Raw genomic sequence first — 288,358 nt, forward strand, 5'->3', positions numbered from 1 at the left:
TACGTGCTAACGAGCTATACGTGCTAACGAGCTATACGTGCTAAAGTCCAACCTCAAAACATAACATGGAAAAACCAAAGACTAACACCTTAAAAGTTTGCTCACCATCAACAGAAAACAACTTCCATTTCACATTATAATCAACTACAATGCTTCACCAATATAAACATGGTGTCTACTGGCTGTCAACAATTAAAAACAAGAAAAAACATTTTCCCCCACTAGCTTCTAAAACTCTCGTCTTCCTAAAACTCACTAGCTTCTAGAACTCTAGTCCCCTTGGAACGAGCCCAAACAAAACTCATCTCCAATAAGGAAAAACGTGCAGTCAAAATAAATTGTGATCCATGGCAACTCAATGGCTAAACGCAAAACAAAACTTTTTGACTGCCCACCCATGTGAGAATTAACCCTGATATTCTAAAAGCAGGGCAACAATGTCAATGTAATTGTACAAAAAAATTGTCAGTTGGTCGCATAAATAATTATCATAACTAAATGTTACATGAAATGTCAATATGAAATATTTGGTTGCATAGTCTTATTTTCAAAGTATTTTCAATTACATTTTGCTAGGTGGGATAGCCCCAATGTCAAAACACAGTTTTAACGTGTCCAAATCATTAACCAATATGCAGAAACAGTTTGGGATAAATTAAAAACCTAAACATAAAATGTACTATATACATAAACATCTGCCACAATAATCATATTACCTGTATTTTTTAAAACAAGCACCTTATAAACTGCACAAGCACCAGAAACGCTGTTGTTTTGACTAGTAGCAATAAATCACTGATATCGATTATGGGGGGGAAATCAGGCTGTACGTGCTGTTGAAACTAACACAACTAAAAAAACACATGGAAATGGGAGATATATTTTACCTCACTGGTTAGAGGACAACCTGCAGAAGACAGTCAACTACATTTTGGAGAGATACATTTAAATGTAGGGGTTGCTAAACAAAGGAACGCAACACTTATTTGTCATAACGCATCGATATCATGTTGAAATCAATTGTGCCGAGAGGAGGGAGATGAGGTTGCACGTCCTGTTAAAACTAACAGCTCAAAAACCACATGGAATCTGGGAATAATGTGTACATCACTGGTTACAGGACAATTTGTAGAAAACAGATCGCTACATTTTGAAGTTTTGCATTTTGATTCAAGTATAACACAACTCTTTTTTTGTTAGTCACTTTTTGTTAAATCCCATAAATAGTAACTCTTTCAATTCAGAGCCTGGATTTTCCCCCTGAGGCTAATATCCGTATCATGCTGAAATCAATAGAACAGGGGACAAACGTTCTACATTGTGACAACATTAAAATACTCCTACTACAATGTTAAAACATTCTACATTGTGACATTAATTCATTGATATAATGAAACAACTCCTTCATGTATTTTCTGATATTTAACCAGAGATCTTTTATCAGATTATCTCTGGTCACAGCTATGAGGTTTCTCTCCTGTGTGTGTTCTCTGGTGTCTTGTCAGCTGGCCAGACTGAACAAAACTCTTCACACATTGATCACAGCTATAAGGTTTCTCTCCTGTGTGTGTTCTCTGGTGTTGAGTCAGATGGCCAGATCTACCAAAACTCTTCCCACATTGGTCACAGCTATAAGGTTTCTTTCCTGTGTGTGTTCTCTGGTGTAGAGTCAGATTGCTAGATGCAGCAAAACTCTTTCCACATTGATCACAGCTATAAGGTTTATCACCTGTGTGTGTTCTCTGGTGTAATGTCAGATGGCCAGATTGAACAAAACTCTTCCCACATTGATCACAGCTATAAGATTTCTTTCCTGTGTGTGTTCTCTGGTGTAGAGTCAGATTGCTAGATGCAGCAAAACTCTTTCCACATTGATCACAGCTAAAAGGTTTATCTCCTGTGTGTGTTCTCTGGTGCACTGTCAGATGGCCAGATTGACCAAAACTCTTCCCACATTGGTCACAGCTATAAGGTTTCTTTCCTGTGTGTGTTCTCTGGTGTGATGTCAGATCCCGAGATTGACCAAAACTCTTCCCACATTCACCACAGCTATAGGGTTTCTCTCCTGTGTGTGTTCTCTGATGAATTTTAATGCCTGATGAGGTGAATCTCTTCCCACAGTCAGAGCAGCAGTGAGTTCTCTTCCCTGTGGATCTCTGCTGGTGTTTCTTGAGGTGTTCTGATCTGGAGAGACTCTTCTCTGCCTTGTCAGCATCATGAGGTTGTTGAGGCTCCCCAGAGGATCCACGACTGTCCCGCCTCTCTCCTGTGTGAAGGACAAAGTCAGACAGACGGTTAAAGGCCCACAACAGCAGAAATCCATTGTTTATTTGAGGTAAAAGGTGATGTCCAGATCATACCCATGAAGTTGTACAACAATTGACGTCTGTTAAGTTATTTGACCATTAAGACAGTCAACTTAGCAACAATCATATTTTGTCTTGTTTTCACAATAGTGGTAACTAGACATAAGTTATTCATGTTGTTGAAACTCTAAGTAGTGTGCCAGACGACTTCTGGTCTCCAATATAGGCACCTTTCTGTGTTTGCTAAAATTGCAGCACGAGGGCAATGCGCACACAATTTGATTGCAGAAACTCCTCCCTGCTAATGAGGAAACCACTAGTTATGGATGTAGTATATCTGGTAATGAGGAAACCACTAGTTATGGATGTAGTATATCTGGTAATGAGGAAACCACTAGTTATGGATGTAGTATATCTGCTGATGAGGAAACCACTAGTTATGGATGTAGTATATCTGGTAATGAGGAAACCACTAGTTATGGATATAGTATATCTGCTAATGAGGAAACACTAGTTATGGATGTAGTATATCTGGTAATGAGGAAACCACTAGTTATGGATGTAGTATATCTGGTAATGAGGAAACCACTAGTTATGGATGTAGTATATCTGCCTGGAGCAAAAATGGTGAGCAAAGATTTTAGTTTTTCACGATGTATTCTGAATGTGAATGTTGGAAAACTCAGGGGAGTAACTTCCATTTCCAGGTTGCTTATGAGTTCATTTCACACTACTTTGGATTATAATTGTAAGGCTCGCTTGAAGGTCCTGCTTAATATAATGTTTGTGTCATCATCGCAAATCAACCGCGTTGTACTTAAAAAACACTTCAACCAGTAAAATGCTCTTTGGCTTTTCCATCAGCCTGACAATGAGGGTTTGTACACTGTTTGCCAAATTGGCCCATAACTTCACCTAACAATAACATAGACCTACTGTAGGACCCATAACATGCCCTAACAATAACATAGACCTACTGTTGGACACATAACTTCACCTAACAACAACATAGACCTAGGATTATAAATAATTGAATATTTCAGGTGAAACATGGAAACTTCATAACCAGATAATTTTGTGAATAATCCCACTAGCCTACTCTGTAATGTGTTGTCATTCTAAATGTGCTGAATAAAGGAAAATAGCTCTGTGTGTTGTACAATAGCCTATCCATCAAGGAACAGTTCTCTACACATTATGAGCAAAGTATTTCTGTGTCCAAACAGACTAACAAGACCCTACAGTTAATCAAGCAGACAATAACATTGTAAAGACCAATTTGTTAGGGATGTTGGATCCAACATGGAGCACGGCATAACTGTCTTTACCAGAGTAATGAATGAAGAAGCACTTTGGTTGTTGTTGCATGTCGTGATGTTTGTCATGTGACTGTCATTCAGAAAATGATTTCCTGGATCAGCTGATGATAGTTGAACATGTGACTGTAACTAAACAGCTACAGTATTAAGAATTATGTGTAATTATTGAAGAACCGCATTAATGACAGTATCCATTTGGGTGTTGTCAATAAAGTTAAGGTGACTCTTGGTTAGAACCATTGGATTTAGCAAACTCTAAAATAATTTAGGATTTCTGTGCCCATGAAAACTGTTTTCCCAGTGTAACATAAGGAGACACTAAATGTTACGTAGGTAGAGAGCATTTCAGAGATCTGAATACAAAAAACTGTCCTAACAGGACAATAACCTAAACCACAAGGCCAAATCTACACTGGAGGAGCTTACCAAGATGACATTGAATGTTCCTGAGTGGCCTAGTTACAGTTCGGACTTAAATCATCTTGAAAGTCTATGGCAAGACTTGAAAATGGACTTCTAGCAATGATCAAAAACCAACTTGACAGAGCAGGAAGGATTTAAAAAACAATAATGAATATTCACATGAAGATCAGTCTCCTATTGGATGACATCACGACTTCCCATCAAGCCAACTCCTTGAAGGCCTTACTATGACATCACTCACTCCTTATAGTTTGCAGTTGTCTAAAAAAACACTATTTTGCTCAAAACATTTATTTGTTTCCTTTTAGTGTGTTTATACTTCACTGTATTTATCACTTTTCAACAGGAAAAGTTTTTAAAAAAATCACTGTAGGACGTCATGAACAATTCCGACTGTACAAAAACATATTCAAGTGTAGAATGTCCTTTTAAAAATCACACATTAGTTCAACAACTGCAGAGTTTGTGCCCGTGTTTTATAAGATAGTACTCACTGTATTTACTGGTGTTAATCAGATCAATGTCCCTGTTTTATTAGATAGTACTCACTGTATTTACTGGTGTTAATCAGATCAATGTTCCTGTTTTATAAGATGGTACTCACTGTATTTACTGGTGTTAATCAGATCAATGTCCCTGTTTTATAAGATGGTACTCACTGTATTTACTGGTGTTAATCAGATCAATGTCCCTGTTTTATAAGATGGTACTCACTGTATTTACTGGTGTTAATCAGATCAATGTCCCTGTTTTATAAGATGGTACTCACTGTATTTACTGGTGTTAATCAGATCAATGTCCCTGTTTTATTAGATAGTACTCACTGTATTTACTGGTGTTAATCAGATCAATGTCCCTGTTTTATTAGATAGTACTCACTGTATTTACTGGTGTTAATCAGATCAATGTCCCTGTTTTATTAGATAGTACTCACTGTATTTACTGGTGTTAATCAGATCAATGTCCCTGTTTTATTAGACAGTACTCACTGTATTTACTGGTGTTAAACAGATCAATGTCCCTGTTTTATTAGATAGTACTCACTGTATTTACTGGTGTTAATCAGTTCTCCAGTCTTCTCTTCTTCGTCCTCCTCTAATGTGACAGTAATCTCCCCCTCTTCATCCTTCATTCCAAAAACGTCATCTTCCACTCCAAAAACGGCATATTCCTCCTCCTCTTTCACTTTGAACGTGTCTTCCTCTTCTTTCACTGTAACAGCTTCACCCTCTACTTGTATTTGTATTGTAACAGCCTCCTCTTCCTCCTCCTCTTTCACCAGAGCTTCTTTCTCCGTCCAGCAGACCTCATCTTCTTTAGCAGGAGGAGAGTAGCTTAGTGAACTCATGGTCGGGGATGTTAGCTAGCTAGCATTAGCGACTAGACTAGTGCTAACTTAACCAGCCAGCTAGCTGACCTACAATGTAAATATGAAATTAAATGGGGTAGCTAGTTGTTTCCACATAAGTATGTTTAAATCATAGTAGAAAATAAACCACGAAATTGTCCAAACAGCTTGAATGTTCCGACTTTGTCAGCCAGCGAGCTACCGAGGTGGCTGCAGTTGTTGAAGAAGCGTTCCGTCCACTAGATTATACGTCACACTAGAAACATCGCCTGAAAGACACATATCGCCATCTGCTGTCTGGAGGGAGGAAACGCAGTTGAGGAGGGAAAACAATTTTTCTACTTCATTGAATTATAATATTATAAAGCAGTTTAGGGAAACGTTTTTTTCCTCTCCATTAAATATGAATATTATATCAACACGTATAAAGAGCAACAAATGTTGTTTGATTAGTTCAGTTTTTTTGTGAGAATTTAAAACAAACTCTACATCTACTCCACATCTGTATTTCTGATTCAGTAAAATAACTAGATATCAAAATAAGCACCTAGTTAGATACCCTTGATAAAGATTAGCAAAAATTACTGTATGAAATACATCATGTAGATGTATATAATGAACAGACTAGGTCTATACTGCTCCTACATGGTGTAACAATACATCATGCAGATGTATATAATGAACAGTCTAGGTCTATACTGCTCCTACATGGTGTAACAATACATCATGTAGATGTATATAATGAACAGACTAGGTCTATACTGATCCTACATGGTGTAACAATACACCACTACCGTTCAAAAGTTTGGGGTCACTTAGAAAGGTCCTTTTTTTTTTAAAGAAAAGCACATTATTTGTAAACAGTGTTTTTGCATGCAGCAATTCAACCATGAAGGCCTGATTCACGCAGTCTCTGACTAAATCACAGACCGTGTCACCAGCAAAGCACCCCCACACCATCACATCTCCTCCATGTTTCACGGTGGGAACCGCACACGCGGAGATCATCCGTTCACATACTCTGCATCTCACAAAGACACAGCGGTTAGAATCAAAGATCTCAAATTTGGACTCATCAGACCAAAGGACAAATTTCCCTGGTCTAATGTCTATTTCTTATGTTTCTTGGCCCAAGAAAGTCTCTTCTTATTATTGGTGTCCTTTAGTAGTGGTTTCTTTGCAGCAATTCGACCATGAAGGCCTGATTCACACAGTCTCCTCTGAACAGTTGATGTTGTGTGTCTGTTACTTGAACTCTGTGAAGCATATTTTTGGGCTGCAATCTGAGGTGCAGTTAACTCTGAGGAACATATCTTCTGCAGCAGAGGTAACTCTGGGTCTTCATTTCCTGTGGCAATCCTCATGAGAGCCACCCATACCTTGTCACAACACAACTGATTGGCTCAAACGCATTAAGAAGGAAAGAAATTCCTCAAATTAACATTTCACTAGGCACACCTGTTAACTGAAATTAATTCCAGGTGACTACCTCATGAAACTGGTTGAGAGAATGCCAAGAGTGTGCAAAGCTGTCATCAAGGCAAGGAGTGACTGCTTTAAAATATCTCAAATATAAAATGTATTTTGATTTGTTTAACCCTTTTGTCACAAATAATGTCGTGGTGTTGCAGGGAAGACCAAAATGCAGCAGAGTTGTGGATACTCATTCTTTTAATTCACAAAAACAAGAGTAAAGCATCCACAGAATAAACGATACTCACGACACCAACAGTTTTGCAGGCTATACTAACGCAGTGCAAAAACAATTCCCCACAAACACACAGACAAACACACCCAACTAATATAGGACTTCCAATCAAAGGCAACACCACACAGCTGCCTTCAATTGGAAGTCCACCCCAATTAACTCTACATAGAAACACCCAGCCTAGACAGAACATAGAAAACACAACTTCTTCTGCCACGCCCTGACCAAAACTATACACCTACTCCACCTGCTGGTCAGGACGTGACACCTTTTTTGGTTACTATATGATTCCATGTGTTATTTCATAGTTTTGATGTCTTCAATGTTATTCTACAATGTAGAAAATAGTCAAAATAAAGAAAAACCATTGAATGAGTAGATGTGTATAAACTTTTGACTGGTACTGTATGTAAATGTGATATTTCAGTTGTTGTTTTTGTTACATTTGAAACATTTATAACAACCTGTTTTTGCTTTGTCACTATGGGGTATTGTGATGTCATTCTGGGGTATTGTGATGTCATTATGGGGTATTGTGTGTAGAGTGAGGGTAAAATATTGATTTAATTCATTTTAGAATAACGTAACAAATTGTAGAAAACGGGAAGGGGTCTGAATACTTTCCAATTGCACTGTATATATAGGGGCAGTACCTAGTGACATCACTTCCTGAAACAGGAGGTACAAATATATAACATAGGTTCACAATATCAACATTCAATGTATCAAAATATATGACCAAGCTGGAAGTGTAAACGCCAGCCCAGCCACAATCCTAGAGGTTCACTGATGATCAACCTCCTCCTTCACATCTGACTCCTGATGATCAACCTCCTCCTTCACATCTGACTCCTGATGATCAACCTCCTCCTTCACATCTGACTCCTGATGATCAACCTCCTCCTTCACATCTGACTCCTGATGATCAACCTCCTCCTCCACATCTGACTCCTGGTTATCAACCTCCTCCTTCACATCTGACTCCTGATGATCAACCTCCTCCTTCACATCTGACTCCTGATGATCAACCTCCTCCTTCACATCAGACTCCTGATGATCAACTTCCTCCTTCACATCTGACTCCTGATGATCAACCACCTCCTTCACATCTGACTCCTGATGATCAACCTCCTCCATCACATCTGACTCCTGATGATCAACCTCCTCCTTCACATCTGACCAGCTATCTATTTATCACTGTAAAAAACAAACTCCAAATGTAGAACAGCCATGGAGGAGGGTGAAAGGATAGCAGCCCCAACTGTCAGTGAGAGAGGAGGCTATTCTGGATAGGGCAGGTACTTTTGTGTACTTCCTGTCCCTAGAAGTGAGGACGGAGATAATAGTAACATAATATTCAGTGTGGTGTAATTTGACTATAATGAAGTCTGTTTCTTGTGAGGTTTTCTGTCCTCAGATAAAGAGCTCTATGAAAGCCAGTCTACATATGAAGAGGTCCCAATGAAGAGCAGTGGTTCTCAGTCCTGGTTCTCAGTCCTGGGGACTCAAAGAGGGGCACATTGTTGTTTTTGCCTTCACACTGCACAGCTGATTCAAATGATCAACTCATTATCAAGCTTCAAGTGGTATTTATGTATTCATTTGTGATGCCATGCTTGATATGATCCTGTTATTGTCACATGCTACACATGTACATATGTGTGCCCATGCATCTATCAATCCAATGTTATCATGATTTGTTATCAGGGATATTATACTTTAGTAATCCACAATGACCTGGTGATGTAACAGTCTAATAATTACATTGTCTTCCATATTCCTACAGATACCTTGTAACTGGAGATTCCTTCATAACGATTGCCTACAGTTACCGTGTAGGGCACTGCAAGATTGGGTGACCAAGGACCAGGAGGGGATCTGCAGCTCGCCGCCGAGTGCCAGAGGAGGAGTCTGCTGCTCTGCAGGATGTTTCAAGGATGGGGTCCAACAACGCAGCAAGAGAGGCAATCCGTGTGCAGGAGATCTTCACCTCCTACTTCTTCAAAGAGGGTGTTGTTCCCTGGCAACACCATAGACTACACTATGCACAACCAAAGGCTCTTTTAAGAGCCATTCACATTGCAATAAGAGTAGTAAGACACTTCATTATTTCTATAACTACACTATATTGTTTGTCCTTGTGTGTCCGTTCATGTTTTTCAGCATAAAGTACTCTGCAGCCACTTAGTGTGGTGTGGACACCAGGTGAGGCCACACACAGATTCCTGTTGAACACTGTCGCTTTAACTACCTTATTTTCTCAATAACAGTCTCTCTCCTTCACTTTATCCCTCTCTCCTCTTCTCCCTAAATCCTCTAGGTTATATCAGCTGTGTCGGTGAACCCCTCCTGCATCTGAACTGGCTACATAGAGGGCACAGCATGATCAGAGGTGAGAGGTCACTTGGTCAGGTCAACAGGAAGTATTATTAAAGAGATGCTTTACATTGAAATACAGATAGAGATGCAGTAGTCCCAGAGTTAATGATCCAAGGTCAGTTTATATTATACAGGAAGTATTATTAAAGAGATGCTTTACATTGAAATACAGATAGAGATGCAGTAGTCCCAGAGTTAATGATCCCAGGTCAGTTTATATTATACAGGAAGTATTATTAAAGAGATGCTTTACATTGAAATACAGATATAGATGCAATAGTGCCAGAGTTAATGATCCCAGGTCAGTTTATATTATACAGGAAGTATTATTAAAGAGATGCTTTACATTGAAATACAGATAGAGATGCAGTCGTCCCACAGTTAATGATCCCAGGTCAGTTTTGCATTTCACCTCCTGATTGATGACTAACAATGTTAGAATAAAAAATAAAAACACAAGGTTTAAACATGCTCTCTCTCTCCACCTGTCTCTCGTCTGCAGATATGTTTTGATGTGAGAGGATGCCAACCCCCAGTCCCATCATCGCCACCTCACCTGCTTTTAAGAACCTTTGGGCCGACGAGAGACACTATTATGTAATTGTGATGAACTGAGAGAATATTTATGTAGCACTGTGATTCATTAATCATGTGCTGCCTTCCCTGCTCCTATGTGCTTACCTCTTTCCCTTTCTGTCTTTTACACCTCTCTCACCACCTCCTCTTTCTTCCTCTGTTTTTATAATGCACAACAGATGTGCATTGAAGGACAGATTGAACTTGTATTTATAACACTTGGATAATGAGCTTTTCAATAAAGCGTTTCACATTCTCTACTGGTTGAAATGAAGTGTAATGTGATGAAATACTCCACCTATCCTGTGTTTATCAGATCAATGCAGATGAAGGACATTAGATGTTGAGATGAACCAGTGTTAGAGTATTTACATGATGCATAGGAAGTGTAGTGTTCTGTTTTTATCATTATATTTCTGTATATATGAATTAACTAGTTAAATCCTGTTTCTAGTATATTAGTTACAATATGTAACCATTGATGTCCCAGGACCAAGATTGGTAAAACTGTTGAAGTGTATAATTGTAATACATACATGCAGACACAGCGTCATTCAAAGACTGGAATTTGATACTCCTGGTATTGGATATGACTGAAAAATAATCTCAAAGACATTCATACCTAAACTGCACCTTTATTTTCCAAGGTATAGTACATGATCAGTGAATATATTAAATGTACAGGCTACAATGTGGGGATCTCATGCATGGTAATAACTACATGTATATACGACTTGCATCCTTGGCACAAAGTTACATTATATTCTACTCAATCCATAGGCTTCATTAATGTCATTCAGGCTGTTTTGAAGTTGATACAACTGGCTATGATAGCTGAGGTTCATAGGTTCTGAACTAATATGTATACCAAACGTTTGGGTCCATACACAGATCGGCTAGATAGCTAGCTACACATCCATAGGCATACAGGTATTATAATCATCCACTGCACAATAAGCAAGAACATAGCTAGCTACGTTATTTCATCTATCTGCATGGCAAATATCAGCAAGGCAAGCTTACACAATTGTACATTCAATTTGCAGTAAATTCTTCAGCTAGCTAGATTCTATACATCCACTGTTTCACAAAACGACAGCCTGGTTTGCTGGTTGTTTCAGGAGTCCCTAAAACAACCAGAATTACAATTTCATACTCATGTCACAACACCCATAAAGCTAGTCAGCTAGCTGGCTAATGTTAGCTAGTCAGCTAGCTGGTTAATGTTAGCTAGTCAGCTAGCTGGTTAATGTTAGCTAGCTGGCTATTGTTAGCTAGTCAGTTAGTTGGTTAATGTTAGCTAGTCAGCTAGCTGGTTAATGTTAGCTAGTCAGCTAGCTGGCTAATGTTAGCTAGTCAGCTAGTTGGTTAATGTTAGCTAGTCAGCTAGCTTGCTAAATCGCGATTTTCGTAAATGAACTTTACGATTAAAAAAAGCATAATCGTTTGTCTCTATATTAACTAACATTCCTGTAAACTGTACATGTTTCTGCATGATTCGTTATGACGTTATAATCCCTTACATTTGCTTCCATCCTAGTATATCTGTCCGCCATCTTTGATCCGGTTCAGTTCTGTGTAGGGGTACCCCTCTCTCCTAGTATTTCTGTCCGCTGTAATAAATATATCGCATAAGCTGGTCTATTGCGCAACACTTATCTGCTGATACAAAAGACACATTCTGTGTTGAACGGATACCAGCTATACACGCACACCCAGAAACAGATGGCCGACTTAGACCTTACACAGCACTGATAAAACAGGAAATGCCCTGATCACAGGGGCCAGCGGCCAGTCTCGCAATAACATCTTGTGACTACAGAGACACACAGACAATGACTCAGCACAAAACACACACGTACACACACACACAAACCCATCCCTGAGGGCTGGGTTAGAGGAACAGAGAACACACTCATGGACCAATGGGGAGTCGACACCGACCCGAGACCGGATCAACCCTCCACTCAACGACCAGTCAGGAGGACGAATCTACAAGACTCAACCTACGTCATAGCATTACAATCATGTTGTATAAAACAGATGCACACTATGTTTTGGGGCTCTCTTCTGCTAGTTCCCTAAGAGCTAAATGAACGAGTCCGTTTACGCTTTGCCAAATATCTTTGTCTCTTAATAAAACTGCCTTACTATAATTGAATCCACCCTGTCCAGTGTCTTGACTTGGTCTCCTTCTCAAGTAACTGATCATCAACAAAACTTGGTAGCAGAGGATGGTTTCATACTTCTGAATTCGGTCCATAAATGGTTGATGTGAGAGGAGACATGTCCAGGACAATCTCGTGAGGACGGGTGACCTGTCCGCAGGAGCCATCGGCGATTCTACTTGCCCCGGGAAACTGATCAACGAGCTCGACTAAAAAAAGGTAAGCAGAGCCTGTTAAAACAAAATCTGCATATTATATTATAGTCTTTATCCAAATTTTGATCAGTAGTACTGGGCGTGAGTATGAATTGTTGTTAAATTGTATGTAAATTGTGTTAACAAATGTTAAGGCTGAATACAAAGATATTTGACTGAACAGAGAGCCTGTGTGGCGATCCTGTGTGGATCTGTGAGCCTGTGTGGCGATCCTGTGTGGGTCAAAGTCTGTGTGACTCCCCGTGTAGACTGTGAGCCTGTGTGGCACGTCATTGATTGAATATATCCGTTAACTTGGGAGGGCTACTGGAATGGCAACCAGATGAGACCACCCATGTACATGTGGAGGAATTAAAGTAAATATAACTCATTGTAACTATATAACCCTGATGACTGCATGATTTGGGGGTTCGTTCCATGAGACCTCCAATACCAAGGTGATATTTAAACAATTTGAGGGCCGCCGTGCTGTTGGGGTTGTGGGGAACAAATAAAATATAACCACATAACACTTTGTTTACGAGGGTGGGACACCAGAGATAAGTCGGTGTCCGCGCCGTGAATACATCGCTGGTCTTTACCAGCGACGGGCTCAGTATACAAAGATAGAGAGACACTTATACAGATAATAAGATGGCAACTACTCCACCAACCAAGCTCAAATTTAGTGAATATTTGGAACAAAAAATACAGGATAGAGCTGGGGGAAAGGAACAGTATAAAGCAATTGGTGGGAGAGATTCGGGATTGTACACAAATTTGGGTCGGTGTGCAGGCCCCAATCTCAGGGCCTCGTGGAACGCGCCAATCAATCCCTTAAGGCTAAAATAGCTAAGGTATGTGCAGGATCGAAGTTGACTTGGGTGGAAGCCCTGCCCCTGGCGTTGATGGCTATGAGAGCCTCTCCAGGTGCAGGCACCCATCTCTCTCCTCATGAGATAATGACTGGTAGAGTCATGCCTGGTCCACCAAGGGAGGGAGGTCATATGCCCGCCCTTGATGTACAACAAATTGCAATGTCTGACTATGTGAGAAAACTGACAGAACTTTCTGCAGCTCTCTCCACACAGATCCGCAAGGTCCAAGAGGGGGAGCTGTCGGGAGATTCGCCACCACTGAAGGTAAAAGTTGGGGACTGGGTGAGGGTCAAAGTCCACAAGAGAAAGTGGCTGGAACCCAGGTGGACTGGGCCGTACGAAGTGAAGGAAGTTACTTCACACTCTGTCCAGGTCAAAGGTAAATCAGGTGCGCCTTGGCACCACCTTACACACTGCACTCCGGCCCCAACCCCTTCCAGAACTTTGACTGAAACCAGGGCCGATTTGCGCGCCCTAAAATTCGATTCCAACCACTGAAACCTTAGTTGGGGAAAATGGGACCACAGCTCCCGTTTCCACGACCTAAGGCGCCACGCCCAGGGTCGGGTTATCTCCCTCCCTGGGAGAGGCTGGGGATATCAGCTCCCCTGTTTGTTATTTTCATAATCATTGCCGGAGTATCCTTAGGAACTCTCACTGGTGGGGATTTGAACATTGCATGGAAAAAATATTAAGTTAGTAAAGTGAATTGCAGGTGGAGTTAATTTTATTTTTACAGGGACGGTGCACATTAAACACAGTTGTGTATAATGGCAGGGTATTCTTAGCAAACAGAATGGGCCGGTTTGCAGACAAACTGAAGGGGTTTAAGGTTTTAAGCAATCTTGGGTTAAATTAGTCAAGTAGTATGTTAAAGTAGGGGAGTTTAATAGGTTTGAAGTACAGTATTGTATCCAAGGGTAGCGCATGTTCAATTAAGTTTAAAACTAATGATTGGGGGGAGTATAATGGAATTATAAAGTATTTTTAGGTTTTGTTTGTAGTTAACGTTTGGGTTTTTGAATCGGTGTAGTATGAGGAAATGCTGACCAAGTGGTTATTTTATGGAAAAAGGAGCGCTTAACTATCTTTGGGAAAAATACCTAGGGACAGGATATCTTAAAGGGGTATACACACATGGCATTTTGAAGTTTTGGTTTCTGAGTTTTAATTAAGCACGTGAAATTCCTCTCATAGGGATTGTTCTGGGAAATTGAGATACAAAATGTAGATAAAGTTCTTAGCCTTCATTTGTCTAATATAGTAAGAAACACGGTTCTGAAAGGGTGGTAGGACGTTCGACCCCTCTGGTGACTTTTCCTTTTGTGGTCTGATCAGCCGCAATGAAAAGCCATTTGGATGGTGAATTTAAGGTCATTTGTGATACTGACTTTAAGGAAATTTGTAGAACTGGTAATTATGATGGAATTAAAGTTCTTACACACAATTGGATAATTTGAACCAATGAGAATGACGATAAGGGTACAATAATTTTTCTTTGTGGAGTAGTTCAGATTAGTCATTTTGATCTGATTATGTTATGTGAATATAGTTTGATAATTAGGGGTACTTTTTACATTATCTAGATAAGTTTATTTTCCCTTAGAAAGTCAGCGGTGGTTGTATTCAGTGTAAGAGATTTAACACAACAAGGCTATGGAATCGACATAATAGTATTATTATATTTTGTTGTGAATAAGTTTAATAAGGGTAGACTTATGTCAACGGGACAGGAATATATGACATCTGTAGGTGATCCAGGATCATTGAGGGTATCGAGATAAATTTAAGTAGCTATGGAATAAGACAATGAGACATTTAGTACTCCCCTGCACTGCTGAGACCTTGATGGGTTGGAAGTAGGAGGAGAGCATAAGAAAGGAAGAGAAGATAAAAGTGACACAGAAGAGTTAGATAACGGTTAGTGAGTGGAGACCAGCATAGTTAAATTATAAACAGGTGAGGACAGAAATAACACTGGGAGAGACAGAAAGACATAAGAATAGAAGATTACAGGATAATTTAGTTAGGTTCATTTAGTTAGGATATTAATACATGGAGAGACTGTCGGCTCCATAGGCATGTATTATAGTTTGGATTTTAAGTTATGTTTGGTAAAATTCGCTAGGAAAAGATATGATAATTTAGTTGAAAGTAGTTGTTAAATCTTAAAGAAGATAAGACACTTGATAGAGAAATGCACAGGGTAGCTAAGGATGAATGCCCCAGGGAGAATTGGACATGTGGTAAATGGAAGGGGGCAATCCTAAAAGAGAAGGGCTGACATAAGGATAATTTACTGATCTTACCAAAGACATTGTTAAGAAATGCAGCAGAATTGATACATGGCTTGAGCCATGTATAAAAAGGGGGAGTATAGTAGAGCAGGTGATAGAACAGGATAGGATGCTACTAGAACAAAAACATTTTTTGTAGAATGTCCATTCCAACATTTGGAAATGGACTTATTGAACTATTCCGAATTGAGGGGAAGAAGGGGTGTTTAACAATAACAGATAAGTATAGCAAATGGGTAGAAGCGTTCCCAACTTACTTGGTGGACATGATTATGGTAGCTAAAATATTAAGTCAAGATATTATCCCTAGAGTTGGTTTACTAAGAGCCATCTCTTTAAATGATGGATGACAGTTTAGCTAATCAGGTAGAGCCTATAGAATGCCAGAGTTAGGGAGAATAGAAATACCAGAACAGGTAGACATATAAGCTAAAGATATACTAGCAGAGCACATGAGAAGACTGTTAACCAAACCCGTATGTCCAAGATTTTGTGTCCAACAGGTGAATTACAGGAGAAGGTGATTCACTCAATCCAACTAGGAGACTGGGTGTGGATCCAGTCCCTGAGGAGAAAAAACTGGAAGCAGTCCCGTTGGGAAGGCCCATACCAGGTGCTATTAAACCATTGCCTTTGCCAGTAGGAAAGCTGAGAGAGTCACATGGGTCCACGTTACCCACTGCAAGAAGGTATGTACACATATGAACACTGCTGATCACACACAGAGTTAGGAGAAGAACCGAGTACCAATAAGGTCCGGGGGTTACCTCCTTAACGAAGATTTCCTATCCCGACCGTTCATCACTGTGTGTGCTCCTAGAGGTGTGAGTATGGGGTGGTACCTAGCAGATCGACTAAGGGCAGGAGAGGGTTGACGGTTTTTGGGAAGAGTAGAGGCTCTGAGCTGCATCATAATCTAATCTTTCTGATACATTCAGATCCAACACCTTCGGGTACTAATCATACGATACCGTTGTCATTGAGAAGAAGTAGAAGATAAACTATATAATACACTGATGAGTGACGTACAGAATAAGGAATCAAAGAAGATCAAGATGTAGAATTTAAGGTAAACATTAAACAATTTCCTGGGAAAGCAGACAACTGTACAGGAATAGGGGTTGGCCAGATTGAAGTACTCAGCCAACCCACCTCGGTTCACCTAAATTCCTGATGAGCACCAGTGTTATAGATACAAGAATGGCACCGAGAATTGAGATGATTTTAACGGCTGGAAAGGTAATCGTTAATGTGACTGACTTAGGTTTGAAAGCACAGGAGAAAATGTGTAACCTCATAGCACCTATGGCTGATGAAGGGTGGGCTAGTACCAGCAAAGGACGCATACGACAAGAATTACCACAAAGGGTGGTTAGGAACTTGCGCCCTGGGGTTATTGGTCCAACCAGTTTGAATTAGTGATAAGAGACCAGTTATAGGAGGCTAAAGTAGGTACAGGAGGAGTTTTGACCAGGATGGGAGTAGCTTTGTCTAGATGGATGCTATTGGCATCCTCAGGGAGGTTCCAGATGAATACAAAGTTATGAATCAAATATGTGAAGGCTTTAACACTACATTATGTTGGTAGTTGACAATAAATAATAATGTGGATTGAATTAATGACATCATTTAATCAACAGAGATTCATGAATGAAACAGGGGATGCAGTAAAGAGGTTCTCTGACCAATTATCCGCCACCTCCCTCATGACCTGGTAAAATAGACTGACTCTCGATATGTTACGGGCAAAGAGGATGGTGTAGGTAGAATGATTAGGTTCATTGCTGTACGTACATTTTTGATAACACAGCTCATGTTTGGGAAATGGAAAAGTGTTGCAAGAACTGTATTATGGGCTGCTTTAACCTGTATGAGTGTGTTTGGGTTGTGTGGTTGTTGTTTGGTCCCGTGTGCAAGAGGTTTAATAACCAGAACTTTAGAGAGATGATAACGGAGCAGATGGTGAGCTACGGACCGAGTGAAAGTTCAGATCAATGAGACGACAAGTACCTACCGCCGAGCAAGCCTGTTCCCCTTTTTCTTTGTCACGTCTTGCAGACGTGAAGAGGGGGATTTGTAATAAAGATAATCTAACGTTTTACCTAATGATCTATAAGGAGGGCATTTGCACAACATGCTTCACAACAGCACACAACAAAATTCCAGAGACATATTGAGCAACCAACTGATACCAATCACGACCACACCCAGAGACAGATGGCTGACTTAAGCACTCACACAAAAATGTCAAGACATGAAAGCGCCCTAGCCACACGAACTGACCACTGGTGTAAAAAACAACATTCCATGAATATCGTAACCAACCAGACACGAATTAGCAGAAAAACACACTCAGGGGTGTTGGACTCCGAGGACAAAGGACACTGCCCAGGGCCAATGGGAAGTCGACACCACCTGGAGAATGGACCGTCCCTCCACTCATCGACCAGTCAGGAGAGCGGACCTACTAGACTCAACCTACGTCAACACACTGTTATTTCATTGTATAAATTGGATGCACACCATGTTTCGGCGCTCTCTTCCGCTAGTTCCCTATGAGCTAAACGAAGGAGTCCGTGCACGCTTTGCCAAATGTCTTTGTCTCATAATAAAATGCCTTACTATAATTGAATCCACCCGGTCCAGCGTCCTGACTTGGTCTCCTTCTCAAGTAACTGATCATCAACACGTGTCAAAGAGCACTGTTTGCGCCCGGTTTCGAACCGAGGACCTTTCGCGTGTAAAGCGAACGTGATAACCACAACACTACAGAAACCGCTGCTCGATCTTTCTGCAAGTGGTAAACTGAATTTTACCGATATTCATGGCACGTATTCGAATTTCCAAAATAAGGCATTAATGAATTTCTCTGTTACCACTATGATACTTCTTGAATGTGTCAATGAGCATTGTCCCCACCCGGTTTCGAACCAGGGACTTTTCGCGTGTGAAGCAAACGATTTTTTTTTTTTTTTTTTTATCAAAAATGTTTGTTTACAATATTTACAGTACAATCTACTGTTTACAGTACAATCCACAGAGAACAATACAGAAGACACTAGACTAACAGAAGCTGGTGAACAATTCACCCCCTATCAAATTCAAGGGACCCAATGAAAAACAAAGTAAATATCAAAACAGTGCTTTCAAAAATTATAAGTGATACCTCCACTCTCCTCTCGTGAAATTAACCCACTCCCTTCAACAAAAGATTCATCAAAATGTTCCATCCCATAATTAAACAACATATCTATGTGTTTACTGAACAGTGCTATAAAGATACTCCACACCTGAACCCTCTTTCTGTCAAAAGAAACATAATTCCTCCTACAAAAAATAGCATACCTCACAAAACTCAAAACCATATTCAACAAACACACATTAACACCCTCACATTTACCAGACACTCCAAATAACAAAAGTTCCTCCCACGCATACTTTTTCACGAAATCTCCCCCCCAGTTTCTACATAACATTTCCTTAACTTTACAAAAAAAATATTTTAAATCCTCACATTCTATAAACAAATGCATTAGAGTTTCTGGGAAACGTCCACATACATCGCATTCCCTTTCTATCTCACCATTAATTTGCTTTAACACCACCTTTGTAAATATTCTATTATGTCTTAATTTGAAATCATTATTTCACACTCCTTACTATTATATTTTACATTTAAATTTTCCCATATCTTTTTTTCATCTAATTCCGGAAAAACTACTTTCCAAAATTTCTCAGCAGCCGGCCTTCTACACACTTTTCCTACCATTATTCTAGACAATCTTTTCACTGGTATACTAGATAAATGTACTTTCTTCTTACTGCTACCAATGAACAAATTAGGAAATACAAATAAATCTTCTCTTTCAACTTCACTATTTATTAAATCAACCCATGCTCTTGGTATACTATTCTTTATCTTGTTATACATATTATTCACTGTTCCCCTTCCCACCTCTTCATCCCATTCATTGATTATGTCAAAAATAGCTTCCCCAGGTAAAAACCCTGGAATTACCTCATATGTATAATCTTTTATTTGCCGTAGACCTGCACTCATAAATACTTTATTATACAAAACTTTTTCTTTGTTCTTGATTTTCTCATTCAGAAATATAGGTTGATTCATAATCAGGTCAATATGTCCACATTCATAATATACATTAGGCAACAACTCTGCCCATGCATTTAGCACCTCTTTATAAAATCTGGTACCTTTTCAAACATTGCCCTTTTAAGCCCCATCAATAAACCATTATCCTCACAACCACCACTCTCCTCTAAGTAGACTTTAAAGAAGTGTTTCCAGCCATAATCTTCACTGTCATACAAATATTTCTTTACTGTTTTATCCTAATAGCTTTTCTTTTGACATCTAAATCTACAAGTTTTAAACCTCCATCCACATAGTCAGCAATCAATGTTTTCTGAGCTATTCTCACTCCTTTACCATCCCATATAAAATTTGACACCACATTATTCAATTCATTTAGGACCCACTCCGGCATGTCCAGGACTCCCAAAACATACACAAATTGGATAATACCAAAGCATTTGCAACAATTACTTTCCCTTGTAACTTAAGTTTTCTATTTTTCCAGAAATTCAACGTTAGCTTGACTTTATTAAGGATCCCAGTCCAAGTTATATCTTTTGCCTCTTTCTCCTTTACACCAATGTTTACTCCCAGCACTTTAATAAAATCCTTTGCGCTCTTGAATGGAATCTCACACCCTTTACATTGATATCCCCAACAAACATTATTTCAGTCTTCTCTATATTAACTTTAGCACCCGATGCCTTGCCATATATATCTATGATTTCCATAATGCTTCCAATACTTTCTATATCCTTCACAGTACAAGTAGTGTCATCAGCGTACTGATGTACAACCACTGACACCACCACCTGGGATTCCAACACCCCTTACTTCTTTGTTACTATTTATCAATGTAGCTAACGGTTCTGTAGAAACACTGTACAGCAGAGCTGACAAAGGACAGCCCTGCCTTACTGACCTCTCCACAGGGAAAGTATCTGTTAACACTCCGTTACATTTCACACAACTTTAGCCCCACTATACAACAGGTTGATCCAAGATACAAACTTTGGCCCAAACCCAAACCTCTCCATAGTTTGTAATAAAAAGCTGTGCTCCACTCTATCAAAAGCTTTGTTAAAATCCAAACTTAAAACTATACCACCTTCATTTTTCATTTGATTAACAACATCCCTAATTGTACAAATTACATCTGCAATATCTCTTCCAGGTATGCCGTAGGCTTGTGTTGATTCAATAATACTCCCAATCACCTTTTTCATCCTATTCGCTAACACTTTAGTCAGTATCTTATAGTCCGAATTTAGAAGGCTAATAGGCCTATAATTTTCTAACTTTAATCTACTGCCCCTATTTTTGAATAAGATCGTTAACATTCCAGTTGACATAGACTCAGGGATTTCCTTATTCTCTTCCATATAATGAAACACCCTCACTAAAATGGGTGCCAAAATATCTACAAAGACTTTATAGAACTCATTTGTTAAACCGTCCAAACCCGGACTTTTATTACCTTGCGTGCTAACAATTGCTTCCTTGATTTCCATAATCGAAATCTCTTCATCACACATCATTCTCTCTGCCTGCGATACTTTGGCACTAATTGTATCCAACACTTTTACAACACACACTTTATCTACATCATTCTTTTTGTAAAGATTTCTGTAAAAGTTTTCAACTGTCTCTAAGATCCCAACAAAATCATTTACCTTTACACCTCTTTCATCTTCCAACTCTACAATGTAACTCTTAGTTTGTTTTCTTTTTTCCAGACCCCAAAAAAAGGATGTACATTTCTCTCCCTCCAAAGCGTACTGTGCCCTGCTCCTAACAATAGCACCCAAACATTTCTTTTTTTCATAACTACCCAGCTCTGCATGGATTTTCAAATAATTCACAACATCATAGTCTGGATCCGTATCAGCCTTTTCAAGTTCATGCAACATCCTATTCCTAAGCATTATTTCTTTCTGCTTATCTAACCGGTTATGATTTTTTGCGTACCTAATACTCCTATTTTTTACTTTTACTTTCACTTCCTCCCACCATAAACACACATTCTCTTTTAACAGTACATTAGACATTTCATCATTAATACATTCAACAATTTCATTTCTATATCCTTCCTCCTTTAACAGACTGGCATTTAAACACCATACACCTCCCCCTCTCCTCTCCACACCAAAACCCATTTCAAATGACATTACTGCATGATCACTATATGCTGTAAAGGTATATGACACCTTCTTAACATTCTGCACCAATTCTTGTTTTGCTAGACATAAATCAATTCTGCTTTGTTTTAATTCCTTAGAACCACCTGCCTTCTAGAGAATACTCTTCTGTTTGGATTTTCAGCCCTCCATATATCTACTAGATTCTCCTCATTCATAAGTTTCCATAATGCATTTCTAGAAGAGTCATATCTGAATTTAGCACAACTAGAGGCATCCATTCTACTACACCTCACATTAAAATCTCCTATCAGTATACAGTTTTCTGAGCACAGTGTTTTTAATTTGTGAAACATTTCTCTCCTTTCAGATTCAATATTTGAAGCATAAACATTAATTAAACGAAAAACTACATTTTGAACTTCAAATTCAATTACAATAAGTCTACCATCATTGTCAGCATATATTTGTTTTACATTCTGCACCACATCATTTTTATCAAAATAGCCACACCACATGTTTTATCTCCTCCATGACTACAAAAAATTAAAATCAGACCATTTACTCTTAATCTCCTGCATTTGGATTCTGTCCAATTGGTCTCTTGAAAACACAACATGTCTGCCTTAACAGACACTAATACCTGCTCAAATTTTCTCATCTTTCTCAAACTGTTACCATTTAGGGATGCGACTGTAATCATTATTAATGTTTGCAGAAGTATAATCAGAGTCAAACAAGTCCTTTCAAATCCTACTTTTTCTTTTTTCCAAATCCCATCATCTCCCTGGTTTTCGACAATGACCTCTTATTTTTTACAAACAACTGAAGATCCTCACCATCTATTTCATCATCCGTCTCTTTATTGGATTTTTGGGGGGAGCGGCTGTGAAGCCTTTTGAAAAGTGCGCTTTAACAGTACCCGTGACTTCAGTGGACCCAACCCACTCTTTGGTGTAATTCTCACACAGGCTTAAAGCTGGCTCAGGCACCTGAGAAGCACCTTGCACCATCTCCACCTGTGTATGTATTTCACCCATCATGTGCTTCTGTTCCACCTTGTCAGCAGCAGAGACTAAAACCCCGTCTCGTGCTTTGCCATAAGACATTACAGGCTCTTCAAGCTTATCTGCCATTGTCTCTGGAGTCACACTCTCCATGTCACTCTCATCCTCTCTCTCCATCGGCACACTCCCCTCCCCTTCCTCAGACGTGAGGTCCATTGTTTGCAAAAGTAAGTGATCTTCTCCCTTCTTACAGCTACATCTAACTTTGGGTCTGTCACACATTTTGCACACATTTCCTATGTTCCGACATTCTCTGGCATAATGCCCTTGTTCACTACATTTGTGGCATGTGAATTCCGGACATTCCTTTAGTATGTGCCCCGGCTGAATACATAATCTACATACCTTCACTTGATTGTCGTGGATTACACGAAAATATTCAAATCCCTCGACAGTGTTAAATTTAGTAGAATATGGCAAGGATTGCACATTGTCTGTAAACTTTACCTTGCAAAATCTCGTCCCATCTACAATGTCCATTCCTGGCCACATCCTCCTGTTGATTGGCGTGGTCGCCTTCACATTCCAGCCTTTTAGTTTCTCTTCTATCTCCTCATCCGTAATGTATGCGGGCAAGTTCAAAAAGGACACCACCAGCTCATCGTTCCCTAATTCTTTAGCCATGATTTGACAGTTCTTTATCTTTAGCCCGTCTATTAGTCTTTCTTTTCCATTTACATGAGACATTGTTATTTCATACTTATTTCCGTCTTTCATTCGACATCCCAGTATTGCTCCGCAAACTTCCTTTATTCCTCTCAGCAATTCCATCGTTGTTATTTTCCCTTCTCCACTTATTTCCACGTTCACCGTCAGTTCCTTCTCATATGTTCTTTTTTTCAGTTCTTCGTTTAACATTCTGATTTCACTGTTGTCCTTTCTCGTCGTCGTTTGTATTCTTGATGTCGAAGCCATGTTGTCTGTCCGGTTATTTTAAGCAATATCCCCCAAACAGCTCACGCTGATGGGGGACAATAGCAAAAAAGTTTTACAGAAACTTCACTACAGTCACTCACAAACTTTCAAACTTATAAAGCAAATAGACCTCCAAAAACAATGATATTCTCTCTCAAGCACTCAGACACCTGCTTCTCTTCCACTTCTGAAACTCCAAAAAGGGGCGTGTGAAGCGAACGTGATAAACACTACACTACAGAAACTGCTGCTACAATTATCTGCAAGGAGTAAACCGAATTTTACAGATATTCATGACACGCGTTCAAATTTCCAAAATTAGGCATTTATGAAAATAACTATTCTCTGTTAAAAGTACAGTACCTACTGCACGTGTCAAATAGCACTGTTTCCACCCGATTTTGAACCGAGGACCTTTCGCATGTAAAGCGAACGTGATAACCACTACACTACAGAAACTGCTGCTTGATTTTTCTGCAAGGAGTAAACCGAATTTTACAGATATTCATGGCACAAATTCGAATTTCCAAAATACAGCAGTAATGAAATTCTCTGTTACCGCAATAGTACTTCTTCAATGTGTCAATGAGCGTTGTTTCCACCTGGTTTCGAACCAGGGACCTTTCGCGTGTGAAGCTAACGTGATAACCACTACACCACAGAAACTACTGCTACAACTAGCTGCAAGGAGTAAACCGAATTTTAAAGATATTCATGGAACGTATTCGAATTTCCAAAATAAGGGATTCATGAAATTCTCTGTGGTACTAACTGAATGTGTTAATGAGCGTTGTTTCCGCCTGGTTTCAAACCAGGGACCTTTCGCGTGTGAAGCGAATGTGATAACCACTACAATACAGAAACTGCTGCTTGATTTTTCTGCAAGGGGTAAACCGAATTTTACAGCTATTCATGGAACGTATTCGAATTTCCAAAATAAGGGATTCATGAAATTCTCTGTGGTACTAACTGAATGTGTTAATGAGCGTTGTTTCCGCCAGGTTTCAAACCAGGGACTTTTCACATGTGAAGCAAACGTGATAACCACTACACTACAGAAACTGCTGCTACAATTATCTGCAAGGAGTGAAACGAATTTTACAGATATTCATGGCACGCGTTCAAATTTCCAAAATTAGGCATTTATGAAAATAACTATTCTCCGTTAAAAGTACAGTACCTACTGCACGTGTCAAATAGCACTGTTTCCACCCGGTTTCGAACCGAGGACATTTCGCATGTAAAGCGAACGTGATAACCACTACACTACAGAAACTGCTGCTTGATTTTCTGCAAGGAGTAAACCGAATTTTACAGACATTCATGGCACGTATTCGAATTTCAAAAATAGGGCAGTAATGAAATTCTCTGTTACCGCTACGGTACTTCTTGAATTTGTCAATGAGCGTTGTTTCTACCCGGTTTCGAACCAAGGACCTTTCGCGTGTTAAGCGAAAGTGATAACCACTACACTACAGACACTGCTGCAACACTTATCTGCAAGGAGTAAACCGAATTTTACTGATATTCATGGCACGTATTCGAATTTCCAAAATAAGGCACTATTGAAATTCTCTGTTACCACTACGGTACTTCTTGAATTTGTCAATGAGCGTTGTTTCCGCCTGGTTTCAAACCAGGGACCTTTCGCGTGTGAAGCAAACGTGATAATTTCTACACTACAGAAACTGCTGTTACATTTTGCTACAAGGAGCAAACCGAATTTTACAGATATTCATGGCACGCGTTCAAATTTCCAAAATTAGGTATTTATGAAAATAACTATTCTCTGTTAAAAGTATAGTACCTACTGCACATGTCAAAGAGCACTGTTTCCACCCGGTTTCGAACCGAGGACATTTCGCATGTAAAGCGAACGTGATAACCACTAGACTACAGAAACTGCTGCTACAATTAGCTACAAGGAGTAAACCGAATTTTAAAGATATTCATGGCAGGTATTCGAATTTCCAAAATAAGGCACTAATGAAATTCTCTGTTACCACTACGGTACTTCTTGAATTTGTCAATGAGCGTTGTTTCCGCCTGGTTTCAAACCAGGGACCTTTCGCGTGTGAAGCAAACGTGATAATTACTACACTACAGAAACTGCTTTTACATTTTGCTACAAGGAGTAAACCGAATTTTACAGATATTCATGGCACGTATTCGAATTTCCAAAATAATTGAGTAATGAAATTCTCTGTTACCGTTATATTACTTCTTGAATGTGTCAATGACCATTGTTTCCGCACGGTTTCGAACCAGGGTACTTTCGCGTGTGAAGCGAACGTGATAACCACTACACTACAGAAACTGCTGCTACTTTTAGCCACAAGGAGTAAACCGAATTTTACAGATATTCATGGCACGTATTCGAATTTCCAAAATACAGAATTTATGAAAATAACTATTCTCTGTTAAACGTATAGTGCCTACTGCACATGTCAAAGAGCACTGTTTCCGCCCGGTTTCGAACCGAGGACCTTTCGCGTGTTAATTGAACGTGATTACCACTACACTACAGAAACTGCTGCTACATTTAGCTACAAGGAGTAAACCGAATTTTAGTGATATTCATGGCACGTATTCGAATTTCCAAAATAAGGTATTTATGAAAATAATTATTCTCTGTTAAAAATATAGTACCTACTGCACGTGTTAAAGAGCACTGTTCCCACCCGTTTTTCGAACCGAGGACATTTCACGTGTAAAGCGAACGTGATAACCACTAGACTACAGAAACTGCTGCTTGATTTTTCTGCAAGAAGTAAAACGAATTTTACAGATATTCATGGCACGTATTCGAATTTCCAAAATAAGGCATTTATGAAAATAATTATTCTCTGTTTAAAGTACAGTACCTACTGCATGTGTCAAAGAGCACTGTTTCTGCCCGGTATCAAACCAAGGACCTTTCGCGTGTAAAGCGAATGTGATAACCACTACAGTACAGAAACTGCTGGTACAATTAGCTGCAAGGAGTAAACCGAATTTTAAAGATATTCATATTTCCAAAATAAGGCACTAATGAAATTCTCTGTTACCACTACGGTACTTCTTGAATTTGTCAATGAGCGTTGTTTCCGCCTGGTTTCAAACCAGGGACCTTTCGCGTGTGAAGCAAACATGATAATTACTACAGTACAGAAACTGCTGTTACATTTTGCTACAAGGAGTAAACCGAATTTTACAGATATTCATGGCACGCGTTCAAATTTCCAAAATTAGGCATTTATGAAAATAACTATTCTCTGTCAAAAGTATAGTACCTACCGCACGTGTCAAATAGCACTGTTTCCACCCAGTTTCGAACCGACGACCTTACAATTGTAAAGCAAACGTGATAACCAATACACTACAGAAACTGCTGCAACACTTATCTGGAAGAAGTAAACCGAATTTTACTGATATTCATGGCACGTGTTCAAATTTCCAAAATTAGGCATTTTTGAAAATAACTATTCTCTATTAAAAGAACAGTACCTACTGCACGTGTCAAAGAGCACTGTTTCCGCAGGTTTCGAACCGAGGACCTTTTGCGTGTTAAGCGAACGTGATAACCACTACACTACAGAAACTGCTGCTTGATTTTTCTGCAAGGAGTAAACCGAATTTTACAGATATTCATGGCACGTATTCGAATTTCCAAAATAAGGCATTAATGAATTTCTCTGTTACCACTATGATACTTTTTGAATGTGTCAATGAGCATTGTTTCCGCTGGTTTCGAACCAGGGACCTTTCGTGTGTGAAGCGAACGTGATAAACACTACACCACAGAAACTACTGCTACAATTAGCTGCAAGGAGTAAACCGAATTTTAAAGATATTCATGGAACGTATTCGAATTTCCAAAACAAGGGATTCATGAAATTCTCTGTGGTACTAACTGAATGTGTTAATGAGCGTTGTTTCCGCCTGGTTTCGAACCAGGGACCTTTCACGTGTGAAGCGAATGTGATAACCACTACAATACAGAAACTGCTGCTTGATTTTTCTGCAAGGAGTAAACCGAATTTTAAAGATATTCATGGAACGTATTCGAATTTCCAAAATAAGGGATTCATGAAATTCTCTGTGGTACTAACTGAATGTGTTAATGAGCGTTGTTTCCGCCTGGTTTCGAACCAGGGACTTTTCACGTGTGAAGCAAACGTGATAACCACTACACTACAGAAACTGCTGCTACAATTATCCGCAAGGAGTGAAACGAATTTTACAGATATTCATGGCACGCGTTCAAATTTCCAAAATTAGGCATTTATGAAAATAACTATTCTCTGTTAAAAGTACAGTACCTACTGCACGAGTCAAATAGCACTGTTTCCACCCGGTTCCGAACCGAGGACATTTCGCGTGTTAAGCGAAAGTGATAACCACTACACTACAGACACTGCTGCAACACTTATCTGCAAGGAGTAAACCGAATTTTACTGATATTCATGGCACGTATTCGAATTTCCAAAATACAGAATTTATGAAAATAACTATTCTCTGTTAAAAGTATAGTACCGACTGCACGTGTCAAAGAGCACTGTTTACACCCGGTTTCGAACTGAGGACCTTTCGCATCCTCGGTTCGACGTGATAACCACTACACTACAGAAACTGCTGCTACAATTAGCTACAAGGAGTAAACCGAATTTTACCGATATTCATGGCACGTGTTCAAATTTCCAAAATGAGGTATTTATGAAAATAACTATTCTCGGTTAAAAGTATAGTACCTACTGCACGTGTTAAAGAGCACTGTTTCCACCCACTTTCGAACCGAGGACATTTCGCATGTAAAACGAACGGGATAACCACTAGACTACAGAAACTGCTGTTACAATTAGCTACAAGGAGTAAACCGAATTTTAAAGATATTCATGGCAGGTTTTCGAATTTCCAAAATAAGGCACTTATGAAATTATCTGTTACCACTACGGTACTTCTTGAATTTGTCAATGAGCTTTGTTTCCGCCTGGTTTCAAACCAGGGACCTTTCGCGTGTGAAGCAAACGTGATAATTACTACAATACAGAAACTGCTTTTACATTTTGCTACAAGGAGTAAACCGAATTTTACAGATATTCATGGCACGTATTCGAATTTCCAAAAAAAGGTATTAATGAAATTCTCTGTTACCGTTATAGTACTTCTTGAATGTGTCAATGACCATTGTTTCCGCACGGTTTCGAACCAGGGACCTTTCGCGTGTGAAGCAAACATGATAACCACTACACTACAGAAACTGCTGCTACAATTATCTGCAATGAGTAAACCGAATTTTACAGATATTCATGGCACGTATTCGAATTTCCAAAATACAGAATATATGAAAATAACTTTTCTCTGTTAAAAGTACAGTACCTACTGCACATGTCAAAGAGCACTGTTTCCACCCGGTTTCGAACCGAGGACCTTTGCGTGTTAAGCAAACGTGATAACCACTAGACTACAGAAACTGCTGCTACAATTAGCTGCAAGGAGTAAACCGAATTTTACCGATATTCATAGCACGTATTCGAATTTCCAAAATAAGTCATTAATGAATTTCTCTGTTATCACTATGATACTTCTTGAATGTGTCAATTAGCGTTGTTTCCGCCGGGTTTCGAACCAGGGACTTTTCACGTGTGAAGCAAACGTGTTTTTTTTTTGTTTTTTTTATTATCAAAAATGTTTGTTTACAATATTTACAGTACAATCTACTGTTTACAGTACAATCCACAGAGAACAATACAGAAGACACTAGACTAACAGAAGCTGGTGAACAATTCACCCCCTATCAAATTCAAGGGACCCAATGAAAAACAAAGTAAATATCAAAACAGTGCTTTCAAAAATTATAAGTGATACCTCCACTCTCCTCTTGTGAAATTAACCCACTCCCTTCAACAAAAGATTCATCAAAATGTTCCATCCCATAATTAAACAACATATCTATGTGTTTACTGAACAGTGCTATAAAGATACTCCACACCTGAACCCTCTTTCTGTCAAAAGAAACATAATTCCTCCTACAAAAAATAGCATACCTCACAAAACTCAAAACCATATTCAACAAACACACATTAACACCCTCACATTTACCAGACACTCCAAATAACAAAAGTTCCTCCCATGCATACTTTTTCACGAAATCTCCCCCCCAGTTTCTACATAACATTTCCTTAACTTTACAAAAAAAATATTTTAAATCCTCACATTCTATAAACAAATGCATTAGAGTTTCTGGGAAACGTCCACATACATCGCATTCCCTTTCTATCTCACCATTAATTTGCTTTAACACCACCTTTGTAAATATTCTATTATGTCTTAATTTGAAATCATTATTTTCACACTCCTTACTATTATATTTTACATTTAAATTTTCCCATATCTTTTTTTCATCTAATTCCGGAAAAACTACTTTCCAAAATTTCTCAGCAGCCGGCCTTCTACACACTTTTCCTACCATTATTCTATACAATCTTTTCACTGGTATACTAGATAAATGTACTTTCTTCTTACTGCTACCAATGAACAAATTAGGAAATACAAATAAATCTTCTCTTTCAACTTCACTATTTATTAAATCAACCCATGCTCTTGGTATACTATTCTTTATCTTGTTATACATATTATTCACTGTTCCCCTTCCCACCTCTTCATCCCATTCATTGATTATGTCAAAAATAGCTTCCCCAGGTAAAAACCCTCGAATTACCTCATATGTATAATCTTTTATTTGCCGTAGACCTGCACTCATAAATACTTTATTATACAAAACTTTTTCTTTGTTCTTGATTTTCTCATTCAGAAATATAGGTTGATTCATAATCAGGTCAATATGTCCACATTCATAATATACATTAGGCAACAACTCTGCCCATGCATTTAGCACCTCTTTATAAAAATCTGGTACCTTTTCAAACATTGCCCTTTTAAGCCCCATCAATAAACCATTATCCTCACAACCACCACTCTCCTCTAAGTAGACTTTAAAGAAGTGTTTCCAGCCATAATCTTCACTGTCATACAAATATTTCTTTACTGTTTTTATCCTAATAGCTTTTCTTTTGACATCTAAATCTACAAGTTTTAAACCTCCATCCACATAGTCAGCAATCAATGTTTTCTGAGCTATTCTCACTCCTTTACCATCCCATATAAAATTTGACACCACATTATTCAATTCATTTAGGACCCACTCCGGCATGTCCAGGACTCCCAAAACATACACAAATTTGGATAATACCAAAGCATTTGCAACAATTACTTTCCCTTGTAACTTAAGTTTTCTATTTTTCCAGAAATTCAACGTTAGCTTGACTTTATTAAGGATCCCAGTCCAAGTTATATCTTTTGCCTCTTTCTCCTTTACACCAATGTTTACTCCCAGCACTTTAATAAAATCCTTTGCGCTCTTGAATGGAATCTCACACCCTTTTACATTGATATCCCCAACAAACATTATTTCAGTCTTCTCTATATTAACTTTAGCACCCGATGCCTTGCCATATATATCTATGATTTACATAATGCTTCCAATACTTTCTATATCCTTCACAGTACAAGTAGTGTCATCAGCGTACTGATGTACAACACTGACACCACCACCTGGGATTCCAACACCCCTTACTTCTTTGTTACTATTTATCAATGTAGCTAACGGTTCTGTAGAAACACTGTACAGCAGAGCTGACAAAGGACAGCCCTGCCTTACTGACCTCTCCACAGGGAAAGTATCTGTTAACACTCCGTTACATTTCACACAACTTTTAGCCCCACTATACAACAGGTTGATCCAAGATACAAACTTTGGCCCAAACCCAAACCTCTCCATAGTTTGTAATAAAAAGCTGTGCTCCACTCTATCAAAAGCTTTGTTAAAATCCAAACTTAAAACTATACCACCTTCATTTTTCATTTGATTAACAACATCCCTAATTGTACAAATTACATCTGCAATATCTCTTCCAGGTATGCCGTAGGCTTGTGTTGATTCAATAATACTCCCAATCACCTTTTTCATCCTATTCGCTAACACTTTAGTCAGTATCTTATAGTCCGAATTTAGAAGGCTAATAGGCCTATAATTTTCTAACTTTAATCTACTGCCCCTATTTTTGAATAAGATCGTTAACATTCCAGTTGACATAGACTCAGGGATTTCCTTATTCTCTTCCATATAATGAAACACCCTCACTAAAATGGGTGCCAAAATATCTACAAAGACTTTATAGAACTCATTTGTTAAACCGTCCAAACCCGGACTTTTATTACCTTGCGTGCTAACAATTGCTTCCTTGATTTCCATAATCGAAATCTCTTCATCACACATCATTCTCTCTGCCTGCGATACTTTGGCACTAATTGTATCCAACACTTTTACAACACACACTTTCTCTACATCATTCTTTTTGTAAAGATTTCTGTAAAAGTTTTCAACTGTCTCTAAGATCCCAACAAAATCGTTTACCTTTACACCTCTTTCATCTTCCAACTCTACAATGTAACTCTTAGTTTGTTTTCTTTTTTCCAGACCCAAAAAAAAGGATGTACATTTCTCTCCCTCCAAAGCGTACTGTGCCCTGCTCCTAACAATAGCACCCAAACATTTCTTTTTTTCATAACTACCCAGCTCTGCATGGATTTTCCTAAGCATTATTTCTTTCTGCTTATCTAACCGGTTATGATTTTTTGCGTACCTAATACTCCTATTTTTTACTTTTATTTTCACTTCCTCCCACCATAAACACACATTCTCTTTTAACAGTACATTAGACATTTCATCATTAATACATTCAACAATTTCATTTCTATATCCTTCCTCCTTTAACAGACTGGCATTTAAACACCATACACCTCCCCCTCTCCTCTCCACACCAAAACCCATTTCAAATGACATTACTGCATGATCACTATATGCTGTAAAGGTATATGACACCTTCTTAACATTCTGCACCAATTCTTGTTTTGCTAGACATAAATCAATTCTGCTTTGTTTTAATTCCTTTAGAACCACCTGCCTTCTAGAGAATACTCTTCTGTTTGGATTTTCAGCCCTCCATATATCTACTAGATTCTCCTCATTCATAAGTTTCCATAATGCATTTCTAGAAGAGTCATATCTGAATTTAGCACAACTAGAGGCATCCATTCTACTACACCTCACATTAAAATCTCCTATCAGTATACAGTTTTCTGAGCACAGTGTTTTTAATTTGTGAAACATTTCTCTCCTTTCAGATTCAATATTTGAAGCATAAACATTAATTAAACGAAAAACTACATTTTGAACTTCAAATTCAATTACAATAAGTCTACCATCATTGTCAGCATATATTTGTTTTACATTCTGCACCACATCATTTTTTATCAAAATAGCCACACCACATGTTTTATCTCCTCCATGACTACAAAAAATTAAATCAGACCATTTACTCTTAATCTCCTGCATTTTGGATTCTGTCCAATTGGTCTCTTGAAAACACAACATGTCTGCCTTAACAGACACTAATACCTGCTCAAATTTTCTCATGTTTCTCAAACTGTTACCGTTTAGGGATGCGACTGTAATCATTATTAATGTTTGCAGAAGTATAATCAGAGTCAAACAAGTCCTTTCAAATCCTACTTTTTCTTTTTTCCAAATCCCATCATCTCCCTGGTTTTCGACAATGACCTCTTATTTTTTACAAACAACTGAAGATCTTCACCATCTATTTCATCATCCGTCTCTTTATTTGGATTTTTGGGGGGAGCGGCTGTGAAGCCTTTTGAAAAGTGCGCTTTAACAGTGCCCGTGACTTCAGTGGACCCAACCCACTCTTTGGTGTAATTCTCACACAGGCTTAAAGCTGGCTCAGGCACCTGAGAAGCACCTTGCACCATCTCCACCTGTGTATGTATTTCACCCATCATGTGCTGCTGTTCCACCTTGTCAGCAGCAGAGACTAAAACCCCGTCTCGTGCTTTGCCATAAGACATTACAGGCTCTTCAAGCTTATCTGCCATTGTCTCTGGAGTCACACTCTCCATGTCACTCTCATCCTCTCTCTCCATCGGCACACTCCCCTCCCCTTCCTCAGACGTGAGGTCCATTGTTTGCAAAAGTAAGTGATCTTCTCCCTTATTACAGCTACATCTAACTTTGGGTCTGTCACACATTTTGCACACATTTCCTATGTTCCGACATTCTCTGGCATAATGCCCTTGTTCACTACATTTGTGGCATGTGAATTCCGGACATTCCTTTAGTATGTGCCCCGGCTGAATACATAATCTACATACCTTCACTTGATTGTCGTGGATTACACGAAAATATTCAAATCCCTCGACAGTGTTAAATTTAGTAGAATATGGCAAGGATTGCACATTGTCTGTAAACTTTACCTTGCAAAATCTCGTCCCATCTACAATGTCCGTTCCTGGCCACATCCTCCTGTTGATTGGCGTGGTCGCCTTCACATTCCAGCCTTTTAGTTTCTCTTCTATCTCCTCATCCCTAATGTATGCGGGCAAGTTCAAAAAGGACACCACCAGCTCATCGTTCCCTAATTCTTTAGCCATGATTTGACAGTTCTTTATCTTTAGCCCGTCTATTAGTCTTTCTTTTCCATTTACATGAGACATTGTTATTTCATACTTATTTCCGTCTTTCATTCGACATCCCAGTATTGCTCCGCAAACTTCCTTTATTCCTCTCAGCAATTCCATCGTTGTTATTTTCCCTTCTCCACTTATTTCCACGTTCACCGTCAGTTCCTTCTCATATGTTCTTTTTTTCAGTTCTTCGTTTAACATTCTGATTTCACTGTTGTCCTTTCTCGTCGTCGTTTGTATTCTTGATGTCGAAGCCATGTTGTCTGTCCGGTTATTTTAAGCAATATCCCCCAAACAGCTCACGCTGATGGGGGACAATAGCAAAAAAGTTTCACAGAAACTTCACTACAGTCACTCACAAACTTTCAAACTTATAAAGCAAATAGACCTCCAAAAACAATGATATTCTCTCTCAAGCACTCAGACACCTGCTTCTCTTCCACTTCTGAAACTCCAAAAAGGGACGTGTGAAGCAAACGTGATAACCACTACACTACAGAAACTGCTGCTACAATTATCTGCAAGGAGTAAACCGAATTTTACAGATATTCATGACACGCGTTCAAATTTCCAAAATTAGGCATTTATGAAAATAACTATTCTCTGTTTAAAGTACAGTACCTACTGCACGTGTCAAATAGCACTGTTTCCACCCGGTTTCGAACCAGGGACCTTTCGCGTGTGAAGCTAACGTGATAACCACTACACCACAGAAACTACTGCTACAACTAGCTGCAAGGAGTAAACCGAATTTTAAAGATATTCATGGAACGTATTCGAATTTCCAAAATAAGGGATTCATGAAATTCTCTGTGGTACTAACTGAATGTGTTAATGAGCGTTGTTTCCGCCTGGTTTCAAACCAGGGACCTTTCGCGTGTGAAGCGAATGTGATAACCACTACAATACAGAAACTGCTGCTTGATTTTTCTGCAAGGAGTAAACCGAATTTTACAGCTATTCATGGAACGTATTCGAATTTCCAAAATAAGGGATTCATGAAATTCTCTGTGGTACTAACTGAATGTGTTAATGAGCGTTGTTTCCGCCAGGTTTCAAACCAGGGACTTTTCACATGTGAAGCAAACGTGATAACCACTACACTACAGAAACTGCTGCTACAATTATCTGCAAGGAGTGAAACGAATTTTACAGATATTCATGGCACGCGTTCAAATTTCCAAAATTAGGCATTTATGAAAATAACTATTCTCTGTTAAAAGTACAGTACCTACTGCACGTGTCAAATACCACTGTTTCCACCCGGTTTCGAACCGAGGACATTTCGCATGTAAAGCGAACATGATAACCACTACACTACAGAAACTGCTGCTTGATTTTTCTGCAAGGAGTAAACCGAATTTTACAGACATTCATGGCACGTATTCGAATTTCAAAAATAGGGCAGTAATGAAATTCTCTGTTACCGCTACGGTACTTCTTGAATTTGTCAATGAGCGTTGTTTCTACCCGGTTTCGAACCAGGGACCTTTCGCATGTTAAGCGAAAGTGATAACCACTACACTACAGACACTGCTGCAACACTTATCTGCAAGGAGTAAACCGAATTTTACTGATATTCATGGCACGTATTCGAATTTCCAAAATAAGGCACTATTGAAATTCTCTGTTACCACTACGGTACTTATTGAATTTGTCAATGAGCGTTGTTTCCGCCTGGTTTCGAACCAGGAACCTTTCGCGTGTGAAGCAAACATGATAATTTCTACACTACAGAAACTGCTGTTACATTTTGCTACAAGGAGCAAACCGAATTTTACAGATATTCATGGCACGCGTTCAAATTTCCAAAATTAGGTATTTATGAAAATAACTATTCTCTGTTAAAAGTATAGTACCTACTGCACATGTCAAAGAGCACTGTTTCCACCCGGTTTCGAACCGAGGACATTTCGCATGTAAAGCGAACGTGATAACCACTAGACTAAAGAAACTGCTGCTACAATTAGCTACAAGGAGTAAACCGAATTTTAAAGATATTCATGGCAGGTATTCGAATTTCCAAAATAAGGCACTAATGAAATTCTCTGTTACCACTACGGTACTTCTTGAATTTGTCAATGAGCGTTGTTTCCGCGTGGTTTCAAACCAGGGACCTTTCGCGTGTGAAGCAAACGTGATAATTACTACACTACAGAAACTGCTTTTACATTTTGCTACAAGGAGTAAACCGAATTTTACAGATATTCATGGCACGTATTCGAATTTCCAAAATAAGTGAGTAATGAAATTCTCTGTTACCGTTATATTACTTCTTGAATGTGTCAATGACCATTGTTTCCGCACGGTTTCGAACCAGGGTACTTTCGCGTGTGAAGCGAACGTGATAACCACTACACTACAGAAACTGCTGCTACTTTTAGCCACAAGGAGTAAACCGAATTTTACAGATATTCATGGCACGTATTCGAATTTCCAAAATACAGAATTTATGAAAATAACTATTCTCTGTTAAACGTATAGTGCCTACTGCACATGTCAAAGAGCACTGTTTCCGCCCGGTTTCGAACCGAGGACCTTTCGCGTGTTAATTGAACGTGATTACCACTACACTACAGAAACTGCTGCTACATTTAGCTACAAGGAGTAAACCGAATTTTAGTGATATTCATGGCACGTATTCGAATTTCCAAAATAAGGTATTTATGAAAATAATTATTCTCTGTTAAAAGTACAGTACCTACTGCACGTGACAAAGAGCACTGTTTCCGCATGGTTTCGAACCAGGGACCTTTCGCGTGCGAAGCAAACTTGATAACCACTACACTACAGAAACTGCTGCTACAATTATCTGCAAGGAGTAAACCGAATTTTACAGATATTCATGGTACGTATTCGAATTTCAAAAATACAGAATTTATGAAAATAACTTTTCTCTGTTAAAAGCACAGTACCTACCGCACGTGTCAAATTGCGCTGTTTCCACCCGGTTTCGAACCGAGGATCTTTCGCGTGTAAAGCGAACGTGATAACCACTACACTACAGAAACTGCTGCTTGATTTTCCTGCAAGGAGTAAACCGAATTTTACAGATATTCATGGCAAGTATTCGAATTTCCAAAATAAGGCATTAATGAAATTCTCTGTAACCGCTATAGTACTTCTTGAATGTGTCCATGAGCGTTGTTTCCGCCCGGTTTCGAACCAGGGACCTTTCGCATGTGAAGCAAACGTGATAACCACTACACTACAGAAACTGCTGCTACAATTATCTTGCAAGGAGTAAACCGAATTTTACTGATATACATGACACGTGTTCAAATTTCCAAAATTAGGTATTTATGAAAATAACTATTCTCTGTTAAAAGTAAAGTACCTACTGCAAGGGATAAAGAACACTGTTTCCGCCCGGTTTCGATCCGAGGACCTTTCGCGTGTTAAGCGAAAGTGATAACCACTACACTACAGAAACTGCTTCTACAATTAGCTGCAAGGAGTAAACCGAATTTTACCGATATTCATGGCACGTATTCGAATTTCCAAAATAAAGCATGAACGAATTTTTCTGTTACCACTATGATACTTCTTGAATGTGTCATTGAGCGTTGTTTCCGACCGGTTTCGAACCAAAGACTTTTCGAATGTGAAGCAAACGTGATAACCACTACACTACAGAAACTGCTGCTACAATTACCTGCAAGGAGTAAACTGAATTTTACAGATATTCATGGCACGTATTAGAATTTCCAAAATACAGAATTTATGAAAATAACTTTTCTCTGTTAAAAGTACAGTACCTACTGCACATGTCAAATAGCACTGTTTCCACCCGGTTTCGAACCGAGGACCTTTCGCGTGTAAAGCGAACGTGATAACCACTACACTACAGAAACTGCTGCTTGATTTTTCTTCAAGGAGTAAACCGAATTTTACAGATATTCATGGCACGTATTCGAATTTCCAAAAAAAGGCATTAATGAAATTCTCTGTAACCGCTATAGTACTTCTTGAATGTGTCCATGAGCGTTGTTTCCGCCCGGTTTCGAACCAGGGACCTTTCGCATGTGAAGCAAACGTGATAACCACTACACTACAGAAACTGCTGCTACAATTATCTTGCAAGGAGTAAACCGAATTTTACTGATATACATGACACGTGTTCAAATTTCCAAAATTAGGTATTTATGAAAATAACTATTCTCTGTTAAAAGTAAAGTACCTACTGCAAGGGATAAAGAACACTGTTTCCGCCCGGTTTCGATCCGAGGACCTTTCGCGTGTTAAGCGAAAGTGATAACCACTACACTACAGAAACTGCTTCTACAATTAGCTGCAAGGAGTAAACCGAATTTTACCGATATTCATGGCACGTATTCGAATTTCCAAAATAAAGCATGAACGAATTTTTCTGTTACCACTATGATACTTCTTGAATGTGTCATTGAGCGTTGTTTCCGACCGGTTTCGAACCAAAGACTTTTCGAATGTGAAGCAAACGTGATAACCACTACACTACAGAAACTGCTGCTACAATTACCTGCAAGGAGTAAACTGAATTTTACAGATATTCATGGCACGTATTAGAATTTCCAAAATACAGAATTTATGAAAATAACTTTTCTCTGTTAAAAGTACAGTACCTACTGCACATGTCAAATAGCACTGTTTCCACCCGGTTTCGAACCGAGGACCTTTCGCGTGTAAAGCGAACGTGATAACCACTACACTACAGAAACTGCTGCTTGATTTTTCTTCAAGGAGTAAACCGAATTTTACAGATATTCATGGCACGTATTCGAATTTCCAAAAAAAGGCATTAATGAAATTCTCTGTTACCGCTATAGTACTTCTTGAATGTGTCAATGAGCATTGTTTCCGCTGGTTTCGAACCAGGGACCTTTCGTGTGTGAAGCGAACGTGATAAACACTACACCACAGAAACTAATGCTACAATTAGCTGCACGGAGTAAACCGAATTTTAAAGATATTCATGGCACGTGTTCAAATTTCCAAAATTAGGTATTTATGAAAATAACTATTCTCTGTTAAAAGTAAAGTACCTACTGCAGGTGTTAAAGAGCACAATTTCCGGCCGGTTTCGATCCGAGGACCTTTTGCGTGTTAAGCAAACGTGATTACCACTACACTACAGAAACTGCTTCTACAATTAGCTGCACGGAGTAAACCGAATTTTACAGATATTCATGGCACGTATTCGAATTTCCAAAATAAGGGATTCATGACATTCTCTGTGGTACTAATTGAATGTGTTAATGAGCATTGTTTCCGCCTGGTTTCGAACCGGGGACCTTTCGCGTGTGAAGCGAACATGATAAACACTACACCACAGAAACTACTGCTACAATTAGCTGCAAGGAGTAAACCGAATTTTAAAGATATTCATGGAACGTATTCGAATTTCCAAAATATGGGATTCATGAAATGCTCTGTGGTACTAATTGAATGTGTTAATGAGCGTTGTTTCCGCCTGGTTTCGAACCAGGGACTTTTCGCGTGTGAAGCAAACTTGATAACCACTACACTACAGAAACTGTTGTTTGATTTTCATGCATGGAGTAAACCGAATTTTACAGATATTCATGGCACGTATTCGAATTTCCAAAATAAGGGATTAATGAAATTCTCTGTTATCACTGTGGTACTTCTTCAATGTGTCAATGAGCGTTGTTTCCGCCTGGTTTCGAAACAGGGACCTTTCGCGTGTGAAGCAAACATGATAACCACTACACTACAGAAACTGCTGCTATAGTTTTGCAAGGAGTAAAATGAATTTTACTGATATTCATGGCACGCGTTCAAATTTCCAAAATTAGGTATTTATGAAAATAACTTTTCTCTGTTAAAAGTGCAGTACCTACTGCACGTGTCAAAGAGCACTGTTTCCACCCGGTTTCGAACCGAGGACCTTTCACGTGTTAAGCGAATGTGATAACCAATACACTACAGAAACTGCTGCTACAATTAGCTGCAAGGAGTAAACCGAATTTTACCGACATTCATGGCACGTATTCGAATTTCCAAAATACAGAATTTATGAAAATAACTATTCTCTGTTAAAAGTACAGTACCTACTGCATGTGACAAAGAGCACTGTTTCCGCCCGGTTTCGAAACGAGGACCTTTCGCTTGTTAAGCGAATGTGATAACCACTATACCACAGAAACTGCTGCCACAATTAGCTGCAAGGAGTAAACCGAATTTTACCGATATTCATGGCACGTATTCGAATTTCCAAAAGAGACACTAACTAATTTCTCTGTTACCACTATGATACTTCTTGAATGTGTCATTGAGCGTTGTTTCCGACCGGTTTCGAACCAAGGACTTTTCGCATGTGAAGCAAACGTATTAACCACTTCGCTACAGAAACTGCTGCTACATTTATATACAAGGAGAAAAACCGAATTTTACAGATATTCATGGCACGTATTCGAATTTCCAAAATACAGAATTTATGAAAATAACTATTCTCTGTTAAAAGTACAGTACCTCCTGCACGTGTCAAAGAGCACTATTTCCACCCGGTTTTGATTCGAGGACCTTTTGCGTGTTAAGCGAATGTGATAACCACTACACTACAGAATCTGCTGCTACAATTAGCTGCAAGGAGTAAACCGAATTTTACCGATATTCATGGCACGTATTCGAATTTCCAAAATACAGAATTTATGAAAATAACTATTCTCTGTTAAAAGTACAGTACCTACTGCACGTGACAAAGAGCACTGTTTCCGCCCGGTTTTGAACCGAGGACCTGTTGCGTGTTAAGCGAACGTGATAACCACTACACTACAGAAACTGTTGCTACATTTTACCACAAGGAGTAAACCGAATTTTACAGATATTCATGGCACGTATTCGAATTTCCAAAATAAGGCATTAACGAATTTCTCTTTTACCACTATGATACTTCTTGAATGTGTCATTGAGCGTTGTTTCCGACCGGTTTCGAACGAAGGACTTTTCGCATGTGTAGCAAACGTGATAACCACTACACTACAGAAACTGCTGCTACATTTATCTACAAGGAGTAAACCGAATTTTACAGATATTCATGGCACGTATTTGAATTTCCAAAATACAGAATTTATGAAAATAACTATTCTCTGTTAAAAGTATAGTGCCTACTGCACGTGTCAAAGAGCACTGTTTCCGCCCGGTTTCGAACCGAGGACTTTTTGCATGTTAAGTGAATGTGATAACCACTACACTACAGAAACTGCTGCTACATTTAGCTACGAGGAGGATACCGAATTTTACTGATATTCATGGCACGTATTCGAATTTCCAAAAATACAGAATTTATGAAAATAACTATTCTCTGTTAAAAGTACAGTACCTACTGCACTTGTCAAATAGCACTGTTTCCACCCGGTTTCGAACCGAGGACCTTTCGCTTGTAAAGCAAACGTGATAACCACTACACTACAGAAACTGCTGCTACAATTATCTTGCAAGGAGTAAACCGAATTTTACTGATATTCATGGCACGTATTCGAATTTCCAAAATAAGGCATTAACGAATTTCTCTGTTACCACTATGATACTTCTTGAATGTGTCATTGAGCGTTGCTTCCGACCGGTTTCGAACCGAAAGACTTTTCGCATGTGAAGCAAACATGATAACCACTACACTACAGAAGCTGCTGCTACATTTATCTACAAGGAGTAAACCGAATTTTACAGATATTCATGGCACGTATTCGAATTTCCAAAATACAGAATTTATGAAAATAACTATTCTCTGTTAAAAGTACAGTACCTACTGCATGTGACAAAGAGCACTGTTTCCGCCCGGTTTCGAAACGAGGACCTTTCGCTTGTTAAGCGAATGTGATAACCACTATACCACAGAAACTGCTGCCACAATTAGCTGCAAGGAGTAAACCGAATTTTACCGATATTCATGGCACGTATTCGAATTTCCAAAAGAGACACTAACTAATTTCTCTGTTACCACTATGATACTTCTTGAATGTGTCATTGAGCGTTGTTTCCGACCGGTTTCGAACCAAGGACTTTTCGCATGTGAAGCAAACGTATTAACCACTTCGCTACAGAAACTGCTGCTACATTTATATACAAGGAGAAAAACCGAATTTTACAGATATTCATGGCACGTATTCGAATTTCCAAAATACAGAATTTATGAAAATAACTATTCTCTGTTAAAAGTACAGTACCTCCTGCACGTGTCAAAGAGCACTATTTCCACCCGGTTTTGATTCGAGGACCTTTTGCGTGTTAAGCGAATGTGATAACCACTACACTACAGAATCTGCTGCTACAATTAGCTGCAAGGAGTAAACCGAATTTTACCGATATTCATGGCACGTATTCGAATTTCCAAAATACAGAATTTATGAAAATAACTATTCTCTGTTAAAAGTACAGTACCTACTGCACGTGACAAAGAGCACTGTTTCCGCCCGGTTTTGAACCGAGGACCTGTTGCGTGTTAAGCGAACGTGATAACCACTACACTACAGAAACTGTTGCTACATTTTACCACAAGGAGTAAACCGAATTTTACAGATATTCATGGCACGTATTCGAATTTCCAAAATAAGGCATTAACGAATTTCTCTTTTACCACTATGATACTTCTTGAATGTGTCATTGAGCGTTGTTTCCGACCGGTTTCGAACGAAGGACTTTTCGCATGTGTAGCAAACGTGATAACCACTACACTACAGAAACTGCTGCTACATTTATCTACAAGGAGTAAACCGAATTTTACAGATATTCATGGCACGTATTTGAATTTCCAAAATACAGAATTTATGAAAATAACTATTCTCTGTTAAAAGTATAGTGCCTACTGCACGTGTCAAAGAGCACTGTTTCCGCCCGGTTTCGAACCGAGGACTTTTTGCATGTTAAGTGAATGTGATAACCACTACACTACAGAAACTGCTGCTACATTTAGCTACGAGGAGGATACCGAATTTTACTGATATTCATGGCACGTATTCGAATTTCCAAAAATACAGAATTTATGAAAATAACTATTCTCTGTTAAAAGTACAGTACCTACTGCACTTGTCAAATAGCACTGTTTCCACCCGGTTTCGAACCGAGGACCTTTCGCTTGTAAAGCAAACGTGATAACCACTACACTACAGAAACTGCTGCTACAATTATCTTGCAAGGAGTAAACCGAATTTTACTGATATTCATGGCACGTATTCGAATTTCCAAAATAAGGCATTAACGAATTTCTCTGTTACCACTATGATACTTCTTGAATGTGTCATTGAGCGTTGCTTCCGACCGGTTTCGAACCGAAAGACTTTTCGCATGTGAAGCAAACATGATAACCACTACACTACAGAAGCTGCTGCTACATTTATCTACAAGGAGTAAACCGAATTTTACAGATATTCATGGCACGTATTCGAATTTCCAAAATACAGAATTTATGAAAATAACTATTCTCTGTTAAAAGTATAGTGCCTACTGCACGTGTCAAAGAGCACTGCTTCGGCCCAGGTTTCGAACCAGGGACCTTTCGCGTGTGAAGCAAACGTGATAACCACTACACTACAGAAACTGCTGCTTGATATTTCTGCAAGGAGTAAACCGAATTTTACAGATATTCATGGCACGTATTCGAATTTCCAAAATAAGTCATTAATAAAATTCTCTGTTACCGCTATAGTACTTCTTGAATATGTCAATGAGCGTTGTTTCCGCCCGGTTTCGAACCAGGGACCTTTCACGTGTGAAGCAAACGTGATAACCACTACACTACAGAAACTGCTGCTACAATTATTTTGCAAGGAGTAAAACGAATTTTACTGATATACATGGCACTTGTTCAAATTTCCAAAATTAGGTATTTATGAAAATAACTATTCTCTGTTAAAAGTAAAGTACCTACTGCAAGTGATAAAGAGCACTGTTTCCGCCCGGTTTCGAACCGAGGACTTTTCGCGTGATAAGCGAACGTGATAACAACTACACTACAGAAACTGCTGCTACATTTAGCTACGAGGAGGAAACAGAATTTTACTGATATTCATGGCACTTATTTGAATTTCCAAAATACAGAATTTATGAAAATAACTTCTCTCTGTTAAAAGTACAGTACCTTACTGGACGTGTCAATGAGCACTGTTTCCACCCGGTTTCGAACGGAGGAACTTTCGCGTGTTAAGCAAATGTGATAACCACTACACTACAGAAACTGCTGCTACATTTTGCTACAAGGAGTAAACCGAATTTTACAGATATTCATGGCACGTATTCGAATTTCCAAAATAAGGCATTAATGAAATTCTCTGTTACCGCTATAGTACTTCTTGAATGTGTCAATTAGCATTGTTTCCGATGGTTTCGAACCAGGGACCTTTCGTGTGTGAAGCGAACGTGATAAACACTACACCACAGAAACTGCTGCTACAATTCTCTGCAAGGAGTAAACCGAATTTTACTGATATACATGGCACGTGTTCAAATTTCCAAAATTAGGTATTTATGAAAATAACTATTCTCTGTTAAAAGTAAAGTACCTACTGCACGTGTTAAAGAGCACAGTTTCCGCCCGGTTTCGATCCGAGGACCTTTTGCGTGTTAAGCAAACGTGATTACCACTACACTACAGAAACTGCTTCTACAATTAGCTGCAAGGAGTAAACCGAATTTTACCGATATTCATGGCACGTATTCGAATTTCCAAAATAAGGCATTAATGAAATTCTCTGTTACCACTATGATACTTCTTGAATGTGTCAATGAGCGTTGTTTCCACCCAGTTTCGAACCAAGGACCTTTCGTGTGTGAAGCGAACGTGATAAACACTACACCACAGAAACTACTGCTACAATTAGCTGCAAGGAGTAAACCGAATTTTAAAGATATTCATGGAACGTATTCGAATTTCCAAAGTAAGGGATTCATGAACTTCTCTGTGGTACTAATTGAATGTGTCAATGAGCATTTTTTCCGCCTGGTTTCGAACCGGGGACCTTTCACGTGTGAAGCGAACATGATAACCACTACACTACAGAAACTGCTGCTTGATTATTCTGCAAGGAGTAAACCGAATTTTATATTAAATGTAGCAGCAGTTTCTGTAGTGTAGTGGTTATCACGTTTGCTTCACACGTCCCTTTTTGGAGTTTCAGAAGTGGAAGAGAAGCAGGTGTCTGAGTGCTTGAGAGAGAATATCGTTGTTTTTGGAGGTCTATTTGCTTTATAAGTTTGAAAGTTTGTGAGTGACTGTAGTGAAGTTTCTGTGAAACTTTTTTGCTATTGTCCCCCATCAGCGTGAGCTGTTTGGGGGATATTGCTTAAAATAACCGGACAGACAACATGGCTTCGACATCAAGAATACAAACGACGACGAGAAAGGACAACAGTGAAATCAGAATGTTAAACGAAGAACTGAAAAAAGAACATATGAGAAGGAACTGACGGTGAACGTGGAAATAAGTGGAGAAGGGAAAATAACAACGATGGAATTGCTGAGAGGAATAAAGGAAGTTTGCGGAGCAATACTGGGATGTCGAATGAAAGACGGAAATAAGTATGAAATAACAATGTCTCATGTAAATGGAAAAGAAAGACTAATAGACGGGCTAAAGATAAAGAACTGTCAAATCATGGCTAAAGAATTAGGGAACGATGAGCTGGTGGTGTCCTTTTTGAACTTGCCCGCATACATTACGGACGAGGAGATAGAAGAGAAACTAAAAGGCTGGAATGTGAAGGCGACCACGCCAATCAAGAGGAGGATGTGGCCAGGAACGGACATTGTAGATGGGACGAGATTTTGCAAGGTAAAGTTTACAGACAATGTGCAATCCTTGCCATATTCTACTAAATTTAACACTGTCGAGGGATTTGAATATTTTCGTGTAATCCACGACAATCAAGTGAAGGTATGTAGATTATGTATTCAGCCGGGGCACATACTAAAGGAATGTCCGGAATTCACATGCCACAAATGTAGTGAACAAGGGCATTATGCCAGAGAATGTCGGAACATAGGAAATGTGTGCAAAATGTGTGACAGACCCAAAGTTAGATGTAGCTGTAATAAGGGAGAAGATCACTTACTTTTGCAAACAATGGACCTCACGTCTGAGGAAGGGGAGGGGAGTGTGCCGATGGAGAGAGAGGATGAGAGTGACATGGAGAGTGTGACTCCAGAGACAATGGCAGATAAGCTTGAAGAGCCTGTAATGTCTTATGGCAAAGCACGAGACGGGGTTTTAGTCTCTGCTGCTGACAAGGTGGAACAGCAGCACATGATGGGTGAAATACATACACAGGTGGAGATGGTGCAAGGTGCTTCTCAGGTGCCTGAGCCAGCTTTAAGCCTGTGGTTACTTCCTTTGTTAAATATATTCCACTGTCTGAGTCAATCTTTATTCTTCTTCATTCTAAGAACCATATGAGTTTATTTGTGCTTCTAACCATGTTCTTTTTCCAGAGGAAAGGAATGTGAACAGGTTGGAAGAGCCAGTATACAGTGAGGGTGTAATGTGAACAGGTTGGAAGAGCCAGTACACAGTGAGGGTGTAATGTGAACAGGTTGGAAGAGCCAGTACACAGTGAGGGTGGAATGTGAACAGGTTGGAAGAGCCAGTACACAGTGAGGGTGGAATGTGAACAGGTTGGAAGAGCCAGTACACAATGAGGGTGGAATGTGAACAGGTTGGAAGAGCCAGTACACAGTGAGGGTGTATTGTGAACAGGTTGGAAGAGCCAGTACACAGTGAGGGTGGAATGTGAACAGGTTGGAAGAGCCAGTACACAGTGAGGGTGTAATGTGAACAGGTTGGAAGAGCCAGTACACAGTGAGGGTGGAATGTGAACAGGTTGGAAGAGCCAGTACACAGTGAGGGTGGAATGTGAACAGGATGGAAGAGCCAGTACACAGTGAGTGTGTAATGTGAACAGGTTGGAAGAGCCAGTACACAGTGAGGGTGTAATGTGAACAGGTTGGAAGAGCCAGTACACAGTGAGGGTGGAATGTGAACAGGTTGGAAGAGCCAGTACACAGTGAGGGTGTAATGTGAACAGGTTGGAAGAGCCAGTACACAGTGAGGGTGGAATGTGAACAGGTTGGAAGAGCCAGTACAAAGTGAGGGTGGAATGTGAACAGGTTGGAAGAGCCAGTACACAGTGAGGGTGTAATGTGAACAGGTTGGAAGAGCCAGTACACAGTGAGGGTGGAATGTGAACAGGTTGGAAGAGCCAGTACACAGTGAGGGTGGAATGTGAACAGGTTGGAAGAGCCAGTACACAGTGAGGGTGGAATGTGAACAGGTTGGAAGAGCCAGTACACAGTGAGGGTGGAATGTGAACAGGTTGGAAGAGCCAGTACACAGTGAGGGTGGAATGTGAACAGGTTGGAAGAGCCAGTACACAGTGAGGGTGGAATGTGAACAGGTTGGAAGAGCCAGTACACAGTGAGGGTGGAATGTGAACAGGTTGGAAGAGCCAGTACACAGTGAGGGTGTAATGTGAACAGGTTGGAAGAGCCAGTACACAGTGAGGGTAGAATGTGAACAGGTTGGAAGAGCCAGTATACAGTGAGGGTGTAATGTGAACAGGTCGGAAGAGCCAGTACACAGTGAGGGTGGAATGTGAACAGGTTGGAAGAGCCAGTACACAGTGAGGGTGGAATGTGAACAGGTTGGAAGAGCCAGTACACAGTGAGGGTGGAATGTGAACAGGTTGGAAGAGCCAGTACACAGTGAGGGTGGAATGTGAACAGGTTGGAAGAGCCAGTACACAGTGAGGGTGTAATGTGAACAGGTTGGAAGAGCCAGTACACAGTGAGGGTGGAATGTGAACAGGTTGGAAGAGCCAGTACACAGTGAGTGTGGAATGTGAACAGGTTGGAAGAGCCAGTACACAGTGAGGGTAGAATGTGAACAGGTTGGAAGAGCCAGTACACAGTGAGGGTGTAATGTGAACAGGTTGGAAGAGCCAGTACACAGTGAGGGTGTAATGTGAACAGGTTGGAAGAGCCAGTACACAGTGAGGGTGGAATGTGAACAGGTTGGAAGAGCCAGTACACAGTGAGGGTGGAATGTGAACAGGTTGGAAGAGCCAGTACACATTGAGGGTGTAATGTGAACAGGTTGGAAGAGCCAGTACACAGTGAGGGTGTAATGTGAACAGGTTGGAAGAGCCAGTACACAGTGAGGGTGTAATGTGAACAGGTTGGAAGAGCCAGTACACAGTGAGGGTGGAATGTGAACAGGTTGGAAGAGCCAGTACACAGTGAGGGTGGAATGTGAACAGGTTGGAAGAGCCAGTACACAGTGAGGGTGGAATGTGAACAGGTTGGAAGAGCCAGTACACAGTGAGGGTGGAATGTGAACAGGTTGGAAGAGCCAGTACACAGTGAGGGTGGAATGTGAACAGGTTGGAAGAGCCAGTACACAGTGAGTGTGTAATGTGAACAGGTTGGAAGAGCCAGTACACAGTGAGGGTGGAATGTGAACAGGTTGGAAGAGCCAGTACACAGTGAGGGTGTAATGTGAACAGGTTGGAAGAGCCAGTACACAGTGAGGGTGTAATGTGAACAGGTTGGAAGAGCCAGTACACAGTGAGGGTGGAATGTGAACAGGTTGGAAGAGCCAGTACACAGTGAGGGTGGAATGTGAACAGGTTGGAAGAGCCAGTACACAGTGAGGGTGTAATGTGAACAGGTTGGAAGAGCCAGTACACAGTGAGGGTGTAATGTGAACAGGTTGGAAGAGCCAGTACACAGTGAGGGTGTAATGTGAACAGGTTGGAAGAGCCAGTACACAGTGAGGGTGGAATGTGAACAGGTTGGAAGAGCCAGTACACAGTGAGGGTGGAATGTGAACAGGTTGGAAGAGCCAGTACACAGTGAGGGTGGAATGTGAACAGGTTGGAAGAGCCAGTACACAGTGAGGGTGGAATGTGAACAGGTTGGAAGAGCCAGTACACAGTGAGGGTGTAATGTGAACAGGTTGGAAGAGCCAGTACATAGTGAGGGTGTATTGTGAACAGGTTGGAAGAGCCAGTACACAGTGAGGGTGGAATGTGAACAGGTTGGAAGAGCCAGTACACAGTGAGGGTGGAATGTGAACAGATTGGAAGAGCCAGTACACAGTGAGGGTGGAATGTGAGCAGGTTGGAAGAGCCAGTACACAGTGAGGGTGGAATGTGAACAGGTTGGAAGAGCCAGTACACAGTGAGGGTGGAATGTGAACAGATTGGAAGAGCCAGTACACAGTGAGGGTGGAATGTGAACAGGTTGGAAGAGCCAGTACACAGTGAGGGTGTAATGTGAACAGGTTGGAAGAGCCAGTACACAGTGAGGGTGGAATGTGAACAGGTTGGAAGAGCCAGTACACAGTGAGGGTGTAATGTGAACAGGTTGGAAGAGCCAGTACACAGTGAGGGTGTAATGTGAACAGGTTGGAAGAGCCAGTACACAGTGATTGTGTTCCCTCCACATCTGCTATAACATCCCTGAGAGAAGATGCTGCCACCACCTTTCAGCAGAGAACAAAGAAGTTAACCTCATGAGCACATCTGTTTCTCATCCTATTATCCTCTGACCATGTTACTATGTAGTAACTATTAGTAGACCATGTTACTATGTATTAACTATTAGTAGACCATATTACTATGTAGTAACTATTAGTAGACCATGTTACTATGTAGTAACTATTAGTAGACCATATTACTATGTAGTAACTATTAGTAGACCATATTACTATGTAGTAACTATTAGTAGACCATGTTACTATGTAGTAACTATTAGTAGACCGTGTTACTATGTAGTAACTATTAGTAGACCGTGTTACTATGTAGTAACTATTAGTAGACCGTGTTACTATGTAGTAACTATTAGTAGACCGTGTTACTATGTAGTAACTATTAGTAGACCGTGTTACTATGTAGTAACTATTAGTAGACCGTGTTACTATGTAGTAACTATTAGTAGACCATATTACTATGTAGTAACTATTAGTAGACCATGTTACTATGTAGTAACTATTAGTAGACCACATTACTATGTAGTAACTATTAGTAGACCATGTTTCTCACCCTAATATCCACTGTCACCAGGTAGTTGTCCACTATGTTGTCCTCTCTGAAACTGAGACCAATGAAGAGTTGAGGGAAATCCTTCCATCCTGAGTTGCACCTTTCCAACAGGCAACAATGTTTGAGAACTCTAAATTAGGATTAGCATCCACCCTGAACATTGATGGAGAACCAGTTGTTATGGTTACGGTACTCCTCAGCATCAGGAGTTGATGGTAAACCAGTTGTTATGGTTACGGTACTCCTCAGCATCAGGAGTTGATGGTAAACCAGTTGTTATGGTTACGGTACTCCTCAGCATCAGGAGTTGATGGACACTTGATGGGAACATGACATCCATCTAACCAGCCAATTACTCCTGGGAACTGCCCATATTCAGATATTCATATTGCCCTTTATAGTTGGCTTGGCCAGCAGCATCAGGAAACTAGATGTAAAGACTCCTCCTGCAGACTTTATAGTTGGCTTGACCAGCAGCATCAGGAAACTAGATGTAAAGACTCCTCCTGCAGACTTTATAGTTGGCTTGGCCAGCAGCATCAGGAAACTAGATGTAAAGACTCCTCCTGCAGACATTGTGAACTATTAAACACACAGTTGCTTCACTGGCAGCGACACAAATCACCAGTTTCACAATGAAAGATTCCAGATGCCAAAAACCTCAGTGATCAGAACTTGGAGAGAATTGGGTGAAGGCCTTCCTCTTTGAGACAGAGAGGAAAGTCTAGGCTCAAGCAAAGATATAATCTCCAATGCATTTTCTTTGTACATACGAAAGCGGTCTGAAAGTAATTTAATGGATTACTCCTATCCACAAGTACTGGTCTGGCTGGCCTCTGTAGTGCATGTTGGTCTTCATTTAGACATTCCACATAGTCCAGGCTCCCTCACAAACAGCACTAAGCAGAAGTTAAACCTGCCTCTTTGAAAGATTCATTTAATCTTCCATTTAGTCCTGGAGTAGCTCTAATCCTCCCTCTTGCAATCGGCTTTGATTAGTCCAGAACAGGCTAAATCTACCACTATTTTAACATAACTCAAAGCAACTTAAGACAGCTCAAACAAGCATTTTAGTCTGGGACTAAGCTGAAGCCTTGTCTGTGAAACCAGCTCTGACTGTTTTATATAATATGACTAAATGTGTTGCAGGGGCAGTCAAGAAATGGAACGGCAAGACCGCAGAGCTGTGGGAGACCACCTCAAGCCCCTGGTAGAGCCGGGGGTGGTGTTTACCACTCCACCACACCTTCAGCAGGCTGGCAAAACTAGGGACCAAGAAATGTGTTGCTTTAACATTATTTGTTTTGGAAATAGTCTTGATTGGTCGGTCATTGGATTCATTTGTTTTACAATATGTTTAAATCAAATCAAGCTTTATTTATACAGCACATTTCAGACATGGATGCAACACAATGGTTTCACAGGGGGAAAAAATATGAAAATAAACAGAAATATTTAGTACACAACAAACAGAGGATAAAAAACAAGATTAACAACTGAAAGACTAATGAGCACCCTAAAGAAATGCCATTGATTAAAATATTAACAATTGGATGCAACATCCAACCCAAAATATAACTTGTTTTACTACATTGTTTGTTGTTATGTTCCCCAGCAAGAAAAAATCTAAAATGTTGCTCAAACAGAAGAGGAACTAACAGAGTCACTGACAACAACCACAACTAAACGGGTGGGGTTTTAGAAGGGGTTCTGATAGACACTATGGGGGTGTCCACTGAAAGTTGACTAGTAACAACAACTGGGACCTAAAAGACACCCACCATGAGACCCACTAAATCTGCCCAAGAAGAGACAAACAAAATAAAAACCCACACCAAACTTAAAGACAGGAAGCAAACCAAAAAGGTGGCGCAACTAAAGGTGTCGACTCTCCACATGTATCAAGACAACTGGAGCACTGGGCCAGACACTCTTAAATAGAACCTGGACCAGCTCAGGTGAAACACCTTCCCACTAACGAGATGGACAAGCCAGCACAGGTGTAACACATACTGACTAACGAGGTGACACCAATCAGTGCGTCCTACGTGCTAACGAGCTAGACGTGCTAACGAGCTAGACGTGCTAACGAGCTAGACGTGCTAACGAGCTAGACGTGCTAACGAGCTAGACGTGCTAACGAGCTAGACGTGCTAACGAGCTAGACGTGCTAAAGTCCAACCTCAAAACATAAATGGAAAAACCAAAGCATGTAGCACCTTCCCCCTTATGACAACAAATATATCCTATATTTTTGTTGGACAAGTTTGCTCACCACCAACAGAAAACAACTTGCTGTCAACAATTAAAAACAAGAAAAAACACGTACTTCTAAATAATAATATACAATCATATAATTTTTCTCCTTTTTCTTTCTATAGAATCCTAAAACTCACTAGCTTCTAGAACTCTCATCTTCGGAAAACTCACTAGATTCTAGAACTCTCCTCTTCCTAAAACTCACTAGCTTCTAGAACTCTCGTCCCCTTGGAACGAGCCCAAACAAAAATCAAATTGTATTAGTCATGTCTGATTTCAAGAGCAAACTCCTGCAATATCTCGATAGGCATGTTGTTGGATCGGGGCCCAGTCCCCAATGTCATGCTCCAGTACATTTGGGTTGGCACATCAGAATGAACCCTGATATTCTAAAAGCAGGATAATGATGTCAATATAATTGTACCCAAAAATGGTCAGTTGGTTGCATAAATAATTATGATTTCTAAATGTTACATGAATTGTAAATATGAAATATGAAAGCAAATGTACACACCTTGGTTAATATGTATTGGCAATAATTAACTTAAGGGTGAGGCATGGAATAATAAAACGTATCTTTTGTCAGGCTGAATGTTTGAAATATGAGGTGATTTGAATCATGCTTCTTCAGAAGTGGAATAAAGACATATAGCACTTGGATGTTGTAAATAAATACTGAAGTGATGTAAGATTGTAATTTAAAAAAAAATTATAGACCAATTTATTATACTGCGTCCTTATGTATAGGCTGCAAGTACCTTGAAATTAAGTTGTTTTCAAGTCATTGAAAGAACGACCCGAAAATACATCTTTTCAACTTTCACTTTGAACTACAAGCGAACATATATTGGACGTCGGGCATAGTCTTATTTTCAACGTCTTTTGAATTACATTTTGATAAATGGGAATAGCGCAATGACAAAACACAGTTTTAACGTCTCCAAATCAATAACCAATATGTAGAAACAGTTTGGGATATATTGAAAACATTTTGAAGTGTTGCATTGTGATTCCAGTGGGTCACCAACGTGGTAAACAGCTAGCTACATTTTGAAGTGTTGCATTGTGATTCCAGTGGGTCACCAACGTGGTAAACAGCTAGCTACATTTTGAAGTGTTGCATTGTGATTCCAGTGGGTCACCAACGTGGTAAACAGCTAGATACATTTTGGAGTGTTGCATTGTGATTCCAGTGGGTCACCAACGTGGTAAACAGCTAGATACATTTTGGAGTGTTGCATTGTGATTCCAGTGGGTCACCAACGTGGTAAACAGCTAGATACATTTTGAAGTGTTGCATTGTGATTCCAGTGGGTCACCAACGTGGTAAGTGTAACACAACTCTATTTTTGTTAGTCACTTTTTGTTAAATCACATAAATAGTACTCTTTCAATTCAGAGCCTGGATTTTTCTTTCCACTCAGGCTAATATCAACTGAACAGTAGCCAAACGTTTAGGGTTCTACATTCTGACATTCCTTAAAATACTGCTACTACAATGTTAAAACATTCTATATTGTGACGTTACTAAAATACTTCCACAATATTAAAAACATTTTACATTATTTCATTGATATCATGAAACAACTCCATGTATTTTCTGATGTTTAGTCAGAGATTTTTTATTAGAGTATCTCTTCCCACATTGATTACAGCTATGAGATTTCTCTCCTGTGTGTGTCCGCTGGTGTGATGTCAGGCTGGTTGAATGAGTAAAACTCATCCCACATTGACCACAGCTATAAGGTTTCTCTCCTGTGTGTGTTCTCTGGTGTGATATCAGGCTGGTTGAATGAGTAAAACTCTTCCCACATTGAGTACAGCTATAAGCTTTCTCTCCTGTGTGTGTTCTCTGGTGTGATATTAGGTTGTTTAGCCAAGTAAAACGCTTCCCACACTGACTACAGCTATAAAGTTTCTCTCCTGGGTGTGTTCTCTGGTGTATAGTTAGATTGCTAGATGTAGAAAAACTCTTCCCACATTGGTCACAGATATAAGGTTTCTCTCCTGTGTGTGTTCTCTGGTGTATAGTTAGATAGCTAGATGTAGTAAAACTCTTCCCACATTGATCACAGCTATAAGGTTTCTCTCCTGTGTGTGTCCGCTGGTGTACTATCAGGCTGTATTGCCGAGAAAAACTCTTCCCACATTGATCACAGCTATAAGATTTCTCTCCTGTGTGTGTTCTCTGGTGTTCAGTCAGAGAGCCAGATATACAGAAACTCTTTCCACATTGACTACAGCTATAAGGTTTCTCTCCTGTGTGTGTTCTCTGGTGTTTTGTCAGACAGCCAGATGCACCGAAACTCTTTCCACATTGATCACAGCTATATGGTTTCTCTCCTGTGTGTATTCTCTGATGTATAGTGAGATAGCTAGATCTGGTAAATCTCTTCCCACATTGATCACAGCTGTAAGGTTTCTCTCCAGTGTGAATTCTTTGATGTATTTTAAGGTCTGATGAAGTGTTGAATCGTTTCCCACAGCCAGAGCAGCAGTTAGATTTCTTCCCTGTGGGTCTCTGCTGGTGTTTCTTTAGGAGTTCTGATCTGGAGAGACTTTTCTCTGCCTCTTCAGCATCATGATGTTGTTGAGGCTCCCCAGAGGATCCCCGATAGTCACGTCTCTCTCCTGTGTGAATGACAAAGTCAGACAGACGGTTAAAGACCCACAACAGCAGAAATCAAATCAAATGTATTTATAAAGCCCTTCTTACATCAGCTGATGTCACAAAGTGCTGTACAGAAACCCAGCCTAAAACCCCAAACAGCGAGCAATGCAGGTGTAGAAGCACGGTGGCTAGGAAAAACTCCCTAGAAAGGCCAAAACCTAGGAAGAAACCTAGAGAGGAACCAGGCTATGAGGGGTGGCCAGTCCTCTTCTGGCTGTGCCGGGTGGAGATTATAACAGAATATGGCCAAGATGTTAAATTGTTCATAAATGACCAGCATGGTCAAATAATAATAATCACAGTAGTTGTCGAGGGTGCAACAGGTCAGGACCCCAGGAGTAAACGTCAGTTGGCTTTTCATAGCTGATCATTGAGAGTATATCTACCGCTCCTGCTGTCTCTAGAGAGTTGAAAACAGCAGGTCTGCAGGTCTGGGACTGTTTATTTGAGGTGATGCCTAGAGCATACCCATGAAGTTGTACAACAATTCATATCTGTTAAATTATTTGACAATTAAGACAGTCAAGTTAGCAACAAGTCATATTTAGTCTTATTTTCACATTAGTAGTAACTAGAAATAAGTTATTAAAGTTGTTGAAATCCTAAGCAGTGTGCCAGACAACTATTGGTCTCCAATATAGGTCCTTTCAGCACGAGGGCAAAGCACACACAATTTGATTGCAGAAACTCCTCCCTGCTAATGAGGAAACCACTAGTTATGGATGTAGTATATCTGGTAATGAGGAAACCACTAGTTATGGATGTAGTAAATCTGCTAATGAGGAAACCACTAGTTATGGATGTAGTATATCTGGTAATGAGGAAACCACTAGTTATGGATGTAGTAAATCTGCTAATGAGGAAACCACTAGTTATGGATGTAGTATATCTGGTAATGAGGAAACCATTAGTTTTGGATGTAGTATATCTGCTAATGAGGAAACCACTAGTTATTGATGTAGTATATCTGGTAATGAGGAAACCACTAGTTATGGATGTAGTATATCTGGTAATGAGGAAACCACTAGTTATGGATGTAGTATATCTGGTAATGAGGAAACCACTAGTTATGGATGTAGTATATCTGGTAATGAGGAAACCACTAGTTATGGATGTAGTATATCTGGTAATGAGGAAACCACTAGTTATGGATGTAGTATATCTGCTAATGAGGAAACCACTAGTTATGGATGTAGTATATCTGGTAATGAGGAAACCACTAGTTATGGATGTAGTATATCTGGTAATGAGGAAACCACTAGTTATGGATGTAGTATATCTGGTAATGAGGAAACCACTAGTTATGGATGTAGTATATCTGGTAATGAGGAAACCACTAGTTATGGATGTAGAATATCTGCATGGAGCAAAAATAGTGAACAAAGATTTTAGTTTTTCACAAAGCATTCTGAATATTAGAGCGCAAGATCCGGAGAGCTACTCAAGGAAACTCACATTAAGCTCTGTGTCTATTCACTAATTCACCACCGTGGGGGAAAACTCAGGGGAGTTCTCATAGGCTGACAGTAAATAAAGCCTCCATTTACAGGTTGATTATGAGTGCATTTCACACTACTTTTGGATTATAACTGTAAGACTCGCTTGAATCACCTGCTTAATATGTTTGTGTTATTGTCGCAAATCAACTGCTTTATACTTAAAAAAACACTTCAACTAGTAAAATGCTCTTTGGCTAGCTTTGCCATCAAGCTGACAATAAGGGTTTGTACACCAAGTGTTTAACAAATTGGCCCATAACTTCACCTAACAATAACATAGACCTACTGTAGGACCCATAACTTCACCTAACAATAACATAGACCTACTGTAGGACCCACAACTTCACCTAACAACAACATAGACCTACTGTAGGACCCATAACTTCACCTAACAACAACATAGACTTACTGTAGGACCCATAACTTCACCTAACAACAACACAGACCTACTGTAGGACCCATAACTTCACCTAACAACAACATAGACCTACTGTAGGACCCATAACTTCACCTAACAATAACATAGACCTACTGTAGGACCCATAACTTCAACTAACAACAACATAGACCTACTGTAGGACCCATAACTTCACCTAACAACATAGACCTAGGACTATATATTAAATATTTCAAGTGAATCATGGAAACTAAAATGTCTGTCGTGACATTTCATAACCTGATCACCAGATAATTTTGTGAATAATCCCACTAGGCTATTCTGTAATGTGTTGCCATTCTAAATGTCCTGAATATAGGAAAATAGCTCTGTGTGTTGTACAGTAGCCTATCCATCAAGGAACAGTTCTCTACACATTATGAGCTAAGTATCTCTGTGTCCAAACAGACTAACGAGACCCTACTATAAATCAACCAGACAATAAAACATTATAAACATCAATTTGTTAGGGATGTTGGATCCAACGTGGAGCACGGCATAACTGTCTTTACCAGAGTAATGAATGAAGAAGCACTTTGGTTGTGGTTGCATGCCGTGTGTCCCGTGTGGCTCAGATGGTAGAGCATGGTGTTTGCAACGTCAGGGTTGTGGGTTCGATTCCCACGGGGGACCAGTACAAAAAATCTTTTACAAAAAAATAAAATGTATGAAATGTATGCATTCACTACTGTAAGTCGCTCTGGATAAGAGCGTCTGCTAAATGACTAAAATGTAAATGCAATGTTTGTCATGTGACTGTCATTCAGAAAATTATTTCCTGTATCAGCTGATGATAGTTGAACATGTGACTGTAACTAAACAGCTACAGTATTAAGTATTATGTGTAATTATTGAAGAACCGCGTTAATGACAGTATCCATTTGGGTGTTGTCAATAAAGTTAAGTTGTTTTCATTTATTATTATATCAATTTTCAACAGGAAAAGTTTTTTACAAAATCACTGTAGGGCGTCATGGACAATTCATACAGTACAAAAACATATTCAAGTGTAGAATGCCCTTTTAAAAATCACACATTAGTTCAACAACTGCAGAGTTTGTGTCCCTGTTTTATTAGATAGTACTCACTGTATTTACTGGTGTTAATCAGATCAATGTCCCTGTTTTATAAGATGGTACTCACTGTATTTACTGGTGTTAATCAGATCAATGTCCCTGTTTTATTAGATAGTACTCACTGTATTTACTGGTGTTAATCAGATCAATGTCCCTGTTTTATTAGATAGTACTCACTGTATTTACTGGTGTTAATCAGATCAATGTCCCTGTTTTATAAGATAGTACTCACTGTATTTACTGGTGTTAATCAGATCTCCAGTCTTCTCTTCTTCGTCCTCCTCTAATGTGACAGTAATCTCCCCCTCTTCATCCTTCATTCCAAAAACGTCTTCATCTTCTTTCACTTCATCCTCCACTCCAAAAACTGCATCTTCCTCTTCTTTCACTGTAACGTCTTTCTCTTCTTCTTTCACGGTAACAGCTTCACCCTCTACTTGTTTTTGTATTGTAACAGCCTCCTCTTCCTCCTCCTCTTTCACCAGACCTTCTTTCTCCGTCCAGCAGACCTCCTCCTCTTTAACAGGAGGAGAGTAGTTTAGTGAATTCATGGTCGGGGATAATAGCTAGTTAGCATTAGCGACTAGACTAGTGCTAACTTAACCAGCCAGATAGTTGACTTACATCGTAAATATTAAATTAAATGGGGTAGCTAGTTGTTTACACATAAGTATGTTTAAATCATAGTAGCAAATAAACCACGAAATTGTCTAAAGAACTTGAATGTTCAGACTTTGTCGGCTAGCGAGCTACCGAGGTGGCTGCAGTTGTTGAAGAAGCGTTCCGTCCACTAGATTATACGTCACACTAGAAACATCGCCTGAAAGACACATATCGCCATCTGCTGTCTGGAGGGAGGAAACGCAGTTGAGGAGGGACAACTTTTTTTATTCTTCAAGTAATTATAATATTATAAAGCAGTTTAGCGAAACGTTTTTTCTCTCTCCATTAAATAATAATATTATTATTAACACGTACAAAGAGCAACAAGTGTTGTTTGATTAGTTCAGATTTGTTTATGAGAATTTAAATCAAACTACATCGACTCCACATCTGTATTTCTGATTCAGTCAAATAACTAGATGTCAAAATAAGCACCTAGTTATTGATACCCTTGATAAAGAAGAGCAAAAAATACTGTATAAAATAAATAAATAATCTTTACCCACTACCAGGATATTTTAGCCCAAAACCTGGTTACCTCTCTGCTAGGAGGCTGAATCTTGGCCATAAGTGGATCTTCCAGCAAGACACATCAACAAAGAAATTGTAAATTGGGCACAAATCAACATGGGTAGCAATAATTCAGACCTTTTGAGAATTACGTGTTAAACTAAATCTCTTTCTCTGCGTTTTGTGTTACTATAAAATAATATAATTTTCCTTAATTTTGTTGGTGTAACAATACATCATGCAGATGTATATAATGAACAGACTAGGTCTATACTGCTCCTACATGGTGTAACAATACATCATGTAGATGTATATAATGAACAGACTAGGTCTATACTGCTCCTACATGGTGTAACAATACATCATGTAGATGTATATAATGAACAGCCTAGGTCTATACTGCTCCTACATGGTGTAACAATACATCATGTAGATGTATGTAATGAACAGACTAGGTCTATACTGCTCCTACATGGTGTAACAATGAGTAGTAGCTGCTGCCTTGGCAGGATCTAATGGGGATACATAATAAACCCCAGGAAGAGTAGCTGCTGCCTTGACAGGAACTAATGGGGATCCATAATTAACCCCAGGAAGAGTAGCTGCTGCCTTGGCAGGATCTAATGGGGATCCATAATAAACCCCAGGAAGAGTAGCTGCTGCCTTGACAGGAACTAATGGGGATCCTTAATAAACCCCAGGAAGAGTAGCTGCTGCCTTGACAGGAACTAATAGGGATCCATAATAAACCCCAGGAAGAGTAGCTGCTGCCTTGGCAGGAACTAATGGGTATCCATAATAAACCCCAGGAAGAGTAGCTGCTGCCTTGACAGGAACTAACGGGGATCCATAATAAACCCCAGGAAGAGTAGCTGCTGCCTTGGCAGGAACTAATGGGGATCCATAATAAACCCCAGGAAGAGCAGCTGCTGCCTTGACAGGAACTAATGGGGATCCATAATTAACCCCAGGAAGAGTAGCTGCTGCCTTGGCAGGAACTAATGGGGATCCATAATAAATACAAATACTTGTATCAATATATTTGTCTCTCTTTACTCTCGGATTCGAAAATGCTAATTAGCATCAAAGTAGACGACATGCAAGACTACAAATCCCTGCAAGCTCCTGCATGTCATCTCTAGCCAACACCTTTCACAGAACAGTTCACTGAATTGTCCATTGAAATACATTTGGACAATTTAATCATTGATACATTAAGGCCTGATTGCTGGAGTGCTGCAGAGATGGTTGTCCTTCTGGAAGGTTCTCCCATCTCCACAGAGAAACTCTGGAGCTCTGTCAGAGTGAACATCGGGTTCTTGTTCACCTCCCTGACCAATGCCCTTCTCCCCCGATTTCTCAGTTTGGCCTGGCGCCCAGCTCTACAAAGAGTCTTGGTGGTTCCAAACTTCTTCCATATAAGAATGATGGAGGCCACTGTGTTCTTGGGGACCTTCAATGCTGAAGACATTTTTTGGTACCCTTCCCCAGATCTGTGCCTCGACACAATCCTGTCTCAGAGCAATATGGACAATTCCTTTGACCTCATGGCTTGGTTTTTGTTCTGACATGCACTGTCAACTGTGGGACCTTATATAGACAGTTGTGTGCCTTTCCTAATCATGTCTAATCAATTGAATTTACCACAAGTGGACTCCAATCAAGTTGTAGAAACATTTCAAGGAAGATCAATTGAATCAGGATGCATCTGAGCTCAATTTCGAGTCTCATAGCAAAGGGTCTGAATACTTAAGTAAATACATTTGGAAAAACGTTTTTAAAAAAATGATTTTGTTTTCTCATTATGGGTTATTGTGATGTCATTATGGGGTATTGATTATTCAATTATAAAATTATTCAACTTTAGAATAAGGCTGTAATGTAACTAAATGTTTAAAAAGTGAAGGGGTCTGAATACTTAATGAATGCACTGTATACCCCTTGCAGTTTTGTACACAGTCATGTGATACGTGGTATAGAAGAGTCCAATCTTAGGAGAGTACATGGGAGGCACTATAATGTGTGTCTGCAGGTGTCTATCTGGTTAAAACCACTGTTACAGGAGCCCCTCCACCCTCTGGTGGGATGGATCATGTCTACAGAGAAACCTAGATTCAAATACTTAGATTTGTGTGTATTGGGTATATGTCGTGAAATTGTTAGATATTACTTATTTGATATTACTGCACTGTCGAAGCTAGAAACACAAGCATTTCACTACACCCACAATAACATCTGCTAAACACGTGTATGTGACCAATAAAATGTGATTTTGATTTGAAATAAACATCCTATTTATCAAAGATGCTTTTGGCTGGGGTCAAAATGACTCCAAAGGATTTGAATTTGTTAAAAGTCCATATTGATACAGAAACACTAAACCATGATATAGATTTATTAAGAACAAGTTGATTGACAAAGTCATGAAAATTTGGAAGAATTGAATAAACCACATTTTGGCTATGATAAAAGATATGCCTCTGGGGTCAAAATGATCCATGTCATAAGTATGGTTCAATGAGAATATGTAGTGGGTGTAAAGTTTGTTTTAAATTCTCACTCATTAAACACAAATCAATCAACACATGCTTCTCTTTGAACGACTTAATATAATATTAAACTTTTCTGAAATAAATGAAAAATAAACGTTTGGTTCCTCAACTGCGTTGCCCTCCAGTCAGCAGATGGCGATGTGCGTCTTTTAGGTTCAGGCGATGCTGCCAGTGTGACGTATAATCTAGTGGACGGGACGCTCCTTCAACAACAACAGCTAGTCAGACACCTCGGTAGCTTTCTAGCAAACATAGCTACAACATTCACGCTCTTTACACTGTTTTGGTGTATATTAGTCGCTGTGTATTAAACATACTTCTGTCGTATGTACTTGTTGGCCCATTTAATTATATATTTACGTTGTTTGTCAGCTAGCTGGTTTGCTAAGTTAGCTTAGAACTAGGCTAGTCGCTAATGCTAGCTAGCTAACATCCCCGACCATGAGTTCACTAAGTTACTCTCCTCCTGATAAAGAAGAGGAGGTCTGCTGGACGGAGAAAGAAGCTGTCATGAAAGAGGAGGAGGAAGAGAAAGATGTTACAATACAAAAACAAGTGGAGGGTGAAGCTGTTACCGTGAAAGGAGGAGGAAACTGGATTTCTGGGCCTGGTTTCCCAAACTCATATTAAGGCGTGCAATGATTCTAACGGTGAACTTAGCCATAAGATGGTTTTGGGAAACTGGCCCTTGAATAACACTAGTAAGTACTGTCTTAATAGCTAACTAGCTACAGTGCAGGCTAACTCAAATGAGCTGCTAAACAAAAAGTAGAGGGTGAGGCTGTTACTGTGAAAGAAGAAGAGAAAGACGTTTCAGTTAAAGAAGAGGAAGATGCGTTCAGAGTGAAAGAGGAGGAGGATGCAGTTTTTGGAGTGAAAGAGGAGGAGGTGGAGATGACTGTCACATCCAAAAAGGAGGTGGAAGAAGAGGAGGAAACGGGACATCTGGGCCCGGTTTCCCAAACGCATCTTAAGGCGTCCATTGGTTCTAACGATGAACTTAGCCATAAGATGGTTTTGAGAAACCGTTCCCTGATTAACACTAGTAAGTACTGTCTTAAATACAGAGGCACAAACTCTGCAGTTGTTGAACTGATGTTTGGTGTTAACGCGAAATCTGCAATAGCTACATCCATATTTAGACTTTAAATTATTTATTTATAACCATTGATTCTTGAAGAATATAACACATGCCTCATGAGCTTAGTTCAACTGTTGTACCCCATCAGAACCCCAAATAAGCTTTTTTTTACTCCAATGTTTAGAAACAATGTAAACCAACACTGTATAGCCTCAACATGGTTAAAACTATGTTGATATCATGGATGGTCAGTCCTTGCATCCATAGGTCTGTCTATGAATTTGAGAGTAGTTACATTTCTCCAGACCCATCTTATTACCAAGACAGTGATGGAATTACAACTTTGTTATTGTTTCAACTGCAGATTGATTGATTGTTGTGTGGCTTGTTTAAAGGGGCAACCTAGTTTTAAACAGAAACAAAATGGCTGTCCAGAGACTTGGTTTGGTAAACAGCTGAGGGATGGGGGCTGGAGAAATGTAACCACTCTCAAATTCATAGAGAAAGCTATTGTATCAACCTTAATCCAAAACCTAGCGACCTTGTCAAGAAGTTCAGACATCTTGGTGTAACAGTTATAAGATGTTGGCTTGACAGTTGCTGGACCCAGGTTTGAGTCCAGCTCAGGGCTACCGCCTGAATTGACTACACTATAAATACAAGGACTGGCCACCCATGAGGTCAAAATTATAGTTTTAACCTGATTTCAAGGCTATATAGTATATTCTATAATTGGCAGTTAAGATTTGCTGTGGGGGTCAAATTGTTGTCCGAAATTGTTGTCAAATTGGAAGTTTACATACACTTATGTTGGCGTCATTAAAACTCGTTTTTCAACCACTCCACACATTTCTTGTTAACTAACTGTAATTTTGGCAAGTCGGTTAGGACATCTACTTTGTGCATGACACAAGTAATTTTTTCAACAGTTGTTTACAGACAGATTATTTCACTTATAATTCACTGAATCACAATTCCAGTGGGTTTGAAGTTTACATACACTAAGTTGACTGTGCCTTTAAACAGCTTGGAGAATTCCAGAGAATTATGCCATGGCTTTAGAAGCTTCTGATAGGCTAATTGACATCATTTGAGTCAATTGGAGGTGTACCTGTGGATGTGTTTCAAGGCATACCTTCAAACTCGGTGCCTCTTTGCTTGACATCATGGGAATATCAAAAGAAATCAGCCAAGACCTCAGTCTGGGTCATCCTTGGGAGCAATTTCCAAACGCCTGAAGGTACCACGTTCATCTGTACAAACAATAGTACGCAAGTATAAACACCATGGGACCACGCAGCTGTCATACCGCTCAGGATAGAGACGCGTTCTGTCTTCTAGAGATTAACGTACTTTGGTGCGAAAAGAGCAAATCAATCCCAGAACAACAGCAAAGGACCTTGTGAAGATGCTGGAGGAAACAGGTACAAAAGTATCTATATCCAAAGTAAAACGAGTCCTATATCTGAAAGGCCGCTCACCAAGGAAAAAGCCACTGCTCCAAAACTGCAGACTACGGTTTGCTTTTTTTATGGGGACAAAGATCGTACATTTTGAAAAAATGTCATCTGGTCTGATTATACAAAAATAGAACTGTTTGGCCATAATGACCATCGTTATGTTTGGAGGGAAAAGGGGGAGGCTTGCAAGCCGAAGAACACCATCCCAACTGTGAAGCACAGGGGTGGCAGCATCATATTGTGGGGGTGCTTTGCTGCAATAGGGACTAGTGCAGTTCACAAAATAGATGGCATCATGAGGATGGAAAAGTATGTTGATATATTGAAGCAATATCTCAAGACATCCGTCAGGAAGTTAAAGCTTGGTTGCAAGTGAGTCTTCCATATGGACAATGACCCCAAGCATACTTCCAAAGTTGTGGCAAAATGGCTGAAGGACAACAATGTATTGGAATGGCCATCACAAAGCCCTGACCTCAATCCTATAGAACATTTGTGGGCAGATCTGAAAAAGCGTGTACGAGCAAGGAGACCTACAAACCTGACTCAGTTACACCATCTCTGTCAGGAGGAATGGGCCAAAATTCACCCAACTTATTGTGGGATGCTTGTGGGAGGCTACCCAAAACGTTTGACCCAAGTTAAACAATTTAAAGGCAATACTACCAAATGCTAATTGAGTGTATGTAAACTTCTGACCCACTGTGAATGTGATGAACGAAATAAAAGCTAAAATAAATCATTCTCTCTACTATTATTTTGACATTTCACATTCTTAAAATAAAGTGGTGATCCTACTTGACCTAAGACAGGGAAGAATTTCCACTCTGATTAAATGTTAGGAATTGTGAGAAACTTGAGTTTAAATGTATTTGGCTAATGTGTATGTAAACTTCCGACTTCAACTGTATACCTAGATTCAATTACATTAAGGGTGAAACATACCTAGATTCAATAACATTTATATGATTCAATAACATTCAATGAATTGGTTTGAAACCTTTGTTTTAGAACCTTCTCAAAGTTGGTGCCTTGACGGTTTCTCACTCGTACCCTGACTTTTTAAAAGGGATTTTGGGACAATTAGCTTAGTTTATAACGTGTATTTTAGGAACTGCGTGTCACAGCATGACAATGTGAACATGATTGGTCGACAGTCTCTTAAACATTTGAATAAAGCTGTAATTTAACAAAATGTGGAAAAGGGGAAGGGGTCTGAACTTTCTGAATGCTCTATGTTTTATTACATTTTTCAAATGTAAACTTTATTTAACTAGACAAGTCAGTTAAGAACAAATTCTTTTTTACAATGACAGACGACGCTTGGCCAATTGTGTGTCTCCCAATGGGACTCCCAATCACGGCCGGTTGGGATATAGCCAGGATTCGAACCAGGGTCTGTAGTGACGCCTCAAGCACTGAAATGCAGTGCCTTAGACCGCTGCACCACTCGGGAGCCCCAAAATCATCTTCTAGTGCTGTCCCCAACTAAAATAAATCTTGGCCAACCAAGAGTCTAATTTTGTTTCTACCAATCGATTGGTTGAAAATTTCTAATGTGTATTTTTCCATATATAAACACCACCCACGTGTATTAATAAAATAAAAATTATTCTCGACCAGGTTGAAATACTATCAGACATCCCCAAATGGGCACATTTATAGGCCTACATTTGTGTACAGGCCAGGTAGATTAATCCTACTTCTATATGTGTAATCAGGTGCCCGTCCTTACTAAACATTGACAGGAGTTTCAAACAAAAGACAATGAATAAATTGACAAAACTGCGGGGTAAAGTCTGGGTGGTCTGCCAGGGGTCGTTTCATTTAGTATCCGATTGGGTTGGCATGGGGAATGATTGTATTTCCCCATAGTATGTTGTACCGATGTTGACTGACTGAAAGGGAGTGTAACTTTGATTATAATTACACTTCCCTGAAGGAGGGAAACGAGGTACAACACCTGTTTGGCCCCACCCCTTCCTGGGTCGGTGAAGAGCGGTATTAAATTTAAGGAATAAATCCGAGCCTCACGGTCATCACCTGTGGAAGGCGGGGCTTCCAGAGAGGCACGGATTTAATAGTATGTTGTACCTAGTTTCCCTCCTTCAGTGAACAGTAGTTGTAATCATAACATGAGGATTTAATAGTATGTTGTACCTAGTTTCCCTCCTTCAGGGAACAGTAGTTATAGTCATAACGTTAAGCTTGTCATATGATGAACTTTAACTTAAATACTGGATCTTGCTGTCGGACAGTTTTTTTGTATTCAGATCTCTGAAATGCTCTCTAACTACGTAACATTTAGTGTCTTCTTATGTTACGCTGGGAAAACAGTTTTCATGGGCACAGAAATCCTAAATCATTTCAGAGTTTGCTAAATCCAGTGGTTCTATCCGAGAGTCACCTTAACTTTATTGACGACACCCAAATGGATACTGTCATTAACGTGGTTCTTCAATAATTACACATAATTCTTAATACTGTAGCTGTTTAGTTACAGTCACATGTTCAACTATCATCAGCTGATCCAGGAAATCATTTTCTGAATGACAGTCACATGACAAACATCAGGACATGCAACAACAACCAAAGTGCTTCTTCATTCATTACTCTGGTAAAGACAGTTATGCCGTGCTCCACGTTGGATCCAACATCCCTAACAAATTGATGTTTATAGTGTTATTGTCTGCTTGATTTACAGTGGGGTCTTGTTAGTCTGTTTGGACACAGAGATACTTAGTCTTATCTTTCAAATGGTGTAAAATAGTCATATGTTTGAGAAATTGAAGTTATAGCATTTTTAAGGTTTTTGTATTTATTAGCGGAACGTCTCGATGCAAACATACAAACCCTCAGTTTCAGGCTGATGGCAAAGCTAGCTAAAGAGCGTTTTACTGGTTGAAGTGTTTTTTAAGTATAAATTAGTTGATTTGCGACAATAACACAAACATATTAAGCAGGAGATTCAAACGAGCCTTACATTTATAATCCAAAAGTAGTGTGAAATGCACTCATAAGCAACCTGTAAATGGAGGCTATTTTTGCTGTCAGCCTATGAGAACTCCCCTGAGTTTTCCCCCACGGTGGTGAATTAGTGAATAGACACAGAGCTTAATGTGAGTTTCCTTGAGTAGCACTCCTGATCTTGCACTGTAATATTCAGAATACATTGTGAAAAACTAAAATCTTAGCTCACCATTTTTGCTCCAGGCAGATATACTACATCCATAACTAGTGGTTTCCTCATTAGCAGATATACTACATCCATAACTAGTGGTTTCCTCATTAGCAGGGAGGAGTTTCTACAACCAGATTGTGTGTGCATCGCCCTCGTGCTGCAATTTTAGCAAACACAGAAAGGGGCCTATATTGGAGACCAATAGTTGTCTGGCACACTGCTTAGAGTTTCAACAACTTTAATAACTTATTTCTAGTTACTACTAATGTGAAAACAAGACAAAATATGATTGTTGCTAAGTTGACTGTCTTAATTGTCAAATAATTGAACAGACGTCAATTGTTGTACAACTTCATGGGTACGACCTTTTACCTCAAATAAACAATGGATTTCTGCTGTTGTGGGCCTTTAACCATCTGTCTGACTTTGCCGTTCACACAGGAGAGAGGTGGGACCGTCGTGGATCCTCTGGGGAGCCTCAACAACATCATGATGCTGACAAGGCAGAGAAGAGTCTCTCCAGATCAGAACTCCTCAAGAAACACCAGCAGAGACCCACAGGGAAGAGAACTCACTGCTGCTCTGACTGTGGGAAGAGATTCACCTCATCAGGCATTAAAATTCATCAGAGAACACACACAGGAGAGAAATCTTATAGCTGTGATCAATGTGGGAAGAGTTTTGTTCAATCTGGCAATCTGACATCACACCAGAGAACACATACAGGAGAGAAACCGTATAGCTGTGATCAGTGTGAGAAGAGTTTTACTGAGTCTGGGGGTCTGACTAAACACCAGAGAACACACACAGGAGAGAAACCTTATAGCTGTGATCAATGTGGGAAGAGTTTTATTACATCTAACATTCTGACTCAACACAAGATAACACACACAGGAGAGAAATCTTATAGCTGTGATCAATGTGGGAAGAGTTTTGGTCGATCTGGAGAACTGACTGTGCACCAGAGAATACACACAGGAGAGAAACCCTATAGTTGTGATCAATGTGGGAAGAGTTTTGCTGCATCAACCAATCTGACTCTACACCAGAGAACACACACAGGAGAGAAACCTTATAGCTGTGGTCAATGTGGGAAGAGTTTTGTTCAATCTGGCCATCTGACATTACACCAGAGAACACACACAGGAGATAAACCTTATAGCTGTGATCAATGTGGAAAGAGTTTTGCTGCATCTAGCACTCTGACACTACACCAGAGAACACACACAGGAGAGAAACCTTATAGCTGTGGTCAATGTGGGAAGAGTTTTGTTCAATCTGGCCATCTGACAGTGCACCAGAGAACACACACAGGAGAGAAATCATATAGCTGTGATCAGTGTGGGAAGAGTTTTACTGAGTCTGGGGGTCTGACTAAACACCAGAGAACACACACAGGAGAGAATCCGAATAGCTGTGATCAGTATGGGAAGAGTTTTTTACTGAGTCTAGTCGTCTGACTAAACACCAGAGAACACACACAGGAGAGAACCCTCATAGCTGTGACCAGAGATAATCGGATAAAAGATCTCAGATCAAATATCAGAAAATACATATATGAAGGAGTTGTTTCATGATATCAATGAAATAATGTCACAATGTAGAATGTTTTAACATTGTAGTAGGAGTATGTTAATTAATGATGTCCCAATGTAGAACCCTAAACGTTTGTCCCCTGTTCTATTGATTTCAACATGATATGGATATTATCCTCAGGGATAAAAAATCCAGGCTCTGAAATGAAAGAGTACTATTTATGTGATTTAACAAAAAGTGACTAACACAAAAGTTGTTACACTTACCATGTTGGTGACCCACTTGAATCAACATGCAACACTTCAAAATGTATCTAGCTGTTTTCTACAAATTGTCCTCTAACCAGGGATGTACACATTATTCCCAGATTCCATGTGGTTTTTGAGCTGTTAGTTTTAACAGGACGTGCAACCTCATCTCCCTTCTGTCACACAAATGATTTCAACATGATATCGATGAGTGATGACAAAAAAGTGTTGTGTTCCTTTGTTTAGCGACCCCTAAATTTAAATGCATCACTCCAAAATGTAGCTGACTGTCTTCTGCAGGTTGTCCTCTAACCAGTGAGGTAAAATATATCTCCCATTTCCAAGTGTTTTTTTTATTTGTGTTAGTTTCAACAGCACGTACAACCTGATTTCCCCCCTAATCGATATCAGTGATTTATTGCTACTTGTCAAAACAACAGCATTTTTGGTGCTTGTGCAGTTTATAAGGTGCTTGTTTAAAAAATTACAAGTAATATGATTATTGTGGCAGATGTTTGTGTACATAGCACATTTTATGTTTAGGTTTTCAATATATCACAAACTGTTTCTGCATATTGGTTATTGATTTAGACACGTTAAAACTGTGTTTTGACATTGGGGCTATCCCACCTAGCAAAATGTCTTTGAAAAGCTGGTGAAAATAAGACGATGCAACCAAATATTTCATATTTACATTTCATGCAAAATTTAGTAATGATAATTATTTATTTAACCAACTGACAATTTTTTGGTGCAATTATATTGACATTCTTGCCCTGCTTTTAGAATATCAGGGTTTATTCTCACATGGGTAGGCAGTCAAAAAGTGTTGTGTTTTGCGTTTAGCCAGTGCGTTGCCATGGATCACAATTTATTTTGACTGCACGTTTTTCTGTACTGGAGATGAGTTTTGTTTGGGCTCGTTCCAAGGAGACGAGAGTTCTAGAAGCTAGTGAGTTTTAGGAAGACGAGAGTTCTAGAAGCTAGTGGGGAAAAATGTTTTTTTTCTTGTTTTTAATTGTTGACAGCCAGTAGACACCATGTTTATATTGGTGATGGTGAAGCATTGTAGTTGATTATAATGTGAAATGGAAGTTGTTTTCTGTTGATGGTGAGCAAACTTCTAGTGTTATTCTTTGGTTTTTCCTTTTTATGTTTTGAGGTTGGACTTTAGCACGTCTAGCTCGTTAGCACGTCTAGCTCGTTAGCACGTAGGACGCACTGATTGGTGTCACCTCATTAGTCAGTATGTGTTACACCTGTGCTGGCTTGTCCATCTCGTTAGTGGGAAGGTGTTTCACCTGAGCTGGTCCAGGTTCTATTTAAGAGTGTCTGGCCCAGTGCTCCAGTTGTCTTGATACATGTGGAGAGTCAACACCTTTAGTTGCTCCACCTTTTTGGTTTGCTTCCTGTCTTTAAGTTTGGTGTGGGTTTTTCTTTTGTTTGCCTCTTGGGCAGATTTAGTGGGTCTCATGGTGGGTGTCTTTTAGGTCCCAGTTGTTGTTACTAGTCAACTTTCAGTGTCCCAAACTTATATTTTGGGTTGGATATTGCATCCAATTAACATTTTAATCAATGGCATTTCCATAGGGTGCTCATTAGTTTTTAAGTTTAGTCTTGTTTTTTATCCTCTTATGTTTGTTGTGTACTAAATATTTCTGTTTATTTTCAATGTTTCTTAAAATCTTTTTCCTGTGAAGCCATTTTGTTGCATCCATGTCTGAAATGTGCTGTATGAATCAAGCTTGATTTTATTTGAACATATAATGAACCCAATGACTGAACAATCAACAGACTCCTGGACCATCTTAGTATGAAAAACAGTATCAATCCCACTTTTCCAGCCTGCTGAAGGCGTGGTGGAGTGGTAAACACCACCCCCGGCTCTACCAGGGGCTTGAGGTGGTCTCCCACAGCTCTGCTTATGTCATGTTCTGTGGCCTTGCTGTTCCATTTCTTGACTGTCCCTGCAACACAGAAATAAACACATTTAGTCATATTATATATAACACTCAAAGTAATGGATATGGAGCATCTATGGCCTCAGTTACACCTGGCACCTAAATGTGACTTCTGTCATCCGATCACTCAAAGCTGCATTAGGTTCAGATCTACCAGGATGGGCCTTTGACGTAGTCTGGATGCAGTCAAGCCACCAAATATGCATCAGCAATGTAAAGAGATGGGGTGAATGAGTGGGGAAAAGTACATTTTACACAAATGACCTTCATAATATCAAAGAACAAATGTGTCTGAGGGGAAATTAACTTTCATACAGCCAAAAGGGGTGAGAAATTACACCAATATCAGTGGACAATTTGCACTAATGTAAATAAACATGGATTATGGAACATATTCCCTTTTGCTGACGTGATGAACCGCTAAGGGAACATAAATATTTACCATCTAAACCATGTGTGACCTCTCACCTCTCTGGATGTAGAAGTGTTCTTCCTAACCAGTCCCTCAACAGCTCTCTGACTGAGCTCCACCCTCACTGGGTCTTCAGAGGAGAGGAAGGCTGAGGAGGGATGGAAGGATGAATGGATCAGTCACTCAATAAAGTGTCTCCTTCAACATGGTCAACATGGTCAGTCTCATTATGAGTCTAATCTGGTCTCCTTCGACATGGTCAGCCTCATTATGAGTCTAATCTGGTCTCCTTCGACATGGTCAGACTCAATATGAGTCTAATCTGGTCTCCTTCGACATGGTGAGCCTCATTATGAGTCTAATCTGGTCTCCTTCGACATGGTCAGCCTCATTATGAGTCTAATCTGGTCTCCTTCGACATGGTGAGCCTCATTATGAGTCTAATCTGGTCTCCTTCAACATGGTGAGCCTCATTATGAGTCTAATCTGGTCTCCTTTAACATGGTGAGCCTCATTATGAGTCTAATCTGGTCTCCTTCAACATGGTGAGCCTCATTATGAATCTGGTCTCCTTCAACATGGTGAGCCTCATTAATTGTCTGATGAAAAAGAAAACCCACACACTGATCAGTATCAATCAGCCTTTTGTTTTCTTTCAAGTTATTAACTAATGATTAACACACACAAGTTCTCAGATGTGTGAGTGCTTTACCTATTTCTAACAGTATCATTTCAAATGGAGAAAACATCTCAGCAAAATGGAAACAATGTGGGAGGACTAGCAAATCCTGTTTCACTATCGAAATTACAAACCACATGCACAAGTGCATTGGACACGCCTATGAGGCCAATACTAATCCCATCATGTCTGCATTGGATACGCCTATGAAGCCAATACTAATCCCATCATGCCTATGAAGCCAATACTAATCCCATCATGCCTATGAAGCCAATACTAATCCCATCATGTCTACATTGGACACGCCTATGAAGCCAATACTAATCCCATCATGTCTGCATTGGACACGCCTATGAAGCCAATACTAATCCCATCATGTCTGCATTGGACACGCCTATAAAGCCAATACTAATCCCATCATGTCTGCATTGGATACGCCTATGAAGCCAATACTAATCCCATCATGCCTATGAAGCCAATACTAATCCCATCATGTCTGCATTGGACACGCCTATGAAGCCAATACTAATCCCATCATGTCTGCATTGGACACGCCTATAAAGCCAATACTAATCCCATCATGTCTGCATTGGATACGCCTATGAAGCCAATACTAATCCCATCATGCCTATGAAGCCAATACTAATCCCATCATGTCTGCATTGGACACGTCTATGAAGCCAATACTAATCCCATCATGTCTGCATTGGACACGCCTATGAAGCCAATACTAATCCCATCATGTCTGCATTGGACACGCCTATAAAGCCAATACTAATCCCATCATGTCTGCATTGGATACGCCTATGAAGCCAATACTAATCCCATCATGCCTATGAAGCCAATACTAATCCCATCATGCCTATGAAGCCAATACTAATCCCATCATGTCTGCATTGGACACGTCTATGAAGCCAATACTAATCCCATCATGTCTGCATTGGACACACCTATGAAGCCAATACTAATCCCATCATGTCTGCATTGGACACGCCTATGAAGCCAATACTAATCCCATCATGCCTATGAAGCCAATACTAATCCCATCACACCTATGAAGCCAATACTAATCCCATCATGTCTGCATTGGACAAGCCTATGAAGCCAATACTAATCCCATCATGTCTGCATTGGACACGCCTATGAAGCCAATACTAATCCCATCATGTCTGCATTGGACACACCTATGAAGCCAATACTAATCCCATCATGTCTGCATTGGACACGTCTATGGGCCGGCAAGTAGCCTAGTGGTTAGAGCATTGGGCCAGAAACCAAAAGGTTGGTGTATCGAATCCCGAGCTGACAAGGTAAAAATCTGTCGTTCTGCCCCTGAACAGTTAACCCACTGTTCCCTGGTTTATTTATGTATTTCACCTTTATTTAACCAGGTAGGCAAGTTGAGAACAAGTTCTCATTTACAATTGCGACCTGGCCAAGATAAAGCAAAGCAGTTCGACAACATACAACAACACAGAGTTACACATGGAGTAAAACAACATACAATCAATGATACAGTACAAAAATAAGACTATATACAATGTGAGCAAATGATGTGAGATAAGGGAGGTAAAGGCAAAAAAGGCCATGGTGGCAGAGTAAATACAATATAGCATATAAAACACTGGAATGGTAGATATGTTATTTGAAAAAAGATCAAAGTTAAAATATAAATAATATGGTGCAAAGGAGCAAAATAAATAAAATAAATAAATACAGTAGGGAAGAGGTAGTAGTTTGGGCTAAATTATAGATGGGCTATGTACAGGTGCAGTGATCTGTGAGCTGCTCTGACAGCTGGTGCTTAAAGCTAGTGAGGGAGATAAGTGTTTCCAGTTTCAGAGATTTTTGTAGTTCGTTCCAGTCATTGGCAGCAGAGAACTGGAAGGAGAGACGGCCAAAGGAGGAGTTGGCTTTAGGGGTGACCAGAGAGATATACCTGCTGGAGCGCGTGCTACAGGTGGGTGCTGCTATGGTGACCAGTGAGCGGAGATAAGGGGGGACTTTACCTAGCAGGGTCTTGTAGATGACCTGGAGCCAATGTGTTTGGCGACGATTATGAAGCGAAGGCCAGCCAACGAGAGCGTACAGGTCGCAGTGGTGGGTAGTATATGGGGCTTCGTTGACAAAACGGATGTCACTGTGATAGACTGCATCCAGCTTGTTGAGTAGGGTATTGGAGGCTATTTTGTAAATGACATCGCCGAAGTCGAGGATTGGAAGGATGGTCAGTTTTACGAGGGTATGTTTGGCAGCATGAGTGAAGGTTGCTTTGTTGCGGAATAGGAAGCCAATTCTAGATTTAAATTTGGATTAGAGATGTTTGATGTGAGTCTGGAAGGAGAGGTAGGCCATCATTGTAAATAAGAATTTGTTCTTAACTGTCTTGCCTAGTTAAATAAAGCTTAAAATAATGTTTAAAATGTAGCAGAATTAAATACCCACAGCATTCATTCTGGGGGAACTAGATTGACTCTGTTCACAGACCGTCAGCCAGACAGTGATTGTGCATCAATATCATCAGACTAAATTAGAGTAACAACCAAATAAAACAGACAAACAGGGAATGTTCAATGACCCAAAAAGACACTATAGTTGATTGTGTGAATCCACTTTATTTCCTATCATAAAGAACAGCTGTGGAAATGGGCCGTGGATTTAGACGTCCATCTGACTCCACAACAAGACATGACTGAATAGTTCAATAGTGTCTAATCCAAATAATCAGCACAATGTCAGGTGTTAGTGCAGGGCTGGAACAGAAACCTGCACACCCAGTAGCTAGATCTCTAGCAGCAAGGTTGGCCATGCATTTTCTAGGTCTCTGCATCGTTGCTTTAACAGTATTGGTGTAGTCATACAACTTATTCTAACAGTAAACCAATAGCATATTCAGAGCATTTAGAAAGTATTCAGACCCCTTGACCTTTCCCACATTTTGTTACGTTACAGCCTTATTCTAAAATGTATTCAATAATATTGTTTTCCTCATTAATCTACACACAATACCCCATAATGACAAAGTGAAAAACAGAAATACCTTATTTACATAAGTATTCAGACCCTTTGCTATGAGACTCGAAATTGAGCTTAGATGCATCCTGTTTCCATTGATTATCCTTGAGATGTTTCTACAACTTGATTGGAGTCCACCTGCGGTAAATTCAATTGATTAGACATGATTTGGGCACACACCTGTTTATATAAGGTCCCACAGTTGACAGTGCATGTCAGAACAAAAACCAAGCCATGAGGTCGAAGGAATTGTCCGTAGAGCTCCGAGACAGGATCTGGGGAAGGGTACCAAAAAATGGCTGAAGTATTGAAGGTCCACAAGAACACAGTGGCCTCCATCATTCTTAAATGGAAGACATTTGGAACCACCAAGACTCTTCAAATCTACTAATTATATGCATTTTCTAGTTTCTGGGCAGGAGTAGTAACCAGATTAAATCGGGTACGTTTTTATCCGGCCGTGAAAATACTGCCCCCTATCCCAAACAGGTTAAAACATTCTACATTGTGACATCATTAAAATACTCCCACTACAATGTTAAAAACATTCTACATTGTGACATTAATTCATTGATATCATGAAACAACTCCTTCATGTATTTTCTGATGTTTAATCAGAGATCTTTTATCAGAGTATCTCTTGTCACATTGATCACAGCTATGAGGTTTCTCTCCTGTGTGTGTTCTCTGGTGTTCAATAAGATGGCTAGATGTAACAAAAGTCTTCCCACATTGACCACAGCTATGAGATTTCTCTCCTGTGTGTGTTCTCTGGTGTTCAATAAGATGGCTAGATGTAACAAAACTTTTCCCACATTGATCACAGCTATAAGGTTTCTCTCCTGTGTGTGTTCTCTGGTGTGATACCAGGTTGCTTGACTGAGTAAAACTCTTCCCACATTGATCACAGCTATAAGATTTCTCTCCTGTGTGTTTTCTCTGGTGTGATAACAGGCTGCCTAAGTGAGTAAAACTCTTCCCACATTGAGTACAGCTAAGAGATTTCTTTCCTGTATGTGTTCTCTGGTGTACAATCCATTGGCTAGATGTAGTGAAACTCTTCCCACATTGAGTACAGCTATATGGTTTCTCTCCTGTATGTGTTCTCTGATGAATAGTCAGACAGCTAGATATAGTAAAACTCTTCCCACATTGATCACAGCTATAAGGTTTCTCTCCAGTGTGAATTCTCATGTGTACTTTTAGTGATTTTAATCTTAAGTAACTCTTCCCACAATCAAAACAGTGGTGAGATTTCTCTCCAGTGTGAATTCGCAGGTGTACTTTTAGTGAATTTGATCTTGAGAAACGTTTCCCACAGTCAGAGCAGCAGTATGATTTCTCTCCTGTGTGTACTTGCTGGTGTATTTTAAGTTCTGATGAAGATTTGCAACCTTTCCCACAGTCAGAGCAGCAATGAGATTGATCATCTGTGGGTCTCTGCTGGTGTTTCTGGAGGTGTTCTGATGTGGAGAGACTCTGCTCTGCCTTGTCAGCATCATGATCTTGTTGAGGCTCACCAGAGGATCCACGATAGTCACATCTCTCTCCTGTGTGAACAACAAAGTCAGATGGTTAAAGGCCACAACAGCAGAAATCCACTGTAAAAGGTGATGCTGTCTAACCTCTTACATCTAGACGTTCCGCTAGCGGAACACCTGCTCCAATATCCAATGATGGGCGTGGCGCGAAATACAAAGTCCTCGAAAATCCAAAAACTTCCATTTTTCAAACAAATGACTATTTTAAACCATTTTAAAGACTAGACTCTCCTTTATCTAACCACACTGTCCGATTTCAAAAAGGCTTTACAGCGAAAGCAAAACATTAGATTATGTCAGCAGAGTACCCAGCCAGAAATAATCAGACACCCATTTTTCAAGCTAGCATATAATGTCACAAAAAACAAAACCACAGCTAAATGCAGCACTAACCTTTGATGATCTTCATCAGATGACACTCCTAGGACATTATGTTATACAATACATGCATGTTTTGTTCAATCAAGTTCATATTTATATCAAAAACCAGCTTTTTACATTAGCATGTGACGTTCAGAACTAGCATTCCCACCGAACACTTCCGGTGAATTTACTAAATTACTCACGATAAACGTTCACAAAAAACTATTATTTTAAGAATTATAGATACAGAACTCCTTTATGCAATCGCGGTGTCAGATTTCAAAATAGCTTTTCGGTGAAAGCACATTTTGCAATATTCTGAGTAGATAGCTCGCCATCACGGGCTAGCTATTTTGACACCCACCAAGTTTGGCACTCACCAAACTCAGATTTACTATAAGAAAAATTGGATTACCTTTGCTGTTCTTCGTCAGAATGCACTCCCAGGACTTCTACTTCAATAACAAATGTTGGTTTGGTTCCAAATAATCCATAGTTATATCCAAATAGCGGCGTTTTGTTCGTGCGTTCAAGACACTATCCGAAGGGTAATGAAGTGTGACACGCCCGGCGCGTTTCGTGACAAAAAAAATCTAAATATTCCATTACCGTACTTCGAAGCATGTCAAACGCTGTTTAAAATCAATTTTTATGTGATTTTTCTCGTAAAAAAGCGATAATATTCCGACCGGGAGTCGTTGTTTTCGTTCAAAGACTGAAAATGTAAACATGGTGTCGTCTTGTGCACGCGCGCCCCAGTCTCATTGTTCTCAGATCGACAACTTACCAAATGCGCTACTGTTTTTCAGCCATGGCCTGCAAAGTCATCATTCAACGTTCTGGCGCCTTCTGAGAGCCTATGGGAGCGTTAGAAAATGTCACGTTACAGCAGAGATCCCCAACTTTGGATAGAGATGATCAAGAAGGCCAAGAAATGGTCAGAGAGGGCGCTTCCTGTTTGGAATCTTCTCAGGTTTTGGCCTGCCAAATGAGTTATGTTATACTCACAGACACCATTCAAACAGTTTTAGAAACTTTGGAGTGTTTTCTATCCAAAGCTAATAATTATATGCATATTCTAGTTTCTGGGCAGGAGTAATAATCCGATTAAATCGGGTACGTTTTTTATCCGGCCGTGAAAATACTGCCCCCTATCCATAAAAAGTTAAGACAGTCAAGTCAGAAACTGTAGTGATATTTTGTCTTGTTTTCACATTAGTAGAAACATCGATGATTGTAGACTAGAAATAAGTTATTAAAGTTGTTGAAATCCTAAGCAGTGTGCCAGACAACTTTTGGTCTCCAATATAGGCCTCTTTCTGTGTTTGCAAAAATTGGCGCACGAGGGCGATGCCCACGCAATTTGGTTGCAGAAACTCCATGCTAATGTGGAAACTGCTAGTTATACCAATACCATAGACCTACTGTAGGACCCATAACTTCACCTAACAACAACAACATAGACCTACAGTAGGACCCATAACTTCACCTAACAACAACATAGACCTACTGTAGGACCCATAACTTCACCTAACAATAACATAGACCTACTGTAGGACCCATAACTTCACCTAACAACAACATAGACCTACTGTAGGACCCATAACTTCACCTAACAACAACATAGACCTACTGTAGGACCCATAACTTCACCTAACAACAACATAGACCTAGGACTATAAATCATTTAATATTTCAGGTGAAACATGGAAAGTAAAATGTCTTTGTCATGACATTTCATAACCTGATCACCAGATAATTTTGTGAATAATCCCACTAGACTACTCTGTGTGATGTGTTGTCATTCTAAATGTCCTGAATAAAGGAAAATAGCTCTGTGTGTTGTACAATAGCCTATCCATCAAGGAACAGTTCTCTACACATTATGAGCGAAGTATCTCCGTGTCCAAACAGACTAACGAGACCCTACAGTAAATCAAGCAGACAATAACACTTTATAAACATCAATTTGTTAGGGATGTTGGATTCAAAGTGGAGCACGGCATAACTTTCTTTACCAGAGTAATGAATGAAGAAGCACTTTTGTTGTTGTTGCATGTCGTGATGTTTGTCATGTGACTGTCATTCAGAAAATGATTTCCTGGATCAGCTGATGATAGTTGAACATGTGACTGTAACTAAACAGCTACAGTATTAAGTATTATGTGTAATTATTTAAGAACCGCATTAATGACAGTATCCATTTGGGTGTCAATAAAGTTAAGGTGACTCTCGGTTAGAACCATTGGATTTAGCAAACTCTGAAATGATTTATGAGTATAACTACTGTTCCCTGAAGGAGGGAAACTAGGTACAACATACTATTAAATCCGTGCCTCTCTGGAAGCCCCGCCTTCCACAGGTGATGACCGTGAGGCTCGGATTTATTCCTTAAATTTAATACCGCTCTTCACCGACCCAGGAAGGGGTGGGGCCAAACAGGTGTTGTACCTCGTTTCCCTCCTTCAGGGAACAGTAATTATAATCAAAGTTACACTCCCTTTCAGTCAGTCAACTTCGGTACAACATACTATGGGGAAATACAATCATTCCCCATGCCGACCCAAACAGATACTAAATGAAACGGCCCCTGGCAGACCACCCAGACCTGACCCCGCAAGATGCGTCAGTTGTCAATTTATTAATTGTCTTTTGTTTGAAACTCCTGTCAATGTTGAGTAAGGACGGGCACCTGATTACACATATAGAAGTAGGATTAATCTACCTGGCCTGTACACAAATGTAGGCCTATAAATGTGCCCATTTGGGGATGTCTGATAGTATTTCAACCTGGTCGAGAATAATTTTTATTTTATTAATACACGTGGGTGGTGTTTATATATGGAAAAATACACATTAGAAATCTTCAACCAATCGATTGGTAGAAACAAAATTCGACTCTTGGTTGGCCAAGATTTATTTTAGTTGGGGACAGCACTAGACGATGATTTTGGGGCTCCCGAGTGGTGCAGCGGTCTAAGGCACTGCATTTCAGTGCTTGAGGCGTCACTACAGACCCTGGTTCGAATCCTGGCTGTATCCCAACCGGCCGTGATTGGGAGTCCCATAGGGAGACGCACAATTGGCCAAGCGTCGGCCGTCATTGTAAAAAAGAATTTGTTCTTAACTGACTTGTCTAGTTAAATAAAGGTTACATTTGAAAAATGTAATAAAACATAGAGCATTCAGAAAGTTCAGACCCCTCCCCTTTTCCACATTTTGTTAAATTACAGCCTTATTCAAATGTTTAATGCCCATCCAAGAGACTGTCGACCAATCATGTTCACATTGTCATGCTGTGACACGCAGTTCCTAAAATACACGTTATAAACTAAGCTAATTGACCCAAAATCCCTTTTAAAAAGTCAGGGTACGAGTGAGAAACCTGCAAGGCACCAACTTTGAGAAGGTTCTAAAACAAAGGTTTCAAACCAATTCATTAATGTTATTGAATCATATAAATGTTATTGAATCTAGGTATGTTTCACCCTTAATGTAATTGAATCTAGGTATACAGTTGAAGTCGGAAGTTTACATACACATTAGCCAAATACATTTAAACTCAGTTTCTCACAATTCCTAACATTTAATCAGAGTGGAAATTCTTCCCTGTCTTAGGTCAAGTAGGATCACCACTTTATTTTAAGAATGTGAAATGTCAAAATAATAGTAGAGAGAATGATTTATTTTAGCTTTTATTTCGTTCATCACATTCCCAGTGGGTCAGAAGTTTACATACACTCAATTAGCATTTGGTAGTATTGCCTTTAAATTGTTTAACTTGGGTCAAACGTTTTGGGTAGCCTCCCACAAGCATCCCACAATAAGTTGGGTGAATTTTGGCCCATTCCTCCTGACAGAGATGGTGTAACTGAGTCAGGTTTGTAGGTCTCCTTGCTCGTACACGCTTTTTCAGATCTGCCCACAAATGTTCTATAGGATTGAGGTCAGGGCTTTGTGATGGCCATTCCAATACATTGTTGTCCTTCAGCCATTTTGCCACAACTTTGGAAGTATGCTTGGGGTCATTGTCCATATGGAAGACTCACTTGCAACCAAGCTTTAACTTCCTGACGGATGTCTTGAGATATTGCTTCAATATATCGACATACTTTTCCATCCTCATGATGCCATCTATTTTGTGAACTGCACTAGTCCCTATTGCAGCAAAGCACCCCCACAATATGATGCTGCCACCCCTGTGCTTCACAGTTGGGATGGTGTTATTCGGCTTGCAAGCCTCCCCCTTTTCCCTCCAAACATAACGATGGTCATTAAGGCCAAACAGTTCTATTTTTGTATAATCAGACCAGATTACATTTTTTCAAAATGTATGATCTTTGTCCCCATGTGCAGTTGCAAACCGTAGTCTGGCTTTTTTTATGGCAGTTTTGGAGCAGTGGCTTTTTCCTTGGTGAGCGGCCTTTCAGATATAGGACTCGTTTTACTTTGGATATAGATACTTTTGTACCTGTTTCCTCCAGCATCTTCACAAGGTCCTTTGCTGTTGTTCTGGGATTGATTTGCTCTTTTCGCACCAAAGTACGTTAATCTCTAGGAGACAAAACGCGTCTCTATCCTGAGCGGTATGACAGCTGCGTGGTCCCATGGTGTTTATACTTGCGTACTATTGTTTGTACAGATGAACGTGGTACCTTCAGGCGTTTGGAAATTGCTCCCAAGGATGACCCAGACTGAGGTCTTGGCTGATTTCTTTTGATATTCCCATGATGTCAAGCAAAGAGGCACCGAGTTTGAAGGTATGCCTTGAAACACATCCACAGGTACACCTCCAATTGACTCAAATTATGTCAATTAGCCTATCAGAAGCTTCTAAAGCCATGGCATAATTCTCTGGAATTCTCCAAGCTGTTTAAAGGCACAGTCAACTTAGTGTATGTAAACTTCAAACCCACTGGAATTGTGATTCAGTGAATTATAAGTGAAATAATCTGTCTGTAAACAACTGTTGGAAAAATTACTTGTGTCATGCACAAAGTAGATGTCCTAACCGACTTGCCAAAATTACAGTTAGTTAACAAGAAATGTGTGGAGTGGTTGAAAAACGAGTTTTAATGACGCCAACATAAGTGTTTGTAAACTTCCAATTTGACAACAATTTGACCCCCACAGCAAATCTTAACTGCCAATTATAGAATATACTATATAGCCTTGAAATCAGGTTAAAACTATAATTTTGACCTCATGGGTGGCCAGTCCTTGTATTTATAGTGTAGTCAATTCAGGCGGTAGCCCTGAGCTGGACTCAAACCTGGGTCCAGCAACTGTCAAGCCAACATCTTATAACTGTTACACCAAGATGTCTGAACTTCTTGACAAGGTCGCTAGGTTTTGGATTAAGGTTGCTACAATAGCTTCCTCTATGAATTTGAGAGTGGTTACATTTCTCCAGCCCCCATCCCTCAGATGTTTACCAAACCAAGTCACTGGACAGCCATTTTGTTTCGGTTTAAATCCTAGGTTGCCCCTTTAAACAAGCCACACAATCAATCAACCAATCTGCAGTTGAAACAATAACAAAGCTGTAATTCCACCACTGTTTTGGTAATAAGATGATGATGGGGCTGGAGAAATGTAACTAATTTCAAATTCATAGACAGACCTACGGATGCAAGGACTGACCATCCATGATATCAACATTATAATTTTAACCATGTTGAGGCTATACAGTGTTGATTTACATTGTTTCTAAACATTGGAGTAAAAAAAGCTTATATGGGGTTCTGATGGGGTACAACAGTTGAACTAAGCTCATGAGGCATGTGCTATATTCTTCAAGAATTAATGGCTTTAAATAAATAATTTAAAAGTCACAATATGGATGTAGCAATTGCAGATTTCCCCTTTAACACCAAACATCAGTTCAACAACTGCAGAGTTTGTGGCTCTGTTTTGAAGGCAGTACTTACTAGTATTAACCAGGGCCTGTTCATCATTAAAACCATTGGATGCCTTAAGATGCGTTTGGGAAACCGGGCCCAGATATCCAGTTTCCTCCTCTTTCATTCTGAACGCATCTTTCTCTTCTTTCACTGCAACATCTTTCTCTTCTTCTTTCACTGTAACAGCCTCACGCTCTACTTGTTTTTGTATTGAAACAGCCTCCTCTTCCTCCTCCTCTTTGACGAGACCCTCTTTCTCCGTCCAGCAGACCTCCTCTTCTTTAGCAGGAGGAGAGTAGCTCAGTAACCGCATGGTCGGGGATGCTAGCTAGCTAGGCTAATGCTAACTTAACCAGCCCGCTAGCTGAATAATAACAACAACACCGTAAATATGAAATTAAATCTGATAACTAACTAGACGACAGAAGTGGGTTTAAAACACAGTGGCTAATATACACTAAAGCGTCTAAAGAGCTTTATTGGTTCGGCTATTTTGTCTAGCGAGCTACCGAGGAGGCTGACGAACTGTTGCTACTGTTGAAAGAAGAGTTCCGTCCACTACATTATACGTCACACCAACAGCATTACCTTAAATTCCCACACCGCCATCTGCTGACTGGAGTGGGTAACGCAGTTGATTAAAATGTATACTTTATTTTCAGTCAATTTTGAGTGTAGGAAGATTTTTTAATCACCAGCGTAACAACACAGTGTGGTTAAAGACTTAGTAACTGAGTTGTAGTCACGATATGGTTCCCTATAAGTACAAAGAGTTATGTTTTTGCGTTATTACAAATGTATTAACTTATTTCGGGAAATCTTCTAAACTACCCACAATGCACTATTTTCCAACGTCATATGTATTATCAACTCTATGCTACCGAGTTTGTATGCCAGTGTAACGGTGTAATGAAGTTACATTTAAAACATTTATTTAACCTTTATTTAACCAGGCAAACCAGCTAAGGACAAATTCTTATTTACAATAACGGACCCGTGTCTGTAGTTTTGAACCCGGGTCTGTAGTGACACCTCTAGCACTGAGATGCAGGGCCTTAGACTGCTGCTCGTGTGTTTACATTACAGTCAGTGATAAAGGTATGGGATTCTGGGAAATCCACAGCAGATGTATGGAGAATTTGGAAATTGAGTGGTCCTGGGATAGAAATGTATGAAGTTGACATTAGATCATAAAATCCACCTTTTAATTCATACATTAGCAATTTATGTTTTAGTAACTTCTGTTGTTGGTTTGGCCTCTCTTTATATGTTATTTGCCGAATCTCAGTTTTCCATGTGGGTTTTATGCAGAAGTTCCCTCTTTCAAGTTGGTAGCAAACTGGAAAATGCATCTTCTATAGGAGTGCTATTTATATCCTGATCATTCATCCACACTGCATCTTCTATAGGAGTGCTATTTATATCCTGATCATTCATCCTCACTGCATCTTCTATAGGAGTGCTATTTATATCCTGATCATTCATCCAGACTGTATCTTCTATAGGAGTGCTACTTATATCCTGATCATTCATCCCCACTGCATCTTCTATAGGAGTGCTATTTATATCCTGATCATTCATCCACACTGCATCTTCTATAGGAGTGCTATTTATATCCTGATCATTCATCCAGACTGTATCTTCTATAGGAGTGCTACTTATATCCTGATCATTCATCCCCACTGCATCTTCTATAGGAGTGCTATTTATATCCTGATCATTCATCCACACTGCATCTTCTATAGGAGTGCTATTTATATCCTGATCATTCATCCCCACTGCATCTTCTATAGGAGTGCTATTTATATCCTGATCATTCATCCTCACTGCATCTTCTATAGGAGTGCTATTTATATCCTGATCATTCATCCACACTGCATCTTCTTTAGGAGTGCTATTTATATCCTGATCATTCATCCACACTGCATCTTCTATAGGAGTGCTATTTATATCCTGATCATTCATCCACACTGCATCTTCTATAGGAGTGCTATTTATATCCTGATCATTCATCCTCACTGCATCTTCTATAGGAGTGCTATTTATATCCTGATCATTCATCCTCACTGCATCTTCTATAGGAGTTCTATTTATATCCTGATCATTCATCCACACTGCATCTTCTATAGGAGTGCTATTTATATCCTGATCATTCATCCACACTGCATCTTCTATAGGAGTGCTATTTATATCCTGATCATTCATCCACACTGCATCTTCTATAGGAGTGCTATTTATATCCTGATCATTCATCCACACTGCATCTTCTATAGGAGTGCTATTTATATCCTGATCATTCATCCACACTGCATCTTCTATAGGAGTGCTATTTATATCCTGATCATTCATCCCCACGGCATCTTCTATAGGAGTGCTATTTATATCCTGATCATTCATCCTCACTGCATCTTCTATAGGAGTGCTATTTATATCCTGATCATTCATCCACACTGCATCTTCTATAGGAGTGCTATTTATATCCTGATCATTCATCCACACTGCATCGTCTATAGGAGTGCTATTTATATCCTGATCATTCATCCTCACTGCATCTTCTATAGGAGTGCTATTTATATCCTGGTCATTCATCCTCCCTGCATCTTCTGTTGGAGTGCTATTTATATCCTGATCATTCATCCACACTGCATCTTCTATAGGAGTGCTATTTATATCCTGATCATTCATCCACACTGCATCTTCTATAGGAGTGCTATTTATATCCTGATCATTCATCCACACTGCATCTTCTATAGGAGTGCTATTTATATCCTGATCATTCATCCACACTGCATCTTCTATAGGAGTGCTATTTATATCCTGATCATTCATCCACACTGCATCTTCTATAGGAGTGCTATTTATATCCTGATCATTCATCCACACTGCATCTTCTATAGGAGTGCTATTTATATCCTGATCATTCATCCACACTGCATCTTCTATAGGAGTGCTATTTATATCCTGATCATTCATCCTCACTGCATCTTCTATAGGAGTGCTATTTATATCATGATCATTCATCCACACTGCATCTTCTATAGGAGTGCTATTTATATCCTGATCATTCATCCTCACTGCATCTTCTATAGGAGTGCTATTTATATCATGATCATTCATCCACACTGCATCTTCTATAGGAGTGCTATTTATATCCTGATCATTCATCCACACTGCATCTTCTATAGGAGTGCTATTTATATCCTGATCATTCATCCTCACTGCATCTTCTATAGGAGTGCTATTTATATCCTGATCATTCATCCACACTGCATCTTCTATAGGAGTGCTATTTATATCCTGATCATTCATCCACACTGCATCTTCTATAGGAGTGCTATTTATATCCTGATCATTCATCCCCACTGCATCTTCTATAGGAGTGCTATTTATATCCTGATCGTTCATCCACACTGCATCTTCTATAGGAGTGCTATTTATATCCTGATCATTCATCCTCACTGCATCTTCTATAGGAGTGCTATTTATATCCTGATCATTCATCCACACTGCATCTTCTTTAGGAGTGCTATTTATATCCTGATCATTCATCCCCACTGCATCTTCTATAGGAGTGCTATTTATATCCTGATCATTCATCCACACTGTGTGTCTCATCAATGCAGGTAATTTATGACATGTATAAAGTATGTGTTTTATGAACTCATGAACACCAGCCAGTTTATCAGCCCGGTTCTGTTAGTTTAGGTGGATTATACTTCTTCACCACCAGAGGGGGACATTGAGTAATATTTCAGGTTAATTTGATATATTTTGATACTAAAATGGATGACAGTTTATTCTGATGTTGTGAATATGAGATTACACATGGAAACAATGTATTTATTTTATTATAGTAAATTAGGAATTATTAGGAATTGTTAAATCCACTATACGATCACAATAACTTTGACAGACATTTGATTGTTTTTTGTTAGTATATTATAGGGCAGATTTATGGAGAATTGCTGTGGGAGTGCTATTTATATCCCATCACTACTGATCATTCATCCATACTGTGTGTGTCCCATCATTTCAGCTTTGGAAATAAATTAACTATCCATCCATTGCTCCTTCCTGTGTTGACTCACTGACTTGAGGGACCAGGAAGGTCACACTAGGTCGATATCTAGCTCAAGCTTGCAAACCTTAAACACATTTCCATCTCCATTAACTACATCACACCTGCCCAGACCCACTAGAATACACCTCCATCTCCATTAACTACATCACACCTGTCCAGACCCACTAGAACACACCTCCATCTCCATTAACTACATCACACCTGTCCAGACCCACTAGAACACACCTCCATCTCCATTAACTACATCACACCTGCCCAGACCCACTAGAACACACCTCCATCTCCATTAACTACATCACACCTGCCCAGACTCACTAGAACACACCTCCATCTCCATTAACTACATCACACCTGCCCAGATCCACTAGAACACACCTCCATCTCCATTAACTACATCACACCTGCCCAGACTCACTAGAACACACCTCCATCTCCAGCGCCCGCATAAGCACCATTTAATTTCTCTCACTTCCAACTTTTAGATAATAAAGCATTTTACCTTTCTTTTGAATTAACAACAGAGGATTGGTTGAGTTCCAGGTTTTAATTAAGTATAATTTTTAAGATGATTGACGAGAAAAGTATCGTCCAACCATCGGGTATCTCACTGCACCCTCATATGCCATGTCTTGAAATATGCAGACAGACGGATTAAAAGTACATTTACATTGTATAACTGTACTTCTGACAGACATGACTCTGCCGTTGTGCTGTAGAATTAGGGGATTTTGTCTCTTGTATAATAAGGGACTATCATCTGTCCCAACATCACAGGCCACAGACTTTGATAAAGACTTCCAAAAGTGTTTTAATGGGGTTTCTCCCTGTGCACCTGCCAATGTAAATCCATTGAACGAGACAAGTTACCAGACAGGACATATTGCTAATGCTCTTCCTATTGATAACCTGAATGACAATTAACTTGTGGGCGGTGGTGGTGATGACGGCCTATTGGATGACGTCCTCCATCGATCGGGATTCCCCCAAAAATTGAAGATGCTCTGGATTGATCACTGGAGTCAGATGTGAAGGAGGAGGTTGATCATCAGGAGTCAGATGTGAAGGAGGAGGTTGATCATCAGGAGTCAGATGTGAAGGAGGAGGTTGATTATCAGGAGTCAGATGTGAAGGAGGAGGTTGATCATCAGGAGTCAGATGTGAAGGAGGAGGTTGATCATCAGGAGTCAGATGTGAAGGAGGAGGTTGATGATCAGGAGTCAGATGTGAAGGAGGAGGTTGATCATCAGGAGTCAGATGTGAAGGAGGAGGTTGATCATCAGGAGTCAGATGTGAAGGAGGAGGTTGATCATCAGGAGTGAGATGTGAAGGAGGAGGTTGATCATCAGGAGTCAGATGTGAAGGAGGAGGTTGATCATCAGGAGTCAGATGTGAAGGAGGAGGTTGATCATCAGGAGTCAGATGTGAAGGAGGAGGTTGATCATCAGGAGTCAGATGTGAAGGAGGAGGTTGATCATCAGGAGTCAGATGTGAAGGAGGAGGTTGATCATCAGGAGTCAGATGTGAAGGAGGAGGTTGATGATCAGGAGTCAGATGTGAAGGAGGAGGTTGATCATCAGGAGTCAGATGTGAAGGAGGAGGTTGATCATCAGGAGTCAGATGTGAAGGAGGAGGATGATCATCAGGAGTCAGATGTGATGGAGGAGGTTGATCATCAGGAGTCAGATGTAAAGGAGGAGGTTGATCATCAGGTGTCAGATGTGAAGGAGGAGGTTGACCATCAGGAGTCAGATGTGAAGGAGGAGGTTGATCATCAGGAGTCAGATGTGAAGGAGGAGGTTGATCATCAGGAGTCAGATGTGAAGGAGGAGGTTTATCATCAGGAGTCAGATGTGAAGGAGGAGGTTGATCATCAGGAGTCAGATGTGAAGGAGGAGGTTGATCATCAGGAGTCAGATGTGAAGGAGGAGGTTAATCATCAGTGAACCTCTAGGATTGTGGCTGGGCTGGCGTTTACACTTCCAGCTTGGTCATATATTTTGATACCTTGAATGTTGATATTGTGAACCTATGTTATATATTTGTACCTCCTGTTTCAGGAAGTGATGTCACTAAGTACTGCCCCTATATATACAGTGCTGTCGGCAAGTATTCAGACCCCTTCACTTTTTCCACATTTTGCTCTGTTATTCGAAAATGAATTAAATCAATATTTTACCCTCAATCTACACACAATATCCCATAATGACATCACAATATCCCATAATGACATCCCAATAGCCCATAATGACATCACAATACCCCAGAATGACATCACAATACCCCATAATGACAAAGCAAAAACAGGTTTTTATAAATGTTTCAAATGTAACAAAAACAACAAGTGAAATATCACATTTACATACAGTACCAGTCAAAAGTTTGGACACACCTACTCATTCAAGGGTTTTTATTTTTACTATTTTCTACATTGTAGAATAATAATGAAGACATCAAAACTATGAAATAAACCATATGGAATCATGTAGTAGCCAAAAAATGGTTAAACAAATCAAAAGATATTTCACCCTTTGCCTTGATGACAGCTTTGCACACTCTGGCATTCTCTTAACCAGCTTCATGAAGTAGTCACCTGGAATTAATTTCAATTAACAGGTGTGCCTAGTGAAATGTTAATTTGTGGAATTTTTTTCCTTCTTAATGCGTTTGAGCCAATCAGTTGTGTTGTGAGAAGGTATGGGTGGCTCTCATGAAGATTGCCACAGGGAAGGAAGACCCAGAGTTACCTCTGCTGCAGAAGATACGTTAACTGCACCTCAGATTGTAGCCCAAATAAATGCTTCACAGAGTTCAAGTAACAGAAACATCTCAACATCAACTGTTCAGAGACTGAGGGAATCCGGCCTTCATGGTTGAATTGCTGCATAGAAAAACACTGTTTACAAAAGCTTTGTTATTAAAGAACGAGAAAGCCAGCACACTGTTTACAAATAATTTGCTTTCCTTTCAAAAAACAGGACATTTCTAAGTGACCCCAAACTTTTGAACGGTAATATACATCTACATGATGTATTCTTACACCATGTGGGAGCAGTATAGACCTAGTCTGTTCATTATATACATCTACATGATGTATTGTTACACCATGTAGGAGCAGTATAGACCTAGTCTGTTCATTATATACATCTACATGATGTATTGTTACACCATGTAGGAGCAGTATAGACCTAGTCTGTTCATTATATACATCTACATGATGTATTGTTACACCATGTAGGAGCAGTATAGACCTAGTCTGTTCATTATATACATCTACATGATGTATTGCTACACCATGTAGCAGCAGTATAGACCAACAGTAGCTGGCTACTTATTTAGATGATGTTTGACTGAATGAAACTGCCTTAAATGTGCTGTAGTAAACATGTTTTATTCTCACTAATAAATCACCACATTCCTGTCTTTGTATGTCTCAATATAATAGTATTATTTAATTAAAACCATGTAAAATAATCTTTGTCTGAAAATAAAATGTGATCCTCAACTGCGTTTCCCTCCAGTCAGCAGACGGCGATGTGCGTCTTTCAGGCGATGCTGCAGCGTGACGTATAATCTAGTGGACGGTTCTTCATAAACAGCTCGTCAACCACCTCGGTAGCTTGCTAGCCAACATAGCCGGAAGATTCAAGCTATTTATACGCTTTCGGTCTATATTACCTACTGTGTTTTAGACACACTTCTGTCGTATCTTCTTGTTAACCTATTTAATTTAATATTACGTTATTTTGTATTAGTCAGCTATAGTAGCTGGCTGGTTAAGTTAGCATTAGCCTAGTCGCTAATGATAGCTAGCTAGCTAACATCCCCGAACATGAGCTCCCTAAACTACTCCCCTCCTGTTAAAGAAGAGGAGGTCTGCTGGACGGAGAAAGAAGCTCTGGGGCTGAACATTGTCGTGAAAGAGGAGAAGGAAGAGGAGGATGTTACAGTAAAACAAGAAGTAGAGGGTGAGGCTGTTACAGTGAAAGATGAAGAGAAAGACGTTTCAGTTAAACAAGAGGAAGAAGAGGATGATGCTGTTTTTGGAGTGAAGAAGGAAGGAGAGATTACTGTCACATTGAAAGATGAAGAGGAGGAGACAGGAGATCTGAGTAACACCAGTAAGTACCACCTTCAATTAGTTTTTAACTTTGGATATTCGGAGTTGGCTCGTCAATACCTCTTCAACGGAGGGTCCTGGGATGATGACTGATATGTCTAGAATCAGACGACGTAGAGAACAAGCTATCCCTTGTTTTCTCCGTTCCGTTTCCAAAAAGTGACTTAACATATATATTTGAGAAGGGTCTATCTGCTGACCGCAGACTGGGGGGGCCACGGCATGTAGTGATTTTAATGTAGTGATGTTTTACTACACACCGTGACCCCCAATAGAGCCATGTGAGAGTTGGTTGGCTACACCAAAGATTATGGATATACTGACAAGATGTCTCTCTGTCCTAACAAGGGGAGTCGTTGTCCACAAAGCTGCACTGTGGGTTGTCTATCTCCCACCTATCCTGTCTTTGGATTGGTGGATACATCTTACATTTACATTACATTTTAGTCATTTAGCAGACGCTCTTATCCAGAGCGACTTACAGTAGTGAATGCATACATTTCATTTTTTGTACTGGTCCCCCGTGGGAATCGAACCCACAACCCTGGCGTTGCAAACACCATGCTCTACCAACTGAGCCACACGGGTCCAATTATCCCAGCGGAACAGACAGACAGGTATCTTACTTCATTGAAAGGGGACTCTGGTCGGGGAAAGCAGGCCGTAGTTTGGGCATGCAGACTGTAGAGCCAGGCATGTCCCCATCCCCCTGGGGGCCAGGCCAATCCAACACCCGCTGAGGCCACAGGCAATGGGACTCCTGCAGGGCCCGTACAGACACGGGGCTCTCACGGTTACTCCCTGGGAGGGTGAACTTGGCAAACTAAATCTTCAAAACCTAAGAGAGCATTTATCTTATTATTGTAATCTATTGTTTATATTCTATGAGGGTTGTTGACGTCAACCGCCTGTATTCAATGGAGAGAGATGCTAAGCTACTAGCATGAATATGCATAGCGATATGGAGACAAATCCTATAGTGTTTTATCAAAGTTGTCGGTATGTCACGTGTCCACATAACTTAATCATTACGAAACTTCTGTTAGATCAAGTAAACCTCATGTAGCAAATAAGCCATTCATTTTGTTGTTGACCAAATTCAACACTTTCCACATTGGGTTCATAATTGTTTTCATTTGGATACAACCAACTGTAGCCTACTGGCATGACCTAGAGAGATACAACCTACTGTAGCCTACTGGCATGACCTAGAGAGATACAACCTACTGTAACCTACTGGCATGACCTAGAGAGTTACAACCTACTGTAACCTACTGGCATGACCTAGAGAGATACAACCTACTGTAACCTACTGGCATGACCTAGAGAGTTACAACCAACTGTAACCTACTGGAATGACCTAGAGAGATACAACCTACTGTAACCTACTGGCATGACCTAGAGAGTTACAACCTACTGTAACCTACTGGCATGACCTAGAGAGATACAACCTACTGTAGCCTACTGGCATGACCTAGAGAGATACAACCTACTGTAGCCTACTGGCATGACCTAGAGAGTTACAACCTACTGTAACCTACTGGCATGACCTAGAGAGTAACAACCTACTGTAACCTACTGTCATGACCTAGAGAGATACAACCTACTGTAACCTACTGGCATGACCTAGAGAGATACAACCTACTGTAACCTACTGGCATGACCTAGAGAGATACAACCTACTGTAACCTACTGGCATGACCTAGAGAGTTACAACCTACTGTAACCTACTGGCATGACCTAGAGAGATACAACCTACTGTAACCTACTGGCATGACCTAGAGAGTTACAACCTACTGTAACCTACTGGCATGACCTAGAGAGTTACAACCTACTGTAACCTACTGGCATGACCTAGAGAGATACAACCTACTGTAACCTACTGGCATGACCTAGAGAGTTACAACCTACTGTAGCCTACTGGCATGACCTAGAGAGATACAACCTACTTTAACCTACTGGCATGACCTAGAGAGTTACAACCTACTGTAGCCTACTGGCATGACCTAGAGAGTTACAACCTACTGTAGCCTACTGGCATGACCTAGAGAGTTACAACCTACTGTAGCCTACTGGCATGACCTAGAGAGATACAACCTACTGTAACCTACTGGCATGACCTAGAGAGATACAACCTACTGTAGCCTACTGGCATGACCTAGAGAGATACAACCTGCTGTAGCCTACTGGCATGACCTAGAGAGATACAACCTACTGTAACCTACTGGCATGACCTAGAGAGATACAACCTACTGTAACCTACTGGCATGACCTAGAGAGATACAACCTACTGTAGCCTACTGGCATGACCTAGAGAGATACAACATACTGTAACCTACTGGCATGACCTAGAGAGTTACAACCTACTGTAGCCTACTGGCATGACCTAGAGAGATACAACCTACTGTAGCCTACTGGCATGACCTAGAGAGTTCCAACCTACTGTAACCTACTGGCATGACCTAGAGAGTTACAACCTACTGTAACCTATTGGCATGACCTAGAGAGTTACAACCTACTGTAACCTACTGGCATGACCTAGAGAGTTACAACCTACTGTAACCTACTGGCATGACCTAGAGAGTTACAACCTACTGTAACCTACTGGCATGACCTAGAGAGATACAACCTACTGTAACCTACTGGCATGACCTAGAGAGTAGTAGCTTAATGGCCTCGAATGTTCATTTTAGCCCCCAGGCAAAGTGCAAGTCTCTGGGCTTTCAGTCTCAGGAGAGGGCAGTGATGAAACTGGGTCTTGTAGGCCGGGTTCATCAAACTAATATTTGAAAATAAATGTTTTACTGCTAATTTCACATACATTTTAAGAATACTGCTGCAGCAAACAGAAAACACATTGGGTTTTTACAGAAATGTTTGATGATTGACTAGGAATATGTAACCAGATTAAATCGGGTACGTTTTTTATCCGGACGTGAAAATACTGCCACCTATGCCAAATAAGTTTTAAAACAGTTCCATATAGCTTAGAGGCACCTCCCCCCTCAGACAGGGCTTAGACTGTAAAACTATAATTTAGATCTGATGACCACTGTTTTTTACACTGGCTATTATTTTAATGAACTCCCCCAAACAAGATCCAATCTGAACCAATCATAGACTTATATGTTTCACCAGTTTGGCCACACAGTACAGCACAGGAGACAACTAAGTAACTAGATACTCTGTTGGTCTTTGACAGGAGAGAGACCAGACTCTCCCTCTGACAGCGGGAAGAGTCCTTCAGGGGAATCAGACCCAGGGAAGAGTCTTTCAGGGGAATCAGCAGAATCAGGCCCAGAGATGCCCAAAGCAACAGGAGGACATCATCACTGCTCCCACTGTGGAAAGAGTTTTACCAAGTTAGGGAACCTGAATAGGCATGAGAGGACACACACAGGAGAAAAACCTTTCCAATGCTCCCAGTGTGGAAAGAGTTTTAACGAATTAGGGTACCTATTAATACATAAGAGAATACACTCTGGAGAGAAGCCTTACCATTGCTCCAAATGCGGAATGACTTTTACCTGGTTAGGGAGCCTGAAAACACACGAGAGAATTCACACTGGAGAAAATCCTTTCCAATGTTCACACTGTGGAAAGAATTTTACCCAGTTAGGGAACCTAAATCGGCACAAGAGGACACACACAGGAGAGAAGCCTTATCACTGTTCCCAGTGTGGAAAGGGTTTTAGGGGTTTAATGAGCCTGAAACAGCATGAGAGGACACACACAGGAGATAAGCCTTATCACTGTTCCCACTGTGGAAAGAGTTTTAGGGGTTTAATGAGCCTGAAACAGCATGAGAGGACACACACAAGAGAGAAGCCTTACCAATGCACCATATATGGAAAGAGATTTACCCTGTTAAAGTCCATGAAATTACATGGAAGAATACATACGGGAGAGAAGCCTTATCAATGTTCCCAATGTGGAAAGAATTTTAGGGGTTTAGTGAACCTGAAACAGCATGAGAGGACACACCCACAAGAAAAGCCCTACCAATGCTCCCTGTGTGGAAAGAGTTTTACCAAGTTAGAGGGCCTGACTAGGCATGAGAGGACACACACAGGAGGGGATAAGACCTACCACTGCTCCCTGTGTGGAAAGAGATTTAACCGGTTGAGGCATCTGAATAAGCATGAAAGAATACATACACAGGAGGAGAAGGCATACCACTGCTCTCATTGTGGAAAGACATTTTCCCAGTCAGAGGACCTGGAATCACATGAGAGAATAGAAAGACTGTGTTCTGACTTGTGTTTTTGACTGAGAATGTGTGTTTTTGTTTATACCACATGAAATATTGTTTATATGAAGTCTTCAACAAAATAGGTTTACTTAAAAAAAGTATGTTTTATGTGTCTAAAATGAGATTTAAAAGTACATTGATGTATTGGATACAAGTGTAAAGCCTTATATTTTCATTTGATGACTGGGATTTTTGAAAATGTTAATTATTATATAAATAATGTGATGGAAATTCTAACCAGAAAGGGAAAGAGAGACTGTAGATTCTTCAAATACCTTATTTTATGATAAGAATTCCAATTGTGGAGCAGTTAACAATCACACAACAGGTGCAACAGCCAAGAGCCCAACGAACAAGAGGTCTCCGCTTCTAGAACCTTTGTCTACGTGGCAGTTTAGCAGGTGTGTGACATCATGATGGGAACATAGTGTACAAACAAGTGATGACGCCAGTTTTGTTGCTCCTTTCTGCTGATAGAATTGTCACTGCTGCTCAAACTAGCCTCTGTTCTCTTCATATCTCCACACGGCTTTGCCCTTGAAAGATACGAAAAGAACAGGATGGACCAAAAACTGGTCTCTCTCTGACGGCCCTTTGTCTTTGGCCGCGCGACCAAGTTACTCAGAAACAGGAGAGGAGAAACACTGGTTTCTTCCAACATGAGAGAAACAGACAGAGGAAATGTACAGGTTTAAGGCTCATACAGAGCAGGTGCATAACAAAGTTAAATTTTCCACGATAGTAAGTAAGTAGCCTTGCAGGAGCCTTGGCTTGTCTGATCCAGAACAGCTCATAGTAACAGGAACCTTGGCTTGTCTGATCCAAAACAGCTCATAGTAACAGAAGCCTTGTCTTGTCTGATCCAGAACAGCTCATAGTAACAGGAGCCTTGGCTTGTCTGATCCAGAACAGCTCATAGTAACAGGAGCCTTGGCTTGTCTGATCCAGAACAGCTCATAGTAACAGGAACCTTGGCTTGTCTGATCCAGAACAGCTCATAGTAACAGGAACCTTGGCTTGTCTGATCCAGAACAGCTCATAGTAACAGGAACCTTGGCTTGTCTAATCCAGAACAGCTCATAGTAACAGGAGCCTTGGCTTGTCTGATCCAGAACAGCTCATAGTAACAGGAGCCTTGGCTTGTCTGATCCAGAACAGCTCATAGTAACAGGAACCTTGGCTTGTCTGATCCAGAACAGCTCATAGTAACAGGAACCTTGGCTTGTCTGATCCAGAACAGCTCATAGTAACAGGAGCCTTGTCTTGTCTGATCCAGAACAGCTCATAGTAACAGGAGCCTTGGCTTGTCTGATCCAGAACAGCTCATAGTAACAGGAGCCTTGGCTTGTCTGATCCAGAACAGCTCATAGTAACAGGAACCTTGGCTTGTCTGATCCAGAACAGCTCATAGTAACAGGAACCTTGGCTTGTCTGATCCAGAACAGCTCATAGTAACAGGAACCTTGGCTTGTCTAATCCAGAACAGCTCATAGTAACAGGAGCCTTGGCTTGTCTGATCCAGAACAGCTCATAGTAACAGGAGCCTTGGCTTGTCTGATCCAGAACAGCTCATAGTAACAGGAACCTTGGCTTGTCTGATCCAGAACAGCTCATAGTAACAGGAACCTTGGCTTGTCTGATCCAGAACTGCTCATAGTAACAGGAGCCTTGGCTTGTCTGATCCAGAACAGCTCATAGTAACAGGAGCCTTGGCTTGTCTGATCCAGAACAGCTCATAGTAACAGGAACCTTGGCTTGTCTGATCCAGAACAGCTCATAGTAACAGGAACCTACTTCCCCTGGACAGGACTCTAGTCTATAGATCCTCTTAATTTTTCACTGCTGCTCTTTAATTATTTTGTTATCGTTATTTCTCATTTGTATTTTTTAAAGTTATTATTATTTATTTATTTAACTGCATTGTTGGTTAGGGCTTGTAAGTATTTCACTGTAAGGTGACGGTCTACACCTGTTGTATTCAGTGCATGTGACATAAGATTTGATTTGATAGTCTATTAAGTTGTTATATAGATTAATGGAATTTTGCATTTCTTGATTCCAACCTTAACCTCTTGAATTGGATTTGATATATGATTTGAATATTGCTAAATTAATTTGATTGGATACATTTGCAGATAAACATATTGGCACCGTTGCACTTTTCTTAAATAATGACCCATTTCTTCTAAAATAAGTTGAAACTGATGTTCTCCACATCTTATAGGATTTTCAACATTGCAGAACCAATACATTTTTTGTTAACTTAAGTTTACATTCGGCTAATTCAGCCGCACCCGTTGCTGACAGGTGTATAAAATCAAGCACACAGCCATGCAATCTCCACAGACAAACATTGGCAGTAGAATGGCCTTACTGAAGAGCTCAGTGACTTTCAATGTGGCACAGTCATAGGATGCCACCTTTCCAACAAGTCAGTTTATCTAGTTTCTGCCCTGCTTGAGCTGCCCTGGTCATCTGTAAGTTCTGTTATTGTGAAGTGGAAACGTCTAAGAGCAACAATGGCTCAGCCGCGAAGTGGTAGGCCACACAAGCTCACAGAACGGGACCGCTGAGTGCTGAAGCGCGTAGCATGTAAAAATCGTCTGTCCTCAGTTGCAACACTCACTACCGAGTTCCAAACTGCCTCTGGAAGCAACGTCAGCACAAGAACTGTTCGTCGGGAGCTTCTTGACTATCTTCACATTACACACACACACACACAGCAGCCTAGCCTGAAAATAGCCTGAAAATATTTTTGATATCTCGGATTGTTCTGACAAATATTTCCAGGCTCCGCTGGCATGGAATCTCCCAGGATAAACATCCATGCTCTCCTCCCGGAGGTTATGACAACACAACATCAAACACCGTAAATAAACAACTTGATGCAACCACATGAAAAGGTTGGGAACATGTTTTCATTGGCCAGTGAGTGGTTAAGCCCTCGTCACAGCTACAACTTATTTATCAGAATTCCTGCTGTAAAAATAGCTACATTATTTCTGACACCCACAACTCAACTGCACCACGCGAGTTTGATAAGATTTATGTTTGATTTGTTAAAATAGAATCTTAAGTCTTGGTTCCCTGCATTTTAAAACATTTCTTTACTTTTGATATTGAATACTGCATTGTTGTTGAGGAAGAGCTTGCAGGTAACGGGGCATTTATACTATTGGTAAAACATGTGGATAACCACGCTAGCTTCGCTCTCGTGTGGTGCTAACAAGTATAATAGGTAGTGCTAGGTATCAACAGCCTCCCGAGTGGTGCTAACAAATGTAATAGGTAGTGCTAGGTATCAACAGCCTCCCGAGTGGCGCAGCTCTGCATCGCACTACAGATCCGGGTTTGATCCCGGACTGTGTCGCAGCCGGCCGCAACCGGGAGACCCATGAGGCGGCACACAATTTGCCCAGCGTCGTCCGGGATAGGGGAGGGTTTGGCCGGCTTGGATGTCCTTGTCCCACCGATCATAAGATCAAAATGATAGGGCTTAGACTGAAACTATAATTTAGATCTGATGATCGGTGGAACAAGGACATCCTCAGACAGGGCTTAGACTGTAAAACTGTCTGAGGATGTCCTTGTTCCACCGATCATCAGATCTAAATTATAGTTTTACAGTCTAAGCCCTGTCTGAGGGGGGAGGTGCCTCTAAGCTATATGGAACTGTTTTAAAACTTATTTGGCATAGGTGGCAGTATTTTCACGTCCGGATAAAAAACGTACCCGATTTAATCTGGTTACTACTCCTGCCCAGAAACTAGAATATGCATATAATTAGTAGATTTGGATAGAAAACACTCTAAAGTTTCTAAAACTGTTTGAATGGTGTCTGTGAGTATAACAGAATTCATATGGCAGGCCAAAACCTGAGAAGATTCCATACAGGAAGTGCCCTGTCTGACAATTGTGGGTCTAGGGTATCAGGTATAACAGCACTGTGGACCTATTGAAGTGGGTCTAGGGTATCAGGTAGAACAGCACTGTGGACCTATTGAAGTGGGTCTAGGGTATCAGGTAGAACAGCACTGTGGACCTATTGAAGTGGGTCTAGGGTATCAGGTAGAACAGCACTGTGGACCTATTGAAGTGGGTCTAGGGTATCAGGTAGAACATCACTGTGGACCTATTGAAGTGGGTCTAGGGTATCAGGTAGAACAGCACTGTGGACCTATTGAAGTGGGTCTAGGGTATCAGGTAGAACAGCACTGTGGACCTATTGGAGTGGGTCTAGGGTATCAGGTAGAACAGCACTGTGGACCTATTGAAGTGGGTCTAGGGTATCAGGTAGAACAGCACTGTGGACCTATTGAAGTGGGTCTAGGGTATCAGGTAGAACAGCACTGTGGACCTATTGAAGTGGGTCTAGGGTATCAGGTAGAACAGCACTGTGGACCTATTGAAGTGGGTCTAGGGTATCAGGTAGAACAGCACTGTGGACCTATTGAAGTGGGTCTAGGGTATCAGGGAAGGTAGAGGTGATATGATCCTAGCACTGTGGACCTTTTGAAGTGGGTCTAGGGTATCAGGGAAGGTAGAGGTGATATGATCCTAGCACTGTGGACCTATTGAAGTGGGTCTAGGGTATCAGGGAAGGTAGAGGTGATATGATCCTAGCACTGTGGACCTATTGAAGTGGGTCTAGGGTATCAGGGAAGGTAGAGGTGATATGATCCTAGCACTGTGGACCTATTGAAGTGGGTCTAGGGTATCAGGGAAGGTAGAGGTGATATGATCCTAGCACTGTGGACCTATTGAAGTGGGTCTAGGGTATCAGGGAAGGTAGAGGTGATATGATCCTAGCACTGTGGACCTATTGAAGTGGGTCTAGGGTATCAGGGAAGGTAGAGGTGATATGATCCTAGCACTGTGGACCTATTGAAGTGGGTCTAGGGTATCAGGTAGAACATCACTGTGGACCTATTGAAGTGGGTCTAGGGTATCAGGTAGAACAGCACTGTGGACCTATTGAAGTGGGTCTAGGGTATCAGGTAGAACAGCACTGTGGACCTATTGAAGTGGGTCTAGGGTATCAGGGAAGGTAGAGGTGATATGGTCCATGACTAGTCTCTCAAAGCACTTCATGATGACGGAAGTGAGTGCAACGGGGCGATAGTCACTTAGTTCAGTTACCTTTCTGGGCTCCCGAGTGGCGCAACGGTTTACAGCACTGCATCTCAGTGCAAGATTCATCACTACAGTCCCTGGTTCGAATCCAAGCTGAATCACATCCGGCCATGATTGGGAGTCCCATAGGGCAGTGCACAATTGGCTCTGTGTTGTCCGGGTTTGGCCAGGGTAGGCTGTCATTGTAAATAAAGAATTTGTTCTTAACTGACTTGCCTAGTTAAATAAAGGTTAAATAATAAATATATATATATTGGGTACTGGAACAATGGTGGACATCTTGAAGCATGTGGGGACAGTAGACTGGGATAGGCAGAGATTGAATATGTCCTTAATATGTCTCATAGCAAAGGGTCTGAATACTTATGTAAATAAGGCATTTTAGTTTTTTATTTGTAGTAAATTTCCGATAATTTCAAAAAATCTGCTTTCGCTTTGTCATTATGGGGTATCGTGTGTAGATTGATGAGCAACATTTTCAATTTAATACATTTTAGAATAATGCTGTAACGTGACAAAATGTGGAAAAAGTCATGGGGTCTGAATACTTTCCGAATACGCTATAAACTACATTTAAAAAAAGTTAATTAAATCCATGTAAAATAATCTTAGTCTGAAAATAAAATGTGATCCTCAACTGCGTTTCCCTCCAGTCAGCAGACGGCGATGTGCGTCTTTCAGGCGATGCTGCAGCGTGACGTATAATCTAGTGGACGGTTCTTCATAAACAGCTCGTCAACCACCTCGGTAGCTTGCTAGCCAACATAGCCGAAACATTCAACCTATTTATACGCTTTCGGTCTATATTACCTACTGTGTTTTAGACACACTTCTGTCGTATCTACTTGTTAACCTATTTAATTTAATATTACGTTATTTTGTATTAGTCAGCTATAGTAGCTGGCTGGTTAAGTTAGCATTAGCCTAGTCGCTAATGATAGCTAGCTAGCTAACATCCCCGAACATGAGCTCCCTAAACTACTCCCCTCCTGTTAAAGAAGAGGAGGTCTGCTGGACGGAGAAAGAAGCTCTGGGGCTGAACATTGTCGTGAAAGAGGAGAAGGAAGAGGAGGATGTTACAGTAAAACAAGAAGTAGAGGGTGAGGCTGTTACAGTGAAAGAAGAGGAAGACGTTTCAGTTAAACAAGAGGAAGAAGAGGATGATGCTGTTTTTGGAGTGAAGAAGGAAGGAGAGATTACTGTCACATTGAAAGATGAAGAGGAGGAGACAGGAGATCTGATTAACACCAGTAAGTACCGCCTTCAATTAGTTTTTAACTTTGGATATTCGGAGTTGGCTCGTCAATACCTCTTCAACGGAGGGCCCTGGGATGATGACTGATATGTCTAGAATCAGACGACGTAGAGAACAAGCTACCCCTTGTTTTCTCCGTTCCGTTTCCAAAAAGTGACTTAACATATATATTTGAGGAGGGTCTATCTGCTGACCGCAGACTGGGGGCCACGGCATGTGGTGATTTTAATGTAGTGATGTTTTACTACACACCGTGACCCCCAGTAGAGCCATGTGAGAGTTGGGTTGGCTTCACCAAAGATTATGGATATACTGACAAGATGTCTCTCTGCCCTAACAAGGGGAGTCGTTGTCCACAAAGCTGCACTGTGGGTTGTCTATCTCCCACCTATCCTGTCTTTGGATTGGTGGATACATCTTATTATTGTAATCTATTGTTTATATTCTATGATGGTTGTTGTCGTCAACCGCCTGTATTCAATGGAGAGAGATGCTAAGCTACTAGCATGAATATGCATAGCGATCTGGAGACAACTCCTATAGTGTTTTATCAAAGTTGTCGGTATGTCACGTGTCCACATAACAACTTAATCATTACGAAACTTCTGTTAGATCAAGTAAACCTCACGTAGCAAATAAGCCATTCATTTTGTTGTTGACCAAATTCAACACTTTCCACATTGGGTTGATAATTGTTTCCACTTGGATACAACCTACTGTAACCTACTGGCATTACCTAGAGAGTTACAACCTGCTGTAACCTACTGGCATGACCTAGAGAGATACAACCTACTGTAACCTACTGGCATGACCTAGAGAGTTACAACCTACTGTAACCTACTGGCATGACCTAGAGAGATACAATCTACTGTAATCTACTGGCATGACCTAGAGAGTTACAACCTACTGTAACCTACTGGCATGACCTAGAGTTACAACCTACTGTAACCTACTGGCATGACCTAGAGAGATACAACCTACTGTAACCTACTGGCATGTCCTAGAGAGATACAACCTACTGTAACCTACTGGCATGACCTAGAGAGATACAACCTACTGTAACCTACTGGCATGACCTAGAGAGTTACAACCTACTGTAACCTACTGGCATGACCTAGAGAGTTACAACCTACTGTAGCCTACTGGCATGACCTACAGAGGTACAACCTACTGTAACCTACTGGAATGACCTAGAGAGTTACAACCTACTGTAACCTACTGGCATGACCTAGAGAGTTACAACCTACTGTAACCTATTGGCATGACCTAGAGAGTTACAACCTACTGTAACCTACTGGCATGTCCTACAGAGATGCAACCACTGGTATGCATGCATTTCTATCATAACAACAACCAAAGTGCTTCTTCATTCATTACTCAGGTAAAGACCGTGATGCCGTGCTCCACGTTGGATCCAAAATCTCTAACAAATTGATGTTTATAATGTGTTATTGTCTGCTTGATTTACTGTAGGGTCTCGTTAGTCTGTCTGGACACAAAGATACTTAGCTCATAATGTGTAGAGAATTGTTCCTTGATGGATAGGCTATTTTACAACACACAGAGCTATTTTCCTTTATTCTGGACATTTAGAATGACAACACATTACAGAGTAGCCTTGTGGGATTATTCACAAAATTATCTGGTTATGAAATGTCATGACAAATATATTTTTAGTTTCCTTGTTTCACCTGAAATATTAAATATATAGTCCTAGGTCTATGTTGTTGTAAGGTGAAGTTATGGGTCCTACAGTAGGTCTATGTTATTGTTAGGTGAAGCTATGGGCCTATTTGTTAAACACTTAGTGTACAAACCCTCATTGTCAGGCTGATGTTAAAGCTAGCCAAAGAGCATTTTACTGGTTGAAGTGTTTTTTTAAGGATAAAGCAATTGATTTGAGACAATAACACAAACATATTAAGCAGGTGATTCAAGCGAGCCTTACAATTATAATCCAAAAGTAATGTGAAAGCAACCTGTAAATGGAGGCTATTTTTGCTGTCAGCTGAGTTGCTGTAATTTTCAAAAACTAAAATCTTCGCTCACCATTTTTGCTCCAGGCAGATATACTACATCCATAACTAGTGGTTTCCTCATTACCAGATATACGACATCCATAACTAGTTGTTTCCTCATTACCAGATATACTACATCCATAACTAGCGGTTTCCTAATTACCAGATATACTACATCCATAACTAGTGGTTTCCTCATTAGCAGGGACCAGTTTCTGCAACCAAATTGTGTGCGCATTGCCCTCGTGACGCAATTTTATCAAACACAGAAAGGGGCCTATATTGGAGACCAAAAGTCGTCTGGCACACTGCTTAGGATTTTAACAAATTTAATATCTTATTTCTAGTTACTACTAATGTGAAAACAAGACAAAATATGATTGTTACTAACTTGACTGTCTTAATTGTCAAATAATTTAACTGACTTCAATTGTTGTACAACTTCATGGGTACGCTCTGGGCATCACCTTTTACCTCAAATAAACAGTGGATTTCTGCTGTTCTGGGCCTTTAACCATCTGTCTGACTTTGTCATTCACACAGGAGAGAGACGGGACAGTCGTGGATCCTCTGGGGATCCTCAACAACATCATGATGCTGACGAGGCAGAGAAGAGTCTCTCCAGATCAGAACTCCTCAAGAAACACCAGCAGATACCCACAGGAAAGAAACCTCACTGCTGCTCTGACTGTGGGAAACATTGCAAATCTTCATCAGTTCTTAAAATACACCAGCGAGTACACACAGGAGAGAAACCTTACAGCTGTGATCAATGTGGGAAGAGTTTTACTAAATCAATTAATCTGAAAACACACCTGAGAACACACACAGGAGAGCAGTCATATAGCTGTGATCAGTGTGGCAAGAGTTTTACTCAGTCAACCAACCTGGTATCACACCAGAGAACACACACAGGAGAGAAACCTTATAGCTGTGATCAGTGTGGCAAGAGTTTTACTCAGTCAAGTAGCCTGGTATCACACCAGAGAACACACACAGGAGAGCAGCCATATAGCTGTGATCAGTGTGGCAAGGGTTTTACTAATTCAAGAAACCTGGTATCACACCAGAGAACACACACAGGAGACAAATCTTATAGCTGTGAGCAATGTGGGAAAAACTTTTCCCGGATAGGATACCTTAAAGGACACCAGAGAACACACACAGGAGAGAAACCTTATAGCTGTGATCAATGTGGGAAGAGTTTTACTCAGTCAAGCAACCTGGTATCACACCAGAGAACACACACAGGAGGGCAGTCATATAGCTGTGAGCAATGTGGGAAAAGTTTTTCTCGGATAGGACACCTTAAAGGACACCAGAGAACGCACACAGGAGAGAAACCTTATAGCTGTAATCAATGTGGCAAGAGTTTTACTCATTCAAGCAACCTGGTATCACACCACAGAACACACACAGGAGAGAAGCCTTATAGCTGTGATCAGTGTGGCAAGAGTTTTACTCAGTCAAGCAACCTGGTATCACACCAGAGAACACACACAGGAGAGCAGTCATATAGCTGTGAGCAATGTGGGAAAAACTTTTCTCAGGGAGAAAGCCTTAAAGAGCACCAGAGAACACACACAGGAGAGAAGTCTTATAGCTGTGATCAGTGTGGCAAGAGATACTCTCATTCAAGTGGTCTGATTAAACATCAGAAAATACATGCAGGAGATTCACAGAGTGTAGAATGATCTCCAACACCAGATCTGGGTAGTAGAACACAGAGTGTGGAATGATCTCCAACACCAGACCTATTTACATCAATTCACATTTTATTTGTCACATACACTTGTTTAGCAGATGTTATTGTGGGTGTAGCAAAATGCTTGTGTTTCTAGCTCCAACAGTCCAGTAATATCTAACAAGTAATATCTAACAATACACACAATCTAAAGGAATGGAATTAAGAATATATAAATATTTGGATGAGTGATTTCAGAGCGGCATAGACTAAGATACAGTAGAATAGGATAGAATACAGTATATACATATGAGATGAGTAATACATAGACAGATACAGTAGAATAGTGTAGAATACAGTATATACATATGAGATGAGTAATACATAGACAGATACAGTAGAATAGGATAGAATACAGTATATACATATGAGATGAGTAATACATAGACTAAGATACAGTAGAATAGGATAGAATACAGCATATACATATGAGATGAGTAATACATAGACTAAGATACAGTAGAATAGGATAGAATACAGTATATACATATGAGATGAGTAATACATAGACTAAGATACAGTAGAATAGGATAGAATACAGTATATACATATGAGATGAGTAATACATAGACAGATACAGTAGAATAGGATAGAATACAGTATATACATATGAGATGAGTAATACATAGACTAAGATACAGTAGAATAGAATAGAATACAGTATATACATATGAGATGAGTAATACATAGACAGATACAGTAGAATAGAATACAGTATATACATATGAGATGAGTAATACATAGACTAAGATACAGTAGATAGTATAGAATACAGTATATACATATGAGATGAGTAATGCATAGACTAAGATACAGTAGAATAGGATAGAATACAGAATATACATATGAGATGAGTAATACATAGACTAAGATACAGTGGAATAGGATAGAATACAGTATATACCAGAGGTGGGACCAAGTCATTGTTTTACAAGTCACAAGTAAGTCTCAAGTCTCAGCACTCAAGTCAAGACGAGCTATGGGGCGCAATCGGGCGATGTAGGCTTGTACACAATCGCCCAACCTTAACACACACACCCTCTCTGTGTGTGGTTACAGTTGGCTAACGTATGTCAATGGTTTTAGGAACAGCAGTAACATCAGTCAGGATTTAGACTACCAACAGCCTGGCCAGTTGTAGCTCAATCTTGGGTGCAATGATCACGTTCCCGCACTGACTGACTGTGTGGAGGCTCATTGATTTAATGTTACGTTAGCCTACATGCTATACTAGCAAAAAATATATTGTATAGCTGTCGGCTATATTAGCCACGACTTACCGTTCTTTGTGCAGCTTCAAATGTCGAACAACGTTGGAATTTGTTGCGCCTCCGTCTGTAATTTTCTTCCCGGATGTTTTGCAAGTTGCAATCCGTTTTTTGTTGATACAGCGTAGTCTTTATATCCGAAAAAAATAATTACATCACGCGTTGCAATGGTAAAACGTTTGATTTAATTACATCAAGTGTTCCAATGGTAAAACGTCTGATTTAATTACATCACGCGTTCCAATGGTAAAACGTTTGATTTAATTACATCAAGTGTTTCAATGGTAAAACGTCTGATTTAATTACATCACGCGTTCCAATGGTAAAACGTTTGATTTAATTACATCAAGTGTTCCAATGGTAAAACGTCTGATTTAATTACATCACGCGTTCCAATGGTAAAACGTTTGATTTAATTACATCAAGTGTTCCAATGGTAAAATCAAGTGTTCCAAGGCCCTACAAGAGGTTCAGTCAGGACTCATATACCAAAGACTGATCCTAAAGTAACCTAACCAAGGCCCTACAAGAGGTTCAGTCAGGACTCATATACCAAAGGCTGATCCTAAAGTAACCTACCCAAGGCCCTACAAGAAGTTCAGCCAGGACTCATATACCAAAGGCTGATCCTAAAGTAATCTACCCAAGGCCCTACAAGAGGTTCAGTCAGGACACATATACCAAAGGCTGATCCTAAAGTAACCTACCCAAGACCCTACAAGAAGTTCAGCCAGGACTCATATACCAAAGACTGATCCTAAAGTAACCTACCCAAGGCCCTACAAGAGGTTCAGTCAGGACTCATATACCAAAGACTGATCCTAAAGTAACCTACCCAAGGCCCTACAAGAGGTTCAGTCAGGACTCATATACCAAAGACTGATCCTAAAGTAACCTAACCAAGGCCCTACAAGAGGTTCAGTCAGGACTCATATACCAAAGGCTGATCCTAAAGTAACCTACCCAAGGCCCTACAAGAAGTTCAGCCAGGACTCATATACCAAAGGCTGATCCTAAAGTAATCTACCCAAGGCCCTACAAGAGGTTCAGTCAGGACTCATATACCAAAGGCTGATCCTAAAGTAACCTACCCAAGGCCCTACAAGAAGTTCAGCCAGGACTCATATACCAAAGGCTGATCCTAAAGTACCCTACCCAAGGCCCTACAAGAGGTTCAGTCAGGACTCATATACCAAAGGCTGATCCTAAAGTAACCTACCCAAGGCCCTACAAGAGGTTCAGTCAGGACTCATATACCAAAGGCTGATCCTAAAGTAACCTACCCAAGGCCCTACAAGAGGTTCAGTCAGGACTCATATACCAAAGGCTGATCCTAAAGTAACCTACCCAAGGCCCTACAAGAGGTTCAGTCAGGACTCATATACCAAAGGCTGATCCTAAAGTAACCTACCCAAGGCCCTACAAGAGGTTCAGTCAGGACTCATATACCAAAGGCTGATCCTAAAGTAACCTACCCAAGGCCCTACAAGAGGTTCAGTCAGGACTCATATACCAAAGGCTGATCCTAAAGTAACCTACCCAAGGCCCTACAAGAGGTTCAGCCAGGACTCATATACCAAAGGCTGATCCTAAAGTAACCTACCCAAGACCCTACAAGAGGTTCAGTCAGGACTCATATACCAAAGGCTGATCCTAAAGTAACCTACCCAAGGCCCTACAAGAGGTTCAGCCAGGACTCATTTGTGGATGAGGTTTAGAATGTGTGATGGCTGGAAGAGTGTAGTGAGGATGATCCTGAAAGGGCACAGAGTGTGTTTATTAAATTATTTATGATGATCCTGAAAGGGCACAGAGTGTGTTTATTAAATTATTTATGAGTTTTGTTGATAAGCAAGGCCCCATTAAGAAAACAGACTGAGGTCAAACGATGCCCCAGGGATTGATGAGCTGAGAAATGTAACGGTTCAACGTAATGAAACCAAAAAGGTAGCGAACAGATCTGTCTGATGAGCAAAGTTATTGTAAATGAATACATCTAGTGACCAAGCTAGACCAGTTATTGTAAATGAATACATCTAGTGACCAAGCTAGACCAGTTATTGTAGATTAATACATCTAGTGACCAAGCTAGACCAGTTATTGTAAATGAATACATCTAGTGACCAAGCTAGACCAGTTATTGTAGATTAATACATCTAGTGACCAAGCTAGACCAGTTATTGTAAATGAATACATCTAGTGACCAAGCTAGACCAGTTATTGTAGATTAATACATCTAGTGACCAAGCTAGACCAGTTATTGTAGATTAATACATCTAGTGACCAAGCTAGACCAGTTATTGTAAATGAATACATCTAGTGACCAAGCTAGACCAGTTATTGTAAATGAATACATCTAGTGACCAAGCTAGACCAGTTATTGTAAATTAATACATCTAGTGACCAAGCTAGACCAGTTATTGTAAATGAATACATGTAGTGACCAAGCTAGACCAGTTATTGTAAATGAATACATCTGGTGACCAAGGTAAAAAGAAAGGATATTATCATCACTAAATCAAGGCTGATGGACAACATCTATGGACAACTTTGATTCAACACAAGTGGCAGACATGTTTTAATTCCTACCCATTATGACATTCATTACCAAAACCACCTGACATTGCAAATTACTTTAATTACTATTTGACGGGTCAGGTGGACACATTGAGAAATGAGTCCAACTGACGGCTCCCTGAATCATACTGCAGAGTGAAGGAAAAGCAGCCAACAAGTGCTCAGCATATGTGGGAACTCCTTCAAGACTGTTGGAAAAGAATTCCAGGTGAAGCTGGTTAAGAGAATGCCAAGAGTGTACAAAGCTGTCAATAAGGCAAATCGTGGCTATTTGAAGAATCTCAAATATAAAATATATTTTGAAATGTTGAACACTTTTTTGGTTACTACATGATTCCATATGTGTTATTTCATAGTTTTGATGTCTTCACTATTATTCTACTATGTAGAAACTAGTAAAAATAAGGAAAAACCCTTGATTGAGTAGGTGTTCTAAAACTATTGACCAGTAGTGTATGTAATAACGCAAAACATAACTGTTTGTCCTTATAGGGAACCAGATTGTGACTACAACTCAGTTACTAAGTCTTTAACCACACTGTGTTGTTACACTGGTGAGTAAAAACGCATGCTTCCTGCACTGTAACTTTTTGTCTGAAAATTAAAATATACATTTTACTCAACTGCGTTACCCATTCCAGTCAGCAGATGGCGGTGTGCGACTTTAAGGTAATGCTGTTAGTGTGACGTATAATGTAGTGGACGGAACGCTTCTTTCAACAGTAGCAGCAGTTATTCAGCCACCTCGGTAGCTTGCTAGACAAAATAGCCGAACCAATAAAGCTCTTTAGACCCTTTCGTGTATATTAGCAACTGTGTTTTAAACCCACTTATGTCGTCTAGTTAGTCCTCCGATTTAATTTCATATTTACGGTGTTGTTGTTATTGGTCAGCTAGCGGGTTGGTTAAGTTAGCATTAGCCTAGCTAACATCCCCGACCATGAGTTCACTAAGCTACTCTCCTGCTAAAGAAGAGAACATCACAGTAAAAGAAGAAGTAGAGGGTGAGGCCGTTACTGTGAAAGAAGAAAAAGACGCGTTCAGAGTGAAAGAGAAGGAGGATGTTACAGTAAAAGGAGAGGAGGATACAGTTTATGGAGTGAAAGAGGAAGAGGGGGAGATGACTGTTACATTGATAAAGGAGGAGGAAGAAGAGGAGGAAACTGGATATCTGGGCCCGGTTTCCCAAACGCATCTTAAGGCGTCCAATGGTTCTAACGGTGAACTTAGCAATAAGATGGTTTTGAGAAACCGTTCCCTGATTAACACTAGTAAGTACTGTCTTAAAAACAGAGGCACAAACTCTGCAGTTGTTGAACTGATGTTTGTTGTTAAAGGGGAAATCTGCAATTGCTACATCCATATTTAGACTTTTTAAATTATTTATTTATAGCCATTGATTCTTGAAGAATATAACACATGCCTCATGAGCTTAGTTCAACTGTTGTACACCCATCAGAACCCCAAATAAGCTTTTTTTACTCCAATGTTTAGAAACAATGTAAACCAACACTGTATAGCCTCAACATGGTTAAAACTATAATGTTGATATCATGGATGGTCAGTCCTTGTATCCATAGGTCTGTCTATGAATTTGAAAGTAGTTACATTTCTCCAACCCCATCATCATCTTGTAACCAAAACAGTGGTGGAATGACAGATTTTGTTATTGTTTGAACTGCAGATTGCTGGGTTGTGTGGGTTTTTTAAACAGCAACAAAATGGCTGCCCAGAGACTTGGTTTGGTAAACAGCTGAGGGATGGGGGAAGGAGAAGTGTAACCACTCTCACATTCATAGAGAAAGCTATTGTAGCAACCGTAACCCAACACCTAGCGACCTCTTCAAGAAGTTCAGACATCTTGGCGTAACAGTTATAAGGTGTTGGCTTGACAGTCACTGGACCCAGGTTTGAGTTCAGCTCAGGGCTACCCCCTGAATTCACTACACTACGAATACAAGGACTGGCCATCCATGATGTCATAATGATAGTTTAACCAGGTTTCTAGGATATATAATATATTCTAGAATTCATCCTTGATGTCATAATGATAGTTTAACCAGGTTTCTAGGATATATAGTATATTCTAGAATTCATCCATGATGTCATAATGATAGTTTAACCAGGTTTCTAGGATATATAGTATATTCTAGAATTCATCCATGATGTCATAATGATAGTTTAACCAGGTGTCTAGGCTATATAGTATATTCTAGAATTCATCCATGATGTCATAATGATAGTTTAACCAGGTTTCTAGGATATATAGTATATTCTAGAATTCATCCATGATGTCATAATGATAGTTTAACCAGGTTTCTAGGCTATATAGTATATTCTGTAACTGCCAGTGTAGATTTCCTGTGGAGGCAAATTATTAGAGCTGTTGATAAGTCATTGTATAATATTCAGCCAATTTTTTTTCATGCCCTTACATTAAAGGCAAGACATACCTGTAAAAAATGGATTGTCATGAAACACAATTGTTTTATTTATTTAAATGTAACCTTTATTTAACTAGGCAAGTCAGTTAAGAACAAATTCTTATTGACAATGACTGCCTACCCCGGATGACGCTGGGCCAATTGTGCGCCGCCCTATGGGACTCCCGATCACGGCCGGCCCCAAAATCATGTTCTAGTGCTGTCCCCAACTAAAATACATCTTGGTCAACCAAGAGTCATCTGTTCTTTCTACCAATCGCCCCATGTGTTTTTATAAAATCAACTATATGTACTGAACTGGTCTGATGCTTTAAGCTGTTTGATTAAATAAGACACACAAATGACTGGAGGGAGCCAGAGATCAAGATAACCTAACCAGAAGAGAGAGAAATTCTGAAGTTTCCGGTAATGGGCTACACCAGCGGTCGGCAACCTTTTCCATTTGGAGTGCCAATTTCTCTGACCATTTCTACCAATCTGTGTGCCAGTTATGATTTTCATATGCACATTTTTGTGGAACAGTTTCATTTCATTTATAATAATATTTCAAAATCATAGAATGTAGATTAATCACAGACAATCTAAATGAAAATTATACAAATCCAAAAGTAACTTTTATTGCCATTGCCAACTATGTAAAAAAAATAGCCTACATAAAGCCAACAAATAAAAGTTAAATAAATAATAAAAACATTGCATTCTGCAGTTAAAAAATAAATATCCTAAAAATCACATTGGCTGCACATGGACTGTCTACAACGAACTTGAAACATATCAACTGGGTCGGCCCGAAACTCGAGATAGCAAGCTTGCAACATTGTATAAAATATTCTGGACCCTCAGTTTCCCGTGCCTGTGAGTTCGGGACAGACACAGCTGTAGGCTATTTGTGCAAAGAATAAGAAGTAATCAGGTATTTTATGACATTCCTACTGGATCAGAGCATTACATTTTTCCCTTTTATGCCGAGTGTTTATCGAAAGGGCGAGAGCTGGAAATCTTTTACTGAAATACTTTATGGAACTATTGTCATTCGCAATTGATTTTTTTTGTTCAAATATTTTTTATTGAACACATACACAAGAATGGTGTATAGGTATAAAAGACAAGTTTACAGTTCTTATCTAAACATAAGAGAACAGACATTAACCAAAAGACCCAGAGTTCTGGGCACAAAACAAATATTACAAAACAAGGACAGGTAGAAAGAAAAAAGGGTCGATGTAACCCCCCCCACTTATACCCCCCTTTATCCCCCCCTTATTCCACCCTATTCCCCTCCCAACTGCTCGGGTGGCGGGGCCTTCACATGCTGCCCAAAGGTAGATTACCATATGACAATTGAGAGTGCGTTAAAAAGTGCAAATTCACAGCGCCTCCTGGTCCAAGTAAGAGAGGAAAGAAAAGCTGCCAGATTTGATCAAATGTTGATAATTTATTGTTCAGAATATATCTAATTATTTCTAAGTGTACAGTGTTTGCCAATTCGCTGAGCCATAATTTGGTAGAGGGCGCTTCCCTCTTTTTCCAAAACAACAAGATTAATTTTTTTGCCGAAATGAGACTAAGAGATGAGTTGTTTTTGGGAGTTGGTTAATCCGTTTAGGGAATCGGACACTCCCAGGATTATCAGAAGTGGGTCTGGGTCTATTGAAGTCTCCAGAGGACCCCAAAAATTCCACACCAATACCCATACAAGTTAGAGCATAGGGCAAAGCAGTGGAGTAGTGTACCCTGCTCAGTCTGGCATTTATCACACATAGGGGATGTACCAGGAAATATCCTATGCAGTTTGGTTTTGGAGTAGTGTAATCTGTGTAATACCTTCAATTGTATGAGACGATGTCTGGAGTTAATGGAGCAGGTGTGGATATACTCCAAGCTGTCCTCCCAGTCTGCCACCGAAATATCAGTCCCTAGTTCTTCCTCCCATTTTGCCTTAATGGCATCAGTAGAGGGTGCGCTAACAGATTGAAAAGCGTCATATATACGAGATATCAGTTTGTCTGAGGTGGGGCATATTTTTATGCATCCGTCAAATGTGGAAGGTTTATCATTCCCAAATGTTGGGAGGTATTTTCTAACATAGCCTCTAATCTGTAGGTATCTGAAAAAGTTACTTCTGGGAAGATTATAAGTTTCCCTCAGCGATTCAAAGGAAGCAAAGGTTCCCCCTATATATAAATCCCCTATGGTACTTATCCCCAACTCTCCCCAACGCTCAAAGGTGTTATCAAGGTTAGAGGGGGCAAAGGAGGGATTCCTGGCAACAGGAAGCATGAATGATATTGGTCTAAGATCAAAGTGGACTTTAATTTGCTTCCAGATTCGGACTGTGCTATGTATAATAGGATTGTTACGGTAAAGTGACATCTCCAGATTGACAGGTGACAAAATCACAGCACCAATAGAGAAGGGGTGGCACTCCTCTCGCTCCATACTAAGCCAGCTGGATGGCGGGAGTGCGTCATCCAGCAGAAACGTAACAGCGCGGAGGTTGGCGGCCCAGTAGTAAAATATAAAGTTTGGGAGAGACAATCCTCCTTCCATCTTGGATTTACAGAGGTGTTTTTTACCTATCCTGTGTGTTTTATAATCCCAGATGAAAGGATTGATAATAGAGTCCAGTTGTTTATGAAAGGATTTAGGTATGAATATTGGGATGTTCTGGTATAGGTAGAGCAGTTGTGGGAGGAAGACCATTTTAATGGCATTAATTCTTCCGAGCAGAGAAATTGGGAGAGTTCTCCAAAATTGTATGTTTGCCTTAAGTTTTTGCATCAGAGAGGGGAAATGATCTTTAAATAGTAAGGAGTATTGTTTGGTAACTACAATTCCAAGGTAGGTAAATTTATCTTAAGATAGCTTAACTGGAAGATGTTCTAGCCAGGAGGTGTTTTGAAACCGAATGGGCATTAATTAACTCTTGTTCCAATTTATTCTGTATCCCGAGAAGGTACCAAACAAATTAATCACCTCCAGAATAGCTGGAATACTATCTTGGGGTTCTTTTACATAGAGGAGAATGTCATCTGCGTATAGGGAAATCTTATTTAGAGTATGTTTAGTATTATAGCCGTGTATTGCTGCATGAGATCTGATCGCTTGAGCGAGAGGTTCAATAATTAGGGCGAAGAGCATAGGCGACAGCGCACAACCCTGCCTTGTCCCTCTGTGAAGGTTAAATCGGGGCGACAATGATTGGTTAGTGAGTATTCTCGCACAGGGGTTCCTATATAAAAGCTGGATCCACTTTATGAACCCATCTCCAATATTACATTTCTGTAGGACCTTGAATAGATAGGGCCACTCAACTTGGTCAAAGGCCTTTTCAGCGTCAAGAGATATAACGGCTAGGTCCACGTTAGGTAACCTCTGAGAATACACAATGTTGAATAGGCGCCTGAGATTGAAGAATGAGTTTCTGTTAGGGATAAAGCCGGTCTGGTCTGAATGGACCAATTTGCCAATTAAAGTGCTCAGCCTGTTAGCCAAAGTTTTTGCTAAAATCTTTTGGTCTGTATTAAGGAGGGATATTGGTCTGTATGACCCTACCTCTTCCGGATCCTTACCCTTCTTATGTATAACTGTAATAAACGCCTCATCCAAAGTGGATGGGAGCACTCCATCCTCGTTGGCCTGAACCAACATTCTGTGTAGGTAGGGAGAGAGCATGTTGCTGAATGTTTTGTAGAATTCACCAGGGTATCCATCTGGGCCCGGGGTCTTGCCACTCTTTAGAGATTTTATTGTTTCTGTAATTTCTTCAAGAGATATTTCCTTATTCAGGAAGTTAGAGTCTTCCTGGTTCAGGGCAGGAAGATTACAGTTCTCCAAAAAGTTTTGCATAATTAAGGGGTTAGGGTCCGCTTTAGATGTATATAAAGTCTCATAAAACTGACGGAATCTGTCATTTATGTCTTTGGGGGAAGAGAGTAATTCCCCAGATGCAGATTTAACTTTGTGAATCATTCGGTCACTCACATTCTTACGAAGTTGTCTGGCGAGTAGTTTGTGTGGTTTGTCACCAAACTCAAAATATTTTTGCTTGGCATAGAGAAAAGATTTAGCAATTTTAGCAGAGAGGATCTGATTGTATTTAAATTTTAAAGACATAATTGTTTTATGTTTCTCCCTAGATGAGTGTCTAGCATTCTCCCTATCCAGTAAGTGAATTTGTCCCTCCAGTTCTACCAATTCTCTTCTGTTTTGCCTACTCCTGGCAGTCTGAAAGGAGATGATACAGCCTCTCAAATAAGCCTTCAGCGTTTCCCACAATAATGCTGGGGAAGTCTCTGTGTTGTCGTTGGTATCAAAGAAAAATGTAATTTGATCTTTAAGATGTTCACAGAATGTTGGTTCTGTGAGGAGCTGAGGATTCAACCTCCAGACCCTCTCGTTTGGTACGATGTCACCCAATCTCAGGGAGAAGGTGAGTGGACTGTGGTCAGAGATTATAATATCATGATACCTCACATTACAGGTATAGGGGAGTAGTTTAGCATCAACCAAAAAGTAGTCAATTCGAGTATAAACATTGTGAACATGAGAGTAGAAGGAGTATTCCCTACCCGTAGGGTTACAGATCCTCCATATATCATGAGAGTAGAAGGAGTATTCCCTACCCGTAGGGTTAGAGATCCTCCATATATCATGAGAGTAGAAGGAGTATTCCCTACCCGTAGGGTTACAGATCCTCCATATATCATGAGAGTAGAAGGAGTATTCCCTACCCGTAGGGTTAGAGATCCTCCATATATCATGAGAGTAGAAGGAGTATTCCCTACCCGTAGGGTTAGAGATCCTCCATATATCATGAGAGTAGAAGGAGTATTCCCTACCCGTAGGGTTACAGATCCTCCATATATCATGAGAGTAGAAGGAGTATTCCCTACCCGTAGGGTTACAGATCCTCCATATATCATGAGAGTAAAAGGAGTATTCCCTACCCGTAGGGTTACAGATCCTCCATATATCATGAGAGTAGAAGGAGTATTCCCTACCCGTAGGGTTAGAGATCCTCCATATATCACGAGAGTAGAAGGAGTATTTCCTACCCGTAGGGTTACAGATCCTCCATATATCATGAGAGTAAAAGGAGTATTCCCTACCCGTAGGGTTACAGATCCTCCATATATCATGAGAGTAGAAGGAGTATTCCCTACTCGTAGGGTTAGAGATCCTCCATATATCATGAGAGTAAAAGGAGTATTCCCTACCCGTAGGGTTACAGATCCTCCATATATCATGAGAGTAGAAGGAGTATTCCCTACCCGTAGGGTTAGAGATCCTCCATATATCATGAGAGTAGAAGGAGTATTCCCTACCCGTAGGGTTACAGATCCTCCATATATCATGAGAGTAAAAGGAGTATTCCCTACCCGTAGGGTTACAGATCCTCCATATATCATGAGAGTAAAAGGAGTATTCCCTACCCGTAGGGTTACAGATCCTCCATATATCATGAGAGTAGAAGGAGTATTCCCTACCCGTAGGGTTACAGATCCTCCATATATCATGAGAGTAGAAGGAGTATTCCCTACCCGTAGGGTTAGAGATCCTCCATATATCATGAGAGTAGAAGGAGTATTCCCTACCCGTAGGGTTACAGATCCTCCATATATCATGAGAGTAGAAGGAGTATTCCCTACCCGTAGGGTTAGAGATCCTCCATATATCATGAGAGTAGAAGGAGTATTCCCTACCCGTAGGGTTAGAGATCCTCCATATATCATGAGAGTAGAACGAGTATTCCCTACCCGTAGGGTTACAGATCCTCCATATATCATGAGAGTAGAAGGAGTATTCCCTACCCGTAGGGTTACAGATCCTCCATATATCATGAGAGTAGAAGGAGTATTCCCTACCCGTACGGTTAGAGATCCTCCATATATCATGAGAGTAGAAGGAGTATTCCCTACCCGTAGGGTTAGAGATCCTCCATATATCATGAGAGTAGAAGGAGTATTCCCTACCCGTAGGGTTAGAGATCCTCCATATATCATGAGAGTAGAAGGAGTATTCCCTACCCGTAGGGTTAGAGATCCTCCATATATCATGAGAGTAGAAGGAGTATTCCCTACCCGTAGGGTTAGAGATCCTCCATATATCATGAGAGTAGAAGGAGTATTCCCTACCCGTAGGGTTACAGATCCATCATATATCATGAGAGTAGAAGGAGTATTCCCTACCCGTAGGGTTAGAGATCCTCCATATATCATGAGAGTAGAAGGAGTATTCCCTACCCGTAGGGTTAGAGATCCTCCATATATCATGAGAGTAGAAGGAGTATTCCCTACCCGTAGGGTTAGAGATCCTCCATATATCATGAGAGTAGAAGGAGTATTCCCTACCCGTAGGGTTAGAGATCCTCCATATATCATGAGAGTAGAAGGAGTATTCCCTACCCGTAGGGTTAGAGATCCTCCATATATCATGAGAGTAGAAGGAGTATTCCCTACCCGTAGGGTTAGAGATCCTCCATATATCATGAGAGTAGAAGGAGTATTCCCTACCCGTAGGGTTAGAGATCCTCCATATATCATGAGAGTAGAAGGAGTATTCCCTACCCGTAGGGTTAGAGATCCTCCATATATCATGAGAGTAGAAGGAGTATTCCCTACCCGTAGGGTTAGAGATCCTCCATATATCATGAGAGTAGAAGGAGTATTCCCTACCCGTAGGGTTAGAGATCCTCCATATATCATGAGAGTAGAAGGAGTATTCCCTACCCGTAGGGTTAGAGATCCTCCATATATCATGAGAGTAGAAGGAGTATTCCCTACCCGTAGGGTTACAGATCCTCCATATATCATGAGAGTAGAAGGAGTATTCCCTACCCGTAGGGTTACAGATCCTCCATATATCATGAGAGTAGAAGGAGTATTCCCTACCCGTAGGGTTACAGATCCTCCATATATCATGAGAGTAGAAGGAGTATTCCCTACCCGTAGGGTTAGAGATCCTCCATATATCATGAGAGTAAAAGGAGTATTCCCTACCCGTAGGGTTACAGATCCTCCATATATCATGAGAGTAGAAGGAGTATTCCCTACCCGTAGGGTTAGAGATCCTCCATATATCATGAGAGTAGAAGGAGTATTCCCTACCCGTAGGGTTAGAGATCCTCCATATATCATGAGTGTAGAAGGAGTATTCCCTACCCGTAGGGTTAGAGATCCTCCATATATCATGAGAGTAGAAGGAGTATTCCCTACCCGTAGGGTTAGAGATCCTCCATATATCATGAGAGTAGAAGGAGTATTCCCTACCCGTAGGGTTACAGATCCTCCATATATCATGAGAGTAGAAGGAGTATTCCCTACCCGTAGGGTTAGAGATCCTCCATATATCATGAGAGTAGAAGGAGTATTCCCTACCCTTAGGGTTACAGATCCTCCATATATCATGAGAGTAGAAGGAGTATTCCCTACCCGTAGGGTTACAGATCCTCCATATATCATGAGAGTAAAAGGAGTATACCCTACCCGTAGGGTTACAGATCCTCCATATATCATGAGAGTAAAAGGAGTATTCCCTACCCGTAGGGTTACAGATCCTCCATATATCATGAGAGTAAAAGGAGTATTCCCTACCCGTAGGGTTAGAGATCCTCCATATATCATGAGAGTAGAAGGAGTATTCCCTACCCGTAGGGTTACAGATCCTCCATATATCATGAGAGTAAAAGGAGTATTCCCTACCCGTAGGGTTACAGATCCTCCATATATCATGAGAGTAAAAGGAGTATTCCCTACCCGTAGGGTTACAGATCCTCCATATATCAAATAAGTTCTAATTTTTTATGTAGGTATTTAAGAATTCGCTTGAATAGGAGGTAGGGGTTCGCCGGGTAGAGGATCTATCCAAATATTGGTCTAGTACACAGTTGAGGTCTCCTCCAATGACCAGGTTAGTATGGGAGATATCTGGAATCAGGGCAAGGACTCTTTTGAAAAAAGAGGGGTTATCAATGTTTGGCCCATAGATATTTAGTAGAGTTACAGAAGTAGAGTGGATCTCTTCTATTACGATCACATAACGACCCTCTTTGTCCACAATAGTGGTTTTATGTTGAAAGGGAATTCCTTTCCGTACCAGAATCGCTGTGCCTCTCGTTTTGGCAGAGAAGTTAGAGTGATACACTTGCCCCACCCACTTACATTTAAGTCTGTTATGAGAATTGTTTTTCAGATGGGTTTCTTGCAAGAATATAATATCAGACGAGAGTGCTTTCAAGTGGGCTAGGACCTTGCCTCTCTTTATTGGTTTATTTAAACCCTTGACATTCCAGGAAGTGAATGTAAGCCCCGCCCTCCTCTCATTTGTAGTTCCTATGGTGGCCTGCATAGCATGTAAGTTACTAAAAAGGTAAGAAAGCGCACCAAACCATCACGATCAGCATATGTAGCACCTACACCCGAGCAGTATCCAACCCACCCCTCCCCCTGCAAGCACCTTTACTCTCCACCCTGTTCCCCTACTTTCCCCAACATTTACCCCTCCCATCAACCCAGATATAACAGGCATACACAAAAAGGAGAGAAAAAAACATGAAAATAAAAATAATAAACACATTGTCTGGCCGATGCCAAAAAAGCACGGCGCGACCTCGAACAAGAGGTAAAACAAAAATAAAATCCCAACTATACGTTCACCTCTCACTATCCTAGAACTTCTACTAACATCTGAACTGAGGAGGCTCCCGCGAATAAAGTGTTCAATTAGCATCTAATAAACCTAAACAGAATAAGTTGCAACTTAAACATATTGTGCAATTAAGCTTCATGTTGGGTCAATCCCTGAGATAAGCAAGATATAGCATCACAAGATTACATTGCTAAGCAATGCCGGTCTAAACATAAACCATCAGCAACCGACATAGACAGCAGTACAATTACATATTGTGGGTTAGGAGATGGGAACAAGGATTTTGATAAATTGAACGTACCCCCAATCAAAAAAATAATAATTAATAATAATACAAATTAAAAAAAATACATTTTTTTTCCCCTTTTAAATAAAATTTAAAAAATTATCTTTTTAATAACTAAAAAAACAATAGTGATATATATATATATATATATATATATATATATATATATATATATATATATATACGCATACATACATATATATATACATACACACATACATACCTATATACACACACATATACACACACACACACATACACACAAACACATATACACACATATACATACACACACACACATACACAAACATACATCCATACACATGTACATATACATACATCATATACATACATACATACATACATACATACATACATACATACATACATACATACATCCATACACATACACACACATGTACATATACATACATACATACATACATACATACATACATACATACATACATACATACATACATACATACATACACATACACACACATGTACATATACATACATACATACATACATACATACATACATACATACATACATACATACATACATACACACACATACATACATACATACATACATACATACATACATACATACATACATACATACATACATACATACATACATACATACATACATACATACATACATACATACATACATACATACATACACACACGTGCACATATATACACACACACACACGTGCATACCTACCTACACACACCCATGCGCAAGTATATACACGCATACCCACATACGTACACACGTGCATACACACACACACACATACACTTACGCACATACACATCTACGTACACATACACACACATCCAAAAATATATACTTATAGAAATAAATATTTTAAAAAATATATATACAGATACACACACACACACATCTACATACACACCCCAGAATAGTAATCTACACTAATTTAAAATATACACATACCTAATACTAAAATGCTAAGAGAAAATAATAATAAAGTACACATAGTAATTATATGTACGCACACCTACACAGACACAAGCACCACGGAGGGCTGGTGGGAATCTAATCACACACCTACACAGACACAAGCACCACAGAGGGCTGGTGGGAATCTAATCACACACCTACACAGACACAAGCACCACGGAGGGCTGGTGGGAATCTAATCACACACCTACACAGACACAAGCACCACGGAGGGCTGGTGGGAATCTAATCGCACACCTACACAGACACAAGCACCACGGAGGGCTGGTGGGAATCTAATCGCACACCTACACAGACACAAGCACCACGGAGGGCTGGTGGGAATCTAATCACACACCTACACAGACACAAGCACCACGGAGGGCTGGTGGGAATCTAATCACACACCTACACAGACACAAGCACCACGGAGGGCTGGTGGGAATCTAATCGCACACCTACACAGACACAAGCACCACGGAGGGCTGGTGGGAATCTAATCGTGAGAGCGGGCCAGGCTATGACAAAGTCAGAACAGCACAAAACATCAACTTGCTATCCAGGTGTCTGCGTCTGCCCCTTCCCAGCCATCACCCCCAGACCCCCGCAAGCAATAAATAACTGGTATGGTAATAGGAATAATGTAAGAATTTAAAAATAAATAACGAAACAAAACAAAAATGGGGGAACATGAGTATATCCATCCGAAAGTGTCAATGATCAGAACTGGAAGGCCTCCCAAACAGGCACCACCCCGAACCCAGTCGGAATTAAAGTGAAACTGACGTTAAATGAGAGCTCTAACCGCCCTCAATTGGTCAGCTCAGCGTGTTACATGTTCGGCAGGCCCTGTCGAGACCGTTTAGTACGGTTTCACCCGTTATGGTCTGGTATGGGTTCGAGTCCATGAGCAGACCCTAACACACAATGACAAGGCACTCTAACCTGTACGGGGGATTGGCGTATATTCCCGGATAAACTTCTCTGCGTCCAAGACCGAGGAGAGCCAAATCTTCTCTCCGGAAGGCGGGGTTATTCTTAGTCTTGCAGGGAAGAGCAAGGCTGGGCGAAGATGGAGTTTGTAGAGTTTGGTCATGACATCTCTGTAGCTGGCGCGGTGCTTTGCCACATCGGGCGCATAATCCTCGTAGACACGGAAGGGGTGCCCTTTATGTAACAGGTTGCCCCTCAAACGAGCCTCGCGCAGGATAAGATCCTTGGTCTTGAAACTGTGACAACAGATGATTACTGGGCGAGGACGTTGGCCCGGTCGAGGCACTGGGACAAGGGCGCGATGTGCACGGTCCAGTTGGGGATCTGAAGCCAAAACATCCGATCCCATTGCATCCTTCAATAGCTTGGCAAAGAAGTCGGTGGGGTGAGAGCCAGCCTTTATCCCCTCTGCCAGCCCAACAACGCGAAGGTTGTGACGTCTGGATCGGCCCTCCAGGTCGACCACTTTCACAGAAAGCCTCTGTATACTATCCTGCAATGACGTGCATAGCTTCTCCAACTCGTCGATCCTACCAGCGTTGAATTCAGAAGCTTTCTCAAGGTCCACAATACTCTGGCCCTGCGAGGCGACCGTTCGAATGGTGCTCTCAATTTTAGTGTCCAGTTCAGCAATAGTAGCCTTAAGATCCTCAGCTATAGCAACACGTAGTTCTCCCAAAGCCTGGGTAAGTTCTGTAAGTGTGACGTTGTTACCTGTGCCTTCCGTCATGTCTGTCTCGTTGTTTGGCGGGGAGTAGGCCTCCGAAGTGGATTTATTGTCCTTTGGTCGCTTATTACTCGGCATTTTCACATAGAAAGTTACAATATTGTATTAGAAAGAAACGTTTGTTGTAAAAAGTGCTATAAAGTAGGTTAAGTTAGATTATTTTGCAAAAAGGTTGCAGTAGCCTCTCACACACAGCCGTTCACTCCAACAAGCTACCTCCGCCCCTCTATCAGCCCCTTCATAACACCCTAAATAGTGGTAACACTGTATCAGCCCCTTCATAACACCCTAAATAGTGGTAACACTGTATGAGCCCCTTCAAAACACCCTAAATAGTGGTAACACTGTATCAGCCCCTTCAAAACACCCTAAATAGTGGTAACACTGTATCAGCCCCTTCATAACACCCTAAATAGTGGTAACACTGTATCAGCCCCTTCATAACACCCTAAATAGTGGTAACACTGTATCAGCCCCTTCATAACACCCTAAATAGTGGTAACACTGTATCAGCCCCTTCATAACACCCTAAATAGTGGTAACACTGTATCAGCCCCTTCAAAACACCCTAAATAGTGGTAACACTGTATCAGCCCCTTCAAAACACCCTAAATAGTGGTAACACTGTATCAGCCCCTTCATAACACCCTAAATAGTGGTAACACTGTATCAGCCCCTTCATAACACCCTAAATAGTGGTAACACTGTATCAGCCCCTTCAAAACGGCCACATTCTTCATGACACCCCTCACGCAGGTCCACTGATTATGGAATTTGCCTACATATTCAATCTAAGTATTTGCTTTTGCTGATTGTTTTCTCATTACTCATAAATCACGATGCCTACAAAAGTGACTCATAACCTGTACCAATCAGAATTGTGCCAGGTGCCTATCTTAGTAGGTTATAGTTTGGGAACTTTATCATGTAAAATTATATATTTTTTTATTCAATTGACATCAATTAATTTTGGTATAACAACTATTAAATAATATTTTCACGTCCTGACCAGCAGAGCGGAGTAGTGGTGTAGTATTTTGGTCAGGACGTGGCAGAAGAAGTCTGTATGTGTTGTCTAGTATGTCTGTTTCTGTGTTAGTCTTGTGACTCCTGATCAGGAACAGCTGGGGATCGTTGTTCCTGATTGGGAGTCATATATTTAGGAGTATGTTTGTCACTTGGGTTTGTGGGTGGTTGTGCTAACACTGCTAGTCTTTTGTTTGTACGTAGCATGTTAGCCTGTAGTTAGTAGTTATTGTTTTTCCTGTGGATGCTTTGCTCGTATATATTAAAAAGATGAGTATCCACATTCCGTCTGCAGTTTGGTCCATTCAACACAGCAACAACCGTTACAAATATGCTGCTGTAAATAGGCATACTAGGTTATTGTCCTTCATCAGCCAGTTAGCTTCAACAGGACACATGTCCTACCATCAGCCAGTTAGCTTCAACAGGACACATGTCCTACCATCAGCCAGTAAGCTTCAACAGGACACATGTCCTACCATCAGCCAGTTAGCTTCAACAGGACACATGTCCTACCATCAGCCAGTTAGCTTCAACAGGACACATGTCCTACCATCAGCCAGTTAGCTTCAACAGGACACATGTCCTACCATCAGCCAGTAAGCTTCAACAGGACACATGTCCTACCATCAGCCAGTTAGCTTCAACAGGACACATGTCCTACCATCAGCCAGTTAGCTTCAACAGGACACATGTCCTACCATTTGAAATGATGGTGTGAGGAACACTTCCCTGCTGAAATATATGGGTTGGTCAACAGTACATTCCACTCTATATCAGATTTTCATTGATACACCGTTAACTGATTTAAAGTTAAACATAAAAACGAGTGATAGGTTACTGTTAGATAGTGATAGGCTACTGTTAGATAGTGATAGGCTACTGTTAGATAGTGATAGGCTACTGTTAGATAGTGATAGGCTACTGTTAGATAGTGATAGGCTCCTGTTAGATAGTGATAGGCTCCTGTTAGATAGTGATAGGCTACTGTTAGATAGTGATAGGCTACTGTTAGATAGTGATAGGCTACTGTTAGATAGTGATAGGCTACTGTTAGATAGTGATAGGCTACTGTTAGATAGTGATAGGCTACTGTTAAATAGTGATAGGCTACTGTTAGATAGTGATAGGCTACTGTTAGATAGTGATAGGCTACTGTTAGATAGTGATAGGCTACTGTTAGATAGTGATAGGTTACTGTTAGATAGTGATAGGCTACTGTTAGATAGTGATAGGTTACTGTTAGATAGTGATAGGCTCCTGTTAGATAGTGATAGGTTACTGTTAGATAGTGATAGGCTCCTGTTAGATAGTGATAGGCTACTGTTAGATAGTGATAGGCTACTGTTAGATAGTGATAGGCCACTGTTAGATAGCGATAGGCTCCTGTTAGATAGCGATAGGCTACTGTTAGATAGTGATAGGCTCCTGTTAGATAGCGATAGGCTACTGTTAGATAGCGATAGGCTACTGTTAGATAGTGATAGGCTACTGTTAGATAGTGATAGGCTACTGTTAGATAGTGATAGGCTCCTGTTAGATAGTGATAGGCTCCTGATAGGCTACTGTTAGATTTGGCAAGTGACATTTTAGAAAGATGATGTTGAACTTACAATGTTGCAAGGAGCAGCAACGGCCTGCAGCACCAACACATATTTATTACATCACAATCATTCATTCATACCAGGGATGAGATGGAAAGACACTCAGAGCTGTTAGTGCTGAATGCATTTATTTATTAACACCTTTATCTATCTGTTTTAGCAGTCCCATTGAGAACAAGGACTCCATTACAACTCACAATTACACAACAATCTGAATCACATTCTGAATAATACATGGAGATGTTAAGGGCTCAGTGAAGGGTGAAGAGGAACTTTGGGGATGGAAAGACACTCAGAGCTGTTAGTGCTGAATGCATTTATTTATTAACACCTTTATCTATCTGTTTTAGCAGTCCCATTGAGAACAAGGACTCCATTACAACTCACAATTACACAACAATCTGAATCACATTCTGAATAATACATGGAGATGTTAAGGGCTCAGTGAAGGGTGAAGAGGAACTTTGGGGATGGAAAGACACTCAGAGCTGTTAGTGCTGAATGCATTTATTTATTAACACCTTTATCTATCTGCTTTAGCAGTCCCATTGAGAACAAGGACTCCATTACAACTCACAATTACACAACAATCTGAATCACATTCTGAATAATACATGGAGATGTTAAGGGCTCAGTGAAGGGTGAAGAGGAACTTTGGGGATGGAAAGACACTCAGAGCTGTTAGTGCTGAATGCATTTATTTATTAACACCTTTATCTATCTGTTTTAGCAGTCCCATTGAGAACAAGGACTCCATTACAACTCACAATTACACAACAATCTGAATCACATTCTGAATAATACATGGAGATGTTAAGGGCTCAATGAAGGGTGAAGAGGAACTTTGGGGATGGAAAGTTACTGAGTGAGACAAGGGGAAGTGCAGAAAGATCATATTCTGTTCAAACATGTTACTGGTGAAAATTCATATTTCTAAGGAAGGAGGCAAAGGGTCACGTCTGGTTTCAGTTCCTGATAGGGCAGGCCAGTTGCTATGGTACCAGGACAATGAGGGATGTGGAACTCAACTCCAGATGAGGTCAGCAGTTGAAGAGAGAAGACACTGCTGGGAGGGGGGCCATATGGGCCCACCCTGAAAACCTTCTGACTACAGTCCTATCCCATACAGACACTGCTGGGAGGGGGGCCATATGGGCCCACCCTGAAAACCTTCTGACTACAGTCCTATCCCATACAGACACTGCTGGGAGGGGGTCCATATGGGCCCACCCTGAAAACCTTCTGACTACAGTCCTATCCCATACAGACACTGCTGGGAGGGGGGCCACAGGGGCCCACCCTGAAAATCATCAGACTCGGACCTCAGCAACCCACTCCTGAACCTAACATACCTTCAGGCCACTGCCGAACCTCAGAAATGTGGGACTCTTCACACACAGACCACACGCACACACAGGGCACACACACAGGACACACACACACAGGACACACACAGTGGACACACACACACACCCACTGGACACACACACACACACCGACACACACACACACACACACATTCACACTGGACACACAAACAGGGCACACACACACACACAGACCACACACACACACAGGGCACACATGCACACTGGACAAAGACACACACACACTCACTGGACAGAAAAACACACACACACACACACTGACACACACATTCTTGACACACACACACACACCGGACAAACAGGGCACACACGCACACACTGGAAACACACACACACGCACTGACACACACATTCTTGACACACACAGACACACCGGACAAACAGGGCACACACACACACACACACACACACACACACTGGTCCCACACACTGGACACACACACAGGACACACACAATGGACACACAATGGACACACACTGGACACACACACACACACACACACACACACACACACACACACTGCCGAACCTCAGAAATGTGGGACTCTTCACACACAGACCACACGCACACACAGGGCACACACACAGGACACACACACACACAGGACACACACAGTGGACACACACACACACACACCCACTGGACACACACACACACACTGACACACACACACACACACACACACATTCACACTGGACACACAAACAGGGCACACACACACACACACACACACACACACACACACACACACACACACACACACACACACACACACACACACACACAGACCACACACACACACAGGGCACACATGCACACTGGACAGAGACACACACACACTCACTGGACAGAAAAACACACACACACACTGACACACACATTCTTGACACACACACACACACCGGACAAACAGGGCACACACGCACACACTGGAAACACACACACACGCACTGACACACACATTCTTGACACACACAGACACACCGGACAAACAGGGCACACACACACACACACACACACACACACACACACACACACACACACACACACACACACACACACACACACACACTGGTCCCACACACTGGACACACACACTGGACACACACACACACAATGGTCACACACACACACACACACACACACACACACACACACTGGACAGACACACACACACACACACTGGACAGAAAGACACACACAAACTCGACACACACACTGGACAAACACACACACACACACACACACACACACACACACGGACAGGCACACACACTGGACACACACACTGGACACACAAACTGGACACACACACAGGACACACACACGCACACTCTCACACACACACACACTCTCACACACACACACACACACACACACACACACACACACACACACACACACACACACACACACACACACACACACAAACATACACACACACACACGCACACACAGGACACACACACACATACACACACAAAGTGGACACACAGGACACACACACACACTCTCTCTCACACCACACACACACACACACACACACACACACACACACACACACACACACACACACACACTGGACCCACATACACTGGACCGACACACACACACACTGGAAACACACACGCACTGGACCCACACACACACACACACACACACACACTAGACACACACACACACACTGGACCAACACACACATGACACACACACACCAGTTTGGGCCAGCTTATTCCTGTAAATACAATGAATTAAAATATAAAGGCATCATGTAAAGTGTTGGTCCCATGTTTCATGAGCTGAAATAAAAGATCCCAGAAATGTTCCATACACACAAAAGCTTATTTCTGTCAAATGTTGTGCACAAATGTCTTTACATCCCTGTTAGTGATCATTTCTTCTTTGCCAAGATAATCCACCACCTGACAGGCTGTGGCATATCAACAATCTGATTAAACAGCATGATCATTACACAGGTGCACCTTGTGCTGAGGGCAATAAAAGGCCACTCTAAAATGTGCCGTTTTTTCACATAACACAATACCAGAGATGTCTCTGTTTTGAGGGAGTGTGCAGTTGGCATGTTGACTGCAGGAATGTGCAACAGAGATGTTGCTAGAAAATTTAAAGCTAATTTCTCAAAATCACCTTGAACGTTGGTTTATAGAATTTGGCAGTACGTCCAACCGGCCTAAAAAAAGCAGACCACATGTACGGCATCATGTGGGCGAGCGGTTTGCTGATGTCAACTTTGTGAACAGAGTGCCCTATGGTGGTGGTGAGGTTATGGAATGGGCATAAGCTTCGGACAACAAACACAAGTGCATTTAATCGATGGCAATTTGAATGCACAGAGATACCGTGATGAGATCCCATTGTCGTGCCATTCATCCACACCAATCACCTCATGTTACAGCATGATAATGCAGGGGCCCGATGTTGCTGAACACAATTCCTGGAAGCTGAAAAAAAATGTTCTTCCATGGCCTGAGTACTCACCAGACATGTCACCCATTAAGCATGTTTGGGATGCTCTGGATAGACGTGTACGACAGCGTGTTCCAATTCCCACCAATATCCAGCAACTTCACACAGCCATTGGAGAGGAGTGGGACAACATTCCACAGGCCACAATCAACAGCCTGATCCTCTCTGTGCGAAGGAGATTTGTCTTGCCATGATCAGAATGTGTCTCTGTCTATTTCCAGCCCTGCCATTTCTACCTGTCCTGATCTAGTGTTTGACCCCTGACCTCCTCACACCGGCTCACTGTCCATGTCTGCTTTTAGCTCCCACCTCTACTTCACTGTGTTATAATGGACCTTATGCTTGTTATGTCACCTCTGTAACCAGTTATCAACCATACTGACCTTTCTGACCCTATCCCACCTCAACTTCACTGTGTTATAATGGACCTTATGGTTGTTATGTCACCTCTGTAACCAGGTATCAAACATACTGACCTTTCTGACCCTATCCCACCTCTACTTCACTGTGTTATAATGGACCTTATGGTTGTTATGTCACCTCTGTAACCAGCTATCAAACATACTGACCTTTCTGACCCTATCCCACCTCTACTTCACTGTGTTATAATGGACCTTATGGTTGTTATGTCACCTCTGTAACCAGTTATCAACCATACTGACCTTTCTGACCCTATCCCACCTCTACTTCACTGTGTTATAATGGACCTTATGCTTGTTATGTCACCTCTGTAACCAGTTATCAACCATACTGACCTTTCTGACCCTATCCCACCTCTACTTCACTGTGTTATAATGGACCTTATGCTTGTTATGTCACCTCTGTAACCAGTTATCAAACATACTGACCTTTCTGACCCATATCCCATGGCCCTACTTTCTGTAACTAAACATTTAAAGTCCTCTGAGTTTTACTTAGTGTCCATTTACTTATGTATTATGTATTTGCCGTGTATTGGAATTGTGCCGCAGAGCATCATGGGGGTTTGTATGTGTTGTGATGTTCACGTTCCAGATAAATGGTTGATCTGATTCCTGTCTCCCGTCTCATCATTATTGAATTGTACCAATGTTTGCTGCTGCATTAAAGAAACTATCAGAACACTGTGAGTTGAATGGTGTTGTAAATGACATCATTAGAGACAGACTAGTATGTGGGCTACGGAGTGAAGCTACACAGAAGAGACTGTTGACTGAAAGTTATTAGTTTTTTGGGCACATCATTTGTCTCCATGGTAACATGGGCAATACTGGTTAAAGCTGAATAGTTTAAGGAACTGAGATCATTTATTGTCTTCACCTCCTACTAACCAGAGTTTCTGTCACATGGGATGACGCTGGAGAGACAAAGCAGGTACGGGGAGTCAAATACTTAATATAGAACGAGACAGGAACAGCGTCAGAAAACGAGTAACAGACAAAAACAATGAATACAGCAGCAGGGAACAGAGCAGGGAACTGACAAATATAGGGGAGGAAATAACCAGGTGATGAGGGAGTCCAGGTGAGTCCAATAACGCTGATGTGCGTGACGAGGGAAAGCAGGTGTGCGTAATGGATGATAGGAGTGCGTGATGCAGGTCGTGGATAGGAGTGAGTGATGCAGGGCAACCTGGCGCCTTCACGCGCCGGGGGGGGAGCTGGAGGAGACGTGACAGTTTCAGTAAACCAGCTGATAAACCACAGAACACAGCTTTGTAAGAACACTATAAGAAGGAGAAAACATGTATGCAGTCAAATTCACTGTTATCTTTCTACCTTCCCCCATTTCTCAAATTCACTGTTATCTTTCTACCTTCCCCCATGTCTCAAATTCACTGTTATCTTTCTACCTTCCCCCATGTCTCAAATTCACTGTTATCTTTCTACCTTCCTCCATGTCTCATATTCACTGTTATCTTTCTACCTTCCCCCATGTCTCATATTCACTGTTATCTTTCAGCCTTCCCCCATGTCTCATATTCACTGTTATCTTTCTACCTTCCTCCATGTCTCATATTCACTGTTATCTTTCTACCTTCCCCCATGTCTCATATTCACTGTTATCTTTCTACCTTCCCCCATGTCTCATATTCACTGTTATCTTTCTACCTTCCCCCATGTCTCATATTCACTGTTATCTTTCTACCTTCCCCCATGTCTCAAATTCACTGTTATCTTTCTACCTTCCCCCATGTCTCATATTCACTGTTATCTTTCTACCTTCCCCCATGTCTCAAATTCACTGTTATCTTTCTACCTTCCTCCATGTCTCATATTCACTGTTATCTTTCTACCTTCCCAATACCTTCCTCCATCTCTCATATTCACTGTTATCTTTCTACCTTCCCCCATGTCTCATATTCACTGTTATCTTTCTACCTTCCCAATACCTTCCCCCATGTTTCATATTCACTGTTATCTTTCTACCTTCCCAATACCTTCCCCCATGTCTCATATTCACTGTTATCTTTCTACCTTCCCCCATGTCTCATATTCACTGTTATCTTTCTACCTTCCCAATTCCTTCCCCCAGTTTAGAGATGGCTGTTTGCAGTGTGCAGCATAGTCCTTTAGTCTCTATGGGCCAGATGGCCAGTTGGTGAGGGCCACAGCATAGTCCTTTAGTCTCTATGGGCCAGATGGCCAGTTGGTGAGGGCCACAGCATAGTCCTTTAGTCTCTATGGGCCAGGTGGCCAGTTGGTGAGGGCCACAGCATAGTCCTTTAGTCTCTATGGGCCAGATGACCAGTTGGTGAGGGCCACAGCATAGTCCTTTAGTCTCTATGGGCCAAATGGCCAGTTGGTGAGGGCCACAGCATAGTCCTTTAGTCTCTATGGGCCAGATGACCAGTTGGTGAGGGCCACAGCATAGTCCTTTAGTCTCTATGGGCCAGATGGCCAGTTGGTGAGGGCCACAGCATAAGGAAATAAACTGTTTAGATGGGGGTCATAACATCCAATCACAGAGGTTTACAGCAGCTGACAGTTGCACCATCATAGCTAATAACTTAAACGGCCTTATTCAGAAAAAGACAATCTTTGTACAAATGTAAGATCTTAATTTGATCATCCTGTTGCAGGACAACGTTGCTGCAATGCAGTTAATTTTAAACTTGTATTGTATTTGAGATTTAAAAAGGCTTTTGGAGATTGTAATAGAGGCTACTTCCTCTGCAAGAAAACCAGTCGTCCACATCCCGTGACTGAAGTGATGTGATTTCCTCATAGGAAATTAAAAGTAGCCTCCACAGTTACAAAACGGCTGTTGAAACTGTGGCAAACACTTGTCAGCAACATTAGAAGTGGGATAAATGTGTTAATTTGAAGGGAGACGAGCAGCCTGGTAAGTCCACTGTAGGCTAAATATAACTATTGCAAAGTTATGTTGTGGTCAGACAAAGCTTGAGATATGATCCTTTATCATGCTGACTGACCTGAAGGTCTCTGTAGGAAATGTTGTGATAATATCAGGTCTAGGCTACATGCTCTGGTATTTAGACTGAAAACTGATTTGTAGGTGGTCAGTCCTGCTACTGATAGTTTATGTGAACTGATCTGAACAGGTTTAGACTGGTCATCTATGATATGTAGGTTATATACAGTACATTCTCTGTCCTGCTACTGGTAGGACTATAACATTATGTTGATCTGAACAGGTTTAGACTGGTCATCTATGATATGTAGGTTATATACAGTACATTCTCTGTCCTGCTACTGGTAGGACTATAACATTATGTTGATCTGAACAGGTTTAGACTGGTCATCTATGATATGTAGGTTATATACAGTACATTCTCTGTCCTGCTTATTATTATTATTATTATTATTATTATTGTTATTGTTGCTGTACTGTCCATAACTACCTTAACAAACAGTGACTTATTATTATTATTATTATTGTTATTGTTATTGTTATTGTTGTTGTTCTGTCTATAACTACCTTAACAAACAGTGACTTATTATTATTATTATTATTATTGTTGTTGTTCTGTCTATAACTACCTTAACAAACAGTGACTTATTATTATTATTATTATTATTATTATTGTTGTTGTTCTGTCTATAACTACCTTAACAAACAGTGACTTATTATTATTATTATTATTATTATTATTATTATTGTTGCTGTACTGTCTATATCTACCTTAACAAACAGTGACTTATTATTATTATTATTGTTATTGTTATTATTGTTGCTGTACTGTCTATAACTACCTTAACAAACAGTGACTTATTATTTTATTATTATTATTATTATTATTGTTATTGTTATTATTGTTATTATTATTGTTGTTGTTCTGTCTATAACTACCTTAACAAACAGTGACTTATTATTATTATTATTATTATTATTAATGTTATTGTTGTTGTTCTGTCTATAACTACCTTAACAAACAGTGACTTATTATTATTATTATTATTGTTATTGTTATTATTGTTGCTGTACTGTCTATAACTACCTTAACAAAGAGTGACTTATTATTTTATTATTATTATTATTATTATTGTTATTGTTATTATTGTTGTTGTTCTGTATATAACTACCTTAACAAACAGTGACTTATTATTATTATTATTATTATTATTGTTGTTGCTGTACTGTCTATAACTACCTTAACAAAGAGTGACTTATTATTTTATTATTATTATTATTATTATTATTATTATTATTATTATTATTGTTGTTGTTCTGTCTATAACTACCTTAACAAACAGTGACTTATTATTATTATTATTATTGTTGCTGTACTGTCTATAACTACCTTAACAAACAGTGACTTATTATTATTATTGTTATTGTTATTATTGTTGCTGTACTGTCTATAACTACCTTAACAAACAGTGACTTATTATTATTATTATTATTATTATTATTATTATTATTGTTATTATTATTGTTGTTGTTCTGTCTATAACTACCTTAACAAACAGTGACTTATTATTATTATTATTATTATTATTATTGTTGTTCTGTCTATAACTACCTTAACAAACAGTGACTTATTATTATTATTGACAGTTACCATGGAGATGAAATGTCACAACTACATGTTCATGTGATGCATTAAATCACCTGACTGTTTCTATGTCTGTTAGTAAATGTTTTATTTCTCTAAGAGATGATTAATACATGAGAACAATTGACCTTCAATAATTAGTTGTCACTGTGTTAACCACAACCAACATGCTGGATCTCTGTTTAGTTGTCACTGTGTTAACCACAACCAACATGCTGGATCTCTGTTTAGTTGTCACTGTGTTGACCACAACCAACATGCTGGATCTCTGTTTAGTTGTCACTGTGTTAACCACAACCAACATGCTGGATCTCTGTTTAGTTGTCACTGTGTTAACCACAACCAACATGCTGGATCTCTGTTTAGTTGTCTCTGTGTTAACCACAACAAACATGCTGGATCTCTGTTTAGTTGTCACTGTGTTAACCAACATGCTGGATCTCTGTTTAGTTGTCACTGTGTTAACCACAACCAACATGCTGGATCTCTGTTTAGTTGTTACTGTGTTAACCACAACCAACATGCTGGATCTCTGTTTAGTTGTCACTGTGTTAACCACAACCAACATGCTGGATCTCTGTTTAGTTGTCACTGTGTTAACCACAACCAACATGTTGGATCTCTGTTTAGGGGTCACTGTGTTAACCACAACCAACATGTTGGATCTCTGTTTAGGGGACACTGCTCTAAAATGAGTCTCTCTGGGGAGAGAGAGGAGGGGGGCCCTGCCTCTAAAATGAGTCTCTCTGGGGAGAGGAAGGAAGGGGGTCCTGCCTCTAAAATGCATCTATCTGGGGAGAGAGAGGAGGGGGGCCCTGCCTCTAAAATGCATCTCTCTGGGGAGAGAGAGGAGGGGGGCCCTGCCTCTAAAAAGCATCTTTCTGGGGAGAGGAAGGAGGTGATCCCTGCCTCTAAAATGCATCTCTCTGGGGGACATGACACCAAAACTAAGAGGTGAGATGACAATGTCGTTTAAGAACTTTGTTTCTAAAATGTTATACCGACAATTTTTTCACATTTATTATTTTTCATCAGAAATGATTGCTTATGGGTACCTTCAGGAGTCTGTAAAATATTGTTGTTCTAAGATTTTAATTCATAGATTTTTTGTGTATGAATTTTTCTTTTGCAAAACACTATACAGCTGGAATGAAATGTTTGTATCCTGTATATTTGACTGTGATATGTGGTTGTCTCACCAGCACACACACACACACACACACACACACACACACACACACACACACACACACACACACACACACACACACACACACACACACACACACACACACACACACACACACACACACACACATATCTATAACATTTTAGCATGACACAATCATTTAGCCTACTCTTAATTATTGCCTAATATGTTGGCAGGCATAACTTTATTGTTTTACTAGTTCTGATTGTTGTTACAAGCGGAATTCAGACAATATTACCATTATATCAACACGCTATTCACTCCTGTTTAAACCAAAAAGGGTTCTATCTTGCTTAATATACGGAACCACTAAAGTTCTACATAGAACCCTTTTATAGGGTTATTTGATCAGAACTCTAGAGGTTCTTCTTCGCTGAATTGATCTTCATCATATCCAACACACTGGTGGTCAGGGAGGCATCTCTTTGTTTGAAGAATGGCCCGCGTCAACTCTGGCTTACTTTTTTACAATACATTACAATACAATACATACATTACAATATAACTTTGTCCATTAGTTACAGCAAACAACAAAAAGGTATCTTCTGCTCCGTTCTTAACGCAGTTGTGCGCAGAGTTGGCTGAGGTGATCTTGGGGAATAACGATGGAATTCGCTACAGTGTTGAGACACCAAACTTTATTGTTCAATTAGCTTTTTGCGTTACGGTCAGGGACAGTATGAGTGTAGCCAGATCCTTTTCACTCGCTATCCTCATTTCAATTTGTGGTTCACCAGATTTGTAATCATCCTCGAGACGAGGGACAGATGAACGACCTGCTAGCTAGCGAAGCTAGTCGGTACAGCTCGGTAAGCTAGCTAGCTACTCTACCAGCAGCATCCTAGTTATCCTAGCTAGTCGGTACAGCTAGGTAAGCTAGCTAGCTACTCTACCAGCAGCATCCTAGTTATCCTAGCTAGTCGGTACAGCTAGGTAAGCTAGCTAGCTACTCTACCAGCAGCATCCTAGTTATCCTGTCCTCCCTCTCTCGTTGATGGATGCTGGCTACCTCTGTCCGGTTCTCCTCTCTTCACTAGATAGACGGTAACTTTAGTGTTTAACCTGTTGAGGCCAGGGGGCAGGATCTTATCCCGGTATTGGGATTCATTGTCATGTGACCATGGCGGGGAATTCAAAACTGCAAGAGTAATCATTTCAAATAATCAAATAATCAACTATTTTCCTCCATTTGAAAGATATATCTCCTAAATCTAACCACGCTGTCCGATTTTCAGAGGCTTTACGGAGAATGCATAAAGTTAGGTTATGTTAGGAGAGTACATTGACAATAGCTGCGTGTAATGTTTAGCCAATTCAAAGAAGGGCATCAACAGACAGAAAACTAGCTAGAATTATGCACTTACCTTTGACAATCTGCATCAGATGACACTCATGGGACATTATGTTATACAATACATACATTTTTAGTTCCATCAAGTTCATATTTATATCCAAAAACAGCATTTACAGTCGCGGTGAAATTCAGAATTTTTTTCGGCTCGAATGCTCCCAGTGAATCCAGCATTACAAATCACAGAATTACTATTCGAAAACATTGGTAAATTATAATATTGTCATTCAAAGAATAATATATTATCATCTCGTAATTGCTACCGAATGGCCAGATCTCAAAATAACTTTACTGGGAAATCACATTTTGCTATAAACTGGGTACTATGCTAACAACATAAGCTAAGCTATAAGCTATGCTAAGCTATACAGTTAGCATTAGCATCATCTAATATCGATAATAACATTCTAAATATCCCCTTACCTTTGATTATCTCCATCAGAAGGCGCTGCCAGCGATCCCAGGTCCAGAACAAATGTGGTTTCTTTTGACAAAGTTCATAATTTATGTCCAAATAGTTAGCGTTCAGTAGGCTCCCACAAAATGAGGTGGGCAGTGTAAAGTCACGCCGAAAAGCTAAAAAAAACCTAGTAAATAATCTATTTATGTTTGTTCAAACATGTCAAACGTTGTTTAGCATTAATCTTTTGGTCCATTTTTAACGTGAAACATCAGTAAACATCAGTAATATTTTCACACAACCTATCAAGTGTCTAGAATAAACGATTATGACAAAGACACTCTTCTCAGATTTATGCGCAGGCGCAAAAAATGAAGTGATGACGTGTCAACTTGTAAGCATTCTAATTCGGTCTGTATTCATCACAGATGCGTCAAACAACTTTATAAAGATCGTTGACATCTAGTGGAAGCCTTAGGAGTTGCGAACTGAATCCTTTCTCACTATGGTATCTATAAAACAATGACACTAAATAGTACAGCCACAAAATTCTCATTTTTTTAAATCTATTTTTCTCAGGTTTTTGCCTGCAATATGAGTTTTGTTATACTTACAGACACCATTCAAACTGTTTTAGAAAATTCAGAGTGTTTTCTATCCGAATGTGTTAATAATATGCATATCCTAGCTTCTGAGTTGGTGTAGGAGGCAGTTAAAAATGGGCACATATTTTTTTCAAAATTCTCAATACTGCCCCCGTGGCCCGTAGAGGTTAACCCCTCTGTGTCCATGGATCAATCTTTTCAATATTATTTTCGGGCGCCTCAAGCAGGCTGGACACATTCAATTTTTTTTATTCCCAGCTGCCTCACCAATGTCTGGAAGTGAATTAATAACTTTTATTTGCTAAATATTTCCAATAGATGGCAGCATAAGACCGCAAAGCATCAGTTATAGGCTACAAGCAGCAATATGATTGACATAAAATAGCATGCAACACCAATAAATTACATTATGCAACCCTCCCGGTTAGCAAATTTACCTCGCTTGCGCGAGAAGGCAGAGTGGCTAGCTGCTGGTGGATGAATTTGACCATTAATATAACGATGATCAATAGGTTTTAATATTAATTTAGTCACCTCTGGTCGACAAAAACGTATTTTCCTAGTACATTCATTAAGTGTAATTTAAAAACAGTAATCTGTTAAATGCTTTTTCAGTCCTTCCTCTTGCGTTAGCAGTGTGTAAAGGGACAGAAAGAAGCTCACACAGGAGTTTTCCTGTCAGGGGGAGTGGTGATGCATCCAGGGAGAAACTGATCTTCTGAAATGTCATTTGTGGTCTTATGCTGCCATCTATTGGAATTATGTAGCAACTGCAGTAGTACTGAATAATGTGTAATTCCTTACTAAAGTGGTAATTTCTCGCAAAATATAACATTTTCTATTTCATTTTACCGCTTACAACCATAAAATAATAATTTATTGCTTAAAACAAACAATGAAACTGTAATAAACCAAAAACATTATACATTTAGTTAATGATATAAAAAAACTATTTATTTAGATGAGAGACATTACTGCCAAAGTAACAGCCTTGTAGACAAAGAAGAGCTCTCCAGTAGGAACCAACACATTCAAAGGCCATTTTCTCAAAAGTGAGATACAAATGTATCATCTTTCAAAGCAGAATGACTTTCCCATTGTTCCTCACCTGTATTGTACGATATACCATTTTCTAGCTCTGAGTCTCCACTATTATCCAATGTGAAATAAAACATTTCAAATTTTGCTACATAAGACAGAATTGAGCCGGTCGGTCACATTTGACTGTGTAAAACCTAGCAGTACTACTGATTTCTCTGAGAGTGAGGCAGATATATATTATTACTTGAAATCATCAGTGATATATTTTAAACAAATACATGTCTGTCATTGAACAACCCCATGCCATGATTAGATAGTGAAAAAACACATTCATAATTTCTTTAAACAATAAAAGCTCATTTACGAACATTCCTGAAAATTGATATGTAGCGTTTTGGAATAAAACCCTTCAATTACTTTCAATACCATTTAGTACTCCCAACAGTTACAATGTTGTATTTTAATATGTAAATATACAATAAATCGCGGAACAACTGCAAAATGCGGAGCACCATAGGCTGGAAACCACTGATCTGAAACCATTAGGATTTTCAGCAATGCACTGTGGGGGCACTGTGGGGACACTGTGGGGACAGACATAAATCTCTTGGCATGTTTTATTGACTATATATGTTGTCTCTGACCTGGTATCAGTGACATAACATTATCATCTTTAGTCTAGATTAGACTAGAGACTGAAGGTCTGTTTCTGTTGTGTTGAAGCCCAATCCATCAGGAGAGACCAGACTCACCCAGCTCTCTGTCCATGAATAGTGACGGGTCTATGGACGTTTTCTATGATTGCGAAGACGGAGACTTTTCAGGGTAAGTAGACTCCACTCTATGATACTGCCAATTACATGCAACAAGGGAGAAATTTCTTCAATCACAGAGTAAATACAGACAAGGTTTTAAAAATCTAACTTTAAAAGTTTATATTCTGTTAACTCATACCCAAATAATGTTGTTGACACGCCCTTTACTCATATTTGTGGCCATAGCATAAATTGGAGAAAAATACTTAAAAAACCCCACCTCAAACTTGTATCTCAATCTGACCGTTTAAAAAATGCTGCTATTTCCTCGTAGAACTTGATTGCTCTTTGGCAGAGCTGACCAATCAGCGGTCTATTTATGAGAATATTTGTAATGATTGTTATACGCCCACAGCATTCTGTTGTTGGGGTACGCCCACACCATTCCCATTCAACATACTGTCCGGACCTCTGGCAGTCTTTATAGGGGTGCCACAGGATTCAATTGTCGGGCCAACTCTTTTCTCTGTATATATCAATGATGTCGCTCTTGCTGCTGGTGATTCTCTGATCCACATCTATGCAGACGACACCATTCTGTATACATCTGGCACTTCCTTGGACTTTGTGTTAAAAAACCTCCAAACGAGCTTCAGTGCCATACAGCACTCCTTCCGTGGCCTCCAACTGCCCTTAAATACTAGTAAAATTAAATGCATGCTTTCAAACGATTTCTGCCCGCAACCTCCCGCCCGACTAGCATCACTACTCTGGACGGTTCTGACGTAGAATATGTGGACAACTACAAATATCTAGGTGTCTGGTTAAACTGTAAACTCTCCTTCCAGACTCACATTAACCTGTTCGCTATAGGGGGCAGTATTTTCACGGCCGGATGAAAAACGTACCCAAATTAAACGGCCTACTACTCGGACCCAGAGTCAAATATTTGCATATTATTAGTAGATTTGGATAGAAAACACTGAAGTTTCTAAAACTGTTAGAATGGTGTCTGAGTATAACAGAACTCATATGGCAGGCAAACACCTGAGAAGATTCCAAGCAGGAAGTGGCCTGTTTGCAAATTTGTAGTCCTTCTTTTGCTTCTCTATCGAAACTACAGTATCTGAGCTGTTACGTGGCACTTTCTAAGGCTTCCATTGGCTCTCTAAAGCGTTCAGAAAGCGGATTGAGGCGTCTCTGGGCAAAGTATAGGAGCACAGTTTGTCAGTGGTCAGTCTGGTGACTAAGAGATTGGAGATGCACGTTCACAAGACCATGCTGTTTTTTATTTTCGTCTTTGAATGAATACACTATTGTCCGGATGGAATATTATCGCTATTTTACGAGAGAAATAGCATAAAAATTGATTTTAAACAGCGTTTGACAAGCTTCTAAGTACGGTAAAGGAACATTTTGATTTTTTTTGTCTCGATATGCGCTCGCGCGTTACCCTTTGGATAGTGTCTTGAACGCACGAACAAAACGCCGCTGTTTGGATATAACTATGGATTATTTGGGACCAAACCAACATTTGTTATTGAAGTAGATGTCCTGGGAGTGCATTCTGACGAAGAACACCAAAGGTAATAACATTTTTCTTATAGTAAATCTGACTTTGGTGAGTGCTAAACTTGCTGGGTGTCTAAATAGCTAGCCCTGTGATGCCGGGCTATCTACTTAGAATATTGCAAAATGTGCTTTCACCGAAAAGCTATTTTAAAATCGGACATATCGAGTGCATAGAGGAGTTCTGTATCTATAATTCTTAAAATAATTGTTATGCTTTTTGTGAACGTTTATCGTGAGTAATTTAGTAAATGTTTAGTAAATTCACCGGAAGTTTGCGGGGGGTATGCTAGTTCTGAACGTCACATGCTAATGTAAAAAGCTGGTTTTTGATATAAATATGAACTTGATTGAACAAAACATGCATGTATTGTATAACATAATGTCCTAGGTGTGTCATCTGATGAAGATCATCAAAGGTTAGTGCAGCATTTAGCTGTGGTTTGGGTTTATGTGACATTATATGCTAGCTTGAAAAATGGGTGTCTGATTATTTCTGGCTGGGTACTCTGCTGACATAATCTAATGTTTTGCTTTCGTTGTAAAGCCTTTTTGAAATCGGACAATGTGGTTAGATTAATGAGAGTCTTGTCTTTAAAATGGTGTAAAATAGTCATATGTTTGAGAAATTGAAGTAATAGCATTTCTAAGGTATTTGAATAACGCGCCACAGGATTCCACTGGCTGTTACGTAGGTGGGACGATTTCGAGAGTATGAGTGTAGCCAGATCCTTTTCACTCGCTATTCTTGTTTCATTTTGTGAATCACAGGATTCGTCATCTTCCTCGAGACGAGGGACAGATGAATGACCTGCTAGCTAGCCAAGCTACTCGGTACAGCTCGGTAAGCTAGCTAGCTACTCTCCCAGCAGCATCCTAGTTAACCTAGCTAGTCGGTACAGCTAAGTAAGCTAGCTAGTTGCTCTACCAGCAGCATCCTAGTTATTCTAGTTACCACTACTTCATCACCAGCTGTCTGCATTTCTTGTGGACCGATGGAGCTCCACGGTTGTTTCTTCCACCTGTTAAATCCCGTGGAGGGCTTCTCTCTATCATTGATGGATGCTGGCTACCTCTGTCCGGTTCTCCTCTCTTCACTAGATGGACGGTAACTTTAGTGTTTAACCCCTCTGTGTCCAAGGACCGAACTTTTGAATATTATTTTCGGGGCGCCTCAAGTAGGCTGGACACATGACATTTTCAACAACGCTTTTTTGTTGTTGATAAAAACTAGTTCATTAGAACCGCCATGGAGCCCAGTTTTATAACACTACCTTATGTCTCTAGTTAAGACATAATCGCTAAAAGACAGACCTTATTCCAGGTCATTTTTCACCCTGCCAGCTCCCATTAGTTCTATTGAGCACAGTGGCACCAACTCATCTTCTGAAAGTTCTATTCCCACCTCATTGTTCTGCTTCACAATGCCAGCTTCTCTATTGTTTATCAACGAGACCTGCCAGCGTTAACCATAAACACCAACCTCAAATAACTTATTGTCAACAGAATTATGGCTACTTGGTGATCATGCTCACTGTTCAACTGTGTAGTAATCAACATTCTAAACAATGCCTGGCACATACCCATCAAGTGTTAAACATTTTCTGGTCATGGTTAACCATTTGTGTTTTCAGAAAAAGAAATAAACAAAACACATGTCCCTTTTCTCTTTTTCAAAATGTGGCTGATTTAAACAGCCATAATACTTTTTTTTATTAAGAAATAACACTTTTTTTTTTTACTAGTTGTTGTTTCTAAATGGCTGCTGGGTAATTTGATATGCACCGAAGTCTTCGTTCGTAGGCATCGAACTGAGCGAATGCTGCGCAGGTTCACTGAGTTGCAAACCAAATGGACAGGTCTAGCTCATTGATTTGTAGATCTGACACAGTTGCTACCTCAGATTATGAGCCTAGCAGGTGTCGTGAATGAGTTATGTAGTATCCACAGAAGGCCACAGGGAGGGGCTAGAGAGCTATAAACCCATACTATTTGTTACCTTAAAAACCCTGAACCTAACAATCAATCAAATTTATTTATAAAGCCCTTTTTACATCAGTAGATTTCACAAAAACAGAAAGTGCTGTACAGATACTCTAACCTTTCGCATTAACTATTTTAGCCTTAACCATTTTAGCCTTAACCCTAGTCCTAGGTATTAACTATTTTAACCCTAACCCCTAACACTGTGTATAACTATTTTAGCCTTAACCCTAGTCCTAGGTATTAACTATTTAACCCTAACCCTAGGGTAGGATAGCCTAGAACACTTTTAGAACCTATTTTAGTAATAATATTATGGAAATAGCGGTTCGATGAATTAATACGTTTTTCTCAACCAGAGGCGACTGAATTAATGTTCAGGCTTATTGATAATCGTTATAGTAATGAAGTATCATTTCAGAACATGAGCATAATAACAGGTATTAATCATATCATAATTATATTACTTCAGAGTAATCTGTTAAATGCTTTTTCAGTCCTTCCTCTTGCGTTAGCAGTGTGGAAAGGGACAGAAAGAAGAGTTTTCCTGTGAGGGGGAGTGGTGGTGTATCCAGGGAGAAAACTAAACTAATCTTCTGAAATGTAATTTGTGGTCTTATGCTGCCATCTATTGGAATTATGTAGCAACTGCAGTAGTACTGAATAATGTGTAATGCCTTACTGAAGTAGTAATTATATAACATTTTCTAGTTCATTTTACCACTTACAACCATAAAATAACCATTTATAGCATAACAATGAAACTGACGTAAACCAAAAAACACCATACATTTAGTTAATTATATATATATATATATATATACATATATATATGAACCATGTATATATATATATATATATATATATATATATATATATATATATAACTATTTATTTAGATGGGTGACATTATCTGCCAAAGTAAAAGCCCTGTAGACAAAGAAGAGCTCTCCAGTAGGAACCAAAACATTCAAGGGACATTTTCTCAAAAGTGAGATTACAAGTTCATCATCTTTCAAAGCAGAATGACTTTCCCATTGTTCCTCACCTGTAGTGTACGATATTACATTTCAGTCATTTAGCAGACGCTCTTATCCAGAGCGACTTACAGTAGTGAAAGCATACATTTCATGCATTTTTTTTTTGTACTGGCCCCCCGTGGGAATCAAACCCACAACCCTGGCGTTGCAAACACCATGCTGGCGTTGCAAACACCATGCTCTACTAACTCAGCCACAGGGACCTACCATTTTCTAGCTCTGACTCTCTACTTTTATCCAATGTAAAAAAACACAATTTCAAATGTTGCTACATAAGACTGAATCGAGCCGGTCGGTCACATTTGATTTCTCTGAGAGTGAGGCAGATATATATTATTACTGTATTAAACCTAGCAGTACTACTGATTTCTCTGAGAGTGAGGCAGATATATATTATTACTGTGTAAAACCTAGCAGTACTACTGATTTCTCTGAGAGGCAGATATATATTATTACTGTGTTAAACCTAGCAGTACTACTGATTTCTCTGAGAGTGAGGCAGATATATATTATTACTGTATTAAACCTAGCAATACTACTGATTGCTCTGAGAGGCAGATATATATTATTACTGTGTTAAACCTAGCAGTACTACTGATTTCTCTGAGAGGCAGATATATATTATTACTGTGTTAAACCTAGCAGTACTACTGATTTCTCTGAGAGGCAGATATATATTATTACTGTGTTAAACCTAGCAGTACTACTGATTTCTCTGAGAGTGAGGCAGATATTTATTATTACTGTATTAAACCTAGCAGTACTACTGATTTCTCTGAGAGGCAGATATATATTATTACTGTATTAAACCTAGCACTAATACTGATTTCTCTGAGAGTGAGGCAGATATATATTATTACTGTGTTAAACCTAGCAGTACTACTGATTTCTCTGAGAGTGAGGCAGATATATATTATTACTGTATTAAACCTAGCAGTACTACTGATTTCTCTGAGAGTGAGGCAGATATATATTATTACTGTGTAAAACCTAGCAGTACTACTGATTTCTCTGAGAGTGAGGCAGATATATATTATTACTGTGTTAAACCTAGCAGTACTACTGATTTCTCTGAGAGTGAGGCAGATATATATTATTACTGTATTAAACCTAGCAGTACTACTGATTTCTCTGAGAGTGAGGCAGATATTATTACTGTATAAAACCTAGCAGTACTACTGATTTCTCTGAGAGTGAGGCAGATATATATTATTACTGTATTAAACCTAGCAGTACTACTGATTTCTCTGAGAGGCAGATATATATTATTACTGTATTAAACCTAGCAGTACTACTGATTTCTCTGAGAGGCAGATAAATATTATTACTGTATTAAACCTAGCAGTACTACTGATTTCTCTGAGAGGCAGATATATATTATTACTGTGTAAAACCTAGCAGTACTACTGAGTTCTCTGAGAGACAGAGATATATTATCACTGTGTTAAACCTAGCAGTACTACTGATTTCTCTGTGAGGCAGATATATATTATTACTGTGTTAAACCTAGCAGGTCTACTGATTTCTCTGTGAGGCAGATATATATTATTACTGTGTTAAACCTAGCAGTACTACTGATTTCTCTGAGAGGCAGTTATATATTATTACTGTATTAAAGCTAGCAGTATTACTGATTTCTCTGAGAGACAGATATATATTATTACTGTATTAACCCTAGCAGTACTACTGATTTCTCTGAGAGGCAGATATATATTATTACTGTGTAAAACCGAGCAGTACTACTGAGTTCTCTGAGAGACAGAGATATATTATTACTGTGTTAAACCTAGCAGTACTACTGATTTCTCTGAGGGGCAGATACATATTATTACTGTGTTAAACCTAGCAGTACTACTGATTTCTCTGAGAGGCAGATATATATTATTACTGTGTTAAACCTAGCAGTACTACTGATTTCTCTGAGAGTGAGGCAGATATATATTATTACTGTGTTAAACCTAGCAGTACTACTGATTTCTCTGAGAGGCAGATATATATTATTACTGTATTAAACCTAGCAGTACTACTGATTTCTCTGAGAGACAGATATATAGTATTACTGTGTTAAACCTAACAGTACTACTGATTTCTCTGAGAGGCAGATATATATTATTACTGTGTTAAACCTAGCAGTACTACTGATTTCTCTGAGAGACAGATATATATTATCACTGTGTTAAACCTAGCAGTACTACTGATTTCTCTGTGAGGCAGATATCTATTATTACTGTGTTAAACCTAGCAGTACTACTGATTTCTCTGAGAGTGAGGCAGATATATATTATTACTGTATTAAACCTAGCAGTACTACTGATTTCTATGAGAGGCAGATATATATTATTACTGTATTAAACCTAGCAGTACTACTGATTTCTCTGAGAGACAGATATATAGTATTACTGTGTTAAACCTAACAGTACTACTCATTTCTCTGAGAGGCAGATATATATTATTACTGTGTTAAACCTAGCAGTACTACTGATTTCTCTGAGAGACAGATATATATTATCACTGTGTTAAACCTAGCAGTACTACTGATTTCTCTGTGAGGCAGATATCTATTATTACTATGTTAAACCTAGCAGTACTACTGATTTCTCTGAGAGTGAGGCAGATATATATTATTACTGTATTAAACCTAGCAGTACTACTGATTTCTATGAGAGGCAGATATATATTATTACTGTGTTAAACCTAGCAGTACTACTGATTTCTCTGAGAGGCAGATATATATTATTACTGTATTAAACCTAGCAGTACTACTGATTTCTCTGAGAGGCAGTTATATATTATTACTGTATTAAACCTAGCATTAATACTGATTTCTCTGAGAGGCAGATATATATTATTCCTGTGTAAAACCTAACAGTACTACTGATTTCTCTGAGAGGCAGACATATATTATTACTGTATTAAACCTAGCAGTACTACTGATTTCTCTGAGAGGCAGATATATATTATTACTGTGTTAAACCTAGCAGTACTACTGATTTCTCTGAGAGGCAGATATATATTATTACTGTGTTAAACCTAGCATTACTACTGATTTCTCTGAGAGGCAGATATATATTATTACTGTATTAAACCTAGCAGTACTACTGATTTCTCTGAGAGACAGATATATATTATCACTGTGTTAAACCTAGCAGTACTACTGATTTCTCTGTGAGGCAGATATCTATTATTACTGTGTTAAACCTAGCAGTACTACTGATTTCTCTGAGAGTGAGGCAGATATATATTATTACTGTATTAAACCTAGCAGTACTACTGATTTCTATGAGAGGCAGATATATATTATTACTGTGTTAAACCTAGCAGTACTACTGATTTCTCTGAGAGGCAGATATATATTATTACTGTATTAAACCTAGCAGTACTACTGATTTCTCTGAGAGGCAGTTATATATTATTACTGTATTAAACCTAGCATTAATACTGATTTCTCTGAGAGGCAGATATATATTATTCCTGTGTAAAACCTAACAGTACTACTGATTTCTCTGAGAGGCAGACATATATTATTACTGTATTAAACCTAGCAGTACTACTGATTTCTCTGAGAGGCAGATATATATTATTACTGTGTTAAACCTAGCAGTACTACTGATTTCTCTGAGAGGCAGATATATATTATTACTGTGTTAAACCTAGCATTACTACTGATTTCTCTGAGAGGCAGATATATATTATTACTGTATTAAACCTAGCAGTACTACTGATTTCTCTGAGAGTGAGGCATATATATTTTATTACTGTATTTAACATAGCCGTACTACTGATTTTTCTGAGAGTGAGGCAGATATATATTATTACTGTGTTAAACCTAGCAGTACTAAAGATTTCTCTGAGAGTGAGGCAGATATATATTATTACTGTATTAAACCTAGCAGTACTACTGATTTCTCTGAGAGGCAGATATATATTATTACTGTATTAAACCTAGCAGTACTACTGATTTCTCAGAGAGTGAGGCAGATATATATTATTACTGTGTTAAACCTAGCAGTACTACTGATTTCTCTGAGAGGCAGATATATATTATTACTGTATTAAACCTAGCAGTACTACTGATTTCTCTGAGAGTGAGGCATATATATTTTATTACTGTATTTAACATAGCAGTACTACTGATTTTTCTGAGAGTGAGGCAGATATATATTATTACTGTTTTAAACCTAGCAGTACTAAAGATTTCTCTGAGAGTGAGACAGATATATATTATTACTGTATTAAACCTAGCAGTACTGCTGATTTCTCTGAGAGGCAGATATATATTATTACTGTATTAAACCTAGCAGTACTACTGATTTCTCAGAGAGTGAGGCAGATATATGTTATTACTGTGTTAAACCTAGCAGTACTACTGATTTCTCTGAGAGGCAGATATATATTATTACTGTATTAAACCTAGCAGTACTACTGATTTCTCTGAGAGTGAGGCAGATATGTATTATTACTGTGTTAAACCTAGCAGTACTACTGATTTCTCTGAGAGGCAGATATATATTTTTACTGTGTTAAACCTAGCAGTACTACTGATTTCTCTGAGAGGCAGATATATATTATTACTGTGTATAACTTAGCAGTACTACTGATTTCTCTGAGAGTGAGGCAGATATTTATTATTACTGTATTAAACCTAGCAGTACTACTGATTTCTCTGAGAGGCAGATATATATTATTACTGTATTAAACCTAGCAGTACTACTGATTTCTCTGAGAGGCAGATACATATTATTACTGTATTAAACCTAGCAGTACTACTGATTTCTCTGAGAGGCAGATATATATTATTACTGTGTATAACTTAGCAGTACTACTGATTTCTCTGAGAGTGAGGCAGATATTTATTATTACTGTATTAAACCTAGCAGTACTACTGATTTCTCTGAGAGGCAGATATATATTATTACTGTATTAAACCTAGCACTGCTACTGATTTCTCTGAGAGTGAGGCAGATATATATTATCACTGTGTTAAACCTAGCAGTACTACTGATTTCTCTGAGAGGCAGATATGTATTATTACTGTATTAAACCTAGCAGTACTACTGATTTCTCTGAGAGTGAGGCAGATATATATTATTACTGTGTTAAACCTAGCAGTACTACTGATTTCTCTGAGAGTGAGGCAGATATATATTATTACTGTATAAAACCTAGCAGTACTACTGATTTCTCTGAGAGGCAGATATATATTATTACTGTATTAAACCAAGCAGTACTACTGATTTCTCTGAGAGGCAGTTATATATTATTACTGTGTTAAACCTAGCAGTACTACTGATATCTCTGATAGGCAGATATATATTATTACTGTATTAAACCGAGCAGTACTACTGATTTCTCTGAGAGGCAGATATATATTATCACTGTGTTAAACCTAGCAGTACTACTGATTTCTCTGAGAGTGAGGCAGATATATATTATTACTGTATTAAACCAAGCAGTACTACTGATTTCTCTGAGAGGCAGTTATATATTATTACTGTGTTAAACCTAGCAGTACTACTGATATCTCTGATAGGCAGATATATATTATTACTGTATTAAACCGAGCAGTACTACTGATTTCTCTGAGAGGCAGATATATATTATCACTGTGTTAAACCTAGCAGTACTACTGATTTCTCTGAGAGGCAGATATGTATTATTACTGTATTAAACCTAGCAGTACTACTGATTTCTCTGAGAGTGAGGCAGATATATATTATTACTGTGTTAAACCTAGCAGTACTACTGATTTCTCTGAGAGTGAGGCAGATATATATTATTACTGTGTTAAACCTAGCAGTACTACTGATTTCTCTGAGAGGCAGATATATATTATTACTGTATTAAACCTAGCAGTACTTCTGATTTCTCAGAGAGTGAGGCAGATATATATTATTACTGTGTTAAACCTAGCAGTACTACTGATTTCTCTGAGAGTGAGGCAGATATATATTATTACTGTGTTAAACCTAGCAGTACTACTGATTTCTCTGAGAGTGAGACAGATATATATTATTACTGTATTAAACCTAGCAGTACTACTGATTTCTCTGAGAGGCAGATATATATTATTACTGTATTAAACCTAGCAGTACTACTGATTTCTCTGAGAGTGAGGCAGATATATATTATTACTGTGTTAAACCTAGCAGTACTACTGATTTCTCTGAGAGGCAGATATATATTATTACTGTATTAAACCTAGCACTACTACTGATTTCTCTGAGAGTGAGGCAGATATATATTATTACTGTGTTAAACCTAGCAGTACTACTGATTTCTCTGAGAGGCAGATATATATTATTACTGTGTTAAACCTAGCAGTACTACTGATTTCTCTGAGAGGCAGATATATATTATTACTGTATTAAACCTAGCAGTACTACTGATTTCTCAGAGAGTGAGGAAGATATATATTATTACTGTGTTAAACCTAGCAGTACTACTGATTTCTCTGAGAGTGAGGCAGATATATATTATTACTGTGTTCAACCTAGCAGTACTACTGATTTCTCTGAGAGTGAGGCGAATATATAGTATTACTGTGTAAAACCTAGCAGTACTACTGATTTCTCTGAGAGTGAGGCAAATATATATTATTACTGTATTTAACCTAGCAGTACTACTGATTTCTCTGAGAGGCAGATATATATTATTACTGTGTTCAACCTAGCAGTACTACTGATTTCTCTGAGAGTGAGGCAGATATACGTAAAGCATTTTGAAAAATAAAAAAATGTGACTGAAATGAAACCATCAAATGATACATAATAAACATACACATGTCGGTCATAGAAAAATTGCATGCCATGATTAGGGAGTTAAAAAAAACCTATCTCATTTATAATTTCTTGAAACAATAAAAGTTAACTTCTGAACGTTTCTGAAAGTGATATATAGCGTTTTGTAATGAAACTCTTCTTATGTTTCCCCATCTGAGCTCAGAGCAGATGAGAGATGTAATGTTTGTCTCTGTTGTGTTGAAGACCAATCAAGCAGGAGAGACCAGCCTCCCCTGTACCCAGCTGTGTGTCCATGAAGAGTGACTGGTCTATGGACTATCCTATACGATTTAGAGAGGGAGACTTTTCTACTGAACAAAGGTAAGAAGCACTCATGGGTCATGGTCAGTGAGTTAAACAACACTGTCTCTAGTCATTTCTCCTCTCCCATTTTCACATTTATTTTTGTTGTTTTCATAATCCACAGGCTAATCCTTTTATCCATTTATATATTCCTAAAACAATATTAAACAAACACATTGTTCCCTCCACGTGTGTGTGTGTGTGTGTGTGTGTGTGTGTGTGTGTGTGTGTGTGTGTGTGTGTGTGTGTGTGTGTGTGTGTGTGTGTGTGTGTGTGTGTGTGTGTGTGTGTGTGTGTGTGTGCTTACTGTAATCTCATGTTTTGTCCACAGAAACCAACAGGAGAGATCAGAGTCAGAGATTCTCAGTGGTCAGTCTTCCCAGAGTCATCAAACAGACCTGGACTCTATATTCAGTGTATGTGGTCCTGTTATGAACATTTGTTTTTGTTTTCCTCAAGTAAAGTATCTGTCAATTATTCATTAATGTGTTAATGAGAAAGCCTTTCTTCTCTTGCTTAACTTATTTTCTTGATTTGTTTTAGTTGCTTGAAGAGAAAATGATGACATTTGTGAAGAACGAGCTGAAGATGTTCAAGAGGATTCTTAGTCCTGAACTCCCAGAAGGCTTTGAGAGTCAGAAGCAGGATAAGGAAGTGGTGGATGCTGAAGATGAGAAGCAGGAGAGCAGTGCCAGAGAGGGGGCTCTGAAGATCACACTGCACGTCCTGAGGAAAATGAACCAGAAGGAGCTCGCTGACACACTGGAGAACTGTAAGATCTGTCTGCCTCATGTTGAATGCTGTTTTATAACATTTAAAAGCTGTAGCTAAAGTACAGCTAAAATAGCTGTGTAACTCAATGATATTGTAGCAGCCTTAACACAACACCTAGTGGCCTCATCAAGTAGCAGAAGGGATGTGTTGTGTTGATTAATTTAGAGAGAGAGAGACAACATTAATAATACCATCAATAACACCAATAATAATATAATCAGTCACACCAGTCTGTAATGCATTAAGAAAACATTTACACATTTATACAGTCAGTTAAGAGAATAAATGATTATAATTTAAAATGTTATAACAGTCCTACAATACTGTAGACATTAAAACAGACAGTAATATTAATATCCTCTGTGTTATTTCTAGATTCAGATGATCCTGCTGTGATTTGCCAACGTGAACTCAAATCTAATCTAAAGAAGAAGTTTCAATGTGTATTTGAGGGGATCGCTAAACAAGGAAACCCATCACTTCTCAATAAGATCTACACAGAGCTCTACATCACAGAGGGTGGAACAGGAGAGGTCAATAATGAACATGAGCTGAGACAGATTGAGACAACAACCAGGAAACAAGCAAGACCAGAGTCTGCAATCAAATGTAACGACATCTTCAAACCCTTAACTGGACAAGACAAACTCATCAGAACTGTGCTGACAAAGGGAGTCGCTGGCATTGGAAAAACAGTCTCTGTGCAGAAGTTCATTCTGGACTGGGCTGAAGGAAAAGCAAATCGGGATGTTCAATTTGTATTTTCACTCCCTTTCCGGGAGCTGAATTTGATGAAAGGAGACAAACACACTTTCATTGAACTTCTCAATCACTTCTCAATGGAAACCAAAGAATCAAGAATCTCCAACTACAACAAGTACAAAGTTCTGTTCATCTTTGATGGTCTGGATGAGTGCCGACTGCCCCTAGACTTCCAGAAAAACAAGATCTGTTGTGACGTCACAGAGTCAACCTCAGTGGATGCTCTGCTGACAAATCTCATCAAGGGAAATCTGCTTCCCTCTGCTCTCATCTGGATAACTACCCGACCTGCAGCAGCCAATAAGATCCCTTCAGGGTGTGTTGACCAGGTGACAGAAGTACGAGGTTTCAATGACCCACAGAAGGAGGAGTACTTCAGGAAGAGGTTCAGTGATAAGGACCTGGCCAGCAGAATCATCTCACACTTAAAGACATCAAGGAGCCTCCACATCATGTGCCACATTCCAGTCTTCTGTTGGATTTCTGCAATAGTCCTTGAACCCATGCTGAAACATAAGAGAGAAGAGATGCCCAAGACTCTGACTGAGATGTACACACACCTTGTGGTGTTTCATACCAAACAGAAGAATGAAAAGTATCTTGGGAAAGAAGAGACAGGTCAACACTTGAATAATGAGAGCATTCTGTCACTGGGAAAACTGGCTTTTCAACAGCTTGTGAATGGCAATCTGATTTTCTATGAAGAAGACCTGAAAGAGGCTGGCATTGATGTCAGTGAAGCCTCAGTGTACTCAGGATTGTGCACACAGATCTTTAAAGAGGAATGTGGGCTGTACAAGGACAAGGTGTACTGCTTCGTGCATCTGAGCATTCAGGAGTTTCTGGCTGCTGTATATGTGTTCCTCTCATTCATCAACAACAATGAGAATGTAATGAACAAACTGAAAACAAAAGATGAGCCTGAAGTTACTTTCTACAAGAGTGCTGTGGATAAAGCATTACAAAGTGAGATGGGAAACCTGGACCTGTTCCTCCGCTTCCTTCTGGGCCTCTCACTGAAGTCCAATCAGAAGCACTTACTAGGTCTACTGACAAACACAAGAAGCACCTCACAGAGCCATGAAGAAACAGTCAAGTACATCAAGGAGAAGATCAGGGAGAATCCCTCTCCAGAGAGGTGCATCAATCTGTTCCACTGTCTGAATGAACTGAATGACCATTCTCTAGTGGAGGAGATCCAAAGCTTCCTGAGCTCAGGAAGTCTCTCAAAACCCAACCTGTCACCTGCACAGTGGTCAGCTCTGGTCTTTGTGTTGCTGACTTCAGAAAAGGAGCTGGATGTGTTTGACCTGAAGAAATTCTCCAGATCAGAGGAAGGTCTTCTGAGGCTGCTGCCAGTGGTCAAAGCCTCCAGAGCTGTTCTGTGAGTACATCAAATGACATATAAGAACTAATCATCAGGAAGAAATATTATGTTTAGAGAAAAATCTGTATTATAATATGTATATAATATTATATTGAAAAACATATTGAATGAATGCATTGATTTTCACATTAGTATAACAATATGACCATATAATTCTAGGACACGGAAGATTAATCTATATGCTGTCTGAGAGAATAAACCAAATGAATCTTCCATTGTCCTTCTACACTACTTGTTAATTTAACAGTGTGTTTGTGAAGTCATGATGATCTCGTTCATGATTGATCTCAGCTCTGAAGTCAAACCCAACACAGTATTTGTAAATGGGTAACAGCGTAAACAGGGAAAGCTAAGCGTATCATTTTAATACCACCTTTCTGTCATTGTATTTCTTCGGTGTTTGCAGACTCACTGTCTGTAAACTCACAGACACATCCTGTAAAGTGTTGGCCTCAGTTCTCAGTTCAAACCCCTCACACCTGAGAGAGCTGGACCTGCGTAACAATGACCTGAAGGATTCAGGAGTGGAGCTGCTCTCTGCTGGACTGGGGAATCCCCACTGTAAACTGGAGACTCTGAGGTCAGTATTCCTGTAGTTAGTCAACAAGTGATAACTGTTCACCAGATCCACATGTGTTTACCAGGCACACATAGTCCACACCATATGTGTTTGGACAGTGAAGCTTACAGTTTTACATTTGGTGCTATGCTCCAGCATTTTGGATTTGAGATACAATGTTTAATATAAAGGTATTCATACATATATTTTACCGTTTAGATATGAAAGCACTTTATGTATCTAGTTCTCCCATTTAAAGAAGTCTTAATTATTTGGACAAATTCACTTATATTCTATTAAAGTAGTCATAAGTTTAGTATTTGGTCCCATATTCCATGCCTGCATTGAATTACATCAAGCTTGCGCTATGCTCCAGAATTTTGAACTGTGTATGTGTGTGTGTGTCCTGTGTGTGTGTGTCCTGTGTGTGTGTGTGTCCAGTGTGTGTGTGTCCTGTGTGTGTGTGTGTGTGTGTCCAGTTTGTCCTGTGTGTGTGTGTCCTGTGTGTGTGTGTGTGTCCAGTATGTGTGTGTGTGTGTGTGTCCTATGTGTGTGTGTGTGTCCAGTGTGTGTCCAGTGTGTGTGTGTGTGTGTGTCCTGTGTGTGTGTGTCCAGTTTGTCCTGTGTGTGTGTCCTGTGTGTGCATCCTGTGTGTGTGTGTCCTGTGTGTGTGTCCAGTGTGTGTATGTCCAGTGTGTGTGTGTGCGTGTGTGTACACATGTATCACTTAATGAACTCTCACACACACACACACACACACACAGACACTAAGGCTGGGCGATATGGCCAAAATATTAAATCACCGTGTTTCAAAATAAATTTGACGGTATTTTTAGTTTTTGAATAGTAAAAGTTGTACATTTTCTTTATGAGTAGTGAGTGATCCCAGGGTGCTTTATGAGTAGTGAGTGATCCCAGGGTGCTTTATGAGTAGTGAGTGATCCCAGGGTGCTTTATGAGTAGTGAGTGATCCCAGGGTGGTTTATGAGTAGTGAGTGATTTCAATGTGTCTTTCTCCATTCTGATTGGTTTATACTTTTCAATACAACTTCAACCCCAAAAAATGTCAGCACTTTCATCATTTCTGCATTAAAATGTTATCTTCACTGTCAAAATAGATATGGTGTGGACTGTATACTCAATACAATCTAAATCTGATACCTCACTGTCTGTCTTTTGACTGATACTGCTTTTAAACTGGTCTGGTCAGTCTACTCAAATATTTGTACTATACATGTTTCTATCTGCAGGCAATACTTTGATCATTTGTCATTTTTAATATGATACATTAATTTATGAATAGATATGGAAGGTTTCAGGACACTGATATCTGAAAATGTAGAAAAATTATACTGCCACTATTTTCACCACCAAAGAATATCAGTGTGATTTTAATATGATTTGACTCTTTGCAGGCTGTCAGGCTGTCTAGTCACAGAGGAAGGCTGTGCTTCTCTGGTCTCAGCTCTGAGGTCAAACCCCTCACACCTGAGAGAGCTGGACCTGAGTAACAATGACCTGAAGGATTCAGGAGTCAAGCTGCTCTCTGCTGGACTGGAGGATCCACACTGTAAACTGGAGACTCTGAGGTCAGTATTCCTGTAGTTGGTCAACAAGTGATAACTGTTCACCAGATCCACATGTGTTTACCAGACACACATAGTCCACACCATATGTGTTTGGACAGTGAAGCTTACAGTTTTAAATGTGGTGCTATGCGCCAGCATTTTAGATTTGAGATAGAATGTTTCATATCAGGTGACAGTACAGAATGTCACCTTTTATTTGAGGGTATTTTCATACATAGCTGTGTTACTGTTAAGAAAGGAAAGCACTTTCTGTATTTAGTTCTCCCATTTGAAAAAGTTGTACATATTCGGACAAATTCACTTATATTGTATTAAAGTAGTCATAAGTTTAGTATTTGGTCCCATATTCCATGCCTGCATTGAATTACATCAAGCTTGCGCTATGCTCCAGAATTTTGAACTGTGTATGTGTGTGTGTGTCCTGTGTGTGTGTGTCCTGTGTGTGTGTCCAGTTTGTCCTGTGTGTGTGTCCTGTGTGTGTGTGTGTGTCCAGTATGTGTGTGTGTGTGTCCTATGTGTGTGTCCAGTGTGTGTCCAGTGTGTGTCCAGTGTGTGTGTGTGTGTCCTGTGTATGTGTGTGTGTGTCCTGTGTGTGTGTGTCCAGTTTGTCCTGTGTGTGTGTCCTGTGTGTGCATCCTGTGTGTGTGTGTCCTGTGTGTGTGTCCAGTGTGTGTGTATGTCCAGTGTGTGTGTGTGCGTGTGTGTACACATGTATCACTTGATGAACTCACACACACACACACACACACACACACACTAGGGCTGGGCGATATGGCCAAAATATTACATCACCGTATTTCAAAATAAATTTGACGGTATTTTTAGTTTTTGAATAGTAAAAGTTGTACATTTTCTTTATGAGTAGTGAGTGATCCCAGGGTGCTTTATGAGTAGTGAGTGATCCCAGGGTGCTTTATGAGTAGTGAGTGATCCCAGGGTGCTTTATGAGTAGTGAGTGATCCCAGGGTGGTTTATGAGTAGTGAGTGATTTCAATGTGTCTTTCTCCATTCTGATTGGTTTATACTTTTCAATTCAACTTCAACCCCAAAAAATGTCAGCACTTTCATCATTTCTGCATTAAAATGTTATCTTCACTGTCAAAATAGATATGGTGTGGACTGTATACTCAATACAATTTAAATCTGATACCTCACTGTCTGTCTTTTGACTGATACTGCTTTTTAAACTGGTCTGGTCAGTCTCCTCAAATATTTGTACTATACATTTTTCTCTCTACAAGCATTATTATGATCATTTAGAACAATGAAACATTAATTTATGAATAGATATGGCAGGTTTCAGGACACTGATGTATCTGAAAATGTAGAAATAAATATACTGCCACTATTTTCACCACCAAAGAATAGCAGTGTGATTTTAATATGATTTGACTCTTTGCAGGCTGTCAGGCTGTCTAGTCACAGAGGAAGGCTGTGCTTCTCTGGTCTCAGCTCTGAGGTCAAACCCCTCACACCTGAGAGAGCTGGACCTGAGTAACAATGACCTGAAGGATTCAGGAGTGAAGCTGCTCTCTACTGGACTGGAGGATCCCCACTGCAGACTGGAGACTCTGAGGTCAGTATTCCTGTAGTTGGTCAACAAGTGATAACTGTTCACCAGATCCACATGTGTTTACCAGACACACATAGTCCACACCATATGTGTTTGGACAGTGAAGATTACAGTTTTAAATATGGTGCTATGTTGCAGCATTTTGAACTGTGTATGTGTGTCCTGTGTGTGTGTCCTGTGTTTGCTCAGTGTGTGTGTGTCCAGTATGTATGTGTGTCCAATGTGTTTGTGTCCAGTGTGTGTTTGTGTCCTGTGTGTGTCCAGTGTGTGTTTGCACGTGTATCACTCAATGAACACACACACACACACACACTAGGGCTGGGCGATATGGCCAAAATATTATATCACAGTATTTTAAAATAAATGAACTGTATGAAGGTATTTGACGGTATTTTTAGTTTTTGAATAGTAAAAGTGAAATGTTTACTTACAGGCTCTAACCAATAGTGAAAAAAAGGTATTAGGTGAAGAATAGGTAAGAAAATAAATAAAAACAACAGTAAAAAGACAGTGAAAAATAACAGTAGAGAGGCTATAACAGTAGCGAGGCTATACAGTATGCAGGCACCGGTTAGTCGGGCTGATTGAGGTAGTATATACATGTAGATATGGTTAGAATGACTATACATATATGATGAACAGAGAGTAGCAGTAGCTTAAAAGAGGGGTTGGCGGGTGGTGGGTGGCGGGACAAAATGCAGATAGCCCGGTTAACCAATGTGCGGGGGCACTGGTTGGTCGGGCCTATTGAGGTAGTATGTACATGAATGTATAGTTAAAGTGACTATGCATATACACTGCTCAAAAAAATAAAGGGAACACTTAAACAACACAATGTAACTCCAAGTCAATCACACTTCTGTGAAATCAAACTGTCCACTTAGGAAGCAATACTGATTGACAATAAATTTCACATGCTGTTGTGCAAATGGAATAGACAACAGGTGGAAATTATAGGCAATTTGCAAGACACCCCCAATAAAGGAGTGGTTCTGCAAGAGGTGACCACAGACCACTTCTTAGTTCCGAGGCTTCCTGGCTGATGTTTTGGTCACTTTTGAATGCTGGCGGTGCTTTCACTCTAGTGGTAGCATGAGACGGAGTCTACAACCCACACAAGTGGCTCAGGTAGTGCAGCTCATCCAGGATGGCACATCAATGCGAGCTGTGGCAAGAAAGTTTGCTCTGTCTGTCAGCGTAGTGTCCAGAGCATGGAGGCGCTACCAGGAGACAGGCCAGTACATCAGGAGACGTGGAGGAGGCCGTAGGAGGGCAACAACCCAGCAGCAGGACCGCTACCTCCACCTTTGTGGAAGGAGGAGCTGGAGGAGCACTGCCAGAGCCCTGCAAAATGACCTCCAGCAGGCCACAAATGTGCATGTGTCTGCTCAAACGGTCAGAAACAGACTCCATGAGGGTGGTATGAGGGCCCAACATCCACAGGTAGGGGTTGTGCTTACAGCCCAACACCGTGCAGGACGTTTGGCATTTGCCAGAGAACACCAAGATTGGCAAATTCGCCACTGGCGCCCTGTGCTCTTCACAAATGAAAGCAGGTTCACACTGAGCACATGTGACAGACGTGACAGAGTCTGGAGACGCTGTGGAGAACATTCTGCTGCCTGCAACATCCTCCAGCATGACCGGTTTGGCGGTGGGTCAGTCATGGTGTGGGGTGGCATTTCTTTGGGGGGCCGCACAGCCCTCCATGTGCTTGCCAGAGGTAGCCTGACTGCCATTAGGTACCGAGATGAGATCCTCAGACCCCTTGTGAGACCATATGCTGGTGCGGTTGGCCCTGGGTTCCTCCTAATGCAAGACAATGCTAGACCTCATGTGGCTTGAGTGTGTCAGCAGTTCCTGCAAGAGGAAGGCATTGATGCTATGGACTGGCCCGCCCGTTCCCCAGACCTGAATCCAATTGAGCACATCTGGGACATCATGTCTCGCTCCATCCACCAATGCCATGTTGCACCACAGACTGTCCAGGAGTTGGCGGATGCTTTAGTCCAGGTCTGGGAGGAGATCCCTCAGGAGACCATCCGCCACCTCATCAGGAGCATGCCCAGGCGTTGTAGGGAGGTCATACAGGCACACACTACTGAGCCTCATTTTGACTTGTTTTAAGGACATTACATCAAAGTTGGATCAGCCTGTAGTGTGGTTTTCCACTTTAATTTTGAGTGTGACTCCAAATCCAGACCTCCATGGGTTGATAAATTGGATTTCCATTGATTATTTTTGTGTGATTTTGTTGTCAGCACATTCAACTATGTAAAGAAAACAGTATTTAATAAGATTATTTCATTCATTCAGATCTAGGATGTGTTATTTTAGTGTTCCCTTTATTTTTTTGAGCAGTGTATGATAAACAGAGAGTAGCAGCAGCGTAAAAGAGGGGTTGGGGAGGGGCACACAATGCAAATAGTCCAGGTAGCCATTTGATTACCTGTTCAGGAGTCTTATGGCTTGGGGGTAAAAACTGTTGAGAAGCCTTTTTGTTCGAGACTTGGCACTCCGGTATCGCTTGCCATGCGGTAGTAGAGAGAACAGTCTATGACTGGGGTGGCTGGGGTCTTTGACAATTTTTAGGGCCTTCCTCTGACACCGCCTGGTGTAGAAGTCCTGGATGGCAGGCAGCTTAGCCCCAGTGATGTACTGGGCTGTACGCACTACCCTCTGTAGTGCCGTGCGGTCGGAGGCCCAGCAATTGCCGTACCAGGCAGTGACGCAACCAGTCAGGATGCTATCGATGTTGCAGGTGTAGAACCTTTTGAGGAACTGAGGACCCATGCCAAATCTCTTTTGTTTCCTGAGGGAGAATAGGCTTTCTCATGCCCTCTTCACGACTGTCTTGGTGTATTTGGACCATTGTAGTTTGTTGGTGATGTGGACACCAAGGAACTTGAAGCTCTCAACCTGCTCCACTACAGCCCCGTCGATGAGAATGGGGGCGTGCTCGGTCCTCCTTTTCCTGTAGTCCACAATCATCTCCTTAGTCTTGGTTACGTTGAGGGATAGGTTGTTATTCCGGCACCACCCTGCCAGGTCTCTGACCTCCTCCCTATAGGCTGTCTCGTTGTTGTCAGTGATCAGGCCTTCCACTGTTGTGTCGTATGCAAACTTAATGATGGTGTTGGAGTCGTGCCTGGCCATGCAGTCGTGGGTGAACAGGGAGTACAGGAGGGGACTGAGCACGCACCCCTGAGGGGCCCCTGTGTTGAGGATCAGCGTGGCAGATGTGTTGCTACCTACCCTCACCACTTGGGGGCGGCCCGTCAGGAAGCCAGGATCCAGTTGCAGAGGGAGGTGTTTAGTCCCAGGATCCTTAGCTTAGTGATGAGCTTTGAGGGTAATATGGTGTTGAACGCTGAGCTGTCGTCAATGAATAGCATTCTCACGTAGCTGTTCCTTTTGTCCAGGTGGGAAAGGGCAGTGTGGAGTGCAATAGAGATTGCATCATCTGTGGATCTGTTTGGGCGGTGTGCAAATTGGAGTGGATCTAGGGTTTCTGGCATAAGGGTGTTGATGTGAGCCATTAACAGCCATTAACAGCCTTTCAAAGCACTTCATGGCTACGGATTATATTTTGCTACTTGTTTACTGTCTGTAATTTGTCTCAATATATTTTATGATGTGTTAGCCTAACGTGATTTAGTGCATTTTTATTGGGTAAGCATTAGAATAAGGCGCCTCAATATTTGCAGCCATAGGTGCTAATAGAAGCTGATCCTGGGTCAGTATTGTGATAATTTTTCTCTAGGTGCTGATCCGTCATCAGTAGTCATTTAGGCAGTTATTTTTTTATTTTTTTATTTCTCCTTTATTTAACCAGGTAGGCCAGTTGAGAACAAGTTCTCATTTACAACTGCGACCTGGCCAAGATAAAGCAAAGCAGTGCGACAAAAACAACAACACAGAGTTACACGTGGGATAAACAAATGTAAAAGTAAAGTCAATAACACAATAGAAAAGTCTATATACAGTGTGTACAAATGAAGTAAGAAGGTAAGGCAATAAATAGGCCGTAGTAGCGAAGTAATTACAATTTAGCAGATTAACACTGGAGTTATAGATGAGCAGATGATGATGTACAAGTAGAAATATTGGTGTGCAAAAGAGCAGAAAAAAGTTAAGAAAAATAATATGGGGATGATGTAGGTAGATTGGGTGGGCTATTTAGAGATGGGCTATGTACAGCTGCAGCGATCGGTAAGCTGCTCAGATAGCTGATGCTTAAAGTTATTGAGGGAGATATAAGTCTCCAACTTCAGCGATTTTTGCAATTCGTTCCAATCATTGGCAGCAGAGACTGGAAGGAAAGACGGCCAAAGGAGGTGTTGGCTTTGGGGATGACCAGTGAGATATACCTGCTGGAGAGCGTGCTACGGGTGGGTGTTGTTATGCTACGAAGGCAGGTTGCCTTCGTGTTCTTGGGCACAGGGACTATGGTGGTCTGCTTGAAGCATGTTGGTATTACAGACTCAATCAGGGACATGTTGAAAATGTCAGTGAAGACACCTGCCAGTTGGTCAGCACATGCCCAGAGCACACGTCCTGGTAATACATCTGGCCCCGCAGCCTTGTGAATGTTGACCTGTTTAATGGTCTTACAGTCGTCCGGAACAGCTGATGCTGTCATGCATGCCTCAGTGTTGCTTGCCTCGAAGCGAGCATAGAAGTGATTTAGCTCGTCTGGTAGGCTTGTGTCACTGGGCAGCTCGTGGCTGTGCTTCCCTCTGTAGTCTGTAATAGTTTGCAAGCCCTGCCACATAAGACGAGCGTTGGATCCATGTGTATAAATCATTTCATAAATAATTTCAAATTCCTTATATTAAAACCAGATGGCACCATTTTCAATTTTTTAAATTTATTTTTATTTATGTATAGCCAGGGTCACACTCCAACATTCAGACAATTTACAAACAAAGAATTTGTGTTTAGTGAGTCCTCCAGATCAGAGGCAGTAGGGATGACCAGGGATGTTCTCTTGGTAAGTGTGTGAATTGGACAATTGTACTGTCCTGCTAAGCATTCAAAATTAGTACTTTTAGGTGTCAGGGAAAATGCTAACATGTTCTTGCTTTGCATATTCTTCTTTGATTTAGAAGATACTGTTGCACATGCTGATTTAGGTCTACACCATCACTGGTATTATCAGGCTGTATTAGCTAGCTACGTTTGCTCTTACTCAGTACATTTATTAGCTAGCTAGCTATTAGCATTAGCGGCTAACAATTAGCATCTCACAAGATTTAGGGCAACTTGCTAAGAAAAGACAAACTAGCTGTTTGCTGATGTAAGAAACACAAACTAATAGTGTCATTACAGAACGCTGGTGGATTTATATGAAGAAGCAAAGTGAAAACAGCATTGTTGTCATCAACATTGTTGCATGTGCTGCATTGACCATGCAGACTAAATGCAAGTGTCTAGTGGTTGAGGAACATCAAATGTGCTCCTTGAGTGACAGGGGACGTGGCTAGGTCACTGTAGAAAGCTGCACGGAGAGAAAGAGCGGAGACAGATGACTCAAGTAGCGAAGTAAACTATAAAAATTGACATTACACATGGCATATCACATTTAACATACCAAACATTCAAATACCAGTATAGAAGGTAAAGTAACAACCCAAACCGGTCCCTGTATCAATACCTGTATATCATAAAATACGGTATACCGCCCAGCCCTAACACACACACTGGACACACACACACACTCGCACACTGGACACACACTCGCACACTGGACACACACACTGGGCACAAACACTAGGCACACACACAGTGATTGGGAGTCCCCATAGGGCGGCGCACAATTGGCCCAGCGTCGTCCGGGTTTGGCCGGGGTATGCCGTCATTGTAAATAAGAATTTGTTGACTGACTTGCCTAGTTAAATAAAGGTTAAATAAATAAATAAACAGTGGACACACACACATACACACACACAATATCCTCAAATAAAAGGGGACATTATATACCGTCATCTCGTATAAAACATTTGATCTCAAATCCAAATTGCTGGAGTATAGAGCCACATTTAAAATATTTGCTTCACTGTCAAAATAGATATGGTGTGGACTGTATACCCAATACAATCTAAATCTGATACCTCACTGTCTGTCTTTTGACTGATACTGCTTTTAAACTGGTCTGGTCAGTCTACTCAAATATTTGTACTATACATTTTTCTCTCTACAAGCAATATTATGATCATTTATAATAATGATAGATTAATTTATGAATAGATATGGCAGGTTTCAGGACACTGATATATCTAAAAATGTAGAAAAAATATACTGCCACTATTTTCACCACCAAAGAATAGCAGTGTGATTTTAATATGATTTGACTCTTTGCAGGCTGTCACGCTGTCTAGTCACAGAGGAAGGCTGTGCTTCTCTGGTCTCAGCTCTGAGGTCAAACCCCTCACACCTGAGAGAGCTGGACCTGAGCTACAATCACCCAGGAGACTCAGGAGTCAGACTGCTCTCTGCTGGACTGGAGGATCCACACTGCAGACTGGAGAAACTCAAGTATGTAGAGGGTTTATGTCGATGTTCCTATCAGACATGTTTGACTTTTCAGGCTAGTTAAGACAAACATTCTGACCACCACTTGGACAAAGTTATGTGCTGTGTGTGTGTGTCCTGTGTGAGAGAGTTCAGGTGTATCCCTCAATGACTGTCTGTTCTTCTGCTTACTGCTACAGTGTGGAAAATGGTGGAGAGTACACAATGAAACCTGGGCTTAGAAAATGTGAGTATTGACAGCTGTGAAGAAAATGACTTAATAAGTCTTAATTCAAGTCAAAGTCAAAGACCACCATCATTACTGACTTGGTCATATTAAATATCATCTGTAGTTCTACAGAAGCAAAAATCAGGGACACCAAAGTTTACAAAGAGTTGCTTTGACAATGTTTGAGTCTGTGTGTGTGTGTGTGTGTGTGTGTGTGTGTGTGTGTGTGTGTGTGTGTGTGTGTGTGTGTGTGTAATTAATGGGAATAAGTGTGTTTTATATTACCATACAGTATAACATATGATCATTCAACAAGTCTCAAGTTACCTTAACTTCTCCTTTTGATACCTAGAAACATCTACATTAAATGAATTAGTGAAAAGTGAGTTAACATTCTAATGTGAATGATGATGATTTCTAATATTGTGTCTGGTTTCATCCATCAGATGTCTGTGATCTCACACTGGACCTAAACACAGTAGACAGACTCCTCTCTCTGTCTGAGGAGAACAGAAAGGTGACATGTAGGAGAGAGAAGCAGCCGTATCCTGATCACCCAGAGAGATTTGAGGACCTTAAACAGGTGCTGTGTAGAGAGGGTCTGACTGGGCGCTGTTACTGGGAGGTAGAGTGGAGTGGGGGGGCTGGTATAGGAGTGACATATAAAGGAATCAGCAGGAGAGGAAGTGTTAATGACTGTGGTCTTGGATGGAATGACAAGTCCTGGAGTCTGTTCTGCTATGACAGCAGTTACATTGCCTGGCATAATAATAATCCCACTACCATAGACGTCCCCTCCTCCAGCCCCCACAGAGTAGGAGTGTATCTGGACTGGCTAGCCGGCACTCTGTCCTTCTATAGAGCCTCCTCTGACACACTGACCCACCTGTACACATTCACCTCCACATTCACTGAGCCCCTCTATCCAGGGTTTAGAGTTGATCATGTTGGCTCTTCAGTGTCCCTGGAATAATAACTGGACACACACACACACACACACACACACACACACTGGGCACACATACTGGACACACACACACTGGACACACACATACACACACTGGACACACATACACACACTGGACACACATACACTGGACACACACACACAGACTGAACACACACACACACTGTCACGTAGAGTAGGCCAGAAGGCTAAACTGGAAAACCTAACCTCCATAAAAAGAAAAAGATGGCGGAGCCGCAAAAGTTCTTCTGTGCAAGGGTGTTTATTTATATAGTGATTCCGGAACAAAAACAGTACTGCCATCAAATGTATACCTTATGGGACAGCTTAAAAACAATGCTGCCCCACCCACAGCTCAATCCAAAACGCCTCCCATGAACTGAAAGAGAGGCTCCTTTTGTAGGGGTAGCCCCTCCCCTCAGAACAATTAATTAATTAAGCAATTACATTACATTCAATTACCTATTCAACCTACAGTTTCCATTTATCTAAACTTAGCAAAATATATACATTGCAACACGTTTATGAAACAACATCCCAATATAACATTTACAAAATTACATCACTACTGACAATGTCTTTCAATATGCCCATTTACATTAATGAGCCATTCCGGACTGGCACTACAAAGTAAGCCCAATTCCCTTAGCTCGGGTCCTTATCCAGCATACCCGGAAGCTATAGAGATGGAGAGAGAGAGGAACAGAACAAACAACACGCTCATCTATAACATCTAAGTATAATAAATATTGCTTATATTAAATATGAACACTTGTCTGTTTATTTGTTTATATTATAACCGGTTACTGAAGTAAGTGTGAAATGTATGTACTAAGATAGAGAAGTTTAACTTGTGTGTCGACCCACATTGTTAACTTATCTGATAATGGAGCAGGGAGGAGTGATGAATGTGTGCGTGCGTTAAAGTACCAAATGCTGCCCGCGGCCAGTGACGGACTTCTACGTCACACACACTGAAATACACACACACTCACTGGACACACACACACACACTGAACACACACACACTGTCACGTAGAGTAGGCCAGAAGGCTAAACTGGAAAATTCATTTCACTAAAATGAAATACACACACACTCACTGGACACACACACACACACTCTGGACAGACACACACACACTGAACACAGACACTGGACACACACTGAACACACACACACACTGGACACACACACACACTGGACACACACACACACTGGACACACACACACACACACACACTGAACACACGCAAACTGGACACACTCAGAACACACACACACACACACACACACACACACACACACACACACACACACACACACACTGAAACACACACACACACACTCACTGGACACACACACACACACACACACACACACTGAACACACACTGGACACACACACTGGACACAGACACACACACTAGGCACACACACACATGCTGGCCACCCACTCAAACTGGACAAACACACATACACACACACACACTCAAACGGACATACAAGCACACTGAAAACACACTGGACACACACACACACACACACACACTGGACAAACACACACACTGGAAACACACACACACTGGACACACACTCACTGGACACACACACACGCTTGACACACACACGCTTGACACACACATGCTTGACAAACACACTGGATACACACACACATACACACACTCTGGACACACACACACAAACACTGACACACACACACACACAAACACACACACTGACACACAAACACTGACACACACACACACACACACTGAACACACACACACACACACACACACACTGAACACACACACACACACTGACACACACAATGGACAAACACACACTGGACACTCACACACTCTGGACATACAAACTCACACACACATACACACTGGACACACACACACACACACACACACACACACACACACACACACACACACACACACACACACACACACGCTTGACACACTGGATACACACACACAAACACACTGGATACACACACACACACATACACACTGGAAACACACACACACACATACTGGATACACACACACACACACACACACACACACACACACACACTGGATAAACTGGGTATACATACACACAAACTGGATACACAAACACACTGTATGCACAAACACACACACACACACACACACTCTGGACACACACACACACACACTGACACACATAAACACTGACACACATAAACACTGACACACACACACACTGACACACACTGACACACACACACACAATGGAAAAACACACAATGGACACTCACACATGACAGGCTTGTAATATTTTCTGATCTTTTACCACTTTGCATTTTTTATGATATATTTTACTGTTTGTACCACAGGAGGTTGGTGGGACCTTATTTAGGGAGGACAGGCTTGTAATGGCTGGAGTGGAATAAGTGGAATGGTATCAAACACGTGGTTTCCATGTGTTCCATTTCATTCACTCTGTTCCAGACATTATTATGAGCCGTCCTCCCCTCAGCAGCCTCCTCTGGTATGTACTGTCCTGTATGTGAGAGAGATCCAACAAGGAATTACAATGTATGTATTACTTTTAATACCTGCAAATGGCAAATAAACTACTGGAACTCCTTATGAATGTCTGCAGCCGACAAGAGGTGAAAATATTACCGGAATATTCTGCAAAATGTTGATGAAGACGTCACTCAATCCACCCAAAACAACATGCAGTCTTTCCACAAGACTCCCATGAAGTTATAGTGTGACGTTATGAGTCGACGTTAAAGTAACATTCTCACAACATACTGCACTTGTTTTATCCTGTTTTAGATGTATCCTCTGTTTAAACATTTAAACTCTTACAATAACACCGTTAAAATACCAATGTGATCATTTCTTGTCTTTTATGTTGGAAAAACAAATTGTACAATTATATGTAGACATACGCTCCATAGTTGTAGAAGTATACATGGTTATATTGTACTTTTCATAATAAAAGATACTTGAAACAAGAAAAAGCATGTTAATTGTGAAAACAATTTCGTTATTGATTTTTACATTGCTTCTCCCTGTCTCATGTTGACGTTTGTCATGAATCTTGACCTGGAGGCAGAACTGTGCGATTTCCTCTAGATATGTCAGCTGCAAAGTCAAAATTGTCTGTGGAAAATGTTGTTTTATGGTCTTAATTTAAGGGAAGGATTAGCAGGGTGGTTAGGGTTGAGGTTAGGATTCGTCGATAGTCGTCCCCTCCTTATCTTTACAAGGCTGCAGAACATGCAAGCTAGTGATGTGGGGGTTCTCTCATAACCCTCAGTCCCCAGGTGGGTAGATGGCAGGTTGAATAAAGAGAAGCTAGTGATGTGGGGGTTCTCTCATAACCCTCAGTCCCCAGGTGGGTAGATGGCGGGTTGAATAAAGAGAAGCTAGTGATGTGGGGGTTCTCTCATAACCCTCAGTCCCCAGGTGGGTAGATGGCGGGTTGAATAAAGAGAAGCTAGTGATGTGGGGGTTCTCTCATAACCCTCAGTCCCCAGGTGGGTAGATGGCGGGTTGAATAAAGAGAAGCTAGTGATGTGGGGGTTCTCTCATAACCCTCAGTCCCCAGGTGGGTAGATGGCGGGTTGAATAAAGAGAAGCTAGTGATGTGGGGGTTCTCTCATAACCCTCAGTCCCCAGGTGGGTAGATGGCAGGTTGTATAAAGAGAAGCTAGTGATGTGGGGGTTCTCTCATAACCCTCAGTCCCCAGGTGGGTAGATGGCAGGTTGAATAAAGAGAAGCTAGTGATGTGGGGGTTCTCCCATAACCCTCAGTCCCCAGGTGGGTAGATGGCAGGTTGAATAAAGAGAAGCTAGTGATGTGGGGGTTCTCTCATAACCCTCAGTCCCCAGGTGGGTAGATGGCAGGTTGAATAAAGAGAAGCTAGTGATGTGGGGGTTCTCTCATAACCCTCAGTCCCCAGGTGGGTAGATGGCAGGTTGAATAAAAAGAAAACGATAGGCTACATAAAACAATCCATAAATGTATTATTATTATGTAATTTACACAAAACATTAAGGACACCTTTTCTTTCCATGACAAACTGACCAGGCATAACTCAATATTAGGAAGCTATCCTTAATATTTTGTCACCTGTTCATCTCGTAATGAATAATGTAGAAATTGAGCAAGTTGAGGTGACTAAACTGCTTTGAGTAACCCTGGAATGTAAACTGCCATGGTCAAAACATATTGATACGACAGTAGCTAAGATGGGGAGAAGTCTGTCCATAATAAAGCCCTGCTCTACCTTCTTAACAACACTATATACAAGGCAGGTCCTACAGGCCCTAGTTTCTACCTTCTGTCATGGGAATTCTGTTCCCAATGTTCATAAACCGAACTTCAATTAAACTACTCAGTCTGCCCCCCAGAGGGTGTAAGATTCTGGTTGAATGAAGCAGACGGAGAGCCAGCCTACAATTGGTCAGAATGTTTATTTACAAGAGCTCTGAATATCATACAATGTACACAGCCTTTTATACTTGACATTTGGTCATACCATATGTCATACCCATGTTACATAATCTACTGCAAGCCTAAAGGTTTCTCCCCTCCCTGGGTGGGGAGACCTTCTTCCTGTTATCAGTTTCACAGTGGTCACAAGTTGTCTGCTGTCTGGTTGCTTACATTGCTAAATCATTAAGCTTCAACTTTTCCGACACACACACATTAGTACATTCATCTTATAATCACTCGGTTATACCTTTTCAGGGTGAAATCATTTAGTCAAACCTTTAATCATATTATTTCCATTACAATCCACCCTATTGGCTAAATATTTCACATACAATATAACACATCTATTTTTATTGGATTCAGAAATGTCACACAAAATCAAACTAGATCAAAGAAAACGAATACATGTATTTTCATTACATAATAGTCTCATCCTGCGACTGTGAAAGGGGGAAGTCTGGATCTAATGGGCACGAAGGATACAGATAATGCAGATCAGTGCAACTGTCTGGCTTCCTTGCCTTCGTGAACAGCTTTACCATACAGGCCATTCCCCTTGGTAAATTAATTCCATCGAGTAGAAAGTGGATGGTTGTCAACTGAAGTTTGGCTGTTGCGCAGGCATAACCTTCTTCTTTAGCTACTGATCTAGCTGTATACTGAATCCATTCCAGCCATAGGTTGGAATCCCCAAAGCAAGTCTCCACCTCAATCACTTCCTTAAGATCTTTCATCTGAACTATCCTCACCGGTCCTTGGCTCTGGATGACTACACGGGTAATGTCCGTTTTATCAGGGGTACTACTGGTATTCTGGCTGGCGGTAGAACTATCTCCTGTCCTAACCTCTACTACTCGAAATGGTACCGCAGTGTCGAAAATGGTCTGGTCAAGGCCAACATACCATAACCCTAAATCCTCTTTCTTTATGCTTTTAATGGTAATTCCTATCTTCAAGCAATACTTCCCTTGCTCTGGATTGCAGTCAAAAACCCTGGCCTTCACTATACTCCATCTGTTTCTATATTGGGTGTGTGGATTGACATAGCCTTCTCTCTCTGTGTGAGCTATGACCTGATTCCATGAGTTACACCGGGATCTACACAGATATCTTCCCCATGAAGTCAGAGTCCTAGACTGCCAGGAGGTTAGGGACCCCATTTGGTCTGCATAGAACTCTTTTGAGTCATCCTTCCCTAACTCTACTCTCACTTCCTTTTTATCCAGATCGAGTGACCTTTTGTACCTAGGCCATAAAAACTCCTCATCTTCTACACTATGGGTCAAGTTACCACTTTCTGACTTCTCGAGTGGTTCATGGTGTATTAGGAATATGGCTCCCACAATCAGACAGCTCAGACTGACCAGTACCCCTGTAAAGCCCCACCCCCTCCCGGAGAATATATCACTGGCTAGAGGCCAACCCACACTTTCACTTCTATGAACGCACACAGTGAGGATCGGGCGGGTTAGGGAATCTTCGTTAGAGAGGTAACCCCTAAACCTTATTGGTATTCAGTTCTTCTCCTAACTCTGTGATTGTTCGACAGTGTCAGTGTGTTTTACCCTCCCGCAATGTGTGACATGAACCCAGGTAGCTCTTTCAGCTATTCTCACCGCGAAGGCTATTACCAGGAACACTTGGTATGGGCCCTCCCACCGTGGCTGCTTCCGGTTCTTTTCTCCTCAGGGACTGGATCCACACCCAGTCTCCTGGTTGGATTGAGTGAATCATCTTCTCGTGTAATTCACCTGTTGGACACAAAGTCTCGGACATACGGGTTTGGTTAACCATGTGTTCTGTTAGTATATCTTCAACTTCTATGTCTACCTGTTCTGGCCTCCCTAACTCTGGCATTCTATATGGTTTACCTGATCAGCTAAAATGTAATCCATTATTTAAAGAGATAGATCCTAGTAAACCAACTACCCTAATCGTGTCCACCCAGTAAAGTGGGACCACTTCTTCCCATTTAATATACTTATCTATTATAAAAAAATGTTTTTTTTAAGTAGTTTGTTATCCAATAGGCTACAAAGTTTTCCGAACCTGCTCAACTATCCCCCTGTTGACACATGGCTCTGCCCATGTGTCAATCTTGCCGCATCTCTAAACAATGACTTCGGTAGTATTGGTAACTTATCATGATACCAAATACCGTCCTTATATAAATTGCTCCTAACTTCTCCCATTTCGAAATCCCTTTCACTGGTGCTCTAGACGGCTAATTTTAATATAGCTTTGTCTGTTTACTTCCTCTTTTAAGAACTGCTGTGTCGACGGCTGCGGTTTAACCTGTTTAGGATAGGGGGCAGTATTTTCACGGCCGGATAAAAAACGTACCTGATTTCATCTGTTTATTACTCCTGCCCAGAAACCAGAATATGCATATAATTGTTTGATTTTGATAGAACACACCCTAACGTTTCTAAAACTGTTTGAATGGTGTCTGAGTATAACAGAACTCATATGGCAGGCCAAAACCTGAGAAGATTGCATACAGGAAGTGCCCTCTCTGACCATTTCTTGGCCTTCTATAGCCTCTTTATGGAAAATAGAGGATCTCTGCTGTAACATGACATTTTCTAAGGCTCCCATAGGCTCTCAGAAGGCGCCAGAACGGGGAATGATGACTCTGCAGTCTCTGGCTGAAAAACAGTAGCGCATTTGGAGAGTGGTTGATCTGTGACCAATGAAACGGGCACGCGCATGCACGTGAAGAGTCCATTTTACATTTTCAGTCTTTGAACGAAAACAACGTCTCCTGGTCGGAATATTATTGCTATTTTACGAGAAAAATCACATAAAAATTAATTTTAAACAGCGTTTGACATGCTTCAAAGTACGGTAATGGAATATTTTTACATTTTTGTCACGATACGCGCCGGCGCGTCACCCTTCGTTACCCTTCGGATAGTGTCTTGAATGCACGAACAAAACACCACTATTTGGATATAACTATGGATTATTTGGAACCAAAACAACATTTGTTGTTGAAGTAGAAGTCCTGGGAGTGCATTCTGACGAAGAACAGCAAAGGTAATCCAATTTTTCTTATAGTAAATCAGAGTTTGGTGAGTACCAAACTTGGTGGGTGTCAAAATAGCTAGCCTGTGATGGCTGGGCTATCTACTCAGAATATTGCAAAATGTGCTTTCACCGAAAAGCTATTTTAAAATCGGACACCACGATTGCATAAAGGAGTTCTGTATCTATAATTCTTAAAATAATTGTTACGTTTTTTGTGAACGTTTATCGTGAGTAATTTAGTAAATTCACCGGAAGTGTTCGGTGGGAATGCTAGTTCTGAACGTCACATGCTAATGTAAAAAGCTGGTTTTTGATATAAATATGAACTTGATTGAACAAAACATGCATGTATTGTATAACATAATGTCCTAGGAGTGTCATCTGATGAAGATCAAAGGTTAGTGCTGCATTTAGCTGTGGTTTTGGTTTTTGTGACATTATATGCTAGCTTGAAAAATGGGTGTCTGATTTTGTCTGGCTGGGTAGATTCCCTAACCCGCCCGATCCTCACTGTGTGCGTTCATTGAAGTGAAAGTGTGGGTTGGCCTCTAGCCAGTGATATATTCTCCGGGAAGGGGTGGGGCTTTACAGGGGTACTGGTCAGTCTGAGCTGTCTGATTGTGGGAGCCATATTCCTAATTCACCATTGTTACGAATCATTTTGGCCCACCGGTCTAGGGGGGGGGATGGATACGATATCCGTAACATAAATCATGCAAATTATAATCGTGACATGTAACAGTGAGAACCAAAAACCACAGACAACTGAAATCTACCGTCAAACTCAAAAGGTTTATTTTAAACACACGGTAAAGGGGTGTGAGAAAAGGGGCTGAGCTGGACCCAAGCAAAGAAACAATAATCAAAAACACCCCTAAGCTAGACTAGCCTATTTCCACAACAGCTAGCTAACTAACCAAAAATACAGAGGGTGGTCCGCCCAGTTCTAACTAGGGTACTTAGACACAGTATTCCTACGGGTAATGTATGCCCATGGGCGACTTGTCTTGGTACCCCCTTTTCTCACCAACAAACAAACAATCAACACTTTAACAAAATAATACTCACAGGTGGGATGGACAAAGTGACATGTAGTTTCAAAACAAAAGAGATCAACACAGAGATGTAGAGCTAGGGACAGAGAGACAGAAAGAGAGAGAGAGAGAGAGAGAGAGAGAGATAATGAACACAAAGATTGATCACAGAGTGAGAATGAGCTAGCGAGAAATTGATCTGGGGAGAAAACAACTGACTGGGTTTTTAAACCAAGGGAAAGGGGCTGTGATAGGTTGAGGGAAAAGGAACAGGTGTCTTCTGATTGGGGAGTGATGATTGTCACCTGTGAGGAGGAGAAGGAGAGAAAAGAAACACACACACAGGATACCTGTATCCGCAACAGGGTGTCTGCTGTCTCTGGGCGAAGAACAGCAGGACAATTTGTGAGTGGTCAGCCTGGGAACAGTGACACTGGAGATGCGCGTTCATGAGAATTCTCCATTATTTTCTTTCAGCCTTTGAATTAATACGTCGCCCGGTTGGAATATTATTGCTATTTTACGAGAAAAATAGCATAAAAATTGATTTTAAACAGCGTTTGACATGCTTCGAAGTACGGTAATGGAATATTTTGACATTTTTTGTCACGAAATGCGCTCGCACGTCACCCTTCGGATAGTGACCTGAACACACGAACAAAATGGAGGTATTTGGATATAACTATGGATTATTTGGAACCAAAACAACATTTGTTGTTGAAGTAGAAGTCCTGGGAGTGCATTTTGACGAAGAACAGCAAAGGTAATCCAATTTTTCTAATAGTAATTCTGAGTTTAGGTTGTCCAAAACTTGGTGGGTGTCAAATTAGCTAGCCGTGATGGCCGGGCTATGTACTCAGAATATTGCAAAATGTGCTTTCGCCAAAAAGCTATTTTAAAATCTGACACCGCGATTGCATAAAGGAGTTCTGTATCTATAATTCTTAAAATAATTGTTATGTATTTTGTGAACGTTTATCGTGAGTAATTTAGTAAATTCACCGGAAGTTTGCGGTGGGTATGCTAGTTCTGAACATCACATGCTAATGTAAAAAGCTGTTTTTTGATATAAATATGAACTTGATTGAACAAAACATGCATGTATTGTATAACATAATGTCCCAGGAGCGTCATCTGATGAAGATCATCAAAGGTTAGTGCTGCATTTAGCTGTGGTTTTGGTTTTTGTGACATATATGCTTGCTTTGAAAATGGCTGTGTGATTATTTTTGACAGGGTACTCTCCTGACATAATCGAATGTTTTGCTTTCGCTGTAAAGACTTTTTGAAATCGGACAATGTGGTTAGATTAACGAGAGTCTTGTCTTTCAAATGGTGTAAAATAGTCATATGTTCTAGAAATTGAAGTTATAGCATTTTTTAGGTATTTGTATTTCGCGCCACACGATTCCACTGGCTGTTGACTAGGGTGGGACGCAGGCGTTAATTATTTAATCAAACAGCATGCTAAAAGCATCAGACCATTTCAGTACATATAGTTGATTTTATTAAAACACATGGGGTGTGTCTATATATGGAAAAATACACATAACATTTCAACCAATCGATTGGTAGAAATGACAGATGACTCTTGGTTGACCAAGATTTATTTTAGGTGGGGACAGCACTAGAACATGATTTTGGGGCTCCTAGGTGGAGCAGTGGTCTAAGACACTACATCTCAGTGCTTGAGGTGTCACTACAGACACCCCGGTTCGAGTCCAGGCTGTCACAACTGGCCGTGATTGGGAGTTAAATAAAGGTTACATGTCTTCATGGTTCTGGGTTTGTTTTGTTCATGTCTTCATGGTTCTGGGTTTGTTGTGTTCATGTCTTCATGGTTCTGGGTTTGTTGTGTTCAAGTCTTCTTGGTTCTGGGTTTGTTGTGTTCATGGTTCTGGGTTTGTTGTGGTTCAGGTCTTCTTGGTTCTGGGTTTGTTGTGTTCAGGTCTTCATGGTTCTGGGTTTGTTGTGTTCATGTCTTCATGGTTCTGGGTTTGTTGTGTTCATGTCTTCTTGGTTCTGGGTTTGTTGTGTTTCATGGTTCTGGGTTTGTTGTGTTCATGGTTCTGGGTTTGTTGTGTTCATGTCTTCATGGTTCTGGGTTTGTTGTGTTCATGGTTCTGGGTTTGTTGTGTTCATGTCTTCATGGTTCTGGGTTTGTTGTGTTCATGTCTTCTTGGTTCTGGGGTTTGTTGGTTGTTCATGGTTCTGGGTTTGTTGTGTTCATGGTTCTGGGTTTGTTGTGTTCATGGTTCTGGGTTTGTTGTGTTCATGTCTTCATGGTTCTGGGTTTGTTGTGTTCATGGTTCTGGGTTTGTTGTGTTCATGTCTTCATGGTTCTGGGTTTGTTGTGTTCATGTCTTCTTGGTTCTGGGTTTGTTGTGTTCATGGTTCTGGGTTTGTTGTGTTCATGGTTCTGGGTTTGTTGTGTTCATGGTTCTGGGTTTGTTGTGTTCATGTCTTCATGGTTCTGGGTTTGTTGTGTTCATGGTTCTGGGTTTGTTGTGTTCATGTCTTCATGGTTCTGGGTTTGTTGTGTTCATGTCTTCTTGGTTCTGGGTTTGTTGTGTTCATGGTTCTGGGTTTGTTGTGTTCATGGTTCTGGGTTTGTTGTGTTCATGGTTCTGGGTTTGTTGTGTTCATGTCTTCATGGTCTGGGTTTGTTGTGTTCAGGTCTTCTTGGTTCTGGGTTTGTTGTGTTCATGGTTTTGGGTTTGTTGTGTTCATGGTTCTGGGTTTGTTGTGTTCCGGTCTTCTTGGTTCTGGGTTTGTTGTGTTCATGTCTTCATGGTTCTGGGTTTGTTGTGTTCATGTCTTCATGGTTCTGGGTTTGTTGTGTTCATGTCTTCTTGGTTCTGGGTTTGTTGTGTTCATGGTTCTGGGTTTGTTGTGTTCATGGTTCTGGGTTTGTTGTGTTCATGTCTTCATGGTTCTGGGTTTGTTGTGTTCATGGTTCTGGGTTTGTTGTGTTCATGTCTTCATGGTTCTGGGTTTGTTGTGTTCATGTCTTCTTGGTTCTGGGTTTGTTGTGTTCATGGTTCTGGGTTTGTTGTGTTCATGGTTCTGGGTTTGTTGTGTTCATGGTTCTGGGTTTGTTGTGTTCATGTCTTCATGGTTCTGGGTTTGTTGTGTTCATGGTTCTGGGTTTGTTGTGTTCATGTCTTCATGGTTCTGGGTTCATTGTGTTCATGTCTTCTTGGTTCTGTTTTGTTGTGTTCATGGTCTGGGTTTGTTGTGTTCATGGTTCTGGGTTTGTTGTGTTCATGGTTCTGGGTTTGTTGTGTTCATGTCTTCATGGTTCTGGGTTTGTTGTGTTCATGGTTCTGGGTTTGTTGTGTTCATGTCTTCATGGTTCTGGGTTTGTTGTGTTCATGGTTCTGGGTTTGTTGTGTTTCATGGTTCTGGGTTTGTTGTGTTCATGGTTCTGGGTTTGTTGTGTTCATGGTTCTGGGTTTGTTGTCTTCATGGTTCTGGGTTTGTTGTGTTCATGGTTCTGGGTTTGTTGTGTTCATGTCTTCTTGGTTCTGTTCATGTCTTCTTGGTTCTGGGTTTGTTGTGTTCAGGTCTTCTTGGTTCTGGGTTTGTTGTGTTCATGGTTCTGGGTTTGTTGTGTTCATGGTTCTGGGTTTGTTGTGTTCATGGTTCTGGGTTTGTTGTGTTCATGTCTTCATGGTTCTGGGTTGTTGTGTTCATGGTTCTGGGTTTGTTGTGTTCATGTCTTCATGGTTCTGGGTTTGTTGTGTTCATGGTTCTGGGTTTGTTGTTCATGTCTTCATGGTTCTGGGTTTGTTGTGTTCATGGTTCTGGGTTTGTTGTGTTCATTGGTTCTGGGTTTGTTGTGTTCATGGTTCTGGGTTTGTTGTGTTCATGGTTCTGGGTTGTTGTTCATGGTTGGTTTGTTGGTTCATGTCTTCATGGTTCTGGGTTTGTTGTGTTCATGGTTCTGGGTTTGTTGTGTTCATGTCTTCATGGTTCTGGGTTTGTTGTGTTCATGGTTCTGGGTTTGTTGTGTTCAGGTCTTCTTGGTTCTGGGTTTGTTGTGTTCATGGTTTCTGGGTTTGTTGTGTTCATGGTTCTGGGTTTGTTGTGTTCATGGTTCTGGGTTTGTTGTGTTCATGTCTTCATGGTTCTGGGTTTGTTGTGTTCATGGTTCTGGGTTTGTTGTGTTCATGTCTTCATGGTTCTGGGTTTGTTGTGTTCATGGTTCTGGGTTTGTTTTGTTCATGTCTTCATGGTTCTGGGTTTGTTGTGTTCATGTCTTCATGGTTCTGGGTTTGTTGTGTTCAAGTCTTCTTGGTTCTGGGTTTGTTGTGTTCATGGTTCTGGGTTTGTTGTGTTCAGGTCTTCTTGGTTCTGGGTTTGTTGTGTTCAGGTCTTCATGGTTCTGGGTTTGTTGTGTTCATGTCTTCATGGTTCTGGGTTTGTTGTGTTCATGTCTTCTTGGTTCTGGGTTTGTTGTGTTCATGGTTCTGGGTTTGTTGTGTTCATGGTTCTGGGTTTGTTGTGTTCATGTCTTCATGGTTCTGGGTTTGTTGTGTTCATGGTTCTGGGTTTGTTGTGTTCATGTCTTCATGGTTCTGGGTTTGTTGTGTTCATGTCTTCTTGGTTCTGGGTTTGTTGTGTTCATGGTTCTGGGTTTGTTGTGTTCATGGTTCTGGGTTTGTTGTGTTCATGGTTCTGGGTTTGTTGTGTTCATGTCTTCATGGTTCTGGGTTTGTTGTGTTCATGGTTCTGGGTTTGTTGTGTTCATGTCTTCATGGTTCTGGGTTTGTTGTGTTCATGTCTTCTTGGTTCTGGGTTTGTTGTGTTCATGGTTCTGGGTTTGTTGTGTTCATGGTTCTGGGTTTGTTGTGTTCATGGTTCTGGGTTTGTTGTGTTCATGTCTTCATGGTTCTGGGTTTGTTGTGTTCATGGTTCTGGGTTTGTTGTGTTCATGTCTTCATGGTTCTGGGTTTGTTGTGTTCATGTCTTCTTGGTTCTGGGTTTGTTGTGTTCATGGTTCTGGGTTTGTTGTGTTCATGGTTCTGGGTTTGTTGTGTTCATGGTTCTGGGTTTGTTGTGTTCATGTCTTCATGGTTCTGGGTTTGTTGTGTTCAGGTCTTCTTGGTTCTGGGTTTGTTGTGTTCATGGTTTTGGGTTTGTTGTGTTCATGGTTCTGGGTTTGTTGTGTTCCGGTCTTCTTGGTTCTGGGTTTGTTGTGTTCAGGTCTTCATGGTTCTGGGTTTGTTGTGTTCATGTCTTCATGGTTCTGGGTTTGTTGTGTTCATGTCTTCTTGGTTCTGGGTTTGTTGTGTTCATGGTTCTGGGTTTGTTGTGTTCATGGTTCTGGGTTTGTTGTGTTCATGTCTTCATGGTTCTGGGTTTGTTGTGTTCATGGTTCTGGGTTTGTTGTGTTCATGTCTTCATGGTTCTGGGTTTGTGTGTTCATGTCTTCTTGGTTCTGGGTTTGTTGTGTTCATGGTTCTGGGTTTGTTGTGTTCATGGTTCTGGGTTTGTTGTGTTCATGGTTCTGGGTTTGTTGTGTTCATGTCTTCATGGTTCTGGGTTTGTTGTGTTCATGGTTCTGGGTTTGTTGTGTTCATGTCTTCATGGTTCTGGGTTCATTGTGTTCATGTCTTCTTGGTTCTGGGTTTGTTGTGTTCATGGTTCTGGGTTTGTTGTGTTCATGGTTCTGGGTTTGTTGTGTTCATGGTTCTGGGTTTGTTGTGTTCATGTCTTCATGGTTCTGGGTTTGTTGTGTTCATGGTTCTGGGTTTGTTGTGTTCATGTCTTCATGGTTCTGGGTTTGTTGTGTTCATGGTTCTGGGTTAGTTGTGTTCATGGTTCTGGGTTTGTTGTGTTCATGGTTCTGGGTTGTTGTGTTCATGGTTCTGGGTTTGTTGTCTTCATGGTTCTGGGTTTGTTGTGTTCATGGTTCTGGGTTTGTTGTGTTCATGTCTTCTTGGTTCTGTTCATGTCTTCTTGGTTCTGGGTTTGTTGTGTTCAGGTCTTCTTGGTTCTGGGTTTTGTTGTGTCATGGTTTCTGGGTTTGTTGTGTTCATGGTTCTGGGTTTGTTGTGTTTCATGGTTTCTGGTTTGTTGTGTTCATGTCTTCATGGTTCTGGGTTTGTTGTGTTCATGGTTCTGGGTTTGTTGTGTTCATGTCTTCATGGTTCTGGGTTTGTTGTGTTCATGGTTCTGGGTTTGTTGTGTTCAGGTCTTCTGGTTCTGGGTTTGTTGTGTTCATGGTTCTGGGTTTGTTGTGTCATGGTCTGGGTTTGTGTTCTGGGTTTGTTGTGTTCATGGTTTGGGTTTGTTGTGTCATGTCTTCATGGTTCTGGGTTTGTTGTGTTCATGGTTCTGGGTTTGTGTGTTCATGTCTTCATGGTTCTGGGTTTGTTGTGTTCATGGTTCTGGGTTTGTTGTGTTCAGGTCTCTATTGGTTCTGGGTTTGTTGTGTTCATGGTTCTGGGTTGTTGTGTTCATGGTTCTGGGTTTGTTGTGTTCATGGTTCTGGGTTTGTTGTGTTCATGTCTTCCATGGTTCTGGTGTTGTTGTGTTCATGGTTCTGGGTTGTTGTGTTCATGTCTTCATGGTTCTGGGGTTTGTTGTGTTCATGGTTCTGGGTTTGTTGTGTTCAGGTCTTCTTGGTTCTGGGTTTGTTGTGTTCATGGTTCTGGGTTTGTTGTGTTCATGGTTCTGGGTTTGTTGTGTTCATGGTTCTGGGTTTGTTGTGTTATGTCTTCATGGTTCTGGGTTTGGATTGTGTTCATGTCTGGGTTTGTTGTGTTCATGTCTTCATGGTTCTGGGTTGTTGTGTTCATGGTTCTGGGTTTGTTGTGTTCAGGTCTTCTTGGTTCTGGGTTTGTTGTGTTCATGGTTCTGGGTTTGTTGTGTTCATGTCTTCATGGTTCTGGGTTTGTTGTGTTCTTGGTTCTGGGTTTGTTGTGTTCTTGGTTCTGGGTTTGTTGTGTTCAGGTCTTCTTGGTTCTGGGTTTGTTGTGTTCATGTCTTCTTGGTTCTGGGTTTGTTGTGTTCAGGTCTTCTTGGTTCTGGGTTTGTTGTGTTCATGGTTCTGGGTTTGTTGTGTTCAGGTCTTCATGGTTCTGGGTTTGTTGTGTTCATGTCTTCTTGGTTTTGGGTTTGTTGTGTTCATGGTTCTGGGTTTGTTGTGTTCAGGTCTTCTTGGTTCTGGGTTTGTTGACTGTACTGTAGAGAACAGAGGGGTCCTCCTCAGCTGCTTGTTCCACCGTGGGCCTGGAGAAAGAAAGATCCATTAAACTGAATGTGACTCCCAAATGGCACCCTACTCCCTTATCGTGCACTACTTTTGACCAGTAGTGAACTAAATAGGGAATAGGGTGCCATTTAGAATGGAACCAGAGCCATTCCTTAAAACCCTCATCACATCACTCCTTCATTATAGACATGTCATAGTAATTGTCTTGAGATGTATATTGTAGAGTGCAGTTTCAGGAAATGCCATTTGGCCAGAAGAATACCCCTGGAACCTTTAAGACATTAAAACTGTGACTTTTCAAAATGCCTACTTTTACACCATAGTATGAGTTCAATGAAATGTCATCAGATAGTGATGGAGGGAGTTCTCAGAGAACAATGAAATGTCATCAGATAGTGATGGAGGGAGTTCTCAGAGAACAATGAAATGTCATCAGATAGTGATGGAGGGAGTTCTCAGAGAACAATGAAATGTCATCAGATAGTGATGGAGGGAGTTCTCAGAGAACAATGAAATGTCATCAGATAGTGATGGAGGGAGTTCTCAGAGAACAATGAAATGTCATCAGATAGTGATGGAGGGAGTTCTCAGAGAACAATGAAATGTCATCAGATAGTGATGGAGGGAGTTCTCAGAGAACAATGAAATGTCATCAGATAGTGATGGAGGGAGTTCTCAGAGAACAATGAAATGTCATCAGATAGTGATGGAGGGAGTTCTCAGAGAACAATGAAATGTCATCAGATAGTGATGGAGGGAGTTCTCAGAGAACAATGAAATGTCATCAGATAGTGATGGAGGGAGTTCTCAGAGAACAATGAAATGTCATCAGATAGTGATGGAGGGAGTTCTCAGAGAACAATGAAATGTCATCAGATAGTGATGGAGGGAGTTCTCAGAGAACAATGAGGGGTCACTAATGGTCAACTGTTTTGCTTATTTGAATGACTTTGTCTACTCCTCCAATAAGCAGCAACATATGAATGACCTTGATGCTGTCTGTGTGTTCACAATGTTGTATACAGTATTGACTCTATGTTGTTGTAATGGTAGAATATGCTCAGAGGGTGGCAGCGCTGGAGAGGTTGAATTTCACAGCAGCTTACTGGACATCCTCGTCCTGTTCCTGGTCGAAGGTGGCCACTGTCTGTGCTGCAGCAGGGGTCATGGCCATGCCTGAGATGTTGACATACACTGCACTAGAGTCTCCCTGATGGAGAGAGAGAACAGACAATATAAATAGACCTGGGGACAGACAGCATGAAGAGTGGAAATTTCCCACAAAGCAACAAAAATGATCTTCCATCTGTCTGAACAGACTCACCTGTCCGTCGTCTGCTGTGTGTCTTGTGTGAGAGGTGGATTTGGAGGCCTTCTTCCTGTTTTATAAATGAACGAATGAATGAATGAATGAACAAATTAATGAAGATAATAAAGTGAAATAATCTTTAAAATATGCATTTTCACTCACCTGAACCACATGAAGCCAGAGAGACATGAAGCCAGTATGACACGCAGAACAACCACTATGATTCCTACAGCAGCAGTTAGAACTGAGGTTTGTTTCTCTAAAAGATAATATAGATGATATGAGTACATGTTATTATGAACTGAAAATTAATATACTGCAATACAGGACATTAATGCAATACTTGTATGTATAAGACTATGTATAGTTTTAAACCAAAGTGTAATGATGCAAACTAGAAGAAGATTACCTTGAAACATCATTTCTTATTGAACATAATTTTGTATTGAAGTATTGAAGATGTAACTTCACCTGCTATAATGATCATCAGAGCTGTAGAGTTATTAGATGCTATTGTATTCTCAGCCTCACAGTAGTATTCTCCTCTGTCCTCAGAGATGATGTTAGTGATGCTGTAACTCTGTCCTGATGCTTTTGGTGAGGTTACGTTCTTCTTGTACCAGGTGTATTTGTCCACAGGTGGGTTGGATTCACTGCTGCAGGTCAGAGTCACTGAACTGCCCTCCATTATTTCACCAGAGGGACTGACTGACACTGAGGTGTTCCTTGGGCCATCTGGTGTAAAAGACCAGATTCATTTATAGCAAAATTTGTGTTTACATTTTACAGGTGAGTTTGAAATAATTTAATTCAGAGTAAAAGACAATCAGAAAAATAATAATTAAAAAGAATGATGATATGGTGGTAATACAAATTCAAGGAAATGGATGATACACACAAAAATATTTATTCATATTTATTCATATGGAAAACAATCTATTCCCAATTCAAGAATCAACATAATCAGTATATCAAATGAAACCCACAATGTACTGACATGTGACAGTGAGAGTCTCTTCAGCAGAGGGGAGATCCTCATGGCCTTCTACAGCACAGGAGTATCGGCCTGTATCCTCACTGCTGACTGAGAATAGGCTATAGACAGGAGAGGAGGTGTTGCTGTTTGGTATAGGCTGTCCATTCTTATACCAACTGTAGGCTGTGATGGGGTCCAGTGTACATTTGGTTCTACATATCAGTGTGACATTCTCCCTCTCTGACACAGATGTAGGATCCATCTCCAACACAACATCTAGAGTATGAGGAAACAAATCATTATTCTCCTCCTTTGTGTCTGTATAGCTGCCCTTTATAAGGTAATTATAGTCATTCATTAATGAATTTGATTTATTTAGCCAGGATAGTCAACTCTGTAATACTTTCCACTGTTTTCCAGGAAGTATTGGGTTCAATAGAGTCAATTTAAACAGATTTTAACACAACATTCTCATTAGCATACATGCTAAAATCACAGCATACACTGAAGCACACACATCATATGCTTTAGCATACATACAGAACCACACTCACATTACAACTATCTAGATAGATGTGAGATGAGTGACAGATACTGTAAATACAAACCAAGACAATTTTCTTGAACTAAATGGAATTCAACAGTTGAACTATATTGAATGTACGTAACTGTACCTGTGACATACAGAGTGACTCCAGGACTGCCAATATATTTCCCTCCGGTCTGATCTGTTAATAATCTGAACTTGTACTCAGCAGAGTCACTCTCTCTCAGGTCTGTGATCCTCAGTGTGTGACAATTCTTCTGATCTCCATGACACTCCAGACGACCTGCATACTCTGGGTCCTGACCTAGATCTTTAGGTTCTTTACCAGTCCCAGATTCAGTGAACCAGAGGGTTGTTGTGACTGTACCACTGGGATATGTATAAGAGCAGTGCAGCTCCACTGTTGACCCCTTCAAGGCACAGATACTTTTCTTGGTGTAAGTCACACTCCAGACATTCTGACCCAGTACCACTGAAACAAGGTCACACAACACAATGCTATCAGAATTAAGCCAATGTATCTCTGTAATGTGTCTGTATCTATGTAATGTGTCTGTATCTCTGTAATGTGTCTGTGTCTCTGTAATGTTTCTATATCTGTAATGTGTCTGTATCTCTGTAATGTGTCTGTATCTCTGTAATGTGTCTGTATCTCTGTAATGTGTCTGTATCTATGTAATGTGTCTGTATCTATGTAATGTGTCTGTATCTCTGTAATGTGTCTGTGTCTCTGTAATGTTTCTATATCTGTAATGTGTCTGTATCTCTGTAATGTGTCTGTATCTCTGTAATGTGTCTGTATCTATGTAATGTGTCTGTATCTCTGTAATGTGTCTGTATCTCTGTAATGTGTCTGTGTCTCTGTAATGTGTCTGTATCTATGTAGTGTGTCTGTGTCTCTGTAATGTTTCTATATCTCTGTAATGTTTCTGTATCTCTGTAATGTGTGTCACGTCCTGGCCAATATAAGGGTTAATTGTTATTGTAGTTTGGTCAGGACGTGGCAGAGGGTATTTGTTTTATGTGGTTCGGGGTGGTGTTTTGGTAGAAGGGCGTTTGATTTATTATTTCCGGGTTTTTGGTTTATGGTCTATGTATTTCTATGTGTAGTCTGGTTAATGTATTTCTATGTTAGGTTGATTGGGGTTTGGGACTCTCAATTGGAGGCAGGTGCTTCCTCGTTGCCTCTGATTGAGAGTCCTATATATGGGTAATTGTTTGGTGTAGGTTTTTGTGGGAGATTGTTTCTTGTCTAGCGTGTATGAGCCTGAGAAGACTGTTCGGTGATCGTGAGTTTGTTTTGTTGTTTTGGTGTTCATTTTGAGTTTAATAAATGTTCAAGATGAACAAACACAGTCCTGCTTGATTTTGGTCCTCCTTCACCATCGATAACTGTGACAGAATCTCCCACCACAAAAGGACCAAGCAGCAGAGGAAGGAGCAACAGGTGGACTGGAAGGAGCAGAGGGAATTTGAATTGGACAAACGGGAGAAATGGACATGGGAGCAAGTTATGGCCGGAGAGGGCCCATGGAAGAAATGGAGCAAAGACCGGGAATGCTACCGAGGAACACGACTGCCGATTAAACCCGAGAGGCAGCCCCAAGAATTTTTTTTGGGGGGGCATATGGGTAGTTTGGCGGGGCAAGTTTGGAGCCCCAGGCCAAATCCCCGGACTGTGTCACAGAAGCCAGTTAATGGACATGTCTCGTGCTTCGGGGTAATGAGTATTATGGCGAGGCCAAGTGTTTTTAGGCCAGTACACGCTATACCAGCACCCCGCATTTACCAGGGGGTAGTAGGCATTCAGCCAGAAAGGGCGATGCCAGGTTTAAGCTCGAGACCGCCAGTAAGCCTCCACGGTCCTATATATCCTGTTCCCGCTCCACGCACTAGCCTAGAGGTGCGTGTTCCCAGTCTGGCATGTCCAGTACCAGCACCACGCACCAGGTTTCAAGTGCGTCAGCCCAGTCCGACTCGTCCTGTTCCCGCTCCCCGCATTAGCCTGGAAGTGCGTGTTCCCAGGCTGATAACCCCAGTACCAGCACCACGCACCAGGCTTCCAGTGCGTCGGCTCAGTCAGAAGTCGCCAGAGCCGCCCGTCAGTCAGGAGTCGCCAGAGCCGCCCGTCAGTCAGGAGTCGCCAGAGCCGCCCGTCAGTCAGGAGTCGCCAGAGCCGCCCGTCAGTCAGGAGTCGCCAGAGCCGCCCGTCAGTCAAGAGTCGCCAGAGCCGCCCGTCAGTCAGGAGTCGCCAGAGCCGCCCGTCAGTCAGGAGTCGCCAGAGCCGCCCGTCAGTCAGGAGTCGCCAGAGCCGCCCGTCAGTCAGGAGCCGCCAGAGCGGCCCGACTGCCCGGAGATGCCAGAGCGGCCCGACTGCCCGGAGATGCCAAAACGGCCCGACTGCCCGGAGATGCCAGAGCGGCCCGACTGCCCGGAGATGCCAGAGCGGCCCGACTGCCCGGATCAGCCAGAGCGGCCCGTCGGCCAGGATCAGCCAGAGCGGCCCGTCGGCCAGGATCAGCCAGATCGGCCCGTCGGCCAGGATCAGCCAGAGCGGCCCGTCGGCCAGGATCAGCCAGAGTGGCCCATCTGCCCAGAGTCTGCTGATGACCAAAAATCAAGGGAGTCTAGCAGCAACCCTGAACTGAGTAAGCCTGACATTTCAGAACTTAAAGTAATTAACGGTTTAATTGATGAGTCTGCATACAGGGTGGAGAGGAGGAGGTCTGCCCATGATCCAGAGCAGGGGGAGTCTGCCTACGGTCCGAGGCTGATCGGGTCGGTCGGCACTCTGGAGGACAATAGGCCGGAGCCTGAACCACCACCTGTATAGGTGGGTTGGGGAGGGGGGGTGTAGCACAAGTGCCGTCGGTGACGGCAGCCACCCTCCCTTTAGTTTAGGGATTTAGGGATTTTTTGTTGTTTGGGGTTTTTGTTATTCTTGAGGTGCTTCCGGGGTCTGCACCTTTAGGGGGGGGGGGGGGGGTACTGTCACGTCCTGGCCAATATAAGGGTTAATTGTTATTGTAGTTTGGTCAGGACGTGGCAGAGGGTATTTGTTTTATGTGGTTCGGGGTGGTGTTTTGGTAGAAGGGCGTTTGATTTATTATTTCCGGGTTTTTGGTTTATGGTCTATGTATTTCTATGTGTAGTCTGGTTAATGTATTTCTATGTTAGGTTGATTGGGGTTTGGGACTCTCAATTGGAGGCAGGTGCTTCCTCGTTGCCTCTGATTGAGAGTCCTATATATGGGTAATTGTTTGGTGTAGGTTTTTGTGGGAGATTGTTTCTTGGCTAGCGTGTATGAGCCTGAGAAGACTGTTCGGGGATCGTGAGTTTGTTTTGTTGTTTTGGTGTTCATTTTGAGTTTAATAAATGTTCAAGATGAACAAACACAGTCCTGCTGGATTTTGGTCCTCCTTCACCATCGATAACCGTGACAATGTGTCTGTATCTCTGTAATGTGTCTGTATCTCTGTAATGTATCTCTGTAATGTGTCTGTATCTCTGTAATGTATCTCTGTAATGTGTCTGTATCTCTGTAATGTATCTCTGTAATGTGTTTATATCTGCAATGTGTCTGTATCTATGCAATGTGTCTGTATCTATGCAATGTGTCTGTATCTATGCAATGTGTCTGTATCTATGCAATGTAAATGTGTTTATGTAAAACATAGGGACCACAATGTAAATAAGTCCCAGACTTTATTGTCCTTTAAATCAACAATCCTGGTCACTGTAAATAAACTGTGTGTACATGTGTGTATGTATTTTTTTTAACTGACCAATAAAATCAATCAATCCAAACTGTGCAGCAGCCATTTGATGAATGGAAAGAGACATTTGTTACAAAACACCAGAAAGCTGAATGACATTCAGAGATTGTCAAGCCTTCGATACTGGGTAAGCCTACAAGGTAAGGTGGGATGTATTCCTATTTGTTCAGATTGATTGTGGTTTTAAAAACGTAAACCATGCTATAGAAGTGCTCCAAGTCGTTATGCTTTTGTTTATTGGTTGTGTGGTGCATTGGCACAGAAACCTGTTGGTAGAAAATGTGAATATATTTTATATAATTATAAATATGGCATCAAAATTTTGAAAATCTGATTTCCCCCTGGCTGATCACTGTCTGCAGCCGGCTCTGATCGTAGTGTAATGAAATAGGCAGGGAGAGTGAGCTCATCCGTGGTGGTCGGCGAACCTTGAACCTTCTGGCCTGTATCCCCTGTGTGCCATTGACTGTGCCACAAAAGCATGCTGAAGCGGCAAAGTCAATTTTCACATGAATAAACACACAGTCGCTATGTAATGATTACTAACTGGGTGGGTTGAGATGATTAAATATAAAAGCACTAAACCTCTCTCTAAAAGCTTCACTTATACAAACGTTTTACTTGAACCCTAAATGGTTCTCCAGTAGATTACTAAGAAAAGCTCATCCATTGTTTAAAAATGGCCTTTTTGCCTTTGTGCAGATTGCCATGTCTCATTTTAGAGTAATTGAAAATGATACTTTTTTCAAAAGTATCTGTCTTTTTCAAACAAGCATTGCAGAGCTGGCTACAATTTCATCCCCCTGAAAAGGGAGAACAAATATTACAACAAATATTATGGCTGAACTCAAATGGTTGATAAAATACCTGTAATTATGGGAAAGATGTTTGAACGTTGTGGATGCTTGTGCTTTTTTTTCACCTTAAAAATGCATCAATTTCAAAATGAGTAGGGTTTGTCCACACCATGTTGCCATAGTTGGTGAGTTGAGTGTGAAACCACAGACAAGAATCACTCAGTGAGGTGTGAAAGATACCTATTTAAAGGGAAGTGGAGACGCCTAACACCAGAATAACATTATGATTCATATCCTTTAGAAATGTCTGTAGAGAAACAGAACAACTAAAAGATAAGAATGAGACCATACCTGTCACAGACCAGAGAAATACCAGCAACACACTTCCTGCTGTTCTCAAGGCCATTGTTGCATCTCCCACCCTGCAGTCTTAGAAACATAAACAACAACTCACTCTACAGCAGGTGAATAACTCCACCTGATACATTGAAGTAGAAACTGTAAATGGGGTACAGGGCCTCATTACTGAAAATGAACCAGGCTCATATTGTGTTGTGTTGTATTGTGCTATATGGTTGTCTGTGTGAATACTGTCTCTCTGTAAGTCTATTGCACTATGTATGTAATGTGTGTGACGTGTTGCATGTCTGTCTTCGTCTGTCTATTTAAGATGACATGCTGTCTGATGCAAAAACTATTTCCTAATGGATACAATAAAGTCATCAACATCACAAACAACAAAAACAATCACTTATTTAACAGATGTGTAGAACTGTAAACACATATTTCAACATTGATTGTTGTGAAGCTGTTTATTCTCAGATCCCCAGATACAGGAGGATAAATGTTCAATTCTCTATGGTCCGTCAAGCTGTACAGCAGCCTAAAGACTGACCACCAGGTTCAATGATAACTCCTATCCCCAAGCTGTGAGGCTAAACAACAATTGACTCTCTCTCTCTCACACACACACACACACACACACACACACACACACACACACACACACACACACACACACACACACACACACACACACACACACACACACCATCTGTAGTGAAGGCCCATAAGGCCCATAGAGTCTGTATCAGTCTAGAGAGCTGGTTGTTATGGATGTAGAAAAGTTAAAACACACATCCTACACAGTATAGATGTCAACCCTACTCCCTATCAGTCCCAGTATAGATGTCAACCCTACTCCCTATCAGTCGCAGTATAGATGTCAACCCTACTCCCTATCAGTCCCAGTATAGATGTCAACCCTACTCCCTATCAGTCCCAGTATAGATGTCAACCCTACTCCCTATCAGTCCCAGTATAGATGTCAAACCTACTCCCTATCAGTCCCAGTATAGATGTCAACCCTACTCCCTATCAGTCCCAGTATAGATGTCAACCCTACTCCCTATCAGTCCCAGTATAGATGTCAACCCTACTCCCTATCAGTCCCACTATAGATGTCAACCCTACTCCCTATCAGTCCCAGTATAGATGTCAACCCTACTCCCTATCAGTCGCAGTATAGATGTCAACCCTACTCAGTCTGGTCCTAAAGGACCCTCAGATAAATCCACTGTGTCATTCACACACATTCCAACACTCCTCCACTGAGACACTTTATGAATACAGGCCCTGATGTAACAACCAAAACTGTCTCACCCTGATCTGTTTCACCTGTCTTGTGCTTGTCTCCACCCGCCCTCCAGGTGTCGCCAGTTTCCCCCCTTATCCCCTGTGTATTTATACAGTGGTGGAAAAGTACCCAATTGTCATACTTGAGTAAAAGTGAGTCACCCAGTAAAATACGACTTGAGTAAAAGTCTAAAAGTATTTGGTTTTAAATAATATGATATAAAGTATCAAAAATAAATGTAATTGCAAAAATGTACTTAAGTATCAAAAGTAAAAGTATGAATCATTTCAAATTCCTTGTTAAGCAAACCAGATGGCACAACTGTTTGTGTTTTGTTTGTATGTGCAGATAGCCAGGGGCACACTCCAACACTCAGAAATCATTCAGAAACAAAGCGTTTGTGTTTAGTGAGTTTTCACATCAGAAGCAGTAGGGATGACCAGGGATGTTCTCTTGATAAGTGCGTGAATTGGACCTTTTCTGTCCTGCTAAGCATTCAAAATTTAACGAGGACTTTTGGGTGTCAGGGGAAATGTATTGAGTAATAAGTACATTATTTTCTTTTAGGAATGTAGTGAAGTAAAAGTGAAAGTTGTCAAAAATAAAAATAGTAAAATAAAGTACAGATACCCCAAAACAACTACTTCAGGAGTACTTGAAAGTATTTTTACTCAAGTACTTTACACCACTGCCTTTATACCTGTATTTTCTGTTTGTCTGTTGCCAGTTCGTATCGCCAAGCCTACCAGCCTGGTTCTCCCTAGCCCCTGTTTCTCCCTAGCCCCTGGTTCTCCCTAGCCCCTGTTTCTCTCTAGCCCCTGGTTCTCCCTAGCCCCTGGTTCTCCCTAGCCCCTGTTTCTCTCTAGCCCCTGGTTCTCCCTAGCCCCTGTTTCTCCCTAGCCCCTGTTTCTCTCTAGCCCCTGGTTCTCCCTAGCCCCTGGTTCTCCCTAGCCCCTGGTTCTCCCTAGCCCCTGGTTCCCCCTAGCCCCTGGTTCTCCCTAGCCCCTGGTTCTCCCTAGCCCCTGGTTCTCCCTAGCCCCTGTTTCTCTCTAGCCCCTGGTTCTCCCTAGCCCCTGGTTCTCCCTAGCCCCTGTTTCTCTCTAGCCCCTGGTTCTCCCTAGCCCCTGGTTCTCCCTAGCCCCTGGTTCCCCCTAGCCCCTGGTTCTCCCTAGCCCCTGGTTCTCTCTAGCCCCTGGTTCTCCCTAGCCCCTGTTTCTCTCTAGCCCCTGGTTCTCCCTAGCCCCTGGTTCTCCCTAGCCCCTGTTTCTCCCTAGCCCCTGGTTCTCCCTAGCCCCTGGTTCTCCCTAGCCCCTGTTTCTCTCTAGCCCCTGTTTCTCCCTAGCCCCTGGTTCTCCCTTGCCCCTGGTTCTCCCTAGCCCCTGGTTCCCCCTAGCCCCTGGTTCTCCCTAGCCCCTGTTTCTCTCTAGCCCCTGGTTCTCCCTAGCCCCTGGTTCTCCCTAGCCCCTGGTTCTCCCTAGCCCCTGTTTCTCTCTAGCCCCTGGTTCTCCCTAGCCCCTGGTTCTCCCTAGCCCCTGGTTCTCCCTAGCCCCTGGTTCTCCCTAGCCCCTGTTTCTCCCTAGCCCCTGGTTCTCCCTAGCCCCTGGTTCTCCCTAGCCCCTGTTTCTCCCTAGCCCCTGGTTCCCCCTAGCCCCTGGTTCTCCCTAGCCCCTGGTTCTCCCTAGCCCCTGTTTCTCCCTAGCCCCTGGTTCCCCCTAGCCCCTGGTTCTCCCTAGCCCCTGTTTCTCCCTAGCCCCTGTTTCTCCCTAGCCCCTGGTTCCCCCTAGCCCCTGGTTCTCCCTAGCCCCTGTTTCTCCCTAGCCCCTGTTTCTCCCTAGCCCCTGTTTCTCTCTAGCCCCTGGTTCTCCCTAGCCCCTGGTTCTCCCTAGCCCCTGTTTTTCTAGTTTTTCCGGTTTTGACCACTCTGCCTGTCCTGACCCTGAGCCTGCCTGCCGTTCTGTACCTTACTGACTCTACCCTGGATTACTGACCTCTGCCTGCCCTTGACCTGTCGTCTGCCTGCCCCCTGTTTTGTTAATAAACATCTGTTATTCAAACTGTCTGCATCTGGGTCTTATCTGACACAGTTCTGATCCAAAACACAGCTCAAAACATAACAAGAAGTAAAATTATACATTCCCCTCAAGAATATGACTAATGACTAAAATCAAATAACCCAAAACTATTTTTCAAGATATTGTCACGCGTACTTATAGAGTGAAGTGAAGGAGAGAGGTCCTGTACAGAGAGTCAACCAGTTGATACATATTTAAAGTAGTCAGGGCACAAGTAGCTGATGCAGAACTGTCCTTTCCTCTTTAAGTCATTAACATGCATGACGACGAGAACAACATGTCAGAGAAGGGAGGTTACTGTATTAGAATGGGCCCTACATTTCTAAAATGGACAAAATGTCCCCCATTTCCACTTTTATTTAAATACAGAACCATGTTAACAATATGTTGACTATTCTTTATGGAATGTTTATAATATCTTAGAATGTGTTGCCTTGTCCCTCTGAGTTCTACATGGAACAGGTCAAAGTTCCATTTACATTTGGTCAGTTCCATGAAGTCATTCATTCTATTCTATAAACACATTCAATTTACACTCCTCATCAGCTGCATCAAAGTGATACTGAAGGTTTCAGTGTTCTAGACTAGAGCTCTCCCTACTGGCATCTCAGCATTACTGTAGTGTCTCTTCGTACGATGGGCAGTAATATAATGCCTCGATCATATTCAGTTACACTGGCTTCTTCCCAAATGGCACCCTATGTCAAAAGTAGTACACTATTAAGGGAACAGGGTGCCATTTGGGAGAGAACCACTGTTGGCCATCGTGTATAGTACTGGTACCTAATAATAATGTCCTCAATAATGTTGGGCTAATAACAACATAACAAACTAATGAAACGCAACACTGGCGTTAAAAAGTAAAATTTAAGCACATAAAAATTGATGTCTGTTCTGTAGAACATGCCGCTATCATATTCTGTTCCACTGTTGGCCCTTGTGAACAGCAGATGGCAAGCAGTGGATAGCAGCCGATTTACGGGCTCCTGACCTACTCCGCTATTTTGTGTATTTTTTGTGCTGATTTTAACTTTACTCTGACCGAAAACAGCTTCCGGACATCAGAACAGTGATCATTTAACTTGATATGGACAAACATTTCTACCTCAACGAGATGGCAAATTATGGACGTTCTGCTTACTCCGGACCAGGCCCTAATCCCCCGGGACTCGAAAGAGGAAGTGGCGGCAATAGAGAGGCAAGCGAGCAGGCATCCTGACGAGATTACGTTGGCGATCAAATAGACCACCATTGCCCTCTGTTCTATTGTAAATAAGATTGTGTTCTTAACTGACTTGCCTAGTTAAATAAAGGTTAAATACAAAATGTATTTAATAAATTAATATTGGCGAACGTGCAGTCACTGGAGAACAAACTGGATGAGCTATGTTCTATCCTATCACTGGAAAACTGTAATATCATACGTTTTTCTTGAGTTGTGGCTGAATGAGGACCTGGATATACATCTTGCTGGTTTTTCTACACAAAAATGTTTTGCTTTCTAGAACCTTAAAGGGTTATTTGGCTGATGCCATAGGAGAACCCTTTGAAGAATCCTTTTAGGTTCCAGGAAGAACCTTTTTGAATTACAGGTAGAACCTTTTTGGGTTCCATGTAGAACCCTTTCCACAGAGTGTTCTACATGTAAACGAAAGGGGTTCTACCTAGAACCAAAAAGGGTGCTCCTATTGGGACAGCCGAGGAACCCTTTTGGAACCCTTTTCTCTAAGAGCATCTTCAAGAATGGATGGCAGACTCTGGTAAGTCGAAGGGAGGAGGGGTGTGTCTCTTTGTTAAGGAAGTCTCAAGTTTTTGCTTGCCTGAGTTAGAATACCTTGTGATAAGCCGTAAACAATACTGTTTACCAAGAGAGTTTTCATCTACACTGAACAAAAATATAAACGCAACATGCAAAATATTTTAAGATTTTACTGACTTACAGTTCATATAAGGAAATCCGTTAATTTAAATAAATGTATTAGGACCTAATAGATTTCATATGACTGGGAATACACATATGCATCTGTTGGTCACAGATACCTTAAAAAAAGGAGGGGCATGGATCAGAAAACGAGTCAGTATCTGGTGTGACCACTTTTTGTCTCATGCAGCGCGACATCTCCTTTCCATAGAGTTGATCAGGCCTGTCGAATGTTGTCCAACTAATCTTTAATGGCTGTGAGAAGTTGCTGAATATTGGCAAGAACTGGAACATGCTGTCGTACACGTCGATCCAGAGCATCCAAAGCATTCTCAATAGGACAGTGGTGAGTATGCAGGCCATAGAAGAACTGGGACATTTTCAGCTTCCAGAAATTGTGTATGATTCTTGCGACATGGGGCCATGCATTTTGATGCTGAAACATGAGGTGATGGCGGTGGATGAATAGCACAAAAATGGGCCTCAGGATCTCGTCACAGTATCTCTCTGTTTTTAAATTGACATCGATAAAATGCAATTGTGTTCGTTGTCCATAGCTTATGCCTAACCATACCATAACCCCACTGCCACCATGGGGTATACTGTTCACAACGTTGGCATCAGCAAAACGCTTGCCCAGACTACGCCATACACGCTGTCTGCTATCTGCCCGGTACAGTTGAAAACGGGATTCATCCGTGAAGAGCACACTTCTCCAGCGTGCCAGTGGCCATCGAAGGTGAGTATTTGCCCACTGAAGTCGATTACGATGCCAAACAGCAATCAGGTCAAAATATGCAGTTCTGTCCTTGAGCAAGGCAGTTAACACCCAACAACAACTGATCCCTGGTGCAGATGATGTCGATTAAGGCAGATCCCGCAGTGTTGCTCTGTTTCAGAGGGGTTAGGTTAACTGTAGAAGAAGTTTACAATTGGTTCATTCATCCCCTTCCTCTCCCCTGTAACTATTCCCCAGGTCGTTACTGTAAATGAGAACGTGTTCTCAATCAACTTACCTGGTAAAATAACGGATAAATAAAATAAAGAAGACACATTTTAGTTGAATGCATTTAGTTGTGCAACTGACTGGGCATCCCTCTTTCCCTTACATGTGTGTACATTTTTATTTTACCTTTATTTAACTAGGCAAGTCAGTTAAGAACAACTTCTTATTTTCAATGACGGCCTACCGGGGAACAGTGGGTTAACTGCCTTGTTCAGGGGGCAGAATGACAGATTTGTACCTTGTCAGCCCAGGGATTCAATCTGCAACCTTTCAGTTACGAGTCCAACACTCTAACCACTAGGCTACCTGCCGACCCATAACCACCTCAATTATTTCATACCCCTGCACATCAACTAGGTACTGGTAAATAGACATGTTGTTTTTTACTCATTATTGTTATTTGTTATTCACTGTGTATTTATTCCTTGTGTCACTATTTAAAATGTTTTTACTCTGCATTGTTGGAAATGGACCCGTTAGTAAACATTTCAATCCACCGTCACTGTGTCTCACGTAAATAATACTCCTAAACACAACCCTCCATCACTGTGTTTCATATTAATACTGTATTAACACCCAATCCCCTCTTACTTTAGCCCATTTTCAAACACGTCTCCACAAAAATCTATTACTGTCAGAGTCCTTAAAATAGCAGGAAAAAGTATTATATATGAAACCACATGTACAATACTGTATCAGATTAATATGCAGAAATACATCTACAGAGTATACTGTACATAACAGAAAAACAAAACAACATACATTCCAATAGCATCGCCATGCACATAACAGGATACAGAAGTTCATGGTTACAAACAAATTATAAAATATACATATTTTAAGATATCGTCAAGCATACTTACAGAGTGAAGGGTAGACGTGTTGTAAGTTAACTTACTGTCAGTAAACAGACACTGAGTGTGAAGTTTGAGATCTGTGGTTAACCCAACATTGAAGTAGTCTGTGTCCATAGAGTTTAATAGAGGGCGCACTTGCTTCAAAACTAAAGCCATTGAATACAAACTTTCAGTTGGTTTACCGACTGTCATTAAAGTTATGGAAGTTGAAGAAGAAGACATTAACTACTTTAAAATGGAGATAGTCCTCAATTGCTCTTCTCATTCTGTTGCAGACGACATAATGACAAATATGCATAGATGGACCCTCTAGACAAATCTATGTCAGGAACTAAGAAGCTGATGCAGAGAGGGCTTCCTTCCTCAGTCACACATACAGTGTTCGAGAGCATCAAAACTGTGATGCATCGTGGGTAAATTGTGACTGACTGACTGACTGACTGACTGACTGAGTGAGTGAGTAGTTATTTATCATGCAAGGTCATTTGTAGATCTCGACTCGTCTATAAAGTCGGCTGCAATGTCAAACACTCCTACATTTACATAACATTATAGCATTTGTAGCAAAAATCTCATTCAAATCATGGGACCGATAATATGATTTGTCAGATTAACATTAGCACATCATGTTCAAATCATCTATAAGTGACTTTGTTGAGCTTCACATTGAATTTTATACATTTGGATGATTTGGACATGATTTGGACATGATAAAATGACTAAAAGAAATGTGCAAAAAATGCTAATAATGGTCGGATGACTTGAATGGGATTTGTGCCACAAATGCTAAAACATTAGCAAGTGGAAACAGTACCAGGGGAAACTAAACCAAAGCATGGATTGCTGACATACCATGTCCATAGACTACTAAAAGGTTAAGGAAACCAATGTGTCGTTTAGTAATTTGGATGAACTATCTCTTTCAAGTTAATTTACTGGAAAATATTCTAGATATCATAGCAATATGTTAGTTCTCTTCTGTCCAGGTTCAGTGGTGGTTTTCTCCCCTGGATGGTTTGAGCTGTGAACGTGTCACTGTGGGAGTCCCTCACACTCAGAGACAGAGGAAACACATTGTGTGTGTGTGGGGGGGGGGGTTTCTCTCTCATACTATATACAAAATAAACACATATATTAATACATTAATACATCCGTATTGCCAGTGTATCATAGTCAGAGCCCTTGGTTCTCATGTTCAGAGCTGTGCACGAGTCATTGATAGCGTCAGGACGGACACTGTTGAGATAGAGAGCTGTGCCAAGGTGACAGTGAAAATGGTAGAAAATAGACTATTTTGGCACAGTAAATTAATGTCACCAGGTGTGGGGGTGGAATTTTAACTGATATAATCATATGTGTGTCTGCTGTGGCATCACTTCCTCCTGTGGATCTCCTGTAAAGAGGGACCGAGTGAGATCTGCTCTCTAGTGACCTCCAGTGGAAGTTGATATATATCACATGTAAACCTGGCTATGGAACACTGACCTCTTCATCGTGCTGGACACAGACCAGTGTGTGTTGAATACAGAAGATGGAGATATGACAGGGGGAACCAGGAAAGAAGAAAATGAAACAATATTTATTTAAATAGTTTTATAATTGTGTCTTATGGTATAATAAGTGTGTAACATTGTTCATGATTATTTATGTTTGTTGACCTGTGTGATTATCAGTGAATATATGAAAATTAGGTGTAGTTACACTGAACGTCCACAAACACAGAAGAAGAGTTGAGACGTCCATATTTATTCTGGGCCTCACAGTAGTATTCTCCTCTGTCCTCAGAGCTGATGTTAGTGATGCTGTAACTCTGTCCTGATGCTTTTGGTGAGGTAACATTCTTCTTGTACCAGGTGTATTTGTCCACAGGTGGGTTGGATTCACAGCTGCAGGTCAGAGTCACTGAACTGCCCTCCACTATTTCACCAGAGGGACTGACTGACACTGAGGTGTTCCTTGGACCATCTGGTGTTGAAGATGACAGAAAAAACAACTCATATAACATGTAAGGCACCAAGAGATGATGTAAATTAGTATAGATTATTATATTACTGTCACGAGAATTTTATCCCAATGTTCTAACCGAACTATTTTATAGCTTTGACCAATCCCCGAGGTTTGTAAGACCCTGGGTTTAATAATAATTAGGCAAAGACTCAGCTTCTGCAAAAGGTCCGTAAGGTTTATTCAGAGAACGTTCTAAAGTCAAAAATGCAAACACAGACATTTATAACTCTCACTCCCTACGCACTCACCCACTCTCACACACACACACACACACACACACACACACACACACACACACACACACACACACACACACACACACACACACACACACACACACACATACACTGGGTGGGCTGTATCTTTTCCCACTGTTCACATTCCTCGTTTATCACTGTTCTGTCCGCCTGGCAGTTCCTCGCTGTTCCCTTTCTCCCTAGATTAGAGAGGACTTGACAGGGCCTCTTTCCTGTCGTAAGTTTTTCAGAGTTCCAACCAGGTTTAGTTCAATTGTCCTCTGTGTTTTCTCAGTCACATATTTCTCACCTTTAACTTGTCTCAACCAAACCTTATTGGATTTTAGTTGTAATTATTCTAATACATTTTACATAGTCTAATAATTACGTGTCAGGGTGGAATTCTTTAGTCATTACTTTAAACATATAAATTCCTTTATCATAAGGCAAAAACTAAAATGTGCACCCCTTTGAGTCCCCAGGACCAGGACTGAGAACCACTGCTCTTCATTGGGACCTCTTCATATGTAGACTGGCTTTCAGCTCTCTTTATCTGAGGACAGACAATAAACAGACTTCATTATAGTCAAATTACACCACACTGAATTTTATGTTACTATTATCTATTATTACTATTATGTTACTATTACTATTATCTCCGTCCTCACTTCTAGGGACAGGAACTACACAAAAGTACCTGCCCTATCCAGAATAGCCTACTCTCTCACTGACAGTTGGGGCTGCTATCCTTTCACCCTCCTCCATGGCTGTTAGCTAGCTACCTACAAATGCATTTGGAGTTTGTTTTTTACAGTGATAAATACATCAAGATAGATAGCTAATATGAAGTTAGGTAGATGGTGATATTTCATTCACTTAGCTATCTATCTATACAGTATGTGAAGATGTCTAGATAGCTCATTTAGCAGCTCATTTGAGTTAGCCTGCACTGTAGCTAGTTAGCTAATAATACATCGGGGTTTTTTACATTTTCAAAATCTATTTACTTACTTACTTGAATAGGTTCTCCCAGCCATGTGGACAACTGGAAACAGGGCAGTAAAGTTTGTCACCAGAGCGTTTTAGAGGATATTACTATTGAACTATGTACCCATTTAATAACCAGACCTTCATACAAACTTGCTCTGCTGAATTCTTGACGGAGTCACAATGGGCGGCCTAAGCGGCATCTAGTCCATCTGCTGACTGGACGCAGTTCAGTAAAATGTACATTTTATTTTCAGACAACAAGTTAAAGGGTAGGAAGCATGAGTTTTTACTCAGCAGTGTAACAACACAGTGTGGTTAAAGACTTAGTAACTGAGATGTAGTCACGATCTGGTTACCTATAAGTACAAACAGTTATGTTTCTGTTTTAAATTTAAAAGATTAAAATGACATTTTAAATGTTTTCTTTACTCAAGTATGACAATTGGGTACTTTTTTCACCACTGTATTTTTATAAAGATCCCTTGCGTCATGCAGCCATTCCTCTGGGTAACCCCGCTGTCTGAAACACTCATCCAGCCATTCCTCTGGGTAACCCCGCTGTCTGAAACACTCATCCAGCCATTCCTCTGGGTAACCCCGCTGTCTGAAACACTCATCCAGCCGTTCCTCTGGGTAACCCCGCTGTCTGAAACACTCATCCAGCCATTCCTCTGTGTAACCCCGCTGTCTGAAACCCTCATCCAGCCATTCCTCTGGGTAACCCCGCTGTCTGAAACACTCATCCAGCCGTTCCTCTGGGTAACCCCGCTGTCTGAAACACTCATCCAGCCATTCCTCTGGGTAACCCCGCTGTCTGAAACACTCATCCAGCCGTTCCTCTGGGTAACCCCGCTGTCTGAAACACTGATCCAGCCATTCCTCTGGGTAACCCCGCTGTCTGAAACACTCATCCAGCCATTCCTCTGGGTAACCCCGCTGTCTGAAACACTCATCCAGCCATTCCTCTGGGTAACCCCGCTGTCTGAAACACTCATCCAGCCATTCCTCTGGGTAACCCCGCTGTCTGAAACACTCATCCAGCCGTTCCTCTGGGTAACCCCGTTGTCTGTAACACTCAGACAGTCAGCTTGTTTGTCATAGTCACTCTGTGTACTACAAATCCTGTGTATGTGACTTTATTGGTCGATGGTGAGGATCTTTTTTAGGGGTGTAGGGTGGAAGCTGTCTCCGCGTAACAGGGAATTCCTGTCCGTCGGCTTCCTGTATAGGTCTGTGCTAAAGCCACCCCCGTCCCTCTTAATCAAAATGTCCAGATAACTTGTTTCATGCACATGAAAGGTGAGGGTGAATTTCAGATGTTCACTGCTTGTATTGATGAAGGAGTGGAATCAATGAAGTTCCTCTGCTGTCCCTGTTGAGGGACTGGTTAGGAAGAACACTTCTACAGCCAGAGAGGTGAGAGGTCACACATGGTTTAGATGGTAAATATTTATGTCCCCTTAGTGGTTCATCACATCAGCAAAAGGGAATATGTTCCATCATCTATGTTTATTTACATTAGTGCAAATTGTCCACTGATATTGGTGTAATTTCTCACCCCTTTTGGCTGTATGAAAGTTAATTTCCCCTCAGACACACATTTGTTCTTTGATATTATGAAGGTCATTTGTGTCAAATGTACCTTTCCCCTCATTCACCCCATCTCTTTACATTGCGTATGCATATTTGGTGGCCTGACTGTGTCCAGACTTTGTCAAAGGCCCATCCTGGTAGATCTGAACCTAATGCAGCTTGGAGTGATCAGATGACAGAAGTCACATTTAGATGCCAGGTGTAACTGAGGCCATAGATGCTCCATATCCATTACTTTGAGTGTTTTATATAATATGACTAAATTTGTTTCTGTGTTGCAGGGGCAGTCAAGAAATGGAACAGCAAGTCCACAGAACATGACATAAGCAGAGCTGTGGGAGACCACCTCAAGCCCCTGGTAGAGCCGGGGGTGGTGTTTACCACTCCACCACGCCTTCAGCAGGCTGGAAAAGTGTGTTTGATCTGGTTGATCTATTTGTTTGTTTCCGTTTTCAGTAGTTGAATCCTTTGACATGGGATTGATGCTGATTTTCACACTAAGAGGGACCAAGAGTCTTTCGATTGGTCGGCCATTGGGTTCATACATATATCTACCTCACTAACTTTAAGCATCAGCTGTCAGAGCAGCTTACCGATCATTGCACCTGTACACAGCCCATCTGTAAATAGCCACACCCAACTACCCCATCCCCATGTTATTTATTTTTGCTCCTTTGCATCCCAGTATCTCTACTTGCACATCTATCACTCCAGTGTTTAATTGCTAAATTGTAATTATTTCGCCACTATGGCCTTACCTCCTTACTCCATTTGCACACACTGTATATAGTTATTTACTGTACTTTTGTTATCCCATGTGTAACTGTGTTGTTTGTGTCGCACTGCTTTATCTTGGCCAGGTAAATTAGAACTTGTTCTCAACTGGCCTACCTGGTTAAATAAGAAAAACATTTTGTTGTTGAAATCAAATCAAGCTTTATTTAAACAGCACATTTCAGACATGGATGCAACACAATGGCTTCACAGGAAAAAACAATGAAAATAAAAAGAAATATTTAGTACACAAACATAAGAGGATAAAAAAACAGAAGTCTAACAACTGAAATACTATTGAGCATTGTAAGGAAATGCCATTGATTAAAATAACAATATGATGCAATATCCAACCCAAAATATAACTTGTTTTTTAGGAGGGGCTCTGAAAGACACTATGGGGGTGTCCACTGGAAGTTGACTAGTAACAACAACTGGGACCTAAAAGACACCCACCATGAGACCCACTAAATCTGCCCAAGAAGAGGAAAACAAAAGAAAAACCCACACCAAACTTAAAGACAGGAAGCAAACCTAAAAGGTGGAGCAACTAAAGGTGTTGACTCTCCACATGTATCAAGACAACTGGAGCACTGGGCCAGACACTCTTAAATAGAACCTGGACCAGCTCAGGTGAAACACCTTCCCACTAACGAGATGGACAAGCCAGCACAGGTGTAACACATACTGACTAACGAGGTGACACCAATCAGTGCGTCCTACGTGCTAACGAGCTAGACGTGCTAACGAGCTATACCTGCTAACGAGCTAGACGGGCTAACGGGCTAGACGTGCTAACGGGCTAGACGGGCTAACGGGCTAGACGTGCTAACGGGCTAGACGTGCTAACGGGCTAGACGTGCTAAAGTTCAACCTCAAAACATAAACGTTAAAACCAAAGCCTGTTGAACAAGTTTGCTCACCACCAACAGAAAACAACTTCCATTTCACATTATAATCAACTACAATGATTCACCTTCACCAATATAAACATGGTGTCTACTGGCTGTCAACAATTAAAAACAAGAAAAAAACACGTATTTCTAAATAATATACAATAGTATCTCGTCTTCCTAAAACTCACTAGCTTCTAGAACTCTCGTCTTCCTAAAACTCACTAGCTTCTAGAACTCTCGTCCCCTTGGAACGAGCCCAAACAAAACTCATCTCCAATACGGAAAAACATGCAGTCATAATAAATTGTGATCCATGGCAACTCACGGGCTAAACACAAAACACAAATCTTATATCCATTTGGGGGGAAATCAGGTTGAATCTGCTCTACAAACTAACACAACAAAACAAAAAACACATGGAAATGGAGATATATTTTACCTCACTGGTTAGAAGACAACCTGCAGAAGACAGTCAGCTACATTTTGGAGTGATGCATTTAAATGTAGGGGTCGCTAAACAAAGGAACACAACACTTATTTGTCATAACTCATCGATATCATATTGAAATCAATTGTGCCGAGAGGAGGGAGAGGAGGTTGCACGTCTTGTTAAAACTAACAGCTCAAAAACCACACGGAATCTGGGGATAATGTGTACATCACTGGTTAGAGGACAATTTGTAGAAAACAGCTCGCTACATTTTGATTCCAGTGGGTCACCAACGTGGTAAGTGTAACAACTCTTTTTTTGTTAGTCACTTTTTGTTAAATCACATAAATAGTAACTCTTCCATTTCAGAGCCTGGATTTTCCCCCTGAGGCTAATATCCATATCATGTTGAAATCAATAGAACAGGGGACAAACGTTTAGGGTTCTACATTGTGACATCATTAAAATACTCCAACTACAATGTTAAAACATTCTACATTGTGACATTAATTCATTGACATCATGAAACAACTCCTTCATGTATTTTCTGATGTTTGATCAGATGTCTTTTACCGGAGAATCTCTTGTCACACTGATCACAGCTATAAGGTTTCTCTCCTGTGTGTGTTCTCTGGTGTCGAGTCAGAGAGCCAGATGCAGCAAAATTCTTCCCACATTGATCACAGCTATAAGGTTTCTCTCCTGTGTGTCTTCTCTGGTGTCGAGTCAGAGAGCCAGATGCAGCAAAATTCTTCCCACATTGATCACAGCTATAAGGTTTCTCTCCTGTGTGTATTCTCTGGTGTAGAGTCAGATGGCTAGATGAAGTAAAACTCTTCCCACATTGAGTACAGCTAAAAGGCTTCTCTCCTGTGTGGATTCTCTGGTGTGATATGAGGCTGGTTGACCTAGTAAAACTCTTCCCACATTGACCACAGCTAAAAGATTTCTCTCCTGTGTGGATTCTCTGATGAATTTTAATGCCTGATGAAGAGGTTAATCTCTTCCCACAGTCAGAGGAGCAGTGAGTTCTCTTCCCTGTGGATCTCTGCAGGTGTTTCTTGAGGTGTTTTGATCTGGAGAGACAGCCAGATGTAGTAAAACTCTTCCCACATTGACCACAGCTATAAGGTTTCTCTCCTGTGTGTCTTCTCTGGTGTCGAGTCAGAGAGCCAGATGTAGTAAAACTCTTCCCACATTGACCACAACTATAAGGTTTCTCTCCTGTGTGTGTTCTTTGGTGTAGAGTAAGATAGCCAGATGTAGTAAAACTCTTCCCACATTGACCACAGCTATAAGGTTTCTCTCCTGTGTGTCTTCTCTGGTGTCGAGTCAGAGAGCCAGATGTAGTAAAACTCTTCCCACATTGACCACAACTATAAGGTTTCTCTCCTGTGTGTGTTCTCTGGTGTAGAGTCAGAGAGACAGATGCAGCAAAACTCTTCCCACATTGATCACAGCTATAAGGTTTCTCTCCTGTGTGTACTCGCTGGTGTCTAGTCAGATGGCAAGATGAAATATAAGTCTTCCCACATTGATCACAGCTATAAGGTTTCTCTCTTGTGTGTGTTCTCTGGTGTGATATCAGGCTGTCTGGCCGAGTAAAACTCTTCCCACATTGATTACAGCTATAAGGTTTCTCTCCTGTGTGTACTCGCTGGTGTCTAGTCAGATGGCAAGATGAAATATAAGTCTTCCCACATTGATCACAGCTACAAGGTTTCTCTCCTGTGTGTGTTCTCTGGTGTACAGTCAGGTAACTAGATGAAATAAAACTTTTCACACATTGATTACAACTAAAAGATTTCTCTCCTGTGTGTATCCTCTGGTGTGATAACAGGTTGCTTGACTGAGTAAAACTCTTCCCACATTGAGTACAGCTGTACGGTTTCTCTCCTGTGTGTATTCTCTGGTGTAGATGATGCCAACAGCGTAGCCATGATATTGTACAACAATTGACGTCTGTAATGAATGTTAAAATTACTTGACAATTGTCTTAAGACAGTCAAGTGAGCAACAATAGTCATATTTAGTCTTGTTTTCACATTAGTAGTAACTAGAAATAAGTAAAAGGTGTTGAACTCCTAAGCAGTGTGCCAGGCCACTTTTGTTCTCAAATATAGGCACCTTTCTGTGTTTGCTAAAATTGCGACAAGGGCGATGCGCACACAATTTGATTGCAGAAACACCTCCCTGCTAATGCAGAAACCGCTAGTTATGGATGTAGTATATCTGCCTAGAGCAAAAATGGTGAGCAAGTGGCCTAAGCTGTGCCATTAGAGATTCTGAGTTGGGTTGTGTTTCGGAGGACGCATGGCTCTCGACCTTCACCTCTCCAGAGTCCGTATGGGAGTTGCAGCGATGAGACAAGACTGTAAGTACCAATTGGGGAGAAAAAAGGGGTGAAAAAAATATATATATTTAAAAAATGGTGAGCAAAGATTAGTTTTCACAATGTATTCTGAATATTACAGCACTAGATCAGGAGTGCTACTCAAGGAAACTCACATTAAGCTCTGTGTCTATTCACTAATTCACCACCGTGGGGGAAAACTCAGGGGAGTTCTCATAGGCTGACAGCAAATAAAGCCTCCATTTCCAGGTTGATTATGATTATTATTATCATAATTTGACACTACTTTGGATTATAATTGTAAGGCTCGTTTGAATGTCCTGATTTAATATAATGTTTGTGTTATTGTCGAAAATGTACTACTTTATATTTAAAAACGACTTCAACCAGTAAAATGATCATTGGCTAGTTTTCCATCAGCCTGACAATGAGATTTTGTCCACTAAGTGTATGTGGTCTATAATCTCACCTAACAATAACATAGACCTACTGTAGGACCCATAACTTCACCTAACAACAACATAGACCTACTGTAGGACCCATAACTTCACCTAACAACAACATAGACCTACTGTAGGACCCATAACTTCACCTAACAATAACATAGACCTAGGACTATAAATGATTTAATATTTTAGGTGAAACAAGGAGACTAAAATGTCTTTGTCATGACAATTCATAACCTGATCACCAGATAATTTTGTGAATAATCCCACTAGGCTACTCTGTAATGTGTTGTCATTCTAAATGTCCTGAATAAAGGAAAATAGCTCTGTGTGTTGTACAATAGCCTATCCACCAAGGAACAGTTCTCTACACATTATGAGCTAAGTATCTCCGTTTCCAAACGGACTAACGAGACCCTACTGTAAATCAAGTAGACAATAACACATTATAAATATCGATTTGTTTGGGATGTTGGATCCAACGTGGAGCACGGCATAACTGTCTTTACCAGAGTAATGAATGAAGAACTACATTTGACTGGCATGGAGAAAATGATTTCCTGGATCAGCTGATGATAGTTGAACATGTGACTGTAACTAAACAGCTACAGTATTAAGTATTATGTGTAATTATTGAAGAACCGCATTAATGACAGTATCCATTTGGGAGTTGTCAATAAAGTTAAGGTGACTCTCGGTTAGAACCATTGGATTTAGTAAACTGAAATGATTTAGGATTTCTGTGCCCATGAAAACTGTTTTCCCAGCGTAACATAAGGAGACACTAAATGTTACGTAGTTAGAGAGCATTTCAGAGATCTGAATACAAAAAAACTGTCCGACAGCAAAATCCAGTATTTAAGTTAAAGTTCATCATATGACAAGCTTAACGTTATGACTATAACTACTGTTCCCTGAAGGAGGGAAACTAGGTACAACATACTATTAAATCCACATGTTATGACTATAACTACTGTTCCCTGAAGGAGGGAAACTAGGTACAACATACTATTAAATCCACACGTTATGACTATAACTACTGTTCCCTGAAGGAGGGAAACTAGGTACAACATACTATTAAATCCACACCTCGCTCAAAGCCCCGCATTCCACAGGTGATGAGCGTGAGACTCGGATATATTCCTTAAATGATTTAATCCTTAAATTTAATACCTCACTTCACCGACCCAGGAAGTGGCGGAGCCAAACAGGTGTTGTAACTCGTTCATAACTGGCACGCAGATCGGTAGAAATGGTAAGATAAATTGGCACTTCAAACGGAAATGGAAAAAGTTTGCCTATTTTACCGGAAACTCCAGGAGCATAACGTCAGAATTAACGAAGGCCAGCAGCAGGTGGGGAATTGGTTATTTTCTTCTGGTTATATTGACCTCTGGCTTCCTCAAGTCATTTGTGTGTGTTAATTATTTAATCAAACGCTTGAAGCATCAGTTCAGTTCAAGTTCTGCACATACAGTTGAATTATTAAACACACGGGGTGTGTCTATACGAACAAATACACGTCATAACATTTCAACCAATCAATTGGTAGAAAGAAAATACTATTTTAAAAAAAAATCTGCCCTAGAACATACAACATACATGCATTCAGACCCCTTCCCTTTTTACACATTTGGTTATTATAAAATAGATTTTTTTTTTTCAATTATCAATTTTCAGACAATACCTCATAAAGACATCACAATACCCCATAAAAGTGAGAAAAAAAGTTTAGAAATGCTTGTATATATATATATATATATATATATATATATATATATATATATCTAGGTCATGCCAGTAGGCTACAGTAGGTTGTATCTCTCTAGGTCATGCCAGTAGGTTGTATCTCTCTAGGTCATGCCAGTAGGCTACAGTAGGTTGTAACTCTCTAGGTCATGCCAGTGGCTACAGTAGGTTGTATCTCTCTAGGACATGCCAGTAGGTTACAGCAGGTTGTATCTCTCTAGGACATGCCAGTAGGTTACAGTAGGTTGTAACTCTCAAGGTCATGCCAGTAGGTTCCAGTAGTTTGTATCTCTCTAGGTCATGCCACTAGGTTGCAGTAGATTGTAACTCTCTAGGTCATGCCAGTAGGCTACAGTAGGTTGTATCTCTCTAGGTCATGCCAGTAGGTTAGGGTAGGTTGTATCTCTCTAGGTCATGCCAGTAGGCTACAGTAGGTTGTAACTCTCTAGGTCATGCCAGTAGGTTGTATCTCTCTAGGTCATGCCAGTAGGCTACAGTAGGTTTTAACTCTCTAGGTCATGCCAGTAGGTTACAGTAGGTTGTATATCTCTAGGTCATGCCAGTAGGTTGTAACTCTCTAGGTCATGCCAGTAGGTTACAGTAGGTTGTAACTCTCTAGGTCATGCCAGTAGGTTACATCTCTCTAGGTCATGCCAGTAGGTTACAGTAGGTTGTATCTCTCTAGGTCATGCCAGTAGGCTACAGTAGGTTGTATCTCTCTAGGTCATGCCAGTAGGCTACAGTAGGTTGTAACTCTCTAGGTCATGCCAGTAGGCTACAGTAGATTGTAACTCTCTAGGTCATGCCAGTAGGCTACAGTAGGTTGTATCTCTCTAGGTCATGCCAGTAGGTTAGGGTAGGTTGTATCTCTCTAGGTCATGCCAGTAGGCTACAGTAGGTTGTAACTCTCTAGGTCATGCCAGTAGGTTGTATCTCTCTAGGTCATGCCAGTAGGCTACAGTAGGTTTTAACTCTCTAGGTCATGCCAGTAGGTTACAGTAGGTTGTATATCTCTAGGTCATGCCAGTAGGTTGTAACTCTCTAGGTCATGCCAGTAGGTTACAGTAGGTTGTAACTCTCTAGGTCATGCCAGTAGGTTACATCTCTCTAGGTCATGCCAGTAGGTTACAGTAGGTTGTATCTCTCTAGGTCATGCCAGTAGGCTACAGTAGGTTGTATCTCTCTAGGTCATGCCAGTAGGCTACAGTAGGTTGTAACTCTCTAGGTCATGCCAGTAGGTTACAGTAGGTTGTATCTCTCGAGGTCATGCCAGTAGGTTGTAACTCTCTAGGTCATGCCAGTAGGTTACAGTAGGTTGTAACTCTCTAGGTCATGCCAGTAGGTTACAGTAGGTTGTAACTCTCTACGTCATGCCAGTAGGTTACAGTAGGTTGTATCTCTCTAGGTCATGCCAGTAGGTTACAGTAGATTGTAACTCTCTAGGTCATGCCAGTAGGCTACAGTAGGTTGTATCTCTCTAGGTCATGCCAGTAGGCTACAGCAGGTTGTAACTCTCTAGGTCATGCCAGTAGGCTACAGTAGGTTGTATCTCTCTAGGTCATGCCAGTAGGTTACAGTAGGTTGTAACTCTCTAGGTCATGCCAGTAGGTTCCAGTAGGTTGTATCTCTCTAGGTCATGCCACTAGGTTACAGTAGGTTGTAACTCTCTAGGTCATGCCAGTAGGCTACAGTAGGTTGTATCTCTCTAGGTCATGCCAGTAGGCTACAGTAGGTTGTAACTCTCTAGGTCATGCCAGTAGGTTACAGTAGGTTGTAATTCTAGGTCATGCCAGTAGCCTACAGTAGGTTGTATCTCTCTAGGTCATGCCAGTAGGTTAGGGTAGGTTGTATCTCTCTAGGTCATGCCAGTAGGCTACAGTAGGTTGTAACTCTCTAGGTCATGCCAGTAGGTTACAGTAGGTTGTAACTCTCTAGGTCATGCCAGTGGGTTACATCTCTCTAGGTCATGCCAGTAGGTTACAGTAGGTTGTATCTCTCTAGGTCATGCCAGTAGGCTACAGTAGGTTGTAACTCTCTAGGTCATGCCAGTAGGTTACAGTAGGTTGTATCTCTCTAGGTCATGCCAGTAGGCTACAGTCGGTTGTATCTCTCTAGATCATGCCAGTAGGCTACAGTAGGTTGTGTCTCTAGGTCATTCTAGTAGGTTACAGTAGGTTGTAACTCTAGGTCATGCCAGTAGGCTACAGTAGGTTGTATCTCTCTAGGTCATGCCAGTAGGTTAGGGTAGGTTGTATCTCTCTAGGTCATGCCAGTAGGCTACAGTAGGTTGTAACTCTCTAGGTCATGCCAGTAGGTTGTATATCTCTAGGTCATGCCAGTAGGTTGTAACTCTAGGTCATGCCAGTAGGTTACAGTAGGTTGTATCTCTCTAGGTCATGCCAGTAGGTTACAGTAGGTTGTATCTCTCTAGGTCATGCCAGTAGGTTACAGTAGGTTGTATCTCTCTAGGTCATGCCAGTAGGCTACAGTAGGTTGTAACTCTCTAGGTCATGCCAGTAGGTTACATCTCTCTAGGTCATGCCAGTAGGTTACAGTAGGTTGTATCTCTCTAGGTCATGCCAGTAGATTACAGTAGGTTGTATCTCTCTAGGTCATGCCAGTAGGCTACAGTAGGTTGTAACTCTCTAGGTCATGCCAGTAGGTTACAGTAGGTTGTATCACTCGAGGTCATGCCAGTAGGTTGTAACTCTCTAGGTCATGCCAATAGGTTACAGTAGGTTGTAACTCTCTAGGTCATGCCAGTAGGTTACAGTAGGTTGTAACTCTCTAGGTCATGCCAGTAGGTTACAGTAGGTTGTATCTCTCCAGGTCATGCCAGTAGGTTACAGTAGGTTGTATCTCTCTAGGTCATGCAAGTAGGTTACAGCAGGTTGTAACTCTAGGTCATGCCAGTAGGTTACAGTAGGTTGTAACTCTCTAGGTCATGCCAGTAGGCTACAGTAGGTTGTAACTCTCTAGGTCATGCCAGTAGGTTACAGTAGGTTGTAACTCTATAGGTCATGCCAGTAGGTTACAGTAGGTTGTATCTCTCTAGGTCATGCCAATAGGTTACAGTAGGTTGTAACTCTCTAGGTCATGCCAGTAGGTTACAGTAGGTTGTATCTCTCTAGGTCATGCCAGTAGGTTACAGTAGGTTGTATCACTCTAGGTCATGCCAGTAGGTTACAGTAGGTTGTAACTCTCTAGGTCATGCCAGTTGGTTGTAACTCTCTAGGTCATGCCAGTAGGTTACAGTTGGCTGTATCCAAGTGGAAACAATTATCAACCCAATGTGGATAGTGTTGAATTTGGTCAACAACAAAATGAATGGCTTATTTGCTACGTGAGGTTTACTTGATTTAACAGAAGTTTCGTAATGATTAAGTTGTTACGTGGACACGTGACATACCGCCAACTTTGATAAAAACACTATAGGAGTTGTCTCCAGATCGCTATGCATATTCATGCTAGTAGCTTAGCATCTCTCTCCATTGAGTACAGGCGGTTGACGTCAACAACCCTCATAGAAAATAAACAATAGATTACAATAATAAGATGTATCCACCAATCCAAAGACAGGATAGGTGGGAGATAGACAACCCACAGTGCAGCTTTGTGGACAACGACTCCCCTTGTTAGGGCGGAGAGACATCTTGTCAGTATATCCATAATCTTTGGTGTAGCCAACCCAACTCTCACATGGCTCTATTGGGGGTCACGGTGTGTAGTAAAACATCACTACATTAAAATCACTACATGCCGTGGCCCCCCAGTCTGCGGTCAGCAGATAGACCCTCCTCAAATATATATGTTAAGTCACTTTTTGGAAACGGAACGGAGAAAACAAGGGGTAGCTTGTTCTCTACGTCGTCTGATTCTAGACATATCAGTCATCATCCCAGGGCCCTCCGTTGAAGAGGTATTGACGAGCCAACTCCGAATATCCAAAGTTAAAAACTAATTGAAGGCGGTACTTACTGGTGTTAATCAGATCTCCTGTCTCCTCCTCTTCATCTTCCAATGTGACAGTAATCTCTCCTTCCTTCTTCACTCCAAAAACAGCATCATCCTCTTCTTCCTCTTGTTTAACTGAAACGTCTTTCTCTTCTTCTTTCACTGTAACAGCCTCACCCTCTACTTCTTGTTTTACTGTAACATCCTCTTCTTCCTTCTCCTCTTTCACGACAATGTTCAGCCCCAGAGCTTCTTTCTCCGTCCAGCAGACCTCCTCTTCTTTAACAGGAGGGGAGTAGTTTAGGGAGCTCATGTTCGGGGATGTTAGCTAGCTAGCTATCATTAGCGACCAGGCTAATGCTAACTTAACCAGCCAGCTACTATAGCTGACTAATACAAAATAACGTAATATTAAGTTAAATAGGTTAACAAATAGATACGACAGAAGTGTGTCTAAAACACAGTAGCTAATATAGACCGAAAGCGTCTAAATAGCTTGAATGTTTCGGCTATGTTGGCTAGCAAGCTACCGAGGTGGTTGACGAGCTGTTTATGAAGAACCGTCCACTAGATTATACGTCACGCTGCAGTATCGCCTGAAAGACGCACATCGCCGTCTGCTGACTGGAGGGAAACGCAGTTGAAGATCACATTTTATATTCAGACTAAGATTATTTTACATGGATTTAATTAAATAATAATGTTATATTGAGACATACAAAGACCTGAATGTGTTGATTGATTAGTGAGAATAAAAAATGTTTACTACAGCACATTTAAGGCAGTTTCATTCAGTCAAACAACATCTAAATAAGTAGCCTTCTACTATCGATCTATACTGCTCCTACATGGACTAACAATACATCATGTAGATGTATATAATGAACAGACTAGGTCTATACTGCTCCTACATGGTGTAACAATACATCATGTAGATGTATATAATGAACAGACTAGGTCTATACTGCTCCTACATGGTGTAACAATACATCATGTAGATGTATATAATGAACAGACTAGTTCTATACTGCTCCTACATGGTGTAACAATACATCATGTAGATGTATATAATGAACAGACTAGGTCTATACTGCTGCTACATGGTGTAACAATACATCATGTAGATGTATATAATGAACAGACTAGGTCTATACTGCTCCTACATGGTGTAACAATACATCATGTAGATGTATATAATGAACAGACTAGGTCTATACTGCTGCTACATGGTGTAACAATACATCACGTAGATGTATATAATGAACAGATTAGGTCTATACTGCTCCTACATGGTGTAACAATACATCACGTAGATGTATATAATGAACAGACTAGGTCTATACTGCTCCTACATGGTGTAACAATACATCACGTAGATGTATATAATGAACAGACTAGGTCTATACTGCTCCTACATGGTGTAACAATACATCACGTAGATGTATATAATGAACAGACTAGGTCTATACTGCTCCTACATGGTGTAACAATACATCACGTAGATGTATATAATGAACAGACTAGGTCTATCCTGCTCCTACATGGTGTAACAATACATCACGTAGATGTATATAATGAACAGACTAGGTCTATACTGCTCCTACATGGTGTAACAATACATCACGTAGATGTATATAATGAACAGACTAGGTCTATACTGCTCCTACATGGTGTAACAATACATCATGTAGATGTATATAATGAACAGACTAGGTCTATACTGCTCCTACATGGTGTAACAATACATCATGTAGATGTATATAATGAACAGACTAGGTCTATACTGCTCCTACATGGTGTAACAATACATCATGTAGATATCTATAATGAACAGACTAGGTCTATACTGCTCCTACATGGTGTAACAATACATCATGTAGATGTATATAATGAACAGACTAGGTCTATACTGCTGCTACATGGTGTAACAATACATCATGTAGATGTATATAATGAACAGACTAGGTCTATACTGCTCCTACATGGTGTAACAATACATCATGTAGATGTATATAATGAACAGACTAGGTCTATACTGCTCCTACATGGTGTAACAATACATCATGTAGATGTATATAATGAACAGACTAGGTCTATACTGCTCCTACATGGTGTAACAATACATCATGTAGATGTATATAATGAACAGACTAGGTCTATACTGCTGCTACATGGTGTAACAATACATCATGTAGATGTATATAATGAACAGACTAGGTCTATACTGCTCCTACATGGTGTAACAATACATCATGTAGATGTATATAATGAACAGACTAGGTCTATACTGCTCCTACATGGTGTAACAATACATCATGTAGATGTATATAATGAACAGACTAGGTCTATACTGCTCCTACGTGGTGTAACAATACATCATGTAGATGTATATAATGAACAGACTAGGTCTATACTGCTCCTACATGGTGTAACAATACATCATGTAGATGTATATAATGAACAGACTAGGTCTATACTGCTCCTACATGGTGTAACAATACATCATGTAGATGTATAGTATGAACAGACTAGGTCTATACTGCTCCTACATGGTGTAACAATACATCATGTAGATGTATATAATGAACAGACTAGGTCTATACTGCTCCTACATGGTGTAACAATACATCATGTAGATGTATATAATGAACAGACTAGGTCTATACTGCTCCTACATGGTGTAACAATACATCATGTAGATGTATATAATGAACAGACTAGGTCTATACTGCTGCTACATGGTTTAACAATACATCATGTAGATGTATATAATGAACAGACTAGGTCTATACTGCTGCTACATGGTGTAACAATACATCATGTAGATGTATATAATGAACAGACTAGGTCTATACTGCTCCTACATGGTGTAACAACACATCATGTAGATGTATATAATGAACAGACTAGGTCTATACTGCTGCTACATGGTGTAACAATACATCATGTAGATGTATATAATGAACAGACTAGGTCTATACTGCTCCTACATGGTTTAACAATACATCATGTAGATGTATATAATGAACAGACTAGGTCTATACTGCTGCTACATGGTGTAACAATACAGTGCATTCGGAAAGTATTCAGACCCCTTCACTTTTTCCACATTTTGTTACATTACAGCCTTATTCTAAAATGATTAACACTACCGTTCAAAAGGTTGGAGTCACTTAGAAATGTTCTTGTTTTTGAAAGAAAAACACTTTTTTTGTCCATTAAAATAACATCAAATTGATCTGAAATACAGTGTAGACATTGTTAATGTTGTAAATGACTATTGTAGCTGGAAACAGCTGATTGTTTATGGAATATCAACATAGGCGTACAGAGGATCATTATCAGCAACCATCACTCCTGTGTTCCAATATCACGTTGTGTTAGCTAATCCAAGTTTATCATTTTAAAAGGCTAATTGATCATTAGAAAACCCTTTTGCAATTATGTTAGCACAGCTGAAAACTGTTGTGCTGATTTAACAAAGCTTTTGTAAACAGTGTTGTTGCATAACAATCAGGCAGTAGAACAACAATAATCATCACCCTCTTGACCAATCTTCCCTCCCCTTAACATTGGGTTGATTCAGACCCTGTCAGTGTACCAGGTGGACATTGGGTTGATTCAGACCCTGTCAGTGTACCAGGTGGACATTGGGTTTAATTCAGACCCTGCCAGTGTACCAGGTGGACATTGGGTTTGATTCAGACCCTGCCAGTGTACCAGGTGGACATTGGGTTTGATTCAGACCCTGTCAGTGTACCAGGTGGACATTGGGTTTGATTCAGACCCTGCCAGTGTACCAGGTGGACATTGGGTTTGATTCAGACCCTGCCAGTGTACCAGGTGGACATTGGGTTTGATTCAGACCCTGTCAGTGTACCAGGTGGACATTGGGTTGATTCAGACCCTGTCAGTGTACCAGGTGGACATTGGGTTTGATTCAGACCCTGTCGGTGTACCAGGTGGACATTGGGTTTAATTCAGACCCTGCCAGTGTACCAGGTGGACATTGGGTTTAATTCAGACCCTGCCAGTGTACCAGGTGGACATTGGGTTTAATTCAGACCTGCCAGTGTACCAGGTGGACATTGGGTTTGATTCAGACCCTGCCAGTGTACCAGGTGGACATTGGGCTTGATTCAGACCCTGCCAGTGTACCAGGTGGACATTGGGTTTGATTCAGACCCTGCCAGTGTACCAGGTGGACATTGGGTTTGTTTCAGACCCTGTCAGTGTGCCAGGTGGACATTGGGTTTGATTCAGACCCTGCCAGTATGCCAGGTGGACATTGGGTTTGATTCAGACCCTGCCAGCATGGCCAGAAATGTATTCCAAGGTCAGTAACTTATAACCACAGAACCACCCCAGACCTTTCATGCCTGACTAAAAACACCTAAGTATTAGATTTACTGCCATGGTCTAGTATGTCACTGCATCAGACACCATTCACAATGCTGGCTGAGGTACGAGTAAAACATGAAATATTATTTCCTAACCATTCACAATGCTGGCTGAGGTACGAGTAAAACATGACATATTATTTCCTAACCATTCACAATGCTGGCTGAGGTATGAGTAAAACATGACATATTATTTCCTAACCATTCACAATGCTGGCTGAGGTACGAGTAAAACATGACATATTATTTCTTAACCATTCACAATGCTGGCTGAGGTACGAGTAAAACATGACATATTATTCCCTAACCATTCACAATGCTGGCTGAGGTACGAGTAAAACATGACATATTATTTCCTAACCATTCACAATGCTGGCTGGGGTACGAGTAAAACATGACATATTATTTCCTAACCATTCACAATGCTGGCTGAGGTACGAGTAAAACATGACATATTATTTCCTAACCATTCACAATGCTGGCTGAGGTACGAGTAAAACATGACATATTATTTCCTAACCATTCACAATGCTGGCTGAGGTACGAGTAAAACATGACATATTATTTCCTAACCATTCACAATGCTGGCTGAGGTACGAGTAAAACATGACATATTATTTCCTAACCATTCACAATGCTGGCTGAGGTACGAGTAAAACATGACATATTATTTCCTAACCATTCACAATGCTGGCTGAGGTACTAGTAAAAAATGAAATATTATTTCCTAACCATTCACAATGCTGGCTGAGGTACGAGTAAAACATGACATATTATTTCCTAATTGTAAAAAATTCCCCAATCTTTTAAAAAAGATCTGAAATGGCAAGGCTTTAGTTCAGTGGGCTTTTCCATTGTTGAGGAAAGCAGGGGAAGTGTTTTGAGTAACAGAACTGCCTACGGTGTGGGGGAAGGGACGCTGCTCACTGATTGGCTGTAGTGACAAGGGTCCCTCCAAAAATCTATCACTATTCCAACTCAAATTATCCCCCAAATCTACCACTAATAGACCAAGCCTCCACAGACCCTGTCTTGTATTGACAAACAGAACAAATCATTTCACATTCAAATATGTCATTTTTAATAGCTCAATTCAATCCAGCTGGGCCTTTTTAACACAGACAGTTGTTCCTGCTGTAGATGTTATGCCTTTGTACAGATCTAGGATCAGTTCTCCTCCACAATGCATATTCAGTACCGGTCAATTGTTTGGACACACCTACAAATTCAATGTTTTTTCTTTATTTTAACTATTCTCTATGTTGTAGAATAATAGTGAAGACAACACAACTATGCCAAGTGTGTGCAAAGCTGTTATCAAGGCAAATTGTGAATACTTTGAAGAATCTCAAATAGAAAATATATTTTGATTTGTTTAACCCTTTTTTGGTTACTACATGATTCCATATGTGTTATTTCATAGTTTTAATATCTTCATTATTATTCTACAATGTAGAAAATAGTAAAAATAAAAACCCTTGAATGAGGAGGTGTGTCCAAACATTTGACTGGTACTGTATGTAAATGTGATATTTCAGTTGTTGTTTTTGTTACATTTGAAACATTTATAAAAACCTGTTTTTGCTTTGTCATTATGGGGTATTGTGATGTCATTATGGGGTATTTGTAACGATCGTCGTCGGGTGATGAGGAAGCGGACCAAAGCGCAGCTAACATAGAAAACAAACCAAGGAAAAATACCCAACATGACACACCCTGACCCAAAATACCCGAGTTCACCTGGTCAGGGCGTGACAGTATTGTGATGTCATTATGGGGTATTGTGATGTCATTATGGGGTATTGTGATGTCATTATGGGGTATTGTGTGTAGATGGATTAAATCAATGTTTTCCTCATAAATGTTTGAATAATGTAACAAAATGTGTAAAAAGTGAAGGGGTCTGAATACTTTCTGAATGCACTGTATATATAGGGGCAGTACCTAGTGACATCACTTCCTGAAACAGGAGGTGCAAATATATAACATAGTTTCACAATATCAACATTCAATGTATCAAAATATATGACCAAGCTGGAAGTGTAAACGCCAGCCCAGCCACAATCCTAGAGGTTCACTGATGATCAACCTCCTCCTTCACATCTGACTCCTGATGATCAACCTCCTCCTTCACATCTGACTCCTGATGATCAACCTTCTCCTTCACATCTGACTCCTGATGATCAACCTCCTCCTTCACATCTGACTCCCCATGATCAACCTCCTCCTTCACATCTGACTCCTGATGATTAACCTCCTCCTTCACATCTGACTCCTGATGATCAACCTCCTCCTTCACATCTGACTCCTGATGATCAACCTCCTCCTTCACATCTGACTCCTGATGATCAACCTCCTCCTTCACATCTGACTCCTGATGATCAACCTCCTACTTCACATCTGACTCCTGATGATCAACCTCCTCCTTCACATCTGACTCCCGATGATCAACCTCCTCCTTCACATCTGACTCCCCATGATCAACCTCCTCCTTCACATCTGACTCCTGATGATCAACCTCCTCCTTCACATCTGACTTCTGATGATCAACCTCCTCCTTCACATCTGACTCCTGATGATCAACCTCCTCCTTTACATCTGACTCCTGATGATCAACCTCCTCCTTCACATCTGACTCCTGATGATCAACCTCCTCCTTCACATCTGACTCCTGATGATCAACCTCCTCCTTCACATCTGACTCCTGATGATTAACCTCCTCCTTCACATCTGACTCCTGATGGTCAACCTCCTCCTTCACATCTGACTCCTGATGATCAACCTCCTCCTTCACATCTGACTCCTGATGATTAACCTCCTCCTTCACATCTGACTCCTGATGATCAACCTCCTCCTTCACATCTGACTCCTGATGATCAACCTCCTCCTTCACATCTGACTCCTGATGATCAACCTCCTCCTTCACATCTGACTCCTGACGATCAACCTCCTCCTTCACATCTGACTCCTGATGATCAACCTCCTCCTTCACATCTGACTCCTGATGATTAACCTCCTCCTTCACATCTGACTCCTGATGATCAACCTCCTCCTTCACATCTGACTCCTGATGATCATCCTCCTCCTTCACATCTGACTCCTGATGATCAACCTCCTCATTCACATATGACTCCTGATGATCAACCTCCTCCTTCACATCTGACTCCTAATGATCAACCTCCTCCTTCACATCTGACTCCTGATGATCAACCTCCTCCTTCACATCTGACTCCTGATGATCAACCTCCTCCTTCACATCTGACTCCTGATGATCAACCTCCTCCTTCACATCTGACTCCTGATGATCAACCTCCTCCTTCACATCTGACTCCAGTGATCAATCCAGAGCATCTTCTTTTTTGGAGAATCCCGATGGACGACGTCATCGAATAGGCCGTCATCACCACCACCACCCACAAATTAATTGTCATTCAGGTTATCAATAGGAAGAGCATTAGCAATATGTCCTGTCTGGTAACTTGTCTCGTTCAATGGATTTACATTGGCAGGTGCACAGGGAGAAACCCCATTAAAACACTTTTGGAAGTCTTTAACTGTATCAAAGTCTGTGGCCTGTGATGTTGGGACAGATGTTAGTCCCTTATTATACAAGAGACAAAATCCCCTAATTCTACAGCACAACGGCAGAGTCATGTCTTCAGTGTAAAACTAACAATGACTCAATAATCCTTCTGGGAATGTTATGACGTCATAAAGTTATGGGCGGAGTTAGAAAGTTGGCTGTCAGAAGTACAATATTACTGTTAACGCAATAGAAAGGTCAAATGCTTTATTATCTAAACATGTAAAGTGCTGGGCGACAGAGAGAAATAAAATGGTGCAGTTTGAGGCCATGTGGTGGAGAGTGATGCAGGAGCTGGAGATGGGGGTGTGTCAGTGTTGAGATGCGGGCGCTGAAGATGTGTGCTAGTGGGTCTGGGAAGGTGTGACGTAGTTAATGTTAGTATGATGTCGTTTGTGTGTGTATTGCTTATAAAATATAAAATAAAATATTTTTAAGTCCCAATGCAAAGTTACACCTCACTGTTCTATTTTTAGAGTTATTACATAAATCCAATCAGAATTCAGAAGAATGCCAAAGTCAGGTGTGAAGTAATATGGAGGACCAGCCTATTCCCTATGATGTAAACTACAACAGAAATAACTTCAAATGTATAACTTCATATTAAACCAATCGTTTGCACTCATGGGTTCCCACTAGATAACACAACCACACAGTATATGAAACGCATGAGGTGTAGCTAATGTTGACAAGCTGGAGCTAGCTACCGAGCTAGCATACAAACTCTGTAGCACAGAGTAGATCCTCCATATGACGTAGAGAAATAGTGCATTGTGGGTAGTTTAGAAGATATCCAGAAATAAATTAAGAAATATGTAACAACACAAAAACATAACTGTTTGTACTTACAGGTAGCCAGATCATGGCTACAACTAACTTACTAAGTCTTTAACCACACTGTGTTGTTACACTGGTGAGTAAAAACTCATGCTTCCTACACTTTAACTTGTTGTCTGAAGATAAAATGTACATTTTACTGAACTGCGTCCAGTCAGCAGATGGACTAGATGCCTCTTAGGCCGCCCATTGTGACTCCATCAAGAATTCAGCAGAGCAAGTTTGTATGAAGGTCTGGTTATTAAATGGGTACATAGTTCAATAGTAATATCCTCTAAAACGCTCTGGTGACAAACTTTACTGCCCTGTTTCCAGTTGTCCACATGGCTGGGAGAACCTATTCAAGTAAGTAAATAGATTTTGAAAATGTAAAAAAACAACGATGTATTATTAGCTAACTAGCTACAGTGCAGGCTAACTCAAATGAGCTGCTAAATGAGCTAGCTAGTTGGCTTGCTAGCTATCTAACCAACTTCAAATACTGTATAGATAGATAGCTAAGTGAATTAAATATCACCATCTACCTAACTTCATATTAGCTAGCCATCTTGACGTATTTATCACTGTAAAAAACAAACTCCAAATGCATTTGTAGGTAGCTAGCTAACAGCCATGGAGGAGGGTGAAAGGATAGCAGCCACAACTGTCAGTGAGAGAGGAGGCTATTCTGGATAGGGCAGGTACTTTTGTGTAGTTCCTGTCCCTAGAAGTGAGGACGGAGATAATAGTAACATAATATTCAGTGTGGTGTAATTTGACTATAATGAAGTCTGTTTCTTGTGAGGTTGTCTGTCCTCAGATAAAGAGCTCTATGAAAGCCAGTCTACATATGAAGAGGTCCCAATGAAGAGCAGTGGTTCTCAGTCCTGGGGACTCAAAGGGGCACATTGTTGTTTTTGCCTTCACACTGCACAGCTGATTCAAATGATCAACTCATCATCAAGCTTCAAGTGGTATTTATGTATTCATTTGTGATGCCATCCTTGATATGATCCTGTTATTGTCATATGCTACACATGTACATATGTGTGCCCATGCATCTATCAATCCAATGTTATCATGATTTGTTATCAGGGATATTATACTTTAGTAATCCACAATGACCTGGTGATGTAACAGTCTAATAATTACTAATAATTATTATTATTAATAATAATTACATTGTCTTCCATATTCCTACAGATACCTTGTAACTGGAGATTCCTTCATAACGATTGCCTACAGTTACCATGTAGGGCACTGCAAGGTTGGGTGACCAGGGTCATCTGGGACTGCCTCCTGGAGGAATTCAGGTGTGTGAAGGCTACCTGTGTCCTGCGTAACTTCATGAGGATGGACACGAGGACCAGGAGGGTATCTGCAGCTCGCCGCCGTGTGCCAGAGGAGGAGTCTGCTGCTCTGCAGGATGTTTCAAGGATGGGGTCCAACAACGCAGCAAGAGAGGCAATCCGTGTGCAGGAGATCTTCACCTCCTACTTCTTCAAAGAGGGTGCTGTTCCCTGGCAACACCATAGACGTCACTATGCACAACCAAAGGCTCTTTTAAGAGCCATTCACATTGCAATAAGAGTATTCTTCCATTTACTTAGCTATGTCAACTGCAGTTATTCAATTCACAGTTTCTCTCCCTTTCATTTCTACTTCTCAGGTGAGGGTGCAGTTTAGGTAAGGGTGTGATGTCTGTACAAAAACAAAACAGGCTTTTTTAAATCACCCATATTGAAAAAATGTAGAACAATTAGACACCCTATAACCCACACCTACACACTCATGTATCAATCTGATTGATGGATTGTGTTGTGCAGTTAACAGGCTCAGGTGTATAACTGTGTTCTCCTTCCACCTTCAAAGAATAGGCAAGAGGGCCAACCATGGAGAATAGTAAGACACTTCATTATTTCTATAACTACACTATATTGTTTGTCCTCGTGTGTCCGTTCATGTTTTTCAGCATAAAGTACTCTGCAGCCACTTAGTGTGGTGTGGATACCAGGTGAGGCCACACAGATTCCTGTTGAACACTGTCACTTTAACTACCTTATTTTCTCAATAACAGTCTCTCTCCTTCACTTCATCCCTCTCTCCTCTTCTCCCTAAATCCTCTAGGTTATATCAGCTGTGTCGGTGAACCCCTCCTGCATCTGAACTGGCTACATAGAGGGCACAGCATGGTCAGAGGTGAGAGGTCACTTGGTCAGGTCAACAGGAAGCATTATTAAAGCGATGCTTTACATTGAAATACAGACAGAGATGCAGTAGTGCCAGAGTTAATGATCCCAGGTCAGTTTATATTATACAGGAAGTATTATTAAAGAGATGCTTTACATTGAAATACAGATAGAGATGCAATAGTCCCAGAGTTAATGATCCCAGGTCAGTTTATATTATACAGGAAGTATTATTAAAGAGATGCTTTACATTGAAATAAAGATAGAGATGCAGTAGTCCCAGAGTTAATGATCCAAGGTCAGTTTTGCATTTCACCTCCTGATTGATGACTAACAATGTTAGAATAAAAAATAAAAACACAAGGTTTAAACATGTTCTCTCTCTCCATCTGTCTCTCGTCTGCAGATATGTTTTGATGTGAGAGGATGCCAACCCCCAGTCCCATCATCGCCACCTCACCTGCTTTTAAGAACCTTTGGGCCGACGAGAGACACTATTATGTAATTGTGATGAACTGAGAGAATATTTATGTAGCACTGTGATTCATTAATCATGTGCTGCCTTCCCTGCTCCTATGTGCTTACCTCTTTCCCTTTCTGTCTTTTACACCTCTCTCACCACCTCCTCTTTCTTCCTCTGTTTTTATAATGCTCAACAGATGTGCATTGAAGTACAGATTGAACTTGTATTTATAACACTTGGATAATGAGCTTTTCAATAAAGCGTTTCACATTCTCTACTGGTTGAAATGAAGTGTAATGTGATGAAATACTCCACCTATCCTGTGTTTACCAGATCAATGCAGATGAAGGACATTAGATGTTGAGATGAACCAGTGTTAGAGTATTTACATGATGCATAGGAAGTGTAGTGTTCTGTTTTTTAACATTATATTTCTGTATATATGAATTAACTAGTTAAATCCTGTTTCTAGTCTATTAGTTTATTAGTCTATTAGTCTATTAGTATCAATCCCACTTTTCCAGCCTGCTGAAGGCGTGGTGGAGTGGTAAACACCACCCCCGGCTCTACCAGGGGCTTGAGGTGGTCTCCCACAGCTCTGCTTATGTCATGTTCTGTGGCCTTGCTGTTCCATTTCTTGACTGCCCCTGTAACACAGAAATAAACACATTTAGGAATATACACTCCTCAAAAAAATAAAGGGAACACTTAAACAACACAATGCAACTCCAAGTCAATCACACTTCTGTGAAATCAAACTGTCCACTTAGGAAGCAACACTGATTGACAATAAATTTCACATGCTGTTGTGCAAATGGAATAGACAACAGATGGAAATTATAGGCAATTAGCAAGACACCCCCAATAAAGAAGTGGTTCTGCAGGTGATGACCACAGACCACTTCTCAGTTCCTATGCTTCCTGGCTGATGTTTTGGTCACTTTTGAATGCTGGCGGTGCTTTCACTCTAGTGGTAGCATGAGACGGAGTCTACAACCCACACAAGTGGCTCAGGTAGTGCAGCTCATCCAGGATGGCACATCAATGCGAGCTGTGGCAAGAAGGTTTGCTGTGTCTGTCAGCGTAGTGTCCAGAGCATGGAGGCGCTACCAGGAGACAGGCCAGTACATCAGGAGACGTGGAGGAGGCCTTAGGAGGGCAACAACCCAGAAGCAGGACCGCTACCTCCGCCTTTGTGCTAGGAGGAGCAGGAGGAGCACTGCAAGAGCCCTGCAAAATGACCTCCAGCAGGCCACAAATGTGCTTGTGTCTGCTCAAACGGTCAGAAACAGACTCCATGAGGGTGGTATGAGGGCCCGACGTCCACAGGTGGGGGCTGTGCTTACAGCAGCCCAACACCGTGCAGGACGTTTGGCATTTGCCAGAGAACACCAAGATTGGCAAATTCGCCACTGGCGCCCTGTGCTCTTCACAGATGAAAGCAGGCTCACACTGAGCAGATGTGACAGACGTGACAGAGTCTGGAGACGCCGTGGAGAACGTTCTGCTGCCTGCAACATCCTCCAGCATGACCGGTTTGGCGGTGGGTCAGTCATGGTGTGGGGTGGCATTTCTTTGGGGGGCCGCACAGCCCTCCATGTGCTCGCCAGAGGTAGCCTGACTGCCATTAGGTACCGAGATGAGATCCTCAGACCCCTTGTGAGACCATATGCTGGTGCGGTTGGCCCTGGGTTCCTCCTAATGCAAGACAATGCTAAACCTCATGTGGCTGGAGTGTGTCAGCAGTTCCTGCAAGAGGAAGGCATTGATGCTATGGACTGGCCTGCCCGTTCCCCAGACCTGAATCCAATTGAGCACATCTGGGACATCATGTCTCGCTCCATCCACCAAAGCCATGTTGCACCACACACTGTCCAGGAGTTGGCAGATGCTTTAGTCCAGGTCTGGGAGGAGATCCCTCAGGAGACCATCCGCCACCTCATCAGGAGCATGCCCAAGCGTTGTAGGGAGGTCATACAGGCACGTGGAGGCCACACACACTACTGAGCCTCATTTTGACTTGTTTTAAGGACATTACATCAAAGTTGGATCAGCCTGTAGTGTGGTTTTCCACTTTATTTTGAGTGTGACTCCAAATCCAGACCTCCATGGGTTGATAAATTGGATTTCCATTGATTATTTTTGTGGGATTTTGTTGTCAGCACATTCAACTATGTAAAGAAAAAATATTTAATAAGATTATTTCATTCATTCAGATCTAGGATGTGTTATTTTAGTGTTCCTTTTATTTTTTTGAGCAGTATATATGAATTACCTAGTTAAATCCTGTTTCTAGTCTATTAGTTACAATGTGTAACCATTGATGTCCCACGACCAAGATTGGTAAACACTGTTGAAGTGTATAATTGTAATCCATACATGCAGACACAGCGTCATTCAAAGACTGGAATTTGATACTCCTGGTATTGGATATGACTGAAAAATAATCTCAAAGACATTCATACCTAAACTGCACCTTTATTTGCCAAGGTAGAGTACATGATCAGTGAATATATTAAATGTACAGGCTACAATGTGGGGATCTCATGCATGGTAATAACTACATGTATATACGACTTGCATCCTTGGCACAACATGATATTATTTTCTACTCAATCCATAGGCTTCATTAATGTCATTCAGGCTGTTTTGAAGTTGATACAACTGGCTATGATAGCTGAGGTTCATAGGTTCTGAACTAATATGTATACCAAACGTTTGGGTCCATACACAGATCGGCTAGATAGCTAGCTACACATCCATAGACATACAGGTATTTTAATCATCCACTGCACAATAAGCAAGAACATAGCTTGCTACGTTATTTCATCTATCTGCATGGCAAATATCAGCAAGGCAAGCTTACACAATTGTACATTCAATTTGCAGTAAATTCTTCAGCTCGCTAGATTCTATACATCCACTGTTTCACAAAACGACAGCCTGGTTTGCTGGTTGTTTCAGGAGTCCCTAAAACAACCAGAAGTACAATTTCATACTCATGTCACAACACCCATAAAGCTAGTCAGCTAGCTGGCTAATGTTAGCTAGTCGGCTAGCTGGCTAATGTTAGCTAGTCAGCTAGCTGGCTAATGTTAGCTAGTCGGCTAGCTGGTTAATGTTAGCTAGTCGGTTAGCTGGCTAATGTTAGCTAGTCGGCTAGCTGGCTAATGTTAGCTAGTCGGCTAGCTGGCTAATGTTAGCTAGTCAGCTAGCTTGCTAAATCGCGATTTTCGTAAATGAACTTTACGATAAAAAAAAAGCATAATCGTTTGTCGCTACATGAACTAACAATCCTGTCAACTGTACATGTTTCTGCATGATTCGTTATAATCCCTTACATTTGCTTCCATCCTAGTATTTCTGTCCGCCATCTTTGATCCAGTTCAGTTCTGTGTAGGGGTACCCCTCTCTCCTAGTATTTCTGTCCTCCATCTTTGATCCAGTTCAGTTCTGTGTAGGGGTACCCCTCTCTCCTAGTATTTCTGTCCTCCATCTTTGATCCAGTTCAGTTCTGTGTAGGGGTACCCCTCTCTCCTAGTGTTTCTGTCCTCCATCTTTGATCCAGTTCAGTTCTGTGTAGGGGTACCCCTCTCTCCTAGTATTTCTGTCCTCCATCTTTGATCCAGTTCAGTTCTGTGTAGGGGTACCCCTCTCTCCTAGTATTTCTGTCCGCCATCTTTGATCCAGATCAGTTCTGTGTAGGGGTACCCCTCTCTCCTAGTGTTTCTGTCCTCCATCTTTGATCCAGTTCAGTTCTGTGTAGGGGTACCCCTCTCTCCTAGTATTTCTGTCCGCCATCTTTGATCCAGTTCAGTTCTGTGTAGGGGTACCCCTTTCTCCTAGAATTTCTGTCCGCCATCTTTGATCCAGTTCAGTTCTGTGTAGGGGTACCCCTCTCTCCTAGTATTTCTGTCCGCCATCTTTGATCCAGTTCAGTTCTGTGTAGGGGTACCCCTCTCTCCTAGTGTTTCTGTCCGCCATCTTTGATCCAGTTCAGTTCTGTGTAGGGGTACCCCTCTCTCCTAGTATTTCTGTCCTCCATCTTTGATCCAGTTCAGTTCTGTGTAGGGGAACCCCTCTCTCCTAGTGTTTCTGTCCGCCATCTTTGATCCAGTTCAGTTCTGTGTAGGGGTACCCCTCTCTCCTAGTGTTTCTGTCCACCATCTTTGATCCAGTTCAGTTCTGTGTAGGGGTACCCCTCTCTCCTAGTGCCGGCCCGGTAAGAAGTTTAAGATGCTATGGAACGGTTGACGAAAAAAAATAAAATAGCCGAAACAATAAAGCTCTTTAGACGCGTTAGTGTATATTAGCCTCTGTGTTTTAAACCCACTACTGTCGTCTAGTTAGTTATCCGATTTAATTTCATATTTACGGTGGTGTTGTTATTATTCAGCTAGCGGGCTGGTTAAGTTAGCATTAGCCTAGCTAGCTAACATTCACAACCATGCGGTCACTGAGCTACTCTCCTGCTAAAGAAGAGAACATCACAGTAAAACAAGAAGTAGAGGGTGAGGCCATTACTGTGAAAGAAGAAAAAGACGCGTTCAGAGTGAAAGAAGAGGAGGATGTCACAGTAAAACAAGAAGTAGAGGGTGAGGCCGTTACTGTGAAAGAAGAAAAATACGCGTTCAGAGTGAAAGAGGAGGAGGATGTTACAGTTAAAGAGGAGGAGGATGCTGTTTATGGAGTGAAAGAGGAGGAGGAGGAGATCACTGTCACATCGAAAAAGGAGGAGGAGGAAACTGGATATCTGGGCCCGGTTTCAGCTGGTAAACAGCTGAGGGATGGGGGATGGAGAAATGTAATCACTCTCAAATTCATAGAGAAAGCTATTGTAGCAACCTTCAGGCTATCCCCTATATTCTAGAATTCATCCATGATGTCATAATGATAGTTTAACCAGGTTTCTAGGCTATATAGTATATTCTAGAATTCATCCATGATGTCATAATGATAGTTTAACCAGGTTTCTAGGATATATAGTATATTCTAGAATTCATCCTTGATGTCATAATGATAGTTTAACCAGGTTTCTAGGCTATATAGTACATTCTAGAATTCATCCATGATGTCATAATGATAGTTTAACCAGGTTTCTAGGCTATATAGTATATTCTAGAATTCATCCATGATGTCATAATGATAGTTTAACCAGGTTTCTAGGCTATATAGTATATTCTAGAATTCATCCATGATGTCATAATGATAGTTTAACCAGGTTTCTAGGCTATATAGTATATTCTAGAATTCATCCATGATGTCATAATGATAGTTTAACCAGGTTTCTAGGATATATAGTATATTCTAGAATTCATCCATGATGTCATAATGATAGTTTAACCAGGTTTCTAGGATATATAGTATATTCTATAACTGCCAGTGTAGATTTCCTGTGGAAGAAAATTATTAGAGCTGTTGATAAGTCATTGTATAATATTCAGCCAATTTATTTGCATGCCATTACATCAATATAGCCCAACCAGAAGAGAATAAACTCTTCCTGAACCACCTCCTCCTGCTGGCCTTCATACATTCTGACGTTGCTGGTAATAGGCTACACAAGCAGTCAGCAACCTACGTTTGGAGTTCAAATTTATCTGACCATTTCTACTGATTTGGTGCCAGTTATGATTTTAATATGCACATTTTACTGGAACAGGTTAATTTCATTCATAATAGTATCTCAAAATCATTGTCTGTGATTAATCTACATTCTATCTAAATCTAAATGAAAATTATACAAATCTAAAAGTAACTTTCATTGCCAACTATGTAAAAAATTGCCTACATAAAGCCAACAAATAACAACATTGCAAATAAATATCCTATAATTCACATGGCATGTCTACAACGAACTTGAAACATTGTATAAAATATTCTGGGCCCTCGGTTTCCCGCACCAGTGAGTTCTGGACAGGCACAGCTGTTGGCTATTTGTGCAAAGGAGAAGAAGTAATCAGGTATTTTATGACATTTCCACAGGATCAGAGAATTACATTTTTCCCTTTCGTTCCAAGTGGTTATCGAAAGGACGAGAGCTGGAAATATTTTTCAAATACTTGTAATAACTATTCTCATTTGCAATTGATTTTGATTAGACTTTGTTTACTTGCTGTTTGAGGTGAAGAAAAATTACTTTGAGAAGCTCCAACTCATTAGTGGTGGTGCATTAAGACAATCAGAAATACTATCAGACATCCCCAAATGGGCACATTTATAGGCCTACATTTGCCCACAGGCCAGGAAGACTAGTCCTACTTCTATATGTGTAATCAGGTAGACTAGTCCTACTTCTATATGGGTAACCAGGTAGACTAGTCCTACTTCTATATGTGTAACCAGGTAGACTAGTCCTACTTCTATATGGGTAACCAGGTAGACTAGTCCTACTTCTATATGGGTAACCAGGTAGACTAGTCCTACTTCTATATGGGTAACCAGGTAGACTAGTCCTACTTCTATATGGGTAACCAGGTAGACTAGTCCTACTTCTATATGGGTAACCAGGTAGACTAGTCCTACTTCTATATGTGTAACCAGGTAGACTAGTCCTACTTCTATATGTGTAACCAGGTAGACTAGTCCTACTTCTATATGGGTAACCAGGTAGACTAGTCCTACTTCTATATGTGTAACCAGGTAGACTAGTCCTACTTCTATATGGGTAACCAGGTAGACTAGTCCTACTTCTATATGTGTAACCAGGTAGACTAGTCCTACTTCTATATGGGTAACCAGGTAGACTAGTCCTACTTCTATATGTGTAACCAGGTAGACTAGTCCTACTTCTATATGTGTAACCAGGTAGACTAGTCCTACTTCTATATGGGTAACCAGGTAGACTAGTCCTACTTCTATATGTGTAACCAGGTAGACTAGTCCTACTTCTATATGTGTAACCAGGTAGACTAGTCCTACTTCTATATGTGTAACCAGGTAGACTAGTCCTACTTCTATATGTGTAACCAGGTAGACTAGTCCTACTTCTATATGGGTAATCAGGTAGACTAGTCCTACTTCTATATGTGTAACCAGGTAGACTAGTCCTACTTCTATATGTGTAACCAGGTAGACTAGTCCTACTTCTATATGTGTAACCAGGTAGACTAGTCGTACTTCTATATGTGTAACCAGGTAGACTAGTCCTACTTCTATATGTGTAACCAGGTAGACTAGTCCTACTTCTATATGTGTAACCAGTTAAGTTATGGGTCCTACAGTAGGTCTGTTGTAAGGTGAAGTTATGGGTCCTACAGTAGGTCTGTGTTGTTGTGAGGTGAAGTTAGGGGTCCTACAGTAGGTCTATGTTATTGTTAGGTGAAGTTTTGTGCCAATTTGGCAAACACTTAGTGTACAAACCCTCATTGTCAGGCTGATGGAAAAGCTAGCCAAAAAACATTTTACTGGTTGAAGTGTTTTTTTAAAAGTATAAAGCAGTTGATTTGCGATGATGACACAAACATTATATTAAGCAGGACATTCAAACGAGCCTTACAATTATAATCCAAAGTAGTGTGAAATGAACTCATAAGAAACCTGGAAATGGAGGTTACTCCCCTGAGTTTACCCCCATTCACATTCAGAATACATTGTGAAAAACTAAAATCTTTGCTCGCCATTTTTGCTCCAGGCAGATATACTACATCCATAACTAGTGATTTCCTCATTACCAGATATACTACATCCATAACTAGTGGTTTCCTCATTAGCAGATATACTACATCCATAACTAGTGGTTTCCTCATTAGCAGATATACTACATCCATAACTAGTGGTTTCCTCATTACCAGATATACTACATCCATAACTAGTGGTTTCCTCATTACCAGATATACTACATCCATAACTAGTGGTTTCCTCATTAGCAGATATACTACATCCATAACTAGTGGTTTCCTCATTAGCAGATATACTACATCCATAACTAGTGGTTTCCTCATTACCAGATATACTACATCCATAACTAGTGGTTTCCTCATTACCAGATATACTACATCCATAACTAGTGGTTTCCTCATTACCAGATATACTACATCCATAACTAGTGGTTTCCTCATTAGCAGATATACTACATCCATAACTAGTGGTTTCCTCATTACCAGATATACTACATCCATACCTAGTGGTTTCCTCATTAGCAGATATACTACATCCATAACTAGTGGTGTCCTCATTACCAGATATACTACATCCATAACTAGTGGTTTCCTCATTACCAGATATACTACATCCATAACTAGTGGTTTCCTCATTAGCAGATATACTACATCCATAACTAGTGGTTTCCTCATTAGCAGATATACTACATCCATAACTAGTGGTTTCCTCATTAGCAGATATACTACATCCATAACTAGTGGTTTCCTCATTAGCGGATATACTACATCCATAACTAGTGGTTTCCTCATTACCAGATATACTACATCCATAACTAGTGGTTTCCTCATTAGCAGATATACTACATCCATAACTAGTGGTTTCCTCATTACCAGATATACTACATCCATAACTAGTGGTTTCCTCATTACCAGATATACTACATCCATAACTAGTGGTTTCCTCATTAGCAGATATACTACATCCATAACTAGTGGTTTCCTCATTACCAGATATACTACATCCATAACTAGTGGTTTCCTCATTACCAGGTATACTACATCCATAACTAGTGGTTTCCTCATTACCAGATATACTACATCCATAACTAGTGGTTTCCTCATTAGCAGATATACTACATCCATAACTAGTGGTTTCCTCATTAGCAGATATACTACATCCATAACTAGTGGTTTCCTCATTAGCAGGGAGGTGTTTCTGCAATCAAATTGCATGTGCATTGCCCTCGTGCCGCAATTTTATTAAACACAGAAAGGGGCCTATATTGGAGACCAAAAGTCGTCTGGCACACTGCTTAGAGTTTCAACAACATGAATAACTTATTTCTAGTTACTACTAATGTGAAAACAAGACAAAATATGATTGTTGCTAAGTTGACTGTCGTAATGGTCAAATAATTTAACAGACGTCAATTGTTGTACAACTTCATGGGTATGATCTGACAAATACATTTGATTTGATTTGGTCATCCCTTTTTACCTAAAATAAACAATGGATTTCTGCTGTTGTGGGCCTTTAACCGTCTGTCTGACTTTGTTGTTCACACAGGAGAGACGTGACTATCGTGGACCCTCTGGGGAGCCTCAACAACCTCATGATGCTGACGAGGCAGAGAAGAGTCTCTCCAGATCAGAACACCTCAAGAAACACCAGCAGAGACCCACAGGGAAGAGAACTCACTGCTGCTCTGACTGTGGGAAGAGATTCACCTCCTCATCAGGCATTAAAATTCATCAGAGAACACACACAGGAGAGAAACCCTATAGCTGTGATCAATGTGGGAAGAGTTTTGGTAAATCTAGCAATCTGACATCACACCAGAGAACACACACAGGAGAGAAACCATATAGCTGGGATCAGTGTGGGAAGAGTTTTACTGAGTCTGGGGGTCTGACTAAACACCAGAGAAGACACACAGGAGAGAAACCTTATAGCTGTGATCAATGTGGGAAGAGTTTTGGTCAATCTAGCAATCTGACAGTGCACCAGAGAACACACACAGGAGAGAAACCATATAGCTGTGATCAATGTGGGAAGAGTTTTGGTAAATCTTGCATTCTGACATCACACCAGAGAACACACACAGGAGAGAAACCATATAGCTGTGATCAGTGTGGGAAGAGTTTTACTGAGTCTGGGGGTCTGATATTACACCAGAGAAGACACACAGGAGAGAAACCTTATAGCTGTGATCAATGTGGGAAGAGTTTTGGTCAATCTAGCAATCTGACAGTGCACCAGAGAATACACACAGGAGAGAAATCCTATAGCTGTGATCAATGTGGGAAGAGTTTTGGTAGATCTGGCCAGCTGACAGTGCACCAGAGAATACACACAGGAGAGAAGCCTTATAGCTGTGATCAATGTGGGAAGAGTTTTGGTCAATCTGGCCATCTGACTCAACACCAGAGAACACACACAGGAGAGAAACCTCGTAGCTGTGACCAGAGATAATCTGATAAAAGATCTCTGATCAAATATCAGAAAATACATACATGAAGGAGTTGTTTCATGATATCAATGAATTAATGTCACAATGTAGAATGTTTTAACATTGTAGAAGGAGTATTTTAATAATGTCACAATGTAGAACCCTAAACGTTTTCCCCCTGTTCTATTGATTTCAACATGATATGGATATTATCCTCAGGGGGAAAATCAACAAAAAAAGAGTTGTGTTACACATACCACGTTGGTGACCCACTTGAATCACAATGCAACACTTCAAAATGTAGCTAGCTGTTTTCTACAAATTGTCCTCTAACCAGTGATGTACACATTATTCCCAGATTCCGTGTGGTTTTTGAGCTGTTAGTTTTAACAGGACGTGCAACCTCCTCTCCCTCCTCTCACGCAATTGATCTCGTCGTGATATCGATGAGTTATGAAAAATAAGTGTTGTGTTCCTTTGTTCAGTGACCCCGACATTTAAATGCATCATTCCAAAATGTAGCTGACTGTCTTCTGCAGGTTGTCCTCTAATCAGTGAGGGAAAATATATCTCCCATTTCAATGTGTTTTTTTTAGTTGTGTTAGTTTCAACAGCACGTACAACCTGATTTCCCCCCTAATCGATATCAGTGATTTATTGCTACTTGTCAAAACAACAGTGTTTTTGGTGCTTGTACAGTTTATAAGGTGCTTGTTTAAAAAAATACAAGTAATATGATTATTGTGGCAGATGTTTGTGTATATTGCACATTTTATTTTTAGGTTTTCAATATATCACAAACTGTTTCTGCGTATTGGTTAATGATTTGGACACTTTAAAACTGTGTTTTGACATTGGGCTATTTCATATTTACATTTCATGTAACATTTAGTAATGATATTTATTTATGCAACCAACTGACAATTTTTTGGTACAATTATATTGACATTGCTGCCCTGCTTTTAGAATATCTGGGTTCATTCTCAGATGTGCCAACCCAAATGTACTAGAGCATGACATTGGGGACTGGGCCCCGATCCAACAACATACCTATCTAGTGAACCCTGAAAAGAGAGAGAAGCTCCGCAGTGAGGTGGAAAGTTACTACAGATATTGCAGGAGTTTCCTCTTGAAATCAGACATGTCCGTGGTAAGGACAACTTGGTTGCTGATTGTCTCTGGGGTTGGCAGTCAAAAGGTTTTGTGTTGTTCATTTAGCCAAAGCGTTACCATGGATCACATATTATTTTGGCACGTTTTTCCGTGTTGGAGATGAGTTTTATCTCTTATTCTTTTCTGTATTTTTTTGAAACTGCACTGTTGGTTAGGGGCTCGTAAGTCAGCATTTCACTGTTAGGTCTGTTGTATTCGGCGCAGTACAATTTGATTTGAGTTTTGTTATACGGCATGTTTTTCCGTATTTGAGATGATTTTTGTTTGGGCTCGTTCCAAGGGGACGAGAGTTCTAGAAGCTAGTGAGTTTTAGGAAGACGAGTGTTCTAGAAGCTAGTGAGTTTTAGGAAGACGAGTGTTCTAGAAGCTAGTGAGTTTTAGGAAGACGAGTGTTCTAGAAGCTAGTGAGTTTTAGGATTCTATAGACAGAAAAAGGAGAAAAAAATAGTACGATTGTATATTATTATTTAGAAATATGTGTTTTTTCTTGTTTTTAATTGTTGACAGCCAGTAGACACCATGTTTATATTGGTGAAGGTGAAGCATTGTAGTTGATTATGTGAAATGGAAGTTGTTTTCTTTTGGTGGTGAGCAAACTTGTCCATCAAAATATAGGATATATTTGTCTTAAGGGGGAAGGTGTTACAGGCTTTGGTTTTTCCATTTATGTTTTGAGGTTGGACATTAGCACGTGGGAAAGGGGGATACCAAGTCAGTTGTACAACTGAATGCATTCAACTGAAATGTGTCTTGGGTGCACTGATTGGTGTCACCTCGTTAGTCAGTATGTGTTACACCTGTGCTGGCTTGTCCATCTCGTTAGTGGGAAGGTGTTTCACCTGAGCTGGTCCAGGTTCTATTTAAGAGTGTCTGGCCCAGTGCTCCAGTTGTCTTGATACATGTGGAGAGTCAACACCTTTAGTTGCTCCACCTTTTTGGTTTGCTTCCTGTCTTTAAGTTTGGTGTGGGTTTTTCTTTTGTTTGCCTCTTCTTGGGAAGATTTAGTGGGTCTCATGGTGGGTGTCTTTTAGGTCCCAGTTGTTGTTACTAGTCAACTTTCAGTGGACACTGAGAGCAAAACTGCAACATTATGTTATAATACTTTTATTGCATCAAATGGTTGTTTTATGCAACAGAATAGAGGGTTCTTAGAACTATAGTGTCTGTGTGTTCTACTGAGGATGGGCCTCTGGGAGAAAACACTGACAGGAGATTTACAATGTCTTTTGGGTGATAAAACCTAAAGAGACCACATTCCAGAGCATAAGTTAATGTTTCTGTTCTATATGGTACCAGGGAGCGATGACCTCAGGGCCAGACCCTGGTCTCTACACAAAGAGTACTGTTTTTACAGCAGATTCTGTCTGCTGAGAATTATAAGTATCTTTCATACAAATCTTAACCTTGTGACCCGTTCTATACATCTGTTGTTGGTCATGTAGGTTGAAAGGGGTATAAAATACCTTTGTACTTTTGTCCCCTGGGTCCACCAGCCATCATTATCGTAGAGCACTCAATTGATTCACTTTATATGTGTACGTTGTATTGACCTGCTCCCTAATTAATAAGTGAATAAAGATTTAGTTTAAGAATAACTCTGACTTGTGATAAGTTTGTCTCTCCTCAATTGATATTAAAGAAAATAACAACCACATTTGGGGATGTGAATCTTGACTTGGTGACCGCTCCTGGTGACCTGGGTAAATGATGCACGAGGGATCCCTCAAACTTGGGATCTCAGGGAGACCACACTGCGGGAACGGAGCAAATGGACCCACCTTTGTTCTGAGAGGCAGCCAGCCGAGTGGATACCACATCTCAAATGTAGTTTTAAAAAAGAAAGAGGTGAGCGAAACACGCAAAGTGGAGTTTTTAGAAAAGAGTGTGTATTCCTGTGTGGAGGTGTAAACAGGGCCCAGTCAGTAGGCTCTGAGGCTGTCAGCTATCTATGAACTGGATGAAAACTGGAATCTGTGTTTACTAGTTAAGACCATTTATGGTATAGTATAAGATAGTACGGTGCACCTGTAATTGTTTTAAACCTGTACCCCATTTTAGAAGTATTGAAAGATGTAAATGTATGAGTTGCATTTTCCTAGGAACTAACCATGACATAGAAATGTGAAAATATTCCTGCAGGTTAAAATATTGTTGAAAAACAAGTAATTGATTAGCTATGTTTGGGAATAGCATTGTGTGACTGTGATATGAGAGTTGTGTGACTGTGATATGAGAGTTGTGTGACTGTGGAAATGAGTCTTAAACCTGTTAGGGCTACCCCCCCACTTCTCTTAATTTCCGCCTGAAGACATACCCAAATCTAACTGTCTGTAGCTCAGGCCCAGTAGCAAGGATATGCATTTTCTTGGTTTCATTTGAAAGGAAACACTCTGAAGTTTGTGGAAATGTGAATTGAATGTAGGAGAATATAACACAATAGATCTGGTAGAAGAAAATACAAGGAAACAAACATACATTTTCTGGTTTCTATTGTTGTTGCACCAACTTTCAACTGAAAAGGAACAGCCAAACATTCAGATAGGATGCTGGGGATAATTTCTATGCAGAATGTAAGAGGGCAACAGTATCTGAGAAAAGTTTCAGAAACATATCTTCAGGAATGAGCGAGCTACATGACATTGAGCATGAAGTCACCCAGGTGTCCCACACAAATGTACCCAAATGTACCCAAGTGGCCAAATTGGTACAGTGATACATTTTGATGTAAAAAACTATATACAAAATACAAAAATTATATTCTAACACACCCCTCAAATATAAAATGTTGAAAATATTTTAATAACAAGGGTAACTATTTACACACATTCAATGTACAATGTTGTGAGGACCCTCAGTCCTCTACACAAAATTGTGCTGCTTGTGCCATGGCCCATAGCAGTCTCTTTCTGCTGTAAAGCAGAGGGTTACTGAACAGGTGGTGCAGGTGATGGGGCATTTCCTGTGACAAAGGGTACAGCGTCACCTCCCCACTGTGCCCTTTTTGCCCTGAGGCACATTCATGCCTGCAGAGATGAATTTAGGCAGGTGAACACCACTGGTTGAAGGACCAGAAGAGGTAGAGGGGACAGAGGTAGAGGGGACAGAAGGTGCTGCAGTGGACTTGCTGTAGCTAGCAAGCTCCTGGATGAGCAGCTCTCGGAAGGCTAGCTGTGAGATGGGGGGCTTTCCACAGCTCTTGGCCATTTCCTTCTGTATGATGAATGAATTCACAACAGCAATGTCAATGAAATGATAAAAAAAAGTATTGTACCATTTCATGGTCTTGTGGAGCTCATTATAGTAGCCTATCAGCGCATCTGACAGGTCTACACCCTCCATGCTCTTGTTATAGTCCTTGATAGCTGCAGGAATGGGGGCATTTTTGGCTGTCCATGCTCCAGTAGCGCCCTTCACACGCCTGACAACGTGATCTCCACTGAAGGACTTGTGGATACTGGAGCACATGACCACCTCTCTGGTATCCATCCACTTCACAAAGAGCAGGCCATCTTGGCGAAGCCATCGCATGGTACCCCGCTCAGTCCGCTTAGGCATGTCGTTCTCCTTGGTCTTTGGAAAGCCCACTCTGTTGGGCCGAATGGTGCCACAAGCCCACACCTCCAGCTTCCTCAGGTCTGTGAACAGGGTAGGGCTTGTGTAGAAATTGTCCACAAACAGTTTGTAGCCCTTCCCCAGCAGTTGAAAATCCAATAATGCCATGACAGAATCATAGCTGAGTCCCTTACCGGTCGCAAAACTGCTCTTCCCCTCATAAACAAAAAAATTGCACGTGTATGCACACGCAGAATCAGCCAAAACAAACAGTTTGTAACCCCACTTGGTCGGCTTGTTACGCATGTACTGTTTTAGGCTGATTCTGGCCTTTGAGGCTACCATCCTCTCATCGATGGAAAGGTTCTGGGCGGGCTGAAAATAGGTCTTGCAGGCCTCAACCATACTGTGGTAGAGAGGTTTAATTTTGCAGAGCCTATCATACCCTGCTGTGCCTCGCTTCTTGTCGTTGTCCCCGTCAACTTCTGGGTCACTGATATGAAGCGCCCGTGAGATTGTCAGAAACCTTTTGCACGACATGACAGTGGAGGGGAAAGGCAGTTGATAGAGGGGTGCAGTTTTCCAATACTGTTTCAGGGTTTTCAGCTTCACTAGACCCATGTATATGACCATTGATAAATAGCAAAAAATATCTGACATGGAAATAGGCTTCCATGCCTCTTTTTTGCCTGCCTGCTTCTTAGCACCATATTTATTAGTGTTCAAGACAAGGGAATCAATAACTGAAGATGTAAAAAACAGTTGAAAAAGTTGCATGGGGCTGTAGTTGGAGGTCATGTCCAGCTGAGGTCCTGGTGGCCTTTTTGGTCTGAATATTGGAGGTGGTGGGCCCACATCCTCCACCGTCACAGAGTGCCAACGACCCTCCTCCTCTCTGATTGCTGGTTTAGCTTTGCCCCATCTCCTCTTCTTTGTCACAGACTTCACACCTGGCCGGGTGGGGGTAGGTGTGGAGCCGGAGACAGCAGGGGTCCGGCTAGTTGATTCAGCTCCTGTGGGGGATGGGCACCTTGGCAGTGGGGGCTCCCAGTCAGAATCAGAAGGACTGTGAAGACACAGACACACAGATTATATATAGAGTTGTGAACCCCATGTCTAGATAAAATACATGTAAAAAATATTTTAGATATACAGACAGATTATATATAGAGTTGTGAACCCCATGTCTAGATAAAATACATGTAAGAAATATTTTAGATATACAGACAGATTATATATAGAGTTGTGAACCCCATGTCTAGATAAAATACATGTAAAACATATAGATATTTTTTTACATGTATCTAATATATACAGACACAGACACGCACTCATAATGTTTAGCCATGTGTACTTCACACAGTTCATTACATGTATATGTCAAATAAATAAATACAAAATAATATATATCTCCAAACAACTCAAATGAATAACATTTGATATTATTAATTTCAAACAACGGCACTCACCCGTCCAAAACCGCGTCCTCTCCATGCAAAAACATCTCCTCAAACTCGGAGTCCAAACTTGACTCACAATCCGACTCCTCTTCAAGTAACTCTGTCTCACTATCTCTATCTATTTCATCATTTATGTCATGTACATCTGTATACCTGGACTTAGCCTTTGATTTACCAGATTTACTAGACATAATTTTAGCGATAAAATACCTGAAAATTGTCTCGATTCAAAACTGCTGCGCGCAAACAAATGTGGCTCCTGCGCGTAGAAGTTTCAATGGCGAATGGCTACGTTACGCTCGGCTTTCGTTCAAGAGCTGGTCATTCCGGGTATTACCATTACATATTGCCGTTTACCTTAGCTCATTGGCTATCTGCCAAGCTAGATTTCAAGACGATCAGTGGTCATTGGTCCGAAATACAGTCAATCAACGAAGGACTGGTCATATCATTGGCGCGCAATGAGGTCATTGTTAGGTGTGTTCAAATCAGGTATTTTCGGTCAATACGTCCCGCAAAAAGAACAATCAAGTATGGTTGTGTTACTAGCAAACATGAGATTGCAATAAAGCCAACCATGACTGGATAAACGTGTGTTTAGCGGGAGTAATTACATCGAATGCTTCGTCGAAAGTTGAAGGAGTCGGAATTCATGACACTAGCCGGTTAGGAAATGTTTCGTGTTATGCTATAAAAATGGATTTTATAGAACAAACGACCATTTATTGTGAAGATTGGGCCTTTTGTATCACCAAAAGAAGAAGATCTTCAAAGGTAATTGATTATTTTATTGCTATTTCTGACTTTAGTGACGCTAATGCTTGGTTGGAAAATGCTAGTAATGCTTGTGTTTGCGGGACCTTGTCCTCAGATTATTATAATCTATGTTTTCACCGCAAAGCCGTTTTGAAATCGGACAGTGTGGTTAGATTAACGAGAGTCTTGTCTTTAAAATGCTGTAAAATAGTCATATGTTTGAGAAATTGAAGTAATAGCATTTCTAAGGTATTTGAATATCGCAAGCGTCCCTCCTTGCCCATAGAGGTTAATCTGTCGTCTGGATAGTAACATATAGAAATATGCTGAATCAGATGATTGAAATGTGGATAATAAGCGGGATGATATTTTAGAAAGCAGCGGAAGGTCTATAGTTCCTGGGAGGCTTGATTTTGCCGTGGTCTCTGGGAGGTTAGAGAACCATTGAGGATCCCATGGTCATTGTCTGGGAAACAAAAGTTTATTTTTGGTTCTGCTGGGCGTATGTTTGGAGAGCTGCTTCGTAGCTGTGGAGTCCTTCAAAAAGCAAATGGAATGGTTGTTGTGAGTACCTGAGAATTTCTTACGTTTTATATGGATTCTGTAAATATATGAAAATATGATGAATTGTATGTGTGTATAATCGATTACTAGAGATTTGATAAACTAATACTGGGAATATAATTAGATACAATTTAAACAATCCATATGTAGACGAACGTAGGTTTTGAGTTGGTATCTTTAATGGATAATTTGGTAAAGATGAGTTTTAAGCATTATTAAACAGTCTACAAAATCTGGGCAGTTGTCTCAGAAACTGGAGTGTGTCCACTTCAGGGTTCTTCCCAGTATGTGAGGAGTGAATCCCATCTACAGCTACCATCTAAGATATTAATTTCCCTCCACAAGGGGGCGGACATGTAACGTTTCCAAAATGGGATAGTATTGTACATGTAACGTTTCCAAAATGGGATAGTATTGTACATGTAACGTTTCCAAAATGGGATAGTATTGTACATGTAACGTTATGCCCCCTTGTGAGTTAATAGTATTGCATGCTGTAGCAGGCTATATAAAGAGGAAGACCTCCATTGACGATTCAGTTCGTTGTAACATCTCGTCTGGACAGGTCACCGTCCTTAGTTAGTTAGTTAGTTAGTTAGTGAAGCTAACGTTAGCTAGTTCATTATCACAAAAGTGAGAACTGCTCTAGATTGGAAACTTACGTTAATGAGTGTAAAGCCATGTTGGCTTTATGGAAACGATATACAATATATTGGAAAGAATATAGTTGAGGGAACAATCCAAACCTAGTTGTGCCTAGTTAGGACATAACGTTAGCTAGCTAGCTAACGGTACTGTACTGTAGCTCATACAACACCGACGGTCAAACCCGGCTTTCTAATATTTACGTTCATTAACTATAGTAACGTTATGGAAGATATTCACAGAAAACCATCATTGTCTTCGTTATTCATTATTAGTATGTTATATTATTATAATAAATTATTTCGAGACATATTCAGAGCCAAACATCAAACCCAACTTAACCTTTTTAACTGTTGTCGCATCCAAACTTGTCACCATCGTTTTCAGTTGTAATTGCGAAGTTCCCGGTTGAAGTCCAGCAACAACGGAGGTTCCTCGATGAACCCACCTTCTAACAAGTTCTTTGAAGAACCTTTTGGGGCTGTTTTTCATTGACCAAGAACCCTACGGTTCTTAGGGGATCTGAGAACAACTCCAGTTGAACCCTTCATTTTTAGAGTGTAGTCGGCTCTATTTACTCTCAGATTCAAACATGATGATTAGCATCAACGATCAAGTCAGCTGCTGCTGCTCCAATACAGTATGAGGTGAGACGGTGAACTGATGTTGAACCGGGCAGTCAGCTGCTGCTGCTCCAATACAGTATGAGGTGAGACGGTGAACTGATGTTGAATCATAATGATTAAGTTAATTAAAATGAATTAGTGAAACTGTTAAAAAAAAATTTATATGTCATGTTAAATATATTACTCTATTGTTATCATATAGAAACATCATGGAATATTGTACATCATATTAAATATATTACTCTATTGTTATCATATAGAAACATCATGGATTATTGTACATCATATTAAATATATTACTGTATTGTTATCATATAGAAACATCATGGAATATTGTACATCATATTAAATATATTACTCTATTGTTATCATATAGAAACATCATGGAATATTGTACATCATATTAGCATCAACATACATTATTGTTTCATTCAATTTCACCTAATAAGGATATTTAATATTTTCAAGTTCAGAAGTCTGAACCCATCACCTGCTATGTAAAAGAGACAGAAGAATGCACAATGGTCAATGCTATCTGGGATCCTTGGGACATCCCTACCCTAAACCCTAACCTTAACCATTTTAAATGTCAACTTCAACAGGCTGGGGACGTCCCAAGGATGTATCTCTACCTGAAAATACATGATCTAAGTGATTGATAGTTGGTATTCAGCAGTCATAAAGCCTAATTTACTTTAATGAACTACTAAAATAGTGATTTTGTCAGACAGCATAGACAGCAGCTCTACACTTTATTGACTGACTGATCCATTCATCCTTCCATCCCTCCTCAGCCTTCCTCTCCTCTGAAGACCCACTGAGGGTGGAGCTCAGTCAGAGAGCTGTTGAGGGACTGGTTAGGAAGAACACTTCTACAGCCAGAGAGGTGAGAGGTCACACATGGTTTAGATGGTAAATATTTATGTCCCCTTAGTGGTTCATCATGTCAGCAAAAGGGAACATGTTCCATTTATGTTTATTTAGTGCAAATTGTCCACTGATATTGGTGTAATTTCTCATCACTTCTGGCTGTATGAAAGTGAATTTCCCCCCAGGCATACATACATGTTCTTTGTTATTACCCGAGCCACTGCCTGTTCACCCGCTATCATTCAGAAGGCGAGATCAGTACAGGTGCATCAAAGCTGGGACCGAAAGACTGAAAAACAGCTTCTATCTCAAGGCCATCAGACTGTTAAACAGCACAGAGAGACTGCAGCCTACATATAGACTTGACATCATTGGCCACTTTAATAAATGGAACACTAGTCACTTTAATAATGTTTACATATCATTTCTCATCTCATATGTATAAACTGTATCTCAGTCTATGCTGCTCTGACATTGTTATTCCATATATTTATATATTCCTAATTCCATTCCTTTACTTAGATTTGTGTGTATTAGGTATTTGTTGTGAAATTGTTAGATATTAATTGTTAGATATTGCTGCACTGTGGGAACTAGAAGGACAAGCATTTCGCTACACCCGCAATAACATCTGCTGAACACCTGTATGTGACCAACAACATTTGATTTGTTATGAAGGTAATTTGTGTAAAATGTACTTTTCCCCACTCATTCACCCCATCTCTTTACATTGCTGATGCATATTCAGTGGCCTGACTGCATCCAGAATATGTCCAAGGCCCATCCTGGTAGATCTGAACCTAATGCAGCTTGGAGTGATCAGATGACAGAAGTCACATTTAGGTGCCAGGTGTAACTGAGGCCATAGATGCTCCATATCCATTACTTTGAGTGTTGTATATAATATGACTAAATGTGTTTCTGTGTTGCAGGGACAGTCAATAAATGGAACAGCAAGGCCACAGAACATGACATAAGCAGAGCTGTGGGAGACCACCTCAAGCCCCTGGTAGAGCCGGGGGTGGTGTTTACCACTCCACCACGCCTTCAGCAGGCTGGAAAAGTGGGATTGATACAGTTTTTCATACTAATGTGGACCAAGAGTTTGTTGATTGGTCAGTCATTGGGTTAATTTGTTTGACAATATGTTCAAATCAAATCAAGCTTTATTTATACAGCACATGTCAGACATGGATGCAACACAATGGCTTCACAGGAAAAAACTATGAAAATAATCAGAAATATGTAGTACACAAATATGAGGATAAAAAACAATAAGAACAACTGAAAGACTAATGAGCATTGTAAGGAAATGCCATTGATTAAAATATCAACAATATGATGCAATATCCAACCCAAAATATAACTTGTTTTTTAGGAGGGGCTCTGAAAGACACTATGGGGGTGTCCACTGGAAGTTGACTAGTAACAACAACTGGGACCTAAAAGAGACCCACCATGAGACCCACTAAATCTGCCCAAGAAGGCAAACAAAAGAAAAACCCACACCAAACTTAAAGACAGGAAGTAAACCAAAAAGGTGGAGCAACTAAAGGTGTTGACTCTCCACATGTATCAAGACAACTGGAGCACTGGGCCAGACACTCTTAAATAGAACCTGGACCAGCTCAGGTGAAACACCTTCCCACTAACGAGATGGACAAGCCAGCACAGGTGTAACACATACTGACTAACGAGGTGACACCAATCAGTGCGTCCTACGTGCTAACGAGCTAGACGTGCTAGACGTGCTAACGAGCTAGACGTGCTAACGAGCTAGACGTGCTAACGAGCAAAGAAAAAAAAAAGCTAACTTTTCCAACAAAAATATAGGATATATTTGTTGTCTTTTAACTCGTTAGCAGGTGGTATAGCTCGTTAGCAGGTGGTATAGCTCGTTAGCAGGTGGTATAGCTCGTTAGCAGGTGGTATAGCTCGTTAGCAGGTGGTATAGCTCGTTAGCACGTAGGACGCACTGATTGGTGTCACCTCGTTAGTCAGTATGTGTTACACCTGTGCTGGCTTGTCCATCTCGTTAGTGGGAAGGTGTTTCACCTGAGCTGGTCCAGGTTCTATTTAAGAGTGTCTGGCCCAGTGCTCCAGTTGTCTTGATAGATGTGGAGAGTCGCCACATTTTTGGTTTACTTCCTGTCTTTAAGTTCGATGTGGATATGTCTTTGTTACGCACACCTCTAGAAAGAATAACTACATCCCCAGGCCCTGGTATATCATCAGACTGCATACAAACCTGTTACGCAAGCCTCTAGAAAGAGGGAACGCAACACCCTGCTACAACTTAATTCTCCGTGTTGTGAATAAGGTAGGGAAGTGTAGGTGTGAACAAGGATGACAAATAGGCAGAGAATACCGTTAACAGGGAATTTATTCCTTCACGTGGTAAGGTTGGGGAAAAGGGGCTGGACGGAACCAAAGCAAATAAACTAAATATCAAAGCCCCCTCTCCTACCTTACCTGCCTACCCACTACTTACCTAACTAGCACCACCTGGTGCACTAACCAAAATACAGGGGATGGTCCGCCCAGGTCTTTCCTAGTGTGCATAGACAGCAAACTACTACGGGTATATGTATGCCCGCGGGCCTCTTGCCTAAGCACTCCCTAGGTGCCTTCCCCTTCCCCGCTGGGAACAAAGGAAACAGAATAACAAACAATTACACAACTAAACTGAGAAAAACTCAGGACATTAAAGAAGCTCTCTCTCTCTCTCTCTCTGAGCAACAAACACAGAACATAATAAGGTTTCTCAGCAACAACTAAGTACATAACAAATTCTCTTTCTGAGAAACAACCAACATATATAACCCTCTGCCATCAACCTCCTCTCTCAGCAAATATCTCTCTGCAATCATCTCTTTTTTTCCTGAGCAACAGCACACTGGCTTTAGGTGGGGTTGTTAATTGGAGCAGCTGCGTCCTGATGAGGGGGCGGGGTCAGCTCTCCAATCAGCAATGGGGCCAACCAATCAGCTGCTTGGAGAACTTCAGGAAGCCATTACCTGAAACACACTCACAAATATACAAACTACAACACAGAAACTGGGGAACGTAACAGTGTGTTTGTCCAGTGTGTGTGTTTGTTTGTCCAGTGTGTGTGTGTGTGTGTGTGTCCACAGTGTGTGTGTGTCCACTGTGTGTGTGTCCACTGTGTGTGTGTGTGTGTTTGTCCACTGTGTGTGTGTGTGTGTGTGTCCACTGTGCTTGTGTGTGTGTGTGTGTGTGTGTCCACTGTGTGTGTGTGTCCACTGTGTGTGTGTGTGTGTGTGTGTGTGTGTGTGTGTGTGTGTCCACTGTGTGTGCGTCCACTGTGTGTGCGCGTGTGTGTGTGTGTCCAGTGTGTTTGTGTGTGTGTGTTGGTTTGTCCAGTGTGTGTGTGTTTGTCCAGTGTGTGTCCAGTGTGAGCTTGTCCAGCGTGTGTGTGTGTTTCCAGTGTGTGTTTGTGTGTCCAGTGTGTGTGTGTGTTTGTCCAGTGTGTGTGTGTGTGTTTGTCTAGTGCAGTCCTTCTCAAATAGTGGGGCGCGCCCCCCTGGGGGGGCTCGGAACGATGCCAGGGGGGGCGCGTGACCCCAGGGAACACGCTTTTTTTTGCCGCGTAGTAGTTTTTTTTTTTACCGAACAAGAGCACAGAGCAGGAGATATGAAGTGCAGATAACAAACCCTTAGAGACACCATGGAAAAATATTTAACAGGGATGAAAAGAAAGGCGGAGAGAGACGGAGATAATGAGACAAACGTAAGTCTCCCGAAAGCTAAGACGAGGAAATATGACGAAGTGTATGTCGCGCTTGGCTTCACTGTGACTACGGTGGGAGACGAGGAAAGACCGGTATGTTTACTGTGTCTAAAAATGTTGGCAGCGGACAGCATGAAGCCAAATAAATTAAGGCGTCACTTAAAGACATTACACCCCAATCACGCTGATAAGCCGCTTGAGTTTTTTCAGCGAAAACGTGCCGAATATTGTCAACAATCGTCCCGCTTTGTGAATGCTACTTCAGTAAACCAGCGAGCACTGTTAGCATCATATAAGGTGGCGTACCAAATTGCTCAGTGCAAAAAACCCCACTCCATAGCAGAGGAGCTGATACTGCCTGCAGCATTAGACATGGTCTCTGTCATGCTGGATGACGCAAGTGCTGCAAAAATAAAAACTATCCCTCTGTCCAATGACACTGTCGCCAGACGTATAAATGACATTGCTAACGATATTAAAGAACAGCTGGTAGATAAACTCAAAGACAAACGTTTTGCCTTACAGTTCGATGAAGCAACTGACAGCAACAAAGACTGTTTGTTTATCGCTTATGTACGTTTTGACATGACAAACTCCCTGTGTGAGGATCTACTTTTTTGTAAATATGTCAGAGACAGAGCCACAGCTGAAGAGCTATTCAAAATGCTGGACTGCTTCCTGACTGAGAATGGGCTAAAGTGGGAGAACTGCATTGGTGTTTGCAGTGATGGTGCACAGACCATGGCAGGGATGAGAAAAGGACTTCGGGCACTCATCAAGAAGGCCTCACCTAATGCTGAGTGGACACACTGTGTTATACACAGAAGTACTGGCATCAAGGCACCTTTCCTCTGAATTAAGTGAGGTTATGACTGACATTGTAGGTGTAGTCAATTTTATAAAGACCAGACCACTAAAAACAAGAGTCTTCTCTGCTATCTGTGAGGAGATGGGAGCTGAACATCAAGCTGTACTGTTTCACAGTGAAGCAAGGTGGCTGTCACGAGGAAAAGTTTTGTCCCGAGTTTTTGAGCTCAGAGAGCAGATAAGAATGTTTTTGGAGCAGGAGCACAAGTATGACATCACAGAAACATTTAGTGATGAGAACTTCCTGGCAAAACTGGCCTACCTGAGTGACATATTTGGAAAGCTAAATGAACTAAAGCTACAGCTTCAAGGGAAAGATAAACACCTCCCTCAGGTCACAGACAAGATCAGCTCTTTCACTCGAAAGCTTGCAATGTGGGGCAGGCGACTTGATGAAGGAAATACTGATTCATTCCAGAACCTGCATGAATTTGTTGACACTACTGACTATGATGCCACCTCAGTGATTCCATATATTAAGGAGCATATTTCATCACTGATGGGATTCTTTAAAAAGTACTTCCCTGAAAACAGTTCCCAATATGACTGGGTGAGAGATCCTTTCAATGCACCAGCTCCAACTGGTTTCAGCTCTGCAGAGGAGGACCAGTTCATTGATATGACGTCTGACTCCACATTGAGACTGAGGTTCACATCACAGACACTGAGTGAATTCTGGCTGAGTGTAGAGAGGCAGTATCCACTCTTAGGGCAGAGGGCCATGGGCATTCTTCTTCCTTTTGCAACATCTTATCTTTGTGAGACTGGCTTCTCTGCTGTTGCTGCACTGAAGACCAAGTACAGGTCCCAGCTAAACATTGAGCAGGAGCTGAGAGTTGCAGTATCATGCTTCAAACCCCGCTTCGAAAAGCTGTGCTCTGCAAAACGTGCTCATTGTAGCCATTAATCCTGGCTTCCTAATTTAGATTTTTTTAAAATCAGCACAAATTGTTTTATTCATTTTTGTTTTATAGGTCAAAATGTTTCATATATTGTGCTCCTGAGTTAATGTTGCTGATCAATTTGAATTTATTATTATTTATTGATTATATTTAATTGTATTTTTCAGTATCAAATGGTCAAAAAATGTTTACAGTTTAAATAAGGGTTTAATTTTTTTTTAAATTTCAGGCAAATTGATGCACTTGAAGTCTTTTCCGTTACAAACTAAAAAAAACAATGTTAATAAAGTTATTCTTTGTTGTAAGTTGATCTATATTTCTTTCTTTTTTATTTTTCTTTAATGTTAATAAGCATACAATGTTATGCAGAGGTGTACTTATAACAATTTTATAGACAAATGATACTATTTACAGTCGCGGCGGAGAGTTGGGGGGGCGCGAAATGTTTACTTCTTCCTAGGGGGGGCGTAACAGAAAATAATTGAGAAGCACTGGTCTAGTGTGTGTGTGTGTTTGTCTAGTGTGTGTGTGTTTGTCTAGTGTGTGTGTGTGTGTGTGTGTGTGTTTGTCTAGTGTGTGTCCTGTGTGTCCAGCATGTGTGTATCCACTGTGTGTGAATGTCCAGTGTGTGTGTCCAGTGTGTGTGTCCAGTTATTATTTCAGGGACACTGAAGAGCCATCATAATGAACCCTAAACCCTGGATAGAGGGGCTTAGTGAATGTGGAGGTGAATGTGATCAGGTGGGTCAGTGTGTCAGAGGAGGCTCTATAGAAGGACAGAGTGCCGGCTGGCCAGTCCAGATACACTCCTACTCTGTGGGAGCTGGAGGAGGGGACGTCTATGGTAGTGGAGTTATTATTGTGCCTGGCAGAGTAACTGTTGTCATAGCAGATCAGACTCCAGGACTTGTCATTACATCCAAGACAACAGTCCTTACCCCCTCCTCTCCTGTTGATTCCTTTATATGTCACTCCTATAACAGCCCCCATTCTCCCACTCCACTCTACCTCCCAGTAACAGCGCCCAGTCAGACCCTCTCTACACAGCACCTGTTCCCAGACCTCAAACCTCTCTAGGTGATCAGGATGCCGCTGCTCCTCTCTCCTACAGGTCACCTTTCTGTTCTCCTCAGACAGAGAGAGGTGTCTGTTTACTGTGTTTGGGTCCAGTGTGAGATCACAGACATCTGATGGATGAAACCAGACACAATATTAGAAATCATCATCATTCACATTAGAATGTTAACTCACTTTTCACTAATTCATTTAATGTAGATGTTTCTAGGTATCAAAAGGAGAAGTTAAGGTAACTTGAGACTTGTTGAATGATCATATGTTATACTGTATGGTAATATGAAACACACTTATTCACATTAATTACACACACACACACACACACTGTCAAAGCAACTCTTTGTAAACGTTGGTGTCCCTGATTTCTGCTTCTGTAGAAATACAGCTGATATTTAATATGACCAAGTCAGTAATGATGGTGGTCTTTGACTTAACTTGAATTAAGACTTATTCTTAGTCATATTCTTCACAGCAGTCAACACTCACATTTTCTAAGTCCAGGTTTCATTGTGTTCTCTCCACCATGTTCCACACTGTAGCGGTAAGCAGAAAAACAGACATTCATTGAGGGCTACACCTGAACTCACACACACACACACACACTGGACACAAACACGCACTGGACACAAACACGCACTGGACACAAACACGCACTGGTCAAGCGTTGGTAAGAACGTTTTCAGTGTTTGTGTCCAGTGCGTGTGTGAATCCAGTGTTTGTGTGAGTCCAGTGTGTGTGTGAGTCCAGTGTTTGTGTGAGTCCAGTGTGTGTGTATCGTGTGTGTCGTGTGTGTTTGTATGTGTCCAGTGTGTGTGCGAGTCCAGTGTGTGCGTCAAGTTTGTGTGTCTGTGTGTGTGTCCTGTGTGTGTGTCCTGTGTATTTTTCCTGTGTGTGTGTGTGCGCCCAGTGTGTGTGTGAGTGGGTGTGTGTGGTCAGTGTGTGTGCATGTCCAGTGTGTGTGTGTATGTATGTCCTGTGTGTGTGTGTGTATGTCCTGTGTGTGTGTGTGTGTGTGTGTCCTGTGTGTGTGTGTCCTGTGTGTGTGTGTGTATGTCCTGTGTGTGTGTGTGTATGTATGTCCTGTGTGTGTGTGTGTATGTGTGTATGTCCTGTGTGTGTGTGTGTATGTCCTGTGTGTGTGTGTCCTGTGTGTGTGTGTGTATGTCCTGTGTGTGTGTGTGTCGTGTGTGTGTGTCCTGTGTGTGTGTGTGTCCTGTGTGTGTGTGTGTGTCCTGTGTGTGTGTGTATGTCCTGTGTGTGTATGTCCTGTGTGTGTGTATGTCCTGTGTGTGTGTGTGTGTATGTCCTGTGTGTGTGTGTGTATGTCCTGTGTGTGTGTGTGTATGTCCTGTGTGTGTGTGTGTATGTCGTGTGTGTGTGTGTATGTCGTGTGTGTGTGTGTGTGTGTGTGTGTGTGTGTGTGTGTGTGTGTGTGTGTGTGTGTGTGTGTCCTGTGTGTGTGTGTGTGTGTGTCCTGTATGTCCTGTGTGTGTGTATGTCCTGTGTGTGTGTGTATGTGTGTTTCACACTTGGACACACACATACACACACAAGACAATCACACACACACACACACACACACAGGACACACACAGGACACACACAACTTTGTCCAAGTGGTGGTCAGAATGTTTGTCTTAACTAGCCTGAAAAGTCAAACATGTCTGATATGAACATTGACATAAACCCTCTACATACTTGAGTTTCTCCAGTCTGCAGTGTGGATCCTCCAGTCCAGCAGAGAGCAGTCTGACTCCTGAGTCTCCTGGGTGATTGTAGCTCAGGTCCAGCTCTCTCAGGTGTGAGGGGTTTGACCTCAGAGCTGAGACCAGAGAAGCACAGCCTTCCTCTGTGACTAGACAGCCTGACAGCCTGCAAAGAGTCAAATCATATTAAAATCACAATTCTATTCTTTGGTGGTGAAAATAGTGGCAGTATATTTTTTCAACATATTCAGATATATCAGCGTCCTGAAACCTTCCATATCTATTCAGAAATTAATGTATCATATTATAAATTACAAATTATCAAAGTTTTGCCTGCAGATAGAAACATGTATAGTACAAATATTTGAGTAGACTGACCAGACCAGTTTAAAAGCAGTATCAGTCAAAAGACACAGTGAGGTATCAGATTTAGATTGTATTGAGTATACAGTCCACAACATATCTATTTTGACAGTGAAGATAACATTTTAAATGTGGCTCTAAACTCCAACATTTTGGATTTCAGATCAAATGTTTCATATGAGGTGACAGTATATAATGTCACCTTTTATATGAGGATATTTTCATAAATTTCTGTTTCACCATTTAGAAAAATAAAAGCACTTTATGCATCTAGTCCCCCTATTTAAAGAAGTCATAAGTTCTCTGACCAATTAACTCATAGTGTATTAAAGTAGTCAAAAGTTTAGTATTTGGTCCCATATTCTTTGAACACAATTACTACATCAAGCCTGTGATGATTGAGAAATATCATTAATGAATCATGAATCATAATGAGTGAGAGAGTTACAGAGGCTACAACAAAACATGCTAACCTCTCACCATTACCAATAACAGAGGCTACAACAAAACATGCTAACCTCTCACCATTACCAATAACAGAGGCTACAACAAAACATGCTAACCTCTCACCATTACCAATAACAGAGGATACAACAAAACATGCTAACCTCTCACCATTACCAATAACAGAGGATACAACAAAACATGCTAACCTCTCACCATTACCAATAACAGAGACTACAACAAAACATGCTAACCTCTCACCATTACCAATAACAGAGGCTACAACAAAACATGCTAACCTCTCACCATTACCAATAACAGAGGCTACAACAAAACATGCTAACCTCTCACCATTACCAATAACAGAGGCTACAACAAAACATGCTAACCTCTCACCATTACCAATAACAGAGGCTACAACAAAACATGCTAACCTCTCACCATTACCAATTTATTTATTTATTTCGCCTTTATTTAACCAGGTAGGCAAGTTGAGAACAAGTTCTCATTTACAATTGCGACCTGGCCAAGATAAAGCAAAGCAGTTCGACACTTATAACAACACAGAGTTACACATGGAGTAAACAAATGTAACCGTCTCACCAGGCTTGAATATGACTCTCACAATATTAACATATGTAGAGTATCTCAGCAGCATGGGATGTTAGGTGAGAAGGACATCTCCAATAAAAATTCCTATTGTAAACTATCTAGGGTTATGACAATAGGGTATTAACTTCAGATGAAATGATTATAGGTTTCTGTTATTGAATCAGGATAAACCATCCCATGCATTAAATTGAAACAATTAATGACTCCACCAAGGCAACATACATAACGTTCCATATGTGTATTAAAACATTTTCAAACACAAATACATGTTCAGACAACATCAAAAAGAAATAAAAAGAATAATAAACCCCAATGAGTCGTGCACAACCCGTGTCCAAATTAAGCACCTCACATTGTGGTTACTCACGACTTGGAAGATATTCCCTCAGCGAAGTATGGCAGTTCCATGCAGGTTTCCTCACCAAGTCCAAGGCAGCACAGCTACCCATGCAGACAGTCCTCCTTAGTAACCGATATCCCCATGGCAACACAGCTACCCATGCAGACAGTCCTCCTTAGTAACCGATATCCCCATGGCAACACAGCTACCCATGCAGACAGTCCTCCTTAGTAACCGATATCCCCATGGCAACACGAACTCGTTAAGCTTCCCAAGCAATTATCTCCCGGTGTCACACGATGCTAGGCTAACCTCTAGGCTGGCTAATACCTCCACGACGAGACGGTAGCTTCAGTCTTTACTAAGTTTTAACAAAATTATAACAACTCTTTTATTAAATAAAACATGTATTTCCCTTCATGTCTTAGTAGCTATGGGTTTTGTTGTAGTTCTGTCGTCTTCTTTTATAATTTTTCTTCACCAACCGTCCTGAGGTAAAACGACCATCCTTTCATCAACTTCTTTTTCCCTCCCGTTAACCAGGTCAACTCCCATTGGCCACAACTTAACAAGCGACCTTATTGGTCAAAACTTAAACTTCAAAGTAAAACAAACTATTCACTTAAACATTAAATAAATATTACTTCAAAAAGCATAATGCATTAACAACATTACAGTTTAGGAGCAATTCAATCATCTTTTAAATATAATACCAATTAATTATAACAAATAAACTCAATACTTGGTTCAAACAAGGGTATTACACAAACATACAGTCAATAATACAGTAGAAAAATAAGTCAATATACAATGTGAGCAAATGAAGTGAAATAAGGGAGGTAAAGGCAAAAAAAGGCCATGGTGGCAAAGTAAATACAATATAGCAAGTAAAACACTGGAATGGTAGATATGCAGTGGAAGAAAGTGCAAAGTAGAAATAGAAATAATGGGGTGCAAAGGAGCTAAATAAATAAATACAGTAGGGGAAGAAGTAGTTGGGATAAATTATAGATGGGCTATGTACAGGTGCAGTAATCTGTGAGCTGCTCTGACAGCTGGTGCTTAAAGCTAGTGAGGGAGATAAGTGTTTCCAGTTTTAGAGATTTTTGTAGTTCGTTCTAGTCATTGGCAGCAGAGAACTGGAAGAAGAGGCGGCCGAAGGAGGAATTGGCTTTGGGGGTGACCAGAGAGATATACCTGCTGGAGCGCGTGCTACAGGTGGGTGCTGCTATGGTGACCAGTGAGCGGAGATAAGGGGCGACTTTACCTAGCAGGGTCTTGTAGATGACCTGGAGCCAGTGGGTTTAGCGATGAGTATGAAGCGAGGGCCAGACAACGAGAGCGTACAGGTCGCAGTGGTGGGTAGTACAGTGGTTGGGAAAAGTATTTGATCCCCTGCTGATTTTGTACGTTTGCCCACTTACAAAGAAATCATCAGTCTATAATTTTAATGGTAGGTTTATTTGAACAGTGAGAGACAGAATAACAGCAAAAAAATCAAGAAAAACGCATGTCAAAAATGTTATACAATTATTTGCATTTTAATGAGGAAAATAAGTATTTGACCCCTCTGCAAAACATGACTTAGTACTTGGTGGCAAAACCCTTGTTGGCAATCAGAGGTCAGACGTTTCTTGTAGTTGGCCACCAGGTTTGCACACATCTCAGGAGAGATTTTGTCCCACTCCTCTTTGCAGATCTTCTCCAAGTCATTAAGGTTTCGAGGCTGACGTTTGGCAACTCGAACCTTCAGCTCCCTCCACAGATTTTCAATGGGATTAAGGTCTGGAGACTGGCTAGGCCACTCCAGGACCTTAATGCGCTTCTTCTTGAGCCACTTCTTTGTTGCCTTGGCCGTGTGTTTTGGGTCATTGCCACCCATCCACGACCCATTTTCAATGCCCTGGCTGAGGGAAGGAGGTTCTCACCCAAGATTTGACGGTACATGGTCCATGTACATGGTCCATGGTCCATCATCCCTTTGATGCAGTGAAGTTATCCTGTCCCCTTAGCAGAAAAACACCCCCAAAGCATAATGTTTCCACCTCCATGTTTGACAGTGGGGATAGTGTTCTTGGGGTCATAGGCAGCATTCCTCCTCCTCCAAACATGGCGAGTTGAGTTGATCTGACCACAACACTTTCACCAGTTGTCCTCTGAATCATTCAGATGTTCATTGGAAAACTTCAGACGGGCATGTATATGTGCTATCTTGAGCAGGGGGACCTTGCGGGCACTGCAGGATTTCAGTCCTTCACGGCGCAGTGTGTTACCAATTGTTTTCTTGGTGACTATGGTCCCAGCTGCCTTGAGATCATTGACAAGATCCTCCCGTGTAGTTCTGGGCTGATTCCTCACCGTTCTCATGATCATTGCAACTCCACGAGGTGAGATCATGCATGGAGCCCCAGGCCGAGGGTTATTGACAGTTCTTTTGTGTTTCTTCCATTTGTGAATAATCGCACCAACTGTTGTCACCTTCTCTCCAAGCTGCTTGGCGATGGTCTTGTAGCCCATTCCAGCCTTGTGTAGGTCTACAATATTGTCCCTTACATCCTTGGAGAGCTCTTTGGTCTTGGCCATGGTGGAGAGTTTGGAATCTGATTGATTGATTGCTTCTGTGGACAGGTGTCTTTTATACAGGTAACAAACTGAGATTAGGAGCACTGCCTTTAAGAGTGTGCTCCTAATCTCAGCTCGTTACCTGTATAAAAGACACCTGGGAGACAGAAGCAATCAATCAATCAGATTCCAAACTCTCCACCATGGCCAAGACCAAAGAGCTCTCCAAGGATGTCAGGGACAAGATTGTTAAAATGCTAATCAATTTATAACATTTTTGACATGACTTATCCTGGATTTTTTTGTTGTTATTCTGTCTCTCACTGATCAAATAAACCTACCATTAAAATTATAGACTGATAATTTCTTTGTCAGTGGGCAAACATACAAAATCAGCAGGGGATCAAATACTATTTTCCCTCACTGTAGGCCCCTTTCTGTGTTTAGACTATAAGGGCGATGCGCACACAATTTGGTTGCAGAAACTCCTCCCTACTAATGAGGAAACCACTAGTTATGGATGTAGTATATCTGGTAATGAGGAAACCACTAGTTATGGATGTAGTATATCTGCATGGAGCAAAAATAGTGAGCAAAGATTTTAGTTTTTCACAATGTATTCTGAATATTACAGCGCAAGATCAGGAGTGCAACTCAAGGAAACTCACATTAAGCTCTGTGTCTATTCACTAATTCACCACCGTGGGGACAAACTCAGGGGAGTTCTCATAGGCTGACAGCAAAAATAGCCTCCATTTATATGTTGCTTATGAGTGCATTTCACACAACGTATGGATAATAATTGCAAGGGTCGTTTGAATGTCCTGTGTGTTATTGTTGCAAATCAACTGCTTTATAAAAAAAAAAAACACTTCAACCTGTAAAATGCTCTTCGGCTAGCTTTGCCATCAGCCTGAAACAGGGTTTGTATACTAAGTGTTTGCCAAATTGGCCCATAACTTCACCAAACAATAACATAGACCTACTGTAGGACCCATAACTTCACGTAACAACATAGACCTACTGTAGAACCCATAACTTCACCTAACAATAACATAGACCTACTGTAGGACCCATAACTTCACCTAACAACATAGACCTACTGTAGGACCCATAACTTCACCTAACAACATAGACCAACTGTAGGACCCATAACTTCACCTAACAATAACATAGACCTACTGTAGGACCCACAATAACACAGAACTTGTTTTTTAATAATTAAGGAAAAAGAAGGCCAATTTTATTGCTTCTTTAATCAGCACAACAGTTTTAAACATAATTGCAAAAGGGTTTTCTAATGATTAATTAGCCTTTTAAAATGATAAACTTGGATTAGCTAACACAACGTGCCATTGGAACACAGGAGTGATGGTTGCTGATAATGGGCCTCTGTACGCCTATGTAGATATTCCATAAAAAATCTGCCGTTTCCAGCTACAATAGTCATTTATATACAGTTGAAGTCGTAAATTTACATAAACTGAGTTTAAATGTATTTGGCTAAAGTGTTTCACAATTCTTGACATTTAATCCTCAAAAAAATTCCCTGTCTTAGGTCAGTTAGGATCACCACTTTATTTTAAGAATGTGAAATGTCAGAATAATAGCAGAGAGAATGATTTATTTCAGCTTTAATTTCTTTCATCACATTCCCAGTTGAGTCAGAAGTTTACAAACACACAATTAGTATTTGGTAGCATTGCCTTTAAATTGTTTAACTTGGGTCAAACGTTTCGTGCAGCCTTCCACAAGCTTCCCAAAATAAGTTGGGTGAATTTTGGCCCATTCCTCCTGACATAGCTTGTGGAACTGAGTTAGGTTTGTATGCCTCCTTGCTCATACACACTTTTTCAGTTCTGCCCACAAATGTTCTATATCATGTAGATGTATATAATGAACAGACTAGGTCCATACTGCTCCTACATGGTGTAACAATACATCATGTAGATGTATATAATGAACAGACTAGGTCTATACTGCTCCTACATGGTGTAACAATACATCATGTAGATGTATATAATGAACAGACTAGGTCTATACTGCTCCTATATGGTGTAACAATATATCATGTAGATGTATATAATGAACAGACTAGGTCTATAATGCTCCTACATTATGTAACAAAAGTTTGCTGTGACTTAGAAATGTCCTTGTTTTTGAAAGAAAATCAAAAAGATTGTCCATTAAAATAACATCAAATTGATCAGAAATACAGTGTAGACATTGTTAATGTTGTAAATGACTATTGTAGCTGAAAACTGCAGATTGTTTATGGAATATCTACACAGGCGTACAGAGGCCCATTTCCAGCAACCATCACTCCTGTGTTCCAATGGCACGTTGTGTTAGTTAATCCAAGTTTATCATTTTAAAAGGCTAATTGATCATTAGAAAACCATTTTGCAATTATGTTAGCACAGCTGAAAACTGTTGTGCTGGTTTAACAAAGCTTTTGTAAACAGTGTTGTTGCATAACAATCAGGCAATAGAACAACAATCATCACCCTCTTGACCAATCTTCCCTCCCCTTAACATTGGGTTGATTCAGACCCTGCCAGTGTGCCAGGTGGACATTGGGTTTGATTCAGACCCTGTCAGTGTCCCAGGTGGACATTGGGTTGATTCAGACCCTGCCAGTGTACCAGGTGGACATTGGGTTTGATTCAGACCCTGTCAGTGTACCAGGTGGACATTGGGTTTGATTCAGACCCTGCCAGTGTACCAGGTGGACATTGGGTTTGATTCAGACCCTGTCAGTGTACCAGGTGGACATTGGGATGGATTCAGACCCTGTCAGTGTACCAGGTGGACATTGGGTTTGATTCAGACCCTGCCAGCATGGCAAGAAATGTATTCCAAGGTCAGTAAATTATAACCACAGAACCACCACAGACCTTTCATGCATGACTAAAAACACCTAAGTATTAGATTTACTGCCATGGTCTAGTATGTCACCGCCTCAGACACCATTCACAATGCTGGCTGAGGTACTAGTAAAACATGACATATTATTTCCTAACCATTCACAATGCCCGCTGAGGTACGAGTAAAACATGACATATTATTTCCTAATTGTAAAAAATTCCCCAATCTTTTAAAAAATATCTGAAATGGCAAGGCCTTAGTTCAATACATATTTCCCTCATTAAAATGCAAATCAATTTATAACATTTTTGACATGCATTTTTCTGGATTTTTTTATTGTTTTTCTGTCTCTCACTGTTCAAATAAACCTACAGTTAAAATTATAGACTGATCATTTCTTTGTCGGTGGGCAAACATACAAAATCAGCAGGGGATCAAATACTTTTTTCCCTCACTGTATATGCTCTCTAACATAGACAGCTGTTCCTGCTGTAGATGTTATGCCTTTGAACAGATCTAGGATCAGTTCTCCTCCACAATGCATATACAGTACCGGTCAATTGTTTGGACACACCTACAATTCTGTTTTTTCTTTATTTTAACTATTGTCTACATTGTAGAATAATAGTGAAGACAACACAACTATGAAATAACTCATATGGAATCATGTAGCAACCAAAAAAGTGTAAAACAAATCCAAATATATTTTATATTTGAAATCCTTCAAAGTAGCCACCCTTTGCCTTCAGTAGCCACCCTTTGCCTTCATGACAGCTTTGCAGTCCCTCAACCAGCTTCACCTGGAATGCTAAATACATAAATAAATAAATAAAATATATATATATATATATATTTTTTTTTTTATCAGTCGGGGTCTAAACTTACTGTTGAGAGTTATAATAGAAGAATAGACAAGGTGTCATTTAGAAATGTGCATCAGCAGTTTTTCTCTTGGAAAAAAATAAAGAGGTGGGGAAAAGTACATTCTACACAAATGACCTTCATTATATCAAAGAACAAATGTGTGTCTGAGGGGAAATTAACTTTCATACAGCCACAAGGGGTGAGAAGTTATACCAATATCAGTGGACAATTTGCACTGCTGCTGAAACACATCCCCACAGCATGATGCTGCCACCACCATGCTTCACCGTAGGGATGGTGCAAATTTTCCTCCAGACGTGACACTTGGCATTCAAGCCAAAGAGTTCAATCTTAGTTTAATCAGACCAGAGAATCTTGTTTCTCATTGTCTCAGAGTCCTTTAGGTGCCTTTTGGCAAACTCCAAGTGGGCTGTTATGTGCCTTTTACTGAGGAGTGGCTTCCGTCTGGCCTCTCCACCATAAAGGCCTGATTGGTGGAGTGCTGCAGAGATGATGGTCCTTCTGGAAGGTTCTGCCATCTCCACAGAGGAACTCTGGAGCTCTGTCAGAGTGACCATCGGATTCTTGTTCACCTCCCTGACCAAGGCACTTCTCCCCTGATTGCTCAGTTTGGCCAGGCAGCCAGCTCTGGGAAGAGTCTTGGTGGTTCCAAACTTCTTCCATTTCAGAATGATGGAGGCCACTGTGTTCTTGCGGACATTTTTTGGTACCTTTCCCCAGATCTGTGCCTTGACACAGTAATGTCTCAGAGCTCTATGGACAATTCCTTTGACCTCATGGCTTGGTTTTTGCTCTGACATGCACTGTGAACCTTATATAGAGAGGTGTGTGCCTTTCTAAATCATGTCCAACCAATTTAATTTACCACAGGTGGACTCCAATCAAGTTGTAGAAACATCTCAAGGATGATTAATGGAATCAGGATGCATCTGAACTCAATTTCGAGTCTCAATACTTAAATACATTTGTAAAAATGTCTAAAAACCTGCTTTGGGATTGTGTAGAGTTTTCAACAACAAAAAATGTTTATCTTTATTTAACTAGAAAAGTCAGTTAAGAAGAAATTCTTATTTCAATGACGGCCTATGAACAGTGGGTTAACTGCCTTGTTCAGGGGCAGAACAACAGATTTGTACCTCGTCAGCTCGGAGATTTGAAGTTGCAACCTTTTGGTTACTAGTCCAACGCTCTAACCACTAGGCTACCCTGCCGCCACATTAGCAGTTTTGTACACAGTCATGTGATACGTGGCATAGAAAAGTCCAATCTTAGGAGAATATATGGGAGGCACTATACTGTGTGTCTGCAGGTGTATATCTGGTCAAAACCACTGATACAGGTGCCCCTCCACCCTCTGGTGGGATGGATCATGTCTACAGAGAAACCTAGATTCAAATACTTAGATTTGTGTGTATTGGGTATATGTTGTGAAATTGTTAGATATTACTTGTTAGATATTACTGCACTGTCGGAGCTAGAAACACAAGCATTTTGCTACACCCACAATAATATCTGCTCAACACGTGATGTAACCAATAAAATGTGATTTTGATTTGAAATAAACGTCCTATTTATCAAAGGTGCTTTTGTCTGGGGTCAAAATGACTCCAAAGGATTTGAATTTGTTAAAAGTCCATATTGATACAGAAACACTAAACCATGATTTAGATGTATTAACAACCAGTTGATTGACAAAGTCATGAAAAATTGGAAGAATTGAATGAACCACATTTTGGCTATGATAAAAGATATGTCTCTGGGGTCAAAATGATCCATGTCAGAAGTATGGCTCAATGCAAATGTGTAGTGGGTGTAAAGTTTATTTTAAATTCTCACTCATTAAACACGAATCAATCAACACATGCTTCTCTTTGAACGACTTAATATAATATTAACCTTTTATGAAATAAATGAAAAATAAACGTTTGGTTCCTCAACTGCGTTGCCCTCCAGTCAGCAGATGGCGATGTGCGTCTTTTAGGTTCAGGCGATGCTGCCAGTGTGACGTATAATCTAGTGGACGGGACGCTCCTTCAACAACAACAGCTAGTCAGACACCTCGGTAGCTTTCTAGCAAACATAGCTACAACATTCACGCTCTTTACACTGGTTTGGTGTATATTAGTCGCTGTGTATTAAACACACTTCTGTCGTATGTACTTGTTGGCCCATTTAATTATATATTTACGTTGTTTGTCAGCTAGCTGGTTTGCTAAGTTAGCTTAGAACTAGGCTAGTCGCTAATGCTAGCTAGCTAACATCTCCGACCATGAGTTCACTAAGCTACTCTCCTCCTGCTAAAGAAGAGGAGGTCTGCTGGACGGAGAAAGAAGCTCTCGTCAAAGAGGAGGAGGAAGAGAAGGATGTTTCAATACAAAAACAAGTAGAGGGTGAGGCTGTTACCGTGAAAGAAGAAGAGAAAGACGTTACAGTGAAAGAAGAGGAAGACGCGTTCAGAGTGAAAGAGGAGGAGGATGTTACAGTAAAAGGAGAGGAGGATGCAGTTTTTGGAGTGAAAGAGGAGGGGGAGATGACTGTCACATTGGAGGAAGAAGAGGAGGTTGGAGATCTGTTTAACACCAGTAAGTACCGTCTCTGCAGTCGTTGAACCAATATGCAGTAAAGGGGTTCTACACTTTAATGTTGTTCTGTAGGAATGGCTGAAGCTTCACTGTAACGTGTAGAACATCAAGAGTGGACCATCAACAACACGTTAACAATTGATCAAATGCATCCAATGACAATGCCTGAAATACTGTAGTCCTCAATATCTCCTATTAGATTAGCCCAAGATGTTCTCTTAAAGGGGCAATCAGCAGTTGTTACATCCATTTTGGGACTTATACATTAATGATATGTACCCATTGTTTCTTGAAGAAATCACTTATAAATGCCTCATGAGATTAGTTCAACTGTCGTACCCCATCAGAACCCAAAATATAACCTTTTTTTAACTCCAATGTTTGTCAGTAAATATAAACAAACATTGTATATCCTCAAAACATGGTTAAAACTAGAATGTTGATATCATGGATGGTTGTATTTCTCCAGCCCCATCCCTCAGCTTTTTACCGAAACGGACATGGAGTACGCTTTGTTATTGTTTCTACTGCTGATTGCTGCCCCCGTTACTCCTCAAGGTCCAAGGACTGTATGTTATTTTCAGAGGTCGACTGGCTCTGGCAGTCAAAATAGTCAAATATTCCATCATCAAATCAAATGGATTTATATAGGCCTTCTTACATCTGCTGATATCTCAAAGTGCTGTACAGAAACCCAGCCTAAAACCCCAAACAGCAAGCAATGCAGGTGTAGAAGCACAGTGGCTAGGAAAAACTCCCTAGAAAGGCCAAAACCTAGGAAGAAACCTAGAGAGGAACGAGGCTATGAGGGGTGGCCAGTCCTCTTCTGGCTGTGCCGGGTGGAGATTATAACAGAACATGGCCAAGATGTTGAAATGTTCATAAATGACCAGCATGGTCAAATAATAATTACAGTAGTTGTCGAGGGTGCAACAAGTCAGCCTCTCAAGAGTAAATGTCAGTTGGCTTTTCATAGCCAATCATTGAGAGTATCTCTACTGCTCCTGCTGTCTCTAGAGAGTTGAAAGCAGCAGGTCTGGGACAGGCAGCACGTTCGGTGAACAGGTCAGGGTTCCATAGCTGCAGGCAGAACAGTTGAAACTGGAGCAGCAGCACGGCCAGGTGGACTGGGGACAGCAAGGAGTCATCATGCCAGGTAGTCCTGAGGCATGGTCCTAGGGCTCAGGTCCTCCGAGAGAGAGAGAGAGAGAGAAAGAAAGAGAGAGAGAATTAGAGAGAGCATACTTAAATTCACACAGGACACTGGATAAGACAAGAGAATACTCCAGATGTAACAGACTGACCCTAGCCCCCCGACACATAAACTACTGCAGCATAAATACTGGAGGCTGAGACAGGGGGGTCAGGAGACACTGTGGCCCCATCCGACGATTCCCCGGACAGGGCCAAACAGGCAGGATATAACCCTACCCACTTTGCCAATGCACAGCCCCCACACCACTAGAGGGATAACTTCAACCACCAACTTACCATCCTGAGACAAGGCCGAGTATAGCCCACAAAGATCTCCGCCACGGCACAACCCAAGGGGGGTGCCAACCCAGACAGGAAGACCTTGTCAGTGACTCAACCCACTCAAGTGACGCACCCCTCCTAGGGACGGCATGGAAGGACACCAGTAAGCCAGTGACTCAGGCCCTGTAATAGGGTTAGAGGCAGAGAATCCCAGTGGAGTGAGGGGAACCGGCCAGGCAGAGACAGCAAGGGCGTTCGTTGCTCCAGAGCCTTTCCGTTCACCTTCACACTCCTGGGCCAGACTACACTCAATCATAGGACCTACTGAAAAGATGAGTCTTCAGTAAAGACTTAAAGGTTGAGACCGAGTCTGCGTCTCTCACATGGGTAGGCAGACCATTCCATAAAAATTGAGCTCTATAGGAGAAAGCCCTGCTTCCAGCTGTTTGCTTAGAAATTCTAGGGACAATTAGGAGGCCTGCGTCTTGTGACCGTAGCGTACGTGTAGGAATGTACGGCAGGACCAAATCGGAAAGATAGGTAGGAGCAAGCCCATGTAATGCTTTGTAGGTTAGCAGTAAAACCTTGAAATCAGCCCTTGCCTTAACAGGAAGCCAGTGTAGAGAGGCTAGCACTGGAGTAATATGATCAAATTTTTTTGGTTCTAGTCAAGATTCTAGCAGCCGTATTTAGCACTAACTGAAGTTTATCTAAAAGTGAATCGATTCTCAATTGCGATTCAATCGATCACTGCCTGCACCTGCTCGCCCGTCCAGCATCACTACTCTGGACGGCTCTGACTTAGAATACGTGGACAACTACAAATACCTGGGTGTCTGGTTAGACTGTAAACTCTCCTTCCAGACTCACATTAAGCATCTCCAATCCAAAATTAAATAGAGAATCGGCTTCCTATATCGCAACAAAGCATCCTTCACTCATGCTGCCAAACATACCCTCGTAAAACCGACCATCCCACCAATCCTCGACTTCTGCGATGTCATCTATAAAATAGCCTCCAACACTCTACTCAACAAACTGGATGCAGTCTATCACAGTGCCATCCGTTTTGTCACCAAAGTCCCATATACCACCCACCATTGCGACCTGTACGCTCTCGTTGGTTGCCCCTCGCTTAATACTCGTTGCCAAACCCACTGGCTACAGGTTATCTACAGGTCTCTGCTAGGTAAAGCCCCGCCTTATTTCAGCTCACTGGTCACCATAGCAGCACCCACTCGTAGCATGCGCTCCAGCAGGTATATCTCACTGGTCACCCCAAAGCCAATTCCTCCTTTGGTCGTCTTTCCTTCCAGTTCTCTGCTGCCAATGACTTGAACGAACTGCAAAAATCTCTGAAGCTGGAGACTCATATCTCCCTCACTAGCTTTAAGCACCAGCTGTCAGAGCAGCTCACAGATCACTGCACCTGTACATAGCCCATCTGTAAACAGCCCATCTATCTACCTACCTCATCCCCATACTGTGTTTATTTATTTATCTTGCTCCTTTGCACCCCAGTATCTCTACTTGCACATTCATCTTCTGCACATCTACCATTCCAGTGTTTAATTGCTATATTGTAATTACTTCGCCACCATGGCCTATATATTGCCTTAACTTACCTCATTTGCACTCACTGTATATATATTTTTTGTTTTCTTTTGTTCTACTGTATTATTGACTGTATGTTTTGTTTATTCCATGTGTAACTCTGTGTTGTTGTATGTGTCGAATTGCTATGCTTTATCTTGGCCAGGTTGCAGTTGCAAATGAGAACTTGTTCTCAACTAGCCTACCTGGTTAAATAAAGGTGAAATTAAAAAAAATAATAATAAATGATGGGTCCTACAGTAGGTCTATGTTATTGTTAGGTGAAGTTATGGGTCCTACAGTAGGTCTATGTTATTGTTAGGTGAAGTTATGGGTCCTACAGTAGGTCTATGTTATAGTTATGGGTCCTACAGTAGGTCTATGTTATTGTTAGGTGAAGTTATGGGTCCTACAGTAGGTCTATGTTATTGTTAGGTGAAGTTATGGGTCCTACAGTAGGTCTATGTTATTGTTAGGTGAAGTTATGGGCCAATTTGGCAAACACTTAGTGTACAAACCCTCATTGTCAGGCTGATGGAAAAGCTAGCCAAAGAAAATTTTACTGATTGAAGTGTTTAGGTATAAAGCAGTTGATTTGCGATGATGACACAACCATTATATTAAGCAGGACATTCAAACGAGCCTTACAATTATAATCCAAAGTAGTGTGAAATGAACTCATCACCAACCTGGAAATGGAGGTTACTCCCCTGAGTTTTCCCCCATTCATATTCAGAATACATTGTGAAAAACTAAAATCTTTGCTCACCATTTTTGCTCCAGGCAGATATACTACATCCATAACTATCGGTTTCCTCATTAGCAGGGAGGAGTTTCTGAAATCAAATTGCATGTGCATCGCTCTCGTGCTGCAATTTTAGCAAACACAGAAAGGGGCCTATATTGGAGACCAAAAGTCGTCTGGCACAGTGCTTAGAGTTTCAACAACATGAATAACTTAATTTCTAGCCTACAATCTTAGATGTTACTACTAATGTGAAAACAAGACTAAATATGACTATTCTTGCTCATTTTAAGGCAAATGTCAAATCTTAACATTCATTACAGACGTCAATTGTTGTACAACATCATGGCTACGCTGTTGGCATCATCCTTTTATAGGGGTTTACTGCTGTTGTGGGCCTTTAACCATCTGTCTGACTTTGTTGTTCACACAGGAGAGAGACGTGACTATCGTGGATCCTCTAGGGAGCCTCAACAACCTCATGATGCTGACGAGGCAGAGAAGAGTCTCTCCAGATCAGAACACCTCAAGAAACACCTGCAGAGATCCACAGGGAAGAGAACTCACTGCTGCTCTGACTGTGGGAAGAGATTCACCTCATCAGGCATTAAAATTCATCAGAGAACACACACAGGAGAGAAATCTTATAGCTGTGGTCAATGTGGGAAGAGTTTTGGTCAATATTGCCATCTGACTCAACACCACAGAACACACACAGGAGAGAAACCTTATAGCTGTGGTCAATGTGGGAAGAGTTTTGGTCAATCTGGCCAGCTGACTATACACCAGAGAATACACACAGGAGAGAAACCTTATAGCTGTGGTCAATGTGGGAAGAGTTTTGTGGCATCTAGAAGTTTGACTCTACACCATAGAACACACACAGGAGAGAAACCCTATAGCTGTGGTCAATGTGGGAAGAGTTTTGGTAGATCTTGCCATCTGACTCAACACAAGAGAACACATACAGGAGAGAAACCTTATAGCTGTGGTCAATGTGGGAAGAGTTTTGGTCAATCTGGAGAGCTGACAGTGCGCCAGAGAACACACACAGGAGAGAAACCTTATAGCTGTGGTCAATGTGGGAAGAGTTTTGGTCAATCTGGCCAGCTGACTATACACCAGAGAATACATTCAGGAGAGAAATCTTATAGCTGTGACCAATGTGGGAAGAGTTTTGGTGGATCTGGACAGCTGACAGTGCACCAGAGAACACACACAGGAGAGAAACCTTATAGCTGTGGTCAATGTGGGAAGAGTTTTGGTCAATCTGGATCTCTGACTCTACACCATAGAATACACACAGGAGAGAAACCTTATAGCTGTGATCAATGTGGGAAGAGATGTACTACATCTGGCCAGCTGACTCTACACCAGAGAACACACACAGGAGAGAAATCTTATAGCTGTGACCAATGTGGGAAGAGATACTCTAGTAAAATATCTCTGATCAAACATCAGAAAATACATACATTAAGGAATTGTTTCATGATATCAATGAATTAATGTCACAATGTAGAAAGTTTTAACATTGTAGTTGGAGTATTTAATGATGTCACAATGTAGAACCCTAAACGTTTGTCCCCTGTTCTATTGATTTCAGCATGATATGGATATTAGCCTCAGGGGAAAATCCAGGCTCTGAATTGAGAGAGTTACTATATATGAGATTTAACAAAAAGTGACTTACACAAAAATAGTTGTGTTACACTTACCACGTTGGTGACCCACTTGAATCAAAATGTAGCTAGCTGTTTTCTATAAATTGTCCTCTAACCAGTGATGTACACATTACTCCCAGATTCCGTGTGGTTTTGGAGCTGTTCGTTTTAACAGGATGTGTAATCTCATCTTCCTCCTTTCGCACAATTGTTGCCAGCAGCATACCACCCTGCATCCCACTGCTGGCTTGCTTCTGAAGCTAAGCAGGGTTGGTCCTGGTCAGTCCCTGGATGGGAGACCAGATGCTGCTGGAAGTGGTGTTGGAGGGCCAGTAGGAGGCACCCTTTCCTCTGGTCTAAACAATATCCAAATTCCCCAGGGCAGTGATTGGGGACAGTGCCCTGTGTAGGGTGACGTCTTTCGGATGGGACGTTAACACCCCTACTCACACTTATCGTAAGAGTAGGGGTGTTAACCCCGGTGTCCTGGCTAAATTCCCCAGGGCAGATATCCATGGTCCTTATCATAGAGTAGGGGTGTTAACCCCAGTGTCCTGGCTAAATTCCCAATCTGGCCCTCATACCATCATGGATATCTAATCATCCCCAGCTTACAATTGGCTCATTCATCCCCCCTCCTCTCCCATGTAACTATTCCCCAGGTTGTTGCTGTAAATGAGAATGTGTTCTCAGTCAATTTACCTGGTAAAATAAAGGTACAATTAATAAAAAAATCCACATGATATCGATGAGTTATGACAAATAAGTGTTGCGTTCCTTTGTTTAATGACCCCTAAATTTAAATGCATCACTCCAAAATGTAGCTGACTGTCTTCTGCAGGTTGTCCTCTAATCAGTGAGGTAACAGATATCTCCCATTTCCATGTGTTGTGTTTATTGTGGCAGATGTTTATGTATATAGCACATGTTATGTTTAGGTTTTCAATATATCCCAAACTGTTTCTGCATATTGGTTATTGATTTGGACACGTTAAAACTGTGTTTTGACATTGGGGATATCCCACCTTGCAACATGTCATTGAAAATAAGACAATCAAATATTTCATATTTACAAGTTAAATTTTTTTATGAAAATTATTCATGCAACCAACTGACAATTTTTGGGTACAATTATATTGACATTGTTGCCCTGCTTTTAGAATATCAGGGTTCATTCTCAGATGTGCCAACCCAAATGTACTAGAGCATGACATTGGGGACTGGGCCCCGATCCAACAACATGCCTATCTAGTGAACCCTGAAAAGAGAGAGAAGCTCCACAGTGAGGTGGAAAGTTACTACAGATATTGCAGGAGTTAAGGACAACTTGGTTGCTGATTGTCTCAAGGGTTGGCAGTCAAAAAGTTTTGCGTTTAGCCATTGTGTTGCCATGGTTCACAATTTATTTTGACTGCACGTTTTTCCATATTGGAGGTGTTTTGTTTGGGCTCGTTCCAAGGCAACGAGAGTTCTAGAAGCTAGTGAGTTTTAGGAAGACGAGAGTTCTAGAAGCTAGTGAGTTTTAGGAAGACGAGAGTTCTAGAAGCTAGTGAGTTTTAGGAAGACGAGAGTTCTAGAAGCTAGTGAGTTTTAGGAAGACGAGAGTTCTAGAAGCTAGTGGGTTTTAGGAAGACGGGAGTTCTAGAAGCTAGTGAGTTTTAGGAAGACCAGAGTTCTAGAAGCTAGTGGGGAAAAAATAGAAAAAATTTGTTCTAGAAGCTAGTGAGTTTTAGGAAGACAAGGTTTTTTTCTAGTTTTTTTTAATTGTTGACAGCCAGTAGATACCATGTTTATATTGTAGAAGGTGAAGCATTGTAGTTGATTATAATGTGAAATGGAAGTTGTTTTTCTGTTGGTGGTAAGCAAACTTTAAGGTGTTAGTCTTTGGTTTTTCCATTTTGTTTTGAGGTTGGACTTTAGCACGGTTAGCTCGTTAGTCAGTATGTGTTACACCTGTGCTGGCTTGTCCATCTCGTTAGTGGGAAGGTGTTTCACCTGAGCTGGTCCAGGTTCTATTTAAGAGTGTCTGGCCCAGTGCTCCAGTTGTCTTGATACATGTGGAGAGTCAACACCTTTAGTTGCTCCACCTTTTTGGTTTGCTTCCTGTCTTTAAGTTTGGTGTGGGTTTTTCTTTTGTTTGCCTCTTCTTGGGCAGATTTAGTGGGTCTCATGGTGGGTGACTTTTAGGTCCCAGTTGTTGTTACTAGTCAACTTTCAGTGGACACAGAGCAAAACTGCAAGATTATGTTATAATACTTTTATTGCATCAAATGTTTGTTTTATGCAACAGAATAGAGGGTTCTTATAACTATTGTGTCTGTGTGTTCTACTGAGGATGGGCCTCTGGGAGAAAACACTGACAGGAGATTTACAATGTGTTTTGGGTGATAAAACCTAGAGAGACTGCATTCCAGAGCATGAGTTATGTTTCTGTTCTATATGGTACCAGGGAGAGATGACCCCAGGGCCAGACCCCTGGTCTCTACACAAAGAGTACTGTTTTTACAGCAGATACTGTCTGCTGAGAATTATAAGTATCTTTCATACAAATCTTAACCTTGTGACCCGTTCTATACATCTGTTGTTCGTCATGTAGGTTGAAAGGGGTGTATCTTGGCTGTAAAAGACCTTTGTACTTTTGTATCGTGGCTCTCAACGAATCATCTGGGGGTGATTCATCTCTCAACGAATCATCTGGGGGTGATTCATCTCAACGAATCATCTGGGGGTGATTCATCTCTCAACGAATCATCTGGGGGTGATTCATCTCTCAATGAATCATCTGGGGGTAATTTGTCGACCAGCCACCATTATCATAGAGCACTCAATTGATTCACTTTCTATGTGTGCGTTGTATTGACCTGCTCCCGTATAAGTGAATAAAGATTTTAAGAATAACTCTAACTTGTGTGATAAGTTTGTCTCTCCGCATTTGATATTAAAGAAAATAACCACATTTGGCGATGGGGATGTGAATCTTCACTTGGTGACCGCTCCTGGTGACCTGGGTAAATGGTGCACGAGGGATCCCTCTAACTTGGGATCTCAGGGAGACCACACTGCGGGAACGGAGCAAATGGACCCACCTTTGATCTGAAAGGCAGCGAGCCGAGTGGATACCACATCTTGAACATAGTTTAAAAAAAGAAAGATGTGAGCGAAACACGCAAAGTGGAGTTTTTAGAAAAGTCTCGTAGGCTCTGAGTGTGTATTCCTGTGTGGAGGTGTAAACAGGGCCCAGTCAGGAGGCTCTGAGGCTGAGTCAGCTATCTGTGTGAACTGGATGAAAACTAGAATCTGTATTTACTTGATATAGTGTAAGATAGTACGGTGCACCTAAATTGTTTTAAACCTGTAATTATTTTAAACCTGGACCCCATTTTAGAAGTATTGAAAGATGTAAATGTATGAGTTTCATTATCCTAGGAACTAACCATGAGATAGAAATGTGAAAATATTCCTGCAGGTTAAAATATTGTTGAAAAACAACTAATTGATTAGGTTTGTTTGGGAATAGCATTGTGTGACTGTGATATGAGAGTTGTGTGACTGTGATATGAGAGTTGTGTGACTGTGGTATGAGAGTTGTGATATGAGAGTTGTGTGACTGTGGTATGAGAGTTGTGTGACTGTGATATGAGAGTTGTGGAAATGAGTCTTAATCTGTCATCTGGATAGTAACATATAGAAATATGCTGAATCAGATGATTGAAATGTGGATAAGCGGGATGATATTTTAGAAAGCAGCGGAAGGTCTATAGTTCCTGGGAGGCTTGATTTTGCCGTGGTCTCTGGGAGTTTAGAGAACCGTTGAGGATCGATCCGGTCATTGTCCGGGAAACAAACGTTTATTTTTGGTTCCGCTGGGAGTATGTTTGGAGAGCTGCTTCGTAGCTGTGGAGAGTCCTTGAAAAAGCAAATGGAATGGTTGTCGTGACTACCTGAGAATTTCTTACATTTTATATGGATTCTGTGAATATATGAAAATATGATGAATTGTATGTGTGTATAATGATTACTAGAGATTTGATGAAGTAATACTGGGAATATAATTAGATACAATTTAAACAACCCATATATAGACGAACGTAGGTTTTGAGTTGGTATCATTAATGGATCATTTGATAAAGATGAGGTTTAAGCATTATTAAACTGTCTACACAGTCTGGCCAGTTGTCTCAGAAACTGATGGGAGTGTGTCCACTTTAGGGGACGTTACCCTAACGATGAAACTATAAAATGCTTTTATGGGGGAGGGGGGGGGTCGCTTGCCCCTACAAGCGACTTCCCCTACAAACCAACGACTCCCTTTGAAAACGGGTGATGTGGCATCATAAACATTTATTATCGTGTTAAAATGTACTACAAAGTGTAGCTAAATAGAATAACTTTGGTCATATCCAGTCAGCACGTCCAGGACGTCGAATTATGGTCGATATCAGGTCTGTCTGTTGTGGCCACTATTTCACCCTAAAATAGTCATCCCAAATTGGGCTGTGTATAACTATGTAAATGTCTCTCGGACAAGGTGACTTTTATCAATATACACTCTAAAAAGTAAAGGTTCCTGGAGTATCCTTTAGGGGTTCTTCAAATTGAAACTGTAGGGGAACCCCTAAAAGTTATTCAAAGAACCTTTTGTGGGAACCCCTATAAGTTCTTTGAAGAACCCCTTCCTCAAAGAACCTTTTGGGGTTCATTTTTTTCAACTCCCTGTCCACCCTCCCTCCATTATAAAAACATATTTTAATATTAATAATAACAATATTGACAGTATTGATTTAAATAATTCATTGTTTATTTAGTGGCACCACAATGTAAATTAATATTTACAAAACAAAACTTCTGCAGGCATGTCAGACCATAATACATAATACATTTACTTTGTATAGTGCTTTTCATTACATTTTTTTTACATTTTACTCATTTAGCAGACGCTCTTATCCAGAGCGACTTACAGTAGTGAATGCATACATTTCATGCATTTTTGTTGTTGTTGTACTGGCCCCCCGTGGGAATCAAACCCACAACCCTGGCGTTGCAAACACCATCCTCTACCAACTGAGCCACAGGGGAATACATGACATTTAAAAAATACAACTAATGATGTACAATAAAAACAACATTAAAGATGAATCATAGGTAAACTAACAATATTGTAGACTTGATGCTAAACACATATTTTTTCAGCTTTAGTGTGTAGTGTCACATCCTGACCAGTAAAAGGGGTTATTTGTTATTGTAGTTTGGTCAGGGTGCGGCAGGGGGTGTTGTTTGTGTGTTTTGGGTGATGTTCTATGTTATTCTATTTCTATGTTTACTCTAGGTTGTCTATGTTGGATTATTGGGGTTGGTCTCTAATTGGAGGCAGCTGAATCTCGTTGCCTCTGATTAGAGACCATATTTAAGTAGGGGGTTTTCTCATTGTGTTTTGTGGTTGGTTATTTTCTGTTAGTGTACCTGACAGTACTGTTAGGGCTGTCGTTTTCTTCTTGTTTTGTTTAAATGTTCGAATAAATATTTAAATATGAGCACTCAACCCGCTGCGCCTTGGTCTACTCACCTTCGACGCCGTTACAGAACACCGACCACAAGAAGACCAAGCAGCGTGGACTGGAGCACCGGGTGAGAAGGGGTCTGCACCTTTGGGGGGGAGGGTGCTGTCACGTCCTGACCAGTAAAAGGGGTTATTGTTATTGTAGTTTGGTCAGGGGCGTGGCAGGGAGTGCTTGTTTTGGGTGTTTTTGGGTGATGTTCTATGTTTGTTTTTTACTGCTATGTAGGTTAAATGTACACTTCAAATGCAGCTGTCCTACAACATATCTGTACCTTCTTCTTGATCCCAATTGCATTGTGTCCATGTTCTGTCCTATAACAATTTCAAAGGAAGGAAGGAAAATGTGTCAAAGAATAGTCTCACAAGCATTAATATATATATATAATATATATTAAATAATATGAAAGATAATGGCATCGACAAATAATATAATGTAAAATGGAAGAACATATTGGAGAAAGCACTAGCCAATACAGTACTGCCATACAGTAACAGTACTGCCATACAGCCCTAACGTTTCCAAAATGGGATAGTATTGTCCATGTAATGTTACCAAAATGGGATTAGTATTGTACATGTAACGTTTCCAAAATGGGATAGTATTGTACATGTAACGTTTCCTAAATGGGATAGTATGGTACATTGTAACGTTTCCAAAATGGGATAGTATTGTAACGACCCTGGGTTCGAGGACCTGCTCCTTGCTGTTTCATTACAGTATTGTACATGTAACTTTTCCAAAATGGGATAGTATTGTACATGTAACGTTATGCCCCCTTGTGAGTTAATAGTATTGCATGCTTGTAGCAGGCTGTATAAAGAGGAAGACCTCCATTGACGATTCAGTTCGTATGTAACATCTCGTCTGGACAGGTCACCGTCCTTAGTTAGTTAGTTAACGAAGCCAACGTTAGCTAGTTCATTATCACAAAAGTGCGAACTTCTCTAGATTGGAAACTTACATTAATGAGTGTAAAGCCATATTGTCTTTATGGAAACGATATACAATGTTATGGGAAAGAATATAGTTGAGGAAATAATCCAACCTAGTTGTGCCTAGTTAGGACATAACGTTAGCTAGCTAGCTAACGGTACTGTACTGTAGCTCATACAACGCCGACGGTCAAAACCCGGCTTTCTAATATTTACGTTCATTAACTATAGTAACGTATGGAAGATATTCACAGAAACCATAATTGTCTTCATTATTCATTATTAGTATGTTATATTATTATCAATAAATTATTTCGAGACATATTCAGAGCCAAACATCAACCCAACTTAACCTTTTTAACTGTTGTCGCATCCAAACTTGTCACCATCGTTTTTCAGTTGTAAATTGCAAAGTTCCCGGAAGAAGTCCAGCAACAACGGAGGTTCCTCTATGAACCCACCTTCTAACAAGTTCTTTGAAGAACCTTTGGGGCTGGTTTTTCATTGACCAAGAACCCTACGGTTCTTAGGGGATCTGAGAACAACTCCAGTTGAACCCTTCATTTTTAGAGTGTAGTCGGCTTCTATTTACTCTCAGATTCAAACATTGATGATTAGCATCAACGATCAAGTCAGCTTGCTGCTGCTCCAATACAGTACTGAGGTGAGACGGTGAAACTGATTGTTGAAACCGGGCAGTCAGCTGCTGCTGCTCCAATACAGTATGAGGTGAGACGGTGACTGATGTTGGAACCGGGCAGTCAGCTGCTGCTGCTCCAATACAGTATGAGGTGAGACGGTGATACTGATGTTGAACCGGGTAGTCAGCTGCTGCTGCTCCAATACAGTATGAGTTGAGACGGTGAACTGATGTTGAAACTGGGCAGTCAGCTGCTGCTGCTCCAATACAGTATAGGTGAGACGGTGGAACTGATGTTGAACGGGGCAGTCAGCTGCTGCTGCTCCAATACAGTATGAGGTGAGACGGTGTGAACTGATGTTGAACTGGGCAGTCCAGCTGCTGCTGCTCCAATACAGTATGAGGTGAGATGTTGAACTGATGTTGAACTGGGCAGTCAGCTGCTGCTGCTCCAATACAGTATGAGGTGAGACGGTGAACTGATGTTGAACTGGGCAGTCAGCTGCTGCTGCTCCAATACAGGATGAGGTGAGACAGTGAATATGTACATGTAGGTAGAGTTATTAAGTGACTATGCATAGATGATAACAGAGAGTGGGGGGGGGCCTTCCCCTGACACCGCCTGGTAAAGAGGTCTGGATGGCAGGGAACTTGGCCCGAGTGATGTACTGGGCTGTCCACACTACCCTCTGTAGTGCCTTGCGGTCCGGAGGCAGAGCAGGTTGCCGTACAGGCCGGGACTGCAACCAGTCAGGATGCTCTCGATGGTGCAGCTGTAGAACCTTTTGAGGATCTGAGGACCCATGCTAAATCTTTTCAGTCTCCTGAGGAGGAACCTACAAAGCATTACATGGGCTTGCTCCTACCTATCTTTCCGATTTGGTCCTGCCGTACATACCTACATGTACGCTACGGTCACAAGACGCAGGCCTCCTAATTGTCCCTAGAATTTCTAAGCAAACGGCTGGAGTAGGGCTTTCTCCTATAGAGCTCCATTTTTATGGAATGGTCTGCCTACCCATGTGAGAGACGCAGACTCAGTCTCAACATTTAAGTCTTTACTGAAGACTTATCTCTTCAGTAGGTCCTATGATTAAGTATAGTCTGGCCCAGGAGTGTGAAGGTGAACGGAAAGGCTGGAGCAACGAACCGCCCTTGCTGTCTCTGCCTTGTCGGTTCCCCTCTTCCCACTGGGATTCTCTGCCTCTAACCCTTTTACAGGGGCTGAGTCACTGACTTACTGGTGTTTCTTCCATGCCGTCCATGGGAGGGGTGCGTCACTTGAGTAGGTTGAGCCACTGACGTGGTCTTCCTGTCTGGGTTGGCGCCCCCCTTTGGGTTGTGCCGTGGCGGAGATCTTTGTCGGGCTATACTCGGCCTTGTCTTCGGACGAGTAAGATTGGTGGTTGTAGATATCCCTCTAGTGGTGTGGGGGCTGTTGCTTGGCAAAGTGGTGTGGGGTTATATCCTGCCTGTTTTGGTCCTGTCCGGGGGTATCATCGGATGGGGCCACAGTGTCTTCTGATCCCATCCCTGTCTCAGCCTCCAGTATTTATTGCTGCAGTAGTTTATGTGTCGGGGGGCTAGGGTCAGTCTGTTACATCTGGAGTATTCTCTTGTCTTATCCGGTGTCCTGTGTGACATGTAAATATGCTCTCATCTAATTCTCTCTTTCTCTCTTTCTTTCTTTCTCATCGGAGGCCCTGAGCCCTAGGACCTGCCTCAGGACTACCTGGCATGATGACTCTTGCTGTCCCCAGTCCACCTGGCCATGCTGCTGCTCCAGTTTCAACGTTCTGCCTGCGGCCTACGGAACCCGACCTGTTCACCGGACGTGCTTGTTGCACCCTCGGACAATTACTATGATTATTATTATTGACCATGCTGGTCATTTACGAACATTTAAAATCTTGACCATGTTCTGTTATAATATCCACCCGGCACAGCCAGAAGAGGACTGGCCACCCCTCATAGCCTGGTTCCTCTCTAGGTTTCTTCCTAGGTTTTTGGCCTCTTTCTCAGGAGTTTTTCATACGGGAGATTTTTCCCAGCCACCGTGCCTTCTTTCACTATGCATTGCTTGCTGTTTGGGGTTTTAGGCTGGGTTTCTGTACAGCACTTTGAGATTTCAGCTGATGTACGAAGGCTATATAAATACATTTGATTGATTTGATTTGATTTGAATAGGTTTTGTCGGGCCCCTCTTCACGATTATCTTGGGTGTGCTTGCGACCATGATAGTTTGTTAGTGATGTGGACACCAAGGAACTTGAAGCTCTCAACCTGCTCCACTACAGCCCCGTCGATGAGAATGGGGGCGTGCTCTGTCTTCCTTTTCCTGTAGTCCACAATCATCTCCTTGTCTTGATCACGTTGAGGGATAGGTTGTTTTCCTTGCACCACACGGCCAAGGTCTCTGACCTCCTCCCGATAGGCTGTCTCCTCGTTGTTGGTGATCAGGCCTACCACTGTTGTGCATCGGCAAACTTTAAGATGGTGTTGGGTCGTGCCTGGCCGTTGCAGTCATGACGTGAACAGGGAGTACGGAGGGGGCTGAGCACGCACCCCTGAGGGGCCCCTGTGTTGAGGATCAGCGTGGCGATGTGTTGTTACCTACCCTTAAAAAACATGAGCTGGCGCACACCCAGAAAAATAGTTTGTGTGGAGGTGCTGACTAACAGCGAATAAACTATAAACTATCAAAATAAATAAAGTCGCACACTCCATGTATAAACTCCCAGCAATTGAATGGGTATTTACCAACGTTTCGGCATCAGTGTGCCTTCCTCAGGGTGATGTCATGAATACTTGAACCAGGTTATGTAGACAAACAGTGCAATTAGTGTAACCAATGACAATAGTGAGGGTGTGTCATAATGATTAAGTTAATTAAAATTAATTAGTGAAACTGTAGTTTATGGCATATTAAATATATTACTGTATTGTTATCATATAGAAACATCATGGAAAATTGTACATCATATTAGCATCAACATACATTATTGTTTCATTCAATATCACATAATAAGGATATTTCATATTTTCAAGTCAGAAGTCAGAACCCATCACCTGCTATGTAACAGAGACGAAGAATGCACAATGGTCAATGCTATCGGGATCCTTGGGACATTCCTACCCTAAACCCTACCTTAACCCCTACCTTAACCATTTATAATGTCAACTTCAACGGCTAGGGACGTCCCAAGGATGTATCTCTACCTGAAAATACATGATCTAAGTGATTGATAGTGGTATTCAGCATCATTAGCCTTATTTACTTTAATGAACTACTGAAAATAGTGATTTTGTCAGACAGCATAGACAGCAGCTCTACACTTTATTGAAGTGACTGATCCATTCATCCTCCATCCCTCCTCAGCCTTCCTCTCCATCTGAACGACCCAGTTAGGATGGAGCTCAGTCAGAGAGCTGTTGAGGGACTGGTTAGAAGAACACTTCTACAGCCAGAGAGGTGAGAGGTCACACATGGTTTAGATGGTAAATATTTATGTTCCCTTAGCAGTTCATCACGTCAGCAAAAGGGAATATGTTCCATCATCTATGTTTATTAACATTATTGCAAATGGTCCACTGATATTGGTGTAATTTCTCACTCCTTTTGGCTGTATGAAAGTTAATTTCCCCTCAGGCACACACATTTGTTCTTTTATTATGAAGGTCATTTGTGTCAAATGTACTTTTCCCCACTCATTCACCCCACCTCTTTACATTGCTTATGCATATTCAGTGGCCTGACTGCATCCAGACTATGTCAAAGGCCCAACTTGGTAGATCTGAACCTAATGCAGCTTGGAGTGATCAGATGACAGAAGTCACATTTTAATGCCAGGTATAACTGAGGCCATAGATGCTCCATATCCATTACTTTGAGTGTTTTACATATTACTAAGTGTTATTTTCTGTGTTGCAGGGGCAGTCAAGAAATGGAACAGCAAGGCCACAGAACATGACATAAGCAGAGCTGTGGGAGACCACCTCAAGCCCCTGGTAGAGCGGGGGTGGTGTTTACCACTCCACCACGCCTTCAGCAGGCTTCAAAAGTGGGATTGATACTGGTTTCATACTAAGAGGGACCAGGAGTCTGTTGATTGGTCAGTCATTGGGTTAATTTGTTGAAATCAAATCAAGCTTCATTTATACAGCACCTTTCAGACATGGATGCAACACAATGGTTTCACAGAAAAAAAAACTAATTAAAAAAATTTAAATAAACAGAAATATTTAGTACACACAAACAGAAGATTAACTGAAAGACTAATGAACATTCTAAGGAAATTCCATTGATTAAAATATTAATTGGATGCAATATCCAACCCAAAATATAAGCTTGTTTTTTAGGAGGGGCTCTGAAAGACACTATGGGGGTGTCCACTGGAAGTTGACTAGTAACAACAACTGGGACCTAAAAGACACCCACCAAATCTGCCCAAGAAGAGGAAAACAAAAGAAAAACCCACACGAAACTTAAAGACAGTAAACCAAATAGGTAGTGCAACTAAGGTGTTGACTCTCCACATGTATCAAAACAACTGGAGCACTGGGCCAGACACTCTTAAATAGAACCTGGACCAGCTCAGGTGAAACACCTTCCCACTAACGAGATGGATACAAGAGTGACACCAATCAGTGCGTCCTACGTGCTAACGAGCTAGACGTGCTAACGAGCTAGACGTGCTGACGGGCTAGACGTGCTGACGGGCTAGACGTGCTAAAGTCCAACCTCAAACCATAAATGGAAAAACCAAAGCCTGTAACACCTTCCCCTTCAAGACAACAAATATATCCTATATTTTTGTTGGACAAGTTTGCTCACCACCAACAGAAAACAACTTCCATTTCACATTATAATCAACTACAATGCTTTACCTTCACCAATATAAACATGGTGTCTACTGGCTGTCAACAATTAAAAACAAGAAAAAAACACGTATTCTAAATAATAATATACAATCGGATTATTTTCTCTCCTTTTTCTTTCTATAGAATCCTAAAACCCACTTGCTTCTAGAACTCTCGTCTTCCTAAAACTCACTAGCTTCTAGAACTCTCATCCCCTTGGAACGAGTCCAAACAAAACTCATCTCCAATACAGAAAAACGTGCAGTCAAAATAAATTGTGATCCATGGCACACACTGGCTAAACGCAAAACACAAATCTTTTTGACTGCCCACTCTTGAGACAATCAGAAACCAAGTTGTCCTTACCACAGACATGTCTGATTTCAAGAGGAAACTCCTGCATCCGTAGTAATTTCACCTCACTGAGCTTCTCTCTTTTCAGGGTTCACTTGATAGGCATGTTGTTGGATCGGGGCCCAGTCCCAATGTCATGCTCTAGTACATTTGGTTGGCACATCTGAGAATGAACCCTGATATTCTAAAAGCAGGGCATCAATGTCAATTGTACCCAAAAATTGTCAGTTTGTTGCATAAATAAAGATACTAAATGTTACATGAATTATAAATATAAATATCAAAAGCAAATGTACACCCCTTTGTTAATATGTATTGGCAATAATTAACTTAAGGGTGAGGCATGTAATAATAAAACATGTATCTTTGTCAGGCTGATGTTTGAAATATGAGGTGATTTGATCATGCTTCTTCAGTAGTGGAATAAAGACAATTAGCACTTGAATGCTGTAAAGAAATACTGGAGTGATGTAGGATTGTTAATAAAATTGATTATAGACCAATTTATTATACTGCGTCCATGTGTATAGGCTGCAAGTACGTTGAAATTAAGTTGTTTTCAAGTCATTGACAAAACGACCAGAAAATACATCTTCTCAACTTTCACTTTCAACTACAACCAAACTTTTAAATTACATTTTGCTAAATGTCAATGTCAAAAAAAAGTTTTAATGTGTTCAAATCAATAACCGATATGCAGAAACAGTTTGGGATATACTGAAAACCTAAACATTTTGAAGTGTTGCATTTTGATTCCAGTGCGTCACCAACGTGGTAAGTGTAACCCAGCTCTTTTTTTGTTAGTCACTTTTTGTTAAATCACATAAATAGTAACTCTTCCAATTCAGAGCCTGGATTTTCCCCCTGAGTCTAATATCCATATCATGTTGAAATCAATAGAACAGGGGACAAACGTTTAGGGTTCTACATTGTGACATCATTAAAATACTCCAACTACAATGTTAAAACATTCTATATTGTGACATTAATTCATTGATATCATGAAACAACTCCTTCATGTGTTCTCTGGTGTATAGTTAGACAACTAGATGTAGTAAAACCCTTCCCACATTGATCACAGCTAAAAGGTTTCTCTCCTATGTGTACCCGCTGGTGTCCTATCAGGGTGCTTAGCTGAGAAAAACTAGTCCCACATTGATCACAGCCAAACGGTTTCTCTCCAGAGTGTATTCTCTGGTGTGATTTCAGGGTTTGTAGCAGAATAAATCTCTTCCCACATTGATCACAGCCGTAAGGATTCTCTCCTGTGTGTGTTCTCTGGTGTATAGTTAGATAGCTAGATGTAGTAAAACTCTTCCCACATTGATCACAGCTAAAGGGTTTCTCTCCTGTGTGTGTTCTCTGGTGCATAGTTAGATTGCTAGATGTAGTAAAACTCTTCCAACATTGATCACAGCTATAAGGTTTCTCTCCTGTGTGTGTTCTCTGGTGTGATTTCAGGGTTTGTAGCAGAGTAAAACTCTTCCCACATTGATCACAGCCGTATGATTTCTCTCCTGTGTGAATTCTTTGATGTATTTTAAGGTTTGATGAAGAGTTGAATCTCTTCCCACAGTCAGAGCAGCAGTGAGATTTCTTCCCTGTGGGTCTCTGCTGGTGTTTCTTGAGGAGTTCTGATCTGGAGAGACTCTTCTCTGCCTCGTCAGCATCATGATGTTGTTGAGGCTCCACAGAGGATCCACGATAGTCACGTCTCTCTCCTGTGTGAACAACAAAGTCAGACAGATGGTTAAAGGCCCACAACAGTAGAAATCCACTGTAAAAGGTAATGCCAACAGCGGAGCCATGATGTTGTTGTACAACAATTGACGTCTGTAATGTCATGTTAAAATTGTTGGACAAATGTCTTAAAATGAGCAAGAATAGTCATATTTTGTCTTGTTTTCACATTAGTAGTGAAATCGATGATTGTAGGCTAGAAATAAGTTAAAGTTGCTGAAATCCTAAGCAGTGTGCCAGACGACGTCTGGTCTCCAATATAGGCCCCTTTCTGTGTTTAATAAAATTGCGGCACGAGGGCAAAGCACACAATTTGATTGCAGAAACTCATCCCTGCTAATGAGGAAACCACTAGTTATGGATGTAGTATATCTGGTAATGAGGAAACCACTAGTTATGGATGTAGTATATCTGGTAATGAGGAAACCGATAGTTATGGATGTAGTATATCTGCCTGGAGCAAAAATGGTGAGCAAAGATTTTAGTTTTTCACAATGTATTCTGAAAGTGAATGGGGGAGAACTCAGGGGAGTAACCTCCATTTCCAGGTTGATGATGAGTTCATTTCACAATACTTTGGATTATAATTGTAAGGCTCATTTGAATGTCCTGTTTATTATAATGTTTGCTACAGCATTAACCTCTCTAGGGTTGGGGGCAGTATTTTCACGGCCGGATAAAAAACGTACCCGATTTAAACTGGTTACTACTCTTTTCCAGAAACTAAAATATGCATATAATTATTTGATTTGGATGGAAAACACCCTAAAGTTTCTAAAACTGTTTGAATGGTGTCTGTGAGTATAACAGAACTCATATGGCAGGCAAAAACCTGAGAAGATTCCATACAGGAAGTGCCCTCTCTGACTATTTCTTGGCCTTCTATAGCCTCTTTATGGAAAATAGTGGATCTCTGCTGTAACGTGACAATTTCTAAGGCTCCCATAGGCTCTCTGAAGGCGCCAGAAAATGGAATGAGATCTCTGCTGTCTCTGGGCTAGGTACAGGAGCGCTGTTTGTGTGAGGGGTCAGGCTGGTGGCTCAGAGACAGGAGATGCGCAGCCACGAGAGTACTCCATGTTTTTCTTCACCAGTTTGAATGAATACAATATCGAGAAGTGGCCATGTTTTTCTTTCAGCCTTTGAATGAAAACAACTTTGCCCGGTTGGAATATTATCGCTATTTTACGAGAAAAATAGCATAATAATTGATTTTAAACAGCGTTTGACATGCTTCGAAGTACGGTAATGGAATATTTCAAAAAAAAATTGTCACGACATGCGTCCTCGCGTCACCGTTTGGATAGGGACCTGAACGCACTGACAAAACAGAGGATATTTAAACATAACTATGGATTATTTTGAACCAAAACAACATTTGGTGTTGTAGTAGAAGTCCTGGGAGTGCATTCTGACGAAGAACAGCAAAGGTAATCCAATTTTTCTTATAGTAATTCTGAGTTTAGTGAACGCCAAACTTGGTGGGTGTCAAATTAGCTAGACCGTGAGGGCGAGCTATCTACTCAGAATATTGCAAAATGTGCTTTTGCCGAAAAGCTATTTTAAAATCGGACACCGCGATTGCATAAAGGAGTTCTGTATCTATAATTCTTAAAATAATTGTTATGTTTTTTGTGAACGTTTATCGTGAGTAATTTAGTAAATTCACCGGAAGTTTTCGGTATGTTTGCTAGTTCTGAACGTCTCATGCTAATGAAAAAAACTGGTTTTTGATATAAATATGAACTTGATTGAACAAAACATGCATGTATTGTATAACAATATGTCCTAGGAGTGTCATCTGATGAAGATCATCAAAGGTTAGTGCTGCATTTAGCTGTGGTTTTGGTTTTTGTGACATTATATGCTAGCTTGAAAAATGGGTGTCTGATTATTTCTGGCTGGGTACTCTGCTGACATAATCTAATGTTTTGCTTTCGTTGTAAAGCCTTTTTGAAATCGGACAATGTGGTTGGATTAACGAGAGTCTTATCTTTAAAATGGTGTAAAATAGTCATATGTTTGAGAAATTGAAGTTATAGCATTTTTAAGGTTTTTGAATATCGTCAGGTCACCGCATGTGTGGGAGGTGGGACAAAAGAGCTGTCTGAGCCATGTTGAGTAGGACTAGGGGCTCTGCAGTAAAATAAAACAATGATAACTACCCTAAACAACAGTATACAAGGCATATTGACATTAGAGAGACATAAAGCGAGGCATAAAGCAATCACAGGTGTTGATTGGGAGAGCTAGCTAAGACAACAACAGGTAAGACAACAGTTAATCAGCTAAGACAACAACAACAGGTAAAATGGCGATGAATGGGCAGAGAGGGTCAGTTAAATACATACAGGGCCTGAATTCTAGGCTGGGGCCGACAGATAAACAAAACAAACAAAATGGAGTACCGTGATTAATGAACAGTCCAGCAGGCATCAGCTATGTAGCCAAGTGATCATAGGGTCCAGTGAACAGCAATATATGAAACAGGGAAGCCGTTAGGTAGTCGTTACTACGCTAGCCGGGAGATGCGCCTGGCTCGGGGCTAACTGGTGCTAGCTTAGAGACAAGTGCGTCACCGACGTCCGGCAAAGGCCGGTTGAGTGCACACCGGACGGAATTACGTCGGCAGACCAGTCGTGATGGATCAGCGGGGCTCCGTGTCGGCAAAGGGTCCAGGCCAATTGGCAAAAGAGGTATTGTAGCTGGAGTAATTTTGTTTGCTAGCCGGGAGATGCACCTGGCTCGAGGCTAACTGGTGCTACCCAAACGTTTTGGGTAGCCTCCCACAAGCATCCCACAATAAGTTGGGTGAATTTTGGCCCATTCCTCCTGACAGAGTTGGTGTAACTGAGTCAGGTTTGTAGGTCTCCTTGCTCGTACACGCTTTTTCAGATCTGCCCACAAATGTTCTATAGGATTGAGGTCAGGGCTTTGTGATGGCCATTCCAATACATTGTTGTCCTTCAGCCATTTTGCCACAACTTTGGAAGTATGCTTGGGGTCATTGTCCATATGGAAGACTCACTTGCAACCAAGCTTTAACTTCCTGACGGATGTCTTGAGATATTGCTTCAATATATCGACATACTTTTCCTTCCTCATGATGCCATCTATTTTGTGAACTGCACTAGTCCCTATTGCAGCAAAGCACCCCCACAATATGATGCTGCCACCCCTGTGCTTCACAGTTGGGATGGTGTTCTTCGGCTTGCAAGCCTCCCCTTTTCCCTCCAAACATAACGATGGTCATTATGGCCAAACAGTTCTATTTTTGTATAATCAGACCAGATGAAATTATTTCAAAATGTACGATCTTTGTCCCCATGTGCAGTTGCAAACCATTGTCTGGCTTTTTTTATGGCAGTTTTGGAGCAGTGGCTTCTTCCTTGGTGAGCGGCCTTTCAGATATATGACTCGTTTTACTTTGGATATAGATACTTTTGTACCTGTTTCCTCCAGTATCTTCACAAGGTCCTTTGCTGTTGAACGTGGTACCTTCAGGCGTTTGGAAATTGCTCCCAAGGATGAACCAGACTGAGGTCTTGGCTGATTTCTTTTGATATTCCCATGATGTCAAGCAAAGAGGCACTGAGTTTGAAGGTAGGCCTTGAAACACATCCACAGGTACACCTCCAATTGACTCAAACGTTGTCAATTAGCCTATCAGAAGCTTCTAAAGCCATGGCATAATTCTCTGGAATTCTCCAAGCTGTTTAAAGGCACAGTCAACTTAGTGTATGTAAACTTCAAACCCACTGGAATTGTGATTCAGTGAATTATAAGTGAAATAATCTGTCTGTAAACAACTGTTGAAAAAATTACTTGTGTCATGCACAAAGTAGATGTCCTAACCGACTTGCCAAAATTACAGTTAGTTAACAAGAAATGTGTGGAGTGGTTGAAAAACGAGTTTTAATGACGCCAACATAAGTGTATGTAAACTTCCAATTTGACAACAATTTGACCCCCACAGCAAATCTTAACTGCCAATTATAGAATATACTATATAGCCTTGAAATCAGGTAAAAACTATAATTTTGACCTCATGGGTGGCCAGTCCTTGTATTTATAGTGTAGTCAATTCAGGCGGTAGCCCTGAGCTGGACTCAAACCTGGGTCCAGCAACTGTCAAGCCAACACCTGTTACACCAAGATGTCTGAACTTCTTGAAGAGGTCGCTAGGTTTTGGATTAAGGTTGATACAATAGCTTCCTCTATGAATGTGAGAGTGGTTACATTTCTCCAGCCCCCATCCCTCAGATGTTTACCAAACCAAGGCTCTGGACAACCATTTTGTTTCTGTTTAAAACCTAGGTTACCCCTTTAAACAAGCCACACAACAATCAATCAATCTGCAATTGAAACAATAACAAAGTTGTAATTCCATCACTGTCTTGGTAATAAGATGATGATGGGGTTGGAGAAATGTAACTACTCTCAAATTCATAGACAGACCTATGGATGCAAGGACTGACCATCCATGATATCAACATTATAGTTTTAACCATGTTGAGGCTATACAGTGTTGATTTACATTGTTTCTAAACATTGGAGTAAAAAAAGCTTATTTGGGGTTCTGATGGGGTACAACAGCTGAACTAAGCTCACGAAGCATGTGTTATATTCTTCAAGAATCAATGGCTATAAATAAATAATTTAAAGTCCAAATATGGATGTAGCTATTGCATATTTCCCCTTTAACACCACACATCAGTTCAACAACTGCAGAGTTTGTGCCTCTGTTTTTAAGACAGTACTTACTAGTGTTAATCAGGGAACGGTTTCTCAAACCATCTTATGGCTAAGTTCACCGTTAGAACCATTGGATGCCTTAAGATGCGTTTGGGAAACCGGGACCAGATATCCAGTTTCCTCCTCCTTTTTGGATGTAACAGTCATCTCCCCCTCCTCCTCTTTCACTCTGAACGCGTCTTCCTCTTCTTTCACTGAAACATCTTTCTCTTCTTCTTTTCACTGTAACAGCCTCACCCTCTACTTCATTTTTTACTGCAACAGCCTCCTCTTCCTCCTCCTCTTTCACGGGAGCTTCTTTCTCCGTCCAGCAGACCTCCTCTTCTTTAACAGGAGGAGAGTAGCTTAGTGAACTCATGGTCGGGGATGTTAGCTAGCTAGGCTAATGCTAACTTAACCAGCCCGCTAGCTGAATAATAACAAGAACACCGTAAATATGAAATTAAATCGGATAACTAACTAGACGACAGAAGTGGGTTTAAAACACAGTGGCTAATATACACTAAAGCGTCTAAAGAGCTTTATTGGTTCGGCTATTTTGTCTAGCAAGCTACCGAGGTGGCTGAATAACTGTTGCTGCTGTTGAAAGAAGAGTTCCGTCCACTACATTATACGTCACACCAACAGCATTACCTTAAATTCCCAGACCGCCATCTGCTGACTGGAGTGGGTAACGCAGTTGAGTAAAATGTTTTTTATTGTCAGACAAAAAGTTAAAGGGTAGGAATCAGGGACGTCGCTAGTCCTAAAATATTCATTAGCCCCCGCCCCTAAATACATCAATATATTTTTTCTGTGATTTATTTTTTCGTCAACCGTTCCATCGCATCTTAAACTTCTTACCGGGCCGACACTAGGACCGGGGGAGGCTGCTGCTGCACTAGTGACTGTTAGACTTTCTTCAGCAAAGATGGAGGACAGAAATACTAGGAGAGAGGGGTACCCCTA

The 288,358-nt window shown here is 40.8% G+C and overlaps 4 protein-coding genes, 2 long non-coding RNA genes and 16 other non-coding genes across 23 annotated transcripts; 4 read left to right on the forward strand and 18 right to left on the reverse strand.

The window, feature by feature from the left end:
- The first annotated feature begins 12,241 nt into the window (after window positions 1–12,241).
- Window positions 12,242–13,646, forward strand: LOC115186785 (uncharacterized). Its single transcript, XR_003875908.1, has 2 exons — window positions 12,242–12,446; window positions 13,499–13,646. It is a non-coding gene; the product is annotated as an uncharacterized LOC115186785 (long non-coding RNA).
- A 4,653-nt stretch (window positions 13,647–18,299) lies between these two features.
- On the reverse strand, window positions 18,300–18,372 carry trnav-uac (transfer RNA valine (anticodon UAC)). The gene has a single exon. It is a non-coding gene; the product is annotated as a tRNA-Val (tRNA).
- Window positions 18,373–24,198: 5,826 nt separating this feature from the next.
- Window positions 24,199–24,271, reverse strand: trnav-uac (transfer RNA valine (anticodon UAC)). Its single transcript has one exon. It is a non-coding gene; the product is annotated as a tRNA-Val (tRNA).
- Window positions 24,272–25,015: 744 nt separating this feature from the next.
- trnav-uac (transfer RNA valine (anticodon UAC)) lies at window positions 25,016–25,088 on the reverse strand. Its single transcript has one exon. It is a non-coding gene; the product is annotated as a tRNA-Val (tRNA).
- A 10,559-nt stretch (window positions 25,089–35,647) lies between these two features.
- On the reverse strand, window positions 35,648–35,720 carry trnav-uac (transfer RNA valine (anticodon UAC)). The gene has a single exon. It is a non-coding gene; the product is annotated as a tRNA-Val (tRNA).
- Window positions 35,721–35,854: 134 nt separating this feature from the next.
- On the reverse strand, window positions 35,855–35,927 carry trnav-aac (transfer RNA valine (anticodon AAC)). Its single transcript has one exon. It is a non-coding gene; the product is annotated as a tRNA-Val (tRNA).
- A 1,190-nt stretch (window positions 35,928–37,117) lies between these two features.
- On the reverse strand, window positions 37,118–37,190 carry trnaa-cgc (transfer RNA alanine (anticodon CGC)). The gene has a single exon. It is a non-coding gene; the product is annotated as a tRNA-Ala (tRNA).
- Window positions 37,191–37,331: 141 nt separating this feature from the next.
- trnav-uac (transfer RNA valine (anticodon UAC)) lies at window positions 37,332–37,404 on the reverse strand. Its single transcript has one exon. It is a non-coding gene; the product is annotated as a tRNA-Val (tRNA).
- Window positions 37,405–37,538: 134 nt separating this feature from the next.
- On the reverse strand, window positions 37,539–37,611 carry trnav-cac (transfer RNA valine (anticodon CAC)). Its single transcript has one exon. It is a non-coding gene; the product is annotated as a tRNA-Val (tRNA).
- Window positions 37,612–37,753: 142 nt separating this feature from the next.
- trnav-aac (transfer RNA valine (anticodon AAC)) lies at window positions 37,754–37,826 on the reverse strand. The gene has a single exon. It is a non-coding gene; the product is annotated as a tRNA-Val (tRNA).
- A 348-nt stretch (window positions 37,827–38,174) lies between these two features.
- On the reverse strand, window positions 38,175–38,247 carry trnav-uac (transfer RNA valine (anticodon UAC)). Its single transcript has one exon. It is a non-coding gene; the product is annotated as a tRNA-Val (tRNA).
- A 134-nt stretch (window positions 38,248–38,381) lies between these two features.
- trnav-cac (transfer RNA valine (anticodon CAC)) lies at window positions 38,382–38,454 on the reverse strand. Its single transcript has one exon. It is a non-coding gene; the product is annotated as a tRNA-Val (tRNA).
- A 142-nt stretch (window positions 38,455–38,596) lies between these two features.
- On the reverse strand, window positions 38,597–38,669 carry trnav-aac (transfer RNA valine (anticodon AAC)). The gene has a single exon. It is a non-coding gene; the product is annotated as a tRNA-Val (tRNA).
- Window positions 38,670–39,017: 348 nt separating this feature from the next.
- On the reverse strand, window positions 39,018–39,090 carry trnav-uac (transfer RNA valine (anticodon UAC)). The gene has a single exon. It is a non-coding gene; the product is annotated as a tRNA-Val (tRNA).
- A 2,647-nt stretch (window positions 39,091–41,737) lies between these two features.
- Window positions 41,738–41,810, reverse strand: trnav-uac (transfer RNA valine (anticodon UAC)). The gene has a single exon. It is a non-coding gene; the product is annotated as a tRNA-Val (tRNA).
- A 1,621-nt stretch (window positions 41,811–43,431) lies between these two features.
- trnav-uac (transfer RNA valine (anticodon UAC)) lies at window positions 43,432–43,504 on the reverse strand. The gene has a single exon. It is a non-coding gene; the product is annotated as a tRNA-Val (tRNA).
- A 773-nt stretch (window positions 43,505–44,277) lies between these two features.
- On the reverse strand, window positions 44,278–44,350 carry trnad-auc (transfer RNA aspartic acid (anticodon AUC)). The gene has a single exon. It is a non-coding gene; the product is annotated as a tRNA-Asp (tRNA).
- Window positions 44,351–54,470: 10,120 nt separating this feature from the next.
- LOC115186519 (gastrula zinc finger protein XlCGF17.1-like) lies at window positions 54,471–95,511 on the reverse strand (the record flags this gene model as incomplete). The annotated part of the gene is made up of 5 exons (XM_029746137.1): window positions 95,501–95,511; window positions 95,165–95,206; window positions 94,925–95,007; window positions 92,293–92,467; window positions 54,471–55,254 (listed from the first exon to the last, which is right to left on the reverse strand). Coding segments are annotated over exons 1-5 (1,095 nt in total), but the record flags the coding sequence as incomplete, so codon positions are not given.
- Window positions 95,512–105,046: 9,535 nt separating this feature from the next.
- On the forward strand, window positions 105,047–234,487 carry LOC115186779 (zinc finger protein 271-like; the record flags this gene model as incomplete). The annotated part of the gene is made up of 2 exons (XM_029746279.1): window positions 105,047–105,965; window positions 233,784–234,487. Coding segments are annotated over 2 exons (1,623 nt in total), but the record flags the coding sequence as incomplete, so codon positions are not given.
- LOC115186787 (uncharacterized) lies at window positions 126,175–126,700 on the forward strand. The gene is made up of 2 exons (XR_003875910.1): window positions 126,175–126,212; window positions 126,581–126,700. It is a non-coding gene; the product is annotated as an uncharacterized LOC115186787 (long non-coding RNA).
- On the reverse strand, window positions 184,674–197,983 carry LOC115186781 (sialoadhesin-like). Of its 2 annotated transcripts, none has more exons than XR_003875906.1 (4): window positions 197,571–197,983; window positions 190,424–190,501; window positions 184,974–185,971; window positions 184,674–184,711 (listed from the first exon to the last, which is right to left on the reverse strand). XR_003875906.1 is itself a non-coding variant. In XM_029746281.1 (4 exons), exons 2-4 carry the CDS (start codon window positions 190,476–190,478, stop codon window positions 184,948–184,950), a joined length of 681 nt encoding a protein of 226 aa, XP_029602141.1. In that variant the 5' UTR covers window positions 190,479–190,501; window positions 197,571–197,982; the 3' UTR covers window positions 184,863–184,947. The 2 variants fall into 2 exon arrangements, 1 of the variants encoding a protein (XP_029602141.1); XM_029746281.1 differs by lacking the exon at window positions 184,674–184,711 and having other exon boundaries at window positions 184,863–185,228; window positions 185,627–185,971; window positions 197,571–197,982.
- A 32,768-nt stretch (window positions 234,488–267,255) lies between the features above and the next one.
- Window positions 267,256–268,302, forward strand: LOC115186520 (zinc finger protein 180-like; the record flags this gene model as incomplete). Its single annotated transcript, XM_029746138.1, has 2 exons — window positions 267,256–267,266; window positions 267,690–268,302. Coding segments are annotated over exons 1-2 (624 nt in total), but the record flags the coding sequence as incomplete, so codon positions are not given.
- Between the last annotated feature and the right edge of the window lie 20,056 nt (window positions 268,303–288,358).

The sequence above is a fragment of the Salmo trutta genome, unplaced genomic scaffold (assembly GCF_901001165.1).
Source record: "Salmo trutta unplaced genomic scaffold, fSalTru1.1, whole genome shotgun sequence".
Lineage (NCBI taxonomy): Eukaryota > Metazoa > Chordata > Actinopteri > Salmoniformes > Salmonidae > Salmo > Salmo trutta.

Coding starts and splice junctions, on each gene's coding strand:
- LOC115186781 (XM_029746281.1), bottom strand. CDS start 190,478: ATGGCCTTGAGAACAGCAGGAAGTGTGTTGCTGGTATTTCTCTGGTCT. Junction 185,972..190,423: donor ATTTCTCTGGTCTGTGACAG/GTATGGTCTCAT, acceptor ACCTTGTTTCAG/TGGTACTGGGTCAGAATGTC. Junction 185,229..185,626: donor AGTCACTCTGTATGTCACAG/GTACAGTTACGT, acceptor CTCATACTCTAG/ATGTTGTGTTGGAGATGGAT.